General features: G+C 38.3%; 3 protein-coding genes across 7 annotated transcripts in view; 2 read left to right on the top strand and 1 right to left on the bottom strand.

Moving 5' to 3' along the window:
- Positions 1 to 65,054, top strand: part of pdhx (pyruvate dehydrogenase complex component X) — a 76,949-nt gene extending 11,895 nt beyond the window's left edge. Inside the window, exons 3-11 of the mRNA XM_066701055.1 lie at positions 3,235 to 3,335; positions 24,953 to 25,158; positions 31,179 to 31,277; positions 39,365 to 39,545; positions 44,782 to 44,929; positions 51,330 to 51,388; positions 56,906 to 57,064; positions 63,260 to 63,324; positions 64,265 to 65,054. Coding sequence (XP_066557152.1) covers positions 3,235 to 3,335; positions 24,953 to 25,158; positions 31,179 to 31,277; positions 39,365 to 39,545; positions 44,782 to 44,929; positions 51,330 to 51,388; positions 56,906 to 57,064; positions 63,260 to 63,324; positions 64,265 to 64,529 — 1,283 coding nt within the window. The 3' untranslated portion in view covers positions 64,530 to 65,054. The remainder of the gene's footprint in view (positions 1 to 3,234; positions 3,336 to 24,952; positions 25,159 to 31,178; positions 31,278 to 39,364; positions 39,546 to 44,781; positions 44,930 to 51,329; positions 51,389 to 56,905; positions 57,065 to 63,259; positions 63,325 to 64,264) is intronic.
- Positions 65,055 to 98,563: 33,509 nt separating this feature from the next.
- On the top strand, positions 98,564 to 143,946 carry LOC136747822 (CD44 antigen). 3 transcript variants are annotated; one of them, XM_066701054.1, is made up of 9 exons: positions 98,565 to 98,883; positions 118,546 to 118,711; positions 120,202 to 120,341; positions 124,435 to 124,524; positions 126,587 to 126,648; positions 126,799 to 126,931; positions 134,196 to 134,273; positions 139,207 to 139,285; positions 139,980 to 143,946. In XM_066701054.1, exons 1-9 carry the CDS (start codon positions 98,814 to 98,816, stop codon positions 140,185 to 140,187), a joined length of 1,026 nt encoding a protein of 341 aa, XP_066557151.1. In that variant the 5' UTR covers positions 98,565 to 98,813; the 3' UTR covers positions 140,188 to 143,946. The 3 variants fall into 3 exon arrangements, with proteins under 3 accessions (XP_066557148.1, XP_066557151.1, XP_066557149.1); XM_066701051.1 differs by having other exon boundaries at positions 98,564 to 98,883; positions 126,587 to 126,931; XM_066701052.1 differs by lacking the exon at positions 98,565 to 98,883 and adding an exon at positions 117,875 to 117,938 and having other exon boundaries at positions 126,587 to 126,931.
- Positions 143,947 to 164,302: 20,356 nt separating this feature from the next.
- LOC136747821 (excitatory amino acid transporter 2) lies at positions 164,303 to 251,984 on the bottom strand. 3 transcript variants are annotated; one of them, XM_066701049.1, is made up of 12 exons: positions 209,917 to 210,211; positions 208,064 to 208,120; positions 195,605 to 195,744; positions 186,171 to 186,323; positions 184,861 to 185,111; positions 183,451 to 183,610; positions 182,108 to 182,234; positions 180,911 to 181,144; positions 179,941 to 180,135; positions 176,655 to 176,789; positions 171,988 to 172,219; positions 164,303 to 169,314 (listed from the first exon to the last, which is right to left on the bottom strand). In XM_066701049.1, the coding sequence occupies exons 3-12, from the start codon at positions 195,732 to 195,734 to the stop codon at positions 169,240 to 169,242; spliced, it is 1,692 nt and encodes a 563-aa protein (XP_066557146.1). In that variant the 5' UTR covers positions 195,735 to 195,744; positions 208,064 to 208,120; positions 209,917 to 210,211; the 3' UTR covers positions 164,303 to 169,239. The 3 variants fall into 3 exon arrangements, with proteins under 3 accessions (XP_066557146.1, XP_066557147.1, XP_066557145.1); XM_066701050.1 differs by lacking the exons at positions 208,064 to 208,120; positions 209,917 to 210,211 and adding an exon at positions 251,759 to 251,984; XM_066701048.1 differs by lacking the exon at positions 208,064 to 208,120.
- Positions 251,985 to 288,358: the final 36,374 nt, after the last annotated feature.

Below are 288,358 nucleotides of genomic sequence, written 5' to 3'. Positions count from 1 at the left end.
AACAGTCTTATAGTATAAGTTATAACAGATATTCAAAAGTAGAAACCGGGACACATTGAAACAATATATAAAACAAATCACTTAAAATTGCATCTAGTTTATTTTGTTTACTGGGCGCATCGTAAATAACCGGGTTATTTCTCCCTGTATCATGATCTGATTAACATTGACAATATAGCTTAATTTAATTATCCAGATATTCTCCCTTATTATTTATCTGTGGTAGAATGAACTGCATTGCATTTTTAAATACAGTGCGCCTGGGTTTAAATCTGTCCTGTGTAGCCACTACATATCTATATCATGAAATATACTGTATGACAGTCACAGCCAGTTTCTTAAGCAAGACAAATGCATGTATATATACACCGATCAGCCATAACATTATGACCACTGACAGGTGAAGTGAATAACACTGATAATCTCATTATCATGGCACCTGTCAGTGGGTGGGATATATTAGGCAGCAAGTGAAAGCGTAAGGCAAGCGTAAGGATCTGAGCGGCTTTAAAAAGGGCCAAATTGTGATGGCTAGACGACTGGGTCAGCATCTCCAAAACTGCAGCTCTTGTGGGGTGTTCCCGGTCTGCAGTGGTCAGTACCTATCAAAAGTGGTACAAGGAAGGAGAAGTGGTGAGCCGGCGACAGGCTCATGGGCGGCCAAGGCACATTGATGCACGTGGGGAGCGAAGGCTGGCCAGTGTGGTCCGATCCAACACAAGCTACTGTAGCTCAAATTGCTGAAAAAGTGAATGCTGGTTCTGATAGAAAGGTGTCAGAACACACAGTGCATCGCAGTTTGTTGCGTATGGGGCTGCGTAGCTGCAGACCAGTCAGGGTGCCTATGCTGACCCCTGTCCACTGCCAAAAGTGCCTACAATGGGCACGTGAGCATCAGAACTGGACCACGGAGCAATGGAAGAAGGTGGCCTGGTCTGATGAATCACGAGTTCAAGGTGTTGACTTGGCCTCCAAATTCCCCAGATCTCAATCCAATTGAGCATTTGTGGGATGTGCTGGACAAACAAGTCCGATCCATGGAGGCCCCACCTCGCAACTTACAGGACTTAAAGGATCTGCTGCTAACGTCTTGGTGCCAGATACCACAGCACACTTTCAGAGGTCTAGTGGAGTCCATGCCTCGACGGGTCAGGGCTGTTTTGGTGGCAAAATGGGGACCTACACAATATTAGGCAGGTGGTCATAATGTTATGGCTGATCGGTGTAAATATGGCTTCAACACTCTGGGATCCGTAACTTACTTGAACAGTTTTTCCACAAATTAAGTGTTAGTATTTTTTCTACCTACAGCTTTATCAATGTCGCAAAATAAAATAATCACACATCACGTGTGCCATCAACTTTTTTTGTGAATGGGATTCCTTTAAAAAACACCTTTGAACCTGTAATTAATGGATCAGTTGTATTAATCGCTAAGTTTGTAAGGTTCTAAGGCTTGTATTTCTGCACTAAAGCGTGTATACTTGGATTACCATTAACTTATTGTTATAGTGATAGTGAGGGATTACAAATATAATTAAAATATACGATTTCTTCATGCAGTTGATCACATAAAAATTAGCCTCTGTTTTAAACATTTTAATAGTTTTAATAGGAAGCTAGAAACCATGCCATTTAAATCATTTTGAGAAAATTTTGAGAATTTTTAGAGAATTTACATTTAATTTTAATCCAGGATGAATATTTCATATTTGCTTGTATTTATAACAAAAAAAAGGAATGTTCTTTGTCAGGGCACATTGTATTGCAGTACGATGCAGTCCTTTCTCCAGCAAGATTTTTGCGATCTTTTCAAAAACTTTTAAATGTCTTTCTGCTCCAAGCAAATAATCCTGTGTGGCACCGTACATAACTGCTCCAGATTAATCGTTTTCCCAAGGTAAACGCACACATTCCTTCTTTGGAAAAGTTTCTACCGCATCTCTTGCATCAAGAGCGGCTGTCATTACTGTAGTTACAATTTCCAAATGCAGTGGCGTTGCATAAGGGACATCACAGTACGTGCCCCGGACCAGTTTGGGACTCAGCTGATATAATGTATGAAACTATGCCGCCTGAAACTAGTTTGGGCACAGGTGGAGGTTCAGCTGAGTCCTAATGGAAACCCCCTGGACTGGCACAGCCATGCTGAGCTACAGCTAAATGTGGTTAGTGGAAAAGGGGCTTCAGTCGATGAAGCCACCCAGACCGGCACAGCAAGTCCATGTGGCGATGGGAAGCTCACCTGTCACAATATCGGCACCTGAAGCTAACAGTGACTGCATTTTCATATGAATTTCAGTCATGACCAATGCCTTTCCTTAAAGCATAATTTGCATAATTCCTAAAATCACAATTTTAAGTGTCTTCATGTGTTGTTATAGTGTATAAGATCCATACCACGTTTCCGCTATACAGGAAGTTATGACATACGCATCCTGAAACACTGAAGAAGTGCATATACTGTTTTTTGTCATCAGCCATTAGGCCTATTTTATTTTTTATTTTTATTTTTTGAAGTTGCTTATATAATAGAATCATTCTGGAAGAGTGGTATGTATCTCACTTATACACTATAACAACAAATAAAGATGCATAAAACCATGATTTAATGAGTCGTGCAAGTTACGCTTTAAGTGACAAATTTAAATGGTTATGGCTGAATTACAACAGCAGTGTAACACAGTCTAGACCATGTTAATCTTGTTGCTTTAAGCACATTCTAAGTATAATCTGCAGTCCCTGCAATATACAGCAAGCCCACTTGTTCACAAATGGTAATTACTTCTTTTGACTGCTTTTCCAATTCAATTTTTTCCACTTAAGGCATATCATTTGGCATGACTTAAACCATTGAGAGATGTTTGTTTTGGGTTGAGCATGCCATAAAATAATTAAGTAAGAGAGAATCATCCCATTTCTACTAGACATCAATGCTATGTATAGATAGTGTATTCATATTTTGCAATTTGCATAATGTAATGTATTTGAAAATACATAATAAAAACACAATTACATGTCATCTCTCTTCAAAAACAAATTGGAGGGCTTCAGGATATTCTTAATTCTCAATGCATTTGACATTTTCCAACACTGCCTGGCTGCACTTGCTGTCTCAATAATAGGTTCTAGTGTAGTGCAAGTTATGCACTACACTTACCTGCTAACTTATCTGAGTTATGTTTAAGGCTACTCCATGTGGACTTTGAGCACTTTGTTCTGTTTATTTTTCAGGAGAGATGGTGCAAGCTGGGGATGCCCTTTGTGAAATTGAGACAGACAAGGCTGTGGTTACCCTGGACTCCAATGAGGATGGCATCCTGGCAAAAATCCTGGTAAGTGAACAGCTCTTTTTCACTTTGAAACTTTAATTTAGTTATGAAAAAATATACATTATTTTTTGTTCTTTCATTTGACTTTTTTATTTTTTATTAGCTGTTCCCCTTTTGAACTAATGGTCTGGAAATTTGAGCAATTCTTCAGACCCACTGAAGTTGAATTAATTTACACAGTTTTACATCTTTGTTTATGGTAATGCTTGTTTCTGGGTAGAAAATATAATTGTCACATATCTAATCTTGTAGTAGAAGCATAATTAGTTTCTGTAGGTGGTGCATCCTAGATTTATATGTAGATGTGCTGATGTAATGTAAGTAGAATATGCTTAGGTACAATGAAAATGTAAGAATACTCACTATTGCTAGAAACTACATGAATAATGCCACAGCTTTTTTCCAACCTAAATTTGTTCAAATTTCTCCAGAAAACTTCAGTTCAGATAATGCAGGGAAGGATGCATCTTGTATATATTTTTTTTCCTGGTCTACTTTTTATCTGCTGACTGATTACCATTTTGTCAGTTTTTCCTTTCTGCTCCATTCTATTTTTCATTTGTATCTATATTTAGAATATAGAAAAGAAAAGAGTGCATGGGAGTGTTTTTTGTTTCTCCCTCTCTAATTAAAGCTGTTTTTAAAGCTCAGTGCACCAGGGAAAGCAAGTTTCATGTTGATGAGCTGCATTTTTCTCCGCTTTCTCTTTTATGCTCTAATTCTCAATATAATTATTATACCAAACTTTTTTCTTCTCTTCTGAATTTGGTCTGGAAAGCTCACTTTGCTCGGGAACTCTTCTGCAATACATGACAATTATACAAGAATATACAGTATATACACTCACCTAAAGGATTATTAGGAACACCTGTTCAATTTCTCATTAATGCAATTATCTAACCAACCAATCACATGGCAGTTGCTTCAATGCATTTAGGGGTGTGGTCCTGGTCAAGACAATCTCCTGAACTCCAACCTGAATGTCTGAATGGGAAAGTAAGGTGATTTAAGCAATTTTGAGCGTGGCATGGTTGTTGGTGCCAGACGGGCCGGTCTGAGTATTTCACAATCTGCTCAGTTACTGGGATTTTCATGCACAACCATTTCTAGGGTTTACAAAGAATGGTGTGAAAAGGAAAAAACATCCAGTATGCGGCAGTCCTGTGGGGGCGAAAATGCCTTGTTGATGCTAGAGGTCAGAGGAGAATGGGCCGACTGATTCAAGCTGATAGAAGAGCAACTTTGACTGAAATAACCACTCGTTACAACCGAGGTATGCAGCAAAGCATTTGTGAAGCCACAACACGTACAACCTTGAGGCGGATGGGCTACAACAGCAGAAGACCCCACCGGGTACCACTCATCTCCACTACAAATAGGAAAAAGAGGCTACAATTTGCACAAGCTCACCAAAATTGGACAGTTGAAGACTGGAAAAATGTTGCCTGGTCTGATGAGTCTCGATTTCTGTTGAGACATTCAGATGGTAGAGTCAGAATTTGGCGTAAACAGAATGAGAACATGGATCCATCATGCCTTGTTACCACTGTGCAGGCTGGTGGTGGTGGTGTAATGGTGTGGGGGATGTTTTCTTGGCACACTTTTGGCCCCTTAGTGCCAATTGGGCATCGTTTAAATGCCTACCTGAGCATTGTTTCTGACCATGTCCATCCCTTTATGACCACCATGTACCCATCCTCTGATGGCTACTTCCAGCAGGATAATGCACCATGTCACAAAGGTCGAATCATTTCAAATTGGTTTCTTGAACATGACAATGAGTTCACTGTACTAAACTGGCCCCCACAGTCACCAGATCTCAACCCAATAGAGCATCTTTAGGATGTGGTGGAACGGGAGCTTCGTGCCCTGGATGTGCATCCCACAAATCTCCATCAACTGCAAGATGCTATCCTATCAATATGGGCCAACATTTCTAAAGAATGCTTTCAGCACCTTGTTGAATCAATGCCACGTAGAATTAAGGCAGTTCGAAAGGGGGTCAAACACAGTATTAGTATGGTGTTCCTAATAATCCTTTAGGTGAGTGTATATATATATATAATATATATATATTTTTAGTAGTTCAGATATCCCCCTATTAAAAGTAGGTTGAAAAAGTAGTGATTGAAGTAATTGAGTTATTCTGGTCTTGGAACACGCACACAAATACACACGCAGGCCCACACATGCACACAGTGGGTGGAGCCAAAGAGCTGCTGCAAAGGCGGAGTCTGGGGATGCGAAGGAATGTTGATCTGAATTTAAGCAAGAGCAATCTTGTTTGCAGTGCTACAGAAGCGAGCTGATGCTTGGGAATGTGACTTGTTATGTGTTAATTATGATAATGGGGGTTTATATCATTGGTTGAATTTCGAGCACAGTGAAGTGTGATTGAGTGTTGTCCTCCTCCTCCAGGCTCATAAGTTTCGGGTGTCAGTAAGGATATTCAACCCCCAAAAAGTGTGTAGTTTGGATCTGGAAGCCCTCCCATTATATTATATTCCAGGTTTTGATGCCGGCTGTAAATCAGAAACTGACAATACCTAACGTATGCAAAAGAAAATGTCAGTAATGACTTTGAAGGAATTTTGGATTAAGAACTGAGAATTATTTCCCAATGTAACATGAAAGGCTAAAAGATATGTACTAGTTTTCCATCCTGTAGATGCTGAAAGAAGTAGCCTATTTCTTCTTATGGGCAATTATTTACAGAAAAACATCAATCTGTGCAGGGCAGGGTTAACTAACTGACCAAGCTTAAACCTAATGCACAGGACATTTTATTTCACTGAAGTGTGCGTGACATTTCATGTGCTACTATTTTTGCTATTTTTACTCTGTGGATAATAAATTACATGTTCCTACTTGTAATCTGAAGCATTTCATTATTTACACATTCCAATGAATAATATTAAATAGGATGTATTGGTAATGAAGGGATGCATGTCCCTTTAAATAATCCATAGCAGATGCCACTCAATCATCATGCCAATACATTTTAATAGAATGACTTATTGAGTGAATGCAGGTCACGTAAAACGCAGGACTCTAATTATAAGTAGGCCTAATTAAAAAGCATTGACACTTTACCAGTAAGAAAACTTATTATAATAATATCCAGAGGTCATGGTAACGCATAATGTTACTTTCCACTAGATGCAAAATAAATGCAGTGTTACGTTTTATGCGATGCAAAAGTATACATTTTAAAAATACGTTCTTAAATGAAAAGGGAAATGACAACCTAGTTACATTTGACAAGGACCTTTTATAATTGTGAAGGTGGCAGTAATTAGCCTCTATTTGTATTTATATGCATGAGAGAGTATTTGCTCTTTTTACACTTTGACACTTTTTACAGTCAGACTCAAAATGGTGAAGCAGATGTCGATTGTGATATTCTATTAGAGCATGTGTGTGAATATATCCGTGACCAAAGCGGTAAGCAATAATGGGGAAGAATACATTCATATCATTCTGGATGAGAGAAAAATAGGCCTACCTGTGACTTGTTTTTCAACATAGTGAAGTTTGTGAAAAATCTTTGCAGTTTTAGGTTGTAACAACTTTCAATCATATAATTTTATTTGTTTAGAAATATAAATGTCTCCATTTCCGTGAATATCCATACTAAATTAAAATATTCATACTAATGTTAATTCACACTGGTTACTTAAAATGTCACAAAATGTTCATACTGTTTCTTGACTATTGGTCACCATCTTTAATACATTATAGAAACTAAAGCATGACATTTTGAAACCAATAGCTGTCATTTCACATCCGGTAGCCTAGTTCTTGCTTACAATGGACCAGATACAGAGATTAGGATAAATGAAGTGGTTTTGGTGAACATTTTTAGCATTTGCAACAAACCATTACAGCTGTATAGTTTTATTTTTATGCAATGTACTTTTCCCTAAAATATACCCTCCCATATTTAGTACAACATGAGGGGGAAATCCCACCCTCATGAAAAATAAACTCAAGACCTCCTAATTGTTAACAATAAAAAAAAATGCATAATGACTTTGCTTCATATTCTGAAATCTTCACTACTTAACTATCATGATATTTCCTGATTTAGCACTTCATAAATAAATTAAAGCAGTAAAGAATTTCCTGAACTGTATGATCAAGACCTAAGCAGGCTCTACCCACAGGAGCTGATAATTTTAATCTGTGCAAGTGGAGGAAGTCTCTGAACCGATGCCAAAATATTTGGAATTAATTTATGCTTTTGAATACTCATTAGATCACTAATATTTGACATTCATGTTTTGGCCATTTGGTCCTTGCTCTTTTGTTTTTAATAGCTGATTCATTTGTATTTTTTGTTGCATATTTACTTTGAAAATGATTTGGGTTCATAATGTTCTTATACTAATTGTAAAATGTAGTAGTAGTATAATTAATGGGAGTGGGGTTGTGTGTTGATTTCAGTGTCCTGTTTTTTTTTTATCAAGAGGCTCCCGGATATGTTAAATTACTTAATGCTAAAACATTTGTTGTGCTTTGTTTGTGCTGAAAATTCCCCTGCACTGAGAAGGTCTATATTAGACAACAAGAAAGATGGAAAAGGTCTTATTTAATGAGTGGCAGCTGCAGTAGGAATGGGGGTGTTTCCATGGAAACCTGGGGAATAATGTGGAGAGCAGTAGTGAGTGAACAGATAGATTGATAGGCTTGGATTCATTACTGAGACCAAGTTACAATGATGAATAATAGCAGCCATTTCTAATATTAGATCTCTTTTTGTTGATTTTTAAGTTCTTCTATGGTGAAACATACAGGTCATAATATACAAATCATTTTGATACATTTCTAATACCCGGATACCAGTGCTGGGCAAAATCCCCTGCTTTATAGTATTTGCAGATCTGTTTTGTTCTCTGAAAAGGTTTTGGCAGTTTTGAAAGGAAACAAATGCTACATTTGGAGCCATCAGTAATACCTTGTATTGCTTTTCTATGAGGCTAAACTAAATAAAACTTAAATAACAAAAATGTGTTTTTAATTGGAATCATCTATTTTTCTTAAAGCATGTCACTGAATACAATTTATAAATGTTAAGCCTACCGTTAAATGTGTCTGTTATACCCTTTCTCTGACATTGGTGAACTTTGTCTGTCTGCTTCTTACATGCTGACACCTTAGCTCAATAAATACTATGCTGCCAATTAATAGGGTATGACATCTCATGCTTTAGGAACTGGAGCACAAAAACTTCGAAGATTTATTGGTGTAGACCTCGAATGCAGAACAGAACAGACTTTCAATCGGTTCATATGCTGAGAACAAGCTCTCCGGTGCCACTTTTGATTTGTGACTGCTGTCAGCACCTAGCTTATACTGCCCCTACATGACCTGCCAGACATTAATCTGAATAACAGTCCTTACCTCAATCAATCAGTTGCACACCATTACAGAGATACTGGGATTGGGAATTTGTGTCCATGGGGAGGTCAGGTAAGGAAATTGATTTTATGGTTAGTTACATTTCAGTTAAATAGGCTTATACAATATTCAGATATTTACACATGTATTAGGCATTTTGGAATTTTATCGTGATTTTGTTTGGTTGAGAGAATTTTACCCATCCAATGCCAGGGTTGACTTATGTTGACATTGGAGTTTTAGGAATTCTCCTGTATTTAAGCCCTTTCACACTGAAATACCAGCACAATGCAGGCAGTGTTTGCCTGCCTTATTCCTATTGCACCCCCATTCACACTGGATTTCAATGCCGGAAAAATCTTGGCATGGACCCTTTTACACACAACTGAGAATGCCCATAAAAGCATTGTAGCCTTGTGAACGAGTTACTACAAAAGCATGTGGACTTGGGACAGGAGACCGGGCCGATATTCTGGATGTATTTGTAAAAGTTCGATCCTTTCATCGTTTTGCCAGTTTCCTTCCATTATGTTTTACTGGGCTATTGGTTCTAAGCAGGACACCAATTCGGTTGTACTCACTACCAAGAACAAATAGTCCAGAGGGAAATGCAAACGATGCGTCGATTTACGGTGCGTTTTCATGTTTTGACCATCTCATCAGCTTGTATGGTTGTGTGTGGTCACTGGACCCAGCGGTCACAGATCTTTTAAACCAGTTAACTCAGTATATGGCATTTTGTGGGGTCTTGACATATAATGCAACAAAGTTAAATCAACTAAAATAAATGAAGAAAAAAAAAAAAAAGCATGACATCACATTGTGCGTATATCTATACCACAATTCTGGTTGTGCAGATCTGCAGTTGATTGATTGCTCAAAATAACTTTTATTTTTCATTTATTTTTAAGTTTGATATTAATGCCTTAAATAACTTTAAACAAACCACAGTCAGTGTATACTGTAAATCAGTCTAATACGTTTGCCTATGTATAGAGATGTATTTTGTGTGATTTATTAGTATATAACTGCTGACATATGTGTGAGCAGTGAGAATAGTTAGCATTACATACCTCACCAACCTGTTGGTTGATCAATAACACTCAATGCTGCAACTACATTATTTTCAACTCCTGCCCTTTTTAATGACCCAGTCCATTTTCGCGTACCAGCTATGGTCACAAGTTCTTGGTGGCTTAACTTGGTTGTCTTGTAGTCAACTTGTTTAGCTGGTTACGCCAATTAGCGAACGTACTCCGCCGACAACGCAAGAATGTGATGCGTCATATGCCGGCATTCTTATTCCTGCTCCATTCACACAGAAGGATTGGTGCAAATTTGCTACCATTTAGACTAGGTCCTGAGGTGAAACATTTCTGGTGTCTTGTATCCCCATGCATGTATCCCAAAAGCCTCCACAGATCATCTTAATCTCTTTAAATACTTACCAACACTATACAAACCCACATAATGTCAAAGGCAAATCATAAATTACTTAAATATGTTTGAAATTGTCTTAGTCTTGCAATCATCCCGAGACTTTCAGGAGTATTTGAAAAAGGCAAAAGTCTTGTTGCGTATGCGTAACAGCATTTGCGCTCCACTAAGTTCTCTGTGTCAATTTTATGCCAACAATTTGCCATTGGTTCTCTAACTACTGTCCCCCTGACTCTATCTTGGTCATTTGAAAAGATCAAGTCAATACATGCGCTCTCTCTGGTTGGTTCCCTGACAAATTGAGTTAGAAAGCAGTCATTTACCATCTCAACCATTTCCATTTCTGCTTCTGTAGTCCCCACTGGGCTTTCCCAGTCTAAGTTTGGGAAATTGAAATCCCCCATTATAACAGCCACATCCTTGCTACATGCAGTCCTGATTACACTGTACAATGCAGCATCTTTCTGAATATCTGAGTTGGGTGGCCTGTAACACACTCCTACCGCTAATCCTCCAGATCTCTTGTTCAAAAGTTTCACCCACAAAGATTCTGTTTTGGGATCCAATTTGAGTTCTTCTGCCTCAATGTCATTGTTCACATATAATGCTACCCCACCCCCTCTTCGATTTTGCCTTTCTCTCCTAAACTGTGTGTATCCTTTCAACTTGTATTCATCCCCATAATTTTCTGTAAGCCATGTTTCTGTCACTCCTACAACATCATAGTCACATGCCAGCACTGTGGCTTCCAAGTCTAACATCTTGTTCCTTATACTCCTGGCATTGAGGTACAAACATTTCAGGTGATACCGGAAGTATTTCAGAGAAAACTACCATGGAGGTTCTGCTCTTTAGTTTTGTTCCTAACTCTTTAGAGACTTGTAAACTGTAATTATCACTCAATGTTTAAGGAGGAAATTATGAGCTTCCTCGAGTGACCCTCTCTGGGAGGTCTTTCCTACTAGCAGTTTCCCTTGGTTTTCTTTCCTTAGTGGAACATCTCCCATTGTCAGAGCTCCCTGCCCCCCTGGTTCCTAGTTTAAATGATTCTCAATTTCACTGCACATACGCTCTCCCAATGCATTAGCCCCCCTTCTGTTTAGATGTAGACTGTCCGGTTTGTACAGGTCCCATCTATCCCAGAAGAAAGAGCAATGCTCCATAAACCTAAACCCCTCTTCCCTACACCAAGCTTTCAACCACGTGTTAAACTTTCTAATCTCTGCCTGTCTCCCTGGCCTGGCACGTGGTACCGGAAGTATTTCAGAGAAAACTACCGTGGAGGTTCTGCTCTTTAGTTTTGTTCCTAACTCTTTAAATTTGTCTTGCAGAACCTCTGTCCTACCTTTTCCTATGTCATTGGTTCCAATGTGGACCATGACCAGTGGATTCCCCCCGGCTTTGGCCTGTAGCCCGTCTACTAGTTTAGGGAGATCTGCAACCTGAGCACCAGGCAGGCAAGATACCATGCGGGTCTCCTTGTCACTAGAACACACTGTGTGATCTACACCTCTAACAATTGAGTCTCCTACTATAACTACCTCCTTCTTCTGGGGGGGAGTGGGCACCATGGTGCTCTGGTGCTCAACTGCCCCCCCATCACCCTCTGAGCTGTCACTGTCCAACTCGGTGTCCAGCAGTTGGAACCTGTTGGGCAATTCAAGCTCTTGGGGTGTCTCTAGGGGTTGTGCACGCCCTTTTCTGTGGTTACGACCTACTGTAACCCAGCAGTTCTCTACGCTGTCCTGCTCTAAGGTCTCAACTCTCCTAGGTTTTGGCGTGCACACCATCTCTCTCATGGGCTGATTGACCAGTTCTTCTATATCCCTAATACAGTGCAGATCGACAATCTGAGCCTCAAGATCACAAACCTTGATCTCTAGGATTTCAGCCTGCCAACAACGTTCACAAATGAAGCCTTCTTGAATGAGTTCATCCAGGAAGGCAATCATTCTGCAAACCTGACACTGTAGTGGCCACATGCTTCTAAATGTAACTTTTTTTTGTTTGTTTCTTTATACTTCTCTTGGTTCCTGCTGCTAGTCAACTGCCTAACTTTTGTCAGCGAGAAACAGCACAGCTGTTTATCAACAGCTGCTTTAAGTAGCTTTTGTATACCTACCCCCAATTCACACCTAACTGGCCCCACCTGGCTCCTCCTGCAACAGAATTCCTGCTAGTCCTAGACAGAAACTCCCTTCTACAACCTGTTTACTTTCACCAACTCAGGCAGCTGAACTGAATTGACTTCAATTTAGGCAAACTACAGACAATGCTAACGTCAATTTAAGGCAAACTTAAAACAAAATGAGCAATGCTAAGACTATTCTGAAACTAGTCAAACAACAAGATGGCTACCTCTCACCTGTACTCTCCGGTCTCTCTCTGTGGCAACTTGTAAATACTTCTGTTTGCAACTTGTAAATACTTCTGTATTTACAATGAACTAGAATCACCCACCGAAAGGCATCATGCAGTTATGCCTACGGGCTTTCACAGACCTCTAAGTCTAACAGTGACTAACCTAGTATTTCACAGTCCTCAATATCAAAATGTATTAAAATGTATTGCAGAAGTCATAGATGCTTTGATGAACCAATTCTGAAATCGGAAAGCGAATGTATTGTCATTTGGTTCAGAGTGGAATGTCATGGAATATATAGACTGGACTCATATTCCAATAACATGACCAAACATTAATGAGGCTGCAATCAGAAATCGCAAACTGTACCACTCTTTAATTTTGTGAATAATATGTGACCATCAATGTACCATTACAAATATTCTTCGCAAACTACCCTGGATTATTTCACAAATTCTCATTTTAATATACAATTATACTATTCACCCAGGAAGGGACGCCAGTCCATCGTTATTACCCAATATCTCCAATACAACAAAACATACACCTAATAATTTGTCTGGTGGTGATCCGTCTTCATGTCTGTCCACTGCAAACCTGAGTGCATACCTAATTTAAATAGGGCGGTTCATTGCAAATTAGCTGAATTACTGAGGCATACATTTCGTTCCACCTGGCGCAAGTTACAGCTGCATTCTGCTGTGTTGTCAGGTGTAGAGGCCTGCAATCTTTTAAAATTGCTGACTAAAAGCAGAGCTCAAGGCGAGCATAACATTGGAACTCAAGTACTATCGAGATCGCACCCTTTTTAAAATTCAGCTGCTTGTCCATCCACTGTTGGATGAAGTAAAGATATATTTCTTGATTTTAATAAACTGCTTTTTATTGTGTTTTATTCCCTTTAAATCTGTTATCTTTGGACAAGATTAATGATAGTGTAATTTTGTATTGTTATGCAGATCAGATGATATCATTGCTTCTAAACTTCAATAAGAGAAGTCCTGTCCTGTCCACAACAATCAGATCTGTTAATAATATGTGTGGATTACATAACTCAACTTAACCTTTTGTTTGAGTTTTGCATCAAAAGGGTTACACAAGTATCATTTGAAAGTCACAAAATACATTTTATATTATTATCATCATCGTTAGGCTTTGTTGATTTACAGCGGTGAAGACCTCCCCCAGATTTAGATTTATTTGTTTGTATGTATGTATGTATCTATGTATCTCTATCTCTATGAATACATCTCTCTCCCTCTCCTTTTAGGTGGTTCTAAATTGATAACCCATGCCAATTTTAAACTGACTTAGAACTATGGTACCTCTTATCTGTATAGGCTATACTTTTTGTATTATTATTATTATTATTATTTATTTATTTATTTATTTATTTATTTTTTTGATATATAAAAGACCCAATTCTGTCCAGTCACAAAAGGGTGGAAGTGAAAGCTCTCCAATTATGTATTTGATGTATGAAATATTCCATTGGACCCTGTTCCACTGACTGCAGTTATCCATATGCCATTCCAGTCTCAGTCTGTGACTTCTATCCCCTCTTTACAACTTAGATAGCACTGTATTTGGATGCAGATTTAAATACTGTCTGATGTAATGACAGCTAGAATACTCCATGTTCCTGCATCATAATTCATCATCAGGAACTATCTCCCTGGCATCCCCCACAGCTCAGAACAAATCTGTATGGAACAGATTGAGTTCAGAAGGGTTAAGCTAAAAGACTAATTAATTTATTCAATTAAAATGCTTTTTAAATGCATTCAGTTCTGCATCCCTTAATCTGTGGGTTTATGAAATTGTGCCTGATTGCATAATTTACAAGCAGTCAGAATAGTGGAACGAGTAGTTATGTCACTATGCATTATCAATTATGTAATAGAATCACTCTAATTAGTACAGTTTAAAACTAGTGAACATCCTACCAAGGTACAAAAATATTAGGAATTATAAAGTGCAAAGTGTTTTTTTTCTTTTTGGTTAACTGCAATGGCCCTAGTTTTACAATAATAATGGGGAAATCAGTCTCTGAATCTATATTATGAGTGTACAAGCAGTAGCTGTATGCAGAATGACCTCAAATACACTTAGCAATTCCTTAATTAAGCATGGCAACTTTTAGTAAAGCATAAGCTCCACAAAAAGTCTTGATGTGTACAATCTGAAAGCAAAAACTGAATCAATTTTATTTTTACTGGACATATTTCCATTTCAAGAAGTATAAAACTGGTTCCACAATTTATGAATCTTTCTCTGTATCTGTCTATCACTCTGTAAGAGACTTGTAAACTGTAATTATCACTCAATGTTTAAGGAGGAAATTATGAGCTTCCTCGAGTGACCCTCTCTGGGGAGGCTGAGGAAATTGCATCTTTTTTGTTTGCCCCTTTTTAGTCTGAAATGTTAAGACACATCTTAATAAATCTATCTCTGTGAACAGTGCAAAAAAGTCAAAGGGACACATGAGAATCAGAATGTGCAGAGACAAAATTTGATGAAAAGTTAGTTCCTTAATTATTTGATACTGTATATGTGGCAATGCAGCATAGGTGCATTAAATCAGTTTAACTGCATTTCATAATGCACAATCTTTTGATCCAATCAAATACTATATAGTAATATGTTTACAAAAAAAAACATTAAAATACACAAAAAATGGGATACAGGACTCCATTCAAAGTGCTTTGTTTTTCTAATGCAATTTTCCTAAATAAAGTGAATGGCATTCAACAAGAGGGAGTCAGAATCCAGGGACAAAATGGTCTGCTGTTACCTTTTTCCAATTTCTGTTTTTATAGAACATACATATTGTTTATACACTATATAAGATAAAATAGTACATTATAATAAAGTTTGAGGAACAAATACATATGCAATTTTTTGCTCATTCTTCTTGGCAGAATTGCACTTTCAAGTTGCTTACGGCTCGCTTAAGGACAGCAGTTTTCGCATCTTTCCACAGATTCCACACAGCAGGGGCAAGAGAACTTGTACATTTTATTCTCCGCTTCTTGCATTGTGATGTTTAATTTAACACACTTGTTTTTATGTTCATTTAGCCCTGTGGTAGTTTTTATGTAAATTATTTTCAATGTTCATGCATTTGTATGGCCAGACGTCAACGATTTTTGGAATATATCTGAGGGAAACCCTGCTACAAAATTAGAATTCAGGCAGGACTTTGAATGGGCCACTTAAGGACATTCACTTTCTTATTCTTTACGCACTTCACAGTTTTCCCTTAGTATTTGCCTATACTTTGCTCCATCCATGTTTCCTTCAGTCACAACAAGATTTTCAGTCCCTGCTGAGGAGACATCCCCATAGCATGATATCACCACCAGGCTTGACTGTAGGGATGGTGTTGACTAGGAGATGTGCTGTGTTAGATCTGCGCCAAATGTAACACTTCGCATTTAGATTAAAAATGTACAAATTGGTCCCATCTGGCCACTAGACCTTTTGACGCATTTTTGCAGGATCACTCGGGTACATTGTTGCAAACTACAATACTGGATTTGAGATGGCTTATTTTTAGTAATGGCTTCCTTCTTGACTGATGCACATTTCCTCCTATCTCAGTCATTGAACTATGAGGAACCTCACAGAGATGGGAGTTATTTTTTTGTGAAATCATGAGAACCGCTATTATTGCACACAGATAGAGTCCCAAAGTATTTGAATAATTATGCAGTCATGACTTGTGTGGAGTAGGTTGTCTATAAAACATTAATTCCTATATCAAAGTGTCATGATTGCAGCTTTAATTTAAACCAACAAAATGTGAAAACAGAGTGTCTGAACAATTTTGCAAGGCTTTCTCTCTCTCTAGATACATATAAACCCATCTCTAGATGGATATAAATGTGCCTGAAAGTTTGTAAATAAGGAGGCAATTTGTTTTATACCTGAAATATAATTGAAAACATGTTTACACTTTGTTTCCTATTTTTATTGCATTTCTTAATTACATGAAGAAATCGTTTTGAAAGCTGAATGAGAGATTCCTTGGAAGTTAGAAGTGGGCTGGTGTGATGCCCACACAGGAAATGGGGAAAAAAACAGGCAAAACAATGCTTGGAAATTGCAGTAATCATAATGGTCCAGATGATGGTGGTCTTGTGCTCCCAGAGTTAGGTGAAATTCTGTTATGGTAGTAACTGCCTTCTGTCTCAAAGAAAATTAAATACTTGAAAAATGTAATTGTTCCAGGAACAGCTCATGGGAATACATTATTAATTCAGTGCTATAAATACATTCACATAATTAATATTTCTTTGAGTTTCTAATTGTGGGTTGCATGCATTAGTGTGCCTTCATTCTGCCAGTCTGAGTTATAGCGCTGTGGAGATTGCAAGCTGCATCAGAACCAGAATACATTTCACAGGCTTGCCATTCCCTTGAAAAATTTATTCTGATTTCAGTATGTGGAGCTGGGTGTTTTTATGCCATAGAGAGCAACTTTGCACTTCCTGCTTTTTCTGTGTTGATTGCTATTGCCTGTACTTTTGTTTTGTAGTAACTAAGTCATAGTCAGTAGTTTTTAAATATTAGTTGTATAATAAAAATACAGAACATCATTTCGATTTTGTTGGCTGTGTTAACATGGCTTGTATAAGAGGTATGAGGCTTTCTTCGTGTGAATTCACAGCAGGGGACTTTAATTGATGGAAGAAGATATAAATAGTTTTGTATGTGCTCATCATTTTAAACAATTCAAGCAGGGAAAAAAAAGTTATATCAATGCAAGTTTTGTAATAGGTTACAAATTGCACAGCATAGTCAGTTGTAGTGATGTGCATGACAAATATTTTGACTATCGATAATTTCACAGCTGTTGATGGCTTTCTTTTTACATTTGTATTAAATGATCAATTTAATTTTAATTCAATAATAGTTTAGCAATGTGATCTGCGATGCAAATGCCTTAACGTGCCTTGTGGCAATGTTTTCCAGTCATAACAGCGAAATACAAGCTAGCCAGCTAATTTATACAATCCACTTAACTAAATGATTTACTCTTCCTGTTTTCAAATCACACTCAACATATAGACTACTGGTCTTCCTTAAATAAAATCAGAAACATACCATGTATGTAGCTACCTTAATATTAATTTGTTTATTGTGTTCCTTTTTCCCTTTCTGTCATTGCTGTTATCGCAGAAGGGTGGTTGGCTTTTAGGTGGGTTAACATACAGTGCCTTGTGAAAGTATTCAACCCCTTGGGAATTTTTCCTATTTTGTTGCATTACAACCTGTAATTTAAATTGATTTTTATTTGGATTTCATGTAATGGACATACACAAAATAGTCCAAATTGGTGAAGTGAAATGAAAAAAATAATTTCTTAAAAAAAAAAAAATCAAAATAATAAAAAAAGGAAAAGTGGTCCGTGCTAAAGTATTCACCCCCTTTGCTATGAAGCCCCTAAATAAGATCTGGTGTAACCAATTACCTTCAGAAGTCACATAATTAGTTAAAGTCCACCTGTGTGCAATCTAAGTGTCACATGATGTGTCCCATGATCTGTCACATGATCTCTGTTATATACACCTGTTATGAAAGGCCCCAGAGTCTGCAACACCACTGAGCAAGGGGCACCACCAAGCAAGCGGCACCATGAAGACCAAGGAGCTCTCCAAACAGGTCAGGGACAAAGTTGTGGAGAAGTACAGATCAGGGTTGGGTTATAAAAAAATATCCAAAACTTTGAACATCCCACAGAGCACCATTAAATCCATTATTAAAAAAAATTTAAGAATACGGCACCACAACAAACCTGCCAAGGGCGGGCCACCCACCAAAACTCACGGACCAGACAAGGAGGGCATTAATCAGAGAGGCAACAAAGAGACCAAAGATAACCCTGAAAGAGCTGCAAAGCTCCACTGTGGAGATTGGAGTATCTGTCCATAGGACCACTTTAAGCCATACACTCTACAAAGCTGGGCTTTATGCAAGACTGACCAGAAAAAAGCCATTGCGTAGAAAAACAAAGCAAACACGTTTGCTGTTCGCCAAAAGGCATGTGGAAGAGTCCCCAAACATATGGAAGAAGGTAAAATTGAGCTTTTTGGCCATCAAGGAAACGCTATGTCTGGCACAAACCCAACATCTCTCATCACCCCGAAAACATCAAGTTTTTCATCGGCAGGGACTGGGAAACTGGTCAGAATTGAAGGAATGATGGATGGTGCTAAATACAGGGATATTCTTGAGGGAAACCTGTTTCAGTCTTCCAGAGAGTTGAGACTGGGACTGAGGTTCACCTTCCAGCAGGACAATGACCCTAAGCATACTGCTAAAGCAACACTTCAGTGGTTTAAGGGGAAACCTTTAAATGTCTTGGAATGGCCTAGTCAAAGCCCAGACCTCAATCCAATTGAGAATCTGTGGTATGACTTAAAGATTGCAGTAGACCAGCAAACCCATCCAACTTGAAGGAGCTGGATCTTTTTTTTTGTTGTCTTATTTCTTGTTTGTTTCACAATCAAAAATATTTTGCATCTTCAAAGTGGTAGGCATGTTGTGTAAATGAAATGATACAAACCCCCATGAAATCAATTTTAATTCCAGGTTGTGAGGCAACAACATAGGAAAAATGCCAAGGGGGGTGAATACTTTTGATTTGTATATGTCAACAAATCCTTAGTGTTAGCCTGTATATATTTGCTAAATCAAATTTTGGTTACACACATTTTGAAGGGTCTGAATACATTTGGAGACTACTGTGTTACATTACAATGATAGTGACAGGTTTTTATTTACTCTTTTTTGAGGTGTATGTTTAAAATTCACCAAGATGGCATTTAGCATATTTTGTGTGCATAACACAAAACATATATTGTTATATCCTAAATCTTGAAACTCCATTTGGTAATTAAAAAAATTACAGCACAACTAACAAATTTAGTTTTTACAAATTCTCTTTTTTTTCACTCAAGTAACTATACAAAATAATGCACAGTTTCTTCCACTTCTTGCCATATTTAACAAACTATTATTTGAATCCTGTAACCGGTTAATGTACTTCCAACTCATAGTGGAATTTACAGTGGTGAATAAAACCATATACCCTATAGCCTGTTTGTTTTTTGTTTTGGATTTTGTGAGGATGTCCTAAAATGGACACAGTATACTTATGTTGTCTGAAGTGAACCCACCCACATACCAGTTAAGTGTGTGCTGGAAAACATGGCTGAAATAAGTCTTACTTGACAATGTCCTCTCTTTTATATTTATATATCATTCTTAATACATAATAATACTATTACTAAAGAAAAACTAAATATTAAGCATTACTATGGTATGCCATAAGGCTGCTGACACAAGAAGTGTAAGCAAGTCTGACATGGAAAATCCCCAGACAGGAGGGAGCGGTCTCACTGGAAAATTGCCTTAAGTTGTTCTCCTTTCAAATTAATTTGAAAAGAATACAAAATCACAGGTCATACTCTACTTGCCCATTCATCCCCTGCCAGATGTAAATAAGGAGTGCCATGGTATTGCGTGCCTGTTGTGTTCCTGGACATGTAGAGGTGGAGTCTCATGTGTTGTCTATACAATGAGTATTTCACAGAGGATTTTACAAAAGAAAAAACGGATAACATGCCACAGGTTAACAATCAGTCCGGTCAAACCCTAAGAGAGATCAGGATAAATGAGGAGGAGGTATTAAAGGGACTAGCAGAATTAAAATCAAACAAATCACCTGGGCCAGATGGTATATTTACGACAGTACTTAAAGAAATTAGGGAAATTATTTATAGGCTGCTAACTCAAATATTCCAAATGACACTTGGAACAGGGGATGTGCCAACTGACTGGAAGACAGCAAATGGCATACCAATCCACAAGAAAGGGGACAAAATGAGTCAGGAAATTACAGTCTCACCTGCATTACTTAATTTTGTTGGGAACAATGATTAGACAGAGAATAGAGGAGCATCTTAATGAAAACCATATTCTTGGAGATAGTCAACATGGGTTTAGACGAAGCAGATCATGTATTACTAATTTATTTGAATTTTCTGAACTTGCAACTGCAGCTGTAGATCAAGTGAAAGCATATGATATGATATACTTAGATTTTCAAAACGTTTTTGATAAGGTCCTACACCTAAGACTGATCCTCAGATTGGAAGCTGTAGTTATTCAGGGTAATGTAAGTAGATGGATTATGAACTGGTTGATGTATAGGAAACAGAGGGTGTCGATAAGAGGAGTTGCTTCTAACTGGAGTGAGGTTGTTAGTGGAGTTCCACAGGGATCAGTATTAGGGCCTTTGCTGGGCACCACACTTCAAGAAAGATATCGCTGCTCTAGAGGCAGTTCATAGGAGAGCAACCAGACTTACTCCAGGTTTGAAGGTAATGTCCTACTCGCAGAGACTGAGGGAATTGAACCTTTTCACCCTGGAACAGAGGAGACTACATGGGGACTTGAGCCAAGTCTTCAAAATCATGAAAGGCATCAACCACATCAAACCAGAGGAGCTTTTCCAGATCAGCAGGGACACACGCACCCGGGGACACAAATGGAAATTGGGCTTCAAGGCATTCACGACAGAAAACAGGACACACTTCTTCACACAGAGAGTTGTCACAATCTGGAACAAACTCCCCAGCAATGTGGTTGAAGCTGAAACTTTGGGAACATTTAAAAATAGACTGGATAGTATCCTTGGATCACTTAGTTATTAATGGACACCAAACAAGTATGATGGATCGAATGGCCTCCTCTCGTTTGTAAACTTTCTTATGTATTCATTTATTCAGATTAATTGTTCTTACCCTTGAATTAACAAAAATATTTAACAGAAGAAATGCATGTGTGCAATATTTTTCTCCAATAAATTCAAATATATGTAAAGTTTAAATTCTGACATCTCTGCACAGAGCAAGTTTTACAAGTATTTGTGTTAGGGATGCACCGATATGAAAATTCTGGGCCGATACCGATATTCATATAACAAGATCGGCTGATACCGATTCTGATATTTTCCTATTAAGTATTTACCTATAGAATGAGAGCGGATTGGTTGGGGGGGACGGGGACAAGATCGAAAGGGCTTGTGTTTTTTTGTAAAGAAAAAAAAAAAAGAAAAAAAAGACGTTCAAGCATTTGTTGGGCCAGGCAGCAAGCTTTTTTTTTTTTTTTTTTTTTTTTTTTTTTTTAATAATATATGTAAATACAGCAGCAGGAAACCCTGAAACATTATGTTTAAGGTATGTGCAAATGTACTTAATTTATTTAGAGATATATTTAAATTAATTAGAGAGATCTCTAAATTAATTTCGGATATCTTTAAATGTTTTGCACTTTAATATAAAGATTCATTTAGAGATCTTCAGAACATTTAAAGATATCTGAAATTAATTTAGAGATCTCTAATTAATTTAAAGATCTCTAAATATTTAAAGATCTGAAATACACTTACAGATATTTAAACATTTAAAGATGTCTATAAATAGTGAAAGATATCTTGAATTGCAAACTATTTCAACACATCAAACTTGATCAATCACTTGAAAGTAGACCACCACAGAGTATGCAGAGTTTCTCGCAATGTAACCAGGCACATTCAAAGTGAATATAAAGAGTAAAGCAGCATGGCACTTCGTATCGCAGTTTGTGCACGTCATTCATATTTTGTTAAAGTAGAACAAATCGGATGCTTAGTTCCATCGGTCAGAAATATTGATCAGGAAAAGTCATTTTTTGCTATATCGGCCCGATACTGATCGCTGGCCGATCGATCTGTGCATCCCTGATTTGGGTCTTTTTCAAGAAATGAACCACCAGGGTCTTATCACTGATATGAACCAATATATATGAAAGAAATTGCAATGCTAGTAATTGTTAATATCTTGTACTACACACGTTTCTCATGAAAATACCTACAGCTGTACATACTCTGTTCTGTCACACACATTTGATCTCTTGTGGTCTATTGTGGTTTATTCACTCATAGTAGTATCCCTGAGATATTTAACAGATAAATGCTGTTTGCATAAGCTCACCCTACAGAATTTCAGTAGAGTTCAATATAGGTCAACTGTCTTGTGAAAGTTGTGCATCAACAAAAGCTGTTCTTTGTTATTGAATGTAATTCAAGTGAAGGTTGGTAGTTGGTTTTATGGTGATGATAAATGCATAAATACATAACTCACTTTCTTAGAGGATTTTTTTTTTTACCCTTAGTAAGTTTTCAACCTTTTCAACTTTAGGCACTACACAGGAGTAATATTTATTTTGTCATATAATACTTACAGAAAGATGACTTGTAAAGTTTTTTTTTTGTTTTTTTTTTTTCTTCCAGTATAATGAACCTCAGTGCAGGTTAAATAGATGTTAACTAGTAAACAAAAACAGGGTGTTTTATCTGTTTTCAGAGAAGATCGGCAATAATGAGTGTAACCACACATAAAGCCTATGTTCTATGGAAGATTATATATTTCTTAATTAGTTAAGAAACTTCACCCAAAAGGTCCAGTTTCAGAAACTACTGTTTTATGCTTACCTATTAAATTACCTGAAAAAAATATTGAAATTCAGTCTCCTATAGGCAAAATAATGTGTGAGATGCCATGTATAAATTCCAGTGTGATGAGATTGTTTGCTTTGCTTCTTACTTTTCTTTTGAGTTAAATGCACTTTGTCAGATGTCAATATGCTGAGTCAGACTCTTTGTTTTTGATCAGGGAGAAATAATTTTCAATACTTGGCTGACAGGTCTTCCCATACCCATTCAGCATGGTATTTGAGTTCATTGTTTAGCTTTACTTAAGTTTTAATTTGCCTTATGGCATTTTACATTTCAAACAATCATGAAGTAGTGTGTAAGCACAGGAAGCTGCGACACTAAAAGAAAAATAAATTTAAGAAAAGTAAGCTAAAAATCAGATATTAATATGTTTTACAATACCATAAATATAAATTGTGCATTTTGTTTATTTCAAAGGACCCTCTCCAACACCGTAATATCGATAGCTGCCTTGAGTGAGTGAAAGCATGATTCAAAACTGTGTTCCTCCATCTAGGATGTCCTTACAGAAACAAGTGATTGTCGACATTGTAGTCCAGATGCAAAAACGTTCTGTTGGTGCTGTGTAAGATCTAGAAAAATCTACTATAAATTGCTTCATTTTAGCTGTGGTAGTTTGTGCTGTGCTATTAATAATTGAAACCTACCACATGCAAATGAAAATTGATTCTTTATATGAGTTTTGGATTAAAGCTGAAAATGTATTTCCCAATTTAAAATGAAAGACTAAACAATGGGACAGATTTCACAAAATTTTTCTTCATATGGGCAAGTATTCACACATCAATCCATGAAAGAGAACAGGGTTTACCAATGATGCCTACATTCAAATGGAAACTAATGCACTCAATGTGGTATATGTACTTTGAAAGGCCAGTCTTAGGGCAATATACCACACACACACCTATCTTTGTTGTGCAGTTGCACAAGAACAATCTAAAAAAACTATGTTCTAAAAGAAAGTGTTAATAAAGACACCTGCAAAATACTGATTTTAAACATATTTAACAACATCTTTGCAAGAAGCATTGCATGAGCTTTGCAATATTTTAAGAAATCAATAGCAGTAGCTACTATACTTTGCTCAGTTACCGCCCTTGGTCCTTATATGTGTCTGGTTATAAAGCTCTATATATTTTGATTTACATGCATGTATGTATTGTACAACTGAATTATTTACTGCATTGATTTCCTAATTTCAGTATTTTTCATCTCTTACAAAATAATAAATCATAAACTCTTCTGTTGATTAATTAAATGCATATTCCTGGTTAACATTTTAATGAATTAACACATTGTAATACTATTGAATAAAACAGATGCGTGATTCGATGTGTACATTGCTCTTTGCAGGTGATTGCACATAATTAGTAGTAATAAAATTGTGAATTGATAATAATAAGACTATGGGATGATTGTTCATGATTGCTCAGTAAGTGGCTTTAAGAGGAATTCATATCTACTGGAGGACTGAAATACAGGTTACAAAGCTAAGTCACAAAAACCCAATGAGGAAATCATATATTTTTATCTGATGTTTCTTTTTAAAACTTGTATTATTATAGTCAAACCTGTTAATTAAAATTAAAATATAAATATAACGAATCCAAATGGCAAACCTATTTATTTTTAGAAACCATTTTCTGTTTATAAGTCATGCTGGCTCAGCACTACCTCTGGGAGGTTTTTAAAATCTGAAAAACAGAAGGCTGTATTTACCCCTGGCTTATAGTATCCTTGGAGATAATTCGGAGGATCCCCAGGAAAGTGTTACTTTTTGGTGACTACTTTCCTATCAAACTGTTACTCTGCACTCTTTATTTAAAATAATGAAGTACCTTGCTCTTTCTGCAGATGGAGGAGGGCAGTCAAGGTGTGCGTTTGGGTGCTCTCATTGCCCTCATGGTTGAGGAGGGAGAGGACTGGAAGCAAGTGAAGATCCCAGCAGCAGAGGGCCCACCAGTAGCCCCTGGGCCCATCCCAACACCAGCGCCATCATCACCTGCTGGCACAGTGCTGCCGAACTTGCACAGACTGGACACCCCTGTATCTAGTGATCCGTGAGTCTTGACTGGTTATTTTCACAGTCCACAACAACAACAACAACAAAAACTCATACAGTATAGTTTGCTGCACTTCATGAACAGTGAGATGCACTCTTGGGGAAATACTAATCTCATCAAATACTGTCTGTTAATAGATGTATGCCATGCATACATTTAGCAGTTGTTAATATATTTTTAGCAACTTTGGTACATGAAAAGCTTTGCTTTGCTCTTTATTGATTTTATTTCATTTTTTCTCAGAAAAAAATTACTTCAATAATATTTCATTTTTGAAGTTTTGTAATTGTATTAAAACTAATAAATGCCTGTATTCAAATAATGTATGAAGTATAGATTCAGATCTGAAGATTTTACAACATTTTTGGTGTGAACTCGAAAGTGGTAAGGGTTAAAGTTTTTATTTTTTTAAATAAGCTACAATTATTTAAGGTTTTCAATTTATTTAGAAACCATTTTAAAAGTTGTATGTTGAGATTAATGAATCAGTAATTAGCTGAGTTCCTTTAAGAAATCCCTAGACCATAGGCAGCAGAAAGCAAATGTGTGATTTAAGAACTGAAGCCCATTCAATTGCTATGTTTTTATATCTGTTTATAAAAATGTCCCAAGAATGGAATTTAAATGTATTGAATAAACTTCATAGTCTAGATAAAGTAAATCATGTTTAGAACAAAATTCTTAACACTTTCATTTTACAGATCAGTTTTACAGTTCAATTATTATTTTGATTAATACATTTATTTTTAGACACTCTTATCCAGCGTGACTTCATTACAAGTACAATCATTACAATCTATCACATTATTTTTGTACATACAATTACCCATTTATACAGCTTGGTTTTTACTCCAGCAACCTAGATAACGTACCTTGCTCAGGGGTACAGCAGTGGCGTCCCCTACCTGGGATTGAACCTATGACCCTCCACTCTGGACACTGCTGATTGTTATTTCTTGGGGTGGCAGAGGGTGGCATGGGGGCGATAGGGGGTGACAATAATTATCCATGAGAAGGACATGATTCACTGTCTGAAGTTTCCTCTTTACCGATTTAGCCGGAGTGTAATTTGGAATTTTTTTTAAATTACCCTTATAGTGACAATGAACTATTTTAAACAACTTACATGTGTTTCTAATACTAATAGTAAAATGAAGACGAATGAGACTGGAGAAAGCAATAATAATTTATTTCAGGAAGATCTTGACAAATAAATGGCACTAATCCATTAGCACTGTGTTCTGTAATAACAGGTTAAAGAACATTGGTAGTACATTAATAACATAAAGATTACAATTTTGGAGTGGATTTGACATAAATAAAGGCAGGATTTTGACTCTAAATGTTTAAAGATCACAATGTACAGTGATTTTATATTTGTTGTCTATCAGTGTTGCCCTTTACACACATCTTAGTGCATTCAAAACAATATCAGTGGCATTTATTTTTAGACGAGCTACTGTAGCTCAGATTGCTGAAAAAGTGAATGCTGGTTCTGATAGAAAGGTGTCAGAACACACAGTGCATCGCAGTTTGTTGCGTATGGGGCTGCGTAGTCGCAGACCAGTCAGGGTGCTCATGCTGACCCCTATCCTCTGCCGAAAGCACCTACACCTACACGTGAGCATCAGAACTGGACCACGGAGCAATGGAAGAAGGTGTCCTGGTCTGATGAATCACGAGTTCAAGGTGTTGACTTGGCCTCCAAATTCCCTAGATCTCAATCCAATCAAGCATCTGTGGGATGTGCTGGACAAACAAGTCCAATCCATGGAGGCCCCACCTCGCAATTTACAGGACTTAATGGATCTGCTGCTAACGTCTTGGTGCCAGATACCACAGCACACCTTCAGAGGTCTAGTGGAGTCCATGCCTTGACGGGTCAGGACTGTTTTGGTGGCAAAAGGGGGACCTACACAATATTTGGCAGGTGCTCATAATGTTATGGCTGATGTATTGTGTATTGTAACAAGTGTAAGTCACCCTGGATAAGGGTGTCTGCTAAGAAATCGAGTAATAATAATGGTATCTTGCCTGCCTGGTGCTCAGGTTGCAGATCTCTCTGAAATAGTAGACGGGCTACTGGAGATGTTCTACTAAGGAAAGGGAAACTCCTAGTAGGAAAGTCCTGAAATGTTTGTACCTCAATGCCAGGAGTATAAGGAACAAGATGTTAGACCTAGATGCCACAGTGCTGGTGTGTGGCTATGATGTTGTACGGGGGGGTAGCATTATATGTCAAAAATGACATTGAGGCAGAAGAACTCAAATTAGATCCTAGTAACAAAACAGAATCTTTGTTGGTTAAACTTTTGAATAAAAGATCTGGAGGATTAATGGTAGGAGTGTGCTACAGACCACCCAATTCAGATATACAGCAAGATGTTGCATTGTACAGTGTAATCAGGACTGCATGTAGCAAGGATGTGGCTGTTATAATGGGGGATTTCAATTTCCCAAACATAGACTGGGAAAGCCCAGTTGGGAATACACAAGCAGAAATAGAAATGGTTGAGATGGTAAATGACTGATTTCTAACTCAATTTGTCAAGGAACCAACCAGAAAGAGCACATGCATTGACTTGATATTTTCAAATGACCAAGATAGAGTCAGAGGGACACTAGTTAGAGACCCAATGGCAAACTGTGTTCCAAAAAACAAGGACCAAGTCTAAAACAATGGTCTACAATTTTAGAAAAGCAAACCTTGAAAGTATGAGGTGGCACTTAGCAAATTGAGGACCAAAAAACATTGGCCAAAATGGTTTAATAGAAGTTTGCAAAAAGATATCAAGAGAGAGAAAATGTTGTATAGCGCATACAAAAGGGATAGAGATGAAACAAAATACAAAGAATATGTTGAATTGCAAAGAGACCTTAAGAAAGGGAATGCGAAATAGAAAGAAAAATAGCTATTAGAGCTAAAACTAATGCATAGAGTTGTTTTTCAATACTACAACAGCAAGAGGTCAGTAAAAGAGGAAGTGAAACAGATCTTGGAAAACGTACAAGATATGGCAAATGTTCTAAATGAGTATTTCACAGAGGTTTTTAAAAAAGAAAAAATGGATAACATGTCACAGGTCAGACAATCAGTCCAGTCAAACCCTAAGAGAGATCAGGATAATTGAGGAGGAGGCACTGAAGGTACTAGCAGAATTAAAAACAAACAAATCACCTGGGCCAGATGGTATATTTCCAACAGTACATAAAGAAATGAGGGAAATTATTTATAGGCCGCTAACTCAAATATTCCAAATGACACTTAGAACAGGGAATGTGCCAACTGACTGGAAGACGGCAAAAGTCAAACCAATTCACAAGAAAGGTATCAAAACTGAGCCAGAAAATTACAGTCTGACCTGCATTACTTAATTTTTTTGGGAAAAATGATAGGACAGAGAATTGAGGAGTATCTTAATGAAAACCATATTCTTGGAGATAGTCAACATGGGTTTAGACGAGGCAGATCATGTCTTACTAATTTATTAGAATTTTTTGAACATGCAACTGCAGCTGTAGATCATGTGAAAGCATATGATATGATATACTTAGATTTTCAGAAAGTTTTTGATAAGGTTCCACACCAAAGGCTGATCCTCAAATTGGAAGCTGTAGGTATTCAGGGTAATGTAAGTAGATGGATTGTGAACTGGTTGATGTATAGGAAACCGAGGGTGTCGATAAGACGAGTTGCTTCTAACTTGATTTGAGGTTATTAGTGTAGTTCCACAGGGATCAGTATTAGGGGCTTTATTTTTTCTAATCTGTATTAATAATTATTATTATTATTTTTATTTCTTGACAGACGCCCTTATCCAGGGCGACTTACAACATAAGTGTAAAACAAAGTGCAAAAATACTGTTAAGTAAAAGGCATCAATCATTACAAATTCAATTAAACTAAAACATAGCAATTCAACATAATACATTTTACAAATTCCAATTTACAATTTAAACAGGCAAGTACAGTAAGTGAGGTCCTACATCCTGGACAGTGAAAGCTAAGTGCTGTCAGGATGTAGGGTCGCAGTCAAGGGCTACAGAAAAGGGAGCAAGGAGGAAAACAAATTGAAAACACAAGAAGCATAATAAATCTGTGAAGTGCTATCTAGCGAGGATAAACGATAAAGGATATAATAATCTGGACTCTGGGATAGTTAGCATACTTGTGACATTTGCAGATCATACGCAGCATATAGAATCTCGGCAGCACAGGTTATTCAAAGGGGGTTACATAATATTCAGTTATGAGCCAACACCTGGCAGATGAAATTCAAATATAGTTCTGGGCTCCACACTTCAAGAAAGATATCAAGGGAATGTCCTACTCGGAGAGACTTGATTCAAGTCTTCAAAATCATGAAAGGCATTGACCACATCAAACCACAGGAGCTTTTCCAGATCAGCAGGGACACACGGACCCGGGGACACAAATGGAAATTGGGCTTCAAGGCATTCAAGACAGAAAACAGGAGACACTTCATCACACAGAGAGTTGTCACAATCTGGAACAAACTCCTCAGCAATGTGGTAGAAGCTGACAATTTGGGAACATTTAAAAATAGACTGGATAGGATCCGTGGATCACTTGGTTATTAATGGACACCAAATGAGCACGATGAGTCGAATGGCCTCCTCTTGTTTGTAATCTTCCCTATGAACTCTTCAGAGTCACAGTGCCATAGAAAATTGGCAGTCAAGGCCAATGTGGAGTGCTCTTCCCCAACTGACAGTATTGAAAAAGAGAAAATGGCAAGCATTTGACAGAACTTGGAATAGAATCAGTTTCAGGGAATACTTTTTAATATAACATGCAAAGTATGATTCAACTCGATATTTTCCATTCATGGTGTGCTGTTAATACTTTTTTACGCCGCAACACAGTAAACACTGGGAGTTAAGTGGCACTGGTGCTGTTTGTGTCACATCATGGCTGTGCAGTTTGAGTGTTGGGGAAATCCTCTGTAAAGACTTTTTCATAGATTTCACTTCATTCTGTTTTGCCTATTTCACATATCAATGATGGAATCTGACTAGTAAAATTACCTAGGTACTTGGCTGGGGGTGGGTGGGGGGTGACGCAGAAAACAAGCCAGGATTAATTGTTGAGTAAAGAACGTGAATTGTTAGTAGGTGATATAAACAACCTGAACCACATGTGCTACACAGATAAGTACATACATACACAAGCTAGCACTCAACATATCTTGTATTGAGGGAATGATAGCATGTCATGTTAGCGGGCCTGCACCAGAAGGGGAACTCTCAAATCGGTACGTTACTTGCGACAAATCATTTATTTACATTATCTTTGCTGCACATTTATTGACACTGAACAAAACGCTTAGAATTAAACAGGAGTTTGCCATTTTATTACTGTATTATGAAAGCTGCTTGTCCATGTCTGGGACAAATATTTAAAATATAGGTCTATATACTCTTAACATGTTAAACATAATTGTTTCCTTCAGAGTACACATAAGTAACTTCTTTTCAGAGGAATGTTGCTGAGATGGAGAATAAATCCATTTGCAAAGCAAATGTTTGACCTCAAATAGATATAAATCTAATAAATCACAAAAAGACAAACACTCGGAGGAATAAAATAAATACCCCTTTGCTTGAAAAGCATAGTTTGATTGATGATGTGGATACAAAAGCCATTGATGCATTTGAGAACAAATGCAAGCCAAGTGGTGTTTGATTCAGTTACTTACAATCATATATAGAAAATGAACATGTGATTCTGCTGTTGTCAGGGTGTAAATATGAAAATATATTTACTATCTTTGCAGCTGGAGGTGATTAAGGCTTCAATGGGCAGTTATATCTAAAGTAAACTTCAGTAAATAGTCTTTATGGATGTATCTTTCATGTGATACAACTTCAGGTTTAACATTTTCTGTAACCTCTTACTAATTAAGAACATTCAGTTAATTAATATTAGTAATATTAGAATGTCTTCATTCTTATTTGACTTGTTGACACTGATAACCATTATATCTGTCTTCCAGGCCCAGACTCAGCCCTGCTGCCCGACACATTCTGAGCACACATGGGCTTGATCCAAGGCAGGCCACAGCTTCAGGACCTCGAAGTATCATCACCAAAGAGTGAGTTGTGGTACAACTATCAGTAGGGAGGAGCACAAATTTGTGAAGCATCTGAGAAAAAACGCATTGTATTTGGTTTATGAGGAGTTTGAGTCAAGCCTCCTCATTCTTTTTGTACTTGGTACTATATTCTTGGACTTGCATTTAGATACCTTTTTAGAGGGCCTGGCCTTTATCTATGCTCCTTCAGGGACAGGATGTCATATACAGTGAACACTGGCAGTAGGGTTTTCTTTTCTTCAAGGGTGGTAGCACTTTCAGAGAAGGTCCTCTGATCCTTCAGTGTTGTTGTCAGTGTCATCTACAATAGTCTCACATGAAAGACAGCTGTTATACCAAGTACATCACCTCTAATAGTTGCCCATTGTCACATTGTTGCACTTGCAGCAGGCTGGGGAAGACTAATGTCTCACTTGTGTCTGTTAGAGCTAGTGTCAGCAACCCACTGGGACTCATGTGCTATCTCATTAGGAGTCCCTGTTTCTATGACAACTGAAACTCCAGCTCTGCCTCAGTAACATTGACTGTTGGTGTGTATTTCCCAAGTGTTAAGGGGGGAGGGGTTACATTAAAGTGGCATAATTAAATAGCTGCTAACATTTGAGAATCCATACTCCTCCTGTTCTCTATATGGTGGCAATAAGGCATAGTGATACTACATGGTATTGTTGCATTTCTAATATATATAATGTTACACACTGTTTATTTTCCAAGTTATTACATATATGCATATGCATTGGAAAATACATACAATAATATTTATAATATGAAAGCATTTTTTTCTACTGTGGCACAGTTTACAATTCATATTTATTATTCATAATGTTTGATACTATGCTGCAAATGTTTTACTTAGATGTCTGAGCAGTGTCACAAGGCTGTGTGTGTTTCAAAAGCGTCACCAAGTGTCTGCCATACACTAGTCTTTTAAAATAAATGTATTTAATTTATCATAAAGATGTTCTCAATGTGATTACTGCAGTTTTGCAGTTCATAGTTTGAACAAATATTTTCCATTGGAGTATTATGCCTTAACTGGAAATGAGAAAAGGTTTACTTCATCTTTTATTTTCTGCAGCACAGCACTGTTGAAGTATGTTTGTCACACTAGGAAGTACGACTTTCTATAAAGTCTCCAAAATGGTACATGACATAATTACATTGTGGAAAGCAAAATGCAGAAGTCATGACAAGTAGCAGTGTGCCAATATGCAAATGTTTTAGAGCCTACCAAATATTTTCTGAACTTCAACTTGGGATCATTTAATCTTTTGGGTTTTATTTAGTGTAATTTAACCCTTTAATATGAAATAAACCTGTAGTGCTCAAGAACTCTGGTCTATAAAAAGCTGGCTGGCCACATATCATTTTGTGAAGGTTTTGCATATTTGACTTGCAATTAGACATTTTTCTGTGTTCTATTGTTTTTTTTATTATTTATTATTATTTTCAAATGCTTTACTCAGATTTTTTTTTTTTTACTTACAAATATTTCCCAACATAAAACCAATGTCACCATACAATAATTTATTTTGAGTTTCAGTGTTTTAAAATAAAATATCAAACAGAACGGAATTACAATGTACCATTTGGTCAGGGGCCTGGATACTTTTGTAACGCTATGCGTGTATGCGTGTGTGTATGTGTGTGTGTGTGTGTATGTATATATGTGTATATATATATATATCCTCCAAAACATTTATGAAAGGCAGTCTAGTCTCTGTTTATATCCATGGATCTAACTTTTCAAAATTCATTGTGCATATAACAGGCAAAGAGCCTGGCTAGACCTGTGCATCTCAATGCATTTTGGGGACTCAGATCCCCCTTTTATTTTCACCAACCAACATGTTCTAGTACTAGTTAATAAACTGATACAATTACTGTTATACAGGGACATTTTATTATTTATTTATTTATTGGTGGATTATCCAAGGGCATCCTAGAGTTTTCACATAGAACATTTTCAAAGCATTACAAAGGCAGTTAAATACAATTGGTACAAAATACAACAAGTACACATCTTAGTATACATGCTAACATAAGTTTACAAACGAGAGGCGGCCATTCGACCCATCATGCTCGTTTGGTGTCCATTAATAACTGAGTGATCCAAGGATCCTATCCAGTCTATTTTCAAATGTTCCCAAATTTTCAGCTTCTACCACATTGCTGGGTAGTTTGTTCCAAATTGTGACAACTCTGTGTGAAGAAGTGTCCACTGTTTTCTGTTTTGAATGCCTTGAAGCCCAATTTCCATTTGTGTCCCTGGGTGCTTGTATCCCTGCTGATTTGGAAAAGCTCCTCTGGTTTGATGTGGTCAATGCCTTTCATGATTTTGAAGACTTGAATCAAGTCCCCACATAGTCTCCTCTGTTCCAGGGTGAAAAGGTTCAGTTCCCTCAATCTCTCCGAGTAGGACATTCCCTTCAGACCTGGAATAAGTCTGGTTGCTCTCCTCTGAACTGGCTCTAGAGCAGCGATATCTTTCTTGAAGTGTGGAGCCCAGAACTGTACACAGTATCCAGATGAGGTCTAACTAGTGCATTGTACAGTCTTAACATTACTTCCCTTGTTTTAAATTCTACACTTTTGACAATATACCCTAACATTCTGTTTGCCTTTTTTATTGCTTCCCCACATTGTTTGAATGGAGAAAGTGAGGAGTCCACATAGACTCCTAGATCTTTCTCATGCGTTACTTCATCTAGTTCTGTTCCACCCATAGTGTAATTATAGTGGACAATTTTGTTACCTGCATGTAGCACTTTTCCACATTGAATTTCAACTGCCAGGCGTCGGCCCACAACTGAATATTATCTAAGTCCCTTTGAATGAAACACTCACATTCATAAACTGGACCCATCCACTTTCAAACATTGTGTATCTATATATTCCTTGTCACATATATGCACCATGTCAAAAACAAATTTCTAAAATGTAGTGTAGTACTCACTCATTTGATTTGCATTCTACATGCCTTTCATTCAGTGAAGTAATCCATGATGTGCCCCAATCCACAACCTTTCTGTCCATACAGTTTCTCAAATTTAGAGTTTTCATTACATTACATTATTTGTCATTTAGCAGATGCTCTTATCCAGGGCGACTTACATTTGTACCCATTTATACAGCTGGGCATTTTACTGGAGCAATCTAAGTGAAGTACCTTACCCAAGGGTACAACAGCACTGCCCCACCAGAGTCCAGAGCCCTAACCCCTGTGCTGCCTTTCAGTTAATAGTGTCATGGGTATGGTTTAAAAAAACAGAAACAAAAAAATGCATTTGTATGTTTTTTTGAGGAACTTTGGCAACATCTAAGAGCATTCAAGAGTCTTCAAACCTGAGTTTGTAAAGCACATCATTATTTAAATTAAATGTATAAAAATATTCTGATGACTAAAACTGCTTTTCTGTTGTCTGTATTCCTGTAATGCTCTCCTATTTAGTTAGCTCGCCAGTAGTACGTGATTTTCAAAGCCACACCTAAGTCTTTAAGCTAATGTGCTTTCAATCTATAGTAACCATTTTGTGGACACTATAAAGCTATAATTAAGATGCAGTAAGCCAACAAAGGTAACTTTTTGCTTAGGGAAGCTTACTGTGGACAAGAAGCTAAATGAGTTAAAGCTTGTGAAAGGGATACATGACTTTTCACTAAAGTATTGTGAGACCAACGTAACATAAGTTAAACTTCTTGTAATAATGTGGTATATGTTTGAGTTCTGCAGGAGGCTGTCATTTTAGAGAATGCAGCTGAAATGTATATAGTGTACTGTATGCACCAAAGTTGGTCCATTTTCCATTCCATTGGTCAATTTCTAGGCTTCTATCTCCACTGAAGTGGGGTGGCCTATAGAATATATTTCTCCATGTGTGTAAATATGTTTTTCTTTAAGATCTTATATGTGAATTTCTAAATAATACCAGTGACTGGACAAGGCAATTTAATGCATAGTGAACATTCATGACATTTTATTAGCATGAAACCTAATTCCTCAAATATCTTGTCAAGCAGTGAAGAGACTACTTAAAGGATCCTTAATTACATTTAAGAATGCTAGTGTCAGCTAGGGGCTTCCCACACTTGCTTAATTATAGGTAACAAATGTGGAAGACATTTTTGTTAAACCCAGAATCTAGAATCTTAAAAAAATGAAATAGCTGAAATATGTCTGCAGATAAATTATAACCATGTGATGTTATCGTGTGTTATCTTGAATGATTTATATAATGTTTGGATATTAACGTCAACATAACATTTGTGTTCCTAGTAGGGGTGTAGTGTATACTGATTAATAATATCCTATATGACGTAAAGACCAGTGATTAATATTAAAAAAAATATGGCACTTACAACCCTGTGTGTTACTACAAGTGAAGTTATATTCATATTGTCAAGAGAGATTTTTTTTTAATTTTTTGGTACTGAAAATAATAGTTGAATGAAGCAGATAGATGCCATCCTTCAGGAATTTGTTTCCTTAGTGAGGCAAATGTAGGCCAATATAAACTAATTTACCTACTACTACTTACATCTATTGGGGTTGTCCGATCTCTTAAATTGTGTTTTTATTCAAAATCCCTATAGGACGCAATATTTGTGTGCCACCCTGTACAGTTATAGTTGAACCTTTTCACGTAATTATTTGAAACAATATTATACTGTGATTTAATAGATTGATTGAACTGTTTTTGCATGTGTAAACTTTTGATTGCCACTCCATTAATAAGAAAACACTGATAAACAGTACAGACCTGATGTTCGCGAGTAGCTCCCCACTGGGGAGAAAAAGAAGATCAGTGTTGGGGAAGCTACTTAAAAAAATTAGCTAGTTAAAACTACAAGCTACACCTGGAAAAGCTAGCTAACTACACTATAAGTTTCTTTGGGGGAAAAAAACAGTAGTTGGCTAAATATACCTTTTGAAAAGTAGCTTGCTTCAGCTACTTTTAATGTTTAAATATATACATCTGCATTAAAAAGAAAAAAAAAGGAAAACAATAGCAGGTACTGAACAATGTTTTCATTACAGGCAATTGAATGCTTCACCCATACATTTGCTGGGACTCTGACTGACTGGAATGTTCCTTCCCCCTGAACACATTGCATGACAAAATCCACAACTTCTCATGTCATGAGTTGTCAAAGAAACTTAAAATACAACCATATAGTTCATTTTCTCACAGCTTCAACTACACAGAGATAAGAAATCAACACCCATAAGCTCTTGTTGACACTACACAACATTAACATATTGCAAAGTGGAAATCTGACGAGCAATTTAGTTTTGTATGGAAAATGTCCTTGCCAACACTGAAGAGACATTCACAGGCTGCACTGGCAAATCTGGTTTGAGCTTGATGACCACCTTCTTTGTTGTTGGCAAGGGCTTGTACGCTTTTACAGTTGATTTCACGTGGATTTGAAAAACTTGTTGACTTAATAACTCTGATCATAAATAGGTTACCAAACCTTTGCAGTGAACCCTGAAAACCTTTAATTGTCTCACTGGCAGAGTCAATCATCTGCATAACTGGTGAGCTGAAATCTAATTTAGGATGGTATACACAATTGTTATTTGCTATTGATATAAAAGGAAATTCAATCTTACATATTCCTGAATGAATGCGCCAATATGAACCGTAGCAGTTCCAGACCATTGCATACAGAGTGGATGCTTTAGCTGCACTGTCTTTAGAAACACTGTAAACACACTTAGGAGTCATGATAACTATATTTAACTTCATGATTAAAGCAATATAGATTGATCAAATTATGTCCTGGAGATGCTTCTGGGAGATACCGTTTGACAAAGGCCAAAACGAAGTTAAGGAAGATGGCAGTTTTGGAGTTGTATCAATCCGTGCTACTGGCAGTCATGAACCACATTATCATGAAATTGCTACCTGGTTGAAATCGCATTGCTTGAAACTGCATTAGTCAATGGCTACCTGTACTGTGCTAAATTTCATCCCCACTGTACTCCTTTTCAGTTTTGTTTTTCCTGCCCTGTCATTGGATAACCCCTTCTCTCTTTCTCTTTTGTTTTAATTTGGTTGTCTTCAGTCTCATGTTTGATAAAGTTACAGCACAATCCAAAAATTGGGGCATTTTTATTTTTCTGTTGACTGAAACCAAAATCCAAATAGGCATCTCCATATTTTCTATTTTTGGCATTTTTATCTGTGTATTATTTGACATTTTACCATTGTCCTTTCATTTCGGAGCACTATTTTTTCACAATAACAGATCGCTTGTTACTGTGTATTACACTTCAGTAGAAAAATCTTGAACTCAACAGCAACTACTAAACGCTTCCTTTGGTGCATTTATATTTAAATTTTAGTATCTCCCACATGAATTATGCATTTCCCAAATTGATGGCTATGTTTCTTTGAGAACCAGGGTTGCATTACAAACTAATGTTCATCTAGCTTTCCAGGTACTTCAGGTAGCAAGCATTCCATATTCCATTATTTAAAATGTACTGAAATACATATTGCTTCAAAGGTGTGGGATTATTTTACTGGTTATCAAACTGGAGATTAAGTAAATCATATCCCATTTGTTAGTGTCACACAGATAATATGAAAACAATGAGTTGAATATTAATTTTGAGATATACTGACTGTTTACTGGGTATTTACTTGAACAACAAAGGTATCTAAAGACGCTTTTTCACAGAACAGTTTATATATTTCCATGCCGCAGTGGAACAATGTTGAAAGTCACAAAGATAAATATGCAGTGGTGGTTTATTTTTATTTAAAGGATTAAACTGTTTTTCAAATGACGGGAAAGGTTTTAAGTTGTGTTTAAACTTGAACAGAAATGTAATCGTCTAACAACAGAAGAGTTGTTTGACAATTAAAGACCAAGGTGTGCAATATCTTTATATTTTAAAATAAGTTTTTATACAAATAAATTACAGTTTAAAGTGTTCAACAAAACAAAAAACACGATAGTCATTCAGCCTGCATTGTAAGTGGGTGGTCTAATGGGATTTCCACTTCAAATGAAGGATTGGAAAAAATGTATGGCATATTACTTTTGCTCACTTTTTGGAATTTAGCTCAACACCAATGCAGAATGGGACATGTGCTGTATTTGCCATATTTTTAAATAGATTTTGACACCATTGTATTTAACAGTTACCAGCTGCATATGATGTGTTTGTTTATTTATTCATTCTGTTAATGCCTTTTACCATTGTCATTCACATTCAAAGACACACGTACAGTATGAAAAAACTGGGAAAATCAAACCATGTAGAAAGGTTGCATGAGATGCCCAGTGTTACAATCTAAAATGAAATATTTATTAACCAGGGTCAAAATTAATGGTCAGACCATAATAACATTTAAAATGTAACGTTATTATACTTAGGGCTAGACCAAAACAAAACACTTACAGCTCCCGTGAATGCGAAAGGCAGCACATTTATTGCTGTTTTCTAATTAAAAACTTTCAATTTGTGCTTCCAAAACTAAACCTCTTATCCCAGCGAAAGGCTGAAGAAACTACTCGCTTAAAGTGGGCAGAACAGTGGGAGGGTTGAAAGAAACACCTGTAGACTAATACAAAGCTTATATTTGGAATAATTTAGAGCAGGCGGAAACCAGCAAAAAATAACAAGCAAGGTGATACTTTAAGTGTTGCTTTCTCTGTATTACACTTCTGTTTAATATTCCAAATCCCATATGGTGTATTTTGTTAGTAATAAGAATTAATGCTCTCATAGAAATCAGTGATATGCACAAAATAATATCAAAACATTCTTTCAAGTTTTGATTTTGTTACCTACACACACACACATTCATAAAAGCCCACATAATCAGTCTATTTAGCATAACATTTGTGAAAATAATTGAATCCTGGAGATTACTGCTAAAAATCAGTTAATAAATAGAAATAATTGGAGGAGCAATCACAATTTTACACATTTGCTATATTAAGTAAGATCATTCAACTTGAATCATTACAGTTTACTGAATCAGTGTTCAACAACCTAGAGCAAAATAGAGCATGGAATCAAAATCAATTATAGGACAACTTAACTAGCTTTCCCTTGCCCTCCACAGAGATGCCCTGAATTTACTGAAGCAGATGGAAGCTAAAGGGTTGACAGCTCCCAGAGCAGCCCAAACATCTCCTGCATCTCCACAGCCCCCTCCTGCAGCTCCACAGCCCCCTCCTGCAACACCTGCTTCGGTTCGGCCTGCTCAACCGCCAGTCTCCATTCCTGGAAAGCCAGGTGCCCTGGTCAGTGTCATCTGTAACTTATTGATATTGAAAATCAGTTCAAGTGGCCAGTAATTGATGCAAGATTAAATCACTTCACATATTTATTTAAATGTATCTTTCCATTATAGGTTAAGATCTGTATTCGTCAGTAATTAATTACTGCACCAGGGGGACTAATTATGAATTACAGGTACCAGACAGTTCTGACCTTAACATCTATGTATACCCAGACGTGTGAACCTTTCTACCTTGTGTAGTTCAACCTATTCTTGAAAAGCATAGTAGATAGCAGGCAACACTATGAAAAAGTTTTGAAATCCAAATATGTACCTACAGTACATATCTATCTATCTAGATAGATAATTAAATGAGCGGTAGGTTTGAAGTCATGTAAACAGTAATTTTTGATGAACAAACAAAAAAATAAAGACTACAAATAGAAAATTTCTGTTGACAATGTAGATCAACGTGACACTTATAATCTCATAAATTTAACATTTAGACCTCACAACACAAATAATTTTCTAATTTTGGGGATCATTTAAAAAAGTTAGAACATAAGAAAGTTTACAAACGAGAGGAGGCCATTCGAAATTTTCAGCTTCAACCACATCACTGGGGAGTTTGTTCCAGAGTGTAACAACTCTGTGTGAAGAAGTGTCTCCTGTTTTCCATCTTGAATGCTTTGAAGCCCAATTTCCATTTGTGTCCCCGGGTGCGTGTGTCCCTGCTGATCTGGAAAAGCTCCTCTGGTTTGATGTGGTCGGTGCCTTTCATGATTTTGAAGACTTGAAACAAGTCCCCACGTAGTCTCCTCTGTTCCAGGGTGAAAAGGTTCAGTTCCTCAGTCTCTCAGTAGGACATTCCCTTCAGACCTGGAATAAGTCTGGTTGCTCTCCTCTGAACTGCCTCTAGAGCAACGATATCTTTCTTGAAGTGTGGTGCCCAGAACTGTACACAGTATCCAGATGAGGTCTAACTAGCGCATTGTACAGTCTGAACATTACTGCCCTTGTTTTAAATTCTACACTTTTGACAACATACCCTAATAGTTTGTGAATGAGGAGTCCACATAGACTCGTATGTCTTTATCATGCTTTACTTCATCTAGTTCTATTCCTCCCATAGTGTAATTATAGTGGACATTTTTGTTACCTGCGTGTAATACCTTGAACTTGTCCACATTGAATCTGCCAGGTGTCAGCCCACAACCTGCTTCCAAGCTTCCAAATCTTCCTGAAACAGAGGGTGTCGATTAGAGGAGTCACTTCTAACTGGAGTGAGGTTGTTAGTGGAGTTCCACAGGGATCAGTATTAGGGCCTTTGCTTTTTCTAATCTATATTAATGATCTGGACTCTGGGATAGTTAGCAAACTTGTCAAATTTGCAGATGATATTAAAATAGGTGTCTCAGCAGATACAATCTTGGCAGCACAGGCAATTCACAGGGACTTAGATAATATTAAGTTGTGGGCTGACACCTGGCAAATGAAATTCAATGTGGACAAGTGCAAGGTATTACATGCAGGTAACAAAAATGTCCACTATAATTATACTATTATACTAACACATGAGAAAGACCTAGGAGTCTATGTGGACTCCTCACTTTCTCCATCCAAGCAATGTGGGGAAGCAATAAAAAAGGCAAACAGAATGCTAGGGTATATTGTCAAAAGTGTAGAATTTAAAACAAGGGAAGTAATGTTAAGTCTGTACAATGCGCTAGTTAGACCTCATCTGGAATACTGTGTACAGTTCTGGGCTCCACACTTCAAGAAAGATATCGCTGCTTTAGAGGCAGTTCAGAGGAGAGCAACCAGACTTATTCCAGGTCTGAAGGGAAAGTCCTACTCGGAGAGACTGAGGGAACTGAACCTTTTCACCCTGGAACAGAGGTGACTACGTGGGGACTTGATCCAAGTCTTCAAAATCATGAAAGGCATCGACCACATCAAACCACAGGAGCTTTTCCAGATCAGCAGGGACACACGGACCCGGGGACACAAATGGAAATTGGGCTTCAAGGCATTCAAAACGGAAAACAGGAGACACTTCTTCACACAGAGAGTAGTCACAATCTGGAATAAACTACCCAGCGATGTGGTTGAAGCTGAAAGTTTGGGAACATTTAAAAATAGTCTGGATAGGATCCTTGGATCACTTAGATATTAATGAACACCAAACGAGCATGATGGGTCGAATGGCCCCCTCTCGTTTGTAAACTTTCTTATGTTCTTATGTTCTAATATGAATCATATTAATTATATTTGTATAAAACACATAAGTACTCGCATTATAACTTAAATAAAGATTTATTTATTTTTTTATAAATTTGTGGTGTGGACCAGATTGTGCTTGTGGTTATTGTGTAAGTGAGAGAACATATAGTTCAAAATGCTGATCTGAGGTGAAGCCTTGGTCTTGTTATGGTGCAGCATGGCTGCTCCTTTAAACATTTGATGAGTACTGCACTCTTAACTGTGTTTCCTCAACCCTAGACAAGAATGCACTGGAACAATGCATTACAAAAATAGTTTTCCCAAAAGATTAGATAAATACTGGTATTGAACAGGGGTGGAATTTCACTGCTTTACAGGCACTCTTCTTGAATTGCGTATGTAGTGGTAACCCAACCCACAGTACAGAGCTTCTGCTTTGACCCAAAAACCAAATAGGGAGAAAGTCAGAGTAAGGGTAAGAGTGAAGGGCTTTGCTTGTTGAAACATGCTGAGCCTCTGAGAGGTTGTCTTTTCCCATGTGAAATGCTTAATCGGGAATAAAAATATCTCTAGGTTGTCACAGTAGCTAAAATAGCAGATAGTCAAAGATGTGGGTTAGTGATCTGCCCCTGAAATAAAGGAGAATGTAGGTATAGGTAAACATGTAAAGTGATATGTATTTAATGAATGTGGAATCAGTTTACTATTTTTTTCAAAGGATTAGTACAGCTTTTATAGTCAGCCTATAATGATACACTTTCAAAGCCGACTGTGTCGTAAGATTTGTTATATATATATATATATATATATATATATATATATATATATATATATATATATATTTACACCCTTTTTTTAATATGAGAGCTCTTCCATTCTCTCATTCATATACATTCATACTAGACATTATATTTAAAAGTTAATGGCTTTCTGATATTTTCAGACCTTTAGCCTATGTTGTCTCTTAAACCCTATTCACATTGAAACAATTGCCAGCAATTTGGTGGCATTTTGATGTATGTGTGAATGGTTTATTGCCGGCAAACTGTTTTCCAGCAGGGGTCCTAGTGTAATTGCTGGCAATTTTCCGTGAATGGAGCAGGAAAGTGATTGCCGCGTCACATCCTTGCATTGTCGACCCAGTGTGTCAGCTAACTGCAACGCATTTTTTTCTCATTTATTTTAGTTGATTTAACTTTGCTGCAGTGTGTCAAGACCCCACACTATGGCTCTAGTCACACGACCATGAACCGAGAGCCGAGTCTCATACGGGGTTCACTGGTTCAAATGATCTGTGACCGCTGGGTCCGGTGACCACACCGCAAAAACACACAACCATCCAACCTGATGAACTGGGCATAGCGTGACAACGCACCTAGATTAACGTGTCATTTGCCTTTCCATCCTGAATTGTTTTTGGTAGCGAGACCCAATAGCCCAGTAAACACAATGGAAGTAAACTGGCAAAACGGGGAAATTATCGAACTTGTACAAACATGTCCAGGATATCGGTCCGTGTCTCCACTCCTGAATCCACATGCTTCTGTAGCGTCTCGTTCCCTTGCCTAGAGCACTCTTGCCGGCAATCTCTGTTTTCTGTGTGAATGAACATAAGAAAGTTCACAAACGAGAGGAGACCATTCTACCCATTGTGCTTGTTTGTTATCCATTAATAAATAAGTGATCCAAGGATCCTATTCAGTCTGTTTTTAAATGAATGGATCCTTGCCGGCAGTTTTCCATCATTCAAAGCCAGTGTGAATGGGGTGCAACAGGAAAGAAGCAGGCAAACGTTGCCTGCAATTTTCCGCCATTTCAGTGTGAATGGGGCTTCAGTCTCATCGTTACATGAAGGCAACTCAGTCTCTGTGGGAGTGTTCTTCAGGTTGTTTTTTTTGTTTGTTTTTTTCCCCACTTATAACCAGTATTGATGGTTCACTTTTTTTTTTTATTTACTGTAATTTAATTATGGCCTTAAGAGTGTTTATATTGGGACCCTTACCTATAAATTCAAAATCGTGGCAAGAAATTACAATTTGTTTTTGACTTTACAATTATTGTTTAACAATAACCTAAGAACTACTTCCTCACGTAATGAATGTTTTACATGGCATATTTAGTATTCCTGAATTGTTGAATCTTTATACCACATAGGGATAGCATGATAAATTCACATGGCTTGCACTTTCAGCGAGACCTAACTGTACTAGTATGTATCAACGTAGGCCGCTGCTTATTGCTTTTGTGCAATTAGCTATAGTCACACCCTTTTGTTTGTTTTACTTGAACTGCCTTGTGAGGAACTGCCTTTAATTTAAGTACACAGCCCATGCTCTAGGCAACAGTTAGGTGAACATCTTACTAGCTGGGTCCTATTAAATAAAAAAAAGTTTACGATGGGAACTGCTTGCAGAGGTATTAGAGCATTACTGCAAATGTGATCTTGCACTGCTAAACTTGGTATCAATTTTAAAAGATAGGCTATGTGGTCCAAAACAAGCTTCTAGACTAAGTTATGTCGCAATTTTGTTTTCATTTCTTCTACTATGATTTGTTCATTTTGCTACTTTTTTCTGAAAAGTCTGAATTACAGGAAAAAGAACTACAAGAGATTCAGTTGCTTTCAGAAGACCCTTGAGAGTGAAATTAATGTTAATGCATTTATTCAATTCAGGTTACTTACCCAGAATGAATCAAACATGTAAAAATGTCCTATTTACTCACCGTTTGAAATAGTATACATTTGTCCCAAAACCTTCTAACAACTATAGCTGAACTTTATAGTGGAAAAAAATATTTGTTTACAAACAGATTATGAAGGCTCATTTTTAAATGCATGTATAGTAATAATTCCTACAGTTTCCCCAATATTATTCTCAACAAATTTTAGAATTGTAGTGCTGTCTTGTCCATTGTTATTCATTAGGCAGCTAAATGTAATAAGTTAGTATTAATCATTGCATCTGTACTTTTGACTGAACAATTGCCAGTCTGCAGCCAGTTTAAAATAGTCTTGTATGTATTGTTTTCCACAGGGTACTTTTACTGAAATCCCTGCCTCAAATATGCGCCGTGTGATTGCCAAACGACTGACAGAATCGAAGAGCACCATCCCTCATGCCTATGCCACCATAGACTGTGATCTGGGAGCAGTGCTACAGCTGCGTAAAGAAATGGCAAAAGGTAAGGCCTGCTGCTGCTTTATGCTGGAGTAGATGGTCCTCAGGCTTAACCCATTTCAAATGGGAGAACACAATCTGTGAACCTCTGCCTAACTTCATGATCAAACTATATAGAGAAGTTTTCCACTTGTTATACAAATAGTAAAATTTCCATGAACTTGCCTTTACATTCCAGTTTTGCTGATGGCTGTGTTTATAGATTGGGTTTTTCTAAATTGAATAGCAAGAACGTCTCTCTTGCTTTTCTGGAAACAACAATAAGGGTTCCATTCTCTCCTCCTTTATTTGCTCCCATTGTAAATATGGACATACTGACAGACGTATGTAAGTAGTTATGCAAACATTGTTTTTACATCAAAATCAGATCAGGAATACAAGTTTAATAAACATTCTTGAAAAACCATAAAAATGCATCAGTTCGTAAGTTTAGTCTTGAACTACCATTTTTCAAAGTTATGGATTTCAGAATAACAAATGAATAAATAAATAAGATGAATTTTTAAGCCACACATTGATACCATATTTTTTGCAACACTTTACATAATTTTTTGGGAAGCTGGTAAGAAGTACACTAAAATGTGAAATACTCACATATTGCATCTAATTTAATTTTAGTTTATATAACAAATATGGAGACATGCAGCTGCACGCAGGGTACTGTTGAGTGGATTAAGAGGAAAGGGATTCTTCAAATGGAATTTCCCCCTCTTTGATTGTTATGTATAACTCTTCAAATAGGCAACTGACATTTGATAGTTATAATTTTAATGATTTCCTTTAATTGCATATTGCCTAATTATTCTTTATTGTTGATTGTATTTGTGATACATTTATAAATGAGTGATTTTACACCACTGTGATGTGTAAATAAAAATACTAACCAAAGGCTGTCTTTACCAACACTTCCTGAACAGCAATCTCCTCTTTTAATGCTCAGGAAATGTGTTAAAAAGTTGCACTGCCACCATATCCTGTTGGTGGGGAGTATCAATATCTAATACAGTTATTGTGTCAGTTCACACAATATATACAGTTGTATACATTAGACAGTTGAATAGAGAATCAATAATTATTTCTAATAAACTGAAAGACTTGCATTTTCTTTCATCCAAAATGTGGCTTTAAAATATTTTAATTAGGTAAACCATTCTAGTACATCAGAAATTAAGCTATGTAATCATTATCCTTTCTGCATTGAATGAAAAATTGCAGAATCTAATTCTATTAATGATTACAACATGACTGAAGCATTTTGAAATACCTGTTTTAAAAGCCTTTCTGTGGCTTATGAGTTCTCTCCCCCTGAATTTAGGAGCTGTACATCTCCGCAATCACAAAAATCAGGCTAGAGAATGACTATCATTGAAGTGAGAAATTTATTATTATTATTATAATATATTTTTTAATGATTTATATTTGCAAGGCCCTGGAGCTCTCAACATCCCATGCCAAGATCTGTAGATTCATCATCATAAAGATTTTTGAATAGACCAAAAACCCAGATTGCAACATAATGTGAAGAAATGTTATAAGACGTGCGTAATTGCTGATTATTGCTTGATTTTAAGTGTTTCCTTCTTCAAATCAAAATATCAACACCCCTATGTGTACCCCTCAGCACCTGAGTCACCATGCATCTGAGCATCACCTCCCCCTCCCTGACCTCGTCTATTTGTCACTTTTGCTGAGTAGAGGTATATTCACAGGATGAGGGAGAGGTTCCCAGCAAATTGTGTCACTCTGACTGTTTCTCATTTCACTCTCATTACTCACAAGTAGGTATTTTTATTCCATACAAGTTGTCCACCCCCAACCTAAGGCCTGGAGAGGAATCCCCAACTAGCGGGAAGACCAAAGCTAGCAGCAACACTTCTGTCTATCATAAAATTATACTGCCTGGAGGGGAGCAAACCATAGGCCTGGGCCTTAAGCTGTGGATCCCTAGAGATTTATTCTCACCTATAATAATTTGCCTTCCAATAGGAGTTTGTTTTTCACTCCTCCATGCCTAATTGTTTATTATTTTATTCTGTAAAGTGCTCTGTCACCACTCTGCGAAGGGCACTATACTAAATATACTATACTACACAAACTGATTGATGACCTGTTAATAAAGTTTAATGTTTTTTTATCGTTTTGATTACAACTAAAACAAATGTGTTAAATATACATTGACGTACACATTGTCAAAAAAATTGAAATTGTACTAAATCAAAAAATGTAGTGTACTCTTCTGATACACAGGTGAACTTGGAGGATTATGACAAACTATTGTAACTCAAAGTTGATGTTAATAAAATTCTAAGTAATAATAACTAAGATTCATGTTACAGATCTAGGACTTCAAGAGCTGAAGACATAATTGTCTTTTTGTCTTTAATGCTTCACTCTCACCGAACATGCTGTAACACTGCACGGCTCCAGATGGATTTGGCTTTGATACTTTTATTTTAATCCCTTGGTTCAACAACATCAGCAATTGGCACCATTCTTTTTTAAAGGTGTATTTTTAGATGTTATTCAGGTTATAAAGTAAATACCTGCCATACAGTAAGTGGAATAAGTCACCAAAAGAAGGCACACCATCACACACATTTTCTTCTCTTTTTTTGTTTTTTAGCAGTGACCTTTGAACATACTGACCTATATATGAAACCAGGTGTTTTTATGTTTTGTTTTTTTATCTTACAGTTACTCTAGATATTGGTGGTTTAGGTCCCAGTTGTGAAGAGTTTCTAACAGTTATTTTAGTATTTTAAAGGTATTTTATGACCATCTGTACATATTACGGTGACCAGTTGTGACCAGATATGGAAGTCAAATGTTTAGAAATTCTCATAGGTGAACGATAATTGCATATTGCATGGTTATGTAAAGAGGAGCACATGAGTTTCACTGTGATAACCACACACACACGGGCATTCATCCAGCAGTGGATCGATATATACGCTGATGATGCTGATGCTGAAATTGAGATATATTTCTTCAAGGAGCATTATTCTGCAGAAAACATCCATTAGCAGATGGATAGCAAAAACCATGAATTAACAGACCAGGCAATGTTTTTCCAGTCCTCCATTGTTTTCATTCCTTAGCCCACTGCAATCAAAGTTTGGTGTGTTTTGTTGAAAGAAGTGGAACTCTGTTACGTCATCTGTAGTCATACCCGATTCATGTCAAGGTACGATGAGTTGTACTGGACTGTCAGTTGACTAAATATAGCCTGTCTGCATGTAGAAGAATGTTTGGGGATCTGATTTAGGCAGGAGTGTGTGTATGCCCGTTTCCTCAATATTTTGATTCCTTAGATCGCTGATGACTGAATTTGTGTATTGTATCAAATGCTTTCTCGTAGTTAACAAACCCCAGGTCCCTTTCTATGGTATCACATTTTGTGAAATTACATACTTTTAAGGTTAAGATAAGTTATAGTAAATGTCAGCAAACATCCATCCATCCATCCATCAGCCTTCGAACCCGCTTATCCTGGTGAGGGTTGTGGGGAAGCCGGAGTCGATCCCGGCAGGCATAGGGCACAAGACAGGAATACACCCAGGACGGGACACCAGTCCATCGCTGGGCAAGTCTGCAAACAATATAGAAAAAATGAAAATATGTTGATTTAATTATTCAGACCCATCAAGTCAATATTTGGTGGAAGCCCCTCTGTTAGCAACTACAGTTGCAAGTCTTTACCAACTTTTGTGCTTTCTTTGTCCATTCTTTTTGGCAGATTTGCTCATTCTCTCTCAAATTGCTCGGGGATCGCTTCAGGACAGCAGTTTTCAACAGATTCTCTATTTTTCACATCAATACATATTTATAGCGTTGTGCCTAGTCAGAGTTTTTATTTAAAGTACTGACTGGTGCCTATCGTGTTCTTTAAATTAGGTAGATATCCAGTGCAGATGTTGTACACGTATAGGCGACATTTTTCTTAAAAAAACTAAAACAAAAAAAAACGCATGAAGTGAAACCAGGTTACATTTTTGAGAAAACGAATTGGTCAGTACAAGTCCGACAATAACATTTTAAATAGAAAGCATGATCCATAAGCTTTGTACCATTTTTAATACATGGGGCTTTTTAACTACGAAAACAAAATATTTTAATTGACCAGTAATGACCCAGCTGAAGCCAAATTGTCATTTAGAGATATCTCAAAATACAATTCAAGATAAATTGAATTACAGATATCTCAAATTAACTCCATTTTCAAGATATCTCGAATTGAATTCAAATTGAACCCCGCCTCCGGAGAAGATCAACGCCTGCTTCTACATTACTGCCTGCTTAGCCCTGCCCACTGAATAACACATATAGTAGATAAATAACGAGAGAGGCAAACGCAGGTCTATGCAGAAACCAAATGATAAAGATGGCTCCGAAGACAACAATAATTATTGAAATGTTTTTCTTGAAAGTATGTTTTGTATGAACTTCCTGTCTATTTTAAGATATCTGAAGTAGAACAGGAAGTCAATTTGAGATCTCGTTTAATGCTCTACTTCAAGATATCTCAGATTAGAGCTTTAAATGAGATCTCAAATGCAATTTGAGATATCTCGAATTGCATTTGAGCTGGAGTCTGGGCTGTTTTTTTGTTTAAGTGTTTTTTTTTTTTTTTTTATGAACTGAGAAATCAAAATTCCCTTGATCTTTTGACATATAAGAGGTCATTGTACTATAAAAACATCCTGTAAGTTTCAGAACTCAAAACTTTATCGTTAGTCTAAAAACAGCTTATATTGAAGCCAATCTGCAAAAACGACAGGATTTGGAATGTGCCACTTTATTACGTAATAGTGTGGCCAAACCCTGCCTCCGCAGAAGATCAACGCCTGCTTCTACATTACTGCCTGCTTAGCCCCGCCCACTGAATAACGCATATAGTAGATAAATAACGAGAGAGGCAAACGCAGGTCTATGCAGAAACCAAACGATAAAGATGAAGATAAAAAGACAACAATTGACAAATTTTTACTTTAATGAAAATGATGGACGATGAATATAAGAACAACAGCTTGATAAACGATGGTACATTCATTTATACTTCGTTTACATGAAGCAGCACGAATTATCCTTTGTCAGATATAACTCTATTAATGCCTACTATCTAAACTTTATATACAACAACCAATGAAATATAAAACGTGTAATATGCATAAATGTTAACAACATAACGACACAAACCACTTTCTGTAGCGTCTTCGGCTAAACTCTAATATAATGTAATAGGCTAACTACCTCACAAATACATAAAGTATAAATATAAATAAAGATGATTATTTACAACACTGTCGCAGGCTGTAGTATCCTTGCCATTTGTCTTCTGATTCGGGTACAGACTCTGGCTCAAACATGTTTGGCTGAATTTCACCGGCTGCCATTTCTCAACATCAGAAATTTTCAAAACAATTCCACATGTGTACTGACGGGGAGTTGAACATTTTTAAATATGCAAAACTGTTAGCCAATCATACCAGTGGGCGTTTACTTCCGAGTCTACAATCCGCCACGCCTATTCAAATGGTGTGTTCCGATGAGGGGGGTCAAAACAGGACAGAGAATAGCTTATTACTTCTAAATTATGATGTTTTTTGATGTAAAAATCTTGATAACATTATCAGTAGACCTCGGAGAACAGTACAAAATAAAAATAAAGTTCATGATCCCTTTAAACAAACCAGATCAATGAAAAGAATATATTGAGACTACTGTTTAAAATATATTAATCTTGGTTGACAGTGCTCTTTGACTTTTTGCACTCATTGAAACTGATGACCTTCTACAGTGGCTTGCTAAGAAATCAGAGGTTAGAATGAACAATCCCCTTTTAATTGGAACATTGAACATTAAATAAAGCGGTGGTGTTCCACGGGCCAACAGGAGGTGGGGTGGTGGGGTTAGTGACATTTGCTTCAAAACTGGTAAGACTAGAATTGGTTTTTAATTCTCACCGCTACCCCACACTGTTCTGCCAAATGAGCACAGTGTGTACAAAAGCCAGTGTTGAGTATATATAATCTCAACACTGGCTTTTGTATAGCCATTCTGAAGCGATTAGACCGCTGTGCCCTTTAGCCAAGCTTTGCAGGGAAGCTTGTGTCTGACCTTCTCACCCCTCACGCCAGACTGAAAACAAGAAAGGGAAAAGGAGTCTTCTTTCATACTGTCAATTGATATTCTTCCTTATAGCATTCTGCGCTACAGTCCATAGGGAGTTTTATGATTCAGTTGAGGCTAATTTATTGATTACTGTTAGAAGAAAGACCCTTGTTTTATTTTTTATTTTTTTCCCGTTTTTATCAGCTAATAATCAATCACACTTCTGTTTCTCAGCTTAATCCAATTTCTATTTCAGCCTTACTATTATAACAAGCCTGCTCCTTGTTTTGCAGATGAAATCAAGGTGTCGGTCAATGATTTCATTATCAAGGCAGCTGCTGTTACAATTAAAGTAAGTCACTTTTCTGTTTTTGTTTCAAATGTTTGGTAATTGTATAATTAGAAGTCATTTTGACATCTTAAGACCATGTGACTGTTTTCCTGATTTTAAAATCATTATTTTCTCTTTCAATGTATCAGTTTTTTAAATTTTGCTCTAATTCCAGCTACTAGATATGTTATTTTAGTTGAGCAAGGAACAAATGGTACATACAACATTTTAAAGCAATTTTACAAATTAATTTAAATATGTAGTGCTCTTTATTTTAATTTTAGTTTTTAACATTCTCCATTTCAGTAATTATTATTATAATCTAAATAAATAAATCTACCCATTACATCATGGACATTGCTATTGTTTTCCACATCATAATGTGTTACATCTCAACTATACTATTGATTCTATAGTTTTTTCAAAAATAAACATGACAAAGTGTTCCAAGAAGAGTAGTTGAATTAACATAACCCCCCCCCAAAAATGGTTTTGTTTTATTAGTATCTGTGACACAATGTTTGTATTGGAACAAATAATCACAATTTCAAAATGGGACAATCTGTTATCGGCAGAAGCTCCAACACACCACATTAGTACTTTTTTTTTTTTTTATAGACATACAGTGAGGGGAAAAAAGTATTTGATTCCCTGCTGATTTTGTGTGTTTGTCCACTGACAAAGAAATGATCAGTCTATAATTTTAATGGTAGGTGTATTTTAACAGTGAGAGACAGAATAACAACAAAAAAATCCAGAAAAACGCATTTCAAAAAAGTTATAAATTGATTTGCATGTTAATGAGTGAAATAAGTATTTGATCCCCTATCAATCAGCAAGATTTCTGGCTCCCAGGTGTCTTTTATACAGGTAACGAACTGAGATTATATTGTATAAAAGACACCTGTCCACAGAAGCAATCAATCAATCAGATTCCAAACTCTCCACCATGGCCAAGACCAAAGAGCTGTCCAAGGATGTCAGGGACAAGATTGCAGACCTACACAAGGCTGGAATGGGCTACAAGACCATCACCAAGCAGCTTGGTGAGAAGGTGACAACAGTTGGTGCGATTATTCGCAAATGGAAGAAACACAAAATGACTGTCAGTCTCCCTCGGTCTGGGGCTCCATGCAAGATCTCACCTCGTGGAGTTTCAATGATCATGAGAATGGTGAGGAATCAGCCCAGAACTACATGGGAGGATCTTGTTAATGATCGCAAGACAGCTGGGACCATAGTCACCAAGAAAACAATTGGTAACACACTACTCCGTGAAGGACTGAAATCCTGCAGCGCCCGCAAGGTCCCCCTGCTCAAGAAAGCACATGTACAGGCCCGTCTGAAGTTTGCCAATGAACATCTGAATGATTCAGAGGAGAACTGGGTGAAAGTGTTGTGGACAGATGAGACCAAAATCGAGCTCTTTGGCATCAACTCAAGTCGCCGTGTTTGGAGGAGGAGGAATGCTGCCAATGACCCCAAGAACACCATCCCCACCGTCAAACATGGAGGTGGAAACATAATGCTTTGGGGGTGTTTTTCTGCTAAGGGGACAGGACAACTGCACCGCATCAAAGGGACGATGGACGGGGCCATGGACCATCAAATCTTGGGTGAGAACCTCCTTCCCTCAGCCAGGGCATTGAAAATGGGTCGTGGATGGGTATTCATGCATGACAATGACCCAAAACACACAGCCAAGGCAACAAAGGACTGGCTCAAGAAGAAGCACATTAAGGTCCTGGAGTGGCCTAGCCAGTCTCCAGACCTTAATCCCATAGAAAATCTGTGGAGGGAGCTGAAGATTCGAGTTGCCAAACGTCAGCCTCGAAACCTTAATGACTTGGAGAGGAGCTGCAAAGAGGAGTGGGACAAAATCCCTCCTGAGATGTGTGCAAACCTGGTGGCCAACTACAAGAAACGTCTGACCTCTGTGATTGCCAACAAGGGTTTTGCCACCAAGTACTAAGTCGAAGGGGTCAAATACTTATTTCACTCATTAACATGAAATGCATTTTTCTGGATTTTTTTGTTGTTATTCTGTCTCTCACTGTTAAAATACACCTACCATTTAAATTATAAACTGATCATTTCTTTATCAGTGGGCAAACGTACAAAATCAGCAGGGGATCAAATACTTTTTCTCCCTCACTGTAGTTGATGTCAGTCACATCCACTATACAGTGCTGCATATAATCACTGTGTAATTTGTCAATAAAAGTTAAATTTTACTATGAAGTGGATATATTGATTATTTATTTCCTTTGGGCCACAGTTGATATTAAGCAAAACAATAGGAGTTGAGTTTTGAGACTGTTAAAATTTAAAATCATTATTACTGTATTACCAAAACAAATAAACCCTTATATATATATATATATATATATATATATATATATATATATATATATATATATATATATATATATAATATACCTTTTTAAAGTAGGTTGATGGATTCTGTTTACAGGACACATGCTAAAAGGCTATCCCAGTTTCTAAGATGTTTATAGTATGGCTACACTGAACTTAACTATTACTTGAGGTTGCCATCGGGAAGATAAATCCCATGTTCTTGTCCTTTCTCTACTGGTTTGTTTCACTTTCCAGTAAGTGAACAAACATTTAATACTTAAGCCCCGAAAGAACATTCCTTTAGGCTTGGTTGTGTTGAGGGATATATTTTTAAGTCTTAGATGTTGTTAGTGACAGATGCCTTACTTTACATTCCTATCAACACATAATTAAATATATATGTATTTTTTTTTTTTGTAACAGCAATAGTTGTCCTTAAATATTCCAAAGTAGAGCATTTGATTGAACAGTAAATAATGTAATGAATGGAAATATAGCACATATTACAGTAAGTGGTTTGATTTCATCTAAAGAACAAAAAATGTATTCATGATCATTCATGATGATTAGTTTTTCCATCCAAACGCACATTGCAACGCATAAAAAAGCTGATATGCAAGAGGGATTTGTCACCAACAAGACTAAACATCTACCTGTAACATATGAGTTGTACCCTCCTATCATGCTATAATGTAATTGGAAGGACAGAGAACAGCAAAAATAGTCACCAACAAAGGTTCTTGAAAATGCAATTTTAGTAAATGCTATCAGATGGAATAAGAACAGTGGGACATCCTATGTTTTGCTTTAAAGACACATGCAATGGAGATATGAGGGGTTTGGAATTGATCCTGGCCAATAGGAAACCGTGGCAAGTGATCATGGTAATCAAAATCAGGGCATCAAAGTTCATTACAGGAGAGAGTCATTGAAGAGAGAATAAACTGCAGAAAGCAAGACTCTCCCAACCAATGCGCATATATTTGCAGCAAATGCCAAAGATCATGCAAATCTCAGATTGGACTGTTTGATTACATCCATCAACATCATAGGCTAACATTTCCATCATATCCTGTAGACAAAAGGTTGATGAGTTGAAAATGATGTGAATCATATGCTATGACCTTCACAGTCACCAGTCATCAAAACAACAAATGAGGGAATATCTTTTGGAAGAATGGTTCCATCCCTCCAGTAGAGTTCCAGAGACTCGTAGAATTGTGCCAAGAGCATTGAAGATGTTCTGGCGACTCGTAATGGCCCAGCACCTTAAAGAGACACATTGTTGTTTTTTCCTTGAATTTGTTACCTGTCTGTGTGTGTGTGTGTGTGTGTGTGTGTGTGTATATATACACTGATCAGCCATAACATTATGACCACCTAATATTGTGTAGGTCCCCCTTTTGCCACCAAAACAGCCCTGACCCGTCGAGGCATGGACTCCACTAGACCTTTGTAGGTGTGCTGTGGTATCTGGCACCAAGACGTTAGCAGCAGATCCATTAAGTCCTGTAAGTTGCGAGGTGGGGCCTCCATGGATCGGACTTTTTTGTCCAGCACATCCCACAGATGCTCGATTGGATTGAGTTCTTTGGAGGCCAAGTCAACACCTTAAACACAAATCAGACCAGGCCACCTTCTTCCATTGCTCCGTGGTCCAGTTCTGATGCTCACATGCCCATTGTAGGTGCTTTCGGCAGTGGACAGGGGTCAGCATGGGCACCCTGACTGGTATGTGGCTACGCAGCCCCATACGCAACAAACTGCGATGCACTGTGTGTTCTGACACCTTTCTATCAGAACCAGCATTCACTTTTTCAGCAATTTGAGCTACAGTAGCTCATCTGTTGGATCGGACCACACGGGCCAGCCTTCGCTCCCCACGTGCATCAGTGAGCCTTGGCCACCCATGACCCTGTCGCCAGTTCACCGCTTTTCCTTCATTGGACAACTTTTGATAGGTACTGACAAACTGCAGACCAGGAACACCCCACAAGAGCTGCAGTTTTGGAGATGCTCTGACCCAGTCGTCTAGCCATCACAATTTGGCCCTTGTCAAAGTCGCTCAGATCCTGCTGATCCGCATTTTTCCTGATTCTAACACATCAACTTTGAGGACAAAATTTTCACTTGCTGCCTAATGTATCCCACCCACTGACAGGTGCCATGATAACGAGATTATCAGTGTTATTCACTTCACCTGTCAGTGGTCATAATGTTATATATTATATATATGTATGTGTACAATACTTTAAACATTTTGCATTAGTATCTGCTGGCCTCTGAATTTTTAATGTGAAATTACACATTATAATAATTTAATACGAAACACATCCTTTAACATGTCCGCATACCAGCAAAAATATTTTTGATAAAAAATAAATACCTTTTAAATTTCATGCAATCCACACATTGAAGCAGTAAAGAAAACTCACTCCTTCCACCCCCTGTACAATCCAAATTACATTATGTAAATACTTTCTAGTGCACAAATTATTTTATTTTGTTTTGATGGGGGTTAAAACAAAGACCTCTATTTAAAGATATATTTAACTTGTCTTAGTTATTATGGTTTCTTGTGTCCTTGTACGAAATAGTTTCCAAATAACAAACAAATATTTGTAATAATAAAGTACCATTTTTTTCTTCATACATTGAATGTTAAAATTTAAAATACTAAATGACAGTTTTATGTTAGTTGTTGTATACATTTATTAATAACCAGTCAATTAAAATGTTTGATTTTCTTTATTTAATAATTACATTATGGACAAATAACTATTTTATATTGCTCACATTAAGTATTTTACAATCATTTTAAATTAAGTTCTGTCTGGGGAAATTAGCCATCTCACATTAGTATGTAATGAATCACAGATGCTTATATGCGATGAGCAATACAATCCCTGAATCATAATTATTCTTTGCATGACCTGTTTTGTTTTTGTTTTTGGTAACTAGTTTTATGTGTGACCCTTAATGTAATTTCTATCTGAAGGATTTATCAATTATCCATTATTGTTATTAGTAGTAGTAGTAGTAGTAGTAGTATACATTCATTATTTAAATGGAATGTACAATTACTATTTTATATAATAGAAACTACTCTATGGGAGAGCCTATTTACACCTTCAGCTTTTTCTTCTGCTGCTCACTCACATAGTCCAATGTGTCTTACAGGAGCTTCCAGAAGTGAATGTGACTTGGAGTGAGGAGGGGCCCAAGGCACTTGACACCATCCACATCTCCATTGCCGTGGCAACAGATCGAGGGCTCATAACCCCCATCATTCGGGATGCTGCTCACAAGGGGGTACAGGAAATCTCTGCTAATGCTAAGGTGGGGCCTTGCTTACATCATTTCATACATCGTTAATCTCTTGGTTGGTTTAATGCATGTAGTAGTATAATATGCCAGCTCATGCCAGCTCTGAAGATTTTAATTCACATTCTCACACCCACAGAAGTAAATCTTTTTATAGTTTCCAAAAGACTAGAATGACTCAAATGTTCAAAGCAAGCAGCTTTCCAACAATTAAACATAATATTTTGTTTTGCAAATCAGAAGGCAGCAAACCATTTTCACTTCAAGTTAGACCTTTTGAGTACAGTTAAAGATGAAGTTAGTCAAAATAGTATTGATAAGACTTTGTTTTTATTCTTGTAATGGAGCTGTAAAGTTACAACTTTTCATATGCAAAATATTATTGCCTGACACATGATGTCTAAAGTATGCTGAACTAAATTCAACAAAGTAGCAACTTATTCCATAGCATCATTTAGGACACATTGTTGTTTGCTTATAAGACATAAAGAATAACCTGAATATAATTCACATAATTACTTTTAGGAAACTTCATGTTCAAACCACAAACAATTGCAAGTACTTTTGCATCTTTATCATTTTAATTTTGACTAAACATGTCACTATTCTGTAGTCTTTAGGATGATATTGCTTTTTGTTGTTGTCTATGACTTCAAGGAGCTTGTTATCACTGAGTATGGCAAATCAAAGCCTCTCAGGCCATTAAGTCTGTTAAGATGTTGAAGTGGTTTCACAGCACCTTTTTCTTTTGCCAGCTCATAATGCGTCTGTGAGCAAAGGATTCCTGGTTGCATTACCAAGGCAGTTCACATGTCTTTAAGAAAGATGTCATTAGCAACACCTGTTTCAGCCCCTCCAAAGACAGTCTGAGGCATGACAGCACACTTAAATAAAAACCTCATGAAGTGCTACTGACATAAAGCTCAGCAGGAAAATTACATTATAGGCTGTTAGTTTTTGAGTTTGGGAAACATATTTCTATTTCTTTATGCCTGAAAATGTAAGCTGTAAAAAGGTGCTTTGAAGGAACTCTTTCAGGCATGCTGAAAAATGCTTATCTAAGCAAAGAGTGTCTTATGCTAAATACATTAAGTGTGTATATATAGTCATTTATAGAGCTGTAAGATTCTGTTCTGAAGCCTTCTCAAGGCCAGTACTTTTTTCAATTTCTGAATTTAAAATTGAATAGACCCTGGTTAATTTGCGCATTAAGATCACCATGACTGGTAATAATACTTTAGTTGCACAAGGTTTGATGTCAACATTATCTTCAGTTACACAACTTAAACCTATGGAAAAAAACATTTAGAAGAAATCTTTAAAACTTTAAATTAATAATTTATGCTACTCAACAGTTACTGTCAAATTTTACAGTTTATTTTATTCAAAACAAAGGTATTATAGGTGGATTTTAATAATACTTTGCTTCATTTTAATTCTAAACGTTTCATCATATATTAATAAAAATAGGCCATTATTGTGCTCCCGCATTTTCTTGATGAATACTCTGATGAATCAACAAACTTCCAAAAGTTAGTTTCCTCAAGGTCAGGGTCACCCATTTGATATTTATAATGTACATTATTGCTATCTGTATACAGTTTGCATTTGTTAACCTTATAATTCATCAGATGTCTGTAGTCTTAAACCGGAACAGAATTGTATGAATTTAACCAATTTTATAATACTATGTAGTAATATAATAATAATTATCGTCACCAGAAGTTTCAAGTATCTGTCCAGAAGTCATGCCAATATCAATTTCCCTGTAACAGAAAATTGAGTGGGTCTATGGATGCCACATTTGTAGTCTAAAACTGTGTGCTGACTTTTTGTCTGTCTAGTGTGTGGTTATCTTTCCTTGTATCTTAATCGTGTATTTGGAGCAAGCAAAGTGCTATGATGGCTTCTGGAATGTTAGTTATTATTTTAGCTGAAAAGTGTTTAATGTCTAGGGAACTATAAACCAATTTATCACAAATTAAAAAGCCTTATATTATACCAGACCTGGATTCCAGTAAACATGCACCTGTAATTTGTATTCTAGACCTGTGAGAATTGAAACCATCTTAAAACATGCCCTTGTGATCTCAAGCATATATGCAACCATACTAATTATGTGGCCCTTAAATTCTGTATTATTTATTAGTATTGAAGATGAAGGGAAATTTGAAAAATATATATTCAAGCCTCATGCTATAATGCTTTGAGGTATTTTCAGAAAAAGCAAGTCTGTCTCCTCATAGCACACGTTTACATTTATAAATCTTTCCTGCCCTGCGTAATCCATTTGTTTGGAAAACCATTGAATCATAATGAAGTAGACAAATTCATATTATATCGATTATACTGATGAAGTCTCTATGAACCCTTTAAGGTAGAGTACATATACAGTGAGGGAAAAAAGTATTTGATCCCCTGCTGATTTTGTACATTTGCCCACTGACAAAGAAATGATCAGTCTATAATTTTAATGGTAGTTGTATTTTAACAGTGAGAGACAGAATAACAACAAAAAAATCCAGAAAAACGCATTTCAAAAAAGTTATAAATTGATTTGCATGTTAATGAGGGAAATAAGTATTTGATCCCCTATCGATCAGCAAGATTTCTGCCTCCCAGGTGTCTTTTATGCAGGTAACGAGCTGAGATTAGGAGCACTCTCTTAACTCTCAGCTCGTTACCTGTATAAAAGACACCTGTCCACAGAAGCAATCAATCAATCAGATTCCAAACTCTCCACCATGGCCAAGACCAAGACAAGATTGCAGACCTACACAAGGCTGGAATGGGCTACAAGACCATCACCAAGCAGCTTGCTGAGAAGGTGACAACAGTTGGTGCGATGATTTGCAAATGGAAGAAACACAAAATAACTGTCAGTCTCCCTCGGTCTGGGGTTCCATGCAAGATCTCACCTCGTGGAGTTTCAATGATCATGAGAACGGTGAGGAATCGGCCCAGAACTACACGGGAGGATCTTGTTAATGATCTCAAGGCAGCTGGGACCATAGTCACCAAGAAAACAATTGGTAACACACTACGCTGTGAAGGACTGAAATCCTGCAGCGCCCACAAGGTCCCCCTGCTCAAGAAAGCACATGTACAGGCCCGTCTGAAGTTTGTCAACATCTGAATGATTCAGAGGAGAACTGGGTATAAGTGTTGTGGTCAGATGAGACCAAAATCAAGCTCTTTGACATCAACTCAACTCGCCGTGTTTGGAGGAGGAGGAATGACCGTAAGAACACCATCCCCACCGTCAAACATGGAGGTGGAAACATTATGCTTTGGGGGTGTTTTTCTGCTAAGGGGACAGGACAACTGCACCGCATCAAAGGGACGATGGACGGGGCCATGTACCGTCAAATCTTGGGTGAGAACCTCCTTTCCTCAGCCAGGGCATTGAAAATGGGTCGTGGATGGGTATTCCAGCATGACAATGACCCAAAACACACAGCCAAGGCAACAAAGGAGTGGCTCAATAAGAAGCACATTAAGGTCCTGGAGTGGCCTAGCCAGTCTATAGACATTAATCCCATAGAAAATCTGTGGAGGGAGTTGAAGGTTCGAGTTGCCAAACGTCAGCCTCGAAACCTTAATGACCTGAGATGTGTGCAAACCTGGTGGCCAACTACAAGAAACGTCTGACCTCTGTGATTGCCAACAAGGGTTTTGCCATCAAGTACTAAGTCGAAGGGGTCAAATACTTATTTCACTCTTTAACAGGCAAATCAATTTATAACTTTTTTTGAAATGCGTTTTTCTGGATTTTTTGCTATTATTCTGTCTCTCACTGTTAAAATACACCTACCATTAAAATTATAGACTGATCATTTCTTTGTCAGTGGGCAAACATACAAAATCAGCAGGGGATCAAATACTTTTTTCCCCCACTGTATATATTGTGTTGATGTTGAATTACAGTGGTAATGCTTCAGTGATCAAAGGCAAAAACAAAGAAATGTGTTAATAATGTATAGCCAGTATGTATATATACTAGTATCCCTAGGCACTGCTTTTCTGATCTTAGGAAATCTCTCTTTAACACTGAGATACAACTGACTAAAGCTCCGTAGTACTCCGTATTCTAGCCATGAAAATGTAGCTACCCTGATGGAGTATCATCCTTAAATTTTTCACCAGATAAGGCAGTTAAATCTAAGTGGATAACAAAATGTCATGTACGCAGATGTATTCATGTTAAAAACTGTAAATATACATAAATAACAGATTAACATAACTGTTTTATTGTTAAAACATTTATTCTTATGTAAAATTGTATATTGATTCTTGCACTTCTTTATAAAGTAATGAGCAGGGCCAGACGGAATCTGCAAGCACGGAATCCACTCAAGCCCGTGGAAAATGTATAAAAATAAAACTTAATACATGATGAGTGAAATTAAAGTATTACTTACTGCAGGGTTGGGGTCAATTCCACTAATTCAATTCCAGTTCAATTCTTTATCCCTTTAAATTCCATCAAATCAATTAATTATCCAAAACACTGTCCTAAATTCCTTTTAAATTCAATTAATCTCAGTTCCAAATTCTGATAAATTCTGCAAACTCAATTCCAATTCGATATTTCTCCCACACCAATTCCTTAATCCTTAACGGTTTCCTTCTTTGTTACCATCAGTTTTCAAAGTGATTAAACACCAGAGGCTTCTCTGACATTGTGAAAGTGTTTGTCCAAATTGGTAGGCAGTGGGTCCTCAGCCAGTCCAGGTACAATCACAAATTCAGGGTTCTCAGTAACAATCCAAGTCAAAAACACAAGTAATCTTTAAAAAAAATTGTTAACACCACCACAATCCTTCTACCCAACAAACAAGGAGAGTGAGGTAGGTCCTTATATAATACGTTTTAGAACAATGGGTAATTGCAAGTAATTGAGATGGTTCTTGTCTTGGCTGAGATTAAGATAATAGAAATTCCACAGTTGCTAGGAGGCCAGCAAAAATTGACCTGAGAAGCATTTGCCTGTAATTTTAATAATAAAACATTGTCTTGTAAACATTGTATTGTCTAAATCATTGAAAAAATGTGAAAACATAATTATTACAATACAATAGTTTAAGAATAGATAATGCATAATTATAGAGGATTCATAATGGATTAAAAACAGTAAAATGATTAAAACAAGGCCCATGAAAAGCATTTCCAGTTCAAATTCTGAAGTATGAGATATTGACAATTACAAATTCAAATCCCCCCCATTTCAGAAGGCATAAATGCAGGGGGGGTATAAAAAACAAATTTTTCACATCGTTAGTAAGCTGATCGTCTCTGCTTTCATGGGATACCAAACACATGGAAAACAACACAACAGTGAAGAGTACACATGGGATTAAAGAGAAGCATTTGGTGCCCTTTTAAGGGTACCAGAGGCGTGTCAGTTTAAGGGGGTAAATTTTGTTAAACAAAACGATTCTATGATTTATTTTTTGTCTCCAATTGTTTGTGTTCTATGCTTTAATTTCAGAGTACATTGGGACATTAAACTACGTAAAGTTCAGTAAAAACTATACTTTAAAAAGGGTAACAATTTAATTGGAGTGTGTAACACAAAATGCAACCATTTTCATTATCATATGCAAATGTTTATCTGACAGACTGAACAGTATTCTATTATTAGACATAACAATAGATAATTTAAATATTTGATTACACGTCAGTATGTGCTGTTTAATGTAGATCGCTCAACTAAATAAGTATGCTGGTCTTGTTTCAGTCTAGACAGCATTTTCTAAATAAGCTGAATGTCTGTCAGGGTGAGCAATGGATATTAGGTTCGCTCTGCATAGCACATTGTAGGAATGCAGTTTTATCCAAACATTCAGACAAAGGGAGTCAAGAACAATGTAAATACATTGGTATCTTCATAAGAAGGTCTCAGATCCACAGTATACTGTATTTTTTTTCTCTCATTGGAATTTTACAGTAGAGGTGTTCTTCAATCATTTTCCTTTGTCCTAATATACCTTATTACAGTTTTCATACCTCATGATTTTAATATTTTGGATACAAATTCAAACGTTTTAAGCTTTGATTCTCCTGTAATGAATGCAACTGAATTTGCATTTTACAACGCCCAGACAAAGTTTCTAGAAACTTCTAAATCTAGTTATGATTGTTAATCCATGTCTGTGTCTCTATTAAAGATATTCTAGGTTATCTTCGGTTTTCTTTGTATCTCTTAAGGCACTGGCCCAGAAAGCTAGAGATGGGAAGCTGCTTCCAGAAGAGTACCAGGGTGGTTCTTTTAGGTAAACGTCTTTTCCGTCTTTTTACCTGTTTCTAGTAACAAGTGGAACATCAAGTGTTTAATTATTATTGTCAGTGTTTATTATTAATATTAATAATGTGGAAAGCAGGGGCGTTCCTCAACTGAAACTTACAGGGGGCTTGATAATGGTGTTTTGTCAGACTTGCTGAAGATGGTGTTAGCGGGAGGGGGGGTTGGGTGCTGAAGGTGTTTTCTCTGCAGTGTTAACGGAGGGTGGGGTGCTGATGGTGTTTTCCGCGGTGTTAGTAGTGGGGTGCTGACAGTGTTTTCTGCAGTGTTAGCGTGGGGGGGTTCTCCACAACTTGTTAAAATATTTTTAGGGGGGCTGATGCCCCACTAAATACGGTCTTCCAACTCCCCTGATGGAAAGACTTTTTTGTCAGTGCAAAAACATGTTACAAGAAACAGAACCTGCTTGGTGTTTACAATTGTGCCTATTTGCATTGTTTGTATTATAGATATTCCTTTTATAATATATACTCTATATCACTCCACCCTGCAAATCACACACAGCCACCTGTACTCATGATTTGCTAAATGTAAACAACCGATGGTTAAACAATTCTCTAACCACAATATGTACATAAAATCAACTAGCACTACTTCATGGGATACACAAATAAATATGTAAATAAATAAATATTTGTTTAAGCACTGAAACAATATAAATACCAGCTAAATCAAACCAAAATATTTGCATTTGCTAGCACCTACTACTGGGCAGTCACTGTAATTCAGCCTGGTTTCTTCAATGAAGAAAGACAAATAAGTGCAAAATTAGTTGATATTATAATGTAATTATTTGCCAACTGCATTTTCCTGTCCAGCTGGTTATTGGGATTGTGACAACAGTCAATGCTTTTCTAATGATCAGTACATTCTCTAAACCTCCTTTGTTCCTCTTTCCATGTTTCTGCCAGTATCTCTAACCTGGGCATGTTTGGGATCAGTGGGTTCAGTGCAGTGATAAACCCACCCCAGGCCTGCATCCTAGCAGTGGGGCGGGCCAGGGCAGAGCTCACACCTTCTCTGGACCATGAGGACAACCCCAGGGTCCAGCAGCAGCAACTCATAACGGTTACTCTCTCCAGTGATGGGCGACTCGTGGACGATCTGCTAGCCTCCGAGTTCCTGGACAGGTTCCGTGCCAACCTGGAGCGCCCACAGCGCATGGCTCTGGCTTGAGGTGCACCACCAGAGCTTTGGAGGATGATGGGGTGTCGAGGGAATGCCAGCAATTGGCTTGTAAAACCAAACCTGCAGTCTAAGGTTCACCATAGCTTCCTGTTACAGTTCAACTTTATAATAATTTTTATTAGTATTGTATTTGATCCTTTTTCCATTCAATTTATACAACATGCTAGTGAGCGACATGTGCTCATCAGGGATTCCTTTGATTTACTTTAATGTTTAATTTTATTATTTTGTATTAATTTATTTAAAAAGCTAAAGTAAATTCAACTGGTTCTTGAACTTGTGAAGTTAACAAAGAACATGTTGGCCTCTTAGCTACTAAGTCACATCATCACTGCATGTATGTCTAAATGTACAGTAAAAGTCTTCCTTCTCTCCCTGATCCCTCTCTCACAGTAATCTCTCTATCTTTACACTGCTGTATATTCAGTAAAAAATATTGTTTGTATGGTCATAAGTGTTGAAAACCTGCATATTTGTTTGTAAGTAATTCAATTAAATCTGATAGTTATTGCATCTGTTTTTTTCCTGCTTTCACTTCAACCACATAAAATACACTTGAGTTGCCTTTCAATTTAAAAACTTCCTAAACATTATATAAATACAGAATATTGGTTCTCTCCAAAAGCTAAACTGGTTAATGCTATACCTAAATACATTAAATATAGAAGATATTTACACATTGCTTTAGTTTTTGAACTCAACTTCTGATGAGATTTTTTTTTTTTTTTTTTCATTTATTAAAAGTAATTTTAAATTACTGATTGCAGTATTGCATTGGATTACGTTAGACTATTTTATATATAAGGTCATTTGTATTCTGTAATGAAATACTTATTTTAAGTAATCATCCCAACACTGTGTGTGTATATTTTTTTAATTATTTTTTCCCCAAATAAATGTTAATATGTAAAGGTTTTTTTGTACCTGCACATGTATTTAAAATCTATTAATTCTTTTTTATTGTTTGGAGAGATGTTTCATATAAAATTCATGCAGTCTTGCATTAATCTTAGTATGCTGAGTCACACAGGAAGACAAAACAAATCTTGACACTCCCACAACATAGTTCACCTTTCTAAGTCTTATTTATTTTATTTTTTTTCAGCAAAATATTAATCAATCAATCAATCAATTTGTATTTGTATAGCGCCCTTCGCAGGGTAGCCACGGAGCGCTTTACAAACTGGTAAACGTACAACAAATGTAAAGCTAAATAAAATAATACATAAATAATACAATAAATTAAATTATAGTAAAATTAAAGTATAGTATAGTAAGCAATACTCTTCTGTACAGAATCTGCAGGTATTGTTTTACTTTTAAATGAATACTGAAATATTTTTAAAATATCCAACAGTGTTTCATTCACGCTAGCCGGGTGTTGGTGGTGCTGATGGTGTTTCGTTCACGCTAGCAGGGGGCCACAGACAGCATTCGTTGGGGCAGGCTGCTGGAGGGGCCATGGCCACCCCTGCCCCCCCACCCATGTGTGCCCCTGCCTGATGCACTAGAAAGCACACAGGAAGTATAGTAGTACTGGAAATCTGACAATGCTTACAGAATATGACCAGTGTCCTTATATGGAAATTAAAATGCGCAGAATGCAATGCCTCAAGTTTAAGGAATATATTTGAACAGGAGGCCATTCGCCCCATCGTGCTCGTTTGGTGTCCATTAGTAACTAAGTGATCCAAGGATCCTATCCAGTCTGTTTTTAAATGTTCCCAAATTTTCAGCTTCAGCCACATCGCTGGGAAGTTTGTTCCAGATTGTGACAACTCTCTGTGTAAAGAAGTGTCTCCTGTTTTCTATCTTGAATGCCTTGAATCCCAATTTCCATTTGTGTCCCTGGGTGTGTGTGTCCCTGCTGATCTGGAAAAGCTCCTCTGGGTCTTTCTAATGCATTACTTCATCTAGTTGTATTCCTCCCATAGTGTAATTATAGTGGACATTTTTGTTACCTGCATGTAATACCTTGCACTCGTCCACATTGAATTTCATCTGCCAGGTGTCAGCTCACAACTGAATATTATCTAACTCCCTTTGAATAGCCTGTGCTGCCGAGATTGTATCTGCTGAGCCACCTATTTTTGTATCATCTGCAAATTTGACCAGTTTGCTAACTATCCCTGAGTCTAGATCATTGATATAGATTAGAAATGGCAAAGGCCCTAGTACTGATCCCTGTGGAACTCCACTAACAACCTCACTCATTAGAAGCAACTCCTCTAATCGACACCCTCCGTTTCCTATACATCAACCAGTTCATAATCCATCTACTGACATTACCCTGAATACCTGCAGCTTCCAATTTCAGGATCAGTCTGGTGTGGAACCTTATCAAAAGCTTTCTGAAAAAATAAGTCATGTCATATGCTTTCATGTGATCTACAGCTGCAGTTGCATGTTCAAAGAACTCTAATAAATTAGTAAGACATGTTCTGCCTCATCTAAACCCATGCTGACTATCTCCAAGAATATGGTTTTCATTAAGATGCTCCTCTATTTTCTGTCTAATAATTGTTATCCAACATTTGCAGGAAGATAATGCAAAGTAATGCAGGTGAAACTACAACTTCTAGGTCTTATTCCTTATACTCTTGGCATTGAGGTACAAACATTTCAGGACTTTCTTACTAGCAGTTTCCCTTTGTTTTCTTTCCTTAGTGGAACATGTCCCGTTGTCAGATCTCCCTGCCCCCCCCCGATCCCTAGTTTAAATGGTTCTTGCGTCAATGAACTTCTTACATTAAATATACTATTGTGAGGTTGACCTAGTCTAGCGTGTCTTCCTCTGCCTCTCTTATTTCCAGTTAGGCTCATCCACACAATTGGTCTGCAGACACAGCAGGTCTGACTTCCTGCTATCTGTTCCACTTTATTTGATCCATACCTCATGATCCTGGTGACCCCAGCCCCTATTCCACTCATGGCCAAATCCATTCCCTTTTCCTGTTGGCATGCTATCAGGCACAGTGGTATGCTGTCCAATGCTTTTCTTGCCAAGCCTTCAACCCATGTGTTTTCCAGCTCCTCTTGAGATCAGTGGCCAACCAGTGGCCCCAGCAGCAGGTTTCCCCTCCTCAGCTAGTGTTAAATAAGACCTAGAACCCTCACCTCCAGGACTTACCCACTGGGAAAAGCTGTTCCCTCCTTCCCCATTTGATGTTTTGCCACATGGCTGAGAGCCAGTCCCTGCTTTTAGTTTCATCCTTCTTCGTCTTTATGATCATATTTTGGCCCCACTGTGCAGGCATCCTACCTGAGTCTCCAGCAATGGATATACCACACCAGCTGCTGTCCAATCTGTGCATGCTCTACCCCACATAACTGCATCCTACTTCTATCTATTGCTCCTAAAACATTTTTTGTTTGCCTACATGCCAAGATGGACTTTTCAGTTTTTTCACCTTCTCAGGAGCAAACGCACCAGTCCTTGTGTTATCCATGCAATCAATGTACATCCAACATGAACCCGACACCTGAATTCAGGTCCTATCAGGCTCGGGTTGGGTATGCAGGCTTTATTCAATACATTCCTGAATGACAGGGATGAGCAAACAAATAAATACTTAAAAAATATACTTGCTGTTAATTAGACTTTGCATTAGCCAAATACATATTTTTAGAGTTTATTGAAACCCTACCTATTTTTGCAACTTCTCTGCCTTCATACAGTTTAATGTAACTAAAACGATTAGTTATATTAAAGGAACTTAAATTCTTCACACATGCTTAAACAATCTGATTAAAATCAATGACAAAAACACATTTACTATATATAATTACAAGTGATCTAAATGCTACAATACATGCATCTCTACAACCTCGCACACTCATCTGAATTTCTTCTTCTCCTTCATTAAGCATTTCTCTTCAACACTCATTTGCATATAACTGGCCATGAACTGGATCTGATCCTTCTCTAGAGCAGTGGTTTTCAAAGTTGGGGTGATGACCCTTAGGTGAGTCATGGAATGTTAAAAATGGGTTGCTAAAATAGATTTTGCCTGACTTTTTCTTTCAGTAACTGAATACATATTCTCTCTGCAGTATATAGTATGACCACATGAGGTCAGTGTGCCTTGTACGTGTAATCAATCATGCTCAACGGAAGTAGATAACAGGTCATGCAATGCTTTTTGTCCAATTGGAGCCAATTTTCTTTACCTTTCACTTTTGTTGATCACACACTTTCTATGCTAAACAAACCATATAATGATAAGTTACATGTAATCCACGGATCATTTTGTCACCCGAAAGAGAGGGCCAGAGATGCCAATAGCTGCTAAATCTACTGGCCAGCAACCAGTTGCATAAAACTTAAGTGAATTTACCCCTTCATTTTCATCTTAACTGGTACTTAAGTGTGTTCTGTAAAACAACTTATGTTAAGTCCTTTAAGGGGAAGGTAAGGCATCCTACTTAGGTTGCTCACAGAATTATATATACGTATTTCCAATCCAGGTACCCTACAGCCTTTTTATAAATGCCACATTTCTACAAATTTAAAATGAGTATTCAGGGTATTCAGCGATAGAATCCTTTGGATACACTGTATGATGAGAGAATGATGAAAAAATGCTAGTTTTATATTTAAAATATCTGCAATACTGAAAACGGATTTAGAAGCACAAACTAGAAACTTCTTGTTCTACAAGAATTGATAGCACTCCGATCATTTTCACAAATTTACAGTTAGTATTATGCACAAGGCTTACAATATTTTATGTTGAAGGGTTGGATGGTTCAGTCAATTTCCCAAAAACGAAGTTCAGAAAGACTTTGTGGTGGATATCCACAGTCACAGGATTTCCCGGGATTGCACCGACGACAGAATCCAAGCACCACAGGAATTCGAAGAAAGGTATGTTCATCGGAAAAATTACTCTATTAATGCAAATGCAATGCATTTCTGATCCGTCCTGCAAAATCACAAATATCATTGCGTCATGCCCTGGTAGGAATTTTTAAGAGAGCAAGATCAGCACTAAGTATGAAGAAAGGCGTTATAATAGACTTTTATTTGGTGACAGGGAAATACAAACCTGTTTTTCCAGCTTACTGCAATGTTTTCATACTTTAAAAAAAATGTCATTAGTCATCCTCTGCAGTGATGTTTCCTGCATTTACAGTCTCCATTATTTCATCCCACAGTTTTTGTTAGTGACTGCAGTAACCTGAGGATTTAATCTGGATGTCAAAAAACTTGACAAAGTCAAGGGGGGTGAATAGTTTCTATAGCCACTGTACATATATATATATATATATATATATATATATATATATATTGCTTTCATTTTCACTGGAACACTTGAGGAATTTGCTGCTGTACAAACCATGCAATGTTGACCTTTAACCAAGGTGGATTGGACTTGAAATGAGGAAATTGTGGTCAGTGAAGTGAGAAATATTAGTAGTCTTTCTGGACCCCTGGCCTCAGTTTCCCATGTAATTTTGCATTCATTTAAATTTTGCTGTAAATGAGAAGATCTTAAATATATCTAAACTTGAACACTGCTTACTTCGGAAAGGATGGGAAGGTGTTTGAAGAAAATAAATAATCATCCAGTTCAGTTCAGTTACAGGGCAGCACTTTGAGCAGATTCGCAGTCAGGGGCAATAATTGCCTTTTTTGTTTTTAGTAAAGGGGAGGTTTGAAATAATACATTAGAAGGGTAGAAGGCTTACAAGTCAGCCTTCAAGCAGGCTTCATAGCCTATAAGAATGATAACTTGTATATGTGTGTACATACCTCAGGCAGTACACATTGTTTCATGACCAATATATTGTTACTGTCTCAGGTTGGTAAGAAATATACTGATGTTGAAGATGTTCAGCTGTCAGCACTTCCAGTGTCACAGTCAGTAGACAAAGGCAAGTCAAGCGCTCCATCAGAAACAGAACAAGTGCAGTATTTATTCTTTGTGAACATCTGTCAGCAGATCCACACATGGGGCCTTCTTAAACTGATCAATATGAAAACATTTTTCCCACTGCCTTCTCCCTTTGACAATCCTAAGTTTATAAAAGCATTTTTTTTTTTTCGTATTTCAGATTTATGCTATTTTTATAACTGGTTATTTATTTTTTATAATTGTCTGCTAAGACATGTTCATACCGATTAATACACCAGTTTACAGTTTATTGAGAAAAGGTAATTACATTTTTGTGCGTTTTATGCATTAATGTATGCAGCTGTAATAGACATTTAAAAAGAGATTTAAAAGCGCTTAACGTAAAAAGTAAAAGATGTATTTAAAATTTCGAGTTTAATAATATATGTATAAACCGTTCTACATTGTAAAATATAACGCATCACATATATCGGATTGTTGTACACACTGATCACAATCCCTTGGTTTTAAATCAGCGTCTTATGCGCTGGTCCCTCATTGTTCAGAATTACAATGTAGACATCCGTCAATAGAAAGGCTCGGAGAATATTATTGCTGATGCCCTTTCTCGTGTATAACTACCATACCCTTCACGTAAATGTCCTTAGTCCAACTTGTGTCCCCCCCCCTCTGAATTTGTTATCTATATCTAAAATACCGTATTGGGTGCTTGTTGGTATCACAAACCCTCAGGGGTTTGCTCTTTAAGGGTGGGGCTGTTACGTGCGTGTGCTCCGTGTCTGTTCTCCTCCTCTCCCTATTGTACGCAGGTGTCCCGCTGTGATTGGCTCTCGTCCCCGTCACTCAACTCCGCTGTTCCGTGCTGTTCCTGTCCAATCAGATGTCTCCAACTACTGCTTAAATACCCCCTCTTTCCACCATTTCGGGAGACTACCGATTGCGACGCCATTTCGTGTTGCTTCCCTGTCTGTTTGTGTAAATACCCACTGTTTTCTTCTCTGTTTTGTTTCCGTTCACATTGTATTGTGTATTGTGCTCTGTTCAGGGGAGAACGGGTAGACAGGTGCGACACCCATGGCTTTACACGCTTACACGTAGGGATGTATGTTGTCTAGCACATGAGGTATTTAGGTAGGGGCGGTGATCACCCCTTTGTACTAGTTGTTAGGTTTAGATAGTTTAGTTAGTGTAGCTAGTTAGGGTCGTCCTACAAATCCAAGTTAGGTAGTGGTTTACTCTTTTAGACTAGCTTAGATAGGTTTTGTTTTGTTTCAGTGTTAGCCGACACCGCCCAGGGTGTTTTCCTCTGTATATTTGTTCATTATGTGTATTATTATCATCACGTGTTTTTGTATACTGTACATACTTGTACATACTCCCCTCCCCCATTGTAAATAAACCCTTCTTTATATATATATATATATATATATATATATATATATATATATATATATATATATATCTTATTGATATTGTGTTGGTTTTTGCACTCCCTTCACTCTCCCACTACTGCATTTGTGTGTTATGTTACGTTCCTCTTATCCCCTTACATCAGCCACTTGGGGTCGTAACAGAGCTATAGCCCTATTTTGAACACCCCCCTTCCTTGTCTCTCTCTCTAGACTAGCTAATAATAATAAATCCCTCCTCCCCGTCTCTTTCGAGACTAGTTATTATTATTATTATTATTATTATTATTATTATTATTATTATTATTTAATAATAATAATACATAAAATACATTAAAAATAAATGCAACATGTACAATAACAACAACAACAAAAAACGTACATTGAGTGACCACAAACTACAACCTGGTGTACTGCATATTAAGTTTACATGTTGGTTCAAATGTAAGTATTCCTCCCAGTTTGTATTACTGGAATATTAGGTCATGTAAATAGCTTCCTTCACACTGACTGCAGAAAGTCTCTGCGACTTGAATACACCCCGTGTAAGCAAGCCGACTGAGTGATGCATTAATCGATAAAAAGGTGAGAAATGAAAGTGTTGAAAAACATTATAACTAAGGGGTAGGTGAAATTAAACATTTTTTAAAAACATACTACTACTGCCGTAAATGTAGGATTTGACAAACGTCTGTTTTGGAATATAGGTCATTAAAGAAACCGATCTAAATCAAACGAGACAGTGCGCGGAATATGCAAAGTGCTGATGATTATCCAAATTGGTGATGAACTGACGCTGGTGATGAAATGTACCCCGTGATGAAATGTGTGTGATGAACAGGGAAACTACAAAGCCTATCCCCATCTTTTGTATACCCAAATTACCTCCTTCATTATGCACCATATACAAAAGATGAGACCAGAGAGGGTCAGGGGCAACCCACAACAAGTCCGCAGCCCACATGGCAAAAGTGAAAATATCCAAAACAGGAAGTATACTTTCATGAGATCTGTTTTACCCCCTCTGCAATGATCCCTACATAGCTTGATGAATAGCCATGGGGACACCAGTAGCTGTGACTCCACTTTCTGCTAAATATTTATGCACTATGGGATTTTTCCACTGTCCTGGAGTAGGTGGGTCCAGTGTCAGGGTATATATCCCAGAATTTGTATGGTACTCATAAATAATGCCTCCACCCATAAGATATCTAAGTCTTACACCACCAAAAGACTAACAAACTGCATACAACTTAACGTCAATGTTGTAGAGAGCTTGCCTACAAGATTATTATTTTTTATGCTAACTGAGTGACAGACTTTTTAAAATGTATAAACCATGTATAAAGTGAAGCACTTCTGGGTTGAAAAGATTTTTAGTTCCATGTCAACAAATTGCATATATTTTATTCATGACACTTTTTTAGTCAAGTTGTTCCAGTTTCCAGTAATGAACAAGAATGTGTTGTGTGATATTATTTAAATGCAATATTCACTAAAGAAAAAAACAAATATATTAAAATCTCAACAACACTATGGCTGATGTGTCGGTGCCATGTCGTTGTTGAGGAAATGCCACTCGAAGATGAGGAAGAGTCTTTTTTTATATATAGACACTAAGTACTTTGAAATACTACTACACATAGTAAAATGTGTAATTGAAAAATAAAATACATTATTCAGAGCACGTATACCAGAAGAAGAAAGATGGTCAGTAACACTGAGGTATTTAGCCACTGGTGATACTTGGGATACCTGTACAGAATCTCTCAAAGCAAGGCCTGTCAGGAATTATCCCTAATAGCTGTGTGGCAATTTACCAGATGATGAAGGAAACTAGTAACAGTTAAGCCGGGGTGGGTGGGGACTTCATTTGCTCAATATTTATTAAAACAATACTTCAGAAAAGTACCCTGTGAACATTTTTTAAATGATTGCTTCTTTGTGAATGAATATACAAGCTGTGCAGTTGGCTTTATGAGAGACAGTCAGAGCCATATGATCACGTCTGCAGTAGTCTCTCCGGAGGTTGATTTGAAAATAGAGGCCAGCTCTACTTCAAGCACCTGCTTGCACAGCTCGTGAATGCCCCTATATTTATCAAACTTTAAGATATTATGTAAATAAATAAATAAATCTACTTCTGCACAATTCAGAAGACATATTTTCTCAATAATAAACTAAGCTTTTCACAGATTAAATAGTTTAATGTTCATATAGTACTGTAAAATGCATATTTTAGTTGTTTTCAATATACTGAGATTCTATAAATAAGTATTTAGATAAATAGAATAATAATGGGTTTGGGTTTAACTCCATTTACATATATTGAAAAGGCAAGACAAGGCAAAGACAAAGGCAAGTTTATATGGATAAATTGGCTGGACTTAGTTTAGGGGATGTTCCTCAGGCTAGTTCAAAAAGCTATGTATGCAGAGATGCAGCCCTGTGTAGCTTTAATAAGGTAATACTTATATTTTGGTAATTATAATTTTTTATTTGTTAATTTAAGTAGTGAATAAAAGTTCATCTTTAGTAAATGTAACTTTACTAAACTGACTGAAGGGTCCTATGCATATCTAGTCACAATGCCAATTAAGCCAATTAAGTGCCCACATAATATTTCTTGCATTAATGCAATAAACTGTCAATTTGTAGAGGCTCCCTAGTTTATCCCAAGTGCGTGTTTCTCATATATTTGTAAGATTATTATGATTCAAAGCTAATAATATGTTTTTATTCAACTTGTTACCTAGTGAAAAATAAATGTATTATATTAAACATCATCACCTTTGTACCTCTTCAAGCTTTGATAAAGAAATCCTGGTGTTGTAGCAGTGGCTTATAATAGCAGCCAAGTCCGTGTGTCATTATCTCTTGTGAAAGACATTGGTATTAATAATCATTATACAAACACAGAAGTTATTTAAAAATATATATAAATTACTGGTTCAGGTTAACAAAACATTCTTTGGGGTGAGTGTGTGAATATTATTTTGCCCTAATTTCACACAGACCAATTCAATAAGTGGCATGTATTAAAAAAAAAAAATCCTAAAAGTTAAGTAGTGTAAAAGAAGCAGAACAAATTGTGACATTACATTTAGGTCAAATGTGCAGAAGTCTGACATTTACTTTTCACTAAGGAAAATAATGAAAAAGCTTTTTAATCACAACCCAAGCATTGCATTTTCCAGGGTAATTTGTGGGAACTAATACAATGTAATATTCAGTGTGAGTATACACAGAGCCATTTCTAGCCTTTTGGGGGCCCTAAGCAGGGTTTGATTTTGAGCCCCACCTAACTTTGTTCCCAATTAAATACATTTTTGTACAGTGAAATGTGTTTAGTGGTTTACATTTTTTTTCCCCAGGCTCAGTCATAGTCAGCAGCACCCCATCATGTGTATCTGAAGTCAGTCAGTCAGTCAACAAACGTCCTGCCTGATATTTATTACACACTTTGCAGGTTTAAATAAGTCTATCTAGACCAGGGGTTCTCAAACTTTGTCAAAATGCACAAATTAGTGGGATAGACAGGAAGAGACATAAGTCATCTTCCAAAGAAAGACAGTAGTGATATTTTGTTTTAATTGCAGTTAATGCTGAGAAGCCGTTCCATGTAAAGCCCAGTTTAAAATAAGATTCATCATATTTTCCACTTTTGCGTTTTGCTGCTGCCCTCACTTGCTTGTTTTGAACGCTTTTCTCCCTTTCTCACAAAACGATACATTTCTCATAACTAGCCTACTTCTAAGCACGTTGCTGATGTGTTTACTTGTTGGAGAAACTACACAAGGTATATATAACAATAATAATAATAATAATAATAATAATAATAATAATGATAATATATTTTATTTAGAAGTGTCTATAAGGATACCCAAGAACACTAAAGGACACTAAGGACACAAAAACATGTCAGACTTTGCTCTTGCTTTGGAACAGTAGAAAGTTAATCAAAAGCTGTATATGTTATTTTTATTTGAGTTACTTTAATATATAATATGTTTAATATTGTAATGGAGATGGGAAGGCAGCGCCGCCCCGTTTGATTAATATGCAGGCATCTCCGCTAGGGCTGCTGAGAAGTGGCTCTGAAGGCTGTGTTAGTTAACTAGTTAGTTAATTAGTCTGACTCCTTGTTTGGACCCACAAGGGTTTTAGCAGTACCAAAACTGTTACATGGATCACTCACCAAATGAGGTAGGTTCGGCAAGGAGGAAGAGGACGGCGCTAAGGAGTCAGCTGCAAGCGAGTTTAGAAGACCTGGAGAGGGAAACCACCTCACTTAGCTTCAAACTCCAGCGGGAGCAGCACCACTCTTTCCCCGGGAGGACCAGCGGCGGGCGACTCAAGGGACCGGAACCAGAACAGCCCTGGGGAGCAAGCTGGCCGGAAGACAGGGATCCCGGATGGCCGACGATGGGGCCCGCCTGGGTGACCCCAGTAGAGGACACCACTAGACCGCGAGATTCCTGAGGAAAAGCAGCGCCGGGACCCGCTCTGATGACTGCAATGGAGAGCGCCGCTGGACCACGAGATGGAGACCTCAGACGATCGGCGATGCTGAGATCTGCTCTGAAGTCCGTAGCCGAGGGCTCCATCAGGCCACGAGAGGGTGCAAGGATATGGTTGGCACTTTATGACAGGTCGGTAGACTGGGAGATTTAACAGACCCAATTCCAGCTGGCAGCATGGGCTGCGCAATGGACCCCAGAGGAGAAGGCCGGACAGCTAGCCATGGCCCTAGATGGCAGAGCTCGACAGGCCCTCCTGGACGTGCCAGAAGAGCAGGGCCCAGTCTTCGGGGCCCTCGTCGCAGCTCTACAACAGTGATTCGGAGCTGGGGAACAAGCAAACACATTGAAAAGGAATCCGGGAGATAAACTGGGTCCTTTATCCGTGGACGTATAATACATGGTCCGGCAGAGCTACCCGGGGTTCCCACCTTCAGTCCAAGGAGAACTCGCCCTCAGGACCTTCCTCTGTGCGCTATGCCCAGAAGAGCTCTGTCACTATGTAGGGCTGGCAGCGCCCACCACGCTTGAGCAAGCCTTACAGCTGGCGAACCTTGCAGAAGGGGTGTTCGGTGCCACCCGACCTCAATCCAAACCAGCCCTTCCGTGTCGCCACACTATGGCAGCAGACGAGTCTGACAAGGAGAAAGTGGCCTGCACTTTTTACTGCCAAAAAACCGTACATTTACTGCCAACGCTGCGGCGAGAGAGGCCACATAGCCTAGGTCTTCCGGGCACCACAGCCATGATCTTGAGCCAAGCTGCCCGGAAATGACTCATCAGCTGCGATTGACGATGCTGTAGAAGTGTGCTGGATCGGACAAGGTCGCAGTCTGTATCTCCCCTGCACAATAGAAGGACAAATCTGTCGGGGTCTTGTTGACTCTGGCTCCACCATCTCTCTGCTACACCCCAGGGCCATCACTATACCAGGGGCAACATGGGAGGTGACCTCACTGAATCTGAGGGCCATGACGGGGCAGAAGACACGGATGCAAGGGAGTATGTAGATGTGGGTGGAAGTCGGCGGCTGGCGGCACCAGCACAAGTTCTGGTTGGCACCGATCCCTGAGGCCTGTATCCTCAGGCTAGATTTCTTCACCAGCCTGGGGGCAAAGCTGGACTTCTTAGCACCATGACTCACCTTCCCTGGTGGTGGCGTCACCCTTCTTCCAGGCGCTGGCAAGGAGGGAGCCTCTCGGCAAGCCGCCACCTCTATAGCCGTGAGAACTCGGCGCCGGAGGGGACAGAGGAAAAGGGCACCTGCCTCTCCTAAAGTGAATGACAGCAAGCGGCAGACTGCTGCACCTGCTCACCCAATAGCTGGCAACAGACCGCTAGGACAGCCCTGAGGATGTAAGACAAGGTCCCTGCCTGAAGCAGATGACAGACTGCTGCGCCAGTCCGCCGGGCTACCAGCAACAGGCAACGATGGCAGCCTCGGGGAAATCAAACTATTGCCCGCGATACAGACCACAGCACAGCCGAGGGAACCCCTTCTAGAGTGTTGACAGAGACTGAGCAGGTAGCAAGTGCCGGGGTCAACATGCTGCGAACGGTGCATGGTCAACCGGGCACGGGACCATTCGGAACCGCTAAGACTCTGCGGTGGCTCCATGAGCGTTTCTACTTGGGCCCGTGCCACCGTGACTTAATGCACCATTGCCGGACATGCGATGTGTGTCGGGCCCAGAAAGGCCCCCTTGATCGACCCCAGGTGGCACACCAGCAGCAACAGGTGGGGACACAGATGGAGCGGGTGCACGACCTCACCCACACCCACCTCACAACATGGGTTTCCAGTAGAAACGCCAGTAGGACCAGCATGGCAAGGGCCTTGGATTCGCTGTGGGAGACTGAGTCTGGGTCTATAACCCCCACCGTAAGAAGGGACTATCCCCTGAGCTTGCCCCAGCTTGGAAAGGCCCCTGCAAAGTGTTGGACATAGTGGGGGCAGTGTGCCGGAGGCGACGCCGGCTGGTGATGCTGCACCCCGATTGCCTGACCCCCTATCAATCTTGCCAGACCCCTGCCCCACAAGCAGAGAGTGGCTGGGCAGCCGAGCCGGAGGAGTCAGGGACACCAGACACAGCTACCCCCACCGACAAGAGAGGTGAAGGACCGGGGGCTCGCCGCCTAGACTGCCAGCGCCAACCCATGACCCGGCTGGTGGACTTTGATTGCCGCTTGACCGAACTGTTTGAGGCCGCCAGGATGGTCGGTCCTGAGAGGGGAGCTGTGTAATGGAGATGGGAAGGCAGTGCCACCCCGTTTCATTAATATGCGGGCATCTCCGCTAAGGCTGCTGGGAAGTGGCTCTGAAGGCTCTATTAGGCAAGCTAACGATGTGTTAATTGTAATTGTTCACCCCGTTCTGCATTGTTGTGTATTGAAAAAGTATTAGTTTAGTTAAGAGTTACGTGATTACTTGTTTAGCTTAGAATTATATATCTTGCACTCGAATTGTAGTAAGAGAAGTGACTGTTAGTTAATTTAGTAACTTACGTAGCACACTAGACACGCACTTTCTGTAAATCAGACGCGTTACATTGTAGGCTGTTATTATTTAGCATTTATTTAGCTTTACTACGAGCTATTGTTCAGTGTAACTGCGTGTGTCTGGCACGGTCTTTGTCTGTATTCAGATATAAAGCGGTCATTAATTGTGCTATTAGCAGTCCTACGTGGGAGGGTGTGCCATCCTGACAGCCTTGTGTCATTCAATGCAATGCAGGTGTGCACCTAATTAGTTAAAGGTGCAGTATTTAACAGCCCCCTGGCCCTCTGCACCAGCAGTCAGTGCCAGCAGCCTTCAGTGCCCCTGTTCCGAAGGGACCCATCTTGAAAGGGCAGGGACTCTAGCTACAGGACTCCAGCGAGGAGAGGACTGCGAGGAGACGCTGCACAGCAACGGCAACAGCAAGAAGCCATGACGATCTCTCTGATTCCCATCCAGCTCTCTCCGTCTTCTTGGCGTGAACCTGCACGCGATTGCTTCCCTAATCCCTCTAACCTCATCGCTCTGCCTCTCCCCTCCTCCTCCCTCCCCTCTACTCCACTCTCTGGGGGCCTGTGGAACTGCTTCTCTCCTCTTCTCTGTCCCCCCCTCTCTCTCCTCTATCACGACCCACAGCTTTGAATTCCATGCAGTGGAAATCACCTCTCCCTCACACCTCTTCCTTCTAGTTCTCTACTGTCCCCCCAGTCCACTCACCTCACCACCTGGATGAACTCGACTTTCTTCTCTCCTCCCTCCCCTCGCTGTCCTCAGCTACCATCCTCCTGGGAGACTTCAACATCCATCTCTCCAACCCTTCCCACTGTGCCGAACTTCTTCCTCTCCTTCACTCCTTTAACTTCTCTCTCTCCCCGTCTCCCCCCACTCACAGGGCAGGCCGCCAGATAGACCTCATCTTCTCTAGAGGCTGCTCCCCTTCAGCACTCTCTGTGACACCCATGGACATCTCAGACCACCACTTCATCTCCTTCTCTCTTTCCTTCCCCTCCCTCCCCACCCCACTACCTCTGTCACCTTCCACCGCAATCGCCGCTCTGTCTCCCCCTCCACCCTTGGTTCCACTGCCCTCACTCTCTTACCTTCCATTGACTGTTTTTCCCATCTATCTGTCAACTGTGCTACCTCCTCTTTGTTCTCCTCCCTCACCTCCTCCCTTGACTCTCTCTGTCCTCTCACGTCTCGTCCTGCCCGTCCCTCCCCTCCTCAGCCTTGGATCTCTGCTGTTCTGCTCTCAACTCGAACTAGTCTACGTGGAAAAAGACTAAACTCCCAGCTGCCCTCGAACTCTACCGCTCTCTACTGTCTACATTCTCCTCCTCACTCACCTCAGCCAAGAAATCTTACTTCCAATCACTCTTTGAATCCACTGTCAACAACCCCCGCAAACTCTACTCCACCTTCTCCTCCCTCTTTGCCCCCCTCCCTCTCCTCCTCCCTCATCTCTCACTGCTGATGATTTCACCTTCTTCTTCTCCTCCAAGATTGCAGACTTCCACAAGCTCTTCAACAGTCCCCCCTCCTCTCCCATCACACCCAAACCTTCCACTGACCAAGCCTCCTTTTCTTCATTCTCACCTCTCTCGGACTCTGAAGTTTCTGCTCTCCTCCTATGTCACAAGCCTACAACGTGTGCCCTGGACCATCTCCCTTCTCGCCTCCTCCAAGCGACTGCTACTGATCTACTCCCCTTAATCTCATCTCCTCACTCCTCTCTGGCTGTTTCCCCTCTGCATTCAAAAAAGCTGCTGTCATCCCACTCCTCAAGAATCCAACCCTTGACGCCACCTCTCCTCAGAACTACAGCCCTGTCTCCTTACTCCCCTTCTTTTCAAAGACTCTCGAGCGGGCGGTCCACCGTCAGCTCTCTGACTTTCTGTCCCAACACTCACTCCTTGATTGTCTGCAATCTGGCTTCCGCACAGCTCACTCCCCTGAGACGGCTCTCCTGGCTGTCACTGACTCCCTCAGCTGTACTCGGGCAGCCTCCCTCTCCTCAGTCCTCATCCTCCTTGATCTCTCCGCAGGATTTGACACCGTTGATCACTCCATCCTCCTCTCCTGCCTCGCTAACCTTGGAATCTCTGGGACTGCTCTCACCTGGTTCTCCTCCTACCTCAGCGACCGGACATACATTGTTCCTCATCCACCCCCCAGCCTCTCCTCACAGACGTACCCCAAGGCTCCATCCTGGCCCCATCCTGTTCTCTCTCTACACTTGCTCCCTGGGCCCCCTCATCGCATCCCATGGTTTCTCCTACCACTTCTATGCTGATGATGCCCAGATCTTCCTGTCTTTTCCCTCTTCTGACCCTCTCATCCCCTCTTGCATCTCTTCCTGTTTGTCTGCTATCTCCACCTGGATGCACTCGCACTACCTCAAGCTCAACCTCTCCAAATCAGATCTCCTGTTTTTCCCCCACTCTTCCTCACCTTCTGCTGATCTCTCCATCTCAATCCCCTTGGAATCCATCACAGTCTCTTCTTCCGTTAAAAATCTAGGAGTCACCCTCGATCCTGCGCTCTCCTACACCCAGCACATCACCACGCTGACAGGCACCTGTAGATTCTTCCTGAGGAACATATGCCGAATCTGTCCCTTCCTCACCGACTACTCAACTCAGCTGCTCGTCCAGTCACTGGTCCTCTCCCACCAGGACTACTGCAACTCCCTCCTGGCCGGCCTGCCCGCAACTACTACCCGCCCGCTCCAGCTCATCCATAACTCTGCGGCTCGTCTGATATTCTCTTTGCCCTGATTCACACACGCTACTCCACTGCTCCGCTCCCTCCACTGGCTCCCGATACCGGCACGCATTCAGTTCAAGACATTGACCCTCACCAACCGCTGTCTCAACCACACTGCACCAAGCTACCTTCAGTCCCTCGTCTCTCCATACATCCCCTCCAGACCACTGCGCTCTTCCGGTGCCAGAAGATTAACTCTGCCTCCTCTCCACTCCCCTTCCTCCAGAGCCCACTCCTTCTCATCCCTGGCCCCTAAATGATGGAACGACCTTCCCACCGAAGTCAAAACAACAGAGTCCTTGACCTCCTTCTGGCGCTTACTCAAGACAGGCAGTACTTGTAATATTAGTCCTTTTAATCCCTGTTAGATAACACTTCACAGAGTTTTATCATGCTTCTTGCGTTATTGATTGATTTCCTCCTTGCTCTCTTTCCCGTAGCCCTTGACTGTGACCCTACATCTTGACAGCACTTCACTTTTGTTTCCAGGATGTATGACTTCACTTACTGTGTAAATTGGAAGTTGTAAAATGTATTATATTTTGAATTACTATGTTTAATGTACATTTGAATTTGTAATGTTTGATGCCTTGTACTTAACTGTATTCTTGCACTTTGTATTGCACTTATGTTGTAAGTCACCCTGGATAAGGGGGCGTCTGCCAAGAAATAAAAATAATAATAATAAAATAATTGGTGTTGTTTATTCCCCTTTTTCTGTATGTCTGTTTTACATTTGGTTTCTCCTCCCTGTGTCTTGATATTCGGACTCCGAATAGCCCCCGCCTTTTTGTTGCATTAATGCTGTGTTCCATTTACCTCAGAAGTCGGATGTCGGAGCTGAGAATGACGTCACACCTGAGTTGACCGTGTTCCAGTACACAAGTCGGAAAACCAAGATGGACACATCCAGGCAAACCCTTGTTGTGCTTGCTCTTTCGGAATACAAACAACTACAGAACAAATATGAAATCCACCTAAAAAACATCATGGAAGAAGAAAGGAAATGCAGAAGGTACGTTGTTTTTTGATGTATAGTGAGGGAAAAAGGTATTTGATCCCCTGCTGATTTTGTACGTTTGCTCACTGACAAAGAAATGATCAGTCTATAATTTTAATGCTAGGTGTATTTTAACAGTGAGAGACATTTCAAAAAAGTTATAAATTGATTTGCATGTTAATGAGTGAAATAAGTATTTGATCCCCTATCAATCAGCAAGATTTCTGGCGCCCAGGTGTCTTTTATACAGGTAACGAGCTGAGATTAGGAGCACTCTCTTAAAGGCAGTGCTCCTAATCTCAGCTCGTTACCTGTATAAAAGACACCTGTCCACAGAAGCAATCAATCAATCAGATTCCAAACTCTCCACAATGGCCAAGACCAAAGAGCTGTCCAAGGATGTCAGGGACAAGATTGTAGACCTACACAAGGCTGGAATGGACTACAAGACCATCGCCAAGCAGCTTGGTGAGAAGGTGACAACAGTTGGTGCGATTATTCGCAAATGGAAGAAACACAAAATAACTGTCAGTCTCCCTCGGTCTGGGGCTCCATGCAAGATCTCACCTCGTGGAGTTTCAATGATCATGAGAACGGTGAGGAATCAGCCCAGAACTACACGGGAGGATCTTGTTAATGATCCCAAGGCAGCTGGGACCATAGTCACCAAGAAAACAATTGGTAACACACTACGCCGTGAAGTACTGAAATCCTGCAGCGCCCGCAAGGTCCCCCCGCTCAAGAAAGCACATGTACAGGCCCGTCTGAAGTTTGCCAATAAACATCTGAATGATTCAGAGGAGAACTGGGTGAAAGTGTTGTGGTCAGATGAGACCAAAATCGAGCTCTTTGGCATCAACTCAACTCGCCGTATTTGGAAGAGGAGGAATGCTGCCTATGACCCCAAGAACACCATCCCCACCGTCAAACATGGAGGTGGAAACATTATGCTTTGGGGGTGTTTTTCTGCTAAGGGGACAGGACAACTGCACCGCATCAAAGGGACGATGGACGGGGCCATGTACCGTCAAATCTTGGGTGAGAACCTCCTTCCCTCAGCCAGGGCATTGAAAATGGGTCGTGGATGGGTATTCCAGCATGACAAAGACCCAAAACACACAGCCAAGGCAACAAAGGACTGGCTCAAGAAGAAGCACATTAAGGTCCTGGAGTGGCCTAGCCAGTCTCCAGACCTTAATCCCATAGAAAATCTGTGGAGGGAGCTGAAGGTTCGAGTTGCCAAACGTCAGCCTCGAAACCTTAATGACTTGGAGAGGATCTGCAAAGAGGAGTGGGACAAAATCCCTCCTGAGATGTGTGCAAACCTGGTGGCCAACTACAAGAACCTCTGTGATTGCCAACAAGGGTTTTGCCACCAAGTACTAAGTTGAAGGGGTCAAATACTTATTTCCCTCATTAACATGCAAATCAATTTATAACTTTTTTGAAATGCGTTTTTCTGGATTTTTTTGTTGTTATTCTGTCTCTCACTGTTAAAATACACCTACCATTAAAATTATAGACTGATCATTTCTTTGTCAGTGGGCAAACGTACAAAATCAGCAGGGGATCAAATACTTTTATTCCTCACTGTATTTCATGGTGTGAGAAACACCTTGACTGCATTTTAATCGGTCATTTTGTAACCAGTACACAAAGGCAGAGTGCTCATTCTAATATATATATATATATATATATATATAAAAATATTATTCCGATATCATTTTAGTCTGCTACATGAGATATGTATAACGTATGTTGTATTAAATGTGCTTAAGATTTCAAATAAGATAAGAAAACTTCACTAATCTTGAACGAACTTTTTGTAGCCAGAGCCCTTCAAATTAGAAGTAAAAATAATATAGTGATGTGATATATTTAAATGCCAGATATTCTTTACTTAAATACAGTTTTTCTCTAACTTAGGATGCTGATATCCTCTGTGCTGCGGTCAACACAGCGACTCATCCTGAAGACTGGAACATGGATGACTACACTTTTGCACGCCATTTCAGGGTCACCAAACCACAGTTTGAATATCTCCTGATGAAATTGCAGGAATACGGTATAGAAAAAGAACATAATCAAGGTCTACCAACAGTCTCTGTGACAAAGAAGGTGCTGATATTTCTGTGGCACATGTCCAACCAAAACAGCTTTAGGGAGATATCAGATAAGTTTGATGTGTCACAGTCATCAGAACACAGGATCATTCTAGTAGTTCTCAACATCATTTGTACAATGGGAACAACTTTAATCTCCTGGCCAAATACCTGTGAGAAAGCAGCGTCTGCTGCTGCTTTCCACCGTCTCTGTGGCCTCAGTGGTGTCATCGGTGCAATTGATGGGTGCCGCATCAGGGTGCAGAGGCCACACATAAGAGGAGGTGACAACATGAATAGAAAAGCATTCTACTCTATCCTCCTTCCCATTTGTCATCACTCCAAAGCGTGACAATGGGGCTCTTACTGAAGCAGACCAGCTGCAGAACTCCAAGATCAGCCGAGGGAGGGTGGTTGTTGAGCAAGCCTTTGGAAGGATGAAGTGCAAGTGGAGACGTCTTCAAGATCTGATGAACACTCAAATTGATGATGTGGTGTTGATTACAATGGCAGCCGGTTTTTTACACAATATGTGCATTGGTGCTTCAGAGATATGTCAAGAACACCCACATGGCTGCCCAAGGCAGGGAGATGAAAATGAGTAGGTTATCCTCTGTTAAATTCTTAGTTTTCACAGAATACCATGCTATTAAATGCTGTACCCTGATCAGTGATTAAAGGATTGATTGTTTTTAATCAAAATTATATATAGTGGATTTCTTCAAGTTATGTTGTAAATACTAAATGTAGATTTCAAACTGTCTAGTATTTTAATTAGTTGTTTTTATATTGTTTTATATTTTTACTCTTTGAATATTAGTTGCTGACTTCTGCACTTTAAAATGCAAATAACCTTCAGTATAAAAATGAATTAATTTCAGCCTTGCTTCCTGGTCTTATTTTCTGCAAGACAAAGAATCTGACACAAAGTAAAAATATGACTGTTATTTGTGTGCAAAATGTATAAAAACCTTTAAGTACTTTGTGCAAAAACAGTGCAAAACTCTTCTTTATGACACATAAACAAAAAATATCTTCCAAATGGCACAGTTAAACTTGTGCAACAACATCAAAATATAGTGATACATATAACACACATTACAGTTTGTCTTAAGATCTTAAAAAAAAGTTAGATCCTATTGCACATTACCAACTTCAAATGACAAACAATTACAGTTTGTCCAGCAACTTTGTCATCAGAGCCTCAAAACCCTGCTGAGCAGACCTTAGTTGTGCTAAAGTCTCCTCATGACGCCAATGACTGGCTTCTTCCAAGTCCTGCAAAAATTGCATCAATTCAGTGTCCACCCAAAGATGCTTACGAGGAGGTGTTGGTATGGAAGTTGGTGGTGTTGTTTGGCACAATGCAGTGACACTGCTGCAATGTCCTAATGCTTCAGGTCTGTGCACCTCTAGATCCACTGATGTGCCAACAACAGGGAAGACCACATCATGCCACATCAAGGTCATCCATTTCTGAATAAAACTGGAAGCGGACGGTCCCCTTCCCTGTAGTTTTATTGTTATCTTTTAATTTTTTGTAGGCATCTACAATTGCATTCCACTTCCTGGCCACCTTGTCAGGGCAGAAAGACTACATGAAATGGCTGGCCAATTTATCTGCAGCTTCTCTCCATAGATGTTTTTTATTGCACTTTGCAGATTTAAGCCGTGTATTCAGCTCTTTCAGACTTTTGGGGAGTCCTTCACCTTCACTCTTGATGTGCTGCCACATAAGGTCGATCAAAAACAAAGTTTGGTCTTTGCTGAAGCCCTCATTTGCTAGCATTGGCACGGGCGAGGGTGATGGTGATGTGCTGGATGCAGCATCACTGTTCTCCTGGCAGCTTTCTAAAACACACACACATAAAAGCAACAGGTTAGCATGCACAACATTATTAACATTATTACTATTTTTTATTATTATTTGTATTATTGTTATCTAACATGTTATGGTGTGCAAGTCTTCAGCTTCAACCCTGTTTATCATGATTGTCAAGTCCTCATTCAAGTAGTATGTGGCGGGGTCTGCTGCCCTCTGGTACAAGGGACCAGGGAATGGAATGCTTTTCTGGGAATCCATGAACATGTTCATGTTGCTGTCCAAATATACTAGAAAAAAAACATACACTGTTAACATTACAGCCATAGTGCTTTGGGTTAGTTAATTCACTAGTTAATTTGCATCATATACAACACCTCTCCATGTTCAAAAAGTCAATCACAGATAAATTGTTCACAATTTCAAAACCTTTTCCCAGTGGTGGAAGTATTTAGATCCTTTACTTAAGTGAAAGTAACAATACCACAGTGTAACAATGTTCTGTTACAAGAAAAAGTCCTAGTACACACAAGTATTAGCATCAGAATTTATATAAAGTAAATGTAGTCATTATGCAAAATGCTGGATTGCTAATAGCACAGTTTATTTGTTGATCTTTATTTTATATTAATAACACCATGTAACACATTTTTTGAGATAGAGACAAGATTTGTCAAGCAGTTTGAACAAGGCAGAAGCTAAATTGCCAAATTAATCCAAACATCTATGCTTTGATATGCAGTTTGTTCCTGGGTAGTAAGTGTTATTTCCTAATTGAGAATTTGGATTTAGATTTAGAAATGAGTAGTTTTTTGAGATTTACGATTATACAGTATAATCATAAATCTTGAATAAACTACTCACTTCTAAATCTTTTGTAGTCATTTTGTTTTACTTTAGTATAAATATATGTTAATTTGGATTAATATGTTGTTTTATTCAGACTTTTTGTGAACGAAAAGACACACATTCGCCCGTTTTCTCATTGGAAATAGTAACATTTCAAAATATCACTGTCCTGGTCACAAAAGCAATGTTTGTGGGGAATAATAGCCATTTTCTATACTTTTGAGGCATAACCAATTAGGAAATAACACTTACTACCCAGAAACAACAACAACAACAAAAAAACATTGTTACACGGTGTAATCTATTAATAATCTAAATCTGTAAAATACTACTGTTTCACTTACTGTTGATGCGCTGGGCAGCCATTTTGGATTCTGAAGTCGGGGTTATTGTGGTTCTTCCAAGTTTCCAAGTTGGTACTCCGACTTGAGGGGGCGTTCCAGTTAAAAATTCCTACCGGGAATTTGGAATTTCTGACTTCCGAGTACAAATGGAACGCAGCATAAGTTCAGTTCTTTCCACTGCCCGATCTGCCTTTGTTAAGGTGGAGCATAAGAGCACGTATAGAAATAAAGAGCACGTTTACCTCTATCTGGTGTCTGACTGCTTGTTTGGACCCACAAGGGTTTTAGCAGTACCAAAACTGTTACAATATATATATTTTAATTATCTACACTTTTTTTTTTAAACTGTAACTAGCTCCTTCCTTGACACACTCTTGCGCACCGCTTGGGAGGTGCACCCCACAGTTTGAGAACAGCTGATCTAGACCAAGCTACAATTGCCAAATCCCATTTACTGTTTTTAACTTACTAGCTAATCATCAGATCCTTGTGATTCTACATGCATCGAAGCGACTAGTAGAATAAATGTGTATGCAATCGGGACAAGTAGGGGCCACCCCTGTAGCTCCCAGTAACAAAGTCATATGCATTGAGCCTTCATGCTATAGCCCCCCATTGTAGTGTATGGAACCACAACTCCCCACTACTCCCAGATGGCATACAAATGCTGCTTTAACCTACGCTTTCCTGGCTTCCCAGAAACCATAATTAACTCACTTCAGCCTTATGTCTCTCAGAACCCAGGTTCCGCACACGGCATGCTTTAGCCCACCTGCTCCATGCCTCTAGAAGCCCTAAGCGGAATTTGTGAACATTGTTTTTGTGGGCTTAAGTAGTATATTGAGGCAGTCGGAGAGAAAAACGTTTGGTGCTTCTTTCATTTGTTTTGTGTGAAAGTGATCAAATATGCAATCTTCAGATGTAAAAAAGGTATTGCCCCCCCAGTTAACTCAACCCCATTAAAGGGGTAATAAGGGTCAGCTGTTTGAGTATGTTGTTACAGCTGTATGTTATCTGTAATATTCAGCTAGTCCAAAATGCTGGTGCCAGGATTTTAACAGCAAAAAAATATATTGCTTCAGTTCTAGCATCTTTTCATTGGACCGTAATTGATGTTAAGGGATATGCTACTGACATTTAAACTGTTAAATGGGTTAGCCCCTCAATACCTTAGCAAACTCATGACCATTTATAAACTTGGTCAAACTCCTCAATCCCAGGATACAGACTACCTGGTAGTACCTACATTAGTAGCTGAAAGCATTCAGTTACAGGTCCCCTGAGCTGTGGAATGATCTGCTGGTCAATGTCAGGGGTGCCCCTTCTGTCTCTGTCTTTAAGTCTAGGCTGAAGACTTAATTATTTAGTCTAGCATTCCCTCCATATTCTTTACGTACTAACTGCTGCCGATGTTTCTAGACATATTGCCCCTTAACCTAGGTTGTATTCCTCACCAGTCTGCTACTCATCTCTAATTCATGCGATTACCTCAGAGACAGAGATAGAGACAAGATTTGTCAAGCAGTTTGAACAAGGCAGAAGCTAAATTGCAAAATTAATCCAAACATCTATGCTTTGATATGCAGTTTACAGATTACAATATAATACAAATATATTCTATAGCCTATATAGTATTATTTATACCTGTATACCTTTAATCTGTTGTTGTTGAAAGATAACGATTTCAGACCCATCTTGGATCTCAGGCATCTGAATTGCTCCCTTTGGGGTTGTAATTCAAGATGCTCATGCACTGATCCATCTCTCAGTCACTCAGCCAGGTGATTGGTTCATGACTGTGGATTTGAAATATGCTATCTATAATTTTGAATTATGAAACTCAGAAATGTAGTAAGTATTATGGCTTTTAATTCCAGGCTACAGTATTGTCATGTTTGTTATTTTATATAGTATTTTATGAGATGTAAATGTTCTAAAACTTACATGAACAGAGTATTCCATAAATATATATAAAGTGTATGACAGAAACGTTAGGAATCAAAATAGAGAACAGCTTGACTTAAACAACTGACCTTCTTTAGTGTTTAGTATTTTACTAAAGAGCCAAAAGGGACATTCTAGAACATTGCTGCTCGATGGAGAGGGTTTGTATTACTATGAAATTGTTAAAAAGTATATCAACACTGACAGTCTTGGCATTTCGACGTAAGGAAGAGGGGGATATTACATTTCCTTCATTTATCAAGTCAAGAAAATCTCCCTTTTACTAAAGTACCCTGGAGGAGGTTTCAGCTCAATAAGACCAAGCAGCATAGTCCACTTTCAGCTTAGCTTTAACAATACATTCTACAAACTCATGCTCTGACATGTCCACGTTTTCAGCTTAAACAACACCGTGCTTGCCTTTAAAAGAATAAAAAAATACCCTTTGTCAAACATGAGTCCTAAAACAGAATGTATAGGCCAAGTAAAAAAAAGAACTTTTGAAGAGAATTTGCAATTCTGTTTTTTGTACAGTGCCCTTCCAGATTTATTCACACTCCTGAATAAATAGTAACAGAAAACATCATACAAAAAGAAAGATTTATAGATTGGATAATGTGTTCTCCTTAAAAGAGGTAAAAACTAAATGTAATACTGTAATCGTATTAGTACTGCACAGAGCAAAGTCATATTCATCATAAATAATTAATTTAATTCCAGAAAACAGGAGGGTAACATCTCTGAGTATTCCTTTAAATAAAATCCAACAAAAATAAATATACAACATTCTGCTCTTTTGATTTTCAATAGAATCTTCTGGAACTCTATAGAGGCCTGCAAATATTTCTCTGTCATATAAAAGAGGGTAACTCATAGAATCATGCATCATCACGGTTAGGATCAGAGAGCTCTCCAAAGACTGTAGGCAAATCATCATTGACAACCACAAGTTGGGGGATGATTACAAAAGAATCCGCAAAAAGATGAGCTCTTTGAACATGCTTTTCAACATTATGTTTGGCATACAAAAAGGTGAAGCTCATGTTCCGAAAACACTCATGACTAGGGTCTAGGGACAAGGGATCTATTCTTTTTTGGGGTTCTTTTGCATCTACGGGTCCTGCAGCCCTTGTTAAGATAGTGGGAACATTGCCGTCCAACACATATCAGGACATTTTGGCCAAAAACCTGGTTCCCTCTCCCAAGAATCTCAAGCTTGGCTGGAAATAAACATTCCAGCATAACAATGATCCAGAGCATACACCCACATCTATACAAAAAAAGTTAAATGTACTCAAAATGGACAACTCAGTCCCCAGACAGCAATCCAATAGAACACCTGTGCTTCACACTTCAGGCAGCAGTTCTTTTACACAGTACAACGTACTGACTACAAGGCTGTAAATTAATGAGACCCCCATGTTCGCTGGAATTGATTTAACTATTTGACAGATTTGATTTTGCTCTGTGCAATGCTAATAAGATTACAGTATGACATTTGGAGACTTTTTCAACAGGACACATTCAAATATCAAATTCTTAAATATGTATTTTCTATGCTGTTTTTTTTCTATTTATTCAAGGGTAAGAATAAATCTGGAGAGCACTATATTATTTGATGCAATAAGACATTCATTGTATGTCATTCACTTACACACATGGGCCCTCACAATTATGGGGTCACCTGAAAGTCCTACTGAAATAATTATATTTTTCATATGATAAATGTCTTGTGGGAGAAATCATGTTACTTGTTATATGTGAAACTGATATTTCCTTGTTATTCCCAATTCTGCTGTGGCAGTGATGGGATTAATTATTGAGTTTATTAATTTGGCTTGAGCCCAGAAGCTCACAAATCACTGTTTATCCACACAATAACCAGGTCATAAGCTAATAACATGAATGTGACCATTTTGCCAAGAGGAAAATGACACAGAGCTTTGAAATGCATCAATAGTCCAAAATGAATTCACAGTGCAAAGGGTTTACCATCACTCTATCACAGCGGTCTTTACCCAACCAAAACAATATACATAATTATTATTCTACAAAGCCATCCCTTTTGTCAGTTATACTTTATAAAGCAGTGCTAACTCATTGAAAATCCCTTTTCTGTGCTGTTCATCAATTAAAACATTTAACCGCACTGCATTGTTCAAACACAAAGCATCATCTCCTTTACATTTCAAATGCCAGAGGCTGCGAAAACATTAGTAATCCTCTACTGTTTTCATAAAGAAAATAACTGGCACAAGAAAACATCAACATTTGATTGCTTAATAAATGTACCTTTTGTTCTCCAGAAACATCTTGCTGAGTAATAAACCATCCTTGCATTCACAGATTGTTTTTGTTTTTATGTTTACAAAATCTAATGGATAATTGCAATTGCTTATTTAGTGCTAGTAAGATTGCTGTGTTTAAATATATATGCAGTACAGGTAATGCAATTATATTTATATTTCCTCGATGGACACCCAAGGTCAGCTCACATCCAGTTCAAGTCTTTGGTTCTCACCTATGGTTATCCAGATCAGTTAACCGGCTACCGGCTGTCTCCCATCTCTTTGTTCACCCCCCTGCACACCACTCTGGTCTTCCTGCTGCACCTAGACTTGCTGCACCTCCTGTCCACTGTCCTTCCTCAACAGCCTGCGCTTTCAACAACCTTAACCCTTAAGTTGTGGAATGAATGACCCACAGAGGTCAAAACTGTCTGGTCTCTGACCACCTTTCAGCATCTGCTCATGACACACATGTTCACATGTTACTTGTAACACACCCCTCTCCTAGACAATGAGGCACTATTATTTCTGTGTTAATCCTTTTATTTTTAATATACTCATTCTTGCACTTTTAATCACCTTACTATAACTATACTACTGATAATTATGCCTGCTCTGACCCCATTGCATACATTATTGATGTTGCACTGTATTTTGTACTTTATCTTAATTGGGGTTCATGCTGTACTATGTTGTATATGTGTTTAGCATTGTAACATGTAATGTTTTTCTTAAAGGTGTACTATAAGCTGCCCAGGCCATCTTCGAAGAAATAATAATAATAATGATAGATTAAAGTATATATAATTTAAGTTAATTTAAGTATTTCAGTATTTATTTTTGTGGTTTGAAAAATAATATGATGTTTCATTTGGAAATTCCATTATAATACATGATCGTCAACTCAAGAAATCAAAATCAGCAGGTTAAACATTTTAAATTGCCTTTACAATCATTCTTTATTATCATACTCATTTTTGAAAATTATACATTTATACATTTTAAGTTAATTGTCTTTTAAGCATAATATAATTGTGCAAATGTAATAATCTTGCAGTAAAATAACAATATTTTGGTTGGTTTAGGCTAGAGATTGTATTCAGGGAATTTGCAATTGTCAAATATCAGCATTTAATCACAATCAGACTTTTGCATATACTGCCATACTGTCATTAAAATGAAATTATAATACAATAATACCACTGTAAATGATCTAAACTGATAACATACAGAACTAAGAACTGCTATCCTCCAATTCTAAATACCTTCACCATGTATGCACACTCTCATGTTTTTAACTTAAATTAATAGGGAATTACTACAGTTACTCAAAGAAATGGCCACATTGCTGCAATGAGTATTATTATTATTGATTTCTTGGCAGACGCCCTTATCCAGGGCAACTTACAAGAGTATTAAAAAAGTGCAGTAACACAATTAATATAAAATACAAAGCATCCATCCATATTATATTATTTGATCCCAAAAACAAACTTTCACATGCTTCATTTTTTGAGGAAGAAATACATAGAAATTACAATATATTTGAATGCTGAGTATTGCAGTGTGCAGATGTGTGGAACTGCGTGGTGTAGACCTTCTTATGGTGCTCACCTGTTTACAGAAAGGAGTTTGCTGTTTAATCTTTACAAGTTTGCACATGTGCTTTGCTGTGTTCAAAAGTGAATTAGGGAAGGCTTTGTTCAACCCTCAGTGCACTTACAAAATGGGACAATAGTTTAAGATCCCTTTTCAGGGCATTTATTCTTCAAACAGTCTCTTGTAATGCAATGAAAGAGATACAGCAGGAAAACATTTTACTCTGGAAATACGAAATTATTAAAATGGAATTCACCAAGCTCTTGTAAATGTTTAAATAATTATAATATAAATATTAACTTGTTTGTTATAATATTGAGCCATGTGTTTTCAACTTAAATATCTTAACATCTTATATAATGTGGTTAACGTACTTATATCTAAATCTATGAATGTTTATCCAACATGACATTTTTTAAATACTTGCATCTGTCTATTCTGTAATTAGATCTATTGTGATCTTTGTCTTTTATATTGCAGCAATAGCAAATCGTTATATATATATTTAGTTTTTCTTTCATGCACGGTCCACAGTGAACACATACTGTCAATCAACCTTGTGTTTTAATTAATCTCATGCTTTCTGTTTGTATTTCTGTATATATGACTTAAAGAGAAATGTGTGGTCACTCATGGCTGAAAAATAAATCAGCACGCCTTTCCACCCAAACCCAAGTTATAGATCGAAACAAGTGGAAACATCCTGGGGAGGCCTTCATTCAGCAGTGGATCAATATAGACTGCTACAGCATATATATATATATACACTCACCTAAAGGATTATTAGGAACACCATACTAATACTGTGTTTCACCCCCTTTCGCCTTCAGAACTGCCTTAATTCTACATGGCATTGATTCAACAAGGTGCTGAAAGCATTCTTTAGAAATGTTGGCCCATATTGATAGGATAGCATCTTGCAGTTGATGGAGATTTGTGTGATGCACATCCAGGGCACGAAGCTCCCGTTCCACCACATCCCAAAGATGCTCTATTGGGTTGAGATCTGGTGACTGTGGGGGCCAGTTTAGTACAGTGAACTCATTGTCATGTTCAAGAAACCAATTTGAAATGATTCGACCTTTGTGACATGGTGCATTATCCTGCTGGAAGTAGCCATCAGAGGATGGGTACATGGTGGTCATAAAGGGATGGACATGGTCAGAAACAATGCTCAGGTAGGCCGTGGCATTTAAACGATGCCCAATTGGCACTAAGGGGCCTAAAGTGTGCCAAGAAAACATCCCTCACACCATTACACCACCACCACCAGCCTGCACAGTGGTAACAAGGCATGATGGATCCATGTTCTCATTCTGTTTACGCCAAATTCTGACTCTACCATCTGAATGTCTCAACAGAAATCGAGACTCATCAGACCAGGCAACATTTTTCCAGTCTTCAACTGTCCAATTTTGGTGAGCTTGTGCAAATTGTAGCCTCTTTTTCCTATTTGTAGTGGAGATGAGTGGTACCCGGTGGGGTCTTCTGCTGTTGTAGCCCATCCGCCTCAAGGTTGTACGTGTTGTGGCTTCACAAATGCTTTGCTGCATACCTCGGTTGTAACGAGTGGTTATTTCAGTCAAAGTTGCTCTTCTATTAGCTTGAATCAGTCGGCCCATTCTCCTCTGACCTCTAGCATCAACAAGGCATTTTCGCCCACAGGACTGCCGCATACTGGATGTTTTTCCCTTTTCACACCATTCTTTGTAAACCCTAGAAATGGTTGTGCGTGAAAATCCCAGTAACTGAGCAGATTGTGAAATACTCAGACCGGCCCGTCTGGCACCAACAACCATGCCACGCTCAAAATTGCTTAAATCACCTTTCTTTCCCATTCAGACATTCAGTTTGGAGTTCAGGAGATTGTCTTGACCAGGACCACACCCCTAAATGCACTGAAGCAACTGCCATGTGATTGGTTGGTTAGATAATTGCATTAATGAGAAATTGAACAGGTGTTCCTAATAATCCTTTAGGTGAGTGTATATATATATAACTTTGTGACTAATCAGCTATGAAATGAGAACCTTTGCAATAATAATAGTAAATACTGATGTATAACTGAAAAACTTGGAGTGGAAATCAATTTAAAAAAATCTAAATGGATTCTAGTTTCAGCCGTTTAATCCACTGCTCCTTTTTATTGTTACCACCCCCTTTACTCCAGTGGTTGCTGCTCCTTCCTTTGCACCCCTTGGCTTCTGTAGCATTTCTCCTTTTCCAAGATAATCCATCCAACTGACAGGTGTAGTATATCATTGCATATATTGTGCCAGGGACAATAAAAGGCCACTCTAAAATGTACAGTTTTGTCACACAACACAATGCCACAGATGTCTCAAGTTTTGAGGGAGCGTGTGATTGGCATGCTGACTGCAGGAATGTCCACCAGAGTTGTTGCCAGATAATTTAATGTTCATTTCTCTACCTTGACAGATGAAATCCATAGATTAGGGGCTAATTAATTGATTTAAATTGGCTGATATACTTATATGAACAGTAACTCAGTAAAATGTTTGAAATTATTGCATGTTGCGTTTATATTTGTGTATAGTATGATATATATCATATTAAGATTATATATATATAATAGTACATGCAGTTGTATTCAGACTATAACCCTACCCATGTCAATGTTTTCCTTTGTCATCCCTTCCTGATATCCAGTATAAGATTATACAAATGAAACAGCTATGCAATCCTGTATTTATTTATGTAAAAGAGAGTTCGTTAGAATAGAATAGGCGGGTTATGAGAACCCAGGCAGGTAGAGACTGGTAACAAAAGCTTCTGCTTTGAGTCACTGAACATGTGCAAACAGGATGTTATTCTAGTCTTTCCCCTGGTTCTCATCATTACACTTATGCCGAGTGCTTGATTAGGCAAGTGCAGCTATCCAGAAGTGATTTCAACTATTAATATCGGTTCATAACACCATAGTGTATATATGTATTTTGCGAGTTTTCCATATTAGGAAGTTCTAGAAATTAATAGGTTGGTTCTTAAGTTATTTTCTCTATGGAAACACCTTAACTGATGATGACAGAATCCCAAGCAACACCCCCCTTTTCACTCATCTCAATTTATTTTCTTTTACAAAAAACAGGAATATTCAAACCTGATAACTAATGTTATATTACATAATCTAAGGGTCTTTATATCAGACAATTAAACCCTGAATAATAGTGGAATATTATATGCTGCTTGCACATAAATGTATTGTTCATCATATTATAATACTTACATTGGATTGCATAAGTATTCACCCCCCAAGGACTTTTTCACATTTTATTATGTTACAATGTGGAATGAAAATGGATTTCATTGTGATCCTCTCCCTTTGAATATCACCACATACACAACACCTTTAAGGTGCAAAATATGTTATTATGAAATAAAAGTGAATTAAACATAAAACAATGAATTATTGACTTCAAGTATTCAAGTAAACTTGGTAGAACCACCTTTGGCAGGAATTACAGCTGCAAGTCATTTTAGTTAAGTCTCTAGCAGCTTTACACATCTGATTCCTCTAATATTTGCCTTTTCTTCTTGGCAAAATTGATCAAGCTCTCTTGGGTTGGATGAGCGCATATGGACAGTTTCTCCCATCCTGGCCATGGAACTCTGTAGCTCCTTCAGAGTTATCATTGGCCTCTTGGTGGCTTCTTACACCACCGACTTCCTTGCACGGTCGCTCAGTTTTGGTGGACAACCTTCTCTAGGCAAAGTCATGGTTGTGCCATACTCAGGGGCCTTCCAGGAACAGTTGTATTTAATCTGAGATCATGTGACACTTTAATTGCACACAGGTGGACTATTCAACTAATTATGTGACTTCTGAAGGCAATTGGCTGCAGTGCACCACAGCTTATTTAAATGTATCATAGCAAAGGGGGTGAATACTTGTGGAATCAAGACTTTTCAGTTTTTTATTTGTAGTTCATTTAAAAAGATAATGGATTTTTTTTCCCAACATCAGCATTATGTGAAAGAAAATCACAATTAAATTAATTTTATTTCCAGATTGTAATACCACAAAATGTCACAAAATCCAGTGGAGAGTAATCCACTGTATAAGTAAAGATCTAGAAGAATACTGCCTTCTTTTTAGTTAAGACAAACACAAAGACAACCTAATCTGAATCAAAAGTGGAAGCATTAGATTTTTTATGAATATGTAGTTTTCCATTTTCGTTGTACATGTTTAAGAAATTCCTGGTGGTCACATATTTTTATCACCTGGTGTATTTTAAACAGTACCATGGCATTTGTTTATGGGGCTAATGATTCAGCATTACCAATACTAGATATTTTTGGCAAACTGAAGCAAAATGTCTTTACAGTGTACGATAAGTGGGAAATCATTTAGTACGAGAAAAAATATATTGTGAAGGTTTTAAATTATACATTGAAATACGTATAAAGGGTGCATGAGATATTTATAATAGTTAAAAAATAATATCCATTCAGGAAGATAATACCTAATACATCTTTCTTTATAATAGTGATACTCATATGTAACCAATGGCAGATAATATTGTGTTTTCAGTTTTTTTTTCTTTAATATATTATGAATAAAGGCAGTACATAATAAAGTGACCTCTACATTTATTTCTGTGACATTTAGCAATCCACAAAAATAATCACAGTACAATCTGAAAGTTAACCTCTATTAATTTAGTTTGCTTACAGTGATAGTAAATGCATCATTCTTTATTCTGATAGAGAAATTTGTTTTTGCCTTTCCTCCATTCCCCAGATTTTTTGAATTGTGATTTTACAGTGATTTTAGTATAGAACATATTTTTCAGCTGAGCAAAGGCTGTAATGTGTGAGATTAGCAGAGTCTGTCTTAAAACGGTCACAAGAAAATAAGTCTTTGAGAGAAAAAGGGCGAGGTTTTCTGTAGCCACAGGGTGAGGTGTTTGCCCTGGATGACGCTCTGTTAGGGATCATATGATTAATGCTCTTTCGGTGAGAGAGAGAGAGATAGAGAGAGAGAGAGAGGCAGAGACATAGAGGAAAGAGCACCTTTATCATAGTGCTTCAATTGTCTAGAGAATATATATGTGTTGCTCTCAGGGGTAGGAGGAAGCTAGAAAAAAGGGTGTGAACCTAAATATAGCAGCCTCCTCCCTTCAGATGTGTCACTAGCTGAAGTCCCTTCTTTCACAGAATATAAAAAGTTCACAAAGTCTACAGCCGCTTATTAGTCACTCACAGACAACTGATTCTGTTCACATTTAATTCAGAAGAGAGTTAAACAAAATGATTGGGAGTCTACTGCCCATTTTGGCTTGTGGATTAATTGCTTTTGCCAGTTCTTGCAAAGCACAAGGTAAGCTAGGTTGTTTTCACTTCTTTATCTGTTTGTTTGCATTATGTACTTAATTGATATTTAAATGGTTCAGGTTTTTGTGTTGTTTGCTTTGTGTCTTTAAATAGCAACACTGTTACAAAAACAAGGATTCTGTAGCTTGAAAGGGAACGAATGAGTGACCATCAGGAATATGTTGCCACACACATGCTCTGGGTAACTCTGTTCTCTAATGCACTTTTGTCTCGGAGCCAGATGGTTTAAGTGATCCCTGCTCTGTGATATGACTGGGATTTGACAAGAGACTGGAACACAAAGAGGAATGCTTGCTGACTTGTTTAGTTTGGGTACCCATTATGAATAACCTGATTCATCTTTTCAAGGCTTTTGTTTCTAATATTTTATAGTTCATAGCTTTATTGATTTATTTGTATTAATTGACAAGGGGAAGAAGATGTTTTTGACTTTCCTCAGGTGTACCAACATGTTTGTGCGAGACAAAGAGAAGTCATGATTTGTTTGGGGATCGATTTTCCTTTTGAATACATGCTGCACAATGGGTGGAAGTTGGTGCTCAAATCAAACAGGTTTTGTTTCTTCTCCTCTAGTCTGCAGCTGCCAGATTGGCAGTGGATTCATTACGTTGGTCTCTGGTGGGTGGGGGGTGGGGGGGGGGGGGGGGGCAGGGCTTGCCATTTTTCAATAGTGAGTCTGGATGGTTGATGTTGTGGGGGAAGGGAAGAATATCTAATTTAAATTCCTGCTGTGGTTTACATTTGTTGGCATTTTAAAGATCAGTCACTGGCATTGAACATGGCATTCAGATTATATCTAAAGAAGTCATTGATACAGAGGTGGGTCTGGTATTTCTTGCCATTACAATGCAACTAATTAGATGTCTAATAAGTGGAGTCAAACAGTGGTTAACGGTAATCTCCAGGAAGCCCTGGCTTTGAACCCCAGCACAGTATAACTGTTTACACTATACCCTGCAGCAAGAAATTAAGTACAGGAAGGATTGATCTAATTGCCCACACAGAGTGAAAAAGGTTACTGCTCTTCAGTATCTCTTCAGCCATTATTTATCAGAATAGATTCAACTAAACTTCTAAGTATAGCAGGCAATTTATATGTATTTATCATGTATTTGGTAATGTATTTAATTCCTACTGTGTGCTTGAGGCAACTGAAACAATAGTATTATATCCTTTATAGTTTACAGACAGTTGAGAAATGTCTACTTCCTTTTATATTTAGCCAACCACAACATCCTTTTTGGAATTCGTACTCAAACCTTACAGTACTGTACGTGTTTTTCATTTTTCTTTCTAACCAGCTAAATTGCAATAGCTCTGCATTAAACAGACAGAGACTAATGTCTTTGAATCAATACTGGCCTTCCTTTCCCAGTTGTAATATCTACATTTCCATAATGTCATCCTTTGAGATGTTACCTGTAGAGAATGACAAGAAAGGTGTTTCATAAAAAAAATGAAATATAAAAATTGGTTCATATAAATCAAACACATTTTAAGTTGGGGTACGTATTTATTCAGGAGTTTGGTCAAACCATAATATGACTTTGATGGATGTTGTGTAATACTGTATTTAGATTTGGCTTGAACTCACTTGACTGAGGGAACGATGACCTGTCCATATGGATGAGGCATCGGGACTTCCCTACGTTGTGGGATAGCCAGGGAGTTTTCTGCAAAGGTGGTGGTTGGGGAGGATGGAGGGATTCGATGTAACAAATTCTGGGAAAGTAGTGTTCTGAGTAATATTTTTTTTTTCCACACAGGGTTTGACATAGTCTCCGGTGCACATTTTCAAAAGGAATTGTCTGGTTTTTAAATGGCAGTGATCACTTCCTACTTTTCAATTACATGTAAAACAGGTCTTCACTATCAGTGGGAACAATATTTTAAACCCTGTTGAAGATGTTCCTCATTATGTTTTACTAATGTTTTTGTAATATGTACAGTAAGCTGTGTTAAAAGGTGTTACCTTTATTTGCACCTCAATTAATTTTACATAAAGCGTTTTAAATCCCAAAAGAGATAGATTGGCTATAACTATGAATAGGAAAAATATGGGGCACTTTTATGTATTTGTTAAACACTAGTGAAAACAGAATTTGTCTATGGACTCCTCTGTCCATTCTATGATTGCTCTCTCAAGTTACACTCAAGTTTCCATTTCCATTTACTTGGCCTTCTGTTATAAACACTTAATGATTTATGCAGTCTCTTATTTATACAATTTTTATGAATAACTGTTTAATCTTCATATATCACTAGTACCGTGATCATATTTATAGTGTGGTGCATTTGGATTTGTTCACTGTAGCTACTATTGTACAATTTCACAACTTGCATTTTTTAACTATAACTATCATTTGAAATCATTTGAAATCTTGAAAGCCATTGAAATAAATGTGACAATACCTTAAACTTTGAGTTTGTATTAAAAATATTTTTAAAAACTGACATAAGAGTATAAGCAGGTTACAAATGAGAGGCCATTCATACACATACTATTGATTAGTATGGACTCATTGATAACGGAATATCATGATGCCAATGCCTTGTTTGGTTAATGAATAAATATAGTGGATGGTATATATCACATTATACATTTCACAATATATGGGCATTTACAAATTAAATAGTATTATTCTATACTTTGACCTAAGTAGTTTTCAAACTCTTTTTTACACTACCTTTATAAACAGTTATATTTACTTTACGACAGATTTTATGCTGGTAAACACTTACATGTCTTGATATAATGCATAACATGTTTTAATAAAAACTTGAATACATATCAAACATTCATTTGAACTCAAAATTGAAGGGGAAATACATATTGGGTGATAATAAATGTGAAGGCAATAAATAATATAGAATAAACAATTCTATTATTATTCAACATTTCACAACATTCAGGAAGGATGCATGTGCAAGACCCCTGTGGAATGGCTATTTGTTGCCTTTTATGTGGTACACTATATAAGGTCTTGGTTAGCATTTCATGATGCTATTCCAACTACTTAAGTCTGTGATTCAGTTCAGGTTTATGCATATACTAGTAGCCAGTAGCGGATTGGCCATCTGTAGCACCGGGAACCGGTGGGTCAGTAATCCTTTGGGCCTGGGGTGATTTGTTGTCCTTTTTTTTTTTTTTTTATATCTGTGGGCAGGCCCACTCAGTGGATAGTACTGGGCCGGCAGCACCAATACCCCTTCCATGCCGCACTTCGCCAGCTGATTCAGAAATTATTAAATGTATGTGTATTTCCTCTGCCTTGTGAATCACTAGAATGGCTTGCTCCATTGTCTGAATTTAGGCTTCATGTCTTACTTTGAAGATTGAAGGTCTCCAATTTTAATCCAGTTAAGTGTATCAGTGATATTTTTGTCTCCCTTTTTTCATTAATGAAATAACCCACCAAACACAAGTATTAGTTGTTCACACATCATAAGCATGTGACCAACCATTTATATTGTTAGCAATCTATAGTATGATATAAAGCACTTTGTATTGCTCTTATTTTGTAAGTTGCCCTGGACAAGTGCATCTGCTAAGAAATAAATAATAATACATGTAAACATATTAATTCTCTTAAAATTTAAATGTAACATTTCAAAAGTAAATATATACATTTAGCAGTTACCACATTAGTCCCATAGTGTTCTTATTTAAGAGTGGTTTTTCTCTTAAATTTAACCACTTGTTTGTGTTGTGTATGTAACAGATATGAATAAAAGAAAAGAGACAAAAAGTTCCAAAAGAACGAACTGCTTTACTCGGACTTCAAGGCATCAGCAGGGCATAGTATATACTGCTCACAGCTACCATTCTGCTGCTCTCTTCCAGAAGAATCTATAGCTTATATATCTTCCACATACAGGTTCCAACAATTAACATATGATCCCATACATCCATAGCCAATAGAAAGGAACTAGGCATCACGCCACATTTTAAACACCCAATGAAGATTGCATTTTACTAATGCATCTTTTAAAATAAACGGTTTTATTTTTAACACTTTATACACTACAGCTCCTCCTCTGTAACTCTCAAATACATTTGAGACTTTTTTTTTAAACCATTTACAAATTCAACCTCTGAGGAGGACGGACATTTCGGACAGGACAACTTCTAACTACAGTGCTCACAGAAGGTGCCACTGACACAGTATCACTGTTGCATTGTACCTGCCCTGTTTCAACCACAGTTCCCACTGAGTCTTCGTCAGGCACATTGAAATCAGGGGTCTCCAAATCACTAAACACATCAGTATCAAATTCCTCTAAAACATTTTCCCCATTTCCATTTCCTTTACCTTCACACATTTTTCATTTATTTCTACCATGTAAGTGATAGGCCCAGAACTTTCTTAATTTTACCATTTTACACCTTCTCCTCCCCTGTAATTTCTTATAAGCACAGGCTAGTCTAATGTAAAGGTGTGCAGGGGTTGTTTCTTTCCACCACCACTTTGTGTTCCCACCCTGTTTGGAATCCATCACTCGAGCAAAAATAGGTTTTAGCAGGGACAGTCAAGTACGAATCTGTCTCTTCAGAAACACCTCTGCTGGTGTTTTCTGTGTGGTGCTATGTGGAGTGTTCCTGTAACTGAGCAAGAAGTTAGCAATACAATGCTGTACAGTTTTACAACCTAATTTTTTATTTTTTTCCAGAGCTAGTTTGATATTCTGAGCTAACCTCTCTGCTAACCCATTTGAAGCGGGGTGGTATGCAGCTGACCTGATATGTTTAACTGCATTCTATTTCAGGAACTCATGGGACTCTGCTGAGGTAAACTGAGGTCCATTGCCGGTTACAATCTCCTCAGGCAGACCATATGCAGCAAATCAAGTCCTGAGCACTTCAGTAGTCTTAGCTGTAGTAGTAGTTGGCATGTACACCACTTCTGGCCATCTAGAATAACCATCAATTAGCAAGAGAAACATCTGCTTGTCTTTTTCAGCAAAATTTAAATGTACTCTCTGCCAGGGACCTGATGCCCATTTCCATGTATGCACGGGTGCCTGTGCAGGCATGCTGCATTGACTTTGGCAGACCTCACACTGACTGACCTCAGTTTCAATGTTTTCATCAAGTTTGGGCCACCAAAAATGACCTCTGGCCAGGGCTTTCATTTTCACTATCCCCAGGCCCCAGTGACTTTCATGTAGTTCTACTAGTAATCTACCTTGTCGTTTCTGAGGAATCACTACTCTGTACCCCCACAGAATGCAATCACTTTCCACAGACAGCTCAAATTTACGTGTTTCAAATGATTTCAGTATATCGTCAGTTACATACTTTGGCCACCCAGACAAAATGTAGTGCTTTACTCTAGATAACAGAGGATCCCTCTCTGTTTCTTTAGCAATGTCTGTTTCGGATAGAATCTTTACAATCAGATACTGAAAGTCTTGACAATGCATCTGCATTGCCATGTTGTGTCGAAGGCTTGTACTGAAGTTCATATTGGTAAGCTGCCAATATTAAGGACCATCTTTGCATTCTCGCAGCAGCAAGGGGTGGAACACCAGTCTTTGGACCCAACATTTTTAACAAAGGTTTATGATCAGTGAGCAAAATAAATTTCCTCCCATACAAGTATTCATGGAATTTCATGACCCCAAAAACTAACCACAATGCCTCTTTTTCTATTTGGCATAGTTTCTCTCTGTCTTGGTTAACATTCTAGGGGCAAAAACAACAGGCTTTTCACTGCCATCCTCCATTCTATGTGAAATTACAGCTCCCACTCCTACAGGATAAGCATCACAGGCTAATATCAGAGGTAAGTTTGGGTTGTAATGCACTAGCACCTTAGAGGAAACCAGCTGTCTCTTTGCCTCCTCAAATGCTCTTTGACATTTTGCTGAACACGCCCATATTGCATTTTTCTCTGTCATAGGCTGAATTATAGTAGACAAGTTTTTTTTTTAACTTGCCATAGTAGTTTAACAAAGCCAAGAATGACCTGAGCTCTGTGACATTTTTAGGTACTGGTGCATTCTCTATGGTTTCTGTCTTCTCCTGCATGGGGTGAATACCCTCAGAGTCAATTACATGTCCCAAGTAAGACACACTATCCTGAAAATATGCACATTTGTCCTTTCTGACCTTTAGCTTGTATTTCTGTAACCTGGTTAGTACTGCTTTAAGATTTTCTAAGTGCTGTTCGGTAGTACCACCCATTACTAGGATATCGTCCAGATAGCATATTACACCATCCGGTACGGTAACCTATTGTACCTAAACAAGCTCTTGTGCATGTTGATGGTAAGATAAGGTTTTGAGCTCTCCTATAACTCCACCTGCTGGTATGCTTGAGATAAATCGAGCTTGGTAAATTTAGTACCGCCAGACAATTTAGCAAATAAATCCTGCGTTCTGGGAATCGGGTACTGATCAATCTCAAGCCATGGATTTATTGTGACTTTGTAGTCTCCACAGATTCTTATACTACCATCAGACTTCGGTACACACGATCGGAGTGGCCCATTCGCTGTAATTAACAGGCGATATGATGCCTTCTGACTGCAGTTTCTTTAGTTGTTGCTCTACCGCTTCTTTAACAGCATACGGTACATTTCTGGGTTTACAGAATTTTGGTACAGCTTCTTTAGATACTCTCAAACTGGCTTTAATTCCTGGCACTAAACCCGATTCTGTCTCAAAAACAGATGCAACTTGTTGCACAAGTCCACTGCTCTTTGCTTTTTCATCCGATTTACGCATGAACAATCTAACTGCAGTTTGCTAATCCAATTCCTACCGAGCAGGGCAGGGCCATCACCTTTTACAACAAACAATTCCAGGAGCTTTGTTTCATTTTTGCAGGACACCCTCACTTTAATTTTACCCAGCAATGTTAAAGACCCTTTTGTGTATGTTCTAAGCACACAATCTGCAGGGTACATTTTAACATTCTTGAATCTACGGTTGTACATTTTCTCAGAGATTACTGAAATGGCAGCCCCCGTATCAAGCTCCATTTTCACCTTTACATCATTTATCTTTACATATACAAAGTACGGTTTGCTATCGTCAGTAGTAGTCTCTAAAGCAAACCGTTCATTCCCAGGACCACACTCACATTCCCCTGGTTGGCAATCTTGCGACACTGTCGGCGAATGTTCCGCATCCCTTTCTTCTGTTTTGCTTACTACCAAGTGTCTTGTCCAGCTGGCTTGCTTCTTGGCAGTCAAATCCGCTGCTCCGGAGTTTGGCTGTCCACAGTAGGCCCGGGCGATGTGTCCTCGCTTTCCGCAGACATGGCTCTGGAGATCCTTGAAGCGACACTCCTTGGTCCCGTGGTTATTTCCCCAACAGTGGTAGCATAGACAAGTCATCCTCGGTTTCTGCGTCTTCTTTTCTACCACATTTGCCTTGTACGTTTTAGGAGCAAATTGTTGCGCATTGTTCTTAGTGACTTCAAATGACTGCCCCATTTCAAAAGCTAGAGACAGTGTCAAGTCCTTGGTGTGAGTCACGTTCAACAGACTGTCTCTTAACTCTGCATTTTTTAGTCCACAGATTAAATGGTCTCTTAAGGCTTCATCTAGAAACTGACCAAATTTGCAATTCCCTGACTACTTCTTTAAGCTTGCCATGTATTCACTTATGGTCTCACCCTCTAGCTGGTGCCTTGCATGGAACTTGCATCTCTCGGCAATGAAGTTTATTTTCAGCACATAATATCCCCTCAGCACCTCCAGTATTTCTTTGAAAGTATTTTTGCTCGGTGTGGCCTGTAAGTTTTCCGCCCCACTATTGTGAGAAACACTGACTTTTTTTTTGTCGTCTTCTTTCAGGTCATTTGCTTCAAAAAACTGCTGTAGCCTGTCCTCATAAGCTTCAAACGTTTCTTCACTTTCCTCAAAATGAAAATCCTCGGATTTACAGAAAGTTGACATTTTTCTTTCATTTCTTTTGTTAAGTCTCTTTACCTTTTGAATAGATCCCATCCTCATCGCCAGAATCTGTTGTGTATGTAACAGATATAAATAAAAGAGACAAAATGTTCCAAAAGAACAAACTGCTTTATTTGGACTTCAAGGCATCAGCAGGGCATAGTATATACTGCTCACAGCTACCATTCTACCACGCTCTTCCAGAAGAATCTATAGCTTATATAGCTTCCACATATGGGTTCCAACAATTAACATACAGTATGATCCCATACATCCATAGCCAATAGAAAGGAACTAGGCATCACGCCACATTTTAAACACCGAATGAAGATTGCATTTTACTAATGCATCTTTTAAAATAAACAATTTTATTTTTAACTCTTTGTACACTACAGTTTGCATAACATTGTGGAAACAAATTCATCATAATAGTGACCATTAACACCAATGTAGTACTTCATTCCTCTTAACTACTCTGACTGGCTTACCACAATATGAAGGGAGACAAATATTGTAAGCAGAAGCAACCGGGCCCACTGAATGTCGATAGTGAAGGAGTTAAAACTCCTACTTCGTACTTCTATGTGCCAAAATTTCCAGCTTATGTTTCATCATCATATTTGGAATTTCCCACAGATCACGTCATTGGGTAAAATTCACTGGAAAAACTAAAGGCAATCTTCCCAATTTCCTCTTCATATAAACTACACTGCTCAGAATACTCCAAGTTCAGAAATCAATGTTAAGTGTTCCCTTAATTTGAGCAGTATACTTCTAACACTAGCATTATACATATGAGAAGAAAATGTGACCTAAATTTAAGATGAGTATTTTGATCACAATAAGTTCCCTGTAGTACCTTAAAATTATGTTCCAAAATTATAAAAATCCTTAAAATCAATTGAATATGTATAGCTATAGTAGTGACTATTGATAAATAAGAATTATCCCTTTTATTATTTTACTTCTGTAAGTTTATCTGTCCTCAGTTGGATTTCATTTTACGTGCAAGTTTTCCTGTATAGACAGTAACACAATATACCACATTTTGCTCTCTTCAGTGGGATTTTTACTGTGTGAGTGCACAAATGCACAAAAGCAGACATCAGCTCAAACCTACAATCATTTAAGAAGATTAAAGTAGTCAACCCATACATGTATCATGTCTGATAGATCAGAGCTAATCATATGCATCATAGCCCCCCAATCTCACCGTATTTCACCATCAGCCCCCCCCACTATTTTCACCCTCGGTGGGGGTACCCTGCCAAAATCTGGGCACCAAGGGGGTCCCTGGGGTCAAACAGTTTGCAGCCGCCAATGAAGAGGGCCATGAGTAGGGTGATGTTTGAGGTTGGGCGCCCACAGACAACCCTTGTTGTTGGCCGTCTAGGTGAAAGCAGCTTTCCTAATCAAGAGAGGAGACCCAGATCCCTCGGGAATCACTCTCTGGCATGAAAAAGCACCTACAGACCTAATCAGCGTGGAGTGAGGGAGGGGAGATGGATAGAAGGAGAGTGGGCTATGGGGGCTTTGTGGTTGAGGGCAAAATGGGTGTACACTTCCTTCCGGATATGACGTAGGAATAATTAATAAGGTGACGTCACACGTCATAAAATATTAGGCCGTACCCCAAGCGCCCACTATTCTAATTCTGTTCACTCTAGTTAAGCTATCTTTAATATCCCCAAAAACATAAGACTGAAACTCTTGTGATTTCTCTCTTACGTAAATACAGAAGTAAAAAAAGAAAAGTGATGATAACATGAAAAAAAAAAACTCAGAAAACCTTCATGGTGAGAAACACTGCAAAAACCTCAATGGCAAAGATAACTTCTGCCTCAACATGTTTTTCTGTGTTTCAGGCCTAGCAACTGTAAACAGGATCTGAGGAAAGCTTCATACATAGTTTATGTTTCATTTAGAAACCATTTCAGTTCACAATCTATTACAGGACAATATAATTAAAAAGATAGATAATGCAAAATATGAATAATTTTAAAGTGCAATGCATAAATGTAATATATATTTAAATCAATAAATTACTTTTATAGAGGTTTTATGTAAGAAAATCTTAAAACAAGAACCACATTGTGTATGCATTAGTACAGCAATGTATAGGTCTACCAGTTTATTTAAGGTATTAATTATACTTCTTGCTTTGGTGTATACATACTGTAGCATGTCAGTGGCCTACGTCCTTGTCTGGTACTACGTGAGGTGTTGTAGGGCAAACTGTATGTGATTATTCCGATTGGGGATTAGTTCCTCTTGCATATTGGTGTAGGACTATGCTTTATGCAACAGGAGTGCTAGGACACTGTGCATGTGATTGCGGGAGGGTCCCTGCTAAATGAAGTCCCTATGATGCTTTCGTGTTTAAGTATTATTGGTTAATTGGTGGTGATCATGTAGGGTGAACGTGTGGGGATAGGTGTGCTACAGCCAGGGGGGTTGGACCTGCATGGTAGTCACACATAGTCTGGGACATATATTGTGGTTTGGCGGGGTTTGTACCAGTTGGCGCCCTTACAAAGAGTGGCATTTTTCAATGCCTCCTCTCTCTCTTTCTCTGTCCCCCTCTCTCCATATATATATAATCAGCCACAGCCTTTATTGATCCGCTTCTGGATGAAGGCCTCCCAAAGCTTTTCCACCTGTCCCTATCTACTGCTTCTATTTCCTTGGTTAGCTCATCCTTTTTCACTTTTTTGCAAAGGATCTCATGTAATATGAGCATATAATTCTTCATGTAAAAAAAAAACCTACAAAAAGCGAAAATGTGATTAAAGTCTTAATAGAGAGATATTGAGCAGATAGCCTAGACACAAGATGTATTTCACTTCAAGTGTCAATTTTTGTAGTTATTGTCTACATCTAAGTAGTGTCTGTTGCAATGAAAGTTGAACAGCAAACAGAAAGGTTCTTCATTGTATCAATGTAATTGTCAGAAATTGTATCTCGTAACAGATGTATAGTTCATTTAAATGTTTTATAAAACATCTTTTCTACATCTGACTCATTTTCAGTAACAAAAATATGCAGCAAACAGAAATAGATAATACATTTATTAAAATGTCACATCATGTTAGTAGTTTTGTAGCAGGCTATGGGGGCTTGTTGCCTATATCCAAGTCATATGAAATATTTCCTCAGAGATTTCCTAAAGAGGAGCTTAAGTGACAGTGCAGGGGCTAGGGTCTGAACTAAGACCTCTTCACAAGTCTCTATTTCCTTCTCTGTTTCAAGAGCCAACTTTAGCCATTTGCGCTCTCTTGATAAATACCCCTTTTTATCAGTGTTAAAACTTTAGCATGTATTTTACGGGTCAGTCAACGGGATTGTGCTCCTTTGAAAAAGCAAATGGTGAGTTTGAATATATTTTAAATAATAGGGTCAATTTGGAAACTGTGCTGACCTTGTCGCGGTTTGTGTGACTCAGCGGCCACCTGTTGTGCTCTGTTAACTAGTCTATCTCTCTCTCTCTGTCTCTGTGTCTCTCTCTCTACTTTCTCTGTGTGTGTGAGGACTGTGATATGTGATGTGCAATGCGTTGGGTTTGTAGCGGACAGGTTTGCCAGACAACGTGAAAGAGTTGAAATAGCATGAATAGTATTGTCTAAACTCGGTAGTAGTGACCGTCCAAGTCTGTTGCTCTCAATGTAATTTTGTGTGTGAAAAAAGGAGTCAGTGCAATCATCTCCCCCCCCCCCCCCCCCGATCTCACCGTATTTCACCGTCAGCCCGGCTCGGTGGGGGTACCCTGCCAAAATCTGGGCGCCAAGGGGGTCCCTGGGGTCAAACAGTTTAGGAACCCCTGATCTAACCCATAGCAGCCTAATGCATGGTATTTCTAGCTACTGGGAGGGGTGCTATTCCATTGTGTTTGTAGTCACATTGAAATTCAGATGTTGACTTGAGCCCCACCACTGTGTGGATTAGCCCCATCGTAGATTAGCAATCAAAAAATACTCTGCAGCCGCTAATGAAGGGGGCCATGAGTAGGTTGATGTTTGAGGTTGGGGGCCCACAGACAACCCTTGTTGTTGGCCGTCTAGGTGAAAGCAGCTTTCCTAATCAAGAGAGGAGACCCAGATCCCTCGGGAAACTCTGCAAGCCCAAAACCACTGAGATCCCCTGGGAAAAAGATCAAACTCTCGTGCTCTGCCCCATTCACACACCCCAGCTAGCCAGCAAGAATACAGCTAAGGACAGGACTACACAGATACTCTCTGTAAGCTTGTAACTCCATTTCTTTAAAATAGTTTAATTTAACTTACATCTATTGTTTAAGACCCACACCACCATCGCTGTGTGTGTATATATATATAGAGAGAGATTAAATAAGTACATTACATATATTACCCCCTAAAGTTTAACTCTTGCAAGCTTTAAACATGTCAGAAGACTTTTACTAAAAATTGTAACTATACAGAATTACCACAAGCTCTTTTTATTTCATTTTTTCATGAGTATTATGGTTTATATAACATCTTAAGTTTACTATGAATTGTCACTATAAAGAATGGCCCCAAGCTTTTTTAATTAGACTTATTTTTAGACTTTAGACTTACTTATTTTTAAGACTTATCATTATGCGTTTCGAGAGAGAGAGAGAGATAAAATAAATTAAAAACATTTTAATATCTTAAGTTTAATTCTTACGAGCTTTTAAGACAGTTAGAAAGTAATTGTTAGACTGTATTTAAGTAAAAATCACCGTCCGCCACCCCCCGCTCCCATGGGAGAAAATACCAACACCATCAGGAATTATTTTGCCTGAGGCCCCCACATACTCTAGAATTGCCACTGACTGAACACAAGCTTTTTTATTTTATTTTTAATTAAACTTAGTCTTATTATTAAGCATCTGGCCTATCCGCAGATGTTTCCAGAGATTGAGAGAGAGAGAGAGAGAGAGAGAGAGAGAGAGAGAGAGACGGTGTGGCTAGGATAATCACACTATGAGGAGGGGGGCCTGAAACTTGTATTGGTCGGGCCTGGGTCACATCACAGACCTTGTTGATCTTGTAAAGGAATCTGATTTCCTAAACCATTACATGTATAAAAAAAAAATAAACAACAGAGATGGTTTGTCTGCAGTGTCACTAATTAATTGTGGTTGAGGGCGAAAATTGGGGGTACACTTCCTTCTGGATATGACGTAGGAATAATTAATAAGGTGATGTCACACATCATTAAATGTTAGGCCGCTCCCCGAGTGCCCACTATTCTACTTTTGTTCACTCCAGTTAAGCTATGGAGGGATATTGTAGATACAGGCAGAAACTAATGCTGAACATCACAATGTTTTTGGTCTTTTACTTACCTTGAAATTTTGGACTGACAACCAGGTAATGAAGTTATGAAGATTCACCCATTTTTCTGACTTAATGTAGGTTTTTACGGTGACCTGAAGTGCAAAACACAAATGCAAAAAGAAACAAACAATTGCAAAAAGAAAAACACAAAATCAAAGAAAGAATTGCAAAAAGAAAATCACAGTTGCAAAAAGAAAAACACAAAAACTAAAAGCAGAACGCAAATGCAAAAGAGCACAAACACAAAAACAAAAGTAGAAACACAAAAACAAAAAGCAGAACGCAAAAGCAAAAGGAAGAACTCAAATGCAAAACGAGAAACACAAAAACAAAACAGAATTGCCAAAAGAGAAACCAATGCAAAAACAAAAACACAATTGCAAAAACAAAAACAAAACGAGAAACAAAATCACAAAGCAAAACGCAAAAGCAAAAGGAAGAACACAAATGCAAAAAGAAAAACACAAAAACAAAACGAGAAACACAAAAACAAAAACATTTCTTTTTATTACCGAATTGCATCATCTAGAGTCCTACCAATAGAAAACATGTCCCACCGCTGTTTAAAGTATACGTATTGATGGAGACCCGGAAATGAGACGGCTTCTGGAATTACGTTTATTTTGAATGTCACTCTAGCTTCATTTATTAAAAACACAAAATACAAATACTGACTCTATTGACTGTAAACTCTTTACAGGGAAGTATAATTAGAAGTGGGTGCACTGTATAGAGCGACAAATGTAGGTCCTGTAGGCTAATTTCATATCTCGATCAAGACCTATATCTGTTAATATAGAATGCAAAAATACCAGCTCTGGGACCAAATCACTTTTAATATCAGAAATAAACACTGTTTAAACAGAGAGCTTAACTCACATTCATTGCACCAATTCTGTGTGTGTTCCCTGTAGTGTTTACAGTGAAGACTGTCCTCATATGTATTAAATGTAAGCCCACACACACACAGAGACCCACAAACACACAGACAGTATTGTGTGAACTGTAACGTTTTACTGTTCAGCTAATAAAAGCATGTTGTTCTTCATTAATGTGAAATCAGTCCTCTTATTTCTGTGTTAACATCTGTGGCAATTGCTTTAAGAAACACTTAGAGTAGGCTAACATCACTTTCTAACCTGTAATATAACCTGCATCAACACTTTCTCCCGTGCAGAGAGCACAGAGCACAGAACAGAGACGCTGACCAATGGCAGCACTTCAGTCCTGTGTGGGCCTGTACCTTGCCCATAACAGCGGTGGGCTTCGAAATAATGCGACTGGCGGATGAAGAGACTAAAAGTCTTTTTGTTTTTGTGTTATTCTTTTTGCATTTGTGTTCTTCCTTTTGCTTTTGCATTCTGCTTTTTGTTTTTGTGTTTCTTTTTGCATGTTTCTCTTTTTGCATTTGTGTTCTTCCTTTTGTATTTCTGCCTTTTGTTTTTGTTTCTCTTTTTGCAATTCTGTTTTTCTTTTTGTTCAAGTGTTTTTCTATTTGCAATTGTGTTTTTCTTTTTGCATTTGTGTTTTGCACTTCAGGACCTAAGGACTGTGCCAAGTATCTTAGCTCTGATTAAAATGCAGCATATATCTGGATACACTAAAATAACAAATTACACTACTAATTTACTTATTTAAAAAAAGATATGCTCTTACACAGCTTCCATTTACAGATAATACATTTTCTTGGTATGCTTTTTTTCTCTTTCCTATGAAAAATAATTATGTGAATTTAAAAATTAGCATTTAAACATTTACTACTTGTATACATGAACAGTAAACTCTCCTACATGGATACTTTTACAATGTAAGTTGTTAAATGTTTGAAGTGTAAGGCCATTTTGAGTTATGGATTTCATTGTTTTATCGCCAGCAATGCTGCATTTAAAGGCGTAGTTTCTTTATATCAGAAATATGATATTATGAAATTCTAATGCTTGAGTTACCCCAATCTTTATCTAATCTAGCTGGCTGACATGTGGAAATGGAAAATAGTCAAGAAAAATGATACTGCAAATATTAGATCATGCAACACCACTTTCTTAATTTTCATATCACAAACAGTGAGCAATGTACAGCATGGTCTCACATATCTCACTGCCATATTTACATGCTCCTGCTTCTCCATTACGAATAAAACAATGCACTTAATTTTATCACAATATCTAACATCATATGTGTATTTGCAGAAAACACAAACTGATCTACTTATTAGACAGGAGTTTAATAAAATGCAAATCATAATGTGTTTTAGATTTCCTTGAATCATAATTATTTACATTGTTGTAGTCCCATTCTTACTTTCAAACTTGTTTTCTTTGATAACTATAAAACAACCACTTTATAATTTTATTCCAGTAACTTTTTGCACTATACAGTGTACTTACTGTGTGTGTAATTAATATACCTGTGCTTTAACATGACTGTCGTACAAATGCTATATACAAGGATTCAAATTTATTTCTATAGCTAAACAGATAACAGTTCATTTGGAAGAAGTCTCACATGTGACATGTTTTACTGAGAAAGTATGAAACCTCAGTATATTTCCTGAGAAACATGTGGTTGACTTTAGGCTGGGGTTAAGTTTGGGCTAATTATTTTGCTATTGAAATACCATATAAAAACCCACAGTCATGTGAGTTGAGATGAGAAAGACACAGAAACCTCTAAAAGAGTTTTGTATGAACATGAATTATCTAACTTGAATACACAAGAGTATATTAAGAAATACTTTGCATAACTTATTAGGGATACAAATTCATAATCTGTTGTGACATCATATGCATTTCCTCTTTCAACATACTTGTGTTTAAAACCATGGTAACAGTGTTTACAGTTTTCACCAACACATTAAATGCAAAGTTCTAAAGCTTTGATACAGATTCTGGAATATATGAGTCAAATCTACCAGTCAACAATCTACCAAATTGATGAGACATTACACTTAGTAATACACATAGCAAAAAACATACTGATGCAAGGCAATAGCCCTCTCTAAATGCCAAATATATTCTTTTGAGCTCGGACCCTCTTCAAAGCACTCACTGCTGATCTTATTTAAATTTCCAACTGTGGGGGCCCTGCTCCTGAATTTATTGATGTTTTAGTTGGGCTTGGCTTTCTGTGAGGCCCCTACTCCTGATTATATCTTCTCTCAGTCAAGTCTCTGGGCCATCTGTAAGGTCCCTGCTGCTAATTATGTTCTGTATGAGTGGTTGTCTTATGTCCTTATATACACTCACCTAAAGGATTATTAGGAACACCTGTTCAATTTCTCATTAATGCAATTATCTAACCAACCAATCACATGGCAGTTGCTTCAATGCATTTAGGGGTGTGGTCCTGGTCAAGACAATCTCCTGAACTCCAAACTGAATGTCTGAATGGGAAAGAAAGGTGATTTAAGCAATTTTGAGCGTGGCATGGTTGTTGGTGCCAGACGGGCCGGTCTGAGTATTTCACAATCTGCTAAGTTACTGGGATTTTCACGCACAACCATTTCTAGGGTTTACAAAGAATGGTGTGAAAAGGGAAAAATATCCAGTATGCGGCAGTCCTGTGGGTGAAAGTGCCTTGTTGATGCTAGAGGTCAGAGGAGAATGGGCCGACTGATTCAAGCTGATAGAAGAGCAACTTTGACTGAAATAACCACTCGTTACAACCGAGGTATGCAGCAAAGCATTTGTGATGCCACAACACGTACAGCCTTGAGGCGGATGGGCTACAACAGCAGAAGACCCCACCGGGAACCACTCATCTCCACTACAAATAGGAAAAAGAGGCTACAATTTGCACAAGCTCACCAAAATTGGACAGTTGAAGACTGGAAAAATGTTGCCTGGTCTGATGAGTCTCGATTTCTGTTGAGACATTCAGATGGTAGAGTCAGAATTTGGCGTAAACAGAATGAGAACATGGATCCATCATGCCTTGTTACCACTGTGCAGGCTGGTGGTGGTGGTGTAATGGTGTGGGGGATGTTTTCTTGGCACACTTTAGGCCCCTTAGTGCCAATTGGGCATCGTTTAAATGCCATGGCCTACTTCTGCCATTTACTGCATTTTTCATGAAACTCTCTTTCATGAAAGTGATAAAGGTGCTCCGCAACACAAATATTGTCTTAAAACACAATTAAATGATTAATTAAACTCTGGTAAATAGGTCTTCTCAAGTATGGATAATACTTTGTCTTGGAATCTGCATGTGCTTGGTTTATGTTTTCCAAAGTTCAAAGAGAAGACTTTTCTATTTTGATAACACGGAACAACTTTTGCAGCAAATATTTTAAAATCTTTGTTTTGCCATAAACATTAACTATTCAAAATAATCACAAAAATGAAGATCAAGCATCTCATAATTTTGTTAGCATATGGAAAAATAAAAAGGTGTTCTTAAACACATTCCCATCATTATTTAAAATCCTTTACTCTAATGTAAAAATCTGTTAAGGACAATATGTATTTAAAACTATTATTAGTATTGTGGTCCCAATCCTGACTTCCCAAAAGTGAATTCTGACCCTTTACGTAAATTCTTGACATTGAGGATGGATTTGCATATCTTTTTTTTAATTATTGTTCTGCAAGACCTTCTTTTTCATGGCATCTGCCTGCTACTTTAAATGTAATTTTAATTTGCTTTGAATACATTTTTGAATAAATTGCATTCTTATACTTCAAAATGAAAAAAGATAGTACTTACTACTAGTACTACTATTCTATACTGTATAGTACTGAATCTAATCCTCAAGCCAATTTGCCACCGAGTGGTGATTATGACAGATGCCTCCAACTTTGGTTGTGGGGCCTGCAATGGCCACAGACTGTGGATGGTGTGGATGGAAAGTTTCAGTGCTCACCACATTAACGTCCCGGAACTCCAGGCTTTGTTCCTTAGCCTCCAGGACTTCTTGCCAGCCCTATGGGACAAGCACAATACAGCAGTCATGGCCTACTTCAACAGACAATCACCCTGGCTCCATCGCATGGCATGGTTCTGCTCAATAACAGCAGTACACCTCACCAGCTTGTCCAACATGGCAGCGGATCTGCTCTACTGGGGATCGATGTGTTGGCCCACATGTGACCATGTGGTCTCCTCTACACATTTTCCCCATTCACGCTTCTCCCAGCTATACTACAGAAGATCAGGCACAAGCAAGTGATGGTGGCTTTGATTGCTGCCCCAAGTGGCCACATAAACCATGATTCTTGGACATTGCTGAACAGGAACCCATGGCAGTTTCCACTTTAGACAGATCTTTTATCGCAAGCTCAGGGTGTGCTTTGGGACTCGAACCCAGACCTTCTGTAGCTGTGCACTTGCCCCTGAGCAGCTCCATATGTATCCATTGCCAAAAGATACAAATTCTTGAAAACTACAGACACCTTGATCAAAAGCATACATTCTCGCTGCAAACAAGAATTTATACCATATCAAATTATATTTTGTTTTATATATATGAAAAGTAAACTTAAAGTTATAACAAATGTAACAATTCATGCACAAATATTTTTTCATAATACTATTTGTTAAGGGGGTTATATGCCACAATTGCATGTCATATGAGAGGAACAAGAATGACAGAAGGGTATCAAACCATTATTAAAACTGTGGTGACTGCATGACATCCATTACATTTACATTACATTACATTATTTGTCATTTAGCAGACGCTCTTATCCAGGGCGACTTACATTTGTATCCATTTATACATCCAGGTGAAAGACCAGACAAGTTGTCAATTAGTAAGTCTTTGCCTGGAGCAATGGACACCATTACAGACCTCTGAAACTTTGACAAGATAAACAAGGTATATAACGGAAATGTCTGCTGTGTTTTAAGAAACAAGAAAGGAAGTCAACTTCCTATTAAGCACTGTAGAAAACAAAACAGAAAAAAGCATAGGTTTCCCCATTCTGCACATTGTATCTCTATATTTACTGATGGGAACATAAAGCTTATGTGAGGGAAAAGTTTGCTTCGCAACATCATTAGATACAATAAATACCATAAAAAATGTTTTGGTTTCTGCTTATAACAAGACATATTAGACATGCTAAGGTATAAATAGTTTCAGGGTAGATTACAAAATATTTTCATTTTTGGATTTGTGCCAATTAAATCAATGTTGTATTTTGTGTGTTCATTCACCAGAGGATCCTGAAAACAGCTTTTTGGATCACCAAACTAAGAGGAAATATAAAAATGAATGGTTGCAATCCAATCCATTATAATATTTTATATAATTTCAGAAAAGCCTTTCAGCATCAGCAATGCTCATATTACCCATTTATTGACTACATAACCATTTTCTTCATTTTGCAATATAGAGTTGTATCAACTGAGAACCATCTATTAAATAAAAATGTGGTGTTATGTAAAAATCCTTAATGTCTTCCCCGTCTCTTTCCCCACAGCTCTGTCTGTCAGTTGCAGCCATGCAGGTGTATTTCACATTGAACTAAACAGCCGCTACAACATGACGTACTCTGAAGCAGACGAATTGTGTCAGTCCTTGGGTACAGTGCTGGCAAATGCTGAGAGGATTCATGTTTCTTTTAGTAAAGGATTCCAGACGTGCAGGTAGGTGACAGAATCCTGCAATCCATTTTTCTAAACATTATTTATCAGGGTTTTAAAATCACAAAAAAAGAAAGAAATGTACAGTCCAATGTATAAATGTAAGAGGCATATTTTAAGAAATGCTGTCACAGAGCATTACAGTAGGGCTGAGGTAGGGTCAGCACAGGGATGGAGAAATAAGAACATAAGTGTCACTATGCACCTGTTAATTATTCTATATTGTCCCTTGATTCTCCTGCCTAACTGAAGAAAGTAGTCACCATCAATATAGAATCTTTCTAGTTATCTTAGATTGTGGACACTATTACCATGGCCTACAAGTTCACCGGGACCCTGGTGCCTGAACACCTGGTGGCCCACTCTATGGATTTGTGTTGCAGAGGCCCCCTAGCGGTCACCTCGGGGCAGGCTCCCTTATCATCTTGCTGCCTCCTCTCTTGTGACATTTCATTATACAGTAACCTCTCGCCCTTGGGCAGTGCTTCCGACTTGAAAGATAACTTTCCAAATAGAAACTAAATAAAATAGGAATTGACGAAATAAAGTTTTGAATGCTACCCCGGTTATCTAAAAAAGGAAGCATTGCCCAAGGTTTGCAAGGTCGCGCAAGAGTCCTGGCTCCCAGCAAAAGAACACGAACCTGTGCAGACATCACGTTTTATAGAACAGGAAGTTGGAAGGGACCTGTTGTGAGTGACATGTGCAGGGGCCAATGGCAGTGACATTTTCAATCGGTGCACAGAAACCCCTCCCCCTTGGGCAGTGCTTCCATTTTCAGATAACCAGGGTTGCATTTGCAACCTATCGTTTGAAATATTTTAAATATAATTAAACGGTCTAGTAATAAAATACAGTACAACATGTGCACAGACAAGATAGCACATAAGAGAGTTTCCATTCCTGTGAAGATAAAAACAAATGTCTGATTCAGTTGTGTGATTAAATCAAACTGTTAAAAGCCAAACATAAAAGTCACCCACTTCCTCAATCTCCAGTTGTACTGTGAGATCATAAATAATAAATATCAAACATCTGTTTTTTTTATTTGCAATATATATGCAACCATAACAGACAAAGCAATAACACACTAAAAATACCTTTTAAATATTTGTTTATAATAGATGATTGAAAGTGTGAAACCAAATTCCAATCCCATAGTTTTCTGATTAAATTCGTTTTCTGGTAGATTGTGAAATATTTTCTGAAAAGACCATGCTGATGATAAACTCAGAGGGAAGCTATTTAATCTCACTCAGTCCTTTAGGTGATACATATTTCGACCTGTGCCTGTAACTTCCACAATGTTCTTCATCATATTCACACAGCAGAAGTATTTTCAGATTATTTATTATTACTATTATTATTTGCTGGAACACAAAATTACTGAAATGGGAACATGGAACAAAGATGAAATTAAATTGGTGGAAAATACAGGTATGAGCTACTCTTACATATTGTATCAGTTCACCCACCCTGCTTTGTTTTAACAGATATGGCTGGATTCAGAACAACAGCATTGCAATCCTTCGGCGGGAGTCTCATCCTCTCTGTGCATCCAATGGCACTGGAGTTTACATCATCACTGATAACCTGCAAGTCCACTACGATGCCTATTGCTTCAATAGCTCAGGTATCACTATTACTGCTTTAAATAAATAAATGAACAATGTTTTAAGCACACCCAAGGGCTGACTAAGCTACAAAATTAGAAGGAAATCAAAGGTAAGGCTGCCACAGCACCCTCAAATGAATCTTCAGGGTTTTCTTGGGTTTCTGTGGCACACTGGGAAACATCATAGGCATCATACCTGGAACAACAGGGAAACCTGCGAAAAATATTTGGAATGTATTCTATTTGCTTCAACCAAATCCACCAATCAGTCAGGATATCAGCCTGACACATTCTTTCTTTTTAACTAACATCCATTCTATAGCTAATGTCCCAGTATAGCCATATTGTTAAAACATTTGTTATATTTGTATTACGATAAAATTTATGAAAAAGCTGAAAAGTCAAATAAAATATTCACTTTGAATCAAATAAAAACATGCAAACCAGTAGATATTCAGATTATAGTCACATTGTTATTAATAAACAGAAGAACCAAACAGATCTGGAGAAAATGAACAATAATGCCATATGTCACCAACCAGAAACATGACAACTGGAAAAATATTTTCTCACATATTTATCAGTGTGAGTTTTTTATAGAGAAATAATTTAGGTTTCTACCTAGGCTACTCAAGGTCGTTATCGTTATTTTTTTATTTTTAAACCATACCAGTGTGTATTTCAGATTATTGTCCTGCTGAAATGTGATTATTCAAACTTCCCGGTCCCTGTCAGCACCATGCTTAACAGTTAATGCCTTGAATTGGTTCCATCTGACCACAAAATCTTCTGCCACACGTCTGCAGTATCATTTTCATTTTACATTACAAATTATATAATTATATAATGCCCACCACAGATAGATATAGAGTGTACTACATTATATATATATATATATATATATATATATATATATATATATATATATATATATATATACACACTGTTAAAAAAAAATAAGGGAACATGTAATCATCACAGTATAACACCAAGTCAATTAAACTTCAGGGTTATCAATCTGTCCAGTTAGGAAACCTAAGCGATTGTGAATCAATGTCACCTGTTTTGGTGCAAATGAAAGTGACAACAGGTGCACTGGAGAGGCAACAGCACAGACAATTGCTCTCTCCTTATCCTTCCTGATTAATTCTTCTCTAGTTTGGTGTTTTGCTAGTGTCCTTGTCACTACTGGTAGCATGAAGCGGTACCTGCAGCCCATTCAGGTTGCACAGGTAGTCCAGCTCCTCCAGGATGGCACATCCATATGTGCCGTCGCAAGAAAGCTTGTTGTGTCTCCCAGTACAGTCTCAAGAGCATGGAGGAGATACCAAGAGACGGGCTGTTACACGAGGAGAGCTGGACAGGGCCGTAGAAGGGCATCAACCCAGCAGCAGGACTGGTATCTGCTCCTTTATGCGAGGAGTAACAGGAGGAGCACTGCCAGAGCCCTACAAAATGACCTCCAGCAGGCTACTGTTGTACATGTTTCTGACCAAACTGTCATAAACAGACTCCATGAGGGTGGCATGAGGGCCCAATGTCCTCTAGTGGGACCTCTGCTCATAGCCCAGCTCGATTGGCATTCACCAGAGAACACCAGAATTGGCAGGTCCGCCATTGGCGCCCGGTTCTCTTCACAGATGAGAGCAGGTTCACACTGAGCACATGTGACAGACGTCTTGAGATGCCGTGGTGAACGTTATGCTGCTTGCAACATCATCCAGCATGACCGGTTTGGCGGTGGGTCAGTGATGGTCTGGGGAGGCATATCCTTGGAGGGTTGCACAGACCTCCTTGTACTAGCCAACGGTACCCTGACTGCTGTTAGGTACCAGGATGAAATCCTCAGACCCATCGTCAGACCTTACGCTGGTGCAGTGGGCCCTGGGTTCCTCCTGGTGCAGGACAATGCCCAGCCTCATGTGGCCAGAGTGTGTAGGCAGTTCCTGGGTGACAAAGGCATTGATGCCATTGACTGGCTCTCACGTTCCCCAGGCCTGATGCCCTGATCCAGGTCTGGGAGGAAATCGCCCAGGACACCATTCGTTGTCTCTTCAGGAGCATGCCCAGACATTGTCAGGAGTGTATAGAGGCACGTGGGGGCCATACACACTACTGAGTCACATTATGAGTTGCCGTGATGAAATTCACGCAAGATGGAACAGCCTGTGATCTCATTTGTTTACTTTGATTTTCGGTGTGAGTTTGAATCCAGCCCTCAGTCGGTTGGTGATTTTGGTTTCCATTGACCGTTGTTATGTCATTTTGTTCTCAATGAATTACACAATGTACAGTAAAGATTTTGATCTTTAATATATTTCGTTCATCAAGATACGATGTGTGATTTAAGTGTTCCCTTAACTTTTTTGAGCAGTGTATATATATATATATATATATACACTCACCTAAAGGATTATTAGGAACACCTGTTCAATTTCTCATTAATGCAATTATCTAACCAACCAATCACATGTCAGTTGCTTCAATGCATTTAGGGGTGTGGTCCTGGTCAAGACAATCTCCTGAACTCCAAACTGAATGTCTGAATGGGAAAGAAAGGTGATTTAAGCAATTTTGAGCGTGGCATGGTTGTTGGTGCCAGACGGGCCGGTCTGAGTATTTCACAATCTGCTCAGTTACTGGGATTTTCATGCACAACCATTTCTAGGGTTTACAAAGAATGGTGTGAAAAGGGAAAAACATCCAGTATGCGGCAGTCCTGTGGGCGAAAATGCCTTGTTGATGCTAGAGGTCAGAGGAGAATGGGCCGACTGATTCAAGCTGATAGAAGAGCAACTTTGACTGAAATAACCACTCGTTACAACCGAGGTATGCAGCAAAGCATTTGTGAAGCCACAACACGTACAACCTTGAGGCGGATGGGCTACAACAGCAGAAGACCCCACCGGGTACCACTCATCTCCACTACAAATAGGAAAAAGAGGCTACAATTTGCACAAGCTCACCAAAATTGGACAGTTGAAGACTGTAAAAATGTTGCCTGGTCTGATGAGTCTGGATTTCTGTTGAGACATTCAGATGGTAGAGTCAGAATTTGGCGTAAACAGAATGAGAACATGGATCCATCATGCCTTGTTACCACTGTGCAGGCTGGTGGTGGTGGTGTAATGGTGTGGGGGATGTTTTCTTGGCACACTTTAGGCCCCTTAGTGCCAATTGGGCATCGTTTAAATGCCACGGCCTACCTGAGCATTGTTTCTGACCATGTCCATCCCTTTATGACCACCATGTACCCATCCTCTGATGGCTACTTCCAGCAGGATAATGCACCATGTCACAAAGGTCGAATCATTTCAAATTGGTTTCTTGAACATGACAATGAGTTCACTGTACTAAACTGGCCCCCACAGTCACCAGATCTCAACCCAATAGAGCATCTTTGGGATGTGGTGGAACGGGAGCTTCGTGCCCTGGATGTGCATCCCACAAATCTCCATCAACTGCAAGATGCTATCCTATCAATATGGGCCAACATTTCTAAAGAATGCTTTCAGCACCTTGTTGAATCAATGCCACGTAGAATTAAGGCAGTTCTGAAGGCGAAAGGGGGTCAAACACAGTATTAGTATGGTGTTCCTAATAATCCTTTAGGTGAGTGTATATACACACACACACATACAGTTCTCTTGACCCAGGAGGATAATGACGATTTTTGTGACTACATTAATTGCTATAGGAAGTATTTACTATTAATGAAATGTTGTTTTCTAAATAATATTTGCAATATGTTAGAAAATGTAAATCTACTTGAAATATATTTTGTTAGGCTCACATTTAGTATAAGTTTAATATATGTGATATGTTCATGCTTATATTTTCAATACATTACATGTTTTTTTGTTGTTTTTTCTCTCCAGATAATAGATAAAGGTTATTAAATATAATAATAATAATACAAAAGTTTCATATGGAAAATACCTGCTAAGAATGTTATATTAATTAAGAATGTTATTAATTGTGATTTTGTTCAAAGACAAATTGTGGATGTCAGGCAACATAATTGAGGCACTAATTTTCTCAAATCCAAAAAACATTTATTTTATTTGAATTTAAAATAAAACCTTTTCTAACCCTCTGTTTCCTCCTATAGATCCATCAGACCGCAATTGTGCATCAGCTCATAATCCTATCCCTCACACTATAGGTGCCAAAGATGATGGGTATGAGTTCCAAACCACAGGTATAGTAATACAATACTCTGTCCATTATGATGGTCAGAATAAGGATTCAGACATAAACTAGAATAAGACTAAAGCCTTACAATCAATAAGTTACTTTGCTTCATGAGTTAATGTGACAAATAATGACTGATGTTTATAGAAAACAGTACATTTAAATTAGTTCAAGTTAAGTTTATTTTATCATCCAAAAGGAGTTATCCTCAGAGCTCACTGGGAAATTACATACAGGAAGAATATAGGCCTACTTAACATTGGGATACAATAAATACAATTAATACAGTACGTTTTATATATGTAACGTTTTGTACAATTCACATGTGAAATGTATATTCTGTAACAAAATAATGAGAATAGAGAATAGAGAATAGACTGCTTTACAGCTGTTTGCTCACCCAAATGTAAGACTATGCCAGATAAACCATCTGAGTCATGTCTTCATTTGTCTAAACATTAAATGAGTCCATTTTCATACAGCTGCATTTTATCTGTTCTCCTTTTAAACCTTTGTGTATTTGTATTCCTTTTTGTTACAAGCAACATTGCTCTGAAAGCCTTGTTAATATGATTAGTTTGTCTCAGTTTTTAATGTGGATGGATTATGGATTAAAAATGCAGATCAATGTGCATACCCATCCAGGGATGTAGGTTTCATTTCAGAATTGGGAGTGATGCTGTCAATATTGGGGTGGGAGTAGTGCTGTCAATATTGCAGGGGACTGTATGGAGCTGGGCATACAGTATTGGGGGGACAATTTATCATTCTTCCAACATTCACAATCCCTCCCCCTCCTTAACCAGTAGCCATACCATCCTGCAGCTCAACACTAGCAATACACTGAAGCTATGCAGATCTTGTACTTGGATGGGAGACCTCCTTGGAAAGGTTGCTGCTGGAATAGGTGTTGGTGAGACAAGTAGGGGGTGTTCAACCTATAGTCTGTATGGATCCCAATGCCCCAGTACAGTGATGGGGACACTGTGCTGTGAATAAGTGCCATCCTTCAGATGAGATGTAAAACCGAGGTCCTGACTCTCTGTGGTGCCTACAAATCCCAGTGCATTTCTTGTAAAGAGTAGGGGTATTACCCCAGTGGCCTGGCTAAACTACAGCCATAATTAATTCCCAGATATAATTGGTATTAATCTCTCTGCCCACCTCCCCACTGAGTAGATGATGTGTGGTGAGCATACTGGCGCACTCTGGCTGCTGTTGCATCATCAGGGTGGGTGCTATACATTGGTGGTGTTGGAGGTGGGACCCCCTAAAGTGCTTTGAGTATCTTAGATAGTGCTGTATAAGTGTAAGGATTATTATTATTATTATAAACCTACACTTTTGTCCCCATCCACTCATAAAACTGCACTGCAGTCTGATTGTACTGAACTTTACAAAAACAGGCCATTTTGGCAGGTCATACTCTAAATATTTTATCTATAACAGTCCACAAACTATTTAAAGCAAATGTGGAGTCAAAACATATTTTTGTCACACACGTCACCTCCACGTTTCAGCTTAATACAGTATGTTTTTCTTTGGAAGACTAGTAACAGGTATTTGTGTCTTTTAACAAACATCTTGTCATGAACAACATTGAAGTAAAATACTTCAGCAATGATTGAACACAGAAGCACAATATATTCTCAGACTCTTGTTCACAAAAAAGTATAGAGGTCAGTAACACAGGACACAAAAATGTAGTGTGCATACAGAAAAGTAAAGAGGTATGTGTGGTACATACTTTCAACTTTTTTTTCCTCAGGAAGTCACCACTATGTAGTCTTGGCTCTTGATAATAGACAAACAAAAACACATTATATTTAGAACTTGTTTTAAGTAATATGTTTGTGATGTAAAAAAAACCACATACTTACATATCTAATATTAAGTCTATAGTTATCTTAATTAAAATGCCCCTTTGTCCTTTAAATATAGCAATTCATTCATATGTTTTCAACATAATGTTAATAGTCATTTAAAAAATGTGCTAGATTATCTGTTGGTCTACAGCTGTATTCAAAGTGAATGTAACTTGTATTGACAAGCTATGTTTTTATTTACAGATACTGCAACTGTTTTTTTCCAGAAAGAAAACAGCACATCAGCACCATTACCTGATGATGCAGTGAGTACAAATCCTACTTTGGATGGTGAAAACAGCCCTGATAGATCTAAAGAGATGGATGAAAATAGCCCTGATAACTCTACAACTGGATTAGATCAGGAAAAACCTACAGAGGCCACTACAGCAATCAGCCTTGACATTTCTATACAGGTCACTGGTCAATTGCCTGAGGGAATCATGACTACCCCTGTGGTCACCAAAGAAAATCTTGGAGATAAAGATGAGAATGAGTCCCCACATGATGAAACTACAACAATTACCAACATACACACAGTTCCTAAAGGTGAGAATGAATTTACTTATTTGTGGATTTTTGCAAATATACACATTACACAAGTCATATCAGTGATTTAAAATATACACTTTTAACGATTTATCAAATTTATATTAACAGATTGAATTAGCTTTTTTATAGCAACACCAGATTGTTTTGATGAACTTGATGATTAACATTAACTCCTAAATCCTTCTCATCATTACAACTTTTAAGTTCTGTGCATCTGTACATTTTACAGGATTTGTCTACACTGGCCAGTTCTAAATACTATGTTTTTGAATTTCTTGAGTTGCTGCTGTATGGTTAACTACTCCCCCTACTTTGATGTTATCAGCAAATTTAACAAACTTTCTAACTATACCAGAAACTACGTCATTCATTTACATGTGTTTCCTGTGGTACTCTGCTAATGACCTTAGTCCAGCCCACATTAACTAATACTTAATCCACATGTATACATCTTCTTCCTGCATCTGTTTGAATTGTTACTGTCTTGAATAAAAAATATCTTGAGGTGCGCGAACAGGGAGGAGACACGGTTAGCTGGTGTGGCTTACAAAATGTGCATGCAGAAAGCACACCTCTGAGCCAATGACAGCATTTGTGATTTAAGGAAGAACAGACAGTGGAAGCCAGAAGAGGTCTCAGTGGCAGAAGCTTTAGTGGATATCAGTAGGGAATCTTTTGTTTAACATCCACATGAATGCACATACAGTCATGGTGTCATGGTCATACATTTTGGTTATACTTAAATATACGGCATATACAGCCATATGATGTAAATTCCAGATAAGCCTGATATTATTATTATTATTATTATTATTATTATTATTATTATTACTGTTTATTTCTTAGTAGATGCCCTTATCCAAGGTGAGTTACAGTTTACACAAGAAACATTTTAAAACATTACAAAAGTGCAGTAATACAATTACTATAGAATACAATATACATACATCCTTGTACAATGAGCTAAAAATTGACATAATAAACTTAAATCCAAGGCATGTGCTTTGGGGTGGGGAAGACATAGGAGGAGTCACAGAACCACAATAGAAGTGCTAACAATACATAAGTATGCAGGAGCACCAGGAAGCATAGTTGTATAATACAAGAGTCCAGGAGGTAAGGCTGCAGTATTACAGGTACCGTCTGATCAGATATGTCTTCAGTAATTGCCAGAAGGGGGTCAGAGACTGTGCAGGTCCTTCCACCAATTAGGGTCAAGGGTGGAAAAGGAACAGGCTGTGGAGGAAGAGGGGTGGAAAGAGTTTTCTGGTGCAGGAGGATCAGAGTGGTCAGGGGGAGTGTATGGAAAGGTTTAGTTAGGTGCAGTAAGGGAGTCAAGACAGCTGTAGGTAAGAGCCAAAAGTGGATGTGAGCTGATGTTGGGAGCCAGTGAAGGGAGTGGAATAGTGGAGTAGCATTTCCGAATTGAGAACACCAGACAAGCAGCAAAGTTCTGTATTAGCTAGAGCAGATGTGTAGCAGATACAGGCAGGCCGGTCAGGAGTGAGTTGCCATAATCCAGGCGGGAGAATACTGGGGTCTAGATGAGCAGCTGACACGAGTAGTTGATGAGGAAGGGATGGATTCTGCGTATGTTGCTCAGGAAGAACTGGCAAGTACAGTGAGGGAAAAAAGTATTTTATCCCCTGCTGATTTTGTACGTTTGCCCACTGACAAAGAAATGATCAGTATATAATTTTAATGGTAGGTGTATTTTAACAGTGAGAGACAGAATAACAACAAAAAAATCCAGAAAAACGCATTTCAAAAAAGTTATACATTGATTTGCATGTTAATGAGGGAAATAAGTATTTGATCCTATCAATCAGCAAGATTTCTGGCTCCCAGGTGTCTTTTATACAGGTAACGAGCTGAGATTAGGAGCACTCTCTTAAAGGGAGTGCTCCTAATCTCAGCTCGTTACCTGTATAAAAGACACCTGTCCACAGAAGCAATCAATCAATCAGATTTCAAACTCTCCACCATGGCCAAGACCAAAGAGGTGTCCAAGGATGTCAGGGACAAGATTGTAGACCTACACAAGGCTGGAATGGACTACAAGACCATCGCCAAGCAGCTTGGTGAGAAGGTGACAACAGTTGGTGCGATTATTCGCAAATGGAAGAAACACAAAATAACTGTCAGTCTCCCTCGGTCTGGGGCTCCATGCAAGATCTCACCTCGTGGAGTTTCAATGATCATGAGAACGGTGAGGAATCAGCCCAGAACTACACGGGAGGATCTTGTTAATGATCTCAAGGCAGCTGGGACCATAGTCACCAAGAAAACAATTGGTAACACACTATGCCGTGAAGGACTGAAATCCTGCAGCGCCCACAAGGTCCCCCTGCTCAAGAAAGCACATGTACAGGCCTGTCTGAAGTTTGCCAATGAACATCTGAATGATTCAGAGGAGAACTGGGTGAAAGTGTTGTGGTCAGATGAGACCAAAATCGAGCTCTTTGGCATCAACTCAACTCGCCGTGTTTGGAGGAGGAGGAATGACCCCAAGAACACTATCCCCATCGTCAAACATGGAGGTGGAAACATTATGCTTTGGGGGTGTTTTTCTGCTAAGGGGACAGGACAACTGCACCGCATCAAAGGGACGATGGACGGGGCCATGTACCATCAAATCTTGGGTGAGAACCTCCTTCCCTCAGCCAGGGCATTGAAAATGGGTCGTGGATGGGTATTCCAGCATGACCCAAAACACACAGCCAAGGCAACAAAGGAGTGGCTCAAGAAGAAGCACATTAAGGTCCTGGAGTGGCCTAGCCAGTCTCCAGACCTTAATCCCATAGAAAATCTGTGGAGGGAGCTGAAGGTTCAAGTTGCCAAACGTCAGCCTCGAAACCTTAATGACTTGGAGAGGATCTGCAAAGAGGAGTGGGACAAAATCCTTCCTGAGACATCTGACCTCTGTGATTGCCAACAAGGGTTTTGCCACCAAGTCCTAAGTCGAAGGGGTCAAACTCATTAACATCCAAATCAATTTATATCTTTTTTTAAATGCGTTTTTCTGGATTTTTTTGTTGTTATTCTGTCTCTCACTGTTAAAATACACCTACCATTAAAATTATAGACTGATCATTTCTTTGTCAGTGGGCAAACATACACAATCAGCAGGGGATCAAATACTTTTTTCCCTCACTGTATGTGTCACAGTGGAGATGTGCTGGGAGTAGGACAGAGCGGGATCAAGGGTGACTCCAAGATTCTTTGCGGAAGAAGAAGAGGAGAGTATGGTAGATTCCAGTGGAATTGAATTGGAGAACTCAGTAGAAGGTTAGGAGGGAAAGAAGAGATCAGATTTAGAACAGTTAAGATAGAGATGATGCGAGTGCATTGACAAGGAGATAGCAGAGAGTCATGAAGAGATGCAAGAGGGGATGAGAGGGTCAGAAGAGGGAAAATAATGGAAGATCTGTGTGTCATGTGCATAAAAGTGGTAAAAGGAAGTGGTAAAAGCATTGGATGCAATGAGCGGCCAATAGAGTGACTATAGAGAGAGTACAAGTGGGGGCCCAGAACAGAGCCTTGGGGCACACCTGATACATAGGAAACCATCTTTGGGCAGCATATTAATTGTTTTAAGAAGCTCCTCCTGTTAACATCTGTGTAAATTACATGGGTGAAGCGGTTATTTTAAAAGTATAACAGATACTGATCAATTAGACTGCAAACATATATATTTTTATATTTCTATAGCATAGAAGAGAAGTCTAGCAGTACTGAAAGTGATGAGCATGGCTGTGAAATGAGACTGCATGTGCCAGGTGCCAGTTACAAATGATACACTGATTTAAAGAACATATTACACAAGCCCACATTGTAATTTATTACTATTGTTAAAATTTTATAGTCAGATTTATGAATATGCTTTGAACATCTTTATATACAATTTTCTTAAATGCCCTTATGCCTTTAAACAAAGGCAGCTTATGTATAAATAAATAAAGCAATAATTATTTAATACATCGATTATTGATTTACATTTCTGAGCCTCAATGACATATTACTGAATCACTCCATCAAGGTAGAATATAGAATATAGTCATGCCAGTTGCCATTAAAACCTGGAGTGAGTTATTCTAAGTGGTTGTACGGTATATACACAATGAGAGCAAATGTATAATTAGTCAATTTGCTCAGCACCACATGGATATGGCAGCAACAGCTGAGCCTAAAACGGGCCTAAATTAAAATCATCCTTTTCTTGTAAGATATTCTAAAATAAGCTGTTTCTTCAATGGTGAATCTGCATTTTCTTCTATTTAAAACTAAAAGGCCAAAATGAAAACAAATGCAAACTTTAGATCATTTTTATTAGTATTATTACAATGTTATAATTATATAATAATATATAATTGTTAGATGAGTATGGCTTAATATGTAATTGATAGGAGCACCCCCACACTCCTTAATATTTCTACCAGCCTCATGAAACAAAAACTGTTTTTATTTTTTATTTTAAAGATAACAAAATTTGAAGGGAACATAATAAACAAAAACAAACAGTAAAATGGTCAAGACTTAATAGTATAAATGAATAGTATAGTACAAACCTCTGTAAAATGAATGAATAGGTAAGAACAGAAAGAAAATAATACATCAATAATAATAATAATAATAATAATAATAATAATAATAATAATAATAATAATAATAATATGTAATAGTGAAGCCATACATATACAATGCCATACAGTATTAACATATTTTCTCTCTGTACACTGTCAATGTTTTTTTTTAATATATATAAATGCTGGGAGACACATCTGTGTTGTAAGCATAGTGTACAACTTTGTTTAGTTACTGTAATAACCAAAGCAGTGACGTAGTACTGTCTGACGTCCAAAGTCTTCTATTTTTAAGTCTAAAAAGTACATGAAGTCATTGCTAATTATGGAAGATTTTAAACTGATAGAGGGCTCTATGTGTTGACTACTGATTCTGGCAACTGTTCAAACAAAAGCAGTACATGATTTGTTGTGTTTGTTTTCATGGAAACAGAAAAAGGAAATGTGGTTGAAAATGGAGAAACGTCATTTCATAGGAAATTCTGAAATAGAGAAGAGAAAAAAGTTACTTGTAAATCTGTGGTTATTTTCCAATTACTATACATTTCTCACAAGTGGTTCCCCCTCACAGCCCATCAAGGTAAATTAAAATGAAACAATTTTGATGTCAAGTCTAGTTCTGATCACTAACATTAACAAAACTACATTTTAGATGTCAGTTATTATTAGTTAGCATTAAGGACAAAAAATAGGGGGGGTCTTGAAACAAACTCCAGAGCCACGCCTCATTGATTTCCATTCCCTCTCTTGGATGAGATTCCTGAATCATTACAGTACTACAAACCAAACAAGCTTGATGGACTCAATGTAACAGTGCTGATGAAGCATTAAAGAAACACTATAATGTCTCCAAAGACAGGAAAGTGATGATAGTTGCATCAGTAACACCTTTGCTGATCCAAGTTAAATGTATCACACTTTTTACACAACGTATTTTTCAATATTAACACTATTCTGAAGTAAAGTATTCACTTGATAAATGTATTAGCCCACAAGTAGTGTCTGTGTATGGGATCATACTGAACCAAAATGCTGACATTTCAGAACAAACCAGAGCACACCGAATTTGCAGTACATTAAGGCCTGCTGGTGGTTGACGGAAGCATGATTCATCTGCATGGATAAAGATTGAGCCCACAGGAATTTTGTACCGTGCCAAGGAATGCAATAGTTCTTGTTGAATACAATCCATTCAGGCACAACACTAAACACAAAACTTTTGTCCTTCCTATTTTCATAATTCAGTCTGAGTAGTTACTACCATTAACTGAGCAGATAAATGTACAGAGGCTTGCAAAAGTATTCAGACATATTCAAAACTTTGAAAGCTCAAACTGAACACATTTAAGGGTACAATAAGTTGCAATAAATGTCAGCATAAACTAATGAGATAAAATATGAAATATGTAAATTGCGTACATTTACTCAATTCAATATTTGATATAACAACTTTGACAGTAATTACAGCTGCATGTCTTTTTGTCATTTTGCATGGCTGAACATGATATTGTCAATATTAAGAAATCCTGAGGTTTGAAAGCAGTACTCTAAATGAACCTCTTTTGGTCATTTGGCTTTGAGAAACCAATCACAGTTAAATCCAAACATTACAAGAATTCATTATATTCCTGGATGTTTACAATGTTTAATGGCAAGAACCAACTGTTAGGCAAAGCAATTTTAGGCAAAAATAGAATGATCTGATACAGCTGTTTACCAGCAAAATGTTAAATGTAGAAATTAAAGTATTTGCCTTATTATTGAAGCCTGTGCCTTATTTGTATTCTGACACTGGAAACATCAGCATGGTGAAAAACACTTTTCAAAAGCAATTAATTTGGGTTTTAAGTTTTCCAACACAGAATGCAGGGCTACATTTAAAAAAAACTTCAATTTCTGGGATCCTTCAAGTTTTTGTTCAAAACAACGCTCTCTCCTGACATAAGCTGCTAGAAAAGTAGGTCACTGTGGCATTGACAAACACGACAAGCTTGAATCTCTGGATTCAACAGCTGGGACGTTATGTTGCTCAAGAAAGAGAACATTACTTCATAGACATGTTTTTTGAAATATGAAATATGTTAAATTGATTTATTTGTACTACACCTGCAAACACTCCTAAAATATTTAAAAATAAGACTTCTCTCATTTGTATTACAAACATACAGTACATGTAAACAAACAATTAATGTAAATTGTGTATAATATGCATAGCATATATTTACCACATTTTGTTTTATCTGATTATAATAAAAATTTAAATCTAAAGTTAGAATGCATGAGATTCAATTTAACTAATTGAACTAGACTCAAATTAACAAGAAACAATATTTTATTTTTCTGAATTAACATATTTCAGGTTATTTGTATCTATTTTGTGGATATGTTTTTTGATGGAGTGATTCAATAAATAAATGTTTACATGTATACAACAGTTATAGTATATTGTAGGATGGTATTATTTTTTTAAGCATACAGTGAGTTTAAGATTTAAGGTGGAGGAAACAAAACTGGTTACAAAGGAGCAGCTAATACAGTTTTTTTTGAAAATATGGAAGCTTCCTAATATAAACTCCTTTAAATATTGAGCTGCTTCATTCCTGAGTTTCACACTTTAAAACAGTTTTATATTCTAGCTCACAAATGTCAAAGTGAATGTCTTTTTATTATTTCATCAGATACAGGCAGTGGTAGGATGGGTCCAGGGAATGTAACTCCATCTTCTCCAACTGGCAAGACAGTTCATGGTGTGCCAGGTAAGTAACTATGAGAAGAAAATGTGAATGATACATTCTCACTTTGATTTACATAAGAAATAGAACACATATTTATCTTGATTTACTGGCACATAAGGTTTGCTTTATTTGTGTATAATATGTTGTGACAGCCGGACACAATACACGGGAAAGAGTCTCGGGTTCGGCGGTGTGCGATACTAGAAACAGAAGTATTTACAAGTTGCAAACAGAAGTATTTACAAGTTGAAACAGAGAGAGACCGGAGAGTACAGGTGAGAGGTAGCCATCTTGTTGTTTGACTAGTTTCAGAATAGTCTTAGCATTGCTCATTTTGTTTTAAGTTTGCCTTAAATTGATGTTAGCATTGTCTGTAGTTTGCCTAAATTGAAGTCAGTTCAGTTCAGCTGCTGAGTTGGTGAAAGTAAACAGGTTGTAGAAGGGAGATTTTGTCTAGGACTAGCAGGAATTCTGTTGCAGGAGGAGCCAGGTGGGGCCAGTTAGGTGTGAATTGGGGGTAGGTAGACAAAAGCTACTTAAAGCAGCTGTTGATAAACAGCTGTGCTGTTTCTCGCTGACAAAAGTTAGGCAGTTGACTAGCAGCAGGAACCAAGAGAAGTATAAAGAAACAAACAAAAAAAAGTTACATTTAGAAGCATGTGGCCACTACAGTGTCAGGTTTGCAGAATGATTGCCTTCCTGGATGAACTCATTCAAGAAGGCTTCATTTGTGAACGTTGTCGGCAGGTTGAAATCCTAGAGATCAAGGTTTGTGATCTTGAGGCACAGCTTGTCGATCTGCACTGCATTAGGGATATAGAAGAATTGGTCAATCAGCCCATGAGAGAGATGGTGTGCACGCCAAAACCTAGGAGAGTTGAGACCTTAGAGCAGGACAGCGTAGAGAACTGCTGGGTTACAGTAGGTCGTAACCGCAGAAAAGGGCGTGCACAACCCCTAGAGACACCCCAAGAGCTTGAATTGCCCAACAGGTTCCAACTGCTGGACACCAAGTTGGACAGTGACAGCTCAGAGGGTGATGGGGGGGCAGTTGAGCACCAGAGCACCATGGTGCCCACTCCCCCCCAGAAGAAGGAGGTATTTATAGTAGGAGACTCAATTCTTAGAGGTGTAGATCACACAGTGTGTTCTAGTGACAAGGAGACCCGCATGGTATCTTGCCTGCCTGGTGCTCAGGTTGCAGACCGGCCAAAGCCGGGGGGAATCCACTGGTCATGGTCCACATTGGAACCAAAGACATAGGAAAAGGTAGGACAGAGGTTCTGCAAGACAAATTTAAAGAGTTAGGAACAAAACTAAAGAGCAGAACCTCCACGGTAGTTTTCTCTGAAATACTTCTGGTACCACGTGCCAGGCCAGGGAGACAGGCAGAGATTAGAAAGTTTAACATGTGGTTGAAAGCTTGGTGTAGGGAAGAGGGTTTTAGGTTTATGGAGCATTGGTCTTTCTTCTGGGATAGATGGGACCTGTACAATCCGGACGGTCTACATCTAAACAGAAGGGGGGCTAATGCATTGGGAGAGCATATGTGCAGTGAAATTGAGAATCATTTAAACTAGGAACCAGGGGGGCAGGGAGCTCTGACAATGGGAGATGTTCCACTAAGGAAAGAAAACCAAGGGAAACTGCTAGTAGGAAAGACCTGAAATGTTTGTACCTCAATGCCAGGAGTATAAGGAATAAGATGTTAGACTTGGAAGCCACAGTGCTGGCGTGTGACTATGATGTTGTAGGAGTGACAGAAACATGGCTTACAGAAAATGATGGGGATGAATACAAGTTGGAAGGATACACACAGTTTAGGAGAGACAGGCAAAATCGAAGGGGGGGTGGGGTAGCATTATATGTGAAAAATGACATTGAGGCAGAAGAACTTGTATTAGATCCCAGTAACGGAACAGAATCTTTGTGGGTGAAACTTTTGAACAAGAGATCTGGAGGATTAGCGGTAGGAGTATGTTACAGGCCACCAAACTCAGATATTCAGAAAGATGCTGCATTGTACAGTGTAATCAGGACTGCATGTAGCAAGGATGTGGCTGTTATAATGGGGGATTTCAATTTCCCAAACTTAGACTGGGAAAGCCCAGTGGGGACTACATAAGCAGAAATGGAAATGGTTGAGATGGTAAATGACTGCTTTCTAACTCATTTTGTCAGAGAACCAACCAGATAGAGCGCATGTATTGACTTGATCTTTTCAAATGACCAAGATAGAGTCAGAGGGACACTAGTTGGAGAACAAATGGCAAATTGTGATCACAATATGGTTAGCTTTGAGGCATTCTTTCAAAAGGTCCAAGTCTAAAACAATGGTCTACAATTTTAGAAAAGCAAACCTTGAAGGTATGAGATGGCACTTAGAAGAGGTAGACTGGAGCACACTGGATACAGAGTTAATTGAAAATGGATTGGTATATTTTAAGAATATACTACTTGAGGCTCAGGAGCAATTTGTACCAAAACTTAGCAAATTGAGGAACAAAAAACACTGGCCAAAATGGTTTAATAGAGGTATGCAAAAAAATATAAAGAGGAAGAAAATGTTGTATAGCGCATACAAAAGGGATGGTGACGAAACAAAATACATAGAATATGTTGAGCTGCAAAGAAATCTTAAGAAAGGGATCAGGAAAGCAAAGAGGGAAATAGAAAGAAACATAGCTCTTGGAGCTAAAACCAATGCAAAGAGCTTTTTTCAATATTACAACAGCAAAGGAGGAGGTGAAACAGATAAAGGGCAAAAACAGACGTATCTTGGAAAACGAACAAGATGTGTCAAATATTATAAATTAGTATTTCACAGAGGTTTTTACAAAAGAAAAAACAGATGACATGCCACAGGTTGACAATCAGTCCAGTCAAACCCTAAGAGAGATCAGGATAAATGAGGAGGAGGTACTAAAGGGACTAGCAGAATTAAAAACAAACAAATCACCTGGGCCAGATGGGATATTTCCAACAGTACTTAAAGAAATGAGGGAAATTATTTATAGGCCGCTAACTCGATTATTCCAAATGACACTTAGAACAGGGGATGTGCCAACTGACTGGAAGATAGCAAATGTCATACCAATCCACAAGAAAGGGGACAAAACTGAGCCAGGAAATTACAGACCAATCAGTCTCACCTGCATCACCTGTAAAATGTTGGAAAAAATGATTAGACAGAAAATAGAGGAGCATCTCAATGAAAACCATATTCTTGGAGATAGTCAACATAGGTTTAGACGAGGCAGATCACGTCTTACTAATTTATTTAAAAAATTTGAACATGCAACTGCAGCTGTAGATCATGTGAAAGCATATGATATGATATACTTAGACTTCCAAAAAGCTTTTGATAAGGTTCCACACCAAAGACTGATCCTCAAATTGGAAGCTGTAGGCATTCAGGGTAATGTAAGTAGCTGGATTATGAACTGGTTGATGTATAGGAAACAGAGTGTCGATTAGAGGAGTCACTTCTAACTGGAGTGAGGTTGTTAGTGGAGTTCCACAGGGGTCAGTATTAGGGCCTTTGCTTTTTCTAATCTATATTAATGATCTGGACTCTGGGATAGTTAGCAAACTTGTCAAATTTGCAGACGATACTAAAATAGGTGGCTCAGCAGATACAATCTCGGCAGCACAGGCTATTCAGAGGGACTAAGATAATATTCAGTTGTGGGCCGACACCTGGCAAATGAAATTCAATGTGGACAACTGCAAGGTAATACATGCAGGTAACAATAATAATTGTAATAATAACTATAATTACACTATGGGAGGTACAGATCTAGATGAAGTAACGCATGAGAAAGACCTAGGAGTCTATGTGGACTCCTCACTTTCACCATCCAATCAATGTGGGGAAGCAATACAAAAGGCAAACAGAATGCTAGGGTATATTGTCAAAAGTGTAGAATTTAAAACAAGGGAAGTAATGTTAAGACTGTACAATGCACTAGTTAGACCTCATCTGGAATACTGTGTACAGTTCTGGGCACCACACCACATTGCTGCTTTAGAGGCAGTTCAGAGGAGAGCAACCAGACTTATTCCAGGTCTGAAGGGAAAGTCCTACTCGGAGAGACTGAGGGAACTGAACCTTTTCACCCTGGAACAGAGGAGACTACGTGGGGACTTGATCCAAGTCTTCAAAATCATGAAAGGCATCGACCACATCAAACCATTCCACAAATGGAAATTGGGCTTCAAGGCATTCAAAACAGAAAACAGGAGACACTTCTTTACACAGAGAGTTGTCACAATCTGGAATAAACTACCCAGCGATGTGGATGAAGCTGAAAATTTGGGAACATTTAAAAATAGTCTGGATAGGATCCTTGGATGACTTAGATATTAGTGAACACCAAACGAGCACGATGGGTCGAATGGCCCCCTCTCGTTTGTAAACTTTCTTCTGTTCTTATGTTCTTATTTTATTGAGCTTCACAGGCTCCGAAAGGAGGGGGAAACACAGACAATCAGGGGGATAACAAAACAAAACAAGAAAATAAATGTCCAAAGAAATGTCCTAACAAATGGGAACGTGGTGCTCCGGGGGTTGCAGACTCAGTCCTCGCTCGGTTAGCTCCCTACCCTAGCGAGGGAGCGAGATTAAATAGACCGGGCACAGCTGCTGCTGACGTCACAATCGCCACGGTGCTCATTGCTCGCAGCCGTGAGTCCACAGCCTGTTTACGGGGGAGCGACAACACAGCTGCGCACATGAGCACCTAATCATGACAGACAGCAGCCTGTCACATATGTATTTGTATAAACTTAAATGAATACCTCTTCAAAGGTAAAAAAACGAGAGAGTGAGAGCCAAAAGGTCCACAGCTGAACGTTTTTACGAATAACCTTTTAGATAGTAAAGTCACAACAACGGCTGGAGTTAGTTTAACTATCAATGACTGACTGGAATCTCTTATTTATTTGATTCCAGACTGGCTAATTATTCTAGCTGTGGTTGTTGCAGTGGCTGTTATCTTCCTTGTGTGTGTTGCAGTTGCCACCAGGCACAGGTAAGACAAAGTCATCTTCACAAATGAGGGACCTCTAATGACACTGTTCATGCAGACATTCCTCCATTTAGATATGTCATGCTTTCTTTTTGCTGTGTTTAAGCAAATCAAAAAGTAATCAGTAGTCCACCCATACTCTGTGAACAACCTTTACATTTAGACTTTAAATCTACAATCTGTAGATATCGATCCTGAAAGAAAATTCAAACTAAATTAAAAATAAAATAAAATTATCCCAAATTGCTGTTCTGATGTATTCAGTCATTAATATGTAATTATAAGCTCCAAAACAAAACATATTCAGACATTTCTGGCTTAGGAGAAAATAAAGCTTTATTTTTGTGTTGGGCCTCCTGAATTTTGGAATTTTCTGAAATTATTATTATTTTTTTAATCCTTTATTAGTGATTCATTTTATATTCATTTCTGTAAATCGCTTTATTTTAGTGCTTTTGTGAAATGCCTTGAAACTTGTGGTATGGATGGCACTGTATTAATAACATTTATTATTATTATTATTATTATTATTATTATTATTATTATTATTAGTAGTAGTAGTTGTATTGAGATTCTTCCACCAGTACGAGCATTTAAAGATAACCTAGCTCAAGCAAGTGTTTTAAAGTTAAAATAAGTTATAGGTTTAAAAAACTATACAAAAAAAATGCTGATTTCAAATTAATTTTGTCTGCAGGTGGTGTGGTAAGAAACAGAAGCTGGTGATTACAAGCAAGGCCAGTGGCAGAGATGGAAATGGGATGGTCACAGCAACACACAGCGACAAGGAGCAGGAGATGGTCCAGCTCATGAACAAGGAGAAGATTCAGGACAATGTGGGCAACGGCGAAGAATTCACAGTCATCACACTAGAGGAGTCACCTGAAAAATCCCACACGGCATGAGCAGGCGATGGGTGGCATTGGGATTGGAGCACTGCAAGACTGGGCACTTCATAGGATCTTGTTGGGTGGGGGGTGGGGAGCACAGTTGTGGGTTGCAGGTGTGGGAATGAAGTAGACACCAAGCAGACACTGAACTTCAGTGTCGGCTGACACAGAGAAACGATCTGTAAATTAACAAAAAACCACCAGCATTCTGACAATGATCAGTCCAACCCTTTAGGGATGGATTGTCATGTCCAGGTTGATTTATTACAAAGCCACTTAATTTTTGCATTTCTGAGGTGTGTATTATTTTTACATGTTGCTGGAAAATTACAAATGAATAGTTTACATGTTCATGCATGCCATATGTTGGTAACATAGAGTTACAGATTGATGGTTTATTCTGTTAATTTCTGTAAACATTCAGTTTGTAATGCAGTTGTATGATAAGAATCAGGAGTTAAACAGAACATTTTAATATATACTTTTCTAAAATAATGATCTCAAGATGAAACTCAAGAATTTGTTTAATTTGTTATTGCTGAAAGAAGAAAGCAATTGGAGATATGCATTTCTATATCAGAGACGCGTTAATATTTTCAGATATAGCAAATGTAAATTCCTGTCTCTGTGTTATACTAAATACTATGGGAGTTGAGATGACACTGGATCAACAGCATTCAAATTGTTGTGGATTCTGTAAAAAAAAAAAAAGGATAATTGGATGGCAGTACACCATGTTGTAAAGGCTGATTGAGAAGGGGTTTTCAGGGTCATTACCTGAAATTGCGATTTTCTACTGCAGAGGTACCAATGTAGTTTCTGGTGAAAAACAATATCAAGTATCAATTTCAAGTTCTGGTGAGAATGACACAAAACATGGGTAATTCACATCCATTACACATGCTATTAAACCTAACCTAACTTAATAATCAAGGATTTCCAGCTCTGCCCCTCTCAGGCGGGAGCAGTGTTTGTGCCTGGAATCCCACATTTTCTAAAAAAACAGGTTGAGAAAATCATTACATAATTTAAGGTAGGAATAATTGTTTTCCAAGGGACAGGTAATAATACCTTTAACCTAAAATTGATTTAATTTTTAAAAGCTACAATTACATAAAAGTACCATATTTGTTTACTTCCAAATTGACTTCTACTTCCATATAATTCCAATCAGAGACTAGTTACTGTAAATTACATAACAATTTAAAGTTATCTTTCAAGTCGGAAGCACTGCCCAAAGGAGAGGGGTTTCTGCGCACTTCTGTTGGAACCCGATCAAAAAACATCACTCTATCAAAACTGCCATTGGCCCAGGCCAAAAACAGCGCCTCTCGCATTGGATTGTGGACACCATTACCATGGCCTATAAGTCCACCGGGACCCTGGTGCCTGAACACCTGGTGGCCCACTGTTCTTGAGGCGTTGCCACATCGTGGGCCCTATTTCAAGGCACCCCCTTGGCAGACATTTGTGCGGCTGCAGCTTGGGCTTTGCCGTTACGTTTGTCTGGTTCTACAAATTGGGTGTGATGGGACCGGTCCCAACCCGGGGTTGGCTGTAGTTGAGCTCCAGTAGCCCACAGGCTGATGGAGCTATTGAACCATGTCTTCCCTTCCACTGAACTATGCCTTCCAGTCGAGCACCCACGCAAGCTGCTCCTGGACTTGTTGACAGCCTGTCAATGTGTTCCCAGGGTCTGTCATGTGGCCTACAGGTATGTTGCCTTACGAGGCCGCCCTGTATATAGGATGTTCATTATTGCATTGTGTTGCGGTGCTGCAGGCGTCTGGCCTGTACCCCACTATGTATATATAACATGTAATCAGCAGGACTGTGGCTCTGCTCTAGCTTGTGTAGACTGGAGCTCACTGCCACTGTTCCCAGCTGATGGCGCCCGAGTTGTTCTCGCTGTTTATATAGTTCCTTGGTCAGCAGGTCTGTGGCCATAGAGCAAGAGAGCGCTGGTGCTGTCCTCAGAGGTAAGAAATTGAGCAGGCTCTCGTGTTCCGTTGTGTACATAGTTAATTTGTCAGCACAGTAGAGCTACTGTTGCCCTGCGTTAGATGTCTAATCAGCAGGCGTCAACTGCTCCTGTGTTCCACGGGTGGTGCATGAGTTGGTTCCTGTGCCCTGTGGTGTATATAGTTCGTTTGTATGACATTTTAAGTTGTCAGCACAGTGGATCTCTCTGCTCTGTACTGTTCAGTTGAGTAGGATGAATGTTCCTGCTGCCATGCGATATATATTGTTGTTTTCAGCTAGGCTACTCTGTGACTAGCTGGCTATGTATTATGTTGTGTTTCAGTGGGTCTGTGGTCCCGCTCCTATTGGATCAGGGGTCCACTTTCTCCACTGCCAAGTTGCTTGATTGCCCACGCCAAATATTGTGCAAGTAGATTATGGCCTCGCTCCTAGCTGCACTAGTAGAGCAGCCGGCCTTGCTATTGTAAGAGGAGGGTGTAAGAGTTGACCTCTGTAGTCCCGCTTGTATATGCTGAGTCTAGACAGTTCGCGGTAAGAGCTTGATTGCGGTCCTCGATCCTGGGCGCCTCAGGTGCGGCCCTGTCTAGAGTTGTGTTGCTGAGGTCCCCTAGCAGTACACCTTGGGGCAGACTCCCTTATCAGCTCGCTGCCTCCTTCCTTGTGACAGTTTTATTATACAGTAACCCCTCCCCCTTGGGCAGTGCTTCCGACTTGAAAGATAATGATAGGTTGTGAATGCAACCCTGGTTATCTGAAAAAGGAAGCACTGCCCAAGGGTTGCAAGGTCATGCGGGAGTCCTATCTCCTGGCAAAAAAGGACAAACCTGTGCAGACATCACATTTTATAGAACAGGAAGTGGGAAAGGGACCTGCTCTGAGTGACGTGCGCAGGGGCCAATGGCAGCTTTGATAGAGTGACGTTTTTCGGTTGGGTTCCTACGGAAGTGTGCAGAAACCCCTCCCCCTTGGGCAGTGTTGAGTCTTTGTTTATGTCACTGTCCTCAAAACAGTTTGAGAACTAGTAGATGCAAACTTCCCTCCACCCTTTTTTCTTAGAGGAATTATCTTATTTGCTTGAGACTGCCTTCTTCAAGATAGTTCTAAATGACAATTACTTCAGAGCAGACCATCTGTCTATTATGTCGTTCACTGTTGTGATGTATGCTATTAATGAAGAATCCTAATGTTCAAAATTATTTGTGAAAAAACACAATAGTGCTTAATTTAACTTAAACTAAATATGACCAAAATCACTGTAGTTAAATATTTTGCCAAATGCATAATGATTAAAACTGGAAATGCATTTTCACATTGTTTATTATTTTATTTTATCTTTAAGGTTTTTATCATGTCCTGTATGATGCCATAGAGAAAAAACATTTCCTTGTATGTGGTTGTTAATAGGGAGCTTTTGTAAAACTTAAAATGCGACACCGTTGTTTGTATGTGTTCTTAAACTCTGATTAAGGGCACATTAAAAGCTTTTGAATTATGTTACTCTTTTTAAGTTTGTGTGTGTTTGGGGCCGTGGTTCTGCCTCTTGCAAACTATAGGACATGTCTGACTGTTTTTATGTTTTAAGATCCATGTCAAGATGTTGTGCCACTGTGGTCACAAATATTTGGTTGTGATCACTATGTTCTTTGGTCAGAGGATGTTTGCTGGATTTTGATAGTTATTTTTGTTCAGGTATTGAAGATAGGCATATTCTGATGTTATTTTTATGTTAATTTTGTTATCCTTTTGTTTTTCACTGTGGTATGCAAGCAATAAAGCAGGGAATCAAATACTGCAGATGATTAATAGATTATTTAAAGTGAATCAGTGAATCATCAATTACCATATACCAGGAAAAAAATGTAAATTTCAGAAAAGAATAAATGTAATTGGTTAAGAGCTTGAATATCACAAAAATCATAAGACAGTAATTATTTTTCTTATTATTAAAATTTCTGATTTGCTTGAAGGAACTGTCTAACTGGTGTTTGAGATTTTAGATGACTGCAAATTGGCTTTTCATTGGCTTAGCTTGCATTACACAGCACATTTAAAAGAGATGTACAAGTGTTCACATCAATACACAGATGCCTCTTCAAAAACAAGCCATTTTTCCACATGAAAGGGCACTTGTTGCCACAGCTAGTATACTAATATATATATATATACACCGATCATCCATAACATTATGACCACCTGCCTAATATTGTATAGGTCCCCCTTTTGCCACCAAAACAGCCCTGACCCATTGAGGCATGGACTCCACTAGACCTCTGAAGGTGTGCTGTGGTATCTGGCACCAAGACGTTAGCAGCAGGTCCTTTAAGTCCAAGGTGGGGCCTCCATGGTTCGGACTTGTTTGTCCAGCACATCCCACAGATGCTCGATTGGATTGAGATCTGGGGAATTTGGAGGCCAAGTCAACACCTTGAACTCGTGATTCATCAGACCAGGCTACCTTCTTCCATTGCTCTGTGGTCCCGTTCTGATGCTCATGTGCCCATTGACCCTTCCTTGGACCACTTTTGATAGGTACTGACCACTGCAGACCCACAAGAGCTGCAGTTTTGGAGATGCTCTGACCCAGTCGTCTAGCCATCACAATTTGGCCCTTGTCAAAGTCGCTCAGATCCTTACGCTTTCCCATTTTTCCTGCTTCTAACACATCAACTATGAAGACAAAATGTTCACTTGCTGCCTAATATATCCCACCCACTGACAGGTGCCATGATAACGAGATTATCAGTGTTATTCACTTCACCTGTCAGTGGTCATAATGTTATGGCTGATTGGTGTGTGTATATATATATATATATATATATATATATATATATATATATATATACACTCACCTAAAGGATTATTAGGAACACCATACTAATACTGTGTTTGACCCCCTTTCGCCTTCAGAACTGCCTTAATTCTACGTGGCATTGATTCAACAAGGTGCTGAAAGCATTCTTTAGAAATGTTGGCCCATATTGATAGGATAGCATCTTGCAGTTGATGGAGATTTGTGGGATGCACATCCAGGGCACGAAGCTCCCGTTCCACCACATCCCAAAGATGCTCTATTGGGTTGAGATCTGGTGACTGTGGGGGCCAGTTTAGTACAGTGAACTCATTGTCATGTTCAAGAAACCAATTTGAAATGATTCGACCTTTGTGACATGGTGCATTATCCTGCTGGAAGTAGCCATCAGAGGATGGGTACATGGTGGTCATAAAGGGATGGACATGGTCAGAAACAATGCTCAGGTAGGCCGTGGCATTTAAACGATGCCCAATTGGCACTAAGGGGCCTAAAGTGTGCCAAGAAAACATCCCCCACACCATTACACCACCACCACCAGCCTGCACAGTGGTAACAAGGCATGATGGATCCATGTTCTCATTCTGTTTACGCCAAATTCTGACTCTACCATCTGAATGTCTCAACAGAAATCGCGACTCATCAGACCAGGCAACATTTTTCCAGTCTTCAACTGTCCAATTTTGGTGAGCTTGTGCAAATTGTAGCCTCTTTTTCCTATTTGTAGTGGAGATGAGTGGTACCCGGTGGGGTCTTCTGCTGTTGTAGCCCATCCGCCTCAAGGTTGTACGTGTTGTGGCTTCACAAATGCTTTGCTGCATACCTCGGTTGTAACGAGTGGTTATTTCAGTCAAAGTTGCTCTTCTATCAGCTTGAATCAGTCGGCCCATTCTCCTCTGACCTCTAGCATCAACAAGGCATTTTCGCCCACAGGACTGCCGCATACTGGATGTTTTTCCCTTTTCACACCATTCTTTGTAAACCCTAGAAATGGTTGTGCGTGAAAATCCCAGTAACTGAGCAGATTGTGAAATACTCAGACCGGCCCGCCTGGCACCAACAACCATGCCACGCTCAAAATTGCTTAAATCACCTTTCTTTCCCATTCAGACATTCAGTTTGGAGTTCAGGAGATTGTCTTGACCAGGACCACACCCCTAAATGCATTGAAGCAACTGGCATGTGATTGGTTGGTTAGATAATTGCATTAATGAGAAATTGAACAGGTGTTCCTAATAATCCTTTAGGTGAGTGTATATATATATATATATATATATATATATATATATATATATATAATGTTGGCTTTTGGTAGTTTGGGACTGATATGTTTGGTATATATCTGTTTTATTTTAATGCACAATGATTTTGTAAAACATATTTATAATAGTTTTTTGCTGTGTTCTATAGGACAAACACACACACATACACACACACACTATATACAGCTCTGGAAAAACTTAAGGGAACACTGCAAATATTTCTTAAATTGGCATCTCTACATGTATGGCAGCCATTCCATTCTAGTGTCTGTTGAATTCCAACATAGGCACACCTCATTCTACTGAATGAGTTACTGATTGGGTGATCACCTGAACCAAATCTTATTTAACGAGGAAAAGTTAAATGCTGTTGCCATCACTATCCTCTTGCAATAGGACCAGCTGGATGGCAAAAACAGAGTTGAAAAGGAAAGTTTTGAGTGAGGAAAAGAAGGGTTCAATTCTGGATTTACTGGTGGAGCGTCGGGTTGCTTCCATCCTTACAATTTCAAAGATGGCGGTTCACATGAACAAGGTCAAGCAGCAGACATTGGGGACAACAAAGCTACAGACCAGCAGAGGGCGAAAATGACTCTCCACTGACCAGGATAACCGCCAACTCATTCGAATGTCACTCAATAACCATAGGATGACATCAAGAGTGACCTACAAAAAGAATGGCAAACGACAGCTGGGGTGAAGGTCATGGTGAGGACAGGCTCCTAGGGGCAGGGCTGAAGTTGTGCAAAGCTAGAAAAAAGTCCTTCATAAATGAGAAGCAAAGAAGAGCTAGGCTGAGGTTTGCAAAAGACCATAAGGATTGGACCATAGAGGACTGGAGTAAGGTCATCTTCTCTGATGAGTCAAATTTTCAGCTTTGCCCAACACCTGGTCATCTAATGGTTAGATGGAGACCTGGAGAGGCCTACAAGCCACAGTGTGTCGCACCCACTGTGAAATTTGGTGGAGGATTGGTGATGATCTGGGGGTGCTTCAGCAAGGCTGGAATTGGGCAGAGAATGAAGGAATGCATGAATCAAGCCACGTACAAGGTTGTCCTGGTTGCACCAGGAGTGGCATAAAGTCACCCAACATCAATGTGAAAGACTGGTGGAGAGCATGCTAAGACTCATGAAAGCTGTGATTGAAAATCAGGGTTATTCCACCAAATATTGATTTCTGAACTATTCCTAATTCAAAACATTAGTATTGTGCTGTTTAAATATGAATATCAACGTATTTTCTCTGCATTATTCGAGGTCTGACAACACTGCATCTTTCTTGTTATTTTGACCAGTTGTCATTTTCTGCAAACAAATGCTCTAAATGACAATATTTTTATTTGGAATTTGGGAGAAATGTTGTCAGTAGTTTATAGAATAAAACAAAAATGTTAATTTTACCCAAACACATACCTATAAATAGTAAAACCAGAGAAACTGATAATTTTGCAATGGTCTCTTATTTGTTTTACACAGCTATATATATATATATATATATACACACAAATATATCCACTGTTAGAATTGAATGCTGAATGCTCAAACTGAAGACTTTTAGGTAACACTTTATAATAAGGTGCTGCTTATCAATATGTTATTAATGATGTATAAATGTTTCATAGATGAGTAATAGATACATGGAATGGCCACTGTCGAACAGGTAGCTAAAAAGTGTGCCTCTTATAAAAAAAAAAAAACAATGATCTTAAACTGAAAAAAAATATTTATTAGGAATGTGTCATATCAGTAGTGAAAAGGGACACTTTGTAGCTACCTGTTAAACATTGTGACCATTTCATGGAGTGCTATAACTGCAGTGTAACTAGTTTATAGTGCATTATTCATGCTATCAATCATTGAATAATACTTTATAAATCATGAATAACACATTAATAAGCAGCACCTTAAGCTAACGTGTAACCGACTTTTAAAGGTAAGATAAGTTGCAGTAAATGTCAGCAAACAGTAAACAGAAATATGGAGCTCTGGAAAAAAATAAGAGACCACTTAACATTGATTTCTGAACTTGGAGTGGTCTCTTAATTCTTTCCAGAGCTACAGTGAGGGAAAAAAGTATTTGATCCCCTGCTGATTTTGTACGTTTGCCCACTGACAAAAAAAACCCCAGAAAAGCGCATTTCAAAAAAGTTATACATTGATTTGCATGTTAATGAGGGAAATAATTATTTGATCCCCTATCAATCAACAAGATTTCTGCCTCCCAGGTGTCTTTTATACAGGTAAAGGGAGTGCTCCTAATCTCAGCTCGTTACCTGTATAAAAGACACCTGTCCACAGAAGCAATCAATCAATCAGATTCCAAACTCTCCACCATGGCCAAGACCAAAGAGCTGTCCAAGGATGTCAGGGACAAGATTGTAGACCTACACAAGGCTGGAAGGGACTACAAGACCATCTCCAAGCAGCTTGGTGAGAAGGTGACAACAGTTGGTGCGATTATTCGCAAATGGAAGAAACACAAAATAACTGTCAGTCTCCCTTGGTCTGGGGCTCCATGCAAGATCTCACCTCGTTGAGTTTCAATGATCATGAGAACGGTGAGGAATCAGCCCAGAACTACACGGGAGGATCTTGTTAATGATCTCAAGGCAGCTGGGACCATAGTCACCAAGAAAACAATTGGTAACACACTACGCCGTGAAGGACTGAAATCCTGCAGCGCCCACAAGGTCCCCCTGCTCAAGAAAGCACATGTACAGGCCTGTCTGAAGTTTGCCAACGAACATCTGAATGATTCAGAGGAGAACTGGGTGAAAGTGGTCTCAGATGAGACCAAAATCAAGCTCTTTGGCATCAACTCAACTCGCCGTGTTTGGAGGAGGAGGAATGACCCCAAGAACACCATCCCCACCGTCAAACATGGAGGTGGAAACATTATGCTTTGGGGGTGTTTTTCTGCTAAGGGGACAGGACAACTGCACTGCATCAAAGGGACGATGGACGGGGCCATGTACCGTCAAATCGTGGGTGAGAAACTCCTTCCCTCAGCCAGGGCATTGAAAATGGGTCGTGGATGGGTATTCCAGCATGACAATGACCCAAAACACACAGCCAAGGCAACAAAGGAGTGGCTCAAGAAGAAGCACATTAAGGTCCTGGAGTGGCCTAGCCAGTCTCCAGACCTTAATCCCATAGAAAATCTGTGGAGGGAGCTGTAGGTTCGAGTTGCCAAACGTCAGCCTCGAAACCTTAATGACTTGGAGAGGATCTGCAAAGAGGAGTGGGACAAAATCCCTCCTGAGATGTGTGCAAACCTGGTGGCTAACTACAAGAAACGTCTGACCTCTGTGATTGCCAACAAGGGTTTTGCCACCAAGTACTAAGTCGAAGGGGTCAAATACTTATTTCACTCATTAACATGCAAATCAATTTATAACTTTTTTGTAATACATTTTTCTGGATTTTTTTGTTGTTATTCTGTCTCTCACTGCTAAAATACACCTACCATTAAAATTATAGACTGATCATTTCTTTGTCAGTTGGCAAACATACAAAATCAGCAGGGGATCAAATACTTCTTTCCCCCACTGTATATATATATATATATATATATATATGTAAGTATTAAAATAGCTGGCACTACAATAGTTTTAATAAATCTTACATGCGGGGTGCCTTATCCCAGGGAGTTTATACAGAACAATTATCCGGTCAAGGAAGGATGGACAGCAGATGTTCACTTTTTCTCCAATGAATGAGACATCAGTGAATGTGAACTGTTTTTAGATGGGAGCTGCTGTCCATACTTCCTTGACTGGATAATTGTTATATATATATATATATATATATATATATATATTATTCAGGCAAATAACAATAGGTTGCGTATGCAACCCTGGTTATCTGAGAAAAGAAGAAAAGATAGACTTTTGTCTATCAAAGCTGCCATTGGCCCTTGTGCCCGTCACTCAAACAGGACCCTTCCGCTTCCTGTTTGTATAAAAGGTGATGTCTGCACAAGGACTTCCTCTTTTTGCCAGGAGCTCGAACTCCCACGCAACCTTGCAACCCTTGGGCAGTGCTTCTTTTCTCAGATAACTGGGGTTGCATACGCAACCTATCGTTATCTTTTGAGTCAGAAGCACTGCCCAAGGGGGAGGGGTTACAGTATAACCAAACCGTCGCAAGGGAGGAGTCAGTGAGCTGGTAAGAGAGCCTGCCCCGAGGCAAACCTACTAGGAGCTGTACCAACTCTATGATAGAACCACAGGGGCCCCTTGGGCCACATCTGGGCTGCCCAGACGCGAAGACCGCAGTTACGCTGAACTGGGAAGAAATAAGCAATGGTGTATTAACGGGCAACAAGACCTTGTGCCTACCATGAAAGCTTTGTAATAGCGGCCTCCTGCTCTACTAGCAGGGCTAGGAGCGGGGCCAATACCAAGACCACACCATATAAGCACAGGGCGAAGTCTCGCACCCCGTGCTCAACATACAGAGGGCTAACCAGTCTAGATAGCCACTTCTGGATTGTTCAATTATTAATAATGGAACTATATACACAGCGGACCAACAAGAACCAACTCAAGTGCCTTCCGCTGGACACCGCAGCAGTGGCCTCCAGCACATCTAGCATAGCTAGGGCGGGGCCCCAGACTGCTGGCAAAAGAACTATATACATAGCGAAGCACGAGTGCCTCGCTAACAACAGGAGCAGTTGTCCATGCTCAACTTAATAAAGAGAGGACAAGCTCAACTGTCTATTCTAAAGAACTATATACAATGCGGGGCGCAGGAACCAGTTCATGCACCACACACAGGACACAGGAACAGGTTACGGCGAGGTTACGGTGTGCGGCGAGACCCAATTCACAGCCACACAGATGTCTGCCAGTGGTGCGCCTTGAAAAAGGGCCCATGACGTGGCTACACCTCGAGTCGAGTGGGCCACCAGGTGTTCAGGCACCGGGGCTCCAGTTGACTCATAAGCTGTGGTAATGGTGTCCACAATCCAGTGCGAGAGGAGCTGCTTTGAAAGCGCCTGGCCCCGGGTCCGTGCTACATAGGACACAAACAATTGGTCCGAGTGTCGAATGTCCTTGGTGCGCTCCAAATAGCACCTGAGAGCCCGCAGCAGGCACAACAGATGTAGCCTACTCTCCTCCTCCGAAGAGAAGAGAGGAGGATAGAAAGCCATCAACTCAATAGGCCTGTTGATATGGAAAGGAGAGAGCACTTTCGGGAGGAACGCAGGATTAGGCCGAAGCGTAACCCTGGAACCATCTCCCGCAAAACGGACACACACAGGGTGAACAGACAGGGCGTGTAACTCGCTCACATGTTTTGCTGACGTGATTGCCAGCAAAAACGCCGTCTTCAGTGAAGCTAACCTTAAGTCAACTGACTGCAAGGGCTCAAATGGGGCCTTGGAAAGCACGTCCAGCACTACATCAAGGCGCCATGCGGGCAAAGAAGGAGCGCGGGTAGGCCTCAGCCTGCGCGCACCTTTCAGAAACTGCGCCGCTAAAAAATTAGAGCCCAGAGGCTCGCCATCAATCCTGACATGACATGAGGAGATGGCAGCCAAATAAACCTTGAGCGTGGATGGGGACTTGCCCTGGTCCAACAGCTCCTGCAGGAATTGCAGAATGGCACCTATATGGCAATTAACTGGGTCATGAGACTTCTCCTGACACCAAGTTTGAAAAGTCCACCAGCGGTAGGAGTACTATGACCTCATAGAGGGAGCTCTCACCGACTGAATGGTAGCCACTACCGCGTCTGACAGACCCCAAGCCATCAGGCGTTCCCGCTCAGGGGCCAGGCTCAGAGCTGGAGCAGGCCCGGGTTGGGATGTCACAGTGTGCCCTGCACCTGAGACAGCAAGTCCGCCCACAGGGGAAGCTGCCAAGGTTCTCTGACCAAGAGGGAGACCAGGTCCGCAAACCACAGTCTGTGGGTCCAGCGAGGCGCTACCAGCAGAACTGTCACTCGTTCCTGCCTGATCTTTTCCAGAACCACTGGGAGAAGAGGGAACAGTGGGAATGCGTAGAGGAGACAGCACGGCCATGTGTGGGCTAGCGCGTCGATTCCCAGGGTCCCTGACTGATCCCGAACAGAGAACCATAGGGGGCAATGTGTGGACTCTGCCAAAGAATAGAGATCCACCTCTGCCCTGCCGTAGCGGCTCCAAAGCTGCTGAATCCACCGCCATGTTGGAGATGCCTGGGAGGTGGGCTGCTCTGATGGAGCGCAGCTGAGGCTGCGTCCACAGAAGCAGATGACGCACTAGCTGATATAGTGTCTGTGACCGGAGACCTCCCTGCATGTTGATGTAGGCAACTACCGCTGTGTTGTCTGTCCGCACTAAAACATGACTGCCCCGAAGGGCCAGCTTGAAGTGACGGAGACCGATGAGCACAGCTCGTAATTCCAGGGCGTTGATATGGAGGGCCCTGACGGGTGCCGTCCAACTGGCCCGGAATCCCTGTCCATTGCAGACAGCTCCCCAACCTTGCTTGGAGGTGTCTGTTGTCAACACCACTCGGTGGCAGATTGGCCCCAAGGGCAAACCAAGGGTTAAATTGGAAGGGCTCCACCACCAACGGAGCGCCTTCCAGTACGCTTGAGTAATTGTCACTTGACGTGCTCTGTCGCGGCGAGGATGCATCCCATGGGACCCGAACCACCACTGCAGAGGCCTTAGATGAAGGAGGCTGATGGGGAGGGTTTGGGACACAGCTGCTAGAAGGCCCAGCAGCCTCTGGCAAAGGGACACCCTGACGCAGGCTCTCAACCGGAAGAGGGAGAGACACGCACGTATGGAGGCAACTCTCTCTGGCACCAGCGTGGACAGCATGGCAATGGAATTGAGGCGCAGTTCGAGGAACTATACCTGCTGAGTTGGCACAAGACAGCTCTTCTCTCTGTTGACCCGAAGGCCCAACTCGGAGAGGCGGTCGAGGATCAGGCTCGTGTGACTCTGAACCTGCTCCCTGGAGTTCAAACAGACCAGCCAGTCGTCTAGATAATTTAGGACGCAGACCCCCTGGCAACGCACTTGGAGAAAGTGCGAGGGGCTAGAGACAGGCCGAATGGGAGAACAGCGAACTCGAACGCTTGGCCTTCGAAGGCGAAGCGGAGAAACTTCCTGTGTGCCTGCGTGATGGGGATGTAAAAGTAGGCATCTTTCAAATCCACCAACGTGAACTAGTCTCCATGCTTGATAGCCTGAGACATGGCACGCCGGGTGAGCATTTTGAAACGCAACACCTTGAGGCGGCGATTCAGGTACCTCAGATCCAAGATGGGGCGGAAACCACCATCTTTCTTGGGCACAAGGAAGTATGGGGAATAGAATCCCTCGTGCTGCCTCGGAGGGGGCACTTTGCGGATCACGCGTTTCTCCAAGAGAGCGGCGATTTCGACGCGAAGCGCCGCACACTGCAACGGGTCCCTCACTCGTGTCCACACCACGCCTCTGAAGGTGGGTGGACAGGTCTGGAAGTGTAGGGAGTAGCCAACTGTTATAATTTGGAGCACCCAGGAGTCCTGGGTGCGGAGGTGCCAATTGGAGAGTTGCTGGGGGGTGTATGGGTGGGCCAGAGGCTGCTGGAAGGCTTCAGGGCCGCGGCGCGGGAGGTGGAGGGGGCGGAGGTCCGCTGCCCGTCCTCTTGCCATGGCTCCTGTCATTAGGCCTGGCTCTACCACGGCGGGACGGGGTAGGCGCCTGCCTGCTGGTGAGTCGCTGGCGCAGGTCAGCAGGAGGGTGGGGCTGCTGCTGCCTGGGGGCTGGCCTTCTAGGCCCTGCAGTTTGTCTGCGGGCCTAGCCCAGAGGTGCTTCTTGGGGGTACACTCGGGCTAGCTGTAGTGACTGCTCTCTCTCCTGAAGGGAGCGTGCCAACATGCCCCTTTAGACGGTCCAAATGTGAACCCGGGCAAGATGGGGGCATCCATCAGCCGAGTACTGTCTGCGTCTGGGACTCGCCTCGCTTGGGAAAGCCAGAGTTGAAGGCGTGCCGCCACAATGGCTACCAGGGAACGGCCATTCGCACATGCCCCATGGCACATGACCGTCACTAGGAAGTCTGCTGCCGCAGCCAACTCTCCAGTAGGCTGTGGGGCCCCCGAGGGCCGCCTGGGCTCCAGCCTCATATGCTCGGCGGAGCATTGCCTCTGTCACTCTGCACTGACAGGACAGGTCCCGAGGAGTAACACCTAGCACCGCCGAAGTGCGCTGAACAAAGCACTGCACACTGCAAGCGCCGCGCGGGCCACAAGCCTAGTCGCACCACATGTGCCAGGGGGGGTACCGGGGACACGGGGCGCCGTGCTGTTCGGGATCCGGAGGGCTCACAGTAGAAAAACCACCAGCTGAAGTGGGGCTTAACACACCAGAACCACTGCACAGATGAGTGAGCGCAGCAGAGCTCAATCCAGTAAACTGGAAGAGCGAGACCTCCTACAGCTGCAGCCGCGGGCAGTAGTGCGGGCGCAAGCCGGCCGAGGAGCCCCTCTCGCGGGCAAGGTCTCTTACGACAGACTGAGGCTGTGTATGCTCTCACTTTGGAGGAAAAAGTCCTGTGGACACAAAACCAACACAGCGAACTAGCCTGAATAATAATAATAATAATAATAATAATAATAATAATAATAATAATAATAATAATAATATTAAACAACTAGTAGTCGTGTGAAAGCCGAGATGAACCGAGGCGCCGACGGACTTCCGCAGCGCGGATAGAACAAAACAGCGTGGCTAATTTAAATAAAATTAAAATAGCACAACAACACACAACTGTAGCGAATCGGTGGAAGGAAAGCACAGTATGTACTGCCAGCCAACCGAAAAACACAGATTTCTGGTTTGGACAAACACAGAGGCTCTCTCACATGTCTTGAAGCACCAAGGCGAAGAGCAAAAAGAGGAAGTCCTTGTGCAGACGTCACCTTTTATACAAACAGGAAGCGGAAGGGTCCTGTTTGAGTGATGGGCACAAGGGCCAATGGCAGCTTTGATAGACAAAAGTCTTCGATGCGTTCCAGCGATGCGCGCTGAAAACCCATCCCCCTTGGGCAGTGCTTTTGACTCGAAAGATAACCAATGATTTAGATTTAACACAACCACAACCTTATTGCAGCACACCACGTTACATGAACACCATTTCACACCCCTTACTTCCGTTCTGGTTCCCCCTAACATGCTCCTATACTGCAATCATCAACCCCATCTAAGGTTCCTATGTACTATATTAGACTGATGGCAGTGTCATATTTGCAAACACACCCAAAGACCTGCAGGTTACATATGAAAAACTCTCAGATGCAAGCTAGAAAACTGGACTTAAAACAAATGTCATGTTTAACAGCTTTGTTAAATCTATTAAAATGTCAATAGATCAACAGATACTCTAAGTAGTCAAAGTGTGTGTCTACCTTGGACAACAAATCAGTGCAGATGGAGATATTATGGAAGAAATCAAAAGAAGAGTAAAAATGGGATTGAGTGTATTTGGAAGAAACAGCATGCTGTTGAAAGGAAATCTACACCATTTTCTGAAGAGAAAAGTATTTGATCAATGTATACTACCAGTGCTCACTAATGAATGTGAACCCTGAAATCACTTAATGCAAAAAAGAAACTGCAGTCAACACAAAGGAACAAGATGTATGCTTGAAATACGATGAAGACATACAAAGCTAAATTAATGGATCTGACAACAAACCATGTCACATTATTCTGAAAATGTTTAAATGACAATGGGCTAGTCAAATTGCAAGAAGAACAGATCAAAGATGGACAAGGGCTAACAAATGTATAACAAGAGATGAAAAAATACCTAGAAGATGACCACATAAAAGATGGGAAAATTCAATTATAAAATGTGCAGGCGTGAAAATAAAAAAAAGCTGTAGATTGAAGCAAATGGAATCATCTTGGACAGGCCTTCATCCAACATATACATATACATATACTCTTGCTAATCATCTATCAGGCGCAGAATTCCAGTTACAGAAAATAATATATACAGTAAATACAAATTTAACAGCAATTGTCCTTTTTGAAATCTTTTCAAGTTTTTGTAGAGAATAAATAAAACATATTGATACATAATTAGGCTACAGGAGCCCTGTCTCGGTGTGTAGAGTAAACAAGTTAGAAAAGAAGTGTAGTTGCCATGACACCTAAGTTATGATGTATGAGGATATTTCTGTGACAAGACAATGTAGAGGAGGTGGTATTCATGTGAATCTGGGTTTAAAAATATGAAAATTAGTGATTTATTTAATGTCTTCTGAAATTGAGATGACAAGCCATTCAATCAAAAACCTGTTTTACTATTAATCATTTAGACGCATTTAAACTATACCTATACTTTCAGATTTAGTATCCTCTTAGCAAGTTGCATTTGCAGAGAATAACAAAAATATACCACAATATAAACAGGACACATGCATAGCAATACCTTTTACATACAATAAACACAAACACCTATCTATCTATTTACCTATAAAAGTCTATATTGGTATATTTGTGTAATAGGAGATATCTCCCAATTTGTGAAGGAAAATTGATTTGCCAATCTTGGCAGATTAATGACTCTAATCTACCTACCATTTTAGCATGAGGTCTCTATGGCAAGATTTGCAAGTACATAAGGTCTCTATGGCAACACAGGAGCTGGTGGGTGGGACTGATTATCTTCAGTGAGGAATCAGGCTATGGGCATTGTTTGTTTGTGGCCCAGTATAAAGATTTATATCTTCATGGCCAGCCTAGAGACCCGTGTAGCATAAGGTACACTTATAAATTTCAATTAAAGAAGTGAATTTATAGTATCACCTTATCACGAATCCTGGAATCTTGTAGAACTCAATTTCTGTAATAATTGGACGCAGACACCAATTCCAAAGATATAAATTGTCAAATTTATTCAAAACAAAGACTAAATGTAGCACTACACTAATTATACAAAAGGGAAAAACTAATTAAAATTCAACTCTAGATCAACAAATCAAAGACAAATCACTTCCGTGACCAAATCAAAGACCATGGGATCGCATATGATAACACAAATCGTTAAACAAAAAAGGTTATAAACACATTGACTACAATACCGGTTAGTAAGACGAAGGTGAGTCTCTCGTTAGTATTATGTTAGTTATTAAATAACTACGCAGGTTAGTATTTATGTCAGGTAACTTCTCGTTATATATATATCAGTCTCATTTACGTTTAGGTGCCGAGAAAGATCCTATCATTACTTGTTACCACAATTTCCCTTAACTGATTATTATTCAATGATTAAGGATAGACAGGGCCACCAATAATCTAATGTCTATTAACTTGTGTCAATTTCAGACTAAACAGTTAAACAGGAATGAGAAGATATTTCTTGGCGTTGACAGATTTTATTTCTAAAATTATCAACAAAACAGTTTAATGCAACACACATTTATATTTAAGAAAACTAAATGATATTACACATTCTAGAGTTATGAATCACAGATTAACATTTCTAATTGATTTCTCAAATGTCATGAATCATGAACTCCAAACTGTTAAACTTATCTGAACTTCATCGCAGAGAGGCCTCTCTGTCTTCGGGCTCAGATAACAGCACACGGCACGAGGTCTGTGTGGTTGGGAACAAAGGCAGTCCAGTTCGGCTTTGTCCAAGAACTTCCACTCAGTCGATGCACCTGGAATTTGGGGTTTCGCGAAAGTAGAGTCGTTTCCAAACAGATTTTCCACTGGTTTGAAGGCTCCAAGGTTGTGCACAAAATCTTCTTTGTAAGCAGGGTTCCACCGTAGTTACTTGAAGACGAAGTCTTTGAGGAAAGCAGGGCCCTGTTTGTTCCAAGGGTCAAGTTTCTTAAGACTCAAATAGCTATTTAAATGACTGACACTTTCGTATACAGTCGACTTAGTCAATTGTCCAGCTGTAAAACTCCACTGATCAGGTGGGCACAGGCGGGCAGCGCAGTCTGTAAAGTTCTTTATTTAATAAAGTCCTTTAAAAGAATTCTTCGTACGGCTCAATCTCCTTCTCCCAGTTTAACTCTTCTGTTGCCGGCAAAGACATGGTTGGTTTCTGGTTCCGGTTCTGGCAACAGAGCTACAGGTTGAGCTGTGGCAGCGAGTTTCTGGTTCAGGTGAGAGAGAGAGAGAGAGAGAGAAAGACCGTCCGCTGTTCCTTATAGTCTGTCAGATCAATAGGTGATTGGTTCCTGAGTTCTTGAGATTGGATTTCGTTTTCAGCCCCCAGTGTCCTATTGGAGGGGGGCTTGATTTATGACTGATGTCAATCCATGCCATCTTTTGGAAATGCCGGTTGGCCTGGGTTCGTAGCTCTATGTCGGGATTTCGGCTCTCATCCACTTCAAAGAGTTTTTATCACCTACAGGCCCCTTTCTCCAGACATCTCATAGCAGAATTCCAAACTATTTGGCCTCTTCTCGGTGCCATCCTCCCCAAAACTGTCACTTTGATGCAAACCAGTTCCAAGCTGATGAGCTAAGGAAATCTGATAACTTTGGGGGGGGGGAGGTCTTCTTTAGATCAGTGCTTCAGCTCAGAGCCCAAATGCTCTTATCCAAATACACCCAACATAACGCTACACCCGTATAGGGGCAGTTTTGGACAAATCATGTCATTTATACTGTGGCAAAGGATAACGTCTGTTTATTTATTAATAACCCATATTATTCCCTTAAACATCACAGAATAAAACATATTAAACAAGTAACAACTGGTAACAAGTAAAAAGTGACCAATGGCTAACAAATTAGGCAAATTTAAATTAAATTGATATCACTGGAATGGATGACAAATGATACATTACTAGATTTTTCTCTCTTTGCTGACAGGGACATTTCTGCCTTTATGGTTACTGAATTAGGGAAATTATACATTTCCAACTGACTCTGATGCATGGCATGTGTGACGCACTGTGTAGAACAAAGGGGGTGGACTCAAGTGTGATAGCTTAGAGAATGGTCAGACAGGCGAGGGGTCAAGGGCTAGAAGCAGGAAGAGTGGTTAGAGAGACAGGCGGAGGGTCAGGTGATCAAGCAAACAGTCCAGCAATGATAATTCAGAAAATAAAGGTCAAAACCGGCAGGCAAAGGTCAAAGGGTACAAGTAAATGCAACTAGAAAAGCCCCAGAATGCACTGGAATGGGGTTAGACCTGTGGAGGAACTGATTAGAGAGTTCTGGGCATATGCTGCCCATGGCAGAAACCATCTCCAGACCTGCTGGTTCCTGTTGCAGTATCTACAGATAAAACGTCCAATTTCCTGATTGAGACCATTTGATTGGGAATGGTATCCAGACGAGAGACTTACTGAGATATTCAGTGCTTTGAAAAAGGCTGCCCAAACCTTTGAGGTGAATTGCAGACCCTGATCCAAGACGACATGCTCTAGTAGCCCATACTTTCAAATTACATGCTGGAACAAGAATTCAGCTGTGGCAAGAGCAGTGGGAAGACCCTTCAACGGAATGAGTTTGCATGCCTTCAAGAACCACTAGGCCACTAGGAAGGTGATTTATCCCTGGGAGCTGGGAAGATTGTTTAGGAAGTCTATGGCCATGTAGGACCAAGGCTGATGTGGAATGGGCAGTGGTTACAGGAGTCCTGCTGGGAGCTGTTGAGACGATTTTGTATAAAATCAAATCAAACAAATAAAATGTTTTAATTTAGATAAGCTATGAGTGATATCTGAAGTCAATGGCTATAATGGAAACCGCATACTATCCATATTATACGTACTACATACCAACATTTCAGTAATGTTTAAATGTTGGTATGTAGTAGGGATGAGTTAGTGTAGTCGATTACTCGAATACACGAAAATGAGTAATGTATTTGAATACAAAAAATAACTTATTTGTGTAGATCTTATAAACTTGAGATATAATATATAATTTATGATTGACGTTTATTAACGGTATCGGTAAAAATTTAGGAGAGAGCTGTTACTGAGCAAAAAAAAACAAAAACAAAGGGAATCAGATGTTTCAATTCAATTGTGTACCCCATTAATACCACAATGCTGTCCAAGCACAGTGTGCCCGGCCAATCCCACAAGGTGATGCAGTTCAAAAACAATCACTTGAAATACGAATGGTAGTGTCAAGCTTAAAAACAGTGAAAAAATAAATAAAAATGTAGCACTAATTGCAACAGCCTTGGACCCAAGACATAAATACATAAAATGTGTTAATTCCAATATAGAAGCCAAGTTAGACGAACTTGTTTCCAGCTGGTCAACAAACAGAGACAGTTCAGAAGCACCAGGTCAGGTGAGCAAGCCCTCTGCAGAACACACAAAAATAAACCACTACTTCTGAAAAGAGTGCCATGGTGACGTTTCTTGGGGAGGATTATTACCTCCAAGAAGAAACCTCTGCGAAGGATTAAATTAATCCGCATTTTGACAGTGAGTCTTGCATTTCACTGGATCAGGGTGCACTTTTATGGTGGTGGATAAACACATTTCGATTCATAAGGCTTGGAGAATTAGCAAAGACATATATGTGCATTCCTACAACTACGGTCCCAGCAGAGAGAATCTTTTCAATTCCTGGACAGCCTACGCAATCGTCTCTAGTCTGAAAATGTCAATATAGTGCCTTTGCTATGAAGCCCATAAATAAGATCTGATGCAACCAATTACCTTCAGAAGTCACTTAATTAATAAATAAAGTCCACCTGTGTGCAATCTAAGTGTCACATGATCTGTCACACGATCTCAGTTATATACGCCTGTTATGAAAGGCCCCAGGGCCTTGGGCACCATCAAGCAAGCGACACCATGAAGATCAAGGAGCTCTCCAAACAGGTCAGGGACAAAGTTGTACAGAAGTACAGATCAGGGTTGGGTTATAAGAAAATATCCAAAACTTTGAACATCCCACAGAGCACCATTAAATACATTATTAAAAAATTGAAAGAATATGGCACCACAACAAACCTGCCAAGAGAGGGCCGCCCACCAAAACTCACGGACCAGACAAGGACGGCATTAATCAGAGAGGCAACAACAAGACCAAAGATAACCCTGAAGGAGCTGCAAAGCTCCACAGCAGAGATTTGAGTATCTGTCCACTTTAGGACACTTTAGGACCACTTTAAGCTGTACACTCCACAGAGCTGGGCTTTATGGAAGAGTGGCCAGAAAAAAGCCATTGCTTAAAGAAAAAAAGAAAAACTCAAAAATATTTTGCATCTTCAAAGTGGTAGGCATGTTGTGTCAATGAATCAAATGATACAAACCCCCCAAAAAATCTATTTTAATTCCAGGTTCTAAGGCAACAAAATAGGAAAAATGCCAAGGGGGATGAATACTTTCGCAAGGCACTGTACGTTAATATTCTTAAACAAAAATATGTAAATCGAATACAAATATAGGAAACAAAGGGGTAGTTTTTGTGCCACCTGCCCTTGCTATGTTTTTGAATTTTGGTATTTTTTGAGCAGCATTGATGAGCAACATTTATTTTTTCTGCTTTATCACTAAATATTAAATAAGTTTGTTATGGATTTGGGATTTTTTAAAGAAAAGAAAATGACTTAGACTTAAACTAAAGGTTAAGGGTTAATGCACAATATTTTTTATTTCATGCAAAAGGTTTATTTGGATATGTACAATAAATGTCAAGTAAAAATTGGGATTGTTTTTTTCTTTTTTGTACATGCAGGTATTATTTTATTTTTAATTAAAATACTATGGAATAAATATATAGTTTTGATTTAAATTAATCTGATGCCAGTACTTAATGTATATGGTATGTTAGTAATGTTAAACAATCATGCAGTGTACATTTATAGTAGGCCTGTATGTGCCTTTTATTTTTGTGAAGTAAGAGCAGCTGGACTCTAAATAGGTTAATTGAATACATGAAAAGTTTGGATCACGAGTATTCGAATAGCAAATTATTCGAAATTCCCATCCCTAGTATGTAGTACATGTAGTATGAGTAGTATGCGGTTTTGAATACAGCCAATTTCTATCAACAAGAGAAAAAAACATGGTGACGAACCTTCTAAGGGTTGTAAAAACCTCCAAAGGTCTAGAGACCGAACAAACCTTTGAACCTTCCAAGACAGCCCTAATTATTATTATCATTATTATTATTTTTTATCAAAAAATATATTCCTATTTTAAAAGCATTTAAAAATTATATATTTTTGCAGCCCACCTGCAGTACCTCTAGTGGGCCATGGCCCACAGGTTGGGAATCACTGGCCTATAGTATTGTTAGTGAATGAACCTAAGAAAGTTAAAATGCTTATTGGTAAAGTTTACTGCAGTTAAGGGCCATAAGAAGCCTGTACTGTATGTTTTTTTAATGGAAAACCTTGCTCCTTTATGTTGTTCAAGGTGAAAATGATGTGCATTCCATTTATAAATCTATAAAATCTAAATCTATTTTTGTCCTCAGTATATACAGCAAGGGAAAAAAGTATTTGATCCCCTGCTGATTTTGTACGTTTGCCCACTGACAAAGAAATGATCAGTCTATAATTTTAATGGTAGGTGTATTTTAACAGTGAGAGACAGAATAACAACAAAAAAATCCAGAAAAACGCATTTCACAAAAGTTATAAATTGATTTGCATGTTAATGAGTGAAATAAGTATTTGATCCCCTATCAATCAGCAAGATTTATGGCTCCCAGGTGTCTTTTATACAGGTAACGAGCTGAGATTAGGAGTACTCTCTTAAAGGGAGAGCTCCTAATCTCAGCTCGTTACCTGTATAAAAGACACCTGTCCACAGAAGCAATCAATCAATCAGATTCCAAACTCTCCACCATGGCCACCAAAGAGCTGTCCAAGGATGACAGGGACAAGATTGTAGACCTACACAAGGCTGGAATGGGCTACAAGACCATCGCCAAGCAGCTTGGTGAGAAGGTGACAACAGTTGGTGCGTCTCCCTCGGTCTGGGGCTCCATGAATGAGACCAATATCAAGCTGTGTTTGGAGGAGGAGGAATGCTGCCTATGACCCCAAGAACACCATCCCCACCATCAAACATGGAGGTGGAAACATAATGCTTTGGGGGTGTTTTTCTGCTAAGGGGACAGGACAACTGCACTGCATCAAAGGGACGATGCATGGGGCCATGTACCGTCAAATCTTGGGTGAGAACCTCCTTCCCTCAGCCAGGGCATTGAAAATGGGTTGTGGATGGGTATTCCAGCATGACAATGACCCAAGACACACAGCCAAGGCAACAAAGGAGTGGCTCAAGAAGAAGCACATTAAGGTCCTGGAGTGGCCTAGCCAGTCTCCAGACCTTAATCCCATAGAAAATCTGTGGAGGGAGCTGAAGGTTCGAGTTGCCAAACGTCAGCCTCGAAACCTTAATGACTTGGAGAGGATCTGCAAAGAGGAGTGGGACAAAATCCCTCCTGAGACATCTGACCTCTGTGATTGCCAACAAGGGTTTTGCCACCAAGTCCTAAGTCGAAGGGGTCAAACTCATTAACATCCAAATCAATTTATATCTTTTTTGAAATGCGTTTTTCTGGATTTTTTTGTTGTTATTCTGTCTCTCACTGTCAAAATACACCTACCATTAAAATTATAGACTTATCATTTCTTTGTCAGTGGGCAAACGTACACAATCAGCAGGGGATCAAATACTTTTTTCCCTCACTGTATATTATCTGCATTATGAACCATAGTTGCCATACCTTTTATCTGTTAGTAAAAATAATTCTCCCAGAAAATACTTCTTAGTTTAGGCTAATGTAGCCTGCTGAAGCAAAAGATTATTGGAAGGAACAAGTGTAGACCATCACGACAGAAAGGAAGACCAAAACAATTAGGGCATCTTCTTGTGGAATATTTGTATATAGGGATTCAACGTTTAATACCATCAAGTTACATTTAGGTCCCATGTCAGAGAACTCTTAAACATACAAGCTAATCAATATTGTGTTACAGGAACCATGCCATGTACTTTAACACAGAGTTGCTTAATATCCCACATGATGCAGCCTAGTAGGTTATGAACAATATAATTAACAACAAGTTGTCTAAAGTTTGACTGCAGTAATAAACAATCACAATAAATCCAACATCAGAGATCAGGTTTAGTTATGAATCAACATTTATTAGTCTTCATAATCTTATGTACATCAAAGGTACAACACTTAGTGATATGTAGTAACAGCATTTTATCCCACTTGTCTGGTATTGAAAGGATTTTAAATAGCTTTTATTTTCTTTTTAATGTCTTTTTACATCAGAATTACAGCTATAGATTCACAATATTTCGAAATCTTTAAAAACATCTCTAAAAATAGAATAAAATTAAGGAAAACGGAAAGAGTGAGAAAGGTTACTGATTCTACGATATAAGATTTCATCAAAATACAGAAACATCAGTAGAAAATAGAGACTTGTACATTAACTGGCTCATCATAGAAATGTTGTGCCTACCTTATTCTTTTTTAAATGTGCGCAGAGATTTCCTTTTATTTTTCTTTATTAGAAAATAAGGAAAGGAAAAAGCCAAATTTAAAAGCAGGTGATTACAAGCAAAATCTGAGGTTGAAACCAATCCTTTATGAGCTACACTGGTAAATTCAGTGTAATAAAATGGGTGTTTTCTTGTAAGATTGGGGAAATGAAACTGATAGCTGATCTTTGAAACAGTTTATCTGTTTTTGATAAATTAAATAGATTGCTACATTCAACATGTTTCAGGTGGATTACTCTAATATTTCTAAAGCTGAAAAAGGAGAATTCAGATAAACCCAGCAGAAGGAGGAAACGATGAAAGCAGTATTGGAATTGGTGGTTCAAAGGAATCTCCCAGCCCAGCAAAGATTGCACAGGAATGTTAATATAGTAAACGTGTTTTCTTCTTTCACAGTCTGAAATCCCAGCTGACACACCTGGCACTGTCTGGACACCGAGGATCAGTTCTTAACAGACACTGCCATGGTTTCATAAAACTGGGGAGAGGGTCCTCAAACAAGGATTAAACCATAAGAAAGAACCTGACATTTTTTATTCCAGTTCTCTTTGACAAATACCTTTTTGTGCTATTCAAGTTAGTTTAGTGTGCTTATCCAGAGCTTTTTCTTTTCAGTGGGAACAGGCTTGACAGACTTCTAGTTGTCTTTAATAAATTTGACTTTTTCCTCTTGTGCTGTAAGCCTACTTAACCATCACAGCAATACCCATACTCCACAAACCAAGTAACATGACCCCACTTAAATGGACAAATTCACAGCAAGAAAGTTAATGTCATGGATAGTGTTCAAGTGAGCATTATCATATATCTGGAACATTCTTATTTGCTATTTAACATAGAATATATATGTACAATAAAATGAATGCACGCATGACTTTTAAATTATGAAACAAACATTTGAAATGTTTACATTAGATTAAAAAAAGACAGATATTTATATATTGGACATGTAGCAACTATGCAAGACTAGTTCAAACTAACAACTAACCAAAATGCAAAGACAAGCAATTTATTTTTTAATCCCTTTTTTCTCAGCTATTTCTTTTACAGAGCACATAGGCAGGACTTCTCTACAGGATTACAAAATAGTCACAGGAAGTAAACACTATCCCTATACACCATTTCACAGAAATTTGAAGACTGCTACCTAAAATATATACACAAAGTGCAAGGAGGCACTTTTATATCATGCTTTCAGATAGTAGTACAAAAAGGTACATTTAAACTCCATGCTTCTACATCAATCAGTTAATACAGTGAATTGGTTAATCACTCAATCCCCTGAGGTGAAAGTCTGGTCTACCACCACTATTAAAATCAATACCTGAAATACCTGAAAATCAGAAGGCCTTATAGACTATAGAGAGTATAATTACCTCTCTATAGCAGTGCATCCAGTATACATATGATGTATGGAGGAATACTTTTACTTAGGTGTAATTTGTGATTTAAATAAACCCATGGTGTCAACTAGAGTGACTATTTTTTGGATAGGATAAAGGAAAAAGTAAATACGTTTTGAAACAGAAGTACCTTAAAGGCAAATACTTTCTATTGCTGGATTTACACACTGATATGTTTCCGATATGTTGAAAATCCTTTAGATATGTAGTCATATACAATATGATACATATATGCTATAGCATACAGCTATAACACTGAATTGCCTTCTTCAGTCTGTAGTAAATAATTGCAGATAAATGCAGGAAATCACCTGAAGGGATTGGGTGCTGTAATAGGAATGGCTGTTAAATGTCTTTATTTATAAAATAAGAATTCTAATAAGAATATTCTTCATTGTCACCATCATTGTAATCATCATAGTGGTTGCTCTGTTTACAGTTAACATCTTCAAGGCAATGTTGTCAGTGAAAAACAAAAACAAACAACAAAATAAACAACATGCACACACAACACTCACTAACCCCCCACCCCCACCACCACATACACACACACACACACACTCACACATGCACACATGCACTTGCACATACAACAAAATACAAACAACTGGTCCAATGGTTGCTGCCATTTGGTTCTGTTGAGAGGAAACAATTCACCCTTTTACTACCTGATAGGAATGTACAATATTTAGAGATATAGTCCAGGTTTATAGTCAGTGCTCTGGCTTTCTGATTATCATGTCTGCAGCATATTTGCAAACACCTAAAAGTATGCTTTTGGAAACAAGACACCCCCTTTGGAGGTAATAAGAACAGTCATAAGCTTTGTAATAGGCAGAGCATGAGTCCCTGTACTTTGGGAAAATCTCCTGATTAAATGTCAAGGCAAGATTAAAAAAAAGTTTATCAAGACTAGAGATTGGGACAGGAAGCGCTATTGTTTAAGATAGGTTGTATTTTGTGTTTATTTTATTTTTAAACACAAATATTGGGAAAAGTCCCCTGGATATACTACTAAACTTTTAGAAAACATCACAGCGTACTGAGAAATGAAAATGTTGACCTACTGGGTTACTGGGCCCTTTCAGTTCTAAGGAAAATTGCAGACAAATATATTGGAGGTAACAAAACAGGTAAACAACCAGACACAGTATATGACATCTCTTTAAAAACATTTTTTCTCATACATTTATTTTCAAGAGAGGCAGGTTTCAGGAAGTCATTTTAAATTCCACAGACAGGTAGACTGTAAAAAAAGAACACTTTTCTTAGCTTCTCTGCAATACATAACCTTTTTTCAATTATTGTAAAATAAAGGGTATATAAATGTTTTTGAAAACCAGTCAGAAGACATTATGAATGCTTAAAGTGTACTCGAATTCGGGGTGATTGGACTACAAAGGTAATGTATATTTTTAACAGTTTTCAAATACAATATGCAGCATTTGCCAACATTTAAGCTTTGAAGAGTGTTCTTTCAAAGATTACATTGGAGAACATGTGTATTTTTTGGTTGCTGTGTACAAATGTACCAACAAATTGAAAAAACCCAACATAAAACTCCCTTTCCTTGAAAAGAGAGGTAAGAGGGTCCATGTTGTGTGCTTCTATTTTCTATTAAGATATTCTGTGATGTACAGCTGATGAAAAATTGTCTGCCAATGTATAATCACTAAACTAATAACTCTTGTATTGTATACTGGTATCCTGGCAGTCTTATAGCCGTATGTGAATATTATATGAAATTGAAAGGTACAATAATCAAAAACTGCAAACATGATAATACTGATACTGTCAACCAATCAAGTTATCAACTTATGTTTTATGTTCATGTGTATGCTCCCTAAAGTCTCTTTAGGTATGATATCTGTACCCTTGTGACTGATCTCATTCAAGAGAACCAAGCTGTAACAAAGGCTAGGTTTCATTCTGACCATAACTCTAAATAATTATTTTTCCTTAAATAGGGAATGGTATATTAAACCATTTTACTAGCTTTAAGAGGGTTCATTTTAAAACCAACTTGTTTTTATATAAATACATTTTTGGGAGATGTAATACTGACCACCTTTGCACAATTTGTTCAATTGAAAAGTCTGTAAATGTGCCTATATCAGAGCTTTGATATTCTCACATAGTGACCCTATTATTATATCTTGGATAATTCCATAATTAAAGAAGAAAAAGTGGACTATGTATGTTTTAATTCCCTTAATGCAGTTATTATTGTTTTTATTCATGAGGTGAAAAACATATATATATATATATATATATATATATATATATATATATATACACACCTCTGAATCTATGCAATCTAAGAAGTTCCCTTGGTGCTGACAATACATAAAAAGTGAATGAATGATTATGCCATGTGCTTGAATTTAATTTGTAGTGTTATCCTTTGCTTTTTCGGACAAAATAACTTAAAATGGGAGAGCCAGCACACTTTTTTCCCTCCCCATTAGGCTGCCTTGTCCGTGTCTATGAATGGAAAAGAACAGTGCAGACGGGGATCATCAGAACACCTGGAGGTATAACCGATACTGCACACGACTCCCCCTGAGTCTCTTTAACAAGGAATCCCTGTCTTTAACTGTCAATTACCACCAACCCTGGAAGTTTTTCTCTACTACCAGGAATGAGCCTAAAGTAATGGCTTCCATAGAGATCATCAAGGTGAAGGTGGTTTTGAAAAGAGAGTCAAGGTGATAAAAGTGAATTTACAAGCACCAGTCTTGAGAGCCATCACTGATTTCACAATGTCAGGCCGTTCATCATCTTTTTCCCCTCTCCATGGTTATTGGATTGCCTGCATCAAGCCCACAGCTTCTCTTCAAAGCACAGCTCAATAAAACGGGGCTTTTCTACCCTCCAATCCTTGACATTACACAATTACAACAAAACACATACTAGTAAGTTAGTTATTGGAGAAGGTTAGTAAGGTATATCAGTTAATCAGTAGGTCAGTCGTGATCGGTTGAGAATGTTTTGTTTTTTAAGCTAAATTATGAAACCAATTATTAGTTTTGTTTGATTGATGGATTTTAGTTTCTGATTTTTTCATTTTTGTTTTTTGCTTTGATTTCACCAGGAAGAAAGCTTGTGCAGCTCAGGATAAGGCGTAGCTGGGGTCTGTGTTCTTTATTTTTCACGTTTCCAAGGTTCCTCCTCAACAAGTGTGTATTCAGCAGTGGAGCCATTTGTGGCCAAGGTGACCTGAAAACAATTATCAGGAACAACTAACTCAAGGACCAAGGCACTTTTTAAATACATTTTCTGTTTTCTTTTTTTGTTATGGTTTGGAGCAGAGAAATTGTATTTCCCTACTAACAAACAATCAGCAGGTCTCAGTTGTATATACTTATACAAATAAACTAGGGAATGGTATGGTATGGTATTTAACAAGTCTTATATCAGGGAGTCTCTGCTTATCAGGGCATCTATTTAAATTAAAAATGATACCAACAAGTAATATATCTATCTGTGTGTATATACAGTATATACATACACACATACATATAAACATGACTAACTTGAATAAACTCATTGGCTTGATTAGACAGACCTGTAGAAAATACTTTCTCTGCTCCAGTGCATACAGACAAAATCTATGAAAGAGTTTGATGACAACTGAGCTAATAAAATAATTGTCCATGCTTCCTGTCGCACGGCTGTTTTAAGAACTGTCACCGGCAGACTTTAGTGGAAACTGTATAAAAAATAAAAAATAAAAGACTACTACAGATGTTGCATGCAATCAAATAAACACCTTTTAAAGAAAGTAAATCAATAGATAAAAAAGTTGATAAATGCATTAAAAAGAAGAAAGTGTAGTTATATAATTGTTTTTCATTTCTAAAAATAAAACAGTTTTGGTGGGTCATGCATATTTTACAAGACATCTGAATGTCAGATTTTCTGCAAGAATTTCTACAATCTTTGCTTTCCACTAGATAAAATATATATATATGTATATACAATAAATTAAAACATGCAGAAGAAAATATGAAATTGCAGCCTTTATGTCCCCTGTATATTGTTTATGTATTTTGGTTACAAAGAGGTTGCTAAGAAACAGGAGAAGCCTTTGCTTTATCCAATTGAAGGTTCTTGAAGGGTAGCTCAATATATTGAATTCTCTTTAATTTATTTTTAATTTTATACAGTTAAGATACCAGTACTACAGTTAAATTCCACTTTCCATGTCACAACAGCTACCGTCTGGTAGGCATAATCATGTTAATTGTATTTGGATTTTTTTCCTGTGCTTTAGGAGGAATGTCATCATACAAAAACCTTATTGGTTGGGTGCATATGTTAAGACCTTGATGGTTTAACAGGTTACTATAAATAAGCTAATAGCAGAAGACCTTGGGATAATGTTAGACTGGCTCAAATGTACTAATTATTAATTTAATTAGGTACTAAAGGGTTCAACTGGGGGGGGGTTGGGATGTTGGACATAAGCTGTTGTGGCCCTCCAGTACTGAAGTTGTAAAGCCCTATCTAATGAGATTATTATTGAGATGCAGTAATTATTACAGCAATAGATCATTTTTCTTGGTCTATTGTGAAACTACATGCTGGAATGCTAGTCAGCCCAGAATACAGTCAAACTGCCTAATGGAATTCTGGAAATGATGCTGCAAACATTGTCAGTATCAACCCTGAAGACTGTGTTGCGCAAAATGCTTTTATGAACAAAAATAAAAGTACGGTGTTTTCAAAAGCAAACATTGAATTTATAGCATTTTGTGAAACACATTAGGTCAGCAAAGTGCCTAAGCCCTATAACTGGAAAGGGGGTGGCAGGGGCTGATCCGATAATCCCCAGTGGAATTGTTCTTCTGGATTACACCAATCTTTCCTATCAGTACATCAATCGCAGGAGGATAAGACCAGGCCAAAAACACACAAGACAAATGGGCAGACTGCCCCCACTGGCCTGTTTAACCCAGCACATCTGTTATTCTATATTGATGATTATGTGCTGAAATATATTTTAAAAGGGATTTTAAAAACACTATGACGTCAGGCAGTAGGGACATGTTTTTTTCATAGATAATTGCAGTGTGATAGCTTAACCTTTTACACTCCAGCTCCCAAAACCTGGCGAAAATTTTGATGTAGGAACATTGTGAATGGACGGGACTTGTTTGATTGATGATACCGTGTTGCAGTAGCCCTTCAAACATGGAAGCTTTAAGGTTATAAACATCAAGGAACGCAGCACGAGTGTTTAAAATGACCAACTCGGATTGTTTTGGAAAGATAATATTATCTCATAAAAAGATGGAGCAGCTCCATTAGCAACATTTTCAGCTAAACCAGTAGAAGATGTATTAATTTAAGAATCTGACAGTACAGAATATATTGTTATTAGATGAGAAGCTGTTATCTGAGGAGCTGATCCCCAGTTGAATACTTAAGGACATAATTACTTCTTTAATAATATTTGTAAATCATGGAATATCGACAGGATTTGCCATTTTTGATCAATTTGGATTTTAAAGGGTTAAACAACTCACTAACAAAATTACATTTTATAAAAACTTTTTTCTTCATTAAATAAATATAATGTAAGCAAAATCATTATGGGGTTGGGCGTTGGGAGTTGAATTTACCTTCCAAATTAAATTTTATATTGATCTATATTGATTTATATTTTTTTCTTTACTAAACATAGTACAATTACACTGGGAAATGTTTGTGTTTTCTCCAGGTGGCACAGAGACTGCTATTCCATTTATAGATATAAAAAGTATTTTTTTTATTTTCAAAATATATATAAATAGTTATTAAAATTTATATATACAGACATGCAAAAGAATGTGGAGCGGGCATGCATTTCTATATACAAGTCTCTATATCCATAAGTGTGAAATGTACCTTGCACTCATCTACTAGGACAGAGTTGTGAGCAGCATAAACACACTGGTTGGAATTGTTTTCCCGGTGATTCTTCAGGTCATCGTAGAGAGACTGCGTTTTCGTGAGCTCAATGTCATCTTGGCGACCATGTTGGGCATCAAGGTTTTCCAGCTCCTCCTTGGAGAGATGGTACACGATCCCGGCACCGAATGAGTCGCCTACCACATTCACAGAGGTTCGAAATCTGTCTCTATAAGGGGAACACAAGCACAGAAATAGGCACACAGCTACACACCAGCATTACCAGCAATTGGTGGAGAGGGTACATTTGAATTTGGGCTGTTCTCTATAATTGCTCCCCAGTTTTGTAGGTCAGCTTTAGAAATTACAGAAACATCTACAAATCTACTATCAGTAAAGAAGAACAATGCATGTCTTATATTTTGGCATTCAATAGAATCTATATTGGCAACACTGTCATCTAAGGAGGACAAACTGTGCCTGGGAAGAGTCAAATGGATAATTAACCAGACATGGACACTCCGTAAACCTCTATAAATCTAAATCTCCAATATCTTTTCATTTCTAAACAATCGGACAATTTGGAGAATTAATTGTGACGTTTTTCTGTTGCAGAGCAAAATATCCTCTTCTATTTCTTAGTGTAATCATGAAAGTGTAAAAGGTAAAAATCTGGAAGGGGCAACATAAGTGTAAAAAGGGATACATGTATTTCCACTTAAATAGCATGGTTGGATAAGTGTAATTTGTAATAACAATTCTAAATTAGCTGAGGCGTAAGCAATGGCCTTCAAAATCACACACCAAGTGGCCTCCACCTGTGCTACATTGTAGTGATCACATGATTTCAGGATAAATTCAGCAGTTCCTGAAGGTTCCTTCTGCAGGTACTACATTTCAAAGCAAAGACAAAGTAGCAAGGAACTTTCAAAAGAACAAAGTGGGACAAAGTTGTTGAAAAGTATAGATTAGGTGATGGGTATAAAAAATATCATAGACCTTAAATATCTTTTGGAGCACGGTCAAGATTAATATTAAGAAGTGGAAGGTGTATGGCACCACCAAGGCATCACCTGCTTAAATCAGGCCGTCCCTCCAAACTGGATGACCGAGCCAAAAGGAGACTGATCAGAGAGGCTATCAAGAGGCCAATGGCAACATTGCAAGAGTTACAGGCTTTTATTGCCTGTAACACTGTTCAAAGTGTTCATGTGACAACAATGTCCCAAGAACTCCACAAATCTGTTCTGTATGGTACTCAAGAAAGCCCACCTTCAATCCCATTGAATTATGAAAAATAACAATCAGGAGATTCTGTAGCCATGTGTTTTGTGGTCTGATGAAACTAAAATGCAACTTTGTGGCCTAAATGCAAAGTGTTATATTTGGTGCAAACCCAACACAGTGCCAGTGTTAATTTCGTCAACGAAAACTATGACGAAAAATATTCGTGAATGACCTATTTTCAGTGACAATAACTATGACGATAACGAGACAAAATACTGTAAAAAAAAAAACGATAACTAAAAATAAATGTCTTCTAATTTTACTTGACTAAAATGTGACAAAACGAAAATTCAACACAAGACTAATGGACATAAATTACAGTATTTTGGGAGGTGGCCGGTCAGGGAGCTGTTTCATTGTATAATCATAATCATGCCTTGACTCGGTCATCACGTTCGTGTAGCGCAGCTAATCGCAGTTCTGCTCCACCAATGGGATCGGTGGGATTCTACAGATCTGCACAGAAACGTGGAGATCTGTGCAACAGAATGTGACCCAATTGTACACAAGTGTGTGTTTCGCTAAACGTTGAACGTGCTTGATGTGGTTTACTGTACTGAGCTTAACGTGGAGTTGATTCAGATTGTGTGAGGTTATACACCTAGTCTTTTGTATATAGGACTGGTAAGTGCGGGTCTTGTAATTAGTAAAGTTAGGATCCAATTGGTTAACTTATAAGTACAGTAAGCCACGTTATGCGCTTACAGCATGCTTGGCTACAGCAGAGTTTAACAATGCTTATGCTTATGCCTTTAATATCACTGTAAATATCCAATCTTTTGTGTATCAGCGGGGGAAGTCTTTGAAAATGAAATGTTAAAGCAAAAGCCATTTGAAATGTTAATATTGTCAGTGAATGTGCGTACTGGAATATAAAAATACAAATGGCATGATTATATTAGCATTTTTACCTAAATAACGCATGCATACATGGAAAATGAAAATGCAACTGTGGGATTACATTTGCATTTAAATAAAGTCCACTATATGCTTCCATATTGTTCTTGTATTCTATTCTTATTACAACAAATTTCAAGAGAGACTTCAAACTTAAAAAAAAATGAATTACAGTAATATGTGACCATGAAGTTTACAATAGCTGTTTGTTACTTGATTTCACATAAATTTTAAATTAAGTAAATCAATATGTTTATGTTTTGTATCCATTCACTAACTGATGTAAACATCTGGCAACAGACATAATGCATAATGGTGATAATGAAGTAAAAAGTAAAATACATGGACTAAAATGTGACTATAATTACATAAGATGAAATGACAAAAATGTGACAAAAACTGATAAGCATTTTAGTCAAAAGAGTAAGACTAAAATTAAATCTAAAATAGCTGCCAAAATTAACACTGCACAGTGCATCACCCAAATAACACCATTCCTACTGTATAGCATTGTGAAGGCAGCATCCTATTACGGGGAGGTTTCATATCGGCAGGGACTGTGCCAGGATAGAAAGGAAAATGAATGGAGCAAAGTGCAGAAAAGCCCTTGAGGAAAACCTGCTGCCCTCTGCAAGAAATCTGAAACTGGGATGGAAGATCACCTTTCAGCATGACAACCACCTGAAGCACACAGTCAAAACTACACTGGAGTGACTAACAAACAAAAAGGGAAATGTACCTGAGTTGCCCAGTCAGAGCCCTGACCTAAATCCAATGTGAAATTCGTGGCATGACTTGAAGATTGCTGTCCATCATCACCATATCTTGGTGTGCAAAGTTTGTAGAGACCACTTTTTTGTCACAATCAAAGCTTTTTTCCCCTTAACAGATGCCTAGATGCCTTTTTTAAGGATTTACTGCTGTATCTTGGTTTATAAAAGGTTACAGCATTTACATTTTTAATTATTAAACAAACTGGAAGATACTTTATATTTTTTTTATGTAACTGACAGCTTGAATAGTGTTATTTTTCTTTATGTACCTTCTGAAGATATTGAGAATTGAAGCTTTGAAGGGTTGCTAAGTAATATCCACAGATTAGCCAGATCCTTTATGTGCTGATAAATCTAAACAAAATGAGTGGATAATCTTGACTCATCAAGTTCTCTTGCTGATGGACAGGGAAATACATTGAGACTAGGGTAATTTTTTATATATATGTAATATCAACACTGATTAAGTTTTCACTACTGCTACACACCTAAACAATTTTTTTGAACTGATAGAAAGAAATGTACTCCCTCAATAGATAGGCAGACAAGGAATACCCACAGCCCGATTTAACTGAAATAATTACCAAAATATTTTATTCAGTTAAAAAAGCACTCCGGAGCTGGCCAGTGGGGAACACACAACTTTTTCAAAAGAACATGCTATCATATACAAGATGACTCTCTTTGGTTGCCAGGCAACTACATGACGTCAATGAGGAACTTCCAAACTTTATCACACGTCTGCTTTGTCTTATGTTCTCTCTATGGCCTTGGATGAAAATGCTTTTCTAAAAATCAGCTACACAGAACTACTGCAGCTGGCCTCTCCAGAGCAATACGCAAAGCTTAAATTCATCTTGCTGCACACAATCTTGCTGCAACAATGGTGTGAATATAATATATTTGGCATCTAGACAGTGCACTGTCCTGCATCAGAACAAATAAGGAAAACAGATATAAATTTAATTTTTTGAATGGTTTGGGGTATACTAATAATGTTGCTAGTAAATGTAAACTTAAGAAGCCATACATAAGTCTTAATAAGTTAAAGAAAATAGATCTCCAGTGGTATATTTGTGAGTCTTTTTAATGGTCAAATTCCAGAACAATTAACTCATTGACTGACTATATTTTGTATTGTATTTCTATAAATTAAAATGAATGTCCAAATTAACACCAAATATCTGTGCTTGCTTTTCTTTAGGTCTCAATAACAATTGATATTAGACTCTAGGCCTTGGATTAATTAAGTTTGTTCTACTCAATTAAATATATACGCTGCTCTAGCTCATCTTGTAGACAACTACAAGCCAAGCTGTTGTTTGCATATTGCATTTTTGTCTGAATAATGCATTTGTCATAATCATGAATCTATTTGACAACTTGATGTTGCCCTGGGTCTGTTAATAAATAATGAATTAATAAATAATGAATTATAGAAATAATATTTTTTTACATTTGCGTCACACAACAGACATCTGTTACAATATAAAATGTTGTATCTGCCTAATGTTTAGATTCCCCTAATCAGACCACTTCTTAGCAAATAACTGCTTTAGAGAAAAAAAAAAATAATAATAATAAAAAAAATATATATATATATAAATCTAAGGGAAAATTGCATAGTGAACAAGGCTGATTGTTCAAGATTGAACAAATCCAATACAATCAATAAAGTAATTATTAAGCACAGTGCAGGTTACTCACAGGAGCCAGTCCACAGCAACCAGCAGACTGATGTCCTGAGTGGGCAGGCCCACCGCCGTCAGGATCAATAACATCGTGACCAATCCAGCACTGGGGATACTGGCCGCACCCACACTGGCTAGGGTGGCCGTTAGACTACAGGAAATAAGATTAACACTAATTCAGATAATCATTCAAAAGCAGTTTTCACAGAAATATGTTTCTTGTGCTCCTTAATAGCTTAGTGTTACTATCATGTTCAAAATAGATTTTCTGTTTGGAGCGCACTACAAAAACATGAACATGAGGTTTTGCATATACTGTACAATACGTGGCAATGTTTGAAAGGCAAAGGGAGCACTGCCCAAGGGGGAGGGGTTTCTGCTCACTTCTGTAGGGACCCAATCGAAAACGTCACTCTATCAAAGCTGCCATTGGCCCCTGTGTACGTCACTCAGAACAGGTCCCTTCCCACATTCTGTTCTATAAAACGTGATGTCTGTGCAGGTTAATCGTCTTTTGCCGGGAGCTAAGACTCTCACGCAACCTTGCAACCCTTGGGCAGTGCTTCCTTTTTCAGATACCTGGGGTTGCTGTATAACAAAACCGTCAACAACAAGTCTACTCTCACTGGGAATTGCCAAGGCTCTCCGTGGAGGAGGGCGATCAGGTCTGCAAAACAGAATCTGCGAGGCCAACATTGGGCTATCAGCAGAACTGTCACTCGTGCTCTCCTGACCTTCTCCAGGACCACCAGGAGAAGGGGGAAGGGTGAGAATGTGTAAAGGAGACAGCACGGCCACACTTGGGCTAGCGTGTCAATCCATAGGGTTCCTGAGCGGTCTTGGACAGAGAACCATAGTGGGCAGTGGGTGGACTCTGCCGAAGCAAAGAGATCCACTTCCGCTCTGCCAAACCGGTTCCACAGTTGTTGTATCACAAGCATGTGGAGATGCCATTCCGAAACCGGGGGGGCCTTCCCAAGAGAGGAGGTCCGCCACCGTGTTGGATAGGCTGGGGAGGTGAACTGCTCTGATAGAGCGTAGCCGTAGCTGCGCCCACAGAAGCAGACGGTGTGCTAGAAAGTACAGTCTGCACGATCAGAGACCTCCTTGCCTGTTGATATAGGCAACCATCGCTGTTGCCCGTCTGAACCAGCATGTCTGTCCCGTAGGACTGGCAGGAAATGAGACAGTCCAAGGAGCACTGCTAGTAACTCCAGGACATTGATGTGGAGGGCCTGTGCTGGCTCCGTCCATCTGCCTCGGATACCACGTCCGTCGCAGACTGCCCCCTAACCTTGTTTGGAGGTGTCAGGGATCATCACCACTTGGTGGCAGACTGGGCCCAGTCAGTCAGAAGAAGGAGAGACACGCTTGTATGGGGGGATGGAGCGAGGCCGGTTCCCCCTCCATGAGCTCCGCCTCCGATTTCGGTGGAGGTGGAGACTCGAGATTTGGGGGAGTCAGGGCCTGGACTGCTGTATGTGCTGCCTGTGCAGACAGGAGGGAGTAGATGTGCTATTTATGGCAAGGATGGCCTCATCTTGCTCTCTGTCCATGGAACCGGACCCGGAAGTCGCGGCCAATTTGCGCCCACCGTTGGTGTGTCGGCTGCAAGTGGCGAATGGTGGGGGCGAGAGGAGCTCATCGCTGAGTGCACACACGTGTGACCAGGGAAATGTGCAGTGGGGGCGCCAGTCAGTGTTTGCACCAGGGGGAACACAACAACTGAAACGCCACCGCAACAAGTAGAGCTTAGTGGGCTCGCCGCTGTAAGTGCGTCTCCACTCGGCAACGTTTATGGACACGGGGACACTGCAATCAGACTCAACCTTATTGTTGCACACTCTAAGAACACTGTATAATCCAAACACCAGGTGTAGGATACAAGTGCCGTGTAGGTCCATAGGCTTAACCACACCATGTGCTGGGGTTTCCGAGGACACCGGGTGACGCGGAATCTGGGGTCCAGGGGGACGAGGGTAGTAGGTCACCAGCCGAAGTGGGGCCTAGAACCGTGGTCGCACCCGCGAACGGTGGAGTGCAGCAGAGCTCGATCCTAGCAAGCTGAGAGAGCAAGAGCTCCTACAGCTGCAGTTGCGGGCTGTAGTCTGGGCGCAAGCTGGTGCAGGAGATCTATTACGACAGACAGAGGCTTAGGCCGGACAGCCGGGCCTCAGATTTTACTGCCGCTCCTGCTGTGGAGGAAAAAGCCATATGGACAAAAAACCAACACAGCAAGCAATCGGATAATATATGTCACTATATTAACACATTTAATATTTTTAAATGCTCTATTTGAAACTGAAACCGAAAGCCAGAGCACCAGCGCACGGACGGACAGGATCAAAATTAGCTATAAAAACTAATAAGACACACAATAGAGACAGAGATGTAGCGAAACGGTGGTGAACAAATTAGTGAAGCCAGCCAGCCGAAATATGCAGTTTTTAAGGTCTAATGCAACACACAGAGACAGGAAGCTCACGTTCTTGGGTCCAGCAAAATGTCAAAAGAGGACGAACCAGCACTGATGTCACGTTTTATAGAACAGGAAGTGGGAAGGGACCTGTTCTGACTGACGTGTGCAGGCGCCAATAGCAGCTTTGCTAGAGTGACGTTTTCAATCGGGTTCCTATGGAAGTGCGCAGAAACCACTCCCCCTTGGGCAGTGCTTGCTTGCTTTGCTTTTTACATTACTAGTACTCATGTTGTTTATATTATATGTCCCCTTAACTATGAGTTCACATCTTTGCAATTATTAGCTCACAATCTATGATGTAGGACTTTTATTAACTGTATATTTTTCTTATGTACTTATGTAATTTTGTAATTGTATTATGTTTTGATCTGTAATTTTATACTGTATTTGTGCTTTTATAATGCTCTTATGTTTTGTAAGTCACCCTGGATAAGGGCATCCGCTAATAAATAAATAAATGAATAATACAAATAATAATAATATTAGAACAAATCACAGGGAGGAGATTTATAAGGTCCTTGTTAAACACGTAGTGGTAAAACAAACAAACAAAAATAATCCTGATTGTGATTTATTATTATTTTTATCCTCATTTCTCAAACAGCTCTTTAAAATAACCAGCTCTACTTCAACATACCCCTGTGTAGATTATTAATTAATAAATTTTAATTTACAATGTTGTCTAGCTATAAACCAATTTTAATAAGTAGCAGCAATGGGCCTCTACCCAGGATTAATGGGATGAATGCTGTAAGTGTGTCTGAATGCTGAGGGCTACTTGTTCTTGACAATAAAACAGAAGCAAGGAGAGGCTGATACTCACCTGACAGTTACAATCTGTCCGGCATCCAAGTAAATCCCATTCATCTGTGCGATAAAAATGGCAGCTACAGCCTCGTAAAGAGCTGTGCCGTCCATGTTGATAGTAGCACCAACTGGCAGGACGAACCGTGTCACCCGCTTATCAATGCCCAAGTTCTCCTCCAAGCAGCGGAAAGTGACAGGCAGTGTACCAGCACTGTCAAATCACAGGGGGAGAGAGGAGTCATTTAGAAATTCCAATAATTGTCATAATGTTTTGTTCAGCAAAATCTCCCACTAAAATGTTGCCACTGCTCAAAATGACATACAGATGTTTGTACCGAGTACATCTAAAAGATAAAACATTTTCACAAAATTAGGAGTGGTCTATGGTGAGTGTATTGTATATTATAAATAATATGCAAATTTCTCTGAGCAAGGGTTTCTGGTAAAAAATAACTAAAAATAATAATATTTCTTTGTTCCTTCACAGCCAATTTTATACTGTGCTGTACCTACATTTCTACATCTACCTACATAGTATACTGCAGGGTGTGCCTATGGTTTAATGTATCTTAATTTAGCTAACACTATTTTCTTAATCATGTTGGGATTTTATCTATCTATCTATTTATTTATTGACAGTGGACATTTTAAATAGATGTATCTGGTTGTTCTTATATATCACGTTTTTTTTTTGTTTTTTTTTACACTTGGTTTATATTATTCAGCAATTTAGAATAATCACAATTCATAACACTTCCATAAAGCTTTCTCATGTACATTTAAATGTTGTAGTGTAGTAACTAGCTGTATTTATATACAGGAATCTGCATTTAAAACACTGTATCAGATATATGACAGATGTTAACAGATAGTTTAAGGTGGGTTGCAATCAAAGATGTTTTCAAGGGCACCTTTCTAGAACACAAATGCATGGAATGGAATACTATCTGTTACAGTCTTAGTGGCAAGTTTCAGGAGACAGGTACCTGGATGCTGTGCCCAGAGCAGTGATCCAGGCTTGGAAGATGCCAATGAAGAAGGTGAAAGGGTTCTTCCGCACAATTATGAAGTACAACGAAGGTAAGAATATTGCACCGTGAATGATGAGCCCCACAATGACGGTCACCATGTACATGCCCAGCTGTCGAGCAACCACTTCTAGGTCTGGAATAGAGATGATCTTCCCACAAATCAGACAAGCAATACCCAGAGGAGAATACCTGAAGAAGGCAGGTAGAGTCAGGAGACAGAGAAAGGTCACTTTTTGTTCTGTGTAAGTATGGTGTGATATATATGGTATACAGATTTGGAGAGCTCCTGGAAATACACATATCTTAATCAATGTCCCCCTGTTTGATAACAGCTCAACATTTATCTTTAAATAATATTATCATTTGATTTAATATATGGAGACATGCAATAATGGTACTTTGCTTCAAATCACATGATTGACACACAGCCTTTTTGTTTTTACAACCAACATATTGTCTTACTATTGCTGATCACTGATGTTGAAGACAAAGTAGTTTAGGTTTTTCAAAATAGTATTTCAGAAATTGTGCATATACATTAAATTAATTAAGAAAGATGCATACATACATATGAGCAACATAGAATAGTTTCCAGGACAAAAATATTGTAATAATACGTTTTGTATATATCAGATATGGAATACATACATTTCTTCTTAAAGTAACCTAATGTTTTATTGCAAATATCTATTTATCTCTATATCAACAATTTAGAAATGTATTGACTTCAGAGTCTCTTGTATTTAATGTATTTCATATCTAGGTTAGAATAATGTTCCAGAGGCACGTGACCAAAATGAGAAAAAAATGCCTTCTTATTAGGTACAACTTCCACAATGTCCTTTAATGTTGGTATAAACAGCCTTAGTGTAAGTTTTCCATATAACTATGAATGCTAGTTATTCAACATTGTAAAGTAACATTACAAAAACCTATGTGTTAGATTGACTAAAACCGTACTTTTTGCATGAACTCTAAAGCACTGTTAAAATCTATGGCACTACTGTCTGCAAACTAAGGTAACTGACTAATACCACATATGACCAAACAGGATCAGCTCATTGAATAGGACTCTAAAGCTTGGCCTAAAGAAGTCTGTGAAGATCAGGCCAGGCCAGGGGTATGTGGGCACTTGCAGGACTTCTCACTGACCACATGATCATGGTGACCAGCCTCATGACGATCTCATTGAGGATGTTGAAGAAGTCCAGCATCAGCTTGGCTCTCTCCCCCATTTTGCCCATACAGATTCCAAATGCAATGAAGAACCCAATAAGCCCTGCAAACATAGGAGACAGTTTTTCAATGAATTGTCCTTCTACATGTTTATATACTGCTGTCAGAAAATTATCCCCCTTGGGCTTTGTGGTTTTTAGATGTTTGTTTGGTAAAATGCTTTCAGGGCTACATCACTATACATGCAGTTATTGTTGTACAACCAACATCATGCAATGTATTATTGCTTCCAAATAAAATACACAGATTTAGGCTATATTTGCATCCTGAGCCGTGGGGATAAAATATCATAAAACCTAGTAGTGTCATGAAAATATCATATTCCTCTATAGTAGTATTCAGCTTAAGTTTGCAGTGCATATGAAATAGCCATTTGCAGCTCAAAACATATCTTTGCACCATGCCAAACACAAACATTAGTATATTAGTTTCTTCATATTAACTGTGACTCATGATTTAGACATGTTTTAACTAAGGGGCAGTGACTGAACGATTCACTTTTATTAAATACAAAAATGACAGCACTCAAACTACATATTAGTTTCACTATTCAAAATGCATATAAATAATAAAAAAGGTAACAAATGAACCTTGTGTGCGATGCCACTGCAGCATAATTAAATACTTTTATAGACAAATATACTTGAACTTTGATTTTAAAATAAAATCTCAGTATAGTATGTTAAGTTGAAAAAAAAACTAAATATACTGCTAAACCTAATTTTCTTAAGTATCAGCATCCATTATACTCTTTGACCTAAAATGGGGAGATATTGCAATTAAAACTGACCCATTTACTGTTAACTTGACATTAAAGAAGAATACAAAACATCCCACCAACAATACATCACACCAAATAGAAATAGAAAACCAGGAGTTTGAGGAATTATTTAGCGAAAGATAGATTCTAACAATATGTTGTGAATTCAACCCCAGTTATCTGAAAAATAAAATACTACCCAAAGTTGATGGGACATTGCAAACCATGGGGAACCCATGAACGAGTTTTCTAACAAAGCTTCCTCTACTTAAAGCAAGCAGAAGGAGGGTAGCTCCGTAGCTTCGACTGGAAAGATAATTGTAGATTCTACAGGGAATGTGTACGTATGTGTAAATTAGTATTTTATATGTAAAAGTATAAATTAATGAACAATGTTAATTAAACCAAATTAATCAATACATACAATATCTTAAAATAAAAGGTGTGAATACACTCAGATATAACATATATACCTAAAAATAGCAAATTAACTTCTTACCTAACACGTTCATTCCACCTTTAAATTCCAGGGCTTTTTTGGTGACGAATATTGGTGCTGGGGCTACCGTTGCATTCAGCAAGAAGTCATCCATTGTGGAATTGGTGTCCTCTTCAATATAATCAGGTACCACTTGCACCTTCTTGGTTACAGTTTGGATCTGTGAGAAGAAATGAACAAGGGTACATCAACAAAACATACAAATTTGAGTATTTGAAAGAGCTGGATTTTCTAAAATATCTGCATTCACAACCTCTAATATAATTTTGTAATTTTACTTTTTATGCTTTTGGCTATAGAAATCTGTATTTTTAACAGTTATTTGGAATGAAACATTACAATGGAGCACAAATGCTAAATGCTGAATGTTTCTCACATGACTAACTCTTCTAACCTTTCTTCATAAAAATGTTAAAAACACAGGTCTTACCATGTTTTACTTGTTTTTAGGTCAATCTCGGTCAACAAGAATGAAAAGCTTAATTTAATTATGTCAATCTAAAAAATATTGTATATATACCACTATTAAAAACATATTTATAAATTATATATATATATATATATATATATATATATATATATATATATGAGTTATGAGGGGATTTAGGATTTTGCATAATAAAATTATTAGCAAAGTCAACCCAAAGGACTATTTCAAGATCACCAATGAAGTAAGTGGACATTTCAGGGAACCTCTTTAAACATACATTTATGGGTATTGAAAACAAACTACCTAACAAGGTAGTTGAAAATCTGTGATAAATTATTAACTGTATTAGCATACAAAAGAGACAGATGGATTGAATGTCTTCCCCTCGTCGCTAACCTTCCTTACATTCATTAGGTGTTTTAAAAATAGGGTGACCAGATGTCCTGGATTTTCATTAAAGCTCTCGGTGTACCCACAATCCACTTCCAAACAGCTCACTCACAAGAGGAATGAGACATTGAGAGCAAATGTTATTAGTTAAATGTTTTTAAAAATAATTTAATTATTTTAAAAAATATATTGCTACTTAATTACTGCACATCATATTTGCAGTTTAGAATGTGGCTTTTCATTGATTTGTTTTAAATAAATTGGAAATAATTTTAACAATACTAGATTAGATGAACAACACCAATTACAGGTAGGGACAGTTGTAATAAATGCGGGAAGGACACAGATGTATGAATACATTTGTTTTTCTCACAAAAAATGTAAATCTAAAGAACGTGTCCTATGCCTGGTTTTGTGTCACATAGTGTTTTTACCAGAGAACTATCCAAAGGGACACATTTAAGGTACAGGTTAGCATTTTGTAGAGACTAGAAGAATGTGTCTAGTTGAGATAATAATAAGTTAATTTTGTATCTATATTCAGACAAATGCATTTAATTGGCAAACATAAAATAGTCTTGAATATATACCTGCTGAAAGCAAGCCTGGACTAGATTCTCTGGGAAGAGATTTCTGATGAGATCAAAGAAGGCATCCAGGCTGGAGACCTCATCGTTCTTATTGCCTTCCCCCAGCCTGGCCTTCAGTTTTGGGTTCCCGGGGTGGATCAACAGTACCAGGATGACACCAAGCACAGCTGCGATGATGGTTGTTGACATGTAGTATACCATGGCTCTGGTGCCTAATCGCCCACTAGCTTTGGCATCCAAACCTGCCAGCCCTTTGTCATATGAAAGAAACCACAGGTTTTAACTTTTTCAGTTAGGGGTTCTACAAAGGGGATGCATGACTTATATTCACAAAAAGCATGTTTTTACATCTTTTAGTCTCCATAAAGTAAAAACTATAATAGGACTTCCTTAGGAATGACCAGCAGAAGTCTATAAACAAAAGCCTACAATATAGTAACTTGCATTTTAGGCACTCTCCTCAATCCTGATGACACATATCAAGTTAATGAATCTATTAAAAATAATAATTATGTTTCATAATATACATAAAGGTACAGTTATCTTTCAAGTCGTAAGCACTGCCCAAGGGGGGGGGGGTTTCTGTGCACTTCCGTAGGAACCCGATCAAAATGTCACTCTATCAAAGCTGCCATTGGCCCCTGCGCACGTCACTCAGAACAGGTCCTTTCCCACTTCCTGTTCTATAAAACATGACGTCAGTGCAGAAACCCCTCCCCCTTGGGCAGTGCTTCCTTTTTCAGATAACCGGGGTTGCATGCGCAACCTATCGTTTCATTGTACATAGTATTTATCTGTTTTATCTTGTCCATTTAACAGTCACAACCCAGTTTGAAAATTTTTTGTTACAACAAAATGGGTTGCAACATTATTATGGACAGAATGTTTTGTTTATCAAATCTTGTCAGCAAAAGACATAAAAGTAAATAAGTAAATACAATAAAACATGTTTACAAAGCAAATCAGCCATGGTGTCCATCAATATTTTTATTTTGTTTTTATTTTGTAAATTATTTATGTAAATCATTAAAAAAATAGTAGACACATTTTAGGTGTTATCAATTGCCTAAAGACAAGCTTTAAATCAATGTATCTATGTTATTCAAAGGTAATTCCAATACAGATAAATGGTTGATTAACAAATTTTGACTGGAAGACCTAGAAATGTAGATCAAGAATTTGAAAAGAATGGATACTAAGCTAACAATCTAAGAAGCTTTTTTCTGGCTTTATTTTACTGGTTTTAATTTGATTACTGATTGGAATGCATCATTTGACAAATAATTATTGCTGATGATAAAACCTCTTACCTGTGATCAAACTAGAGATGATTAGAGGCAAAATTAGCATCTTCAGCATCCTCATGAGGATATCTCCAGGGAAAGCAATCACCATGATAATATCAGTAGGGATGGGTGAGGCATAGCGCAAAAGAGCACCAGCCACTGACCCCAATATTACACCTGAAACACAGATACAGGCCAGGAAGTAAGTGACAGGCCATGAACTGCTAATATTTCAAGAAAGCTATGCTTAAAAAATAAACGGGTGAAGACCACAGACAAAATTGTACTTTTAAAATGTATCCGTCGATTCGTGTTTTCAAAAGGGTAATGCTTTTAAAGTTAACAACAGAAATAGAAAACACTAAAAAATATCAATGTCTGTTCCACAGTGGAGTATGACAAAGACTGTGAAATTACTGTAAAAAATATGTCATAGGCATTAACTGCAGAGCAGTGGAAAAATTGTGGAAGACAGGTACACCCATGCATTGATTTCAAGTTTCAAGTTTGGTAATTTCAAGGAGGTTGTAGTCATAGCAAATCCACTTCACAAAATATGTATACTCCTGAAGATACAGATGTATTTGTAAGTGTGTTTTGTGAACTTGTGTTGTCATATTGAGTATATTAATACATTTTAAAGTAAATGTTTTGGTGATTCATACCCTCATGACACCTGCAAATACACTACATTTTATGGTCTTTTCAAATCGTATTCATACAATGCACACAGATTTTTTTTACACACACAAGAATATTTTCAAAATTAAAGTGAAAAGATATGGTTCAAAATCTGAGTCTGCAGCTGCCATGCAAGCCATATGGCAACACATGAAATTGAGTTAAAGCTTTATGTGGTTATGCACAGGATGTTAACAATATGGCTTGAATTGACTTGCACTGGGGCAAGAATAGCTATTTTAGACCCTCAGAGTCTGTGCCTGTCAAGTCTGAACCTCAGCTTCAACACCTCATTAAGCATGTCAAAATTGTTGCCCGCACCTGGAGTTTCTGTGTTTGGGATGCCTGTTAAGATTACTTTTCATTTTATAATTGTGATATCACATAAGTTTGGACTTGAGCTCAGAAAACACTTAATAATGACAACTTGTCTACATTATTTTGCTGTAATGATGATTATATAAACCACGTTCATAACATCACAAGGAATGATGAAAGCTGTTTACTAATGAGGTAGTGTTTCAATTAATTTAAAGCTGGAATCTTCTTATATTTGAAGCTGAAAGATACATTTCATAAGTCCTTTTTGAGAAGCAATTAGCATTAAATACATAGCTAAGAATGAAATTTGATCTTGTACCCCTGTTTTAACTTACTAACAGCTGTTATAACATTTTATTAATAGAGCCCTTTTAAATGTGGAGAATGATAAAAAAAAAAACACATATCACATTATCATAAATGTATGATGCTTTATTGTGAATTGTCTATGTTTGTTGAGCCACTTGCTATGTTGATATACAGCTCTGGAAAAAAATTAAGAGACCACTCCAAGTTCCAGAGCTGTATATTCATAAATGTTTAACCTGTTAGGTAGCACATCTTAAAATACATCCTGCCTTTTAATACATTTAAGGAGCTGTTTCACAATTAAACTCAAGAGAAAAGTTGTTAATTCTCAATAGTTTGAAAAATACTTTTTCTACTGATCTGCAATATTATTTTACAGATGTTCCTTTATTTGTCTGTCCTTGGTTGCATATTCTTATTTTATTATTTGTCTATTTTAACAGTCAAGAGTGAAAGGTCGAGATTTTGAGACTGGAGAAAAATTTAAAATCACAAAAAAAGACTGTTTAAATTCAGTTGCCACATGACATTTAGAGGCAAAGTATCTATGAACTTCAGCCATGCACTACCAGGCATATTTGGGGCTGTTCTTGGTCTATTGGGTGTTTCTCATGGGTAGAAAATACCCAGAGGCTGGAACACCAGACAATGCCTGCTACTTTTAAAGCCTACTTCCTATGTTTAAGTGGTGCCAAGCATTAGACCCTTCGAGCTGTTTAATAATTCCTTTTGTATAATTAAAGCCTTTCGAGTCCTGGCATCTGTATACTCAGATGAAAATTGTTTTCATGTGCAGTGAAGCACATTCTGCTTCTTACATAATCTCTCTGGGAACAGATGATCCACTATTGTGGATGATAGTCTGTTACACTGTACACAAAACATCAGGCAGAGTCTGGATCAGTGCTCACATCTAAGCAATGAGAACATCCTGCACTTCAGTCGAACATCTTTGGTACTATTGGCTGATTATAGTGCAATGAATTAAAACACTGGCCTTCCAACTCAATTAAGTGTATGTGTGCAGCTATATACTAGTTCAACCTTAATAAAAAGTAAATCAAAACCATTATTATAAAACCATAAATTTACAAAACCTATAGTTTGCATTAGAAAATACCATTAATTTCCATTAACATTATTCTAAGAGCTGCAACTGAGTATTTTAACTAATTAAGAAGCTGAGCTATTTAAATACTGAATGCATATTATTTTCCTTGCACATAACTACAAGCTGTGCAGGAAAGGCCCACTATGGCTCAACAAAAGGCTATATTATACTGACAAACATTTGCCTACAATTATATTGGAAAATCTGATTAGGAAAACAATCAATGCAATTTTAACATGTAAGGCTGAAAAACCTTGCTAATGTCTACAATCCAATCTGATTAGCCATTGGAATGAGACTCATCCAGTCCCATCCACCACATAGTGGGCTGTTATTTCACTGGCTAACTTACTGGTCCTCAACACCCATACTAAAACCTGTTCACAGATCTCAAATACTTATAACTTAGGTATTAATTATGACAGAAACAATCCCATTTTAAAATCATTAATGAGAAAACTGTATTTATATTAATGTGAATAATTTAAATATGAAAAGGTACTCCAAAAAGACCAACTACCAGATATTCTCAATGTACTAGTGCAAAACAAATGTTATCTCAGCTCTCTAAACAATGCCGAAAACATGGTGAATTGACTACTGACAAATGTGCAGCAAAAGCAAAAACTAGAACTTCTGCTCAGTTTGCATCTTGAAATATGTTGTACTTGGTATGTTAGGAATGTACTTCTGTTGTTATTTTTTGTAATATTCCAGGCCAGCACTAACATAATGGGTTTTGTGAATACTTCAAGTTCTCTGAATTGTTTGCCAGCTATCTGGTTTCTAAGCTGAGATACAAATGTCAAATGTGATGTAGTTTTTCGTTCTTTTATTTTAATCTTGAACTCAATAAATCTCAGAGCTCAATACATTTTTTTGTCAAAAAACATAAAAGAGGAAGACATTAAAATAAATGCTGACAACTCAAAGCCATCTGAGTAATAAACATACCCACAGAATAAACAAGGAAACAAAACACGTGTGAAGATCTTTACTCTTCAGACCTAAGCCGAGGTAACTGTAATGGGATTACATTAAATGGATTCTACTGTTGACACAAAATGACAGGGTGTAAATCCCTGAACCACAGGCATTTGGTGTTACCCTCATACTACCTCTTGCTTTCCCTGAAATACCTAGATTAAAGAGAAATGAGCAGAGTCTCTTATATGTACTCATGTGTTAGTTCGAGTGTAAAAGAAAGTATCTTTGATTTTTCTGTTACATTCCATCATATTAGTAACTTTTAAAACTTAAAGGTATAACTTTCATCACAATCATGGCATTCATAAACAGCCCAAAGGAGAGCTCTTCTGTATTTCAGGATGTGACATTTCAACACTTACTAAGAAACATAAGAAAGTTTACAAATGATAGGAGGCCATTCAACCATCATGCTCGTTTGGTGTCCATCCAGTCTATTTTTGAATGTTCCCAAATTGCCAGCTTCAACCACATCTCTGGGGAGTTTATTCCAGATTGTGATGATTGTCTTGTGTGAAGAAATGTCTCCTGTTTTCTGTCTTGAATGCCATTAATCCCAATTTCCATTTGTGTCCCCAGGTCTGTGTGTCCCTGCAGATCTGGAAAAGCTCCTCTGGTTTGATGTAGTCGATGTCTTTCATGATTTTGAAGACTTGAATCAAGGCCCCACCCACGTAGTCTTCTCTGCTCCAGGGTGAAAAGGTTCAGTTCACTCAATCTCTCCGAGTAGGACATTCCCTTCAAACCTGGAAAAAGTCTGGTTGCTCTCCTCTGAACTGCCTCTAGAGCAGCAATATCTTTCTTAAAGTGTGGAGCCACACAGATGAGGTCTAACTAGTGCATTACAGTCTTAACATCACTTTGCTTGTTTGAAATTCTACACTTTTGACGTTCTACACTTTCTCATACATTACTTCTTCCAGTTCTATTCCTCCCATAGTGTAATTATAGTGGACATTTTTGTTACCTGCATGTAATACCTTGCACTTGTCCACATTGAGTTTCATTTGCCAGGTGTCGGCCCAAAATGGAATATTATTATGTTACTAGATAGGAATATCATATTGTTACTAGATAGCGGAAAAGACTACATCTACAACAGCACAGGATGTGTCTTCCATGCTGCAGCTCATAGATACCATTTACCTTCAGTGGCAGTGAAGAAGCCTGGGTAAAAGGGGGAATTTAAAGTATTTATACTTTTATACTTTGTATTTATAAAGTGTTTCTATGAAAAGAGGAAGTATCAATGAGAAATGCCTTATATGGAGTTGTTTTTCCTAAAGTGTATATGTGCTATGATCTCTGCAGCTAAAGAGGAACTGAAGGATTGTATACGCCATAATTATATACATTTGTCATGTCTTGTGTATCGCCAACGTGAGCCAAGTCTGCCTAAACTGTCTATACCCCAGCAACAGAGGTGGAGCAGACCCTCTGGACATGTCAAAACTGTCAACCATGCCTCTTCAGGAGTGGACAGAAGTCTGTCACGTCACAAGCATTTATGTATAACTATGCCTGACTGTAGAATGTAACTTTTGAGAAACTTTTGAGACTGACTCTGTGTGGGATTCTCCCAAGCCGACTTGTGTATGAATAAACTTCTCTGAGCAACGCAACTCTACCTCTCCAGTAGGGATGCACTGATTAACGGCCAACAATCGGTATCTAAAAAATGTAATAATCGTTATCGGCCAACTACTTTAAAATGGCTGATTACTTGCGACCGATTGTGATGTCTGAAAACGCATCATGCTTACCAAATTTTTATAATAGGCTTAAGTTTTTTCCTCCAGTCACGTTTCAATGACAGATAGTATAGTGCCAGGCTGCTTTGTTGTTAAGGTGAGAGCTTTCACACTTATGCCCCGTTTCCACTGGCTTAAGCGTCCGGACACGTCCAAGTTTTGTGGCCGGTTAACTATCTGCTGCCAGATGTGGCTGTAAGTGTCTGTCACCCCACTGAGGAAATACTTCTCTTTCAGAGCTGGAGATGTGCGCTGGAGTTGCAGACAGACAGGGAACAGATCAGCTACCTTATGTCGGAAGATATAATCTCAAATGCCATGCGTGATCACAAAGAAATTACAGTTTTATTAGCAGCATGGAGTAAAATCCACATACAGAAACAATTAAATGTTTACTGCTTACAGTTAATATCCGAGTGTATTAAAAACTTGGATTTCACAGGACCCTGGTGCAGTGCAGTGACTAGTTAAAAAAAACGAAGGATAATAATCGGAGCTGTAGCAGCCGATTTTTTTAATATTTTATGAACAACTGGATGGTGTCGTTTTGTGAATGTTGTGCAGGTCTGTTGTATAACAGCCTCGCAGAGACAATCAGTATAACGGTGAACACGATTTAATAACGTGTGCCCATTTACAAGTTAAATTAATTAATAAATACATAAATACAGCAGATCTGGGTTTCCCTCTAAAACATTATGAACTGGTTTAATAAATGCGTCCATAAGTCCATAAACGCCATGACTGAAACGTGCACACTTTAGTTAACTAGTTACAGTAATAACAATAATAATAATAAATAGCAAATATGTTTTCTTACGGTAATGCAATGCTCGTCTGAATATAATGTTGTCTATACACGTTTAGCTGTTTTTAAAATCTCTTAACAGAAAAGTGTATTTATTACGCTGTCTCCAATCATGTTAGTCTATATTGTACATTATTAAATACACTAATCTGTAAAGAAACCACAAATAATGTGTTCTCATTGAAACTATTACCACAGTATTAAATACAAAATGCCTCCAATGCTTGTGCGCCATTCATACAAATCCGTGGTAAAATAGACTGCCTCCAGAAAGAAATGTATTGGCTTTGTAGATGGGTTTCCCTTTGCGTACCTTTCATTTCTAAAAAATACACCATATGTCAAATTGGTGGCCTTTTATCCTATGTCTAATGGGGTATAAGTATTTTCCTATTCAAATATATGGAAAAATAACTTGTATAATTAAAATTAGCTGAAATTGGAAGCCTCATCAGAAGCAACATTTTTATTTAATTTATGACAGGGTAGAAAGTTACAGAAATGTCAAAACATCAGTATCAGTATCGGCATCGGCCAATTATGTTATATGAACATCGGCTATCGGTATCAGCCAATAATTTTCTTATTGGTGCATCCCTACTCTCCAGTCTGAGATATTGAAGGGAAACTCCTGGCTGGGCTATTGCTGCTGTTTTCTTCAGGCAGTATTAAAGCAGATAAAGTTGCTGTTTATCGCATGTTCTTTATGAATACATTATAATTATAAATGCTAAATATAATATTGATAATGATGCCCACAACACTCTTAATGGATGTAACTCTGCACTGTATTGTGTGTTTGTTTTTAGTTCACATTAATATTACCGTTTATTGCTTTACATTGTATTTTATACTTATTGTAAGATACTGTATTATGCAAATCTTGAGGAGTGTGTTTTCTGTAAATTACCCCAGGTAAAGGTAAAAAATGAAAAAAGTCTCTCCTGATCGAGTCAATAGCTTTGCTCAGCTATTTGCACAGTGGCAGGAATAATGAACAGTGTTATCTGTATAATATGATGGATTCAGAGATGCTGATGGGGATCACTGACAATTATTTGACTAAATACAGACTATATGACATTCTAGGTAGTATTGCCATAGGAATTATAGTCTTATGGCAAGCCAAATTATCATTTAGAGATATCTCTAAATGCATTTAAAGATATCTTCAAATATTTAAAGATATCTATAAATGATTTAGAGATATCTGCAAATGATTTGGAGATATCTAAATAAGGTGCTTTTTAAATATATCTCTAAATGATTTGCAGATATCTCTAAATGATTTGAAGATATCTCTAAATGATTTAAAGATATCTGCAAATTATTTAGAGATATCTTCAAATGACTTCCTGTTAATTTAGAGATATCTGCAAATCATTTCAAGATATCTTCAAATGACTTTGTGTATTTTGGCTGAGATTATCACTTCCTGTTTTCTTATTCAGATATATAGAAATGAATGAACAAGTTAACAGGAAGTGATAATCTTAGGCTACATACAGGAAGTCATTTAAAGATATCTCTAAATGATTTGCAGATATCTCTAAATGAACAGGAAGTCATGTGAAGATATCTCTAAATGATTTGCAGATATCTCTAAATGATTTGCAGATATATTTAAATGATTTAGAGATATCTTCAAATCATTTAGATATCTCTAAATGTACTTTTAAATGAGATATCTTTAAATGATTTGCAGATATCTCTAATTGATTTGCAGATATCTTTAAATGATTGAGATATCTTTAAATATTTGAAGATATCTTTAAATGATTTAGAGATATCTCTAAATTATAATTTGGCTTGCCATAATAGTCTTCCCCCTGACAAGCAATCTGATCAGCTATACCATCTGGAGCCAAGTTGCTCAATTTTCACCTGGCACGGTTTAATGTTCAATTTATGGTAAATACATACTTTTTAATAAATTAGTTTATTACTCACTATACATGTGTCTCCTCTTTCATACAGAAACATTGCTAAATGTTGAAGACAACACCTCTCTGATGGAAGCATCCCCAGTTGCCATTTAAAAATCCTGTTGTTAATCATCTCATTTTAAAACATTTTCTGAGAAAATAGACTCTGCCTTATCCATTCCTACACATTCTCTGTCTACTTTAATCTTCTGTGTGCATGAACGTTTGATACTGTGGCTTCACCTTAGTCCAGAATAGTCACACAAAAGCACAAACCTCCATGGATACTTGATGCTATCTGCCAAATTAAAAAGGAATGTTGGAGAATGGAGTATAAATGGAAAGCCATGAGACTTCAAGTTTACTATGAGATTATGAGAGAAAGAATTGTGAGCTATAAAGAAGCAAAGTATTGTTTACTTCTAAAATCTCATTTAGGTAAACATGAAGTTCCCAATGTAATACTCAGTCACTTAATTTCTGAGCTTCGATTACAAATTGGTGAAGTGAATGCATCAAATTAGAATACAGTTTGATGCTTCATCTTTATATTTTACATTTTTCAGATTCATAACTATACATTTACTTACAGTAACCTTATAGACCTGTTACCCTAAAATATTATCCACGGTGGTTATTAAAACAAAGCTGGCCAAATCACATTTAGGCACTGATGGCATGCAATGTAGTCCCAACATAAGTGGCTAAGCCAACATTTGATAAACATTAGCATGGTGACTGGGATGGAGCAATGACATATTTTCTCTCTGTCAGGAGCGGCATCTCATTTGTGTTATGTGTGGTGTACCATTCTCCTTCATTTACTATAAAAATTCTATATTTTCGCATACACACAAGGAGCCATGGATATAAAGCTTAATTTTTCTTTTCCTTTTGACAAACATTCTTTGTTTACATTTTGGCAGAACTGTGAGAGAGTTTTAGACTGTTTCAAAGTTGTCTAAAAAAAGAGGAGCCATGAGAGGATTAGCAGGTTGCTTCTCGCAGGGTCTTTTTTGTTTTAATACAGCAGGAATGTGACCAATCCCACAGCATTGTTATTCGAAACAAATGCTGCCAAAAGCTCAATTCATAACAAATCATTTTAGTTTTAGTTTTAATACAATTAAGATTTTGCACTGTGAGACTTAATACTGCTAATGCTTCTGTAAATGGTTTGCAGTATGACCATTTTATAAGTAATCCAGCTCATTTCAGATGTTTTTTTATGTGGTGTCTCATTACTGGTATGATCTCCCTGGAAAGCCATGATAATGGTTTGAAAAGCCACAATTCAAAGAAGAAAAATCAAATTTATTAACAATTAGAATCATCATTAAAATCAATAAGACTATAAAACAGATACATTGTTTTTTATATATTTGAAACTTTAAAAAAATATAGTACATTTAAAATAACAGTTTAAAATATAGTTTGGGATATATATTTTTAGTTCTCTCACAAAGATAATTGTGAGATTGGGGAAACATTACACACCAGATTTAAGTAAGTAAATTGTTCTCTTCTCGTTATATATTATTTTTGAATATCGAGCAGGTACTCACCAAGTACAGTGAGAGTGAGTAACATGTTCCTAGCAAGCTTTTGGCAGATGCCCCCACAGGCTGGCTGAGATGGGGGATCCATGGGCTCCAAATGGCTCTCATGCATTCTTACCTCGACTTGCTTAGGCATGTTGTTGGCACTGAAGTAAAGACAGAGAAATACAGCATTAGATACACCAAAGACAACAAATGTGTAATTTACAGCTAAGTCCGAATTAAACAATTAAATAAATAAAATATATACTTTGAGTAACTGTACCCTGCAAACCAATAATTCTGAGGCTGTTTTGTCCCTGTTATTAACTACGATACATACAGTTCACTGCATTTTTATTCATAAAATAATTTTACATTAAATGGTAAACATAAAGGAAGTATGTTTGTTTTAATGGAACATCCTTGAACATTCCATTGTGAAGAGACAGATATTCAAAGAATTTAATATTATGCCAATTTAACCTTCAGAACTCCATAAAGAACAACAGAAAAAAGGGGTGGACATAAGGAAAGAAAAATTCTGCCTGCCAAGAATAATGCCATGGGTCTTCAAGAATCAGGAAAAAGGGTTTTCTATTTATTTACTGCAACTTGACAGATTTACAATTAATTTTGTATACTATATTGATATGATTGTGTGTTATTAATTTTAAGTAATATCTGCAAAAAATACTTATAGCACACTTATGACTTGAGTGTTTTCCCCCTCAAATAATATCTATCTATATATCCATTTTAGATTATTATTTTTTAAAGTTTGGTTATTTGTTTCATTGAATAATGAAAAATATATATACATTGATTTGGTTTGTAATTTTTAACACAGCATGAGCATTTCTTAAGGTGATGTCGCTGCACATTCTTTTTGTTAAAAATGGAGAAGAACAGATGGAGATGATCAAAAAGGACTTTTTACTAAGCAGGAGATCTTACACTAACTGTACATGCTGATTAAAATTGAACCCAGGAGCTTGACTACAAACTAAAAAGCCTTTAAGTGGAACAGATGCTGTTTTACAATTAGGTGCTCTGGTCTCTCTGGGGATCATAATTTTGCTTTGTAAAGAACAGTCTTATTGTAATGTAAGAACATTTTATTTGGTATTTTCCCACATTAGAACTCGACTATTTCAGATAACAGACCTCTTTTCGTGGGGGACGGGGACAGAGTTTCTTAAGTACAAAAAGATCACAGGAATGATTGAATATGTTTGCTGGATTAGACCTTTTCTCCACAGTTCTTTACAGACTGTACAGGAAAAATAATCAGTGTAATGGTTGCTCAGTTTAAGAACACTCCTGATTTTTGTACAGTGTATCAAGGACCTAGCAAATGATCTGATATAGAGTTGACGATGTTTTTTATGCAACTGATTGATGTAGTTCAATCTATGGTTGCTCATAATTTATTGTTAAACTCAAAAGCAGGGGTGTCCAGGGAGAGCCATATTGCCTACGGGTTTTTGTTCTATCAAGATCGTTAACTGCTTAATTGAGACAATTGTGGGTCTTACATGGTCCAACATAAGGGACTACCCAACTGCCCAACACGGGTGCCAAATTCTGTCGTGCAGGTTTATTTGCTAGATTACATGCCCGAAAGGGCAAATGATAATTTTACCATATGTCATCGCGGCTGATTTGTTTACATCAGAAATGGACATGCAACCTCTAAAGTATTCAGTTTAGATTACCATATTCGCCACTCGGCAGTCCTCGGCAAGTCCCCTTCACATAAATGATTTACATTTATTTGTATTTTATGTTCCATTAAAAATATGAAGGCTATTTAAAAGTATGGGGACATACTATGTACACTAATAGGCTAGCTACATTAGTTATTTTGTAGACTATTCAGTCAATTTATATTAAACACTTTCCTTATAAATTAATCATACCAAATATCATCTCCTTTTAAGTGTTTGGTGGGTTTAACATGAAGTTAATCTGTTAAGTTTGAAATCACTGAGAAAAAACAAACACTTAGCTCCCCAAAGGCATCTACAGATAGGGGAGACAGATGGAGAGAAAGAATTAGTGAGATAGAGAAAGAAGAGGAAAGTGAGAACAAGAAGAACAAGATTAAGGGAATTATATACAGATAGAGCAAGAGGTGTGGTACAAATTAAGACAGGATGAGAAGAATATCAAAGCATTGAGAAAGAGACAAAGTGAGAGAAAAATAAATACTGAATTTCCTGAGAATGTTAAAAGCCTCACTGTTTGAAACATCCAGTGTATGCTTTCTGCACAATAAAATTTAAGAAAATGTGTCTGTTTAATGTTCTCTGTATTTTCAACTAGTCTAATAATGCAATATTAAATGCCTACACCTAAACACTTTTCCCTTTACCATTGTCTGCATAAATTACAGGGTGATGGTCCCTGAGGTGTGTAAAATATTATAGTAGTATGTGTTTCCACCATGAGCACAAAAACGGCGTTCTACAGCATCTACAAAAAGGAACACCATATTCAAACACTACAGCGTCATTTTTCTCAATCCAAAATACATCCATGCAGTATGCCTACATTTAATATGTTTTGCGTTTTGGAAAAGATCAGGTATGTTGCCAAGACTTATCATTATCGTTATTATTCATTACTTCATTTGGAAGTGGACATTTCTAATGATCAACTGTGTAGCACTGTTTCCAACACAAAATTGCAGTGGTGATGATTAACAGGAAGATGTGTCGAAGAGAGTTGGTTTGAGAAGTGAGAAAGTCGAGTAGTTTGAATGCATATCCAGTGTCAACAGTGAGCTTCCAAAATAAGGGAGACTGCTCAGTGAGTATTACACTATATAGGATTATATACAATATTATATCAATCCAGTATTACTAACTAAAGCATATTATACTGTAATTACAATAATATAGGTGCAGTGCAACAGAAATGGTATTTATATCTAAGTATATCTTAATTGCGGTAAACCATAAAATCAGAATACCAGCCATCCCTACCGTGAACTCTCATTAAATAATGCCAAAACATAAGAGCACCAAGGCAGTGACCTTGAGGGGTCACTCTGGATAGATTTCCAATGTTTCTCAGTCTAGGCCTTTTGCCATACTTCTACAAATCAAAACAACTGGCTGCATCTTCATCAAGATATGTCCTTAACACTCCAGGGCTTTACAGCTTACTTTGTAGGGGGGAAATAGGGATTACACATATTTTAGGCATGATCTTTGACCTCTTTACAGAATCTTTGCCTGATCCTTTCACAGGCTGAAGGGATTTTATCCCCCAGGTCATCCTGCCTGCAAATGAAATACTTAGATTCATGTTTTTTAGCCTAGCCCTTGCACTGTGGAGATTTTAGAAGGAGCTGTTGATTTGAGCACAGCAATTTGGGTGGGCCGGCTGCTTTGCAAATGAGAGAAGATTTCAGCAGTAATCTTCCAAAGCCCCAGATATTATCTGTCTCCTGCAGATCGTCTATCTCCTAGCAAGTCTCACTACTGTAGCCTTTCACTGGGTGAAAGAAAACATAATACCTTGGTGACTCTATTTATGATTAGTAATTGCAGAATCAATGTCGGTCAGTGGACACGCTTACCGATATGGTTAGCAGTTAGGTAGCAGGGTTAACATAGGAAAAATAATGTTCATACTATTAATACATAATAAGAAGAAATAAACCTGTAAAATATATTTTTGGTACAATTTATCCAGTATGAATATATTTGGAGGTAATTGAAGCTTCACTTATATAGCAAAGTGTAGGTTCAAATGTAATCTAAGATAAAAAGCACTAAAGGCTGCAAATGAACCTATTGGGATTCCCTTTCCTAAACACAGCAGATAACAGAGAGCACCTGCGATGGGCAGCTTAAACGTGAACAGATGCTAATTATACACAGACTTAGACCAGATTAAATTAGAACTGTCAATTTAAAACTATAGCTATCATAGCTTGATAACTCTTTGATTTAATACAAGCCTGAACTGGGGAATTGGTAAGAACAGGGTGGGATTTTAGCAGTTCATAACAGACTTGTATAGATAATAGCATGCATTGCTCTTCTTTGGAAAGAGAGATGCAGAACGTGCATGCTGCAGACACAACCTCAGATTACCATTTCCAACTGCCTGGAAACCTTTCAAACTAATAGGATTATGTACAATAAACTGGGTTTGACTTTCTTAGAAATATAAGAAAGTTTAAAAAGAAGTGTGGTCCATTCACCCTATTGTGCTCTTTTGGTAACTAGTAAGTTGATGATTTGAGATATTTTATAAATTATCTCAAGGAATTCGCTCCAATAAAATTACTTGAGAGTCTGTTTTGGTGGAGAAAGTGTCTCAGGTATTGGTACATCGACAATAGTACAATGTGGTTCTGCCCTGGCAGGCCCATCCTTGGCTAGGTTTTTGAATCTGTTAACTGAACTGTGAATAATGTCGGGAAGATCAAAGTTAATATTCAAGAGAAGGTTTGGTTTCTTACCATTCACAAGGGTTTCTCTGATTCTTCCTCATCAGATTTTGCTACAAGTACAGTTACATAAGTCTGAACCGATTTTTTGTATATAAGGGCAATTGACCTGTTTTTCATGGTATTAACCTAAGCCTCATGATAAGCACCCGTCTAGTTCCTTGGCCTACAGCTACAAGTTGAAAACTCACGTATCATAGTGTGTAGACTATTTGGAGTATCTTTTTTGTAATTCAATCCATACACTGCCCAGAGAAAACAAGTCCAGATAATGTTTCAGACAAGTGGTTACTTACTGACTGTCTTATGATAAAAATTGATTGTATAACAAAATATAATGGACACATACACATAAATATCAGATTATTTATTCAGATTAAGTCATTGGTAGGACAAACCTACAATCTAGATATTTAAAATGCCATTTTAATGCAATTTCACATTCTACATTGATTCCCATTGATGATTGATGAAGGATTTATTTACATAACTTTAGGTAGCATGGATCTCTGTATAACAATGTAATTCATTTTCTCCCCATCCATCCAGTTTCAGATTATTCAGTTCTCAGTCAAGTCCAGTTAATAAACTTCATCCACAAAAAATCTCACTAATGAAAGTCAGTCATATAGTGGGATTATTTAATAGAATGCTTTTAGAATGTTTTTCTGTTTCATTTTGTTTTATCGTCATAATATGTATATAATAAAGTTATATTAACTTAAATATTAGAATAGACAAATTCACTTTCACTTGGAATTTAAAAGTTTTAAGTAAAAAACCACATATACTGCTGAACCAGATATTTTTCAGTATCAGCATCCACTGAGGACACTGTGACATAAAATGAGGATATATTACACTTAAACCTGAAGAACTTTGCTCTGTTTTCTTGAATATATACACTCACCTAAAGGATTATTAGGAACACCATACTAATACTGTGTTTGACCCCCTTTCGCCTTCAGAACTGCCTTAATTCTACGTGGCATTGATTCAACAAGGTGCTGAAAGCATTCTTTAGAAATGTTGGCCCATATTGATAGGATAGCATCTTGCAGTTGATGGAGATTTGTGGGATGCACATCCAGGGCACGAAGCTCCCGTTCCACCACATCCCAAAGATGCTCTATTGGGTTGAGATCTGGTGACTGTGGGGGCCAGTTTAGTACAGTGAACTCATTGTCATGTTCAAGAAACCAATTTGAAATGATTCGACCTTTGTGACATGGTGCATTATCCTGCTGGAAGTAGCCATCAGAGGATGGGTACATGGTGGTCTTAAAGGGATGGACATGGTCAGAAACAATGCTCAGGTAGGCCGTGGCATTTAAACGATGCCCAATTGGCACTAAGGGGCCTAAAGTGTGCCAAGAAAACATCCCCCACACCATTACACCACCACCACCAGCCTGCACAGTGGTAACAAGGCATGATGGATCCATGTTCTCATTCTGTTTACGCCAAATTCTGACTCTACCATCTGAATGTCTCAACAGAAATCCAGACTCATCAGACCAGGCAACATTTTTCCAGTCTTCAACTGTCCACTTTTGGTGAGCTTGTGCAAATTGTAGCCTCTTTTTCCTATTTGTAGTGGAGATGAGTGGTACCCGGTGGGGTCTTCTGCTGTTGTAGCCCATCCGCCTCAAGGTTGTACGTGTTGTGGCTTCACAAATGCTTTGCTGCATACCTCGGTTGTAACGAGTGGTTATTTCAGTCAAAGTTGCTCTTCTATCAGCTTGAATCAGTCGGCCCATTCTCCTCTGACCTCTAGCATCAACAAGGCATTTTCGCCCACAGGACTGCCGCATACTGGATGTTTTTCCCTTTTCACACCATTCTTTGTAAACCCTAGAAATGGTTGTGCGTGAAAATCCCAGTAACTGAGCAGATTGTGAAATACTCAGACCGGCCCGTCTGGCACCAACAACCATGCCATGCTCAAAATTGCTTAAATCACCTTTCTTTCCCATTCAGACATTCAGTTTGGAGTTCAGGAGATTGTCTTGACCAGGACCACACCCCTAAATGCATTGAAGCAACTGCCATGTGATTGGTTGGTTAGATAATTGCATTAATGAGAAATTGAACAGGTGTTCCTAATAATCCTTTAGGTGAGTGTATATATATATATATATATATATATATATATATATATATATATATATATATATATATATATATATATACTGTAGATAGATAGATAGAGTGATAAAACAAACATCACCAAGCCTACATTTTAATAATAGTAGTATGCCGCACTATGGGTAATTCAAGTTATCAATATCAAATACTTCCATATAGCAAATAGACATACAGACTCATTTAAAAGGATTACATTTGATATAAAAAAAAAAAAATGAATTAAGCACATTGATACTAAGATGAGAGTGAGACAATGTAAAGGAGATACAAATAATATCCCAACAAGGATCATGAATACAGTTTGTTCATTGAAAGTTGTTTATCTGAGAATTACAAATTGTGAAATTGTACTACCCTATCACGCTTTTACATGTAGTAGGCATACACATAGCTTCTGACAATAAATTAAACTACCATTGGGTACTTCATCCTTGCCAAAGTTCTGAACTATTTTTAAAAATAAATAAGTTAATAAACTACCACTGTTTTTTCACTAGACAATGTATAACTTGAATTTTGTTGACTGCGTTTACTTATCCAGGACAATGTATTAGTAGATAATTAACAGCTTGTCCAATAAAAAAAACCCATTTCTCCAGTTTTAGTTTGCTCTAGATTGTAAGTCTTTTGTTAATGATATTTACCAATTTCCAAAATGAAAAGAAATACTAAAAGTTTCTGTTTTACTTAGTTTTGTATTAAAAGTATATACACATTTACAATCTTAGTTGGTAATGAGATAGCAGGAGCAACCATGTTGTAATGTTTCCCTCGGGTCTTACATTCTTCCATAACGTGCTCCATAATAAAAACAAGATGGAGTTCATTTGCATGGGTGCAGAAGCTCAATAAAATGAGCCAAAGGAGTGGAATAGAAGATCAGTGTACACAAGGTGTGATACAATTGTGAAGAAAAAAGAAAACATTTAAATTGGACTGTAGTATTAATATTATTATCCCTACAATGAAGTGGCATCCCGTCCAGGGCAAACCTTGCTTTGTGCCCTGTATCCACTGGGTTAGGCACCACCTCACCACAACCCTGTATGGGATGAGGCCATTATTGATTATGGATGGATTATTATCATTAATTCTTATTGACCATCAAATATAGAAAAAAATATATCAACAGCATATTAATATGTTCTATAGCTGTGACGGTTATGGGTGGCTAAAAAACTGCAGAATATTTCACATTTCATCTGAACAATGCATAGCATTATATATCTGATTAAAGCACTAATGCAGTTTTACAGCAACTGATCATTTATCCTGATAGTTATGAATAAGTTGTGCTGTCATAATCAGAAAACAGGTTATCATAGACTACCATCTTCAATCTTGAATGCAAGTGTGACACAAACACAAATCTATATAGCGGACGGCATAAAAAATAAGCTTTAATATAATTACCTCCCACCTCTCCAACAGATAGAGAGAAAACTGAATCTATTGCATTGACCTCTGAATTACTAACATTGTTGTATAAAACAATGTCTCCAACCAGACTGCATGAAATATTTTGTTTCAAAACCTCTCCTTAAGAGCAAAATGAAGATTATGAAAGGCCATCTGGCACTGAGGATTCCATTCCATTATAACTAATTTGTTTCTTAAAAGAGCAACTGGGCTATTGTTGCAGGATTTAAGTCTGTAAATAGGGTTAGGGTTATAAATATATATATAAATGGACTTGCCACAAAGGGAGTTGGTGACAATCGTACAAACAACAAACACCTTATGTAAAACATATTTTGATTCTGCCAATCAATATAGATCTACATTTATATAAAGAAGCAGTTTTCAAATGTAATTATTCTATACCTTTTATCACAAAGTTATGGACAGTGAAGCCATAAGAAGTATGTATGTCGAAAGCAGAGGAGCAACTAAATTAAAAGGACTGCAAATATTGTTCTCTTAAATTTGCATTAACCACATCATGTCCATAACACAAATCTGAAACCTCATAAAACATATTTAATTTACAATTCTTATAGTGATTTACAGCAGATCTCAGCTTCACTTGGTCCTCTCTTGTACAGGACCCCACAAGAGCTCTTTCTATACTCTTGAGTTTATAGTTTAACATAAATATACATACTGTAACACCATGGGGTATTGTCATGGTACTTAAAGCACTTTATCTACAGTGCTCAGTGGGGAATCACAAGAAACAAAAAACAAACAAAACTTAGCTGCTGGTTGAGTCTACTTAATTTCTTGAGGTCACTCTCTATAAGCTGGGCAGCAAAACTGGTGCCAGAACAAAGCTCTCAGAAACAGACAAACAAACAACATACAGCAACCAGTCCAAATGAAAATCCTAATCCAAGTCCAAGTCCATAAGCAAAGGTTAATTACCGATCGTCTTCCCAGGTGGGGGACACTGCTGTTGTGCCCTTGAGTAAATGTACTTTTTCCTAGATTGCTCCAATAAAAGTTACCCTGGATAAGGGTTGGGGGTTTTGACCACACTACCGGGAATCATAAGGTGGGGCTCAGGATACAATATGGCAAACATATAGTGAAACTGTGCAAGTTTCTTATACAGTGCACAAACAAAAATAGACAGACAAAAACCTCTCCTCTCAAGCTTAACTAAACTGGTGCACAGGGTCCCTCTCTACACATATAATTAATAATAAACACAAACACAATTGACCATACACAATCTGTAATCCCTAAGCAATCCAAAAGCAAAGTCCCGTTACAGTTATCACGGTTGTTTCTCTTTTGTTCATCCACTCTAACACACCCTCCTCCTAGGCTCACCTCCTGCCTTCCAAAAACAGGAAGTGCATCACTTCCCAGTGTTTTATAGAGGCAGGGAGCCAGTCATGGTGGGAACAGTGAGTCAGCTGTTCTGCCGGTAATTCGGCATCACAATATATATACACCGATCAGCCATAACATGACCACTGATAGGTGAAGTGAATAACACTGATAATCTCGTTATCATGGCAGGAAAAATGGGCAAGCGTAAGGATCTGAGCGACTTTGACAAGGGCCAAATTGTGATGGCTAGATGACTAGGTCAGAGCATCTCCAAAACTGCAGCTCTTGTGGGGTGTTCCTGGTCTGCAGTGGTCAGTACGTATCAAAAGTGGTCCAAGGAAGGAAAAGCTGTGAACCGGCGACAGGGTCATGGGCGGCCAAGGCTCACTGATGCACATGGGGAGCGAAGGCTGGCCCGTGTGGTCCAATCCAACAGACGAGCTACTGTAGCTCAAATTGCTGAAAAAGTTAATGCTGGTTCTGATAGAAAGGTGTCAGAACACACAGTGCATCGCAGTTTGTTGCGTATGGGGCTGTGTAGCCGCAGACCAGTCAGGGTGCCCATGCTGACCCGTCCACTGCCGAAAGCGCCTACAATGGGTATTGACTTGGCCTCCAAATTCCCCAGATCTCAATCCAATCAAGCATCTGTGGGATGTGCTAGACAAACAAGTCCGATCCATGGAGGCCCCACCTCGCAATTTACAGGACCTAAAGGATCTGTTGCTAACGTCTTGGTTCCAGATACCACAGCACACCTTCAGAGGTCTAGTGGAGTCCATGCCTCGACGGGTCAGGGCTGTTTTGGCAGCAAAAGGGGGACCTACACAATATTAGGCAGGTGGTCATAATGTTATGGCTGATCGGTGTATATATATGTATATTAACTGGTGGTATGTAGGTGTGTTCACTTCAGACAATATAAGTACAGTAAACACTTATGCTGGTTGCTGAGGATTCAAAAGTTCTATGAAACAGCTCAATATACAGGGAGGTTTCACTGAAACACAGATTATCACAATCTGTACCACAAAAAATTGAAGGACACCAAACATGTCAAATGCTAAAACTGCCAAGAAAATATACCCCTCAAAATCAAGTTTAAACAAGAACCTGTCAGCCACTCTTCCTATCATTGTTTTGTAATAAATATATGATACTTTTGCTCTTTATGCTTACTGATGAGTTCTTCTGAGGGCAAGTCCATGGGGTCCATGAATAAAAATCCCATCCACAGTTAGAACACACCCATGCAGTAGCAATGCTCTGAATACTTGCTGCAGATGCTTTCCTTCTCTGGTGACTTTAGGCCAGTAGGCCTCACAGCTATCTTCAAGCCGACTCTACACTCTATAATCATCCACAGAGATTCTAAAGTATACAAATATTTTTTGCAAGCATTCCAAAATCCACACAGCAATCTCCCTTTCTTCTTAGACCCATCACAAACTTCAGAGTGGAGCATATTTTTGATTCTGTGACCTGGTACTCAGGAAAAGCAATGGTTTCTTATTATTCAATATTTCCACTAATGACATACCAACATGATTGAACACTTACATTTTCACCATCTTCCCATCTTATTTGTGGAAGTGTATGCAACCATCTCATATGAAAGCTATTTAGCATTCTGTCAGTCTTCCATGTTTTAGAGCCTTGTAAAAGTGTGGATGAAATGTATAAATACAGATTTTCTCTTGACAGTTTGTTGTTGTTATTGGAAAAGTCCAAAGTTACTGTCTGCTTTGCTGATTTGTGAAAACGTATTCACCAAATCTGGATGAGGCTGATATCTGTCACTGGTTCTGAAGAATTACATTGTTTAAGGCATAGTCTCCAAGGTGTAAGGGCACTATCCCCAGGGAGATCAATTGTGACTTAATACAAATATATTTTCTAGGAATCACATTACCTCATCAAAGTGTGTACCTGACAAATAAAGTGTTTTGTGTCATTGAACATCTATATATAATTGGTCATTGTCAAGCTAAAGTAACTTTCTGTCAGATAATTAAGTATCATTTGACATGGTCAATGCTAATGATATTTTGCATCAGAAATTAATTAAAATTAGTGCATGAAGCACAGACATTAATGGTGTTACACAACAGAGGATACCCAGGAAATGTCAGGGTGCCATTAAGAGGCTGGATTAGCGAGTTGTTTAGCCAGGATTGCAGTGCTCTTGAGGTCAGGCTTGCTGGCGGTCAGGGGATTTCAATCTCATCAATTTAGAAGTCTCAGGCTTTACTGATGGTATAGACAGTAGGCACATTCATCTAGACTTGACCCCATAAATACAGCATGTGTCAAACATCTGTAACTCAATTTTTTCTAGTCAACTAGTTGAGAAGGCAGAGGTCTTATATCAAACATTTAGAATGATATCTACCTGTAATACCCTTGACAGAAAATTATATTTTATGTACACATATGTCTATTTGTGTCACATAAATTCCAGTATCAAAGATTCACCAAAGCTACAATTTTTAAAACAAAAAATAACTAACAAAATTTACTTTTGGATATGGAAGTAGTCATTTGTCAAACCATGTACAGTAAGTACTAAGTACACATAATAAGTACAATTAAATTAAGGATTTAAGGTTATAAGATCAAGTATTTGACACATTTACCTGTGTTATCAGAAGTCTGATATATTTATAGACATAGATTTATAGATTATAGACTTTTGAACATTTTGTTGCACTTTATTTACTGCAAGGTCTTTTCAACAACAAAGCATTCAATTTTCTATTGGAGAATGGCATACGATGGGGTTTTTTTTACAAATGGGCAGTTGGTGTTTACACATGTGAATGTTTACATTGTCATTGGAAACACATTTTTCCAACAGATTAAAGACAAACCTTTATATGGAACTAGAGGTAAAGGGTTTATTTTGTGAAAGTATTGCTGCTTAGGTGGTAGGTAATAGGCAGTTAGTAGGTTGATTGAATCAGTGTGTAGGGTATCAGAGTATAAGCCAGGAGTGCTTCTTAAATTAGTTGGCCTTTTCTAGAAACTGAGCAACGTGGAGCAATGATTTTTGGTACACCTACAAATAGGATGATGAGGAACATTACACTTACAATTACGCAATTAACATCTTCATGCAGCTTTGTGCCTTGTATTTCCATTCATGCCATCTGTTATGGAAACAAATGGCAGTCAAATTTAATATATTCACTTTAAAGATAATATTTGCATATTTTTAGTTAAATGTTTATGTGACATTTTGAAAGGACTTACAGTGACTGGACTGTTTAAAAAATAACTTCAATTTGTTTATTTAATCATGTATACACTGTTCACAAAAAAAATTGCACAGTGAACACAATGAATAAAAGCAATAAGAAACTACTCAGTATCACAGAATAAAGCCAATGTTACACAAACACTTTTGTTCCCTACCCAGTATAGGATGCCCAGAGAAGTAGGCTTAACTTTCTTTTTAAATCTGACTTTGAAACACATATTTGTTATGGCAGTTTAGTGCTGGTTATTACAGATTTGTATTCTGAATGTGCAGTTTACCTTTCATTGTATTATTATTATTATTATTATTATTATTATTATTATTATTATTATTATTATTATTATTATTATTATTGTGTTGGAGAGAAATGAAGTCTGTCTGGTTATCTAAATTGAGTCATTGGAACTACAGTTAAGCTCATTATCACAGCCTTGGAACAGTGCCTGAGGGCATTACTATTTCATTATTATTATTACTGCTGCTACTACTACTACTACTGTAGTACAACAGTACATCTGTGATATTAATGTTTGAGTGTGGGTGTTGGGAAAATGAAGATGAAGATATTTATGTTTTATAACCTGTTAATTAACTGTCCAAATAAACATTTTGTTTTGGTCTACGCCTCTGTTTGACTCCGAAAGTGATGTTTGATAGTGGCAGATTATTTCATAACCAAAGCGTAATAAAGTAGCAGAAATGGAACTCAAAGTCCTGTTGCCTGTAAATCAGTGTCTTACAGAAAGCATTCATTGCCATTATTTTGTATGCATGCATAAACTTGCTTTGAATGTTCGACTGCCAATAAGCTTAGACTATTTTAAAGGTCTCCTACTCCCCCTTGAGCTAAAAACATAAATATTTTCAATAGCCTCAACAACTTGAACTTTCAAGACAGTATATTTCAACTTCAGTGACTCAATAATATGACAAATTAACAAGTTGATTAGTGCACTCCACAATTCAGTACCTAGTCTTAACCTAAAAAAGAGAGGCAGTATTATTCTCAAAGGTTTTCAAATGGTTGTACCATGCATTTACTTTGTCTTAAAATTAAAATTATAAGACATGAGTTTTACATAGAGCTATTGGGAAAATCAGGTTCACCTCTGGTCTCATTCATTAAAATGTGTAATACTTTAAAAAAAAATGAAAGACCTCTTTTCTATCAAGTTCTTCTACTGTATACAACAGTTATGTTCAAATTAACATCCAAATAATACTTAATTGTGGATACAGAAATACCAGTATTATTCTCTCACTAACTCACTAACAGAGTTAAAAATGTATTTGCAACTTTTTATTTATAACACTATTACTAACCTCAATTTAATTTATTCAGCAATATTCAGAAATTACAAAACAATCTGTACTGTAGACAACAAAATGCTTTTGGATGGTTACTTTAACAGATTTTTAAAATTTAAAATAGGTCACAATAGCTTTTGTCAGTTAAGATGAATGTAATTCCAAACTGAAAATAACTTCATACAATGTAAGTTTCAGATGAAATTCCATGTCTATCCAAACTTGATCAAGACTTAACAGAAAGAGAAGAGGAAAATAAATGCAACCTTGTTCATTTCCAGTAAAACTGTACACAAATTAAATAGTATATAGAAAACTACACTGGTATCTAGATTTTAAAAAGGTAAAAGAGAGGAACCTCTCTCAGAGTCAACTTACCACGTTTTTAAACAGATTGTAATGATAACAGGGTTACACCTCGGCCATGGGCTGTAAGCAGCTGTGAGAGACTAGGAAGATCGCGGTTTAATTGGTTTATCCATTGGCTATTTTAGTCAGAGTCTTCAAAAGATTTGGTTGTAATTCACATGTGCAGTGGATTACTGGAGTTGCAACACAGCACAGCAAAGTATTGTAGAGGGCTTCCTTTGCATTCAAGTTGAGAATTCACTTCACCATGGGACCAACACAAAATTGCATCTTTTCAAACCGCCTTTCAAGAGCAATGTGCCAGAGAAAGTAAGCATCTCAGAGCTGTGAACATTGCAGTAGGAACACCAGGAGACAGGGAGGAGTTATAGGCCAGTTTTATTGTTAGCAGCCAGCGAATATCCCCACTTTTTAATTTAATCCCCCCATTTAAAACATGTGTTTTTAAATTTGTTGGGGTTGTATGAGGAAATTACTGTGAGAAAGTCTATGTAATTAGCAAGAATTTTGATTGGTGTACATGGATTCACCTCATAAGAATGTACTCTCTCAGATAGGATACCATTTGTTTCCTCAGAAATTCTTCTTAGATGGCAGGATTGCTAACAAATCCTGTTACATCTAATGATACAGATTACTTTTACACTTTCCCCCAGTAAGGTGACTTCAGTTTCATCTTAGTCAGACTGCTTCACATGCAAAAAAGATATATAAACAATATATAAGATATATATAAACAATTCATTTATAATACCTTACTGCCATGCTTAATTTCATACTAGTAGTACTATCAGTATGTCTAATTATTTTCAAATAGTATCTTAATAAAAGCACATACATCACACCACCAAAGGAAAGATAATGCATACATAAAAAATGAGTATTGTGAACAAGTCTACATATGGACTGTATACAGTATACAATTCTGCTGCATAAATAATATATTCTAAGACATGTGTTGTCTTCAAAGACCCCCCAAAAACATAGGCTAGTTCATATTAAAGGTCCACGCCAATGCTCTTTTCAATGTTTTACTTCAAAAGCAACTCAGAATCATAGGGGTGAAAGAACAGTCAAAAATAAGTCACCTGTGTATCAACCTGGAAATCCAGACACAAACACTTTTGTTCCCTAGGCAGTATAGGATCCCCAGAGAAGTAGGCTTAACTATCAGACTTTGAATCACATATTTGTTATGGCAGTTAAGTGCCGTTATTTCAGATTTGTATTCTGAATGTGCAGTTTACCTTTAAGTGCTGGTTATTACAGATTTGTATTCTGAATGTGCAGTTTACCTTAAATTGTATTATTATTATTATTATTATTATTATTATTATTATTATTATTATTATTATTATTATTATTATTATTGTGTTGGAGAGAAATGAATTCTGTTTGGTTATCTAACTTGAGTCATTGGAACTACAGTTAAGCTCATTATCACAGCCTTGGAACAGTGCCTGAGGGCATTACTATTTCATTATTATTACTGCTGCTACTACTACTACTACTACTACTACTACTACTACTACTACTGTAGTACAACAGTACATCTGTGATATTGTCTACTCTGTACATAGGAATATTGTTTGAATAGAGCGTGGGTGTTGGGAATACGATGATGAAGATATTTATCTTTTATAACCTGTTAATTAACTGTCCAAATAAACAATTGCACAGTGAAAAATGTTTCGGCCTACGCCTTTGTTTGACTCCGAAAGTGATGTTTGATAGTGGCATATTATTTCGTAACCACAGCGTAATAAGGTAGCAGAAATGGAACTCAAAGTCCTGTTGCCTGTATTGGACAACATATATAGAAGATTTCAGATGTGTGCACTTGTATCCTATTGTGTGCACCCCTGATCCAATGACGTTTTAGAACATAAAGTCCTTGACTGACTTCCAAAATCTGTTGCTAAACCCATATCTGACACCATGCCAATCGCTGAGCATTCATTTACAGCGAGTCAAAACAAAAAACACTATATAGTTTGAAAGCAGTGATTTGATTTTTAAACATTAAAAATGTAGACAGATATTTGTCTTACCATTGTATTAACACAAATTGCAAAAATCACACTTGTTACCATTCCTCTTTCAGTGATCATGCAAAGATTCAAATTATATCAAAGTTTTAACCTATGAGTTCTCAAAAGTATGATTATGATTAATATTCCTTATTGTTTGCCCCTCATTAGCAAGCAGTCATATAATAACTCCTTGATTACTCTTGTGTGGTAATAAAGAGGTATATACAAAGGTTTTTAGTAAAGCAAAAGCATAATGTGTTATGAGTACAGCTAAAAATCTTACATCTTAAGTGTGCATGACGTCATGCTTTCAGAGACTCAAGGCCAAATCATACCAGCTAGCCAAAAAGGCCTCTGAATGGACAACGCTCCCATCCATGCTGTTGGCGAGTACCATGTGAAGTTCGCTGCTGTTTCTCCATTTCCTCTAAGAACCTTTTGTGCAGCAAACAGTAGCTATGGCCCCAGCTAGCCGGCCAAGCACTGTATCTAGTATTGGCAGGGTGAAGGAGCTCTGTGTGCTGAGAATTTGAGCGCATTCATCTCAGGAGTGCTGGTGAAGTCACGCCTGCCCACCGTGAGAGAGAGGCTCAAGGCGCTTTCTACAGTCTTTCCGGGCATCTCTAGATGAAAAAACCTTTCAAAAGGCAGCACCATTGTGCATCATAATTGAGCATGATTATACCAATTTTATGCTGCCTATACAGAGCTGTGGCGTTCCTGAGTAGAAGCTTTGAGAAGGGTAGAGTTTAGTAGCAACTGAAGAAGGTTGTCGTAGCAACATGCCTTACTAAGAAGGGAAAGGACACAGGAAGCACCTCAACTAAGCACTGGAAAAGAAACTGGCTGATACCCTAGAATTCCTCTCCGGGGAACATGAGAGAGACAGTGGGAAGCCTTTGAGGTATCAAATAGGAAATCCATACAGAACACCTGAACTAATACACATTACAACAAAACATAATGGGCTTCACAGCTAGTCGCTTACAGTATAAACAGTACACTTGCACTGGAGCACAGAGGATGATAAAGCAGGGAATTAATGACTTCCTTGCCTAAAAGAATATGATACATATATGATACTAATACTGAACACAAACCCCTCACCTAAATGTTCTAATTAGTTTTTTTGCTGGAGAGAACATTCGTGAATGTATCTTGAATTATCTACATAAAAAAATGATTGAGCTGGGGCTTTTCCTGCTCAAATGATATATTCTACATACAAAGCAAACCATTCAGGTTGAAAATATGACCTAATTCCCCCATGGAAACCATTGCAATGAGGCTTCATAACTTACACATATTGCCGAAATCATTATTAATTTGGTCTACATTTGCTGATAAAGGTAAAAATTGTAGCAGAATAATAGTATCAACAAATATCCTGAGCTATATTCACTGTCAAATTACCCTGAAGAGTCATTAGCAACACAAAGTGTGATTAAAGTAAAGGATGCTTATCTTTAATTACGATAAAGATACACACGCACCGTCCAAGAGTACTCTACATCACAGCAATTAGCCTATTTCTAAAAAAAATTCAAACAAGAAAAATAAGCATTAAATTCACATTATGAAAACTAGGAATTGATAGGCATCATGTTATGGAAAATCAAGCAATTCAAATAAGTATGTACATAGTCACATTGTTTATATACTGTACAACCAAGTAACACACTCACCCACACTGAAGGTTTTAATGGAAAATAGCAGGCGTCAAACTGATTCACCAATTTGTAATCCGAGCTGTTACAGTTTTGGAATAGTTTGCTTCTGATAACTTTTACATGAATCACTTGATATACCCAATGTACGTAAAGCATTATAAATAAATCTGGATGATATTTTCCTGGATGAGCTGTTTGAAACATGTTTGAGACACTGCCCAAAGATAGGCTACTCTATATCAGGCTTATCTGGAATTGTCTTCATATGACTAAATGCCTTCTTATTCTTCCTTTTAATGTGGTTCATTTTCTTTTCTATTATTATTATTATTATTATTATTATTATTATTATTATTAGTAGTAGTAGTAGTAGTAGTAGTAGTAGTAGTAGTAGTAGTAGTAGTAGTAGTACTATGTAGGCCTATATAATTTTGGTGCCAGCTTAATTGAAACAAAATCTATTACTTGTATGCACTTATCTAGACATCCGTGTTGGTAAACAAAATATTCCCCACCAACATCCAAAGGTTTGTGTCCGTTGATTATTTGGACAGAACGGTCTTACAAATCAAAAACAATGTAAAGGAATTACACATCTGACTGAATAGTGTCCAGACAAACAAACACAAGTGAGCCTTAAAACAGCAGTTAAGCCATTTGAAGCAACCCCAGTGTGCCTGGCTACACAGAACTGTAAAAATCCTCTCCCATACACTTTAATACCACAGTGTCTCATTTCATGGGCACATGTGCCTACATCTGCTAATGTTCTTAAACAGTCACACTCTTGCTCGTCTGTACAGACCAAAATATACAACTTCATCACCTGACCTCATATAACTGATTACAGGCATTGTCTATAATTAACAAACTAATCACAGTAGATCAGTGTTAATCTACTGAAGGCTCGCTCTCCGAAATGTCACGAACACCTAGAGGTGAGGTACACAAGACATTGCAGAAATGGGCCTTCTATGGAAACACCAAACAGCACATTTGGACTGGAAGACATGTAGCTTAAAGCTCAGTTGGAAGTTCAGCAGCCCAACAAGCTGGAAAAGTGCAGCAACCCAGGCCTGATAAAATTACTGACTCCAATTGCTCTAAGGATGTCAAAAATTAGACACAAATAGACAATGGGGGAGTTTACATGCAGTGTTTTTAACTTGTGAAATGGTGATGCGTGTGCACATTTGACATGAAACCTCGACAGATTCAGGTTTGCGGCCAAAAAAATTGCCATAGAAAAGGACAGGGTCAATCCCAAATTCTTTAATAAATGACTTAAAAATTACCATTTCCACATGTAAACCCGCATTTCACATGTAAATGCTACTGAGATAATCATATATATATCCTTAAATGACCGCATTATAAAAGTGGAAGACAACTGGTCAGTTTATTGTGGGTTTTAAGGTAAAGTAAGATGCTAATGGACATTTGATGGTTAGCAAGGGTGTATTTCATGTTAATGGTCATGTGGAAAACAGATAATTTTTTCCTATTATTATTATGCTCTCTATATCGTTGTGGGTCTGTTATGCACTGTTCAGTACTTTACATAGTGTTGTAATTCTAACTTTATAAAACACTTATATTATTTTCACTGCTTGCCAGCTCCATCAGTGACGTGAAAACCCACTTTGGTAAGATCATTAAAAACAAAGTATTAAACAACTAGACGTAAGGCACAAACCACAGCTGTACCCAGTTTAATTTGAACAAGTTGTCACATGACAGCCATGGTTTTGGTGATGTCGGTGTCTCGAGTACTGTTCTCTGTGCACGTAAACCACCCTTTCTGGGATTTTCCTGCAAATACCACACCAGAACTGTATGTAGGGCTAATTTACATATTAATTCACTCCTTTCCCTTTAATTTGTATGACTTGGTAAACAGCTGCTCATCCCGATATGCAATAAACTAAAACCATGTAAATCCCGAGAGGGAGAGGGTCATTTCAGCTTTGACTCAAGCACATTGTCTCCAGTAAGGTCAAAACACACATGGCATCCATTAGCGTGTGTAAAGAGACCATTATTTTATTATTAATGACAAAATCTGTTAGAAACAACTTGACTAATGAGATTTACTCTCAACGACTTGAAGAATTATGTGAAAGCACACTGAACCTGCACATCATAGTGGTTACATTTATGATTAGAAGAAAGTGGCATCTTACTAAAAATGAAGCCACAACTGAGTACAGTTCTGTAGTTTTCTATTAGCAGGTAGGTCAAAGTTTTGATGTAATCTGTCCCTAAATCAAAAATATTTGCACTGCTAGTCACTCACAGAAGCATTAACAGCATGTCTGCGAATGGATATCACGCTGCTAAACTATCATGGTATTAAATCTAACACGATTTGTACCGCAAAACAACTATGTATTGCTGCAGACCCGGAGACATTGGAATGTGGGAGGAGTAACCGTCAATCATTTTGTATGTAGCCAATCACTTTACCAAAAATGTGTGTCAATCACTTTTTATGCGGCCAGTCATCTGCAGAAGATATTTGTCTGTAATTTTTGATGCAAGATGATATTTGTCAGTCATTTTTTATCTGGCCAATCACCTCTCTCATATATAAAAGTAAGGCGGGAGGAAAAAACGAAGAGAAGGGAGGAAACAAATATGTCCTGGGCCCCATTCCTCCTACCTGGTTTAACTAATTCAGGCTAATCAGCCGGATTCAGTTAATATGATAATTTAAGTCAAGCTATCTCCTATGGTAATTTACTCAGCTGGACATTAAACTTGCTTTCAGGAACAGAAAAAGACACTTATGTGAAATTATCCTGAAAGTTAACTCGGTTAGCGGTTACAAGGAACGGGTCCGGGTGTGTTTCTTTCTAAGAATTGCATTGATGTTAGTAAATGGATAGCTAGAAGTTTTGAGGTCATTAATCAAGATAGTCAACTGTGTAGCATCATGTTATTCTTACAATTGGACGGGATTTATTAATTGTATGTTATTTTTACAATCAGACAGGTTTTAATAAGTTGTATATTATTTTTACAATAATTTGGTGTATGTATATATATATATATATATATATATATATATATATATATAAAAAAGTAATCAAAGTTAGCTTTAGGCAAGGCTAGTTTGACAGGTCAAACAAAACGATGTGACGTTATGCTTAAAATTACATTTACAATTACAGTTGAGCTTTGAAAAGCATATTGACCCTCACTGTAAACACTTTGCAGGGAAGTTATCTAAATATAAGTACACTGTATAGAGGTCCTGTAGGCTAATCTCATATCCCAAACCAGACCTACTTGTTAATATAGAATCCAAACATGGCAGCCCTTGTGCCAAATCACTTCTGACATCAGAAATAAATAATGTGCAAACAGAGAGTTTAACTCACATTAATGGGAATTAATGGTAACGGTAATGAGTTTGGATTGTATACTATATGACATATAGGTAGTTATATAGGTTATAAACCAAAAATAGCCTAATTTAAGTGTTTCTTAAAGCAATTACCATTTATGGTGCGTTGCTCAGTTAATAGAAGCAATAACTAAAGTAAATATAGAAAATAGTTTTTGCAAACTATAAACCCAGATGGCCAATGTTAACACTGAAATAAGAGGACTGATTACACATTAATGAAGAACATCATACATTTATAAACTGAAGATTAAAAAGCAAATCCGACACATGAGCTAAACTTAAAACGTTCACATATATTAACCTGAAGGTTTAATTTGGAATAGAAAATTTGCCACACAACGTTGCCAATGTAAATTATGTTGCTACAACGTTGTGTGTTAGTAGGGAACATATGTAATGAGTTGTATTTACATGATGTATTTCCACGCTAAACTCATCAAAGTAACGTTAACAAGTTTAATGTTAGCTAACCAACTACATGTCATCATATGCAAGAAAGTTATTACTATAATAAAAACATTTAAATACACAAATAACGAGTGTGGTGTTGTGCATTTTTAACTGCATAACATTTATTTATAATCAAAAGTAACGTTTAATGTTAGCTTACCAAAGCTAATGCTTTTTAAAAATAATACAAAATTAATTTAAAAAAAAACAAGTGTCATGTTATGGGCATGTTTATCATAATTGTATATCATCTTACATTATATATTAAACAAATATCGTCAAGTTATGTACATCACTGGTAACTGACATTCAACTCCACAGACCCGCTTAATTGGGGGTTGTGCTACACTGGTGACAGCAGTGGGATTTTTATAGGGTTTTGTAATAGTGACATGGAGGAGGCTATTAGTTCTAGTAATGGCTCTGGCCAACCGATATTTATGCCAGAGACATTCAATGGAAGTGGGCATGGTTGGTCTGACTGGTTAAACCAATTTGAGCTAGCCGCAGAGGTAATTGGCTGGACAGCTGAACTTAAGTTGAGGTTTATGAGGTTACTCCTTTCAGGGAAAGCACGGGAGATTTATGAAGGTTTAACAGTTATAGATCAGGGTAGTTACGAGGCACTGAAAGCAGTTATGCAGAGATATTTGATCCCTCAGAATAAGATCAAGATCTATACCGTGTTACTTTTCAAAATCAAAGGCATATAGAAAAGGAGTCAATTGCAGAGTTTGGCAATGCAGTTAGGAGATCGGTATATAAAGCATATCCCCAGGCTGATTCTGTTACACAAGATAGTTTAGCAAGAGATCATTTTACTATAGATGTGGGGAGTGGAGGGTTAAGAATACAACTGTGCAGTGCTAAACCTAAAAGTTTAGAAGAGGTCATTTGTTTAGCGTCTGAGTTAGAACTTATACATGGGTGGGAGGGGGAAACTGCTGCGCCACTGGGAGTGATGATTCGCTCTGTAAATACATCAGGGGGAACGGAACTGGTTTTGGGGAAAATCCTAGATGTAGTGGAAGGGTTAAGGCAAGAGGTACAACAATTGAGACTAGCCCATCAGCTCCTTATTGGGAGTGGTACAAGGGGCCCTCAATCTTCACAAGTTACACCTTCCTTGATTGAAAGTTTCCATTAATAAAGAAGTTTGATATAGATGAAGTTAGACAGATTAGTGCGAGTGAAAATGTAGTGATACCTCCTCATATGGAGATAGTGATGGGTGAGAAGTATGACTTGTGGGTTGCTAGGACAATTGGGAGTTCATGTCAAGGTAGAGTAGCAGTTTGCATTATAAATCTAATGGATGTGGCACAGAGTTTAAGTAAAGGAACAATTATTAATTAATTGTAATTAATTGCAGAGTTTTCCCCAGGAGCTACAGTCATGCAGATTGAACAGAAGGAGCAGAGTAAAAGTGTAAATTGTTCCAGGAGCTGGGTCTATGTGAACAAGGGTTGTCAACTAATCAATTTAGGGCCGCAAAGGGGGAGCTGCAGAAATATCTGTCTGTGTTTAGTGGGGGTGATCATGACCTAGGTAGGACACACCTTCGTTATCATCAAATAGACACTGGTCCTTCTTGCCCCATTCGGATGGCCCCACGAAGGGTACCCTTACACTTCCAGGGGGAGGTTGATGATCACATCCAGGGAATGTTAGACAATTATGTAATTTGGCCATCTTATAGCCCCTGGGCGGCCCCTGTATTGCTCGTACAAAAGAAGGATGGGAAGCTGCATTTTTGCGTGGATTATCAATGTTTAAATGATGTGACTGTGAAAGATGCTTATCCCCTCCCTAGGATCGATGACACTCTTGATTTCTTGGCAGATGCACAATGGTTCTCTACTCTGGACCTTGCCAGTTGTTACTGGCAGGTTGAAGTGGACCCAAAAGATTGGGAAAAGACTGCATTTGTTACCAAGCATGGGTTGTATGAGTTTAATGTGTTACCTTTTGGATTATGTAATGCACCTAGCACTTTTCAGCATCTAATGGAGCTGGTCCTTTCATATCTGCAATGGAACAAATGTTTAGTCTATTTGGATGACATTATTGTCTTTGGGCGAACATTTGAAGAGCATTTGGCTTGGTTAGGAGAGGTTTTGCAAAAGCTTACCGAAGCCAATCTATAGGTTAAACCAAGTAAATGTCAGCTTTTTGCCACTACAGTACAGTACTTGGGACATATAATTTCCCATGAGGGGATGCAGTTGTTCTTTCTCAAGTGGAGGGAGATCAGAAGGTTTTTGCCTATGCCAGCTGGGCCCTTTCTAAACAAGAACGCAATTACACTACTACGAAAAAGGGACTATTGGCTTTTGTAACCTTCTCTGAATATTTTAGAGACTACCTTCTTGGGAAGGAATATACGCTTCGCACAGGTCATAGTTCCTTGAGATGGCAACATAATTCTAACCAACCAGAAGGACAAATGGCCTGATGGCTTGAAAGATTGGCTCCTTTTCACAATCAATTGATTAATCGACCTGGGCATCTTCATGGCAATGCAGATGCTCTGTCACGTCAACCAGTGGGTGAGCAGGAGGTGAATGTGGGAAAGCCAGCCATACGGGTGAATGCTTTCCAAGGAGAAGAACTAGACTGGGACATACAAAGGGAACAGCAGGAAGATCCAGAGTTGTCCCAGTTGATCATCTTGAAGAATGGAAACCAAGGATTGTGGATGGAGCTGGAAATGTATCCAGAGTTAAGTAAATACCAGGGGGTTTGGGAACAGCTTATAGTGCAAGATAGTGTGTTAAAGAAAGTTCCAGGAAACCCATTGGTGGTTTCAACTGGAAGGGTTGTTCTGCCTAGATCATTGATGTCAGTTGTGTTGCAGTCACTAAATAATTCTAAAACCGGGAGTCATTTGGGGGTGGCGAAAGTAAAAGAGAAGGTTAAGGCCCGCTTCTATTGGCCAGGCTGGATTGAGGAAGTGGAGGAGTGGATTAGGCGATGTGAACAGTGAAATGTGTTTAAGATTATAGGTACTGAACCTTGAGTCCCTATGCGTCCTGTGCAGGCATTGCATCCTTTTGAAAAGGTAGCCCTGGATCTGGTCGGGCCTCTCCCGGTGAATGGGAATCGGCACATTCTGGTAATTGCAGACTATTTTTCCAAGTGGGTGGAAGCTTTCCCTATCCCAGACAAGGAGCCATTGACAGTAGCAAAAATAACAGTTGAACAGTTTATACCTCATCATAGGGCCCCTCACAGCATACATACAGACCAGGGCAAGAACTTTGATCGTGTTCTTTTTAAAGAGGTCTGTAGACTTTTTGAAATTAATAAGACTCGTACCACACCCTACCGACCACAATCTGATGGCCTTGTTGAGAGGTTCAACAGAACACTGAAATCAATGTTGTCTCAATGTTGTCAGTGTTTGCCAATGCTAATGGAAATAATTGTGATGAGCTATTACCCTGTGCACCCCTGGTTTGCCTTACCAGGTTTTATATTGGTATGTGGACCTGTTGTTAAATAATAACCCACCTGAGAGCCCTCAGTCTGCTTGTGAGTATGTACAGTGGGGGAAAAAAATATTTGATCCCCTGCTGATTTTGTATGTTTGCCCACTGACAAAGAAATGATCAGTCTATAATTTTAATGGTAGGTGTATTTTAGCAGTGAGAGACAGAATAACAACAACAAAATCCAGAAAAACGCATTTCAAAAAAGTTATAAATTGATTTGCATGTTAATGAGGGAAATAAGTATTTGACCCCTTCGACTTAGTACTTGTTGGCAAAACCCTTGTTGGCAATCACAGAAGTCAGACATTTCTTGTAGTTGGCCACCAGGTTTGCACACATCTCAGGAGGGATTTTGTCCCACTCCTCTTTGCAGATCCTCTCCAAGTCATTAAGGTTTCGAGGCTGACGTTTGGCAACTCGAACCTTCAGCTCCCTCCACAGATTTTCTATGGGATTATGGTCTGGAGACTGGCTAGGCCACTCCAGGACCTTAATGTGCTTCTTCTTGAGCCACTCTTTTGTTGCCTTGGCTGTGTGTTTTGGGTCATTGTCATACTGGAATACCCATCCACGACCCATTTTCAATGCCCTGGCTGAGGGAAGGAGGTTGTCACCCAAGATTTGACGGTACATGGCCCCGTCCATCGTCCCTTGATTTTGGTCTCATCTGACCACAACACTTTCACCCAGTTCTCCTCTGAATCATTCAGATGTTGACAAACTTCAGACGGGCCTGTACATGTGCTTTCTTGAGCAGGGGGGCTTTGCGGGCGCTGCAGGATTTCAGTCCTTCACGGCATAGTGTGTTACCAATTGTTTTCTTGGTGACTATGGTCCCAGCTGCCTTGAGATAATTAACAAGATCCTCCCGTGTAGTTCTGGGCTGATTCCTCACCGTTCTCATGATCATTGAAACTCCACGAGGTGAGATCTTGCATGGAGCCCCAGACCGAGGGAGACTGACAGTTATTTTGTGTTTCTTCCATTTGCGAATAATCGCACCAACTGTTGTCACCTTCTCACCAAGCTGCTTGGTGATGGTCTTGTAGCCCATTCCAGCCTTGTGTAGGTCTACAATCTTGTCCCTGACATCCTTGGACAGCTCTTTGGTCTTGGCTATGGTGGAGGGTTTGGAATCTGATTGATTGATTGCTTCTGTGGACAGGTGTCTTTTATACAGGTAACGAGCTGAGATTAGGAGCACTCCCTTTAAGAGAGTGCTCCTAATCTCAGCTCGTTACCTGTTTAAAAGACATCTGGGAGCCAGAAATCTTGCTGATTGATAGGGGATCAAATACTTATTTCCCTCATCAATTTATAACTTTTTTGAAATGCATTTTTCTGGATTTTTTTGCTGTTATTCTTTCTCTCACTGTTAAAATACACCTACCATTAAAATTATAGACTGATCATTTCTTTGTCAGTGGACAAACGTACAAAATCAGCAGGGGATCAAATACTTTTTTCCCCCACTGTAGCTGAATTGTGGGCAAAATTGAGGTCTGTCCATTGTTCAGTACAAACCCATCAATGGCAAGCTTCCAGTATGCAGAAAATGTTTATGATTTGAAAGTAACCCAATAGTATTTAGTAGGGGAGAAAGTATGGGTAAAGGACATTGCCAGAAGGAGGGGTAAGTGTGCCAAGTTTCACCGTCGTTTTCAGGGCCCGTTTCATGTACTAGAGAAATTGAGTGACGAACTGTATAAATTGCAGAAATAGGATGACCAGTTGGTTGTAAGGCATTACTACCACTTTGAAACCATGTTTTAGTAATTCTACCAGTGATCTTGCAGGACAACCTGATCAACCTAATGATGGAGCCCAAATGGCTTCCGCAGGGAAGCCCCCTCAACGGAGGGGTGCCTCTGTAAACGTACCACAACCTATTTACCCCAGTACCTGGGGGGTCTATCAATGGGACAGAGGTATAGATCGACAGTCTCCACCAAGGCTGGGTGCTTCAAATCGAGTGCCAGCGCCCCCCGGCAACCAAAAAGGCATGCCAGCACCCCCCGGCAGGCACAGAGGCGTGCCAGCGCCCCCCGGCGGCCAGAGAGGCATGTGAGCGCCCCCCGGCGACCAGAGAGGCATGCTAGCGCACCCTGGTGACCAGAGGAGTTTGCCTATGTACCCTAAAGGTCAGAGAGGGAACCAACATTCTGCTGATGTCCAGGAGAACGAGATATACCCTACGGCACAATTGTCATCTTCTGGACAGGTGGGGACAGATGCAATTATGCTAATATCGCCTGTTGGTGCGGGGAAACAGCTATTCTAGACGGGTATATCCAACAGAGGGGCAAATGTAATGCCGGCCAGTATCCGTTTATTTTAGGTTTGCATACATATTGTTGTTAAAATTTATCAGCCAGCAGTTCACTGTCACTCACATCCAGATACCGCCTAGAAATCCGTATCCTTTCTTACAATGTATCTGTACCGTAGAACCTCATGCAGTAACGCATTCACCGCAAATTGAAAGTGTATCTAATGTGTATCTAATGTATGCATTTTGTAACCAAAGTTCGGACATATCAGGTTTTCAATAATTCATGCATCTCTCTCAATATGAACTGAACTCAACTTTTAAGAGACTAACACTGCATTGAGTGACACTGAGTAGCGTAAACATACAGTATAATTGCAATTATTAATATTGACATAAATAGGTAAAGAATGGAGACATCTGGATGATATTTATGGAATATTGTTACAGGCGAATATTGTTGCATAACTTGCCAACACATACAATGCATGTGGTTTTTGCATTGCACATTGGGTGGATTAAATAAATAAATACATAAATAAATAATCTGTTAAAGGCAAACTTGCACAATGTAGTGGATACATTTAGGATTGGAAACAAATAGAATCTTAACTATCTGAACAGATGATCTTCTAGGGTGTGGTCAATATTTTGCCTTTATCCCAGGCACATTATACGAATTGGAAGTGATAACTATACATGTTACATTGACACACACAGACACAGTACACAAAGCAGGCTCGGTGGCAGTCGGATCACACATGCACACACACACACACACAACCGGGTATACTACAAGGTGTACAGTAAAGAATATTTATGTATAGAAATGCAAATTAGACAACGGTATAAGTGTAAATATACCTGCGGGGGGGGGCACGGTGCCATGGCAACGGACGGAACTCCCCAAGTGGGATTCGTTTGTTTTTAATCTGCACTGCACCACTACACATAACCCAGGGAACACACAATGTTGCCACAATGTTGTAGCAACGTAATTTACGTAATCAAGAGCTGAATAATTAAAAGATCATTAAGGTACAGGAAAAGTGTGGGCAAGCAGTGTCCTCTGACAAAGCTGTGAGCTGAATCATCATTTTAACATCTTCTATCCTCAATCTTCATATCCAGCTCAGACCCCTGTGTCTCATTATAGTAAACTCATTCATCTTTAATAGCTCTTCAACTGTCAGATTGCTACAACTGAAATTGTAAGACTCCAGAGTAGGGACAGAATTGGGAAGCATCCTATTATTTAGATAGTTACCCTTGTTATAATGGCACGTTTTCATTATTTACATGAAAAGACATGTTAAGAATTTTGGGTTCATAGTTAGAGACAGAGAAAAATAAATATGTTAGCTTTCAGGAGTCAGTAATTTGACAGTTGCTGGGTTGTGGGCCAGAGGCTGCTGGAATGCCTCAGGGATAGGGCTTGGGTAGTGGGGGAGGTGGGGTCGGGCCAGGCCTCCTCCAACCATGAGCTGCCGTGGGCTGCCTGGGGCCAGGGCGGCGAGTCTGGGGGGCGCCTGCCTGCCAGTGAGACACTGGCGGAGATCGGCAGGTGGGCGGGGCTGTGGTCTGGGAGCCGCGATCGGGGGGCCTCCTTGTCAGCGAGCTGCCAAAGGTTGCCTGCACTGCTGGGCCTGGGGTAGACCCGGGCCAGCTGCGGGGACTGCTCTCTCTCTTGGAGGGTGCGTGAGAGCATCTCCTCCACAGAGGGGCCAAAAGTGAAGACCGGTGAGATAGGGGCATCCATGAGGCAGGACCTGTCCGCCTCAGGAATCCGTCGTGCCTGGGACAGCCAGAGCTGGCGGCGTACCGCCACAATGGCTGCCAGTAATCGCCCAGTCGCCCTTGCCCCATGACACATCACTGTCACCAGCTGGTCAGCCGCTGCCCTACCTCCGAGATAGGGGGCGGGGTTGGTGATGCACCATCATGCTCCGGGGGCTCTGCCAGCTGGGCCAAATACAGGGCCAGCAGGCTCTCAGTGTTTCTGAGGCGGGCCGCTTGGGCTCCTGCCTCATATGCCCTTTGGAGCAGCGTCTCCGCACGTAGCGGGATCTAAAACCGAGGCCTGCACACAGAGACAAGGAGACTAAGCAGAGCTTGTTCTCAGCGAACTGAGAGAGCGAGATCTCCTACAGCCACAGCCGTGGGCTGTAGTGTGGGCACAAGCCGACGGAAGAGCACCTCACGCGGGCGAGATCTCTTACGATACACCGAGTCTCAGGCCGGGCAGCCAGTCCTCGGATTTTACTGCCGCTGCTAGCACTCCTGCTGTGGAGGAAAAAGCACTGTGGACAAAAAAACAACACAGCAAGCAGTCGGAATATATATGGCACTATATATACATGACTGTTATTTTTAAAGGCTCTTCTTGTGTACGAAACTGAAACTGAAAGCGCAGCCAGACCTCCGGTGCGTGAACAGAACAGAATCGGGATTAGCTATAAAAATAACTAAACACACACAAGAAAGAGATAATGTGTAGCGAAACGGTGGTGAACATGAACTATGAAGTAAAGCCAGCCAGCTGAAATATGCAGTTTGAATGTTTATTACAAACACAGACACAGAGAGCTCACGTTCTCGGGCCCAGGCGAAATGGCAAAAGAGGACGAACCTGCGCTCACATCATGTTTTATAGAACAGGAAGTGGGAAGGGACCTGTTCTGTGTGATGTGCGCAGGGGCCAATGGCAGCTTTGATAGAGTGACGTTTTTGATCGGGTTCCTACGGAAGTGCGCAGAAGCAAGTAGTTAAAGTATTTGATTTGTATAAATTACAAAGACCTGGAATAAATATCAGACGACACAAGGCTTTCCAAGGCCTGGGTTGAAAATCACTGCTTTAGTTGATAGATATATTTAAAAACAAACTGAGCAGTCACAAGCAAATACAAATTCAATACAGTCTTAGCATGTAATGTCATTGGTCAATTGAATTTGTCATTACACCTTGAAATTTAGCAGCTGCATCCTACTTTAACACAGGAGAAGGTCCATGCCAGAAAAAGGACTGACTGGATTATTTGAATATGAATGCACTCTATTTTAACAAATAAGATCTCACCAGTTTACCATGTGAATCCATTGCTTGCAAACATGAGCAAGTTATAACAATGGTATATGAAGATAAACAAGTTATCACAAAAACATCAAGCTCTTATGGAACATGTGCATCTTCTATAGGATACTATTTCTCACTCTCATATGCCACATTGGACACACAAGTGAACCAGAAGAAAACCATGAAGCTTTAAATTGCTTTAAAATCAAAAGGTGTGCAGGATTTGAGTGTTAATAGGACATTTTGGAAGTGCCTCAAAACATTTCATGGAATGACTTCACTTATAGACCAGGTACTAGCATTTAGCTAGTATAACTAGAATACATTTTTTATTTTAAAAATACAACCAATCTGGTCTTTACTTCTTTCCTTACAGCAGTATAGCCTGTGGCAACATTGCTTAAAGACCATTAAGAATTGTATGGTTTAAAACTCACACTTCAGTGTTAATACCTCCCATCTGATAATCTCACTCACTGCTCCTGAGACATGTGACATCAGGGGAGCTAGCTGGCTTTTTTAATGAGCTCCCTTGGGCCAGGAAGGAGACGATCAAACAGCAGCTCGAAGGTACTTTCAAATGAGAGCTCTGCCATTGTCACTCCAGCAGGCAGCTTTGCCGTTGCTAATGATAACACTTTGTGCTGTGAGCATGACGGTACGAGAATGCTACTATTAAGATCCCATTTAGGGGGGTTAGAAGAAAATCTGTGCTTAAGCTGCATTTTATTTTTATTTTGCCAATTTGGTAGTCAAATCCATTGTCTTTGTGAGATTTAAGCCTCACTTTAAACATGTTTTTTTAATATATAAATAAAAAATGTGCTTTTATTGCTTAACAATGACACAGTTGAAGGATACAGGGAAAGAATAATAGCAACAGTGCAGCCCTCTTTGTGCTGTGTTGAATCAACCTCTGAAATGAGATGATAGGCAAGCAGTACCGGGAAATTATGTGTGGCCATGAGGCTTGGAATTAGCTTTTTTCATGCTGTTGTATTAATATGTATCATATTAACAGGAATAGACCAACTCCACTTTATATACATTTAGATTCATATTTTAAATTATGTTTACACTTTAAGGTTGCGCACAGAAATGTAGGATAGGTTTCCTACTGTTTGCTGTCACTACAGTCTCAATATAAGAGTATATTAATTCCAAAAGGGATTCTGCTGAATGTATAATGTCATGCATATTTCATACAATTCACACTGAACAGTAGAAAAATTCTCTAAAGTAGAAGTTAAAATATTTACACATTATTTTCCAAATAATTAAGTCAATTAAAACTTCTGGAAAATAGAATGTTGAGATAATAAATCAATTTTTAAATATAATGTGTTTTATGGATGCCTTCTAGTGCCAAAATACAAACCAATATGTATTTGGAAATACTAAAGATGAATTTGTCATGCCATGATGAAATACAATACGCATGCTGTTAAACAATATGAGCTAATTTTTGTATCTCATCCCTGCAGAATTGCTTTTCAACATCATAGTGTTTTAATGCCTCAATTTAATATATTATTAATGCTGATAAACAATCCTTTATCAATATTGTCTTGCTTTGTATTGCTTAAAGCGCTGGTAGTGACTGTATGAAATGTAACACACACATTGCAGTTTACAGATGAGAGGAGGCCATTCGACCCGTCCTGCTCGTTTGGTGTCCATTAATAACTAAGTGATCCAAGGATCCTATCCAGTCTATTTTTAAATGTTCCAAAATTTTCCCTAAATGGGAAGTTTGTTCCAGATTGTGACAACTCTCTGTGTGAAGAAGTGTCTCCTGTTTTCCGTCTTGAATGCCTTGAGGCACAATTTCCATTTGTGTCCCCGGGTGTGCGTCTCCGCAGATCTGGAAAAGCTCCTCTGGTTCAATGTGGTCGATGCCTTTCATGATTTTGAAGACTTGACTCAAGTCCCCACGTAGTCTCCTCTGTTCCACTGTGAAAAGGTTCCAGTTCCCTCAGTCTCTCCGTGTAGGACATTCCCTTCAGACCTGGAATAAGTCTGGTTGCTCTCCTCTGAACTGCCTCTAGAGCAGCGATATCTTTCTTGAAGTGTGGAGCCCAGAACTGTACACAGTATCCAGATGAGCTCTAACTAGTGCATTGTACAGTCTGAACATTAATGCCCTTGTTCTCAATTCTACACTTTTGACAATATACCCTAACATTGTGTTTGCCTTTTTTATTGCTTCCCCACATTGTTTGGATGGAGAAAGTGAGTCCACATAGACTCCTAGATCTTTCTCATGTGTTACTTCATCTAGTTATTTTCCTCCCATAGTGTAATTATAGTGGACATGTTTTTTACCTGCATGTAATACCTTTCAATTGTCCACATTGAATTTAATCTGCCAGGTGTCGGCCCACAACTGAATATTATCTAAGTCCCTTTCAATAACCTGTGCTGCCGAGATTGTATCTGCTGAGCCACCTATTTTAGTATTATCAGCAAATTTGACAAGATTGCTAACTATCCTAGAGTCCAGATCATTAGATTAGAAAAAGCAAAGGTCCTAATACTGATCCCTGTGGAACTCCACTAACAACCTCACATGATCTGCCTCATCTAAACCCATGTTGACTATTTCCAAGAATATGGTTTTCATTAAGATGTTCCTCTATTCTGTCTAATCATTTTTCCCAACAAAATTAAGTAATGCAGGTGAGACTGTAATTTCCTGGCTCAGTTTTGACTTTCTTGTGGATTGGTTTGACATTTGCCGTCTTCCAGTCAGTTGGCACATCCCCTGTTCTAAGTGTCATTTGGAATATTTGAGTTAGCGGCCTATAAATAATTTCCCTAATTTCTTTAAGTACTGTTGGCCCAGGTGATTTGTTGGTTTTTAATTCTGCTAGTCCCTTTAGTACCTCCTCCTCATTTATCCTGATCTCTCTTAGGGTTTGACTGGACTGATTGTTAACTTGTGGCATGTTATCCATTTTTTCTTTTGTAAAAACCTATGTGAAATACTCATTTAGAACATTTGCCACACCATTGTTGCCCTTTATCTGTTTCACTTCCTCATTTAATGACCTCTTGCTTTTGTAGTATTGAAAAAAAAGCTTTTTGCATTAGTTTTAGCTCCAAGATCTGTTTCTTTCTATTTCCCTCTTTGCTTTCCTGATCCCTTTCTTAAGATCTCTTTGCAGTTCAACATCTTCTGCGTATTTTGTTTAATCTCTATCACTTTTGTGTGCGCTATACAACATTTTATTTCTCTTGATATCTGCTCTGATCTCTCCACTGACTCACAATCACAAACTCACATCCAGTTGAAGACTCTCGTTCTTGCTCACCATTGCCTTGATCAGACTGCACTCAGCTACTTCTAGTCTCTCATCTCTTCTTAGCACTCCCACTGGTCTTTCTGCACCAGAAGACTTGCTGTACCTTCTCTTTGCTCCAACTCCTCCAGAGCCCACTTTTTCTCCACTCTCTGCCCTAAGTGGTGGAACGATCTAACCATATAAGTCAGGATTGCCCAGCCCTTGACCAACTTCCAGCATATGCTCAAGACACACCAATTTAGACAGTACATGTGATACGTCTGCCACCAAACTCTTGCACAATATATTGCAGGTTTCACAGACTTTGATGACATAAGAGGTTATGAAGAAAATGAAGAAAAGAGAATATACAAGTAAAATAACAGCACACCAAATATATTTAACAAAATGGGTGGATTCTGACTATTTACTAAGATATACTGAGGGAAGGGCATCTCTCAGCTGCACTTACAGGTATGGTGTCTCCCTTGTGAGTACCACTCTATTTTCATCAAACTTTAATTTTAATGCAAAACTAATCCCTGATACCCATTTTACAAAGCTGATCCTCTCGCTATAAAGCCTTGAACAGAGATTTGTGTTTCAGAACAGAAATTACTCCAAATCTCTTAGCTAAAACTAATCCCCTTTTACAACAAAAAAATTGTAAATCCCTCACTGCAGTTCTAAGCCACCAGACCAGTTCCTAATTCATAAGTATTGTCACTAATATATGCCAATAACACAAATATAATTGCTAAAAATATTTATACTTGAAAGTTTGTATCATGAAGCATCCTCACTCACTTATTTACAATTAACCAAGTTTAAGTTATTTTTGTTGCAGCTCTGCTTAAATCTGTTTACATACAAAGTTAAGCTCCTACCATTAATTGCCCTTCACATTCAAATAGGCACGGCTACCCAGGGCCGGTTCTAGACATTTGGAGGCCCTAGGCAAAATTTATGTTGGAGGCCCCCCTCTTGATTGGTGGACTGGTGTAGACAATGCGGCTCCAGCGCAGCAGAGTGTTAAGCCCTCTACGCTAACAGGCTGGGACTCCTACTACAGGAGGATTAACACTATACTACTTTTACCAAGGGGTTACGTCACTTTGTAACGATCTCATTATGACACAAATGAGCCCCGTTACACTCGCGTATAGGGATGTTACGGTTATGGAGGCCCCGCCTCCAAGCCCGAGGCCCTAGGCAATTGCCTACTCTGCCTATAGGTAGCGCCAGCCCTGCGGCTACCTCAAAGTACAGTTCACAGAATAGCCCAATTACAGCCCTCATAGCAGTTACCTGTATAACAACAAACCAATCTATTAAAAGCTAGAATCCTCAATTAATGCATACATCTTTCCACAGTGTTATGATAAATACTCCTGCATACAAAAAAGCCGACAATTAAAAATAAACATGATAAAACAGGTAGGGCTCAATTTCCTGTTATGAAGAGGCAGACGGAAAGTGTGAGCGAGAGCAAACAAAAGACAGCAAAATGATTATGGTAACAAACTTTGATTTATGGACAGGGACCGACATAAGGATTTGGGATCAGATAGATAGCTCTTTGTCATGTTTGTCTTCGATTAGTTGAATGTTTGGAAAGGACCCGTTTTACCTATAAGTAGACTCAAAGTGGAGCCAGACTTTTATTTGGGTTTTTCTCCGGTTCTCTGGAGAACTGTATAATTTCACTTATTTTCACCACATCCCCATGTGCAACTGTTTTTCTAAAGAGCCCCCAGAACTGTGCCCATCCCCCCACAGTTTCACATTATTTTTCTTTCAATGCAATGTGGAAGTTGTTGTTTTCTTTTAGTATGGTATAACATATGATAATATGTTGTGATTTGAATACATTTACGTCAAAGTACTTTTTAATGTAAAATCAAATTAATATGGCATTTAGGAGCATCAAATTTATTGTATATATTGTTAAGATCTAAAGGACATTTTTGCAATAAACATGAAAGGAAACAAGTAATGTATTTGTAAAATATTAGCACTTAAACTTGATAAATGTATAGGTTGCAAACATACACGCCTGCATTGTTCAAATCCCAAGGATTAAATTCAACAGAGAGCCAGTGGCTAGTGTGACGCTGCTGTTGTCGAGGTTTTCAGAAGGTAGTGAAGGCTGGCAGACAAGGGGGAGGGGTGATGGTCAAGAAGCAGATCGTCTGTGATGTAGGAGAGAATTAAACCAATTTGCTGCAGGGCTAATGCAATCAAAACCACTAGTGGCCCAACATGTCTGACTAGAAATGAGCTTTGTGTAGATGTTTTCTACATTGTCTTGCAGAACAGAAATATAAATAATACTTCGTTCCCATAATCATGGTTGCCTCCTGAGGTTACCCTCAAATGAAGCCCCACAACCATATTTGATTAGTTTCTATAAATGTTTGATGACCACTAATACATCTGGCCAGCAACTGTTCTGGTTTGTCCAAATTTGAGACTATGAATAAATAAAAAACGAAATAAGTGAGAATACATAAATACATATACATCAATGAGACTACATGCACTACTAAACCCAAAGCCGAAGACAAAGCCTTATGTTTAACATTCATTAAGGCACACCAGGCTTGGAAAGTTTCAACACCTTGGAATAAAGAAGCAGTATACACAGCTCCAAGTTTACTCGGTGTACAGTGCTGGGAAACTTGGTGAGGTTAAGGAGCTTTTTCAAGGGAAGGTGACAACTATGTGATGAAGGGTATTTTTTTGTCCTCAGCTCAACAAGCTGCAGTGAGAGAAACTAAACAGACAGGACAAGGAAACTCTGGAAGGAGAGATGTCTTATTGGTTTAAGGCATTTGATTGAAGGCAGTGAATATAGCTAAGATTTTGTTTTAAGTGTATTCTCATGGCCTTCTTGTAGTTAAAGAAACAATCAAAGATATCATTCTTTGCAACAACAGTTCTAGTAATTCCTGTGCCTAAGAACATCGTTTCTATTTGCCTCCATCTGAAGTACCATTCATAATTGTTCAAGAGGCTCTTAAATAAATGATCTTTGGGAAAATTGCAGTTTAAGATTAAATCACTTCAGTGCTATTGTTCATACATAAAGGGCTGGTTTCACAGACCCAGATTACCACTAGTCTTGTACTATGCAATGTTATTTTAGGTAGAGTAATTCAAAACAAGTGCGTATCAAGATCTGTGAAACCAGACAGAAGAATCCATGATCCAATACATCACAGTCCATTTTGGTTGTTTTGAGAAACTTAAAAATTACATTTCAAAATCATGTGGCTCCTAAATGATTCAAAATATATTATATATTATAGGAAAATACCATTGGATGTTAGGAGTGCATTATTCAACTTCTGCATAACTGTGTTAATTTAATTATAATTATTTAAAATGAGTATCATGGGATATACATCCTTCTTAATTTATCTAGTATCAGCATGTCAGAAAATACCCAAATGTATCCAATATTAAAAAGACTAACACATATGAACCTGTCAACAAAGTAAAACATGCTCCATATGTGCAATTGAAAATATAATAATAATAATAATAATAATAATAATAATAATAATAATAATAATAATAATAATAATAATAATAATAATAATGTGAAATGAATAATTAACTAAATAAATAATAATTCCATCTGGTAAATGTTAGAATTGTTTATTCTAGCTCAATGTGTTATGCTGAACTCATCCATCTCTAAAATTGTTAGAGCTTTCACATCCCTCCATGCCCCCCTCCTCCCACCTCCATTTTTCTGTGGTATTTATTTTTGTGAATGTTAATGTTAAAATAATTAAAGTGGCATACAAGTGATTAGTTTAAACATAGAAAACAGACTGCATGAATTTCAAATGGTTAATTTGTTTAGATGAGTGTGGCTATATTAAATGTTTGTATCGAATCCAATGTCACAGTATAGTGTAAAGCTTGTAATGATTGAACTTTTCCAGCTCAGTTTGTTATACGTAATGAGTAAAAGGTCAGTTGTCTTAAAGTTGTCTTCATCTCCAGTCATGTCAAACATGCAATATATTGTTTTACTGTGCAACACAGAAATACAACATTATATATAACATACATTACTATGGATTGAATTACTCAATTATCATGTGATGATGACTTTAATGTGTCTTAAATAATATAGTATTCTATTAATTCCTTTCAATGTTATTTTTCTAGGTGGGGGATTTGCTTCATTGTTGCATTTAGGGATACTGATCTTTACCTGTTTGTAATTTTTTATTTGAAAATGAAGGTACATCCCTGCAGTTTCTGGGTAGAAAACAGTAAAACAGAATTTCAAACATAGAATGTGCTCAGTAAGGGTTGGGATTATTTCACAGTTCAAAGACATGATGAAGCACTACAAAAAGGGCTTTATCTAAATTCACAGAATTTACAGCTCAAACACAATTCCTAGCATCACATAAATACATGATATGGAATACTACTAGTGCTCCAAAACTTTAAGCTAATACATTTGCTTGGCAATTGTGATGCACTCTTGTGATTTTCCCCCTGCCTTATACGATGCTCTTATTTTGCTTTACATTGGCATAAAGTCCAATCCCAGCAGGCTAAAAAAGATCTTCATGTACCAGCTTTTTTAGCACACCTTCATCTTGACCTAAATAGTTCCTGCTGTTCAGTTTTGAGCACCTGCCAGATGAGAACAATGAATGGTGCCAAAGTGTTTGAGTGTTTTGTCTTTTTTGGGGGGTGGGGGTCTAATGAGGACTAATGAGGAATTATCATGTCTATATATTTTAAATAATCAAAATTTTAACAGTACCCTCTACATACAAAAAAATATATCTCATGAACTGTGAGATGTTATGATAGCACAGAAAATTATAATAATATATCAGTGAATCTAATAAAAACAATACTTGCACCTCCAGTAATATTCATCTTTAATTTGTTAAAGTTATAATACAACCAGTTTCTGCTTACTGTAAAGTCATGTCATATTTTTGTCCATTCTAACTGATTTGCTTTAAACCTAATCTAACATCATAGGCAAGTAACTAACATGTTATAGACAGCCATCAGCTTAATAATGTCCATAACATTAGACATAGCTTATCAATATTGATATTACTTTCCTAAAAACAACGTTGAAATTTTGTAAGTGGTCTCACAATTGGCCACATTAATTTATTTTATTTAATTTTTTGGGCCCATTATTTTTGTTGTTCTTTGTTTATTTTAAACCACTCTACACTATGTACATTTTTCCAGTTCCTTTGTCAATTTATAGGAAATATGTGTTTAGTTTTGATTGCCAAATAAATAATGGCAGAAGATTCACATGTTTCCAGTTCATTATTTCATTAAAGTCTCTCCATTCTGTCAGGAGTTGAAGGATGTTTTGAGAAGTGGTTGCCTTCTGCCTATTACAGGCTGATGTCATTCACTGATCTGCCATGAGATTTTGAAGATGTCAGAATCCCTTAGGACAGACTGTACCTTACCCATTCAAGCTACTTTCCCAATGAGATGAGTCCAAATATTTAATTGGCTAACTGAGGCAAGTTGCATGATCCTGACAAGATGGCCAAATGCCAGGGCATGTCATCTCTTGACTTGGCAGTGTAATTAGCTTTTCATTAGGCATCATTAATCTTGTTTTCAATTTGTCTTCTTTTTGTTGCACATTCTATCTCCATTTATTTTGCATGACTAAAAGAATGTACAATAGTCATCAAAGGTTTGGATCTTCCTTCCATTTTATAATATGTAATTTTCATCTGTGTGTAATGTGAGACATAGAGCAGCCAGTTGACACAGTGATCCCTCTCTGAATATGGAAGAGTTTTCAAATCCCTTGCGCCAGGGGACTGACTGGTCTTTTTTGGGCATAGCAAGTTTGTCGCTCTGCTGGTAGTGCTGTGTGGATCAGGCCTGAAACAACAGTTCGAATCCAAGCAGGTGTCTGACACAAATGTATATATTGTTTTTGTATATTTTGTGTTTGTGTAGCCACAGCTGAATAGTGGTAAAGTAAGTTATTTTTCCTTTCAATAGATGCTTGCTCAGTGCCCCAAACCTTTAGCCTACTGTGGGACTATCAATGTAAATATTATGGTACAACTATTCTGGCGTGTCAGACGTGTTAAGTGACACATAGTAAAGAAGCCCAGTAACACTGCAACATGGAGTTTTTGTGGTTAAGTTAATGATGAATATTTGAAGTCACATAAATAGTATGGATTTTGTGCAAATTAAGTTACTAAAATATAAAAATCAAATGCACTAAATCTGCTGATAACTACATCCCTGCAAAAACTTTCCTTGCAACTCTTTTAACCAGAAGACATCTTTCAAAGCAAGGAAAAGCAATTGTATAATTTCAGTTTTGGGTTTCATTTAAATAGAAGACTATAATACACCTAAAATGTCATAGCACATTTTTAAGGGAATTATTTTATTAATTAATTCACCATAATCATTCTATGCCACCTCTCCTTTCAATTCCCTTCCAATCTCTGCATGCTTTATCAAGCAATGCTTTTTAAATATAGAGCCTTACAATAAATAAAAATCAAATCGAAAAGTATAATAATTAGCATTTAAAGCATAGCACCAGATCTGACCTACAGAATATATAGTTTTAATTTATAAGTCACCCAGATAGGGGTGTCTGCTAATAAATAAATAAATACAAATAAGGGAGCTCTCAGTTGCTAAAAATAGTGGAAAGTAAAAAATAAATAAACAGCGATGCAGCCACACTCATATGCACACAAAAACAGACTTCATGTGAATTATCTGATTTAAAAGATATCATGCCAACTGTCACCCACAGAAGCTCTGCTATCCCTAAGTGTTCAAATTATAGCCTACACTCAATTACCTATTTCTCTAGTTTAATGCTGTGTATACATCATATTTTCAGCAGCCTATGCTTCAAGAAAGGAGCACACTTAGCTCACTTTATGTATAAAACGTCTTACCAATCTCACAGTGCTAGAGATGCTTAAGATCTTCTTACAAACACATTTTATAATTAATACAGTATATTGCAGCTCACTTCATTACCATATTTTAGTACATGTGACAACACTTTACGAATTGTAGCAATGAAAATACTATTTGTATTATATTTCACTCTTATTACATCTGTCAAAGTGAATGTCTACAAAATGTGAACAAAGCACATTTGGCAAATGTAAAATAGGTATATATCCACATACCTCCATGCCAACAGTCAAAATATAGAAGGCTTACAGTAACTGATGTAAAGGTGTACACTATGTGTAACAAATGAGATGTGTCTCTCAACATCCTCAAACAATATGAATCGTTCACGAGCAGAGAAAATATGTTTATGTTGCATAACATTTTATATGTATGTTTTTTCATCAGTTTGTCAATTTAATGCATTAATTGTTTTACTGATGCTCTTGTTTTTACTTATTTTTCTTTCTGTTAATTTTACTGATTTGTTTGTGTATCTGACTCATTTTACTCATTTAGTTTTCATTCAATCCTTTCTTACGTTGTTTTCTTTCATTAAATGTGTGAGGGTGTGGATTATATATGAATCTTTATCCAAACTCATTGTTTTTTTTTTCTAAGCTAATCATATACCCTAAAAACATACAAAAACATAGAAAATACAATAGATGTTTAACCTATTTGTGAATTTCAGTTTTGTGTAATGCACTGGGTTAAGATTAAATACAACCATCTCCCTGAGTGTGCCTGTCTATTGAGGAGAAAAAATCTCCCTATCACTGCCAAAGGTTGTTCTACCAAGTATTGACTCAGTGAGTGAATACTTATCAAATAAATACTTTTTTTTTTTTTAAATCATTAACTGTTATAATAATAATAATTATAAGAATGATTTATTTCTTAGCAAACGCCCTTATCCAGGGCAACTTACAATATATAAGCCCAATACAAAGTGATATCCATTGACTCTTCAAAGTGTTGAGTAGTTATGAAAATCAAAGGGGAAAAAATAATATATAAATGGGTCCAAATTCATTTTGTGACATGTGAAAAAGGGGGGTAAATACTTCCTATAGGCACTGTATAAATACCATGCGTTTGTTCTCAATGTTTACATAACTCCATTTCAGAGGGCAGAGAGATGGCAACTAAACTTTACTAAAGTAAACTATAATTAAACCAGAAATATGTTTACTGGGACCACCTTGATAGTGAACTCCAGGTGGACAGGTAGCAGCAAGAGTTCTTAATGATTAGGATTGTCCGTGATCTCAATTGAACATTTTATATATATATATATATATATATATATATATATATATATATATATATATACAGTGCATCCGGAAAGTATTCACAGCGCTTCACTTTTTCCACATTTTGTTATGTTACAGACTTATTCCAAAATGGATTAAATTCATTATTTTCCTCAAAATTCTACAAACAATACCCTATAATGACAACGTGAAAGAAGTTTGTTTGAAATCTTTGCTAATTTATTCAAAATAAAAAACAAAAAAAGCACATGTACATAAGTATTCACAGCCTTTGCCATGACACTCAAAATTGAGCTCAGGTGCATCCTGTTTCCACTGATCATCCTTGAGATGTTTCTACATGGACATGATTTGGAAAGTCACACACTTGTCTATATAAGGTCCCAGAGTTAACAGTGCATGTCAGAGTACAAACCAAGCCACGAAGTCCAAGGAATTGTCTGTAGACCTCCGAGACAGGATTGTATCGAGGCACAGATCTGGGGAAGGGTACAGAAACATTTCTACAGCATTGAAAGTCCCAATGAGCACAGTGGCCTCCATCATCCATAAATGGAAGAAGTTTGGAACCACCAGGACTCTTCCTAGAGCTGGCCGCCCGGCCAAACTGAGCGATTGGGGGAGAAGGGCCTTAGTCAGGGAGGTGACCAAGAACCCGAAGGTCACTCTGACAGAGCTCCAGCATGTCTCTGTGGAGAGAGGAGAACCTTCCAGAAGAACAACCATCTCTGCAGCACTCCACCAATCAGGCCTGTATGGTAGAGTGGCCAGACGGAAGCCACTCCTCAGTAAAAGGCACATGACAGCCTGCCTGGAGTTTGCCAAAAGGCACCTGAAGGACTCTCAGACCATGAGAAACAAAATTCTCTGGTCTGATGAAACAAAGATTGACCTCTTTGGCCTGAATGGCAAGTGTCATGTCTGGAGGAAACCAGGCACCGCTCATCACCTGGCCAATACCATCCATACAGTGAAGCGTGGTGGCAGCATCATGCTGTGGGAATGTTTTTCAGGGGCAGAAACTGGGAGACTAGTCAGGATTGAGGGAAAGATGAATGCAGCAATGTACAGAGACATCCTTGATGAAAACCTGCTCCAGAGCGCTCTGGACCTCAGACTGGGGTGAAGGTTCATCTTCCAACAGGACAACGACCCTAAGCACACAGCCAAGATAACAAAGGAGTGGCTACAGGACAACTCTGTGAATGTCCTTGAGTGGCCCAGCCAGAGCCCAGACTTGAACCCGATTGATCATCTCTGGAGAGATCTGAAAATGGCTGTGCACTGACGCTCCCCATCCAACCTGATGGAGCTTGAGAGGTCCTGCAAAGAAGAATGGGAGAAACTGCCCAAAAATAGGTGTGCCAAGCTTGTAGCATCATACTCAAAGCTGTAATTGATGCCAAAGGTGCTTTAACAAAGTATTGAGTAAAAGCTTTGAATACTTATGTACATGTGCTTTTTTGTTTTTTATTTTTAATAAATTTGCAAAGATTTCAAACAAACTTCTTTCACGTTATATATATATATATATATATATATATATATATATATATATATATATATATAATATGGTGATTTATATCAGTTAACTGAATAAATCTTTAAATAAATCTATGATTTTGTAACTGTATAATAAAGTATAGACTGACAGTATAAAACATGGTGTCTGATTAAAACATTTCCATTGTTTGTTGTGTGATAATGCTCCCTATGTCCAGCGATTTTCGCCTTTGCAAAGTTTTCCAGGAACACAAATTGACCCCTCTAAGATGGCATAGTATGTATTTGCAATATAAGTGTTATTGGGAATGGATTAATAATTTCCTTCCCAAAAAATTTACATCAACCACTTCATAAGGAAGTTAGTTCAATCATGGAGAGGTCTGGATGTTATTTACGTGGAAATTGCTTGGGCTGTTATGCCTTTGTGTCTCATTAGATTTTTTAAAATTATTTCTTTATTAATTCTTATTAGGCTATGTATAATATCTCACTACCTCATTGAAACAAAAACTAGACTCACTGTACACATCCATGTGTTCACGAGAAACATAAGATTTTGTCCTAACACAAAATAATCACTTAAAAGGTATACAAACACACAAAAAGGAGATAACAGCTAGGATTAAACCACTACAAAACCTGTATTGAGTTGCAGCTTTATTTATTGTTAATTGCTTCTATTTTCAATGTATAAATCTAACCAAGAAACCAGTTCAGGTCTGTAGTTTGCTATTAACAGGTTTGTAAATATTTGTATTTGTCCGTTTAGTCTCGCACGTAGTCCACTTGCAGCTCCCACCCTTCCAGTAGTTTTGGAAGGCAAAGCCTGTCTCCTCCCTGTGTTCAGCTCCTGATATATCAGATTTAATACACAGAGAAGTGGCACTGCAATATTTAGAGCTGTGACTTTCCCACAGCTTCACATGTCATCTGCATGCAAACATTTTTCATTTAAACATGCATATTTTGGGGTAATTTTTAAGGTTCTCACTTCTAATTTAAAAATAAATAAAACCAAAAAAAAAAAAATAATAATAATAAAAGGAATTTTATTTTTCAAACATAAATATTCTTTACATTTTATGAAACCCTAGTTGTATGACAACGATCCTTCAAAGGTGGTTTTCCACAACAAACATAATTTGAGTTTAGATCTAGCAGCACTCCAGCACTGTGGAGTAGTGGTTAGGGTGGGACAGTGCTGTTGTACCCTTGAGCAAGGTGCTTCACTTAAGATTGCTCCAGTAAAATGCCCAGATGTATAAATGGGTACAAATGTAAGTCACCCTGGATAAGAGCGTCTGCTAAATGAAAAAATAATAATAATAATCTAGACAGTCAAACATGTTAATTTTAAGGTACATTAAGTATTTAGTGGACTGGTACAAACTATTTTGTCTTCTATGGAACAGACGCACTTTTCTTATTTCTTCACTACAGATGAAGGCTTAGTTTTCACATTCCAGACACATATTTTGTTTGTCTATTTTTATCCACTATCTTTCATTTTAACTTTAACAGAGCCCCATTTGTTGAGATAGATTCCCAATAGACAGAGATAGTTTTCAAAAGACTTCCCAACTTGAAAGCCCGGAGGACATAAAAATGCTAAAGGAAAGAGAATCATAGTTTTTTTTCTTTTGTGAGTGGCAGAGAGAGAGTTGAACTGAGCTACAAAAAGAGCTGGATGGCACTTTGGCAGCTCATGGGTTCTCAGGAGGATTACTGAGGGAGCAGTTGCCACTAAACGCCAGTGTGTCTGCAGCAAAACAGGAAATCCTGTGAATAGAGGTGCGATCACTCGGATGCTGCCCGAGAAGTACCAGGCAGCTTTCCTATCCACCCTGTTATAGGGAGTATGTGTCAGAGCCCCACTGCACTGCTCTCTCCAATTGGCATGTTTGCAAGGGCTAAACTGAACTGTAGCAGATGCTTTATCTTTACTGCTGGCTGCATCATGCACATTGCTGTATCCTGGGTGCCCCCTAATGGGTACTCCTTCATAAGAGTCAATCTCCTTAGCCCAACAGACAAAGGAACCTTTATAGAACCTGTAGTACCTTTAATAGAATACTTTATTTGTAGTTAAGAACAGCATACAGTATTAAAGATTACATTACATTCACCATCTTTCATTGTTGATATAACATCAATTTTCAGTACAGTTACAGTAGTCCCTTGAGAAACGCAAGAATTGTGGTCCTGGAAAACTTTGCATAGGTGAGAATCGTGCAACTCAGGAACCATTATCACATAGGACACAATCGAAATGTTATGATATGCATTACTCAGACACCATGTTTTAAACACCTGTATTACACTTTTGGTAACAAAATTAGTTTTCTATGAATTATAAAAGATTATATTAAAAACTGAAAATGTTCAACTGATTTTCAAGGACAATCTTAATTATTAAGAACTATCACTACAAGCAGGGCATCTGGATCTTATTTTCAAGGCTCTTGAATGCAAATTTAAGCAGAAGCCAGAGGTTTTGCTCTCACAAAGGCAAAACTCTGAGTGGACTGACTGGGCAAGGGCTTCCTCCTCAGAAACCAAAGTTGGGCATGTTTTGTGGTCTATGTAGAAAGATACTGAAGATATGGTGATGCTTCTGAACTTTCTTGATTGTTCTTGGATGCTCTCAAACAATTAGATTTTTTGATTCTGACATGGCAATAAGATTTGTTTAATTTATTTAATTTCTTGGTATTGCAATTGTGACTCCTTGCTGACCCTTTTTCTCCATTTCTATATTGTGTAATTATATTAGTCATACATTTTAGGAGTCGATATTATTATTATTATTATTATTATTGTTATTATGTTTGTATTGGCAGATGCCCTTATCCAGGCTAATGTTACAGTAAAATGTATTTAAGCAACTTAACTCTGTGCAATAATTGTTCAAATATATTTATGCATCTTAAATGACATTCTAAACGAAATTCTAACTTACAATCTTGCACATTAAAAATGAGTGTCATACACACTGATCCCCTATACCACCCTCTGGCACAAAGGAAGAAACATAACTCTCAATGATATATCTGGCTCAGACATTTTCCAACTTGACTGACTTGACTTTGGCAAGTATAGTCTTAAATGGCTAAACATAGTTTGCATTCCAGGAATAGGCTATGTTATTCAGAAGCCCACATAACTGATCTAAGTTTGAATATTTATTTACATTTGTCTGTGGCAGAAATGGGCTTATATCAAATATGAGAGAAGTGCAAAAGTAAAATAAAGGATGAAAAAAATATGAGTCCCTCATTAAACTAATTTACATGGATGGATTAAGTATACAATAAACAATATATGATACTTAATCTAGCCATGTAGATTTGTTTAAATGTTTTATAGTATAAATTATAGAAAAATATTTTCAATTGACAGTCCGAAATTAACATATGACAGAAAGCTGGAAAGGTTTTGAACATGTTTTTGTACAAGGAAAGATATCAGGACATGTTAAAAACATATCTGTCAACTTTGGAATACATAGCCAAGACCACAGCATTAATGATTAAGTGAAGAAAATAATTATATAAAGTATAAATACCTATAATCCTCACCATAAGACTGAGCCCAGTGTTGTCAGTTCAGTATGTCTGCTCTGCCATTTAAAGAGAAAGGCGGAGTATACAGACATACATGATTTGCACAGTTGTTGCCAAAACATCTGTACCACTACACACACACGTTCGTCTGTACTGCTAATCCTCTGCCCCCATCTGCTATTCCTTTCCATTCCCTTACTTTAATGCCACAGTAATCTCATCAGGTTTGATTCTCAATTAACAGAACTGATTTGATAAATATGTCCTTCTGTTATGTCAAAATAATAAGAGTAAGAACACAGGGACAACTTCATCACTTACAGAGTAACAGTGCCACAGTGTGTGATGTTTGGACGTAACAGCAAAATTGCAAGACACACAAAGATAGAGCAACACAGTGCCATCTGATTTCATCCAGATGCCACTCAGTTAAAATGGAAAAGCACATCCAATGTGAGTTTGAATAAATCTATACATTTGAACTTTTATTAAACATTCAGGTGTATATAATTATATATTGTATATAAGGAAATTGTAACTTATTGTTTTTAAAAAATTAAAGGACCACAATTTCAGTTTCAAAAATGGTTGGCTCATATTTCCTCATGTTGAATTATCTGAGATTTTTCGGTTCAATTCTATCAATATTACCAACTTTAAACACTGAGGAAATGTAGGTTTCACCAAAAGCACAACTGCTTTCTATACCCCAAAGGAGCACTTCAGTGTTTCAGGACGTGATGTTGCCTTATTTACCAGAAAGTGAAAAAGAGCACAGAATTTGTCTTCCCCACAGTAATGACTCAGGTACTAATTATATGCAATGATATGTAATCCACTTACACTATTCAATTGTTTTATTCTGTAGAAATAATTTTACATTATGCATAACTGATGGTTCAACATAAGGGACCGCCTGACTGCCCGACACAGTTTCCAAGTTCTGTCGGGCAGGCTTCTTCACTATATTACACGCCCGATGGGGCAAGTGATAATGATGTCAGACCCTGACATGATTGTTGTGGCTTGGATTAGAGCATGGATAACACTGTGTAACTTTTTTTTTTGTCCTGGGTAGTAAGTGTTATTTCCTAATTGCTTATGCCTCAAAAGTATAGAAAATGGCTATTATTCCCCACAAACTTTGCTTTTGTGGCCAGGACAGTGATATTTTGAACTATTTCCAATGAGAGAACGGGCGAATTTGTGTCTTTTCGTTCACATAAAGTCAGGAAAAAAAACATATGAATCCAAATTAACATCTATTTATACTAAAGTAATACACAAATGACTACAAAAGATTTAGAAGTGAGTAGTTTTTTGAGATTTACGATTATACTGTATAACAGTATACCTGTATATGGATTCTTTTTTTTTTCTGACTTTATGTGAAGGAAAAGAAACAAATTTGCCCATTTTCTCATTAGAAATATTAACAAAATAGTTAATAATAGTAACACAATAGTTAAATATCACTGTCCTGGCCACAAAAGCAAAGTTTGTGGGGAATAATAGCCATTTTCTATACTTTTGAGGCATAAGCAATTAGGAAATAACACTTACTACCCAGGAACAAAAATTGTGTTACATAGTATTATTAATATAATTAATCAAATCAATATTTTTTTATTTCTATGATTTTGGTGGGTATTCGAGTTCTTGTATCCATGAATGTGTTTATGCAAATAGCTTCACACACCTTTTATGCTTTGACTTCTGAGAACTAAGTGTTTACATGTTGCTATGGCAATGCAGTGAAATGGCAGACTGGAGAGAGAAAAGGAGAAGGGCTGAGGAGAAGAGTGTCAGGGCTGCTGCCAGGAAATGGTGTCACGGTTTTCGACGAGTTAATACTTGCTATTTGTATAGAGAAAATGAACAAAGTAAGACAAACAAATGAATACTGAAGAGATCAAATTACAGAATATAAATTAGTATATATAGAGGGTGTCATTCTTAAATTCTTAAATTACAAAAAATCAATTAATTGATGAATTGGAAAAAATACTAATTTAAATCAATTTATAAAATCATCCAGCAAACCAATAAATTGGATGCAATTGTTTAATTCAAACTAATGCTCCAAAATTAGTAACATTCTTCATTGCAACATCCCTGGCCATTTAACATAGGAGTCCTGCTGTTCCAGTTAATATTTCTTTAAGTATTTATCTGAACCAACACACAGCAACTGAATGCATTTCAGTTCTTAAATTAGAAATGAGTTCCTGTTGCATATAGTATTGTGTCTTCTATGCAAAAATATTCAATTGTTGGCTATTCACTGCTTATTCATCAACTCATATCTCATAAATGCCGCAATCTACAGCTTCTCTTTTCCATGTCAAACATTTTTCATGTGGTCCTCTTCTAGGTCTTTTTTCATGTCTTGGTATCCATTTAATAGCTTTATTTGTCCTTCCTCTTTCTATGTCCAGCCCATTGCCACATATTCTCTTTAAATAATGTCACATACTTTGGTTTATTCTCAGATCCATTCATTTATTTCTCTATCTCTTCATGTTATTCCAAGCAAACATCTTTCCATGCTCCTTTTCTCCAGTTTCTGTATCATTTCTGCATTACGTAACCAGGGTTCACAGCCATACGTGAGCACTGATAGTATGCACTGATCAAATACTTCTCTCTTCAGGTATATTAGTAGATTTCCTTTCAACAGCGTGCTGTTTCTTCTTTTGATTTCTTCCATGATATCTCTGTCTGCACATCATTTATTACTTCTTTGAGTATCCATTGTAATGTAAGGTAAACGTTTGTGGTTAAAATGTTATTATTATGAGCTGGTGTTGTTAAGTGCATATTCATTGATATTAAGTGGATATCAAGTGGAGTGTGGCTACTTTTTAAACGTTTCAGCTGAGAAAGGGTCATTATTGATACCACTCAATCTACACTCACCTAAAGGATTATTAGGAACACCATACTAATACTGTGTTTGACCCCCTTTCGCCTTCAGAACTGCCTTAATTCTACGTGGCATTGATTCAACAAGGTGCTGAAAGCATTCTTTAGAAATGTTGGCCCATATTGATAGGATAGCATCTTGCAGTTGATGGAGATTTGTGGGATGCACATCCAGGGCACGAAACTCCCATTCCACCACATCCCAAAGATGCTCTATTGGGTTGAGATCTGGTGACTGTGGGGGCCAGTTTAGTACAGTGACCTCATTGTCATGTTCAAGAAACCAATTTGAAATGATTCGACCTTTGTGACATGGTGCATTATCCTGCTGGAAGTAGCCATCAGAGGATGGGTACATGGTGGTCATAAAGGGATGGACATGGTCAGAAACAATGCTCAGGTAGGCCGTGGCATTTAAACGATGCCCAGTTGGCACTAAGGGGCCTAAAGTGTGCCAAGAAAACATCCCCCACACCATTACACCACCACCACCAGCCTGCACAGTGGTAACAAGGCATGATGGATCCATGTTCTCATTCTGTTTACGCCAAATTCTGACTCTACCATCTGAATGTCTCAACAGAAATCGAGACTCATCAGACCAGGCAACATTTTTACAGTCTTCAACTGTCCAATTTTGGTGAGCTTGTGCAAATTGTAGCCTCTTTATCCTATTTGTAGTGGAGATGAGTGGTACCCGGTGGGGTCTTCTGCTGTTGTAGCCCATCCGCCTCAAGGTTGTACGTGTTGTGGCTTCACAAATGCTTTGCTGCATACCTCGGTTGTAACGAGTGGTTATTTCAGTCAAAGTTGCTCTTCTATCAGCTTGAATCAGTCAGCCCATTCTCCTCTGACCTCTAGCATCAACAAGGCATTTTTGTCCACAGGACTGCCGCATACTGGATGTTTTTCCCTTTTCACACCATTCTTTGTAAACTCTAGAAATGGTTGTGCGTGAAAATCCCAGTAACTGAGCAGATTGTGAAATACTCAGACCGGCCCGTCTGGCACCAACAACCATGCCACGCTCAAAATTGCTTAAATCACCTTTCTTTCCAATTCAGACATTCAGTTTGGAGTTCAGGAGATTGTCTTGACCAGGACCACACCCCTAAATGCATTGAAGCAACTGCCATGTGATTGGTTGGTTAGATAATTGCATTAATGAGAAATTGAACAGGTGTTCCTAATAATCCTTTAGGTGAGTGTATAATCACAGAATGTAAGGTACATTTTTTGGTTTACATGTTAAATAAATCAGACGAAAAATTCAAGGGTGTATATTTTCAAATCCAAGCTTATTTTCATGTTTGTGAGCCAATTCAAGACAAGGATGGTGTCTTTCCTTTAAACCCAGGGTTCCCAATCCTGGTCCTGGAAGACCCAACCAAGCTTTCAATTACTTAATTGAACTAATAATTTTCTGAATCAGAGCCTTTTAATTATTTTAAACAGTAGGGGGTTTAAGTATATAATTGTATAAGGAACTTATTAAAGAACCAACTCCTTTATTACATAGTTTAACAAGTCAAATCTAAGCAGATTGTTACTTCAATTAAGTAATTGAGAGGTCTTTTGGAACAAGAACCAGCAGGGTAGGGGGTCCTCCAGGACCAAGATTGGGAACCCTGGCTTTAAGCTGTTAAAGAGAGAACAGCTTTCAATAGCAAGCACATGTGCAGCATGTGGTGATAACTGTTCATTGGCGATTATGTCCATAGAAAACACGGACGATAAACATAGAAGTGGAGGACTTATGTGTTGATTGTGTAATGGTAGTGTTCTATGGTGTCACTTTGTTTAAAATGAATTGTATTTCTCTATATTTCTGATTTTAGTACAGTGAGATTCTATAGGGCACATCCAAAATATGAATACTCATCTCAACGCATTTGTGTCTACAAAACCAATAAACAAAAAAAGATGTTCTGTTTACTGTAATTCTTCACCTTCTTGTTCTAATCATCCCCTTCCCCTTTCTTCCCCCCAAGCACACCCCAGGGGTAGGTCTGATGCAAACCGAGTTGACATTGATTGCACAGACTGACATCTACCCTAATTAAAATGCAATATTCCGAGTATTCTTTAAAATATGTTTAAAGCACACTTCACTTGTGTCCAGTATGGGTATAGCCTGCTGCCCACAGGCACAAATGGCTCTATGGTACAGGGCAGTGAACGTCAATTTGCTTCACTTCCCAAAGGTTGAGAATGACATGTTGCAGATTGTTTGCAATAACCTAGGTTTTTACTTCCCCACTCAACAGCTATACTGACATAGCTAATCTAAAAGTTATCAAGTCCAGATAACTTATAAATAAATAATTATTTGTTTAAAAAAAAGATTAAACATTGAAACCAGACAATACTGCAGTTTGCATGGGTCAGAAAAAAATTGCAACTTTTTTTATTTTTTTAAATAAAAATACAACTTTATTAATGTGCATGTCAATCTATTTGTTTGTAACCCTGAAACATATTTTTTGTAGGGGTTAAAATACAATATTACTGCAATTGTTATTAGTATTATATATATGTAATATTCCTTCCAAAAGATTAAATGCAAGGTCTAGTAGCATGATACACATTAACAATCTCAGGTATACCAAAGTGAATGTATGGCATAACCAAAGAATAAGAAATGCTGAATGAAAAATCCATGCATAATCTTTCCATGCATTCTGGATAAATAATTCCATTACCCAACAATTAAGAAAGAAAATTGTTGGTTTTGATGGATGAACTGTGTTTCAATCCAAATTGGATCAAATTACTGAAGTCCTTTATTCACTTAGCATGTATGGGTGCTATGTCCTGATGCTCTACATAATATACTGAAAATAAAGAACCTCACTCCAGAGTTATTTAATTCTATCTTTCTCCCTTTTTGGTTAATTTTCTTGCATAGGTTGTTTTATGGTAATCTGTGCAGAAGTTGTAACATAAACAATGGTCCAGCAAGCTTTTGGTTAAAGATTAATAATTTGTTTACTTTCTTGTTCTCTTTTTAAGTAAGATTAAAGGTACACATAATTATGGAAGATGAATTAACCATTCCTGGTATTGCATAAATTAAACTATACAAGGTTTAAATGTTTTCCTTGGTACAGACATTCTCCTACATCATATTGTGTTGAGTGTTTATTAAACATATGATATATCAATTAAACAGGCATACACAGAAACATTATGCATCACTGAGCAGCTGTACATGAATGAGAGTGCTGAAAGCCCCCCCACCATTTGTCTTCCGCCACCCCCCTTTGTATCAGCCCAGTGATTTATTTCTTAATTTCATTGGAGTTCAGCATGTTTCCATTTTGAACATCAGTGAGTCTCTGGGGTAAATGTGAAAGAGAAATATGAACCTTCTTTATTATTAACTATGTCATGAAAACAGAGTAATAAAAATATCACAATCAAAATTTAAAGCCTTTTGTCCACCTGCTACAACCCTGTAATTTAATCAACAATTTGTACTACAACATTTGCTGTTTTTCAGTTAACAAACACTACTGTCTGTCTGATGAGTGATTGGGAAATTAGTAATATGAAAATGAATTGAGAGAAACAAAACAGTATGGGTAAAAAATATATAATAAAAAAAAGCTAGGTGGAGGTTAGTACCACTAGATTCTGTGTTACCCAGCTTACACATGTATTCTGGCAGCATTGTTTGTCTTGACAACTATGATGTGGGAATATTTTTGTATAAATGTATTACCGTGATCACTCTGTGTTTTATTGCTGTGTGAGTGTTGCACTATAAGGTCGTATGCACATTTCATCAGTCCATTTCTGGAATATCAATACCAACCACAATCTTTTTTTTTTTTTTTTGCATAGCTAAATATATTATTTGTTTTTTAAAATTAACATAAACTTTTTATTCTATTTAACATACAAATTTGTGGATATGTCTTCTTTGGAATGGTTATATTATAAATGTAATTGTATAATAATATTATTTTACAATATATTAACAAAATCCATAAGGGTTCCCAATTCTGGTCCTGGGGACCCCCTGCCCTGCTGGTTTTTGTTCCAACTGAGCCCTCAATTACTTAATTGATCAAATCATGTCTTCAAGCTCCCAGGTGTAGAAACTATATAGGAGTATTCCTGTCATGGGTTTCTACACAGCCTATTTAAATCGGTGCATGAAAAACAGTAAAACAACGACAAAAAATCTGGGATAAGGATGTTGCTTTGCTCTTTGTTCTTTCACTCTGCTCTTGAAATGCAATACCCACGGCTTGCTACTTACACTTATAGCTATATGAGATTCCGTTGCATAGAGTATATTTCCAATCTCGATTCCCATCTGCAAACACTGGATTATCTTCATAGAAAATAAGACCAGTACGATACATGTTATTCACAATTGAATGGTTAATATATCAACAGTAATAAAAAGTGTTTGTAAATCTCCACACAATTCTAGAAACATAGCTACACATCACATTGTGTTTTCTACGCGTTGCTATCTGAACCACTGTACGGTATCGTCTGCACACCATTATGAATGTATTAAACGTAACAAGTAGGCTGCAGTACATTAAACAATAAAAAGCATTGAGTTAATTGTTGCTATTATTTTCATAATCAAGGGGAATAGATCGTTAAGATTTGAAATGACATATGTAAACTTGGTCAGAGACGCTTCTACTGAATTGTTGTGTTCCTGCCCTAATCCAAACAGCTTATCTTGTTAATGTTGGTTATCGGGAGTGAGGACTGGATAGTCCGCTACGCAATTTGATTTGGATCGACCTTTGTGCGTTTATTTATGGCCCTGTTTGACGCGTCGGCTATTGACCCTGTAGTTCAGAGCTGCCTGTCAAGTCTGACTCCTGCATCTCTGAAGATCTGACACCTCCTCCATTGGACATCTATGTAGCATTATGTGTGCAGCAGTATGCATAAATAGTGCATATACTGCAATCTAAACGAAAACATAAGGTGCAAAGTATTCATATAACTCACAAGGTAGCAATAACTATCCATTCATATATCTATCTATCCACCTGTCTATGTATCTAACCATCTATTTATCTAGCTATCTATCCATCCATCCAAACAATGAAGGATATTTCTATTTGCACTGGCAGACAGCACAGGGCAATCGTTTTGCCACATCCTTATATTGAAACACGTGATTCTGTCTCTGACCCTCATATACCACCCCCCTTGCCCATATACCCCAGGTTGTGAGATAAGAGAAGGATCAAGGCTGGTTTGTAAGATGTATGAAATCACGGCTGGGAATCAAACCTCACACAATCCTTCACTGCAACACCCATTCTTCCACAGATTGATTTACACCCACAGTGCACAATATGTGTTTGGTTATCTAAACACAACCCAGGAGTTTCTGTGTCGTTTTCAAACGTCATCTGGGTAGATTAATGACATATTCTTTTAGTGGTTACATTTAATTAATTAAACATAATCAAGAATTCCCAGCTGTCAATGTATTATACAACTACACCCAGACATTTGTTTAAACTCTTAGGACGTACTTATGTATACACAATATCCATGTGCACTTTGAAATATAAAGACAGGTAGATACATACAATCATTCGCAGTTGTTTTGTTGTATCCATCAATCTATGTTCTGTTGTTTGATCTTGTGGCTTTTTGTATATTTTAAGATACAAACTGCATTCTGTCTTTTCTATATTGATATGCATAAAAATTCCGATCAAAAAAGTAGCATTTTACAAATCAACTATGCATTATTATTTTTATTATTATTATTATTATTATTATTATTATTATTATTATTATTATAGTAATAGTAGTAGTAGTGGTGGTGGTAGTAATGTTAATAGTAATGTAAGTGTTGTTTTTGTTTCATAACGCAATATGATAGTCCAGGTATTCATCAATGTAATATACACATGATGCATGTGAATACTCACCTTTCTGTATCTGTGACTTGGGATTTCTTACTGGAAATACAACTTTTGGACTTGCTCTCTCTCTCTTCAGAGTTGCGCTCTTTTTCTTGCAAGCTGCCGAGATGTTCTCCAGTGAAAGCGCTGTCCTGCAATGTGTCCGGGGCGCAGATAGAGCCAAACACGACAGAAGACAGTAATCCGCGGAGCTCCGTCCACAACAATCCCCCTGAATGAATTCTCTCTCTCTCTCTCTCTCTCTCTCTCTCTCTCTCTCTCTCTCTCTCTCTCTCTCTCTCTCTCTCTCTCTCGTGTTTAGGAATGCCTCTCCCCCGTCCGCTCCCCCTCCTCCCTGTTGAGATTGGCGTCTGTTACCTCTCTCTCTCTCTCTCTCTCTCTCTCTCTCTCTCTCTCTCTCTCTCTCTCTCAGGCACACACTCTACTCTATCTGGTTGTGGGGTCAAGGTTTGGGATTGGACATGTCGCATGGTCAAACGAAGGTAAGGCCATCAAGGGGGATTACCAGGTTCTTACTCTCGCTATTTCCAGCTGGGTGACATCACGTGTCCGTTAGGAGCCCTCTCAAATCCCCAGCCTTCCTGTCTCCACACGATCATCTCCCTGCTGCTTTCACGTGCTTAGATGGCTAATTTAAACCGTATCATCGTAAACTACCTTTTGCAGTTACAATTGTATTTAAAGCTATGCAGTCAGTATTATGCTTTCACTGCTTTTCAATCGAAGTGTTGTTGTTGTTGTTTTTTTTTTAATCCGTGAACAGTACAGTGAACACATTGGTTTTGACATATCTGTATGTGATGTGTGATAAAGTCTATACATTACTATGCATCTGGACAACCACGTGTTTATGTCACTACTTGTGATCATGTCGGTTATTCAGGTAGGTACTATAGCCTGACATTTGTTTTTGCTTTTTGTTCTTGATATGCAGAAAACATACAAAACCCACAATCACTATTTACAATAGACGTTCATAGACGGTCATAGTACGCAAAACTGTCAAGAATTAGGCAAGATTTTGTCTGTGTCCATGTATGGTATATTTATGAAGAGGCTGTACAGTAACCTGCACCTAACACATTTGTAGATTGTGCATTAAACAAAATAATGTATTTTCTAGACTGATTGTAATACACATATTAATATGTATTGATATATATAACAACATTTCCATTACAGCATTGGTAACATGAACATTATTTTTCCAAAACACACACACACACACACACACACACACACACACATATACATATATATATATATATATATATATATATATATCATGTTGGTTTTACTTTAAAACATGTCTCAATACCATGACAATATAGCAAATGCATAACATAAATACTACTAAATACATGTAAAGTAACCGCTTTCATATATATTAATTATTTATCTTTAAGTATAATGTATTTATTGCTACCCTCAAATTACCCTATGTAATTTTATTGAAATTTTAAACTACATCATCATTTGTATGATCTCCTCAGAAATTCAGGTCATCCACAAACAAAAAAGTGAATTTATAATAATAGTAATAATAATTGTAGTATATAATGCAAAATTATACCTTTAATCTACTGAAAACCTTTGTATTCCCAGGAGCAAAATAAAATAAATAACTGTGATAAAATCAAAACAATGACCCACCTGCTTATTGCAAATTATAAGTGAGTGCTTGACAGCTAAAAAACAAAAGTAGTGCCTTCATCCTCAGCTGGAGGAGCTCATATGGATCAGTTTAACAGACCAGGCATAGATCTCTTTGCCTCGCAAGAGTCTGCACACTGTCCGCTGTGGTTTTCCATCCACAATGCTGACGCTCCGCTGGGAGTCAACATGCTGGCCCACCATTGATCACCCAGCTCCTGTATGCATTCCTGCTGATTCTGCTTCTCCCAGCCTTCCTGCAACAGTGCTGCTACTGGCTCCTTAGTTGTCTCAAATGTGGTTCCCAATTCTGGTGTTGCTGTTTAACTGGGAGCCATGGCAGATTCCGCTGAGAGTGGACCTCTTGTCACAGGCCCAGACAAGCTGTGGTATCCCAACCCAGGGCTGTTTGGCCCCTGAGCGGGAGCATTTGTCTGCCTAAGGCTGTCCCCCACTGTTGTTGTCAACATTCAAAATGGGTGAGCCCTGTCTATGAAGTCACTATATTCATACCTCTGGCAGTTGTTTCAGACCTGGTGTCTGGCTAGAGGTCATAACCCAGTCTCCTATCCTATTACAATATTGCAAAATGTGTGTATAGTTCTTCTTTCCTGGTGACTTGATGAAGCTGGAGGCACTTTCCAAGGCAAAGTTTTTCTATTCTGTTGGCTATTGCAAAGGCAACACAAAAAAGCTTAGTGTCTGCATCCTTCCAGAGAGCGCAGGTTAATTTGCTTTATCCTGTGCAGTCATTGCAATGTAAAGTCTCGGCCACTGTGAAAAATTGTCAAAAAGGCTTTAATAGACTCAGTACCTTGATAAAATGATCATAAAAATATGAATCGATGAATGATACATTTGTGATTATTTGATTATTTTGAATAATCGTTGCAGCACTAGTTAAGAGATTAAAGGGAAGCTTTAAAAAACTTATGCAGAATAGTGAGCACACAGCTCCAAGACAGACCGCTTTTCAGGCAAAAGGTCTGCAGTCGCTCAGCTTTGTCTCTTCTGGCAGCTGCTGCTCCATGCCGTGCTTTGCACAAAGGGCTATCTCCTCTCTACCTGAGAAGCTGCCTTTTTAAACTTGCAAGAAACATTCGGGAAAAAAAGTAAATTGCAAGTGGGCAGAGTATGGGATTTAGTGCATGATCTTGAGCAAAATGAGTATATCCAGGGATCGTTGATTTAAGGGAAAAACAAGATGCTTTACCTATTCATCAATAAAAGTGAAAAGCACACTAGTAACAAAGGTGGTAAATTGTGAACATAATACATATTAAAGATACAATAGTGAAAAAACATGCAATACAAATCAATGATAAATACATCACAATCAGTGATAATTAACCCCTTTCATCATAAACTGTCAGAGAAGGTGCCAACTGCTTTATTAAGTGCACTTATTTTTGTTAATCATGTATGGAAAACAAATGTGGTAGAATTATTTTATTATTGCATGGTTAGTTGTGATTGTTGTGATTATTATTTTAAGTAATTGTTTATTTTGTTAAACTTTACTTGAGTTTCATTTTGTAAGTAGCCCTGGACAAGGGCATCTGCTAATAAATACATAATAATAATAATATATCAATCAATTGTTTATGTGTGAGCACTGTCTCTTTAAGGCAGCTGCACATGACCTAGACACACCTGCCACTGGTGCAGGAGTCCGGTAACATCTCACACCTACCTGCTAAGATTTATTCTTGTTTAAAAGTTGTGCATACCTGGTAGTAGAGAAGGGAGTGTTCTCAGGTGCAACAGAGGAGCAGCAGCTATTCAAAGAATTCAAAGGATATTCATTCTTAGAAACTAGATAGAAGTGCTGCGGGTTAATGAAGACAAGGAGAATTTAAGTGCTGTCAGCAGACAGCTGTTCTGATTACATTTTCCTTTAAGCTTTTTTCTGACCAGACCCATCAGTTGAACATGGTTTTGCTCTATTGTGTGTAGTTCCCTTACTGCTTTGCAGATATACGTTATACATACATAGGCAAAACATGGTCCCTGAACTTCCCATTCTTAGCTACTGTTGTTCAACAAACCTATACGTAAATGCACGTACATACATGAATGTATTATGTTGGTTTATCACTTTACTGTGTTTTAAATGTATTACTAGGGTGACCATATGTTGTGTGTGACACTTCGAGACAGGATGTGATTTTAAAGCCTTTAAACTGAAAGACATCTTAATCAGACAGTATTTACACCATTGCTAAATTGAGTCCCACAATAATTACAGTGAATAAAGTCTCATAACACATTTTTATTCTCTACGTATTTGTCTTGTTGTGTTTGGCATTACTAATAATGTACAGTTGTTGTTTATTTCCTGTTACATCATAATACATCACAATTATAAACGCTAAATGGCGAGGTCTTCCCTGATCAAATCAATAGCGTTCCTCAGCTGTTTGCTGGTAAAGAGGGAAAAAATATCTCTTTTAAAAACAGACTGGACTCTGCATTAACATAATTTCAGATGGCTTGGGGACCAGGTTTGCATAAAACAATAGCTCTATAGCTCTCATTCACAGACAGGTTTTGACAGTGAGGCTTGTAGACACTCAGGAGTCAGGTGTAAATGTATGTGATCTCCTGTTATGATGAGAATGTGATGTCTGCCACAGAAATTGATCAACAAAGCAAGCATCTCTCCAAGCCATTTCTCTGTCTTCCCTTACACCAGTATCATATGATTGGTTGTGATCAATTAGACCCTCCCAGGTCCCACCAAGCACACTGTGTGCCCTCCCAACCAATATGCCCACCAAAACTACATGTATATATTTTATTTGTCTTTATTTCTGTAAGAGTTGCTTCATTGCTTCATGAGTGATAGGTGGCTCTTTCCTTGCATACATTGAATAAAATATCTGGAGCTGATAATCAACCTGAATCCTGAGTCTCTGTGGATAACAGAGAATAAATCCACTATACTGGGTAGAATGAATAATGAAAAATGTCATCTTCCAAATTAAGCACAAAAATAAATTATTCTTAATTGAACTACCTAATTTCTTCCATCTTAATGTCAACTTTCAAATCCTGTCCTGTATCAAACACTGGTCTTCTTTCATGCAAAGTTGATGTCATTATTTAAGGTAATGAAGACAAATGACTCCAGCTTGAGGACACAGTACATGCTCTTGATACATTCAAGAATTGTTAAAGTGCTCTTAGAAAGCAGCCCCTGCAGGATGATTTGGTATTGTAACAAACCTGGACCGAAGGTTCCAATAATGGAGAGATGATCGGTCTCCTCATTCCATTCTTGGAGGTAAGTCCCAACTGGAGGGACAACTACTGGTTCCCTCATATTCCAGGAGAGGACAAGGAAGATAAATTAAGTTCAGGTACCGTGTCGACAACTGATGGAATGACCCCCTGTGGCATTCTACTGGAGATCCGACCAGTGAGCCACCAAACTGCTGCTAACTCAGAGGCACATCTGATTGAACTTGCACAGGCCTTAATGTTGGTTCATCCAGGAGGGCGTTTCCACCAGGGTCATCTGAAACAGACACTGAATCAAAAACACTTGTAAACGGTATAAATTGGTTATATATAAGAAACATTTTCCCTTCACTAGACTCCAGGAGAGGAATTAGTCAGGATATACCCCCAGGCAGCAAAGACAACCTGCAGGGACTAGACGGCCAGCCCCCAGGCAGCAACCCCGCCCTCCTGCTGGTGTGGACACGAGTGAGGGACCCATTGGATTGTATTCCCCATACTTCCTAGTGCCCAAGAAAGATGGCGGTTTCCACCCCATCTTGGATCTGAGGTACCTGAATCGCTGCCTCAAGGCTATCAAGCCTGTAGACTGGTTCACCTTGGTGGATTTGAAAGATGCATACTTTCACATCCCCATTGCGCAGGCGCACAGAAAGTTTCTCCACTTTGCCTTCGAAAGGCCGAGCGTACGAGTCTGCTGTTCTCCCATGCGGCCTGTCTCTAGCGCCTCACAACATTTTTCCAAGTGCATGGACGCCGTGTTAGCCCCTCAATTATCTAGACGGCTGGCTGGTCTGTTTGAGCTCCAGGGAGCAGGTTCAGAGCCACATGAGCATCATACTCAACTGCTTCTCAGGGTTGGGCCTCTGGGTCAACAGAGAGAAGAGCTGTCTTGTGCCAACTCAGCAGGCGCAGTTAAAAAAAAGCCAGAAAGAGACCTGTAAAAAAGAGAGCCCCGAAAAAGTTGGACCCATAGGATCTGCACTGAGGAAGAGGAGTCCCCATTACTTGTACACAGGGGAAACTGTAACCCCAAGAAATACTTATAAATTGATACATGGTACAGAAGGGAAAATAGACATATCAGACCTTGGGATATCCACCACATGTTTTGGGACAGCACAAACCCAAGATCCCAATTTATAACATGGGAAATTGTTAAAATTATCAATTATGTCCTTAACAATAAATGCCTTTAATCCAGACAGTGAAATGCAAAACTGGTCTAATAGATGGGAACAATGGAGTATTAATGGCTATACAAATTGGTGGCTAGGCCATGGCATTCCAATGTTCTATATGACAATAAGCTGGTTCCTCATTATAACACCCAAAAAGGATGTACATATGACAAATGGTAATAATAAATTGTAATAAGATAAAATCCAATAGTATAAAAAGTACTCAACAATTTGAGAAACATATTCATCATGAAGACCTATAGGATAGAAAAGTCTTCATAGCCAATCTTCATACAATGATAATCATTAATATCCTATCTCTGCTAGTATTAAAACATTTCCAACTTATTTTCATGTACCTCTTTATACAAGATAATACCTTAAATATGTGTAGAAAATGTAACAGCTGATATACGGATATATGGAATCAGCCATAATATGTTGACCACCTGCCTAATATTGCATAGGTCCCCCTTTTGCCGCCAAAACAGCCCTGACCCATCAAGGCATGGACTCCACTAGACCTCTGAAGGTGTGCTGTGGTATCTGGTACCAAGACATTAGCAGCAGATCCTTTAAGTTGGGGCCTCCATGGATCAGACTTGCTTGTCCAGCACATCCCACAGATCCTCGATTGGATTGAGATCTGGGGAATTTGGAGGGCAAGTCAACACCTTGAACTCATGATTCATCAGATCAGGCCACCTTCCTCCATTGCTCCTTGGTCCAGTTCTGATGTCACGTGCCCATTGTAGGCACTTTCGGCAGTGGACAGGCGTCAACATGGGCACCCTGACTGGTCTGCGGCTATGCACTGTGTGTTGTGACACCTTTCTATCAGAACCAGCATTAACTTTTTCAGCAATTTGAGCTACAGTAGCTCGTCCGTTGGATCGGACCACACGGGCCAGCCTTCGCTCCCCACGTGCATCAGTGAGCCTTGGCCGCCCATGACCCTGTCGCCGGTTCACAGCTTTTCCTTCCTTGGACCATTTTTGATAGGTACTGACCACTGCAGACCGGGAACACCCCACAAGAGCTGCAGTTTTGGAGATGCTCTGACCCAGTCGTCTAGCCATCACAATTTGGCCCTTTTTAAAGTCGCTCAGATCCTTACGCTTGCCCATTTTTCCTGCTTCTAACACATCAACTTTGAGGACAAAATGTTCACTTGCTGCCTAATATATCCCACCCACTGACAGGTGCCATGATAACAAGATTATCAGTGTTATTCACTTCACCTGTCAGTGGTCATAATGTTATGGCTGATCGGTGTATACCTTAACTAGTGTTCTGCAGCCCCCTTGTACCTTTTGAACAAATTGCGGTAGTAGGACCCCTACCACAGTCTGCTAGACATCACCAGTATATTCTGGTCATCTTAGACTACTCAAACAGATATTCAGAGGTAGTTCCATTATGCAAAGTGTCAACTAGTAGATGAAGTGGAACACTGTTCCTTATGCTAGGGTCACACTACACGATTTTAAGGCCGATTTGAGCACGATTTGGCCCTCATGACAGATCGGCACTGATCGTCACGACAGGCAGACTGGTCGGGGCGCGTCCCCGCCACCGATGGTCGTGTAGTGTGAGACGGGCTGCAATAAGATTGCTTGCCCTCTGATCCGATCGACATGTTTAATATTTACGACTCGATCGGCGCCAATCATGGAGAGTGACGTGATCAGCAGCCAATGAGAGCCGAGCTGACTGAAGAAGAGAAATGAAACAGCAAGAATAAACATGTCAGGAGAATAAGATTGTCATACGTATTTATTAAAATACTTCAAATACCAATGGTTGTTACGGGGCACGTTATTTTAAAATACTATACACTGTTTGTGTTTGTCCGCACAGACGAACACAAACAGCAGCAGCGGCTTGTGGTCACGTTCTTTCTGCAGTTTTACGCAGATCTGCAGAAATCCACTGATCCCATTGGTGGAGCAGCGCAAATCTGCGCTAAACAAACATGACCTGTACATGTGCACGTCGGTGTTTGTTAACCTTTTCGCTGTGTGGATCAAGCGTGTTTCTGCGGGATGTGGAGGCTGTGACACAAATCACCACGACAAGGATTTCAGATCAGTCGTGTAGTGTGTGTTCCCCTGTACTTAAGCGATCAGGTAGCTCCTTCACGACACAAAAGACACAAATTCGGTGCAAAATAGTCGTGTAGTGTGAGCTGCCCACTGTTCACAAAATCGGGTTGGATTGTAGAAATTGTGTAGTGTGACCCCAGCATTAGTCAGTCAGTCAGTCACTTTTATTTATATAGCACATTTAAAAACAATGACAGTTGGCCAAAGTGCTGTACAAAATCAACAATTACAAAATTCATAACAAAAACACAAGGACAACATTGAAAAACACAATGACAATAAGAGAGTACCACTAAACCTGCATATTTCCATAAGCTACAGAAAACAAATGAGTTTTAAGAGATTTAAAACTATCAAAAGTTGGAGAAGACCTTATATAGAGAGGTAAACTATTCCAGAGTCGTTGGGCTGCAATTGAGAAGGTACGGTCACCCTTCAGATTTAGGCGTGACCTGGGAACAGTCAGCTGCATACTATTTGATGACCGAAGAGGTCTAGAGGTGTCATGGTGAGAGAGGAGATCCGCAATATAATAAGGAGCCAAACCATACAGACCCTTATAAACAAACAATAGGATTTAAAATTGAATTCTGTATTTCACAGGAAGCCAGTGAAGAGTGGCCAACACTGGAGATATACTATCCCTCTTTTTAGGCCCAGTTAAAAGTCTAGCAGCAGCGTTCTGAACTAACTGAAGGCGTGACAGAGAAGACTGAGAAATTCCCAGATAAAGTGCATTACAGTAATCAAGTCTGGATGAAATAAAGGCATGAACTAAAGTCTGCAGATCTTTGAATGACAGAAATGCCTTTAGTTTGGCAATACTCCTGAGCTGAAAGAAACTGCTTTTGACCACAGAATTAATTTGTTAGTTAAAATGTAGGTCCGGTCAAATATAACACCTACATTTCTAACATGTGTCTGCAGATTTCTAGATAAAGGTCCCAGGTTACTGGATATTTTTTGTAGAGCTAGGAGGGCTGAAAACTATGACTTCTGTTTTAGATTCATTGAGCTGGAAAAAGTTGGCTGCCATCCAACTTTTGACATCATTCAAGCAGTCAAACAAAGATTATAATGCAGAGGTATCATCAGAGTGCAAAGGCAAATAAAGCTGCGTGTCATCTGCATAACAATGATATGAAATGTTATACTTTTGAAAAATGCTAGACAGAGGCAGCATATATAAAGAAAACAGAACAGGGCCCAGAATAGAGCCCTGTGGTAGTCCACAGGAGATTGGTACAGTAGATGAGGAGTAACTACCAATCTCCACTTTAAAAGTCCTCTCTTTTAAATAAGAGGCAAACCAATTAAGCGCACTCCCCTGAATCCCAACCCTCTGTTGTAGGTGCTTCAGGAGGATAGCATGGTCAATCATATCGAATGCCGCACTCAGGTCTAGCAAAACAAGGACAGCATACTTCCAAGAATCAACAGTAAGTAATAGGTCATTAGACACTTTTAAAAGAGCAGACTCCGTACTGTGTTGCGATCTAAAACCGGATTGATATTTATCAAAACTACCATTTTCCTTCAAAAAAGAAGAAAGCTGATAAAAACAACCTTCTCAAAGATTTTAGAGAGAAAAGTTAGCTTTGAGATAGGCCGATAGAGATTTAACAATGATGGGTCAAGATTAGCCCTTTTTAGCAGGGGTTGTACCACAGCATGTTTAAAGCAGGATGGGACTGTCCCACTGATCAGACAACTATTTACTATATGACAAAATGATAGTAATGCTGGGACCAATAAAGTCTGATCTACTAAAATACGAGATGGAACAATATCCAAAGAGCAGAGAGTGGGCTTTATGTTCCGAAAAATGTCTCCTAAATGAGGGAGTGATACAGAATCAATGCTAGATCTTATAACATCAATCTTACTTATCCAATATTTCAAAAATTCTCACAGGTTACAGGAGATGGATCAAAAGATTCAGTAGCTACAGGGTTAAGTACACTATTTATAGTGCTGAATAAGACTAAGCAGACTAAGATCATAAAAATATTTTGCTTTAGTAGCCTTAATAGCATGCTGATAATTAATCATGCAGTGCCTCATAATTTCATAAAAAACTTGACATTTATCTCTCTTCAACTTGCTCTCTGCCTTTTTCCATTTCTGTCTAAGAGCCTGAGTTTCATTATTGAACCAGGGCTGTACTCTAGTTTTAGGTTTTATACTTTTAACAGGTGCAAGAGACTCCATAATATCCCCACAGACAGCATTAAACATACAGTGAGGGAAAAAAGTATTTGATCCCCTGCTGATTTTGTACGTTTGCCCACTGACAAAGAAATGATCAGTCTATAATTTTAATGGTAGGTGTATTTTAACAGTGAGAGACAGAATAACAACAAAAAAATCCAGAAAAACGCATTTCAAAAAAGTTATGAATTGATTTGCATGTTAATGAGGGAAATAAGTATTTGACCCCTTCGACTTAGTACTTGGTGGCAAAACCCTTGTTGGCAATCACAAAGGTCAGATGTTTCTTGTAGTTGGCCACTAGGTTTGCACACATCTCAGGAGGGATTTTGTCCCACTCCTCTTTGCAGATCCTCTCCAAGTCATTAAGGTTTCGAGGCTGACATTTGGCAACTCGAACCTTCAGCTCCCTCCACAGATTTTCTATGGGATTAAGGTCTGGAGACTGGCTAGGCCACTCCAGGACCTTAATGTGCTTCTTCTTGAGCCACTCCTTTGTTGCCTTGGCTGTGTGTTTTGGGTCATTGTCATGCTGGAATACCCATCCACAACCCATTTTCAATGCCCTGGCTGAGGGAAGGAGGTTCTCACCCAAGATTTGATGGTACATGTCCCCATCCATCGTCCCTTTGATGGAGTGCAGTTGTCCTGTCCCCTTAGCAGAAAAACACCCCAAAGCATAATGTTTCCACCTCCATGTTTGACGGTGGGGATGGTGTTCTTGGGGTCATTCCTCCTCCTCCAAACACGGCGAGTTGAGTTGATGCCAAAGAGCTCGATTTTGGTCTCATCTGACCACAACACTTTCACTCAGTTCTCCTCTGAATCATTCAGATGTTCATTGGCAAACTTCAGACAGGCCTGTATATGTGCTTTCTTGAGCAGGGGGACCTTGCGGGCGCTGCAGGATTTCAGTCCTTCACGGCGTAGTGTGTTACCAATTGTTTTCTTGGTGACTATGGTCCCAGCTGCCTTGAGATCATTAACAAGATCCTCCCGTGTAGTTCTGGGCTGATTCCTCACCGTTCTCATGATCATTGAAACTCCACGAGGTGAGATCTTGCATGGAGTCCCAGACCGAGGGAGACTGACAGTTATTTTGTGTTTCTTCCATTTGCGAATAATCGCACCAACTGTTGTCACCTTCTCACCAAGCTGCTTAGTGATGGTCTTGTAGCCCATTCCAGCCTTGTGTAGGTCTACAATCTTGTCCCTGACATCCTTGGACAGCTCTTTGGTCTTGGCCATGGTGGAGAGTTTGGAATCTGATTGATTGATTGCTTCTGTAGACAGGTGTCTTTTATACAGGTAACAAGCTGAGATTAGGAGCACTCCCTTTCTGGGAGCCAGAAATCTTGCTGATTGATAGGGGATCAAATACTTATTTCCCTCATTAACATGCAAATCAATTTATAACTTTTTTGAAATGCGTTTTTCGGGATTTTTTTGTTGTTATTCTGTCTCTCACTGTTAAAATACACCTACCATTAAAATTATAGACTGATCATTTCTTTGTCAGTGGGCAAACGTACAAAATCAGCTGGGGATCAAATACTTTTTTCCCTCACTGTACAAATCAACTCATTTGAACTCAGACTAGTAGGAGTGGATGCAATAGTATAGGCAAGTGGAGATATACTATATGCATCAGAGAAAAGCCTGGATGTGGCTGAACGAGCATACATGCCGGCCTACTGACACAGGGCCTGAAAGTGGCCTAATCAAGGCTGTTTTAAAAATGACAGTCTTATGGTCAGACAAACAATGATCTTCAATATCTATATTACAAACAGGGAGGCCTAAAGAAAGATATTTCTCTTGATATTTTTTTGCATACTTCTACTACACCATTTTGGCCAATGTTTGTTGGTCCTCAATTTGCTAAGTTTTGGTACAAATTTCTCCTGAGCCTCAAGTAGTATATTCTTAAAATTTAACCATCCATTTTCAACTGAATCTGTATCCAGTGTGCTCCAGTCTATCTCTTCTAAGTGCCGCCTCATACCTACAAGGTTTGCTATTCTAAAATTGTAGACCATTGTTTTAGACTTGGTCCTCATTATTTGGAAGTATGCCTCAAAGCTAACCATATTGTGATTAAAGCCCTGCACGGGCCTCAAATCTAGGCCCTAGCCCAGCCCAGCCCTTGTCCTACAGCTGATCACAATCTCGGCCTGAGTCTGACTTTTTTTTTTTCTTCATTATACAGCCTATACTACTGTTGCAGCCATTAAAATAGTTCAGTTTTGTTTTTAATTTCAAAGTAGTTATATTTCTTTTCGTTTCTTTTTTAAGTTAATTTAGAAAAATGTTTGGAGCATTTTTTGTTTGTTAAATTAAAGTTTTTGTTTTTCAAAGTGACGACCAAGCGGCCAGTGGCCGACAGTGAGTTGATCACGTTAGATCAACACTTGACTTGCCTACAATAAAATCGATAGATATAAAACACTTCAAGCATATCACACAATGTTAGTTTAAATGTTTATTATCACCACCACAGTAAAAATGCATTTTGACAAGCTGACCAGGCTGCTCTGCTGCTCGCAATGGAGTGAGGAAAAACGAATTAATGGGCTGTACGATCTAAACAAATACAATAAAACATGCAGGTTATCTTATCTTAGCTCAAAAATCAAGGCGTCACCACAGAACATGGCCATTCTTATTTCCAAAAGTTTCCAACAGTTAGACTAATGACAATAAAGTCCAATCAAACAAAAAACAAGACAGCCTCCGAGTCTTAACATGGCTACAGCCAGAAGAACAGTCTCTTACAGAGCATCGTGGAGAAAAAGCACAGCTTCCACAGTGGACAGTTTCAGTCCAGTCCTGTTTCTTCTGTCCTCTTCCAGCTGCGCTGAAGACATGCTGCTGCTGCCGCTGCTGGCGGGGACACTAACACCGTGCGAGCCGGTCTGCACAGGCGCGTAGCATGCTCTCGTGTTGTCTGTGGGAAACCTGTGTGCGTGTGTGTGCGTGAGCAGACTGTGTCATGCGTGTCAGTGTGATAGATTATATAACATCTTTCTATGTTTGTTTTACCATCATCAACTTCTCATAGTTTCTTTTAATGAATTAATGTCTAAAATATAAAAATGCCCGGCCCGTGTGTGAACTATGACGTGAAAATTGTCCCGAAGCCTGGCCAAAAGGGTGTAAATAAGTCGGGGCCCGTCAGGCTCGGGCTGAAATGCAGGGCTCTAATTGTGATCACAGTTTGCCATTGGTTCTCCAACTAGTGTCCCTCTTACTCTATCTTGGTCATTTTAAAATATCAAGTCAATGCATGCTCTCCCTCTGGTTGGTTCCCTGACAAACTGAGTTAGAAAGCAGTCATTTACCATCTCAACCATTTCTATTTCTGCTTCTGTTGTCCCAACTGGGCTTTCCCAGTCTATGTTTGGGAAATTGAAGTCCCCCATTATAACAGCCACATCCTTGCTACATGCAGTCCTGATTACACTGTACAATGCAACATCTTGAGGAATATCTGAATTGGGTGGTCTGTAACACACTCCTACCACTAATCCTTCAGATCTCTTCTTCAAAAGTTTCACCCACAAATATTCTGTTCTGTTACTGAGATCTATTTTGAGTTCTTCTGTCTCAATGCCATTTTTCACATATAATGCTACCCCACCCCCTCTTCGATTTTGCCTGTCTCTCCTAAACTGTGTGTATCCTTTCAACTTGTATTCATCCCCATCATTTTCTGTTAGCCATGTTTCCGTCACTCCTACAACATCATAGTCACATGCCAGCACTGTGGCTTCTAGGTTTAACATTTTGTTCCTTATACTCTTATACAATGACACCGTCTTCTCATGCATATTCCTCACTTTGACCCTCGGTATATACTTATACTCCCATCTTTCTCCTGTCTCCCCCCTGTTAATCTCATCCCTGGTTATATATCCCTCTGGAGTAATAGAAGATGGGATCTAGAGATCAATCAGCATAGCCAATTGGTACATACGCATGAGGTCATTACACCAGGACAACTCCACAATCAAGGTAAAGACACTTGTGATTCTATACAATATACACAATAAGGTTCAGGGACATTTTTCCCCTTCCACAAGAAATATTGCAGTTGCATCTAGATATAGGCTATACCAGCTATAGATCATCATCACAGTCCCTCCCCTGGGAAGAGAAGCTTGTAACAAAGAACAAAGAACACAAGAAAAATGCTGTTAACTGTCCTTTTGAATACAAATCCAGGAAAAATCTCAGTGGAAATCAGGTAAGGTCAATCACTTTGTCAAATTTGCACTTTTTAACACTGATAAAATAAAAAGAAAACAATATACAGCTCTGGATTTATACGTTTGCTTTACATTCTAAAATTGAAAGGACTTTGAAATGTAAGATGATTATGTATATGTTAGTGCTAATGTCACAGAAGGCGAAACTCTGTAATTACAATTATTATCTAATTATGTTATTATATATTTTGAGCACTTTTCCTTGTATATGATATTTTCCTTTTATTTGTGTGATATTGGATTGTGCGTCACATTTAATTTGCTTTTCTTTCTTTTCTTTGTATGGATGTTGTAGTGATTTAATCAACTGTTGTGTTTTCATTCTACAAGTGAGGTTGTTTTGATTTGGTCTGAGTTTCTCCATGCTGAGACAGATTGCGCATCAGATTGGTTGCTCTTTCAGCTCCAGTTTCAACTTTCAGTTGAATAAACTGGGGGAAGAGAAAACGGAAATTTTCCTTGGTGCAGCAGGACCCTGTTTAAACCAAGTCAGCTTCTGAAGATGCCTAGCCACTGCTTAGATTTGTAATCGGCGGACAAGTATCCTGGGACTGTAAGATGAGTACAGCGGGACTTGTATGACATTAAGAAGCAGTAATACAGTGGAATAAAAGACTATTACTGAAGCCTTGCTGCTCTCCCCCCAGGCTGCGTTGCCCCCCCTGACTGCCTGTTGACCTTGTGATTCATTGTGACTTTTCTAATCCATGTGCAGGGGCCAATGGCAGCTTTGATAGAGTGACGTTTCGATCGGGTTCCTATGGAAGTGGGCAGAAACCCCTCCCCCTTGGGCAGTGCTTCCGATTGGAAAGATAACAGGGTATTGTCAAAACACTAAGGAATGCATTAGTACATAAATAACTAAACACAACTGACCTAGGTGGCTTGTGAAATATTAATTGTTCACATTGATAATGCAATATGAAGCAACAGTATATGGAGGATATATCAAAAGAAAACCAATATTATGAATAGCAAGAGAACAAAAAAGGGGACACCTATCCAACAAAATGATTATTTTAGCAAGCTAGTAGTTCAATTAACTCAAAGGTAGATCAAACTTAAAAGTGATAAAAACAACCAACAATGAAGGACAAGTTCAAAATAACAAATAACAAAAAAACAAAAACACTATAAAACAAATCAACCTAAAATGTCTAAACAGATTCTAGGGAAGAACTACAAGTCCTTCCAATTAATGTTCATACTCGGTTTATATTCAAAATATGCATAAACTGTGATCCACAGTGAAGACTATGGAGGGTGATCAGTGCCAAAATAAATACACGATTATACAAATACATGGACATTTAGGGCTATCTATTTATGTATTCATCTATTTATTTATTTAAACATGTATGTATACATTCATTAGTTTCAACACATACACTCACCTAAATGATTATTAGGAACACCTGTTCAATTTCTCATTAATGCAATTATCTAACCAACCAATCACATGGCAGTTGCTTCAATGCATTTAGGGGTGTGGTCCTGGTCAAGACAATCTCCTGAACTCCAAACTGAATGTCTGAATGGGAAAGAAAGGTGATTTAAGCAATTTTGAGCGTGGCATGGTTGTTGGTGCCAGACGGGCCGGTCTGAGTATTTCACAATCTGCTCAGTTACTGGGATTTTCCCGCACAACCATTTCTAGGGTTTACAAAGAATGGTGTGAAAAGGGAAAAACATCCAGTATGCGGCAGTCCTGTGGGCGAAAATGCCTTGTTGATGCTAGAGGTCAGAGGAGAATGGGCCGACTGATTCAAGCTGATAGAAGAGCAACTTTGACTGAAATAACCACTCGTTACAACCGAGGTATGCAGCAAAGCATTTGTGAAGCCACAACACGTACAACCTTGAGGCGGATGGGCTACAACAGCAGAAGACCCCACCGGGTACCACTCATCTCCACTACAAATAGGAAAAAGAGGCTACAATTTGCACAAGCTCACCAAAATTGGACAGTTGAAGACTGGAAAAATGTTGCCTGGTCTGATGAGTCTCGATTTCTGTTGAGACATTCAGATGGTAGAGTCAGAATTTGGCGTAAACAGAATGAGAACATGGATCCATCATGCCTTGTTACCACTGTGCAGGCTGGTGGTGGTGGTGTAATGGTGTGGGGGATGTTTTCTTGGCACACTTTAGGCCCCTTAGTGCCAATTGGGCATCGTTTAAATGCCACGGCCTACCTGAGCATTGTTTCTGACCATGTCCATCCCTTTATGACCACCATGTACCCATCCTCTGATGGCTACTTCCAGCAGGATAATGCACCATGTCCCAAAGGTCGAATCATTTCAAATTGGTTTCTTGAACATGACAATGAGTTCACTGTACTAAACTGGCCCCCACAATCACCAGATCTCAACCCAATAGAGCATCTTTGGGATGTGGTGGAACGGGAGCTTCGTGCCCTGGATGTGCATCCCACAAATCTCCATCAACTGCAAGATGCTATCCTATCAATATGGGCCAACATTTCTAAAGAATGCTTTCAGCACCTTGTTGAATCAATGCCACGTAGAATTAAGGCAGTTCTGAATGCGAAAGGGGGTCAAACACAGTATTAGTATGGTGTTCCTAATAATCCTTTAGGTGAGTGTATATATATATATATTTCCCGTTTGTCTTTGCTATTCACATTTCGTAGTGTCTCTTGTATTTCTTTTTTTTTTTTTTTTTTTCGACAAAACATTGAACTCTGTCAATCAGAGCTGGTGGGCGGTAGCCAGTGCGCTTATTGTCCTATCCAGTGCTCATAATCATCTTCACATTCACGTTAATAATCATGTTCATGTTCATCTTAAATTTTGGCACTGATCACCCTCCATAAAGACAGTATTTACTTGGCATGATAATCAATAAATTGCTTTCTTAAGTATTACTCAAAATTCCATAAGGAATCAATACCTAAATTATACAACTACCCAAAAGGTACAGGCTTAACAATACAGGATTTGTTATATTACATTTAAGATGCTGACAGAGTAAATACTTGTAGATGTCTGCAACAGAGGGACATCAAGAGGGTGTGCAGGGTTTTTCATTAGTTTGCAAGTTGGATTGCAAATATTGCTCTTGAATATCAGTGCAACTCACCCAACCCAGGACATATCTGACATCCATCAAAAAAGAAAGTGCTCTTGTTGGGACCTCCAAGGTGCCAACTCAGGGATGAAGTGATGGCTCAGGAAGGTTAAAGAGCAAAACCTGACCTAGGGAAAACCATCTGGCTTGGCTGAAATGTCAGATAAAAATAGTTTGACAGGCAGAGTGCATACATGCATGAGTATGTAGTGCTGCACAAATGGACACTGCTTTGAGGGAGAAAAAAAAAAAAAAAGACAAAGGGGGGGAACAATTGCCACCGTCACATGACCACGCCACCCTTATTTTATTCCAGGGAGGAGGGGGTCTCACTATTCCCCCCCCTCTCCCCGCACAGGCTTTAGCAAGATCCCAATGTACACACCACAGAGTCAATATTTGGAATTACAACACCACAAGTTTATTAAAATGGTTGCCAGGTGGGGCACGAAGTCCGCCGGCCTAGAGACCCTATTACCTAGAATTAGAAACACTAAAACTGCCTTTAATAACAAACAGAAAATGTTTAAAAGACAGGCAAAAATAAAATACTAAAACTAATCCTAAGAAAATCCCCAATAAAACTATGCTAAAAGTAAAGCCTGTCTTGCCCCCCCCCCAAAGTCCAAGTCCTGGAATTAAGGTGCGAATCTGCTGCAAGGAGTCTTCGTCACTAATGTCAATTCAAGTTCATGGCAGGTGGATTCCTAGGAGGCTTGGCAGTACGGTGTCCTCTTCCTACCGTGTCAGCCCCTGGGCCAGGCTCTGCAGTGCCACCAATCCTAGGCAGGGAGAGGGGAACAAGGAGAGGACATTCAGAGGGGACACGTCATTGAGGCCGGGTAAGTGAAACCACACATACTACAGTGGTTATTTTCCCCCATTCAAGTCCCTCCGCTATCCTTCTCCCCAGCATGTCTCTCCACAGGTGCACTGCATTCCGTCTCAGGCCCAGCTGACCACCGGGGGAACACACCATCTCTACCAGCCCTGTCAGGTAAGTAGGAAAAATAGGAAATCAGTCCAGTATCTATTCTCAAATTAACTTTCCTTTTCTCCTCAGGATACCACACATGTTACGCAGAGGCAGCCACGAAGGGTGCACAGCAATCATCAGCCAAAACTCATTCAAAACCAAGGAGAGTTTTCCCCATAAGACATCAGAGTACTTATCCTGCCATGAACAATTCCCCTGTTCCCATCTGCAGCTTCCTCTGTTCTTCTAGGCCCATTGCCCATTGCCCATTGCCCATTGCCCATTGCCCATTGCCCATTGCCCATTGCCCATTGCCCATTGCCCATTGCCCATTGCCCATTGCCCATTGCCCATTGCCCATTGCCCATTGCCCATTGCCCATTGCCCTCTTGACTGGCTCCCTTCTGTCCCAGGTCCCCCCTTCCTGCTCTCTGCACTCTTTTTAAAGCAGGTGCTCTTCAGTAGGGGTCAGGAGATGAATGAAAACAGTTGTGCTAATTAAAGGAGTGGGGGACACTGCCCAATCAGACAGGTGTGTCCTTAATTGGTGTCTGCAGTTGGTGGGAATGTTGCCTTTAAGTGAAAACAATTAAGTGAAAAAAAGCAAAGCAAATCAAGTGAAAATTAACAAGCAATATAACAAATACAAAAGTAATGACAAGTGAAAATAAAAACCCACAAACTCCGTAATAAAATAAACATAATAAATAACACCAATTAATAGGCAACACCAATCACCCCTCCCAGCACCTCTTGTAACACAACTGTAAAAAGAAATGTAGTCAGTCATATGCAGCTGTGAGGAGGCGAACTTATAGAGTCCTGAGTTTATTTAATTTTTGTTTTGTATAGTTTGTTTGGACTTTTTTTGCCGACTGTGATTTTTGGTTTCCTGCTTGAACACCGCCCTATTTTGGAATAAACTTGTTTTTTTTGCACTACTCCTTTGTGTTCCCACAATTTTTTCTCTCCCCCAGAAGCCCAGAAGGATCAAAAGAGGTGGTACGACCATTCCGCCCGCTCACAGACTCTCCAGCCACACTATTCCACCAAAGCAGCTGCACTGACAAACCTGACAAGCAAGGCAGAGGGGAATAAAGTATGGTGGCCCCCAGCTTGTGAACAGGCCTTCAAAGAGTTGAAGGAGGCCCTGACAACGGACCCAGTGCTGGTGAGTCCAGACTTCAGTAAGCCATTTACTGTACAGACTGATGCCTCGGGGTGGGCCTTGGTGCTGTGTTACTGCAAGGGGAAGATTTACAGGATGCCTGTAGCTTTCATTAGCAGGAAGCTTCTTCCTCACGAGCAGTGATATTCTACTGTCGAGAAGGAGTGTCTCAGCATAAAGTGGTATATAGACTCCTTGAAATACTACTTACTTCCCAGAGGAAAAGAAAATTAGAAAAGAGCTCTCAAAAATGTCTCATATATTTCTCCTAGACAACAATGAGGTCTGTGTGAAACCAAAACGAGATTATGGCTTATTTCTCTTGTTTCTCATTTTTTTCTCCTGAAGAAAAAGCTACACAAAATCTCAAATTAGCCTCCTTTTTGGTTTCAAAATAGATCTCCTCAAGCTCTAATATAATTCTCAGATTTTCTCAAGTTTGGTGTGCTCTCTCTATGTACTCAATCTATTCTCATCCCAGTCAAAGTCATGCATCTCATGCTGAGCTCAGACAGAGCAAATAAAGAGTTATCCACAATCACTCGCTGAATTGTCATTGTTTTCTTAAAAACATTTTTTTTTAAAGAAACTCAAATACATGGACCTCATTGTAATGGGATTTATATGCTTGTCCATGACAAAACAAACTTCCAAGACATTTTAAACAGATGTTTTAATATTTACATAATTGGGGTTACATAATGCAGACAAAAACAAATGTAACAATATTTTCACTGGATATTTCAACATCAATAATCTAACAATATTACTTGCTCTTAAATAGGACATGGAAAACTGCATATTAGTAATGAGAATGATAATCAGTTAGAGTATATCATTAATATCACTCAGCTCCAAGTGTCTTTCAAGTTTATAAAAGTATCACTTTTATGTAATGCAGCCATTTAGACAAGCACAAGACAGCATTTTAGCTGTATCAAAGCAAAACTGCAAATATCTCAGAACAGATTCATAACTGGTGTAAGTAAGTGTAGTATATTCAGATATTTTTATCTTCTTATGCAGGGCTCAAAAGCGACCTTTTAGTGTGACAATAGATATGCCTATATGAAAAGATCACTGTGAGATCACTAGTATTTGTTTTGGTATGGGATCACAATACAAACTATGTAATATCTGTCCATCAACTTAGACTTCTAATTTTCAATAAGAAATATTAACTAGTTCTCTTAACTAATGCTCTTCTGTTCAGAATATGACCTCTTCTTTGACTTATGTTCAGTCCCTTTCAAGTCTGTTGGGGAAATGTGCAACAAACAATACCAGACATTGAGGACAAATCAATAAACATCAACTTTCCCAAAATACTATGAAGTGCAACTACTGTCCTTTTTACAGGAACTTCTAGTAAGCTCACAATGTGAAAACATGTCCCCTCTGTCAGATAATCCAGCAGATGATTTATGCCTGCAACTGAGAATTCATTCACAAATGCAAATTTGGTCTCATTTTGACATTCACTGGTTTCTTTGCAAGAACACGGTAATTCAATCTGGCCATATTTGATCTGCATCCCATCACAAAATAATTCTGTATAACTGTTCCTTCATTTAGCTTTGACATACTGCTTTGAAGTGTAAACAGTTTTCCCTATTTGAGCTATGTTATACGCCTTCACAACATTATTATGTAATCTCTGACCAATAAACTGTTCCACAGTCAGATAAGTATAAATAAGATAAGTACAAATAAGCATTTGAAAACTGAATAAAATATCAATCACATTATCAAAATCAAAATACTTCTCTCTCTTCCAGTTACATTACATTTCCAACTGCAACTAATTAATGGACCATACTATAGTAAGGCTACAAAGGAAAAATAATAATAAAATAATAGAATAAAATAAAATATAAATAGAATACAAAATGTCATTATTAGTTAACTATAGTAACCTTTTTTTTTTATATAAGTTTTAACCGATATGCCTGTTCACATATACTCTTTTCACTGATTCAAACTTCCCGACAACAGATTTTTCCTACATCTGAGCACAATCAAATGCAGCACAACTGCACTTCATCAGTATTACTGTTTGGTAAAAGTAATATCAAGCTTTATCCACATACCGGTTTCGGAGGCTGCGCAATCATGTGATCTGTGAACCAGCATTAGGACATTTCATTGGACAAGAGCTCTGCCTGCATCGTGATTAGTTAATTTAAAAGTTGGCTGATTAGCATACGGGGAATACAGGGAGCGACGGAGAACCACGGGGTCCCGCAAAAGAAGGTACGTTTAATTTTGTAACATTTAAAAGGTGTATATTTGGGTTCTGAAAAATTTTAAAGAATCTGGTCCACATATACTGCATATACTAAGGTTAGCTAGCCTTAAACCTTGACCATATGTGGCTATGAACTTGTAAATGTTAGCAAACTATTACTGCAGCATGGTGGGGTTAAACCCGCGGCCGGTGACTCTCAGGCGCAGGGGCTCCGCTTTAAGCCGCAGCCCAAGGTGAGCTCTTACACCTCGGCCAGGGTGCGGGTGAGTGGCTGTAGATGAACGTTGGGAGCCGGATCTATTTATAGAAAAAAAAAAAAAAAGATGAATAATCAAAATATTTAACTGAATACAATTGACTAATTCAAAGAACGAAAATAATAATAATATAGGCCTAAATGCTCAAGCGCACACATTCGTTCTTCCGGTCTGCTCATGCCGGCTCACACTACACGATTTTAAGCCGATTTGTTCCTCACGACTGATCGTCACGACAAGCAGCTGGTCGTGCAGTGAGAGCCGGGCTGATGCATCGCTGGCCTCCGATCCGATCGTAATCTGGTCGGAGCCGCTACGACTTTATTAAACACGTTTATATTCACGACTCGATCGGCACCGATTGTGCAGAGTGACGTGATCAGCAGCCAATGAGAGCCGAGCTGACGGAAGAAGAAAAAACATGACACGAGAATAATATTTTCATACGTATTTATTCTAATACTTCAAACACCAATGCTTGTTTCGGGGCAGGTTATTTTAAAATAATATACGCTTTTTGTGTTTGTCTGCACAGACGAACACAAACGGCAGCAGCGGCTTGTGGTCGCCTTCTTTCGCACCTTTGCGCAGATCTGCAGAAATCCCCTGATCCCAGTGGTGGAGCAGCGCAGATCTGCGCTACACAGACGTGAGCTGTACATGTCCAGTCCGTGTTTGTTGACCTTTTCTCTGTGCTGATCACGCGTGTTTCTGCGAGATTTGGAGGCTGTGACGCAGGTCGACACGACACGGATGTCAGATCAGTTGTGTGTGTCTGTACTGAAGCGCTCGGCTGTGCGCGCTGCTTGACGACGCAAAATACATCGATTCGGTGCAAAATAGTGGTTAAATGTGCACAGTGCGCAGCTCACAACATCGGGTCGGACTGTAGACATCGTGTAGTGACCCCGGCATCAGACCAACAGCCTGTTGTTCCTGTCAATCAGACACGTAGCGTCAACCAATGAACCAGAGAGACGCGAGGGAGGGCGGAGCCAACTTGGCAGCACTTTGTTCTATACATTCAAAAAGTTATACTTTAAATGCATGTGTAATAGCATCATTCTTTTTTACATTTATTTCAATTTTTGGGATGCTTCAGTTTTCAAATTATTTATTTCTTTAATATGGTGCAATATTATGTTATGTTGTTCAGATTGTATTCGTTTTGAATGGTTAGATTTATATGCACTTTGTTTATATACATTACAATTTTATACTTTACATTTCATAACAAACCAATGCATTGTGGGTAAGGTAGAGTATGATTTCATTTAATAATTTTAATTAGAATTGTTTTAACACCAATCATAGTCAAACTGTCGCAAACTATTTGACTTGGAAAAATACAAAACATATTTTTTTAAAGAGCCGCTTGGGAGCCAAAAGAATGCCCATCAATAATGCGAGTGAAGATAACTATCAAATGAAAGTAGACAACAGGTTGTCGGGGGCTAAATAGTGCACCAAAGTTAGGCTACTTTGGCAATGGAAAAACTGGCATTGTCATTTTCAAATGGTTGAAAATGTGTTTTATGAGTATGACTCTTTGTTAATAAAATGCAGTATTGGCAAAAACTGCTTTTTTCATGTACATGTGTACATATCACCTTTATGTATTTTACAGAACGGAATGCCAAGTGGGAAATAAAAAAAAAAAAAAAAAAAAAAAAAAAAAGATGCCCAAAAGAGCACGCATCCCAACGAAGAAGAGATTTTATTAACCAGACCCCAGGCTCACCCAAAGATGACCAGGATGGTAACTGAATCATTGTCATTTAACTGCACATCTTTTTAATTTGATGATGTTATTTCTTTAAATAAATGTTTCTTAATTTTAACTACTGTTTTGGATGATATTATAACAAAAATCTACACAAAATGACATTTAGTTTCTAGGTTTAGGGCTGCAGTGGACTGCATGACTGCACTCTACCTGGTAGCCTAAATTAATTATAAATAAACGTAAAATGCTACTCTATTTGCAGCATATTAAACCATTTTATTTTTTTATACAATTGAACAAGCTTGGGCCTCATATTCCACACTCCAAACCAATAGGGTGTAGCATACTGCAAAAACTCAAACTTATATTTGTATAATTTCTATACCTCAGATCTCAATTTACTAGTCTATTTATGTTCCACCACTCATCTGTTGTCACAAGACGAGATATACAGGGACTAGCTTGTTCAGGACAGCGAGCACCAGTTATTGTACATTAAATGCAATCTGAATTCCCTTATTTCTGAATTTCTAAAAAAAATGTCAAGCTTATAGTCCTGTCATTATTCTACTTGTTCTGTTTAAAACAAATCACTAATACGCAGAGCATTGCTGTATCTTGTGTAGGGTGAACTTGACCATGTTAATAAAGGGTTCATTTGATTCAGCATTTGTGAAAGTGTCCTTGATTTATTTACACATATAAAATGCATGACTCGCATATTGCTCCATAGTAGCTCTAGTACTGCTCATTTTCTTCTCCTAAGGAGAAAAAATGAGCCATTAATGAGACTGTGCAAGATATCTCCCTCAAGTCTCAACTATGACTGCTGCTGCTAAATGCTATGTCTCACCTATTTCTCCTAGTGAATTTTAGGAGCAACGTATGAGAAACCGGTCAGACAACACTGAAACTAAAATGAGGCTGAAATGAGAATCACAGTTTTGTCTCCTGAGCTTTAGAAGATCAACCATTGAGCAATACAATTTTCCTCTGGGTTGGAGTCCTTGACCTCCTTCCGGCGCTTACTCAAAACACATCTTTGCAGACCCTACTTGTTATTTAGTCCTTCACTCAAATTACAGTCCTTTACCTTTAAAGATGGCACTTTACAAGGTATTATCATACTACTTGCCTTGCATTACTAGTACTCCTATTATTTTGATTTCCCCTATGCTCCCTTACCCTTGGCCCTCTGCACTCAGCTTTTACAATCCAGGATGTAAGACCACATATATCTTATACACTTGTGTAAATTGGAATTTGTAAAATGTATTGTGATTTGAATTGCACTGTATTGTATAAACTGGAATTTGTAATGTTTTATGCCTTGAACTGCACTGTATTTTTGCACTTTGTATTGCGCTTATATTTTGTAATTCACCCTGACATTTTTTTGAATTTGTCAGCTAGTCAAATAATATCTCAAACCTTTATTCTTCTACTACTGCCTCCAAGTACAGACGTATATGTTCTGCAGCTGTCCAATCAGTCATTAACCAAAAATATGAAAGCGATTTTATAATTAAACAAATAAATAAAGCACATGTATATGAAAAATAACCCCACACAGTCACAATACACAAATAAAACTAAAGCAATTAATGAGTGGAAAACCGCTCTGAAACCTTTTTACTATAATGATTTGAAAGAAAAATAAAAAATAAAAATTCCTAGAACCTAGAATCCTGGTCAATCAGCCCTTCAGGGTCATTTTAAGGTCACTTGATATCTGTTTATTGACGAGTAAATATAACTTAAATCTTTAAGATCACGTGGCCAGTTAATGGTGTGTTTGCTAGCAATGGGGGAGGTGTTTGCTGTGAGGTAATTGCTTAAAAATGGGCAGGAAATATTCTGTGAAAAAGAGTAGAGAGGTTCCATGTAAGTCGAGAGGCCATCAAGATGGCTATAAATAGTTTGTAATGTAGTGTGGGGGATGGGTGGAGGGTCATAGGGGTGGTCTCTGGGGGTATTAATATTGCAGGAAGGCAGCAAATTGAACAAGTGAGAATGAAAGGAAAAAAACGAAGACACAAAAAATCAATCGCCTGTTTTAGAAACATCTTTTCATCGTGAACACAATACCAAAGTACACAATCTGACTGTTGACTATTAACCATCACAGATCCCAATTAACACTAAAATCATAACAGCTAAACTGTTGAAAAATAGGTATATATTCAGCCCATCTCTTATTTGGATTTTTGTAGATAAAGGACCCCTGAATTTCATTCAGGATTTTCTTGATGGAAACCAGAGAGTTCACTATAATTACATGGCTGTATAGGTTGTTCAAGACTTGCACAACAATGTTCTGTCTTCAATATACCTAAACAAAATTTTCACTTGTGTCCTTAGGTGTGATCCTTGTGTTGCATTATTGAGTTCAGAATTGATACACTCCCATAATGCAATCTTTTGACTCCAGGAGATAATCAAATTATATTTCTTGGTAATCTTTCAATAGCAAGAATGTTCTTAAAATGTGACCAAAACTGTACAGTTTTATTACATGATTAGGTATTTCTGGTACACTATGATTTTTGTTGTTGTTGTTGTTTAAATGTAAATCCAAGCATCCTATTAGTCTTTTGAAAATATTCCCCGTATTGTACAGATTAATTCAATGATGAATCATAAACATTTACAAATAACTTTGAATAACATGCAAAGCATTATATATTCAAATTATACATATATTTTCTGCTTATCGATATCCTTCCTATCTCTTGCAGTCATGTTGGATGTACAGGAGTATGGGGAAAGTGTTTGTTTTGAGTGTAAACTAAGAAATAATCTATTCCTTTACTTTATTTGTTTTTCCATGTTATTAAAAAACTCTTTATTCTTATAAAGAACACGTGGTATCAGAAATGACTAATCATATCATGAGCAAACCAACAAGAGGGATTACAGTGGTTCATTTTTTTACATGGATAAGTTGCAACATCAACTGTGCTTACTACTAGAAATCTTTATGAAAGGTGGAAAATTGACTTGTAATACAAACAAATGAAAATAGTAAAAAACAAATGTTCTGTACCTAGTAGATGGATACAATATTTTAAATACATTTGAATTTGAGGGGGTCAAAAACTGAAATAGATGGACAAAGAGTCCAAATTAAAGACAGAATTTAATGTGGAATTCCAGATAATTCAAGGAACATAAGAAAAAGGGATATTACTGCAGTAAGATAAAATGCTACACGAAGCAGTGCAAATTTGTAGACCAAAGAAAAATGTACACAATTAGTTATCCAATAGCAGTGCATACCCAGCACAAAATTTCAGAAATAAAACCAAAACAATACACCCAGTAGCCAATAATGATAACAAAATGAGTAAATATGACAAATAATGAATACGAAGTGTAAGAAAAATCTATAACAATAATAAATCAATTTAAAGTCAATTAAGTATTTTGTCATGGTCTGTCACATGAACACATTAAGGATGTTGATACATCTATGGACAACATAATAGTATGGGGTGGAACCAGAGCTGAACTGTGGGGTAAACAAACTGTGACTAAACCATACCTTGTTGTGTAATCAAAAATGTTATTTGAGGAGTTCAAAAATAAAAAATAAACTACTGGCTTTTTGTATTGGGTAGAAAACTTGGGAAGCTTTTTTTCTGCAAGAAGAGTGTGTGGAAAGAATAAAGAGATGGAACTCTTTGGAGATGGAGAGGTTGAGAAAAGTCATGACAGAAAAGAAACTCTTCCTAATCTGCTAAACACTGAAACTGAACAAGCAGTATATGAAGCTAATGCGTTTGTAAGACATATAGCTGACTACACTGCCAAAACCAAATCGACCATTCAGTAATCACAAGAGTCTTATTGACCTACAGCAAATCAACTGAACTGAAATAGTGCGTTTGTTGCATAGTCCAGTTTGTGTACACATAATCAATATATCATATATCCATACAAATGAAAAATTATATTGTCAACAAAATGAAATAAATGACAGTAATTTTTAAGCCAGTACAGATCGTATTATGAGGCCAGCGACGGTACCTCCGGACTTGAATGAGCAAAAAAGTGCATCACCTGACATTTTAAAATGCTTGCCCATGTTGTTCACTAAAGTTCACTAAAGATATCTGAAGAGTTTTGAAGAGAGCGATAAAAAAAAAAAGTAGAGCTTAATTTGGTTTCATATTTCCATGAATGCAATTTTCAGTAGGGTGTCCATAGAACCCTCACCGCTGGACCACAAGCCATGCCAGGATCTACAGCCAAGTACTTGAAGAAGTTCTGCCAAAATCACAATCAATACTAAGTCACTTTTCTCTTCTCCTCACATGGTAATCGAATTATGGAGTGTGTAGTTCATCCAGCAACAAGGGTGAAATAACAGCACTAATGAAGTCCCCTTATTCAATTTCTACTTCAGGATATTGCTTTCATTCTTTGCACATTTTACAGAGGCAGCTCAACAGCAGGGCAGGAGGGCCCTTAATGTGCACGATACTTAGCTTAAATGCTACTCGTTGATACTGCTGCTTTTTCTCCAATCCAGCACGAAATACCAGGTTTCACTTATAAACTGCAACAGCTTAATCCAAAACCTGCACCATTCTTCCTGAAATTGTACTTCACAACCCCCCCCAGGAGATCCCAGTTATTTTTCTATGTTCTCTTTCATGTCCAGCTGCCCCCCTTTTAAATAGAGGAACTCAATCACTGGGAAGGGGGAACATGTCCAATCAGTCATTAACCAAAAATATGAAAGCGATTAATGAGTATAAAACAATGGAAATAATAATATAAATAATAAGTACATCAAACAATTAGTGACTATGTAAGTGAACCTCAGTCACCTTCCATTGGTTGGTGTCTTCAACATGGAGAGCAGTCTGTGCAGTCGGTCAAACATACCCTGCTGATCAGAACATGAAAGGACTTCTGATTATAATAACTTGTTGGTTATGAATCTTAAAATGGCAAGAGAAATGCATATTTTGGAAAAAAAATGAAATAAGTGCATACTTGAAACACACTTGTTATATAGTGAACTGTTTTTTTTTTAAATAAAAATAAAAGCTCATCCTTGCAGTAGACCCCCTTGATGCTAGGAATGCTAACTGCGAAACGTACAGAACACAGTCAGCTTGTTCATTTCCTGTGTAGGACCTCCTTATACTCAGTGGAATCCAATATAGTGATGTGGGATTATGTATAAGGTTATAGAAGGCTTTTAATGCAACAGTAAAGTTTTATTCTACACTATTGTACTAGTTTTAAGTATCAAAGTCGTGCAAAAGGGATACAATAATTTGCATGTCTAGGAAAGGAAAGTGGAATTCACAGTTGCGATACAATCATGCCAATAGGAAATTTAAGTCACTTTCTTTGCAGCTGGGGATGAAAGTAAAATATGACTCCAGACTTACAAAATGTTCTGGAAGCTACGAGAAAGGTACACTTAAAGCTCAATAAAGAATAATATGCACCAGGAGTGATGGAACTGAAATCTGTGGGTGACAAACTGACCAATAAAGGAATCAATTCAGACATGATAAAAATATCAGAAATTGAAGATGTGCCCACCTGAGTGCAAGAAAGAAGTTCAGAGGTTTCTTGGAATGGTAAATGAATGGGCAAATGTATACACAATCTTTTAAACTTAAAACTGTAAATACTTAAAACCAACAAATTGGGCATGAAGCAGCAAGGAAAAAACAGATAAGGAATTGCTGATAATTCCATTAGCTCGTTAAAGGTTCACCTAGTATGTGTATGGTCAAACACATTATGACGATTCATCCCTGAATATAAAGAATTATGATCAGATTTCCAATATATGAACTAAATATGTCTTTCAGACATGGAAAATGAATGTACACAGCTGATGCACATTCAAGAGCCGTAAATACTACAGCTAATGTAGTAGAAAAGTAGAGAAGACATTCATTCATGTTCATCATGGCCATGCTGTTTACAGACCACGAAATGGAACTGCACAAATATGGTCTTCCATTTTCTGAAATATGCAATAGTTGGCCCTCAACATATTCAGAGTATTGGAACTGTGCAGATGAATTCAAAGGGAATGAAGGAATACTCTGCTAAGTATTATATATTATAAACAGCAAAACAGTAACAGAAGGATGCCGAGTCTTTAAACACCAAATTTTGGTGTTTGAAAATATAAACCCTATTATAATATAACATTTCCTTAACATTAGTACAATGAATATAATGTTTACTGCAGTAAGTTAGTTTAATCTTCTTGGATGCCATTATCACAATACAGTATTTTAAATCATAATTTTAAAAAATGATAGATTTGAAACCTTGTTCAATGTTATAATTATTTACACAATATTCTATTACATAATAAAATATGTGTTATTGGTTAAGAACTCAGCAAGAGGCATACTGAAATAGTGTTTGTATTAATACAAAGATGATGGTTTGCTATGAGGGGCCGTTTCTATTCAAAATTAACAGAAAAAATAAATCATATACCAAAATGGATATATCATATACCAAGGTGGATATTTCACATAGCAGGAAAAAAAAATCGTATAACAAAGTGGATATATCATATACCAGAAAACATATTTCACATAGCAGAATTTTTTTTTTTCTGGTATATGATATATCCACTTTGTTATACGATTTTTTTTCCTGCTATGTGAAATATCCACTTTGGTATATGATATATCCATTTTGGTATATGATTTATTTTTTCTGATAATTTTGAATTGAATGGCCCCTCATAGTTTGCATGCACAGTTGGACAACCTTAGCCCGCATCAACACATTTTTAAAATTTTATAAGTGATGCAGGCCAAGGTAGCCACAATGATTTATTGTATCATTGCTTTAGGATTTGATATCTCCACTTTAAATCACTGGGCTGTTATTGTCACTTGGATGTTTTTCATGTTGACAACAGTTTTAATATAGATTAATAACACAAACAACTAAACAAAGAAAAAGGACCACCTTCCAATTCTGAGACAATTACCAGAAGACTGGTTTATTTTATCATGGACAAATACAAATACTAAAATATTCAAAATGAATGGTCAAATATTTGTTGATTGTAGAACATTTAGATGGATGTTTATTCAGTTTACATTGTAGGAACCTTTTTAATGCATATTATTCTTTCCTAATAATTTATAAGATTTTGTAAGTTGTTTTACACTGTGTATGCTTTCTTATTCATTTTGGGGAGACTGAGTACTGCTAGTTCACTCTGCAAGCTATGTAGTCTGAGAAACTTAAATTTTCAAAGTACATTGACATTGATTGATGTTTTTTTAATGTATACGCACACCCATTAGGATGCAAGAAGCATGCAAAAGAAAGCATTACACAGAATGGTTGTGAGGTTTAATACAATGTAAACATGAAAGGAACAATGTTTGGAAATGGCCAATAAGGAAATTAATTTTCTGCCAAATTGTCATTCCCTTTGATATAAGGTACCTCTTTTCTATATGTTTCATACTGGTAGATATGGGTGAGAATATGATTGTGTGTGTTATGTTGGATAAGAAAGTATTAGTACCTCTTAAATCTGAAATGTATTTACAGTTTCCTGCTTTCCTTGGGTATGTTAACTTCCAGCAGGTCACTTTAATGATTGCCCTGGCATAGTATATTTTAGGACAGCATATTTGTTATCTTATTGATGTACTGCTGGCTAATGGGGCCTGAGAATTTTCTTCCCAATCTTCACTGAAATATTGTGTTTGGATTCAAGCTGCGGAATGCATTTCAAGGGTAAAAGGAATGTTAAAAGTACCTTTTATAAATGTCTTTCTGCTTGAGCAGATGTTACAACCCTATCCTACTCCCATACATTTTTTCCTCAAAAGTCAAACATAACAATCTTTTTGATGAGAAATATGTAAGAAATGCCTCAAAATAATTGTAAAGACAGATTTTAAATGCACTAGCCAAAATATCGCAAATTAAATGAATTTGTAAGAGCAATGTTGTTGCTCATCATCCACTGGCCCTGACCATACCTCTCTGATGCATGTCTCCAGTAAACACTTGCATATGTGATTCTCTCATGCATGATTCCCCTGTATGGAATATCAGCTTTCAAAATATATTTCACAGGCAGCTGAATTGAACTGAAATCAAGACAGATCATGTCACACCTTGTTACCAACAATATTTAAGTGAAAAACAAATGGATAATTTATTGGAAAAATAATAACAAATACAAAAAAACTGCCAATGCCTTGGTTTGCGTAAGTGTGCACACTGTTTATAACGGGGGTTGTAACTGTGTTCAAATTTAACCAATCACATTTCAAATAATATACAAAGGTAATTTGCCTCCACCTGATATCAACTGAAGTGATTCTGCTTAGCTCTAAATAAAATCAGTTGTTCATGTAGTATTTCCTTGCAGGTTTCCTGGTTGCATTCCACAGATATTGCTATGGTCCACAAGGAGCTAACAAAAGATCTGAAGGTGTCAATATAGGTAGCAATATAGCCAATGTACACCAAAAGACTATGCCACCCCTGGTTTAAAGAGAGTGGGGAGCTTGTACCACCCAAATAATCCCCAGATCAGGATCTCAGGACACCACAACAGGACAGGTAAAAGTATTACTAAATTTTTCTGATATCGCAACAAAGCACACTTTCCAATACAGTTTACACCAATGGGAAATACAGAATATACTAAAACCTACCAAACTTTTATTTATTCATCTGGGCCAATTAAGACAGTGAAATTCCCTAACCAAAGTAAAGTAACTAAATAAAGTTTATAAGGGTCCTAAATAAAATGCCTTTAAAGCTATATTATTTTCCCGACCAAATACGGGTACCACCCAGCGATGTACAAAACGTCTGCTTTCCTTGTGTCTGGCAGATGTACAGCACATCATGCCACTAACAGGTAAGTGAAATGCTGCATTCAGCTTACTAACTCCATTCTTCTCTCCCACAGGTCCAGCTGTCAGTCCAGTGTGTCACTACCACCGACAGGTAAGTGCAACACTGGTTTGTCAGTGATTATATATATATCTTGTCCCCGTCTGTCTCAGTTCTTTAGGCACTTCAAGCAACTTGCTCAGCAAGAGCTAAACAGGACATAAGTAGCATAGAGTGTTCATTTATAGTTCTGCAAAGGTAACTCATATCATGTCTTTCCTTTCACATTTCTGGAGCGGTATTTGTAATGTCTCTTCCCTTTCTCCGCAGACAGCCACTTCAGAGGCACCACCAAATGAGAGGGGGAAGGGGCAAAGAATGTCACTTGTGGCAGCGGTTCTAATAAACACAATATCAACACAACCAGGGTTAGGTCTTCTTTTAATCTCTATAACTAAATTACGACCAGGAATGGAATTCTTAGCTCTGCCCCAGAGGATCCATCTACTCATTCTGCTGTTTGCCAAGTCTCCCTTATCCACCTGGAAATACCGCCATCCACTGGTATAAAACACTATAATCCATCGGGTTCTTTACTGCCACCACAAACTTTCCTCTCCCCCAGCCTCGGCCCCTTAATCCTGTTAGTGACTGCTGGTCTGCTTCTTGCCAACCGAGTGACTGCTTTGCTCACCGACTCCTGCTGCTCTCTCCTGGCAGGGGGTACACAAGGGCACGGAGGCAGGGGCATGTGGTGTAGGGCACTCGACTCCTCTTGCCATCCCTGGGTCCTCTACAGTGAGCGGTCAGGGGCATAACAGCTGGTGTGTCCACCCATCTTCTACTCACTGGACCCGAGTGGGATCCTGATCTTTCGTCTCTCTTGTCTGTCCGCCTCTCCTCCCTACCTCACCTCAACCACCACCATTTCTGTTGGTCTCACATTCCAACTCTCTGTCTCCAACACACTTCAACCCCGCTTCTTTGCACCTGCTGACTGGCGCAACCAGCCTTTTATAGCTGGCACATCGGTCAGGGGCACAGGCGGACGCAATCGGTGGAGGTCCATGTGGGAATATCTGTGAAGAGCTGCTCAGCAACAGCAACATAAATAACACACAGGTGAAACCAATAAAGGAATAATCAGGGGTGGTGCAAGCCACTGCCCATTTTCATTCCCCTGCCCTTTTTTTCTGAAGTGCCCCATTTGCTGCATTTTCAATAAGGGTATGTAGACTTTTTTTCCTGATGTCTTTTTGTTGCAATGGATAGCCTTTTCATAGTTTTTTTGCAGGGTGAAAGCTTAATGAATGGTGTTGTTTAATTGAGCTTTGATTTTCCCCCATTAAGTACACCTGTAGCTGGAATAAGTGGCTGCCTGGCAACGGTTTCCACAGCTTCTCCACACCTGAATCCTCTCCCTGTGAACAAGATATAGGACTTTAAAACCAGGGAATGTGGAGAACATAGGAAGAGCAGAACAGAGCGGAGCAGAACAGCAACCGAAAGGACCGAGTCGTCATGCAGCTAAATGTTTTGGGGGTCCCAGTCAGAAACCAAAAAAAAATACAAATATTGGGTATTACATGTGTTTCACTACATCCACATACATGACACATACATTTTAATGTTATACAAGCTGTAGGGGAAAAAGATGGCAAAGCCTGTTTTATAAAATTTCATTTACAGTTCTGAAAATTCAACATGACATTAGCTTTAACAAATTGATCATATCCCCCACAAAAATATCAAATTCTGAGTTAATAAATAATAAACTTAATTTTAATACTCTGGTTAATCAATTTTTGAAATTTAATTTGAAATTGGTGAGGGATCATCTTATTTAATGAAATGATCATGCATACACTTGGGATAAAAATATGAATATGAATTAATTTGGGGGGGGGGGTACGTACTCTGTGCTCCAATGGCATGACGCAACTGTGTATAGATGTCTAGCAGCTGATGGACAGGCTGCGTTGGAATGCTTGTTGCAGGAGGCTCCCAAATGACATGAATGGGACATCGGAATGTAAGTGGCACAGTGGTGTTAAGTAATACCATGGTGCTTGGAAATGCTTGAATTGGAGTGTAAAGGTGTTTCTTCAACGCATTTAAATGAGACTCAAAGCCTAAAGTGACTTTGAAAGTGTTTACTGATTCCCTTGGCTGTTGCCTGCCTGTTTAGTGTTTTACTGCCTGTGGAAGAAAAGAGTTATAGCCTGGTCTGTTGAGTATCAAATTAAGACAATCATTTGTACTTACCTGTAGATTCATGGTGTCTCCTGTCCTACAGCATCTGGTTGGGGGAAGATCTGGTGTTGATTTCTGGAGGGAGAGACAGGCTTAGCAGGGGTGGTGAGACAGATACGTGCACCCAGAAAATAAACTTGTGTGAATAAAAGTTTAGAAGACAAAGAGCCCTACCTTTCACATGTGCTGTTTCTTAGTCCCCTCTGCTTTTTCTCCCTCAGTTCATCGGTGATAAGCTCTGGACCAGGCAGCCAGCCAGATACCGCTGGGAAGAGAGAGGATCTCATTAGGGCAGATAAAGAGAAAGGTATTTCTATTGAGTGAATTTTGAGGGAAGGGAATTCTGTTGATCGTGTAGTGAGCTGTGCAATCAGGATTTAGAACTGAGGATACGGAGGTTGAAGGAGAGGATAGTGTGCAACAGTACAATACATAATTGTATACTTTCTTTAGTCACCATTGAGCTCAAGGTACAACATTTAACATCATATGCCAGCTCACACAAGTCTTAAGCTGGGACTTAAATACAAAAATAGTTTCAGATTCTCAGACTGAATTAGGAAGTGAGTTAGAGTAACTGTTACCTACTGTTTTCAGTCATACCCAGTACAACTTCTCATATTTTGAACACTGGGTGCATTACCAGTATTGATGGTAATTTATGTCAAGGGCTTGAATGCCTGGAAGCATGGCAGTAAGCTGGGAATGCAGCACAGTGGCTGATGTAGAATAACTTTGAAAAAAGTGAATGCACTTCTCACAATCCCAACCTTAATGTGAACGAGTATCAGGAAGATGCTAAAGAGACCAAAATCTGCTTCACTAGAAACTGTACTGCTGGTGGAATAGCACAGACTTCATTCTACACTTGTATACTTTTCATCAGTCCTGGTGGACTAATAGTGGCACCTAGTGAAGATTCATGTAAATGGTAACAGTATTTCAGAAGCATTTTTTCTAGGTTATGCTTTTTAGCTTGCTTGTCTTTTAGACCATTGTCTAGGTCTATCAGTTTTTTTTAAAGCTGCTTAGTATTGCTTTAATGATTTGGCCGGGGTGTCAAAGTCATTTCCTAAGGGGGCCACCAGTGTTTTTTTTTGTTTGATTTTCCATCCCAGCTCTCAACTACTTAATTGGTCTAATTACATGATGAAGTGGATTCACTTCATATATCACTCTAGGCTTCAAAGGGTTTTGTGGGTTAACTTAATGTTTCAAGCTATCAACTGTAAAAATAAAATGTAAATATATAAGCCAGAGAAAATACTCCATTTAGAACTTAAACCAGAATCAAGGCACTGTGACCCTGCAACTGATTTGACACCCCTGTTGAAATACACAAATAAATACATA

The sequence above is a fragment of the Amia ocellicauda genome, chromosome 4 (genome assembly GCF_036373705.1).
Source record: "Amia ocellicauda isolate fAmiCal2 chromosome 4, fAmiCal2.hap1, whole genome shotgun sequence".
NCBI lineage: Eukaryota > Metazoa > Chordata > Actinopteri > Amiiformes > Amiidae > Amia > Amia ocellicauda.
The sequence above is the reverse complement of the archived record's forward strand: the minus strand, read 5'-3'. Positions and strand labels throughout refer to the sequence as shown.

Coding starts and splice junctions, on each gene's coding strand:
- LOC136747822 (XM_066701051.1), top strand. CDS start 98,814: ATGATTGGGAGTCTACTGCCCATTTTGGCTTGTGGATTAATTGCTTTT. Junction 118,712..120,201: donor AAAGGATTCCAGACGTGCAG/GTAGGTGACAGA, acceptor TTGTTTTAACAG/ATATGGCTGGATTCAGAACA. Junction 126,932..134,195: donor CATACACACAGTTCCTAAAG/GTGAGAATGAAT, acceptor TTATTTCATCAG/ATACAGGCAGTGGTAGGATG.
- LOC136747821 (XM_066701050.1), bottom strand. CDS start 195,734: ATGCCTAAGCAAGTCGAGGTAAGAATGCATGAGAGCCATTTGGAGCCC. Junction 181,145..182,107: donor CTGGTCACCATGATCATGTG/GTCAGTGAGAAG, acceptor TGCCTTCTTCAG/GTATTCTCCTCTGGGTATTG. Junction 172,220..176,654: donor GTTGCTGTGGACTGGCTCCT/GTGAGTAACCTG, acceptor TTCCCCTTATAG/AGACAGATTTCGAACCTCTG.